Here is a 288,358-nt window from a genome sequence, read left to right as displayed (position 1 = left end):
GTGGAGTCCTTAGGATTTTCTATATATACTATCATGTCATCTGCATAGAGTGCCAGTTTTACCTCTTCTCTTCCAAATTACATACATTTTATTTCTTTTGTTTGTCCAATTGCTGTGGCTAAAACTTCCAATATTGTGTTGAATAAAAATGCTAGGAGGGGGCATCATTGTCTTGTTCCAGATTTTAGTGAGAAGGCTTTCAGCTTTTCTCCAGTGAGGATTATACTGGCTGTAGGTTTGTCATAACTGGCTTTTATTATATTAAGATATGTTCCCTCTATACCCACTTTCATAAGAGATTGATCATAAATGGATGCTGGATTTTGTCACATACTTTTTATGCATCTATTGAGATAATCATGTGGTTTTTGACTTTTCTTTTGTTATGTGGTGTATAACATTGATTTATTTACATATGTTAAACCATCCTTGTGACCTTGGGATGAATCCCACTTGGTCATGGTATATGATCATTTTTATTTGTTGTTGGATTTGGTTGGCTAAAATTTTGTTGAGAATGTTTGCATTTATATTCATCACAAATGTTGACCTACACTTTTCTTTTTTGGTAGTATCTTTGTCTGGCTTTGGTATCAGGGTGATTTTGGCTTCATAGAATGTCTTTGGGAGTGTTCCTTCTTCTTCAATCTTTTGTAAAAGTTTAAGACGGATGGGTATAAATTCTTTGTATGTTTGATAAAATTTGCCTGTGAAACCATCTAGTCATGGACTTTTGTTTGTAGGGAGTGTTTTTGTTACATACTCAATTTCATTTCTAGTGATGGGTCTGTTTAAATGACCTGTTTCTTCTTGATTCAGTTTCGGTGGGCTGTATGCGTCTAGAAAATTGTCCATTTCATTTAGGGTCTCAAATTTGTTGGCATATAATTTTTCATATTATTCTCTCTCTTTTTTTTGGTATTTCTGCAGTATCCATTGAGATTTCTCCTGTTTCATTTCTTATTTTGTTTACTTGGGTTTTTTCTTTTTTCTTCTTGGTAAATCTGGCCAGAGGTTTGTCAATTTTGTTTACCTTTTCAAAGAACCAGCTCTTGGTTTTACTTCTTTTTTTCTATTTTTTAAAATCTCTATTTTATTGATTTCCTCTCTGATTCTTATGATTTCCATCCTTCTGCTGATTATAGGTTTTGTTTGTTCTTTTTCTAATTCTTTTAGGTAGTAGGTTAGGTTGTTGACTTAAGATTTTTCTTCTCTTTTGAGGAAAGCCTGTGTCACTATGAACTTCCCTCTAAAAACTGCTTTTGCAGCATCCCATAGATTTTGAATGGTTGTGTTTTCATTGTCATTTGTTTTGAGGTTTTTTTAAATTTCCCTCTTGACTTCCTTGCTGACTTTTTTTTTTTAAGTAGCATGTTGTTTAGTCTCCATGTAGTCAGTTTTTTCCCATTTGTTTTCCTGTGGTTGATTTCTAGTTTCATGCCATTGTGGTCAGAGAAGATGCTTGAAATAATTTCTATATTCTTAAATTGGTTGGGGTTAGTTTTGTGCCCCAGTATGTGGTCAGTCCTTGAGACAACAGTCTCATGTTTCACTTGAACAGTCTCATGTGCACTTGAAAAGAATGTATATACTCTGGGTCTTTTTTTTTTTTTTTGACGTAATGTCCTGAAAATATCAATTAAGTCTAACTGTTCTATTGTGTCATTTAGGATCTCTGTTGCCTTACTGATTTTCTGCCAAAAGGGTCTGTCCATTGACCTGAGTGGGGTGTTAAAATTTCCTATTATTGTTGTTTTCCAGCCATAATTTCTTCAAATATATTTCAATCTCCTTTTCTTTTTCTTCTCCTTCTGGAATTCCTATTATGCATAGATTGGCCTGCTTTATATTATCCCATAAATCTCTTATATTGCTTTCATGTTTTTTTCATTTGGTTTTGTCTGCTATCCTGATTGGGTGATTTCCATTATTCTGTCTTCCAAGTCACTTATTCATTCCTCTGCATTATGCATTCTGCTCTTCAATGCCTTTAACTCAGCTTGTGACTCTGCAAATCAAGTATCTAATTTTTCTTGGCTCCTCCTTATACTTTCTAGTTCCTTTCTAAAATAATTTGCGATACTGTTGATATCCATTCTTAATTTCTTCAGCATTTTCATTACCTCCTTTTTGAACTCGGTGTGTGTTAGACTGCAGAGGTCTGTTTGATTGTTTGCTCCTTCAGGAGAATTCTCGTGCTCTTTTAACTGAAAATGGTTCCTGAGGCTTCATTTTGCTTATGCTTTTATTATTCTGTGAGTTTATGGAAGATAACTACTGTAGTCTTGGAGAGCTATTTATATGCAAGAGCATCCCTGGATGGTTTGTGAGGGCTTTGTTTTGTTTTGTTTTGCTTTTGATTTGGATGCTTGCTGTCTCTTTCCTCAGTGTGTGCAGGCTGTTATCTCCTTGGTAGGGGATGTGCCAATGTAAAGCCTGTGCTTGGTTCCAGGAAGATGGAGGCAATGAGCAGGGCTAGTAGCCAGTACCTGGTTGCTAGGCCCTTGAGAGTGGTGAGGACCTTTGGGGAGGTGGCACAGGCTGCTCCTGGTTGCAAGAATGTGGGAAGTGGTTGTTACCATCAGGGAGTTTTAAGCAGCCCTTTTGGCAGCAGCAATAGCAGGGTGTATATATGTTCCTAGGGGAGTGAGGGCAAAAATGGGCACTCTGTTGCAGTGCCCTCCTCTGCAGTGGCCCCAGAGGTGACTGGAGCTATAGGTGGTGTCTGTTAAGGACCCCTAGTGGTGGCAGGCCACACCCACCTCTGGAGTCTGAGGTGGCTGCAGCAGTTTGCCCCCACCATCCATAGCCCACGAAAGAGGTGCCCCACTGTCTGAGAGCCCACATGCATGCAGAGAAAGATATTCCTATGGTGGTCTCACCCCTCCTCTTCTTTCCCTCTCTAACAATGGCTCAGGCCTCCTCTCACACTCAATTTCTGTGGCACTCATCTCCCCAGCCCATGGTGTACCACTCCCTAGCCCTCAGGCTGTCTCCATACAGCCAACCCTAGTTCTCTCCTCAGAAGTTACCTCCAACACCTGAGTCTCAGTGCCCACCCCCTGCATGAGTGTCTGGGTGGGGGTGCCAGTGGTCTGTGTGGCTCTCTTTCTGCTTTGCCCTCCTCAGTCTAGCTGCTGCACTTTACTCTGAGCCTTTGAGGTTCCCCCTCTGGTTCTATGACCTCCCATGGTGCAGGTTCCTTTCCTCTTTCACAGATCCCTCTCAGGAGTGCTGGTCCCGTCCTGATTCCTTTTCTTTTCTTTTCTCTTTCTTTTTTTTTTCTTTTCCTTTTGTTCTACCTAGTTATGTGGAGGGTTTATTGCCCTTTTTGAAGGTTTAAGGCCTTCCGCCAACGTTCAGTAGATGTTCTAGGCCACTCATTCTACATACAGGTTTTTTGTTATTGTTGTTTTTGGTTTTTTGATGTGTTTGTGGAAGAAGGTGAGCAAGGTCTTACTCTTCTGCCATCATGATCCTGCCTACTCTTCTTACTTTCAATAACTATTGCAGATTTTGGCCTTTTCTAACTGCTGATTTTATTTCTGTTAAATACACATTTAGTTCCTTAGAAATATTTATTTTTCTCATCCATCTGCCTTTTTATCTTATTCATCATTCACCAGTATTTTGTAAGTGAGATTATGAAAACCGCAGTAATAAATCAATGATCCTTGCCTTCTGTTATAAAGCTTATATTTTTATTCTGGATTTCTTGCATGGATTTCTGATTTAATATCTTCTGTTATCCTTTTAAGAGTACTAGATATTTCTATAACATTTTCTTCTGGTTCTTCTGTTGAAATGTTTTCAGAGATATGAATTTGTTCTGAATGATCTGAGAAATTTCCTTTCTGCAAGTTGATGTGCCTAGCTCCTATTTACATCACTGGCGTCTACCATTTTTTCAACTGCCATGGCTCTTCTTCCCTATTCAAAGTCTACTCCTTCCCCTACTGACTACTGTCAGCACAGTAAAGAGACTAGTATCTGATAACATCAAATCCCCAGTCTACATTCCTACAAGGTTTCTTCCTAAATCTGTTTTATGTTTTAAACACCAAAATCGCCACCACCAGCTCTCACTCAATTCTTATCCCTGCTTTGATCTCTATACAAACCTCCTGTCCAGAAGTCCTATTGCATATAGGAAGAAAAACACAACTGTGGGACAATGGGGTAGGATGAAGGAAGAAGCACATTTTGTCTCCAGAGAGCAGAACCCACACGTTAGAGGGATGCTTTTCACTCTCCTAGTTGGTATAGCCTTTGTATTTCTGAGCCAGTAGATAAACATTGAGAGAATGACAGGGTTCCTAAAATCTTTAGGTCAAATTCTCAGTTTCCTGTAAATAGGGCTCCTTATGGGATACACATTACCCTGTGCAACCTACTTCTAAGAAGTTTGTTGCTAATGAACATTTTTGATTCTGGCAATGAGTTGATTGTGACTTCTAGTGTTTATTATGAGTGTTTTCATCATTATCTTTGTCTTCATAATTATGTTAATGAGAAGTTAGGAGAGACAGCATTGGAGTCTGCATGAAATATACCCTTTTAAAACTGAAGTCTAACTTTTATATTTTAAAGCCGAAGCATTCAAATTATCTGGTTTCTATGATAAAAATTAAGCTTGAAAACCAAATAAGCGGCTTAAACTGTGCAACTAGAATGTGGCTGAGCGTGATATAGAGAACCTGTGAAGTAGGAAAGTATAGGCATCATGAATTGTGCATAGTCTGGGAAGAGATTTTACCTTAGTTGAAAGCTAACCAATTAGCCTACCACAGCTACAGGAATGTGTCAGGAGACATGGGAACCTTGGGTCAGAGACAAAGGAGAGTTTGGTACTCAGCACTCCAGTAGTAGCTGGCGTATAATCACTTTTTACAACAGTTTCCTGAGCTTCAGTTCCCTCAAAGCAATGCAAAAAGAACCAGACACATTCAGCAAGGGTATATGCAGTAAGTCATGGTACAGAAGTGCAACTCCAAGTTTAGGAAACCCTACTATTTTATAATGAGCTAAAAGCAAGTCTGCCCAGCCTTTACTCCTGAAGGAGATACTGTCTTTTTTTTTTTAATTATTGCTCAATGAATTTATTACATTTATATAGTTGTACAGTGACAATCATAATCCAATTTTATAGGATTTCCATCCCACAACTGTCTTTATTGTACCAGTATTAGTATGTATGCTTTCCCTTTGCTCTGGAAGGAAATAACTTCCAAGACTACATTAAGCCAACATCCTTGAAAAGATAATCCAGAACAAAAGGCTGTCATTGGCTTTGCTTACGAGATATGCAGAAATATAAGAGACCAATGGATAATTTTCTCAATAGTAAAGAAGAGGAAAAATTCACTTTTTAAAAGCAAATTTTATAGTCCAGGTTCGGCAAGAGTTACTTTTCACACATTATTTTATTAGATCTTAACACATGTGAAGTATGCAGAATTCAGCTAAATTAAATCATCTGCTTGCTGAAGTCACCCATATACTAGATGATATAGTTAGAATTTGAACCTAGATTTATCTCACTCTGAAGATCTACTTTAAGTCAAGATTTAATTTTGGAATGCAGAACCTTTTAGAGAATAATATCACATTTTCGGTGACCAAAGTTTAAAGACAAAAGATTATTCACTAAGAATTTTTTTGAGTTTATAAATTTAAAAAGGAAGTTTGAAAACATATTGGTGATGTTTTTAGAGGCTTCCATTCTGGAGAGAGGATGCAGGCAGTCTCACTGACTGACAAGGAGCAGCTTCAGGCTGCCTCTTCTGGAAATTGCTCTGAGCTCAGTACCTTGGACATCTCCCCAACATCTTATTTGTAGCTTATGTTACTGTACACATCAGCGTTGTTCTAGCGAATGAATATTCTGTTCCTTTCCATTCTTTAACCAAAAAGCAGTGTATTATCACTATCACCTGAAATTATCATTGCTGCATCCTAAATAATGCCTTTGAAATGTTTCTTAAATAACTGTAAAATTTGGGTACAATAACTATCCAGAAATATAATTCACCTTCCTTAAGCATTTATTTTAAATAAGGGAAGCACTCCCTTTCCATCAACACTTCTTAGCTCACATCACTTATTTTTCTCCATAGCACTTGTCACCAATATATTACATATTTTACTTGATAGCTTGTCTGCCTCCCACAATTAAAAAAAGCTACAGATATTCCCACCATTTTTATTCATGCCTGAAGTATCTTCCATGCCTAGAATAGGCGTGTCTCTGGACACTCAGTGAATACATCTAATGAGTGAATATAAATTAACGGTTCTACTGCAGTTATTTAGATGCTATATAAAATATTTCTTACTTAATCTCCAGTCACATTCCAGATGTCACCCTTTATGTCTGTGCATACCCCCAAGCGGGCTTTTGCAGGTTTAACAACTCATGTTTTATGTTCACAACATATGTATATGTCTGCTTTGTGAATTTCTACTAATTATAAGTGTAGCGAAGCAGTAAATATATCATTTTAAAAATCTGATAGAATTAAGGTGGAAACACCACAAATGGGGGGTTAATTCTTTCAAAAATTAATGAGATTGAGGGTTTTTGTTATTATTGTTGTGATTGTTCTCTAATCTATTTCAGATTCCTAAAAACAAAAATGTGGAAAAAAAAACTTTACAGTTCCCATCTTAAAAACAAACGAACAAAAAAATGCACAGAATGGACATAGAAGCCCTCAGGCTGTTTTAATGCTGAATACCTACACCCAGCTGCATTTCTTGCAACTCCTCATGAGACTGACCTAGTTCTCTCAAGGTGTTGCTCTGCTGGTGAAAGAGGACACATCTCTTAGATCAGGCAGTTACATAGTGGAAATAATCACCAACAGATGGTGATAATCTGTTACCACTCTAATGGAGATCCCTGAAGATATGCTGGGAAATGAAGTTTTCACTAAAGGACACTCACTACCAAAGTACAAAGTGAATAAACAGAATATCCGGTACAGCTGAAAGGGAAGCTGCTTCTGATTAGAGAAGAGGCATATACGCCAGTTCAAGTTCCAGTGGCAGAAATCACTCTACATCAATTTCTGTATCTATTCTTGACTTTTAGCCTTGTTGACTATTCGACCACTTACCCCGCTGTTTCCTGAGCATCGGGTGTACTTAGTGACAGCCATTGGGTCAAAGGCACCTAATACATGTGGAGACACACACTTTGGCCTGTCTAGGGGAGTTCATGTTCTTCACTTTTGGCTTTCAGACAGAGAACAAAGGTCAAGACTGCTGAGGATTTATTTCTTTGCTCATCCTTATGGTCAGAGGTATAACCTGGATATTATTAAGATACAGGAAATTTTTAAAGAGGTTTTTATGTATATGGTTTCTTCAGGCTTAGCTGCTGCCTGTTATGGACAATAGTAAATGTCACTTCATTAAAAACATCATGAGCTAAGAATGCTGGATATAAACATGACTGGCATTATTAGCATCATATGGGAACTCACCAAAATTTCAGCCCTTCTTTAGACTAACTGAATTGGAATCTGCATTTTGTCAAGATCTCCAGGTCACATGTGGGCATATTAAAATTTGAGAAGTATTCCCCTGTCTCTGTAAGATCTTCATGTGGACATTCCAAATTATAAAGAGAATCCTGTATAGTAAAACATAAAATGAAATATACCATCATGATGGGATGATATTGCTGTTCCCCAGAACTGATCCTTGGTAAATTTCTCCAGTCTCATTGTGAGAGTGCTATCAATTCCAAGTGCCGAAATCCATGCATTCAATCAATGGATTGTCTCATGAACTTTTTTATACCCATGCTTTTCCCACCAAGCTCAACCTCAGTGTATTAAAAAATGAACTTATTCTCCTCCCCCCAATTTTCCTCCACCTGTGTCCTCTATCTTGATGAAGAACTCACCACTAACAGTACATGAGCAAAAAAACCTAACATGTATCATGGGTTCTAGCTTTCACATCTGAAAATTCACTATTTTTCATCCATTGCACCTTCATAATACCTCTTGAATCTCCCTATACTCTCATTTCTACTGTTGTTTTAGTTCGGCCTTCCATTATTTCTCACCTGACCTATACCTATGAAATTCAAATAGTCAATTTAGAATTGACTACCACTTTGTGTACCTCTGAAAAAATTTGTAAAATATAAATCTGATTATTTCATTTGATTAAGATATTAAAAATAAAATCTTATGACTACTCATTTCTTATAAGATTAAACCCTCTAAAAATCAGCCCCAAACTACCTTTCTAAACTTACCTCTGGCCCCTATGGTCCTTGAACTCTTCACTCAGCCTGCAGAACTGGCTCTCATTCCTTGTTCAAAAATGGACAAATCAGCATGATGGGGAAATGTATGTATAGATGGTCTTTAAAAAGAAATTATCATCTTAAAATCTATGTGTGTTTATCTGTGGGGAAATATCAGTTAGGCAATGGCAGTGGCAGTGTTCTCTTTCTTGTTCTGGATAGTAATTCCATGAGTGTTCATAATTATTTCTAAAACGTAAACATATTTTTCATGTGCCCTTAAAGATACATGGTGTATCACACCATTAGAAAAAATACTCACACACGTACGCGATCTGTTTATAAGCAGGACTCGGAGTACGCTGCGATTTTCATTCAAGATTTCATGTATATAAAGTTCTCAATAAGGTGGCTATCTATATAGTGCTTTAAATGTTACCTTTTAGTATGATTAAAATTATATTATAATCACTAATTGAACAATTTGAAATTTTATTAGATTGATGTAAATCCTGAAGTATTTCCCTCTGCCCAAAAACATTTTTAAAGTATTCTTTATATTAAAAATAAATCACCTAAGAACTCATAATGAAACAGGAGTGAAGGTGTCTACCTTTAAAAGATGAGTTTTGGCCTAGTATCTTTCTAGTTGTCCCCCTCCCCTTTTTTTTTTTTTTTTTAACTTACCATGAAAGCTGTTAAGAAACAGCCATAATCCAGTTTCATGTCTCTAATAGAGAAACAAGTCCAGTTTTTCAGCTGAGCTCTGACACTTCTTACTAGTTCGTAATAAATTCACAGATGGGGTCCAATTGTAATGACTAGAGCTTAAGGAAAGTGAAATTTTGATACTGGATTGGAAACTCTGCCAAGTAAGTCTGGTAATAAAAGAATAATGCCAGCATCTGAAAACCCATCAGCTCACTCTACTGCTAAGCGGTCAGTCCCCTTAGTGGATCACATTCACTAGAACTCTTCAGTGAAGTCATGGAAACTTTGATAGATTTTCCTAACCAATCTGCCATTTCCTTTAACAACATACACTGACCCAAAGCTAACAAACAGAGGTTGTGTGTATGTATGAGTAGGGGGGAAGTGGGGGTATCTGGACACAGGGCCAGACATCAGAGAGGCCAAATCTCAGGCTAACAGCAGGTTTCTACCATCAGCCAACTCAAGTATCACCTACAGGCAGCAAGTGAATAATTAGGTAATTACGGTTTCCCTCTCCAGTCACTGAAAACAGAGAAATACAGTGGTAACCTCCACTATAAAAAAGATTGCACAATCTTTGGTATTTAAAAATAACCTAAAACCAAAAGGTAAAAGTGACATAACATGCTCCCTTCCATCCCTAATCATGTCTTTAATATTGTTTAAAAAAAAAAATGGACGCGTAAATTAAAATAGATGGAAAGATGGAAGGATCAGTTGTTAACTCATTTTTTAAAAGATAATATAGGTGGAGTTCCCATCGTGGCAGAGAGGAAACGAATCCAACTAGGAACCATGAGGTTGCGGTTCGATCCCTAGCTCGATCAGTGGGTTAAGGATCTGGGGTTGCTGTGAGCTGTGGTGTAGGTCGCAGATGCAGCTTGTATCTGGCGTTGCTGTGGCTCTGGCGTAGGAACACCTTGGATGGTGTTCCTTTCATAAGGATTCCAAAGCTCTAAAGTCCCCTTCCTCTCTCTTTTCATCATCGGTGAGGGTGAATTTGAAATATTGAAAAGGTATGTTATTGTGGTTTAGGGAGTAATGGAAAAATAAAATCTTTATGTATTTTTAAAATGTTGAGACAATACTTGAGTTCTTTGCTGACAAATAAAATTTTCTACTTATTTTCAGACTTGGATTTTCTATATTACTTTTGTACTTATGCCCAGTTTTTTAAACACAGAAAGACATGGTAAACAATATTATGTAAGATAAATGAGATTTGATTATCCTTGGTAACACTAGCGGGAATATAATATGGCATACATGTAGAATAATTAAATCACAAGAATAATAATGACAGCCTTAGCATATACTTTACACGCTCGTCCCAGTACATCATATGATGTAATCCTAACACCATTCATGTCAGTGGGTATTAGTGTCATCACCATGGCTTTTTTCCCTAAGGCTATGAGAAGCTCTGGTCTCTGCAATAAATGCTGTTATCTATTATGTAATATTTTCGATTATTAATGCTATTGATATCAGTGATAATGCTGACAAGAGAATGTTTTTGCAAAGCCATTGGAGATTTTTAGAAGTGGACTGAGGATCTTACAAAAGAAGAAACCATCAAGAGCAAACCTTTGAGGTTTTGTTTTCCCTCCCAAAGTTCAAAAGAAAACCTGATAATGGAGTTCCCGTCTTGGCACAGTGGAAATGAATCCGACTAGGAACCATGAGGTTGTGGGTTCGATCCCTGGCCTTGCTCAGTGAGTTAAGGATCTGGTGTTGCCATGAGCTGTGGTGTAGTTTGCAAACACAGCTCGGATCCCACATTGCTGTGGCTGTGGCATAGTCCAGCAGCTGTAGCTCCAATTCACCGCCCCCCATCCTGGGAATCTCCATATGCCTCGGGTGTGGCCCTAAAAAGACAAAAAAAAAAAAATTGTGCTTGCCTACAAGTAGTCACCATAAATTATTTGCAGCAGTCTTTACATACACTTATAATTTTTACGGTATTTAATGTTTAATGATGTAATATTCAAATCATCCCATGTATAGTTTTTTTTCCTCTGCCACTCAGCACAAACAAACTTCCCTATAAGGCCCTCCACCAGCATGCTTCTCCCATGCTCACCCCTTATATAAGCTTTGACCCACTCCAATCTCATTTCTGTCTCCTATCACTTCTATGAAAATTCTTTTTCAAGGTCATCAAAAGCCTCTGTTTTGCAAAAGTCAGGACACATTATTCTGTGCTCATCATACTTAATGCAGCATGGCAGTGTTGCAGATGTCCCTTTTTTTCACACGGTGTTACTCACTTTGGCGTGCGAGACCGCACGCCCTTTTGGTTTTCTTTCTACCTCTCTGGATGCATCCATCACCTTACACTTTTTAAACTTTGTCCTTCACGTAACTTCTAACTTTTACATGATGAAACTTCTTTTCTCTATGTGTAATTTGTCCAAAGAGATTGTCTCTGAATACCGTTTATATGCCAATGACTTCCAATTTTACTTCTGTAGCCCAAACATTTCTTCTAAATTCTAGATCCATATACCAAACTTCTTGACGGTCCAGTTGATTCTGAAAAGTAGTCAGAAAATCTGGAAATGTGGAAAATCTAAGCTTTGATTTCGACTTCTAAAAATCTTCCATGTCTGTTCTTCTCCCAGTCTTTGCCATTTGAATACTGCAATCTCACAGCTGCCTAAACCAGAATTCTTGGTATCATGCTTGATTCTCTGTCTCTCACTCAGTTAAGAATCAGAACCCTAGATAAGGATTTGTGCATGTGTGATCTATTGAAAGAGTGCTCTCAAGAGAAATGGAATGAGAGAAACAGGACAAGGCAGAGCAACAAGCTATACAGGGAGACCTCCTGAAATGGAATTCGCTGGCACTCTGATCTCATGGAAAGCTCCGGAGCATAACTTGCACTCTGTTATTGCTTCCCTCTCTAGTCAAAGGGGTTAACTGACTACTTCCATGTAAATTAGTCATTGGTTTTAGGCTGCCCCACAGGGAACAGGAGGAGTATGTAAACCTCCCAGGCAAAACATTTTGGCAGAGGGCATTCTCTGGCAAAGAAGGCAGCCAAGATCTTTTACCAGCCAACACTAAAAGCAGGTAGAGATGCCTTTTTTGGCCCAATAAAGGAAGACCTGGCCAGATCACCTCCATCTGCCTGTCCCCCAGACTTTCCTATCTGCAATGTTCCAATCTTGATGCATCCAGACCATTGAACAACCAGTTCAGTCAATTGAAACCACCTATAATTTGGTGTAGATCTCTATAAGCAACCATTTCTCTCAGCTGAACAGCTGCACTGCCCAAAGCACTGCTGTTGGGAAACTTCCCCTCACTCCAGTCTCTCCTTGACCTTGACCAGATCCCTACAGCAACAACATTCTATTTTTCATTTGCCTCCATATATTCTATATTATAATCACTGGTCAGCCAAATTCAGGTGTTTCCCTCCTCCTCTAGCTGGTCCTAGGGACACTACCTGAGCCATATAAATAAGCTGAGGTAGTTACTGGAGCAGCACTGGTGGGTAAAATGGTCTGCAGCATTCTCAGTGAGACTTACTTGCACCTTCTGCACCTGATCCAGCACCGTTTGGGGTTTTCCATTTCCATTTTAAAACGGATTGCAGCTATGCTCACCTGACTTTAAGAAATGTCCTCGTTTCTTAAATTAAATGACTATTAATAATACACATAATTTACTTACACATATGTACAATGAGGAATAATCTCTTGTGCTAAAAAAAAAAAATCCTACCTGGAAATTCAGATATTATTTCAGATCTTGAAAATTCAGCTTTTGATTCTTCACAAAGATAAAATAGATTGCATAAACTTACAGTTTCTGTGTAAGTTTCCAGCATGGAAAGAGTTAGGGAGTTGCCACTCCATCCTAACAATGAATAAAAAGACATAAACAAACAAACAAAAACCAATAGCTCGTCTTAGATCCATCAGGGCAAACTTCTGCTCCCCAAATTGGAGAGACACAGACAGATAGAATCACAATTTACCGGAGCAGAAACCCACCACCAGAAACCTACATGGGAACCAGTGCCAGTGTAGGAAACCTGACCTGTAATTAATAAATTGCTAGAGACTCAGTGTAGACAAGTCTGAAAGTTCACAACTGCTGGAGGGCCCCACATTTTTTGTGAGTTTTATCTCCCGGGGCTCTACCAGGTCATCACAGTGAATTGAAAAAGAAAAAAAAAAAATCCCATTGTGCTTCTGGCATATGAGATAGGGCAAATTAAACCACTTTCTTTAGCCAGGCAGGTTAAAAGAAAACAGCAAATATCTGGGTGGTTTTTCATCCATTTATTGTTAATGCCTGATGTTACTACTGAATCACATAGTATCATCTCTGCTTAGTTTAGCTTCCTTGTATTTACCAGTCAGTTTTTGTTGTTGCTACAGCTGTTTTACTTCAAAAAATATATGAGATACCTAAACATGACCATTTAGGCTTTCTTTATCTTGATTTTGCCCTTGGATTTTCAGCAGATCAAACTGGAGTAAACTCTCTACACCATGTCAAGCCATAATTTTCCCCAAACCATTCAGTGTGCCTGGGGTTTAGTATGAGAAGGGAAATAATGCTTTGTGAACTTCAGCAGTAGAAGAGTATGTCTGTTTGTCATTCATTGATTGTCCATTCACAGTTAAACATATGAACACATCACTCTCAGACCTCGAGATTGCTGTAATAGCATGATGTTACTCATTTTCTCCCACAATTTGTTAGACTGTTTAGGCGTCATTAATCACACTACTCCTTCAACTGAAATTACATCAAGGAGGTGTCAGCTGGAACTTTACGTCCAAGAGTTTACATCAGTTTCTATATTAGTCCCAGTATAGGTGTCGGAAAATCAATTACAAGTGAGAAGAAAGAGAACAGAAAATAGCTTGTTCCTAATTTTATTTATTTTTTACTTTTTTTTTTGTCTTTTTGTTGTTGTTGTTGTTGTTGCTATTTCTTGGGCCACTCCCGCGGCATATGGAGGTTCCCAGGTTAGGGGTTGAATCGGAGCTGTAGCCACCGGCCTACGCCAGAGCCACAGCAACGCGGGATCCGAGCCTCATCTGCAACCTACACCACAGCTCACAGCAAAGCCGGATCGTTAACCCACTGAGCAAGGGCAGGGACCAAACCCACAACCTCATGGTTCCTAGTCAGATTCGTTAACCACTGCGCCACGACGGGAACTCCTTGTTCCTAATTTTAAAACACTTAAATATAAAACTATCTAACTTGTTAAATTAAAATGTTTTCTTTCTTAACTATTTTTGTTTGTAGTTACTCTGATAACTAAAATCACTAATATCATATTAATTGCTTAGTATGTACCAGTCTCTAGCACTTTATATATAATATTATCTGTTCCACAAAGAAATTCCTTTTGAATGTTTCACGTCCTAGGTGACCTTCCTTCCAGAGCCTGGATTACATTCTAGACTAATTTACTCCATAGTCTGAGGTGTAAAGCCCTGGGCTGTGTTGCCCATTGCCTCTGGATATAATTTTTTTCAATATTTAAAATAGTCTTTTACTATTAAATGAGAACTTACCTGACTAGAAGAAGAATGCTTATGTCTTAGTTATTCATTTTGACTTGAGGTCCTTAAGAAAATAATATAAATTAGCAGGTCACAAACTGTATCCTACCTATGGATGTATTTGTCTGGGCCCAAGGCGTGCTGTAAAATCTTTAAATTGGTGTTTTAAAATAAGAAGACTATTGGAGTTCTGTGGTAGCTTAGTGGTTAAGGATCTGGCATTGCCACTGCTGTGGCTTGGGTCACTGCTGTGGAGCAAGTTCAATCCCTGGCCCTTGAACTTTCATGTCATAGATGCAGACAAAAATAATAAATATGAAATCTGGATTTCTGCCTTCCCTTGAAAAACCAGAAAATTAAGCCTTAAATCTGTAAATTATTAGAAGAACATATTAATTTTTTATAACTATCCAGGGAAGAGAAAAGATGTAGAATATTTAACAATATGTTTACTCATTTGAGGTTGAAGGGTACTTATGATTCTGTCACTCTGAATTCTTTTTTTCTATATATCAATGGAGCCAACATCCATTGATTGGAAGCCTTGGATATAAGTTTTAGAAGTGACCCCCTGAACTGGAATATCCAGACTCCAAATGATTAGTAATATTTGCTTTGAATCTTTTAAAAACTTTATTCATCTAATAGTTGGGCTGTTTAAAAGTACCGCTGAAAAATAAAGTGCTTTGGTTTCACTTTCTATAAATAAAAACAGTTCCATTAGTTGGCCTTCTGTTGCATCAGAAATAAGTACATTCTGTCTAATTTGTTATTTCCAGGGTCAGTTTCCTTCACTTTCAATTATTTAGTCTTAGTGAGCTATATAGCAGGGTCAAGTGTTACAGCCATTACCCAGAAAGTCTGTTTCTTAAGGAATAATACAGGGCACATAATATCCTGAAGTATACCCCAGGCTTCACAATGAAGCTAAATTGTTTAAAACTTCTGTAATACTTGAGATACAGAATACCAAATTTCAGAGTTCTCGTTGTGGCGCAGCGGAAACGAATCTAACTAGGAACCATGAGGTTGCCGGTTCTATCCCTGGCCTTGCTCAGTGGGTTAAGGATCTGGCACTGCCTTGAGCTGTTGTGTAGGTTCGCAGACGCTGCTTGCTGCTCAGATCTAGCATTGCTGTGGCTGTGCCGTAGGCCAGCGGCTACAGCTCCGATTAGACCCCTAGCCTGGGAGCCTCCACATGCCGCAGGTGAGGCTCTAAAAAAAAAAGACCAAAAAAAAAAAAAAACCAGACAGAATACTATATTTCAAAATTTTTAACAAACAATGTATTAAATCTTGGAGTGCATATGCCATAATGCCACTTTTATGATACAAATAGTAAAATGTTTCATGGGCTTGGTAGGAGCATTGGGAGTAAAATGGTAAATTAAACTATGTTAATGGATTAAAATCGACCTCTCTCAACGGCTCACTATACACACATACACATAAACACATACAACAGCTCACTGTATTTTACACACATATACATGCACAACCTGGTTGTCTAAAAGATTTGCAAAGTTCAGAAGAGGGCGAAGCAATGAGGGCTAGCAGGGCAGGGGGCATCTCTGGGTCAACATGATAGAGTCACAGTCTCTTCGGGCCCCATCTCGCCATAGCAAAGCATTGTAACAGCAGACGTTTTACAAATTTATTAAAGCGAAAGTACATTTTCTAAGAGAGAGAACTCACGTGCATGCGGGTTAAAAGAGGGCCGGACTCATTTTACAATTTGTTCTTATACCCACCCCCACCCCTAGGGGGACCTGAGTGGAGACCCAATTTCTCCTGCCCCAACGCCTTCTGCCTGGCATGAGGGCTGAGTGTTTTTTGATCTCTGTATGGGGCATATTTGATCTGATTGATTTGGGGCAGGATACCTTATTTGCACGGGGAACAGGTTATATAGAGGTAGTGTGAGAAATGGGCGACATTCCTGGCCTACCAGGCAGTTCAAGGTGGGGGAAGGAGCGTTACAATGAGACATGGCCAGAGGCTTTTGGGTTTAATCTCTTTGGGGGGGACTTGAAGCCTGTAACAAACAGGAGCAGATAAATCACAGTGCTAAAATTGTATACTCGATGATTATAACCCAAATGACGTATATTTTAATAATCCAATGTTATGATAACAAAATCCTTATATACCAGCCCTGCTACATGAGCCTTGAGGCCATCATTCAAAATATGTTGATTTCTTGTTTATACTTAATTAAAACAATATTAGAAATTGAATTCTCCAGTCATAGCAGATTAGAAGCAGTGGATCACAAGTCTGTGGCTGTCTTAAAAAGTCAAACTGGAAAAGAAGATTAACCATGGGAATAGATAGAATTATTCTATATTAGAATTTAGAATACTTCTGATGATTTTTGACAGGTGACATTTAAGAACCAAAGAAAAAATCAAGTCAGTGGCAATTTTTCAATTGATTACGTCAAAAGTATACATACCTATCCTAGAAAATTTATTTATATGATTTCTCCCAAAATACTAAACATATGAGATACTGCTGCATTTGTTTTGCTTTGTTTCTCTATGTAGTATATTTTAGCTATTAACTGATAACCATTTATGTGGTTCAGATTATTATAAGGAGCTACTTGTAACTCATGTTTCAAAATATTCTGTTAAAGTCTACACATCCACCAACTAAACTTTTAAAAAACAGCTATTCATTAAGCACTTGGTATTTTAACATTCATGATGCTCTATAGTGAATACTTTAAGATATATTTCTGAGAGTTCCCACTGTGGCTCAGCAGTCTCAATTGATATCCATGAGGATATCACTGGCCTCATTCTGTGGGTTAAGGATCTGGCATTGCCGCAAGCTGTGGCATAGGCTGCGGATGCGGCTCAGATCCCAGCCAGCACCTGCAGCTCCAATTCGACCCCAGCCCAAGAACTTCCATATGGTGCAGGTGCAGCTGTAAAAAGAAAGAAAAAATAAAAGATATATTTCTGGGTGTCTCATTGTCATTATACATAAATAATCACAGGGTTTTTTTTATTTGAAGCATAGCTTAATTACAATGTTGTATTAGTTTCAGGTGTACAGCAAAGTGATTCAGTTAGATGTATATTATTTTTAAATTATTTTCCCTTATTGGTTATTATATTAAATATAGTTCCCTGTGCTATACAATAGGTCCTTGTTAGTTATCTGTTTCATATACAGTAGTGTGTATATGTTCAACACAGACTCCTCATTTGTCCCTCCCCTCTTTCCCCTTTTGTAGCCATAAGCTTGTTTTCTATGTCTGTGAGTCTATTTCTGTTTTGAATATAAGTTCATTTGTATCACATTTTTAGATTCTCATATAAGTGATATCATATGATACTTGTCTTTGTCTGGCTTACTGGATTTAGTATGATCTCTAAGTCCATCCATGTTGCTATAAATGGCATGATTTCATTATTTGTTATGGCTGAGTAATATTCCATTATTTTATATATATATATGCATATATATATTCCATTATACATGTACATAATATATATACATACACATTATATACATACATACATATGTGTGTGTGTATCACATCTAATTTATCCATTCCTCTGTCAGTGGACATCTAGGTTGCTTTCATGTCTTAACTATTGTGAATAGTGCTGCTATGAATATGGAGGTGCATGTGTCTTTTTGAGGTATAGTTTTCTCTGGATATCTGCCCAGAAGTGGTATTGCTGGGTCATATGGTAATTCTATTTTTAGTTGTTTTTTTTTTGTATTACTCAAATGAATTTATCACATCTGTAGTTGTATACTGATCATAACAATCTGATTTCACAGGATTTCCATCCCATAGTCCAAGCACATCCCCTCACCCCCCAAATTGTCTCCTTCGGAGACCATAAGTTTCTCAATGTTATTTTAGTTTTTTTTGAGTCCCATACCGTTCTCCAGTTTGCATTCCCACCAACATGGTATGAGGTTTCCCTTTTCTCCACACCCTCTCCAAGCATCTGTTATTTTTAGAGGTTTTGATGATGACCATTCTGACTGGTGTGAGGTGATATACAATTCATTATGGTTTTGGCTTGCCTTTCTTTCATAATTAGCAATGTTGAACATTTTTTCATGTGACTATTGGCCATCTGTATGTCTTTGGAGAAATATCTACATAGAACTTCTGCCCATTTTTTGATAGATTTTTTTTGTCTTTCTTTTGTCTTTTTTTTGTTTTGTTTTTTGTTGTTGTTGTTGCTATTTCTTGGGCCGCTCCCGCGGCATATGGAGGTTCCCAGGCTAGGGGTTGAATCGGAGCTGTAGCCACCAGCCTATGCCAGAGCCACAGCAACGCGGGATCCGAGCCGCGTCTGCAACCTACACCACAGCTCACGGCAACGCCGGATCGTTAACCCACTGAGCAAGGGCTGGGACCGAACCCGCAACCTCATGGTTCCTAGTCGGATTCGTTAACCACTGCGCCACGACGGGAACTCCAAGGTTTGTTTTTTTGTTCGTTTGTTTACATTGAGCTGTATGAGCTGTCTGTATATTTTGGAAATGAATCCCTTTTTGGTCACATTATTTGCAAATAATAACATTTAGTTTTTAGTTGAATTACTCCACCTCTCCAAAAAGTAAAGGATAACTTAATTGATGGTTTAAATGGAGATTTGTACTTTGAACAACTAAAATCATTTGCGTTTTTTGTAAAGGCTTACATACAGAAAAGAATAATTGTTAGGAAGGATGACAGTAATGATAGTACACGTAATACATTATTAGTGATGGTCTGCAGCACACGAAGCTGGAAGAAGCTTACTGGCCAGAAACAAAAGGGAGGCGGGACCGTACTCCTGCATAAGCTGAGAGTATAAGCCTACATGCTGAAGGTTTATAGTAAACCCATCATCCTAAAGCTTTTGTTTTATAAATTTTAATTATAATAAATTGGTTCTGAATACTTGTTGGCCCATAATTATATTAAACAATTAATATTATTTTTAAGAAAAATCGATGAGAATTAGAAAAAATAAGTATGTGGAGGACGTTTAAACATAAATAAAGTTTTATATGCCACATATTTACTTTAAAAAATATTGTGAAATATTAACTTTAGCTTATATTGGTGTACTTCTATACCTCTTTTATTTTGGCAAATTTTGTTAAATCCATGTGTGAACCACAAAATACATAAAATCTCATTTTTCAGTTTCTCATTATGTATGCTAATTATATGGAAAATAGTAATAAAGACTAAGAGATCTTTTCCTTTTTCTTTTCTTTTTTTTTTTTTGCTGCACTTGCAGCATATGGAAGTTCCTTGGCCAGGGATCAAATCCAAGCTGCAGGGGCAACACCAAATCATTAACCCACTGCACCTGGCCAGAGATCAAACCTGCACCACAGCAAAGACAACGCAGGCTCTGTAGCCTGTTACACCACAGCGGGAAATCCAAGAGACCTTTTTTTTTTTTTTTTTTTAAATAGTGCTATTAGTTGTGGAAATCAATCAAGAACATGATTTCGAACAGTAATTTCCATTTTTTTATCAGCAGTCTCATAAGATTCTTGGGAAAACTCATGAATCTGCTGCACAGTCCTAAGAGCAAATTAAGATAGAAAAAGTTATTGATCACTGTGATATTAATGATCACCAGGAGATTACTATCACCAAGAAAATATATTGCGTAAAGAAGGGCTCAAATAGAATGTGATCCCATCAATAGTAACACACTGATCTTCTGTTCCCAATGTGTTCCCTAAGTTCACTAGATCCTATTTTCTTAATATAGGAGGGCCTTCCTCCATATTGATAGGGATGGAGCAGGCACAGGTAGTCGTAGAAGTCCCAATAAAGGATCATAGATAAAGAGGGAAACCAGAGTTCTCATCATGTTGCAGCGGAAACAAATCTGACTAGGATCCATCAGGACGCAGGTTTGGCCCCTTGCCTCACTCAGTGGGATAAGGATCAGGTGTTGGCTGTGAGCTGTGGTGGAGTGGTGTAGATCCCCGAGTTGCTGTGGTCCTGGCTCAGGCCGGCAGCTGTAGCTCCAATTTGACCTGTAGCCTGGGACCCTCCATATGCCACACCCGTGGTGCTAAAAAAGCAAAAAAAAAAAAAAGGGGGGGGGGGAACTAGGGGATGTTTGGAGATCATTGTAAGTTAACAATTGCTCAAAAAAGCCATCAGAACAAGGCAGGCTTAGGGGGACTAGTGGAGATGTGAGCCTTGCCTCAGGCGGGTGGAGGATGGGATGAGGCCTGCATTCAGGTTCAGACCAAGGGGCAGGAGTTGGAGGACCGCCCTTCTGCTAATTTGAATACGCCCCGGATACTAAGGAGGAGCTACTGCTCAAAGAGGAAGAGGCGGTCTTTTCCCCACCTGCATTCCTCTTGGATGATAAAATTGTAGCCCACTGGATCCAGGGAGCAGAGCCTCTTTGCTTGCGCGCTTGCATCTCTCACAAGCATCCTATCTTAGTAAATCTATTTCTTGCCTTTCACTTTGTCCCTCACTGAATTCCTTTTACGCAGAGGCATGAAGAACCTGAACCTCAGTGAGTCCAGACACCAGGTAAGTGATTTCAACTTAAAACCATGGGTTCAAGTCCCAATCTGGGTTTTGGCTAGGTTCAGGTCGTTAATGCTGTCAGTTTCAATATCACTACTGCTGATACTTATTTTATTTAGATTAATGCCTTTCACCACCTGCCGTGGCTACTTTTTGTTCAATACTCGCCCTGTGCTTGGGGTTGTAGGCCTTATCTCTTACTTTCCCACCAATTCTACCAGGTAGATGTTATTATCTCCATTTTATAGATGAAAGCTTGTTTGCTTAATTAACTGACATCATGTAGCTAACAATTCCTAGACCTAGAACAAAATAATGATTTATTTATTTACCAAGTCATTTATTCAGTATTATCTACATGTGAATCATTTTAGACCTCAAATCTTTACCTATTTATCAAAATATACCCATCTTACTGGCTTCTCCACAGGCAAGTTATTCATGAACTTTCTGCTAATTTCCACCAACAGATGTATTTTCTAGAATTGAGCTTCCTAGCAATTTTCTTAAAGCACTCATATACCCTTGACACTCTTCAGCCTCATATTGTAATGGTTGGTGTTTCTCATTTTTTCCCAATCTTTAAGAAAAATGACAATGCATGTAATAGACAGAAGCTGGTCAGGAAATGGCTGGTCATCATTCTAGATGCATTCAACAGGAAGTGATTAAATAAAAGGATACAGAGTCTTGTGTAACTCAGGAGTTGAGAGATTTGGTGAATGAAGGTCAAGGGTGCCACCTCCAGCAAATTCAAAACAGCAGAGATCACGGGAAAACCATCACCAGTGGCCTCAATTAGCATTAATATCAAGATGGACAATTCTCAGGAAGATATCAAATGCTACATACCCACTGAGGCCATGTGCTCAAGTCCATATACTTGAGTAAAGTAGCTACTTGGAGAGTTAAACTTTATCCCACTGATATGCCCTACAAAGCTCTGTGAGTGCTTCTTGTCAGAAACTTAAAGAACCTGGAGTTCCCGCCGTGGCGCAGGGGTTAATGAATCCGACTAGGAACTATGAGGTTGCAGGTTCGATCCCTGCCCTTGCTCAGTGGGTTACGGATCTGGTGTTGCCGTGAGTTGTGGTGTGGGTCGGAGACTCAGCTCAGATCCTGCGTTGCTGTGGCTCTGGCGTAGGCCGGCGGCTACAGCTCTGATTAGACCCCTAGCCTGGGAACCTCCATATGCCGCAAGAGCGGCCCTAAAAAGACAAAAGACAAAAAGAAAAAGAAAAGAAAACAAAAGAAACTTACAGAACCTAGTTGCAAGGGAATCTGTGAAATGCAGTTTCCAGGCTGTAAACCCCTTCATTATGAGGAGGGTTTAAAAAGATGGGGATATTAGTGTCAGACATAATATTTGGCCCAGCATCACTGTTTTTTTGGATTAAGCAATAGCAATTTATTCCCTCACAGTTGTGGAGGCTAGATGTCTGAAATCAAGGCATTGGCAGAGTTGATTCTTTCTGACTCTGTGAAAGGCAGTCTGTTCCATGCCTCTCACCTAGCTTCTCATGGTTTTCGACAATCTGGTGTCCCTTGGCTTGTAGAAGCATCGCCCTGATCTCTGTCTTCATCTTCATGTAGCATTCCTCCTTTTGTGTCCAAATTTTCCCTTTTTATAAGGAGATGGGCCTTATTGAGCCCACCCAAACAACCTCATTATAACTTGATTGCCTCCGTAAAGACCTGTCTCCAATTAAAGTTACACTTTGAGGCAGAGGGTTAGGACTTCAAGATAGGAATTTCAGGCTGGTGTGAAAGTTCAACCCAGAGTAGTTATCTACTGTTCGTTGTATAATAAGTTATTCTAAAACTCAGTGTCTTAAATAAATAATATATTATTTCTCATGGTTGCTGTGAGTGAGGGACTTGGGAGCAACATATCTAGACAGTTTGGGCTTGAGGTGTCTCCTGACTTTGCCCTTAGATATCAGTTGAGGCTGCAGCCATCAGAAGGCTTGACTGGGATTGGAGGATCCACTTTTGTAGGGACTCACTTACATGGCTCTTGGCAGGAGGTCTCAGTTCCTTTCCACCTAGACCTGTCCACAGAATTGCTTCCATTAGAGCTGAGGATCCAGGAGACAAAGCTGGAAGTAACCACGCCTTTCTCACTGAAAATCCCTACTTGATACGCCATTGACCCAGGTGCTATACCTTCTGAACTGGTCTCTAGAGTTCTTGCAAGCATGTCTTTGTCCTTATATTACTGTTTTATCAGTGCCTTTGTCAGGGAACAAGATCCCAAATCTTCCTTGCTGGCTTGTCATCTTTTATTGAGTGTCACTTTTATAACATGACTCTAAAAATGTTCTTGGTAAGTACTTACTACATTGAATTTAATTTCCTTGATGGTCCTTACCTTTAAAACACTTATAAAGAACTATGTAAGAAAAATCCATACTGGAATTAGAATATCACATCCAAATGAACTACGTAAAACTTAATATAAAAGAAAATGAGTTCTGATGATGGCGTTGGGCAACCTGCATTTCTTTATAGATGATTTTGGTGTTATTACCACTGAACACTTTCTGATGGATCTCATGAATAAGGGGAAGAATGTAGAGATAAGGCATGTTTTTACTCAATCAAAAGAAAATTACATCAATATTATCACCTAATTAAGTTGATTCCATGTTCAAGTTGCATGTGTAACCAAAGCAGGTTCTCCCCTCAAGGGCATAAATGCAGACAGTGTTCAGCATTCATCTTAAATAATAAAACCTAAGCCCAAGGATATTCCTTTATGACTTTGAGCTTTGGAGAGATTTGTGCTTCTGCCCAAAGAAGGTATTGTTGATTGATTTATTACTACAGAGAGATTTTGTTTCTCAAATCCACTACTAGAATATTAGAATTAAAATGCCTAACTTTTCAACCTATTTTAATAATTTGTCCCAGGCAAGATTCAATTCCATAGACAGGTGATTCAACTTTTTATTACTTAGAATAATGGAGTTAATAGATACATGGATAATATAAAACCATATGTAGTCATCATTTGCAGTGTCTATAAGTAAAACATAAATAGTAGTCTTGGATATTTATCAACTGTGATCCTTGCTCTGAAAGTATTAATAAATTAGAGGAGATATGAGAAAGGGAAGAAATAAGGAATGAAGACAGAAGGAGGGAGAAAGAGGGTGTGAAGTTAGGGAGGCTTCAAAGAGAAGGAAAAAGCAAATAAGGAAATGAAGAGGAAAGTAAGAAGCTGAGGCAAAAGGATGTAGAAATAGCATAAAGATTTAGTTACACCACCAACGACAAAAATCACAGGAAGTGACAGAGAAATGTCCCATATTACAGTGTGTTATGTGTGGTCTCGGTCAGTACATAGATGATTAGGTAGTAGTAGAATAGTAACCATTATTCTGGATACTCATGTACTGATTCATCATTCTGATACAGTGGTAGACATTGAAATGTATGGCTATGGAATTTTAAAAGTACATCGGAAAGGTATTATCCATTTTGATTCAGCTGTACCAGCTTTAGGTGAAGAATATGTTAATAAATTTGACAATAGATCTTTTAAATATATCTTCAGAGGTGAATATTGAAGAAATATCAATATCGTAAAATAGGTATTTACATTCATGCTTTAACTGTTTTACCTTATATTAATGTGACAAAAATGAATCAAATGTCATAACGTTCAGAATAAAATGATGGAATACATTTTCATGCCACATAACACATGTATGATACTGTCCTGATGTTAATTGGAACCATCTTCAAATAAGCCTGCACCGACACATTTGAATCACATTTGTCGTCGTAATGCATCTTTCGAAAACATGTCCTATATGCTGTATCTAAGCATATTTTTTCCACATGGGGATTCAGAATAAAATACAAAGAACAATAATTGTGCAAACAAAGGCAAATTCTTAATGTGGAAGCTGGCATGGGACCATTCAAGAGGAGTTTACAAACTCCATTCACCCAGGAAGAGCGGGAAGTGAGTCTGTGTTCAGAGGAAAGAGAAGGGCCTGTGCTGATGAAATAAACCACAGTACTTAAAGCTGTTTAGTTTATACTGTAAATGTGGGCAGATAATGGGGGCTAGAAACATTATTTCATCCGTGGGGCATATAGTAATTATATCCACATTAAAGCACTTCGGCGAAACACACATCTTTGCTGTTGAGGGGGGTACAGCTGAAACGAAGGCACACCTCACAGTTTTGGGTTTGTCAGTGCATTTCTCTCTGTGTGTATCTCCTACCTCGGGGGCTGCTGCAGCCCCTCTCAAATGACTTCTCCTCCCCCCCACTCACTACACAGATGATTACAACATAAACACAGCACTAGAACAGAAGTTTATCGTTTTGGGAGAGGAAGTGGGTCAGGCAGTTTTTATCAACTATTGCTTTCCCCCGAGCTTAGTCTAAATTGGGCAATCTGAGTATTTAGCTGGCATGGCCATTGATATAAAAGCCTATGTAGCTCCACAGACTTAGTGGCTCAAACTCAAACAAAAGGCAGGCCTTGGGTATTGGGCCACCCGACAAGGCCATCTTAACTATCTATAATGTGTTACTCCCTATACTAAGTGTTTTAAATGTGCTTTTTAAATCTTCAGAGCAGCCCTACATGAATAATTATTTGCACTTACCAGTGAGAAAACTGAGGTTCAGAATTGGTAAGTAACTTGCCAAGAATCAGGATTTAAATCCTGGACAATTCAAAACTTATGCTTCCTCCACTGGACTCTGGGCCATGTTCATAGACCATAAGAATTGAAAAAAATAATTATGCCCTGCAGCACCAAGCCACTAGAACATGTAATTCAGTGAAATAGTATTTTTAAAAATATCCCAAAGCTACAATGTAAGCTGAATTTGAAAATATTTTGATTCTAGACCTCTGTTTGTAAAGTCCTGGATTAATTCATTGAATGTGGGCTTTTCGAACTGTTTCCTTTCGTTCCTCTCTTTGCTGGTGTCCTGAAGGAGTGCATGGCAGCCTGATGGGGAGTCTGGCACTGAGTCTCCCATGTTGCTGCCTTAGAGGAAGACATCTTAATATGCCATTTATAAGACAAACACTCATGAGCTGCATATGCTCTCACTGGTGTTTTAGCCTTTTCTGCCTAAAGAGTCAGTGGAAGCCACATTTGGTGTGCTTATTCTGATGCTCGCCCAGATCCCTGGGGGGCTTAAAGAGATTAAGCCCTTGGGATAGCCAGATTGTTGGTGTTTAATGCTCCATTACTCACCCTTCCGTGGGGGCCCAGAAGGCAGGTTGGCAGCAAGTGATGCAGACACAAGTCCAGTTGTGATGCTCTCCAGTGCCAAATGTGTCAGTGACCTCTGAATAGGAAACATGTGCTTTCCAGGAAACGTGATGTGAAAAGTCCATACGTTTGCCTTGTCTTAATGTTCTGTTTGGCCATTATGGGATCAAAAGCCAGATGACTTTCGCAAGCACTGTGCCATGTGCCCTTGGTCAGACCAAATGCAGATAATAAATATTCCTGATGGTGTTGTCAGACAATTCTCCATGCACCTCTTGCATTTCTGCGTCTATGAACACAGGCATTGACTCCCTTTGTTGCAGAATATCTTTTCAAGCAAACAGTCCAGGAAGAGAGAAATTGTGCTCCCTCCTGAGGAAAGGGGAGGTTTGACTACTGCCCAGTATAATAAGATAATGTCTCTCTATCTCTGGAGCTAAGGCAGGCAGACTTACTGCCCATTATAGTAGATTGGGTTTCCCTAAACCTGGAGCTCCTATTTCCTAACCCGACTTGGTGCACATGCAGATGTCACCTGGCCTTCTTCACACTCCATTCCTAGATCCCATCCACCCAAGCTCACATTAAAACTGTCTTTTTTATTTTCTTGTAGTTGACATACAATCTTGTCCTAGTTTCAGGTGTATGGAAAAGTGAATCAGTTATACATCTATCCACACATATATCCATTCTTTTCCCCCACATAGGTTATTACAGACTATTGAGTAGATTTCCCTGTGCTATAACAGTAGGTTCTTAATAATTAGATGTTTTATACAGTAGACTATATGTGTTATTTCCATCCTGTTAATTCATCTTTACCCACCATGGTTTCCCCTGTGGTAACCATAGATTTGATTTTGATATCTGTGACTTTGTTTCTATTTTGAATAAGTTCTTTTGTAGCCTTTTTTATTAGATTCCACATATAAGTGTTATCATATGATATTTGTCTTTTTCTATCTTCACTTAGTATAATAACCTCTAGGTCCATCTATGTTGCTACAAATGGCATTATTTCATCCACTTTTATGGCTGAATAATATTCCATTGTAGATATTACCCCTTCTTCTTAATCCATCCCTCTGTTGATGGACATTTAGTTTGTTTCCATGTCTTGGCTATTGTAAATAGAGCTGCAGTGAACATTGAGGTGCATGTATCTTTTCAAATTATAGTTTTCTTCAGATGTATGCCCAGGAGGGGAGTTGCTGGATCATATGGTAGTTCTATATTTAGTGTTCTGAGGAACCTCCATACTGTCTTCCATAGTGGTTGTACCATTTTACATTCCCACCCACAGTGTAGGGGGGATTCCCTTTTCTCCACACTCTCTCTAGCATTGACTATTTGTAGACTTTTGATAACGGCCATTCTGGCTGATGTGAGATGATACCTCATTGTAGTTTTGATTTGCAAATCAAAAATTAATAAATTATTAATTTCTTTAATAATTAGTGATATAGAACATCTTTTCATGTGTTTTTTTGGCCATCTTTCTATCTTCTTTGGAGAAATATCTATTTAGATCTTCTGCCCATTTTGTGATTAGGTTGTATTTTGTTGTTGTTGTTATAAAGCTGCATGGAATGTTTGTATATTTTGGAGATTAATCCCTTGCCAGTTGCTTTGTTTGCAAAGATTTTCTCCCATTCTTTTAGTTGTCCTTTTTTAAAATGTTTTCCTTTGCTGTGCAAAGCTGCTAAGTTCAATTAGGTTTCATTTGTTTATTTTTGTTTTTATTTTTACTACTGTAGGAGGTGAGTCAAAAAAAATATTGCTGCGATTTATGTCAAAGAGTTTTCTGCCAATGAAAACTAGGGGTTTTATAGTATTTGGTCTTACATTTAGGTCTTTAATCCATTTCGAGTTTATTTTTGTGTATTCTATAAGAGAGTGTTCTAATTTCATTCTTTTACATATAATTGTTTAATTTTCCCAGCACCACTAATTGAAGAGACTGTCCTTTCTCCATTATATATTCTTGTCTCCTTTATCATTGTTTAGTTGATCATAGATGTGTGGGTTTATGTTAGGGCTTTCTAGCCCATTCCACTCATATGTATATCTGTTTTGTGCCAGTACCATATTGTCTTGATAACTAAAATAGTATTGGTGTTAATATTCTGTTGATTATAGGTTTTGGTTTGAAGATAGTGTAACGTTTCTATATTGAAAATAAGAGTCTTCCCTCCACTCTTAGACAAGTTATTGAATTAATGTTAACACCCTCCACTAGTGAATACCTTTGTTCAATCTGACTGTTACCTTTGTATAGCTAGTTATACATTATAAAACACATACAACTATGAATCTTAAAGAGAGCAGCTAAATTTGAAATACAGTAAGCTTTAATTTATTAACCATGGTTAATGACAGTGGATGTAAATCGTGATTTCAAATAGTCTTATTGATAATTTCAAATTGCTGTGGCCATTGTTACAGAGGATCTAATTGGATAATCATTGCTCTTACCTTGTTATGTAGTTGATAAAGAGATAATAGTAGAAATAGGTGTCAGCATTACTGTTTCCTTCTTGGTCATTTTTATTTGCATTATTGGTATTGTTAATCCATGATTTATTTGTAGAGATTTTTTTAAGGCATGTATTTATTTTGTGAGGTACAGTAATAAAAGCTTGATAACAATACATGTTTAACTACAATGCCTGGCAATAATGCTGAAAGCAAATATGTGAGAATCCAAGATTAATCTCTTCATGATATGGAACCTCACCTACTTTTATGTGACATCCGATTTTCCAATGCATGAGCTGAGTGAGGAGGCGAGTTGTGTCAGTCTATGTATTGAAAATGAATTAGGCTTTTTCTTTTTTACATTTAAGAATCAACTATCAATAGAAATTGTAGTATTTTCTTGCAACCCAGTGAATCATGTTTCTTAGGTTTGTGCTTTTTCTGGAGGATCTCTGCCCATACTGAGATGGAAACCTGGAACACATTTTCTAAGAAAAATCTTCCACTTTTTATAGGAAAATGCCTGACCAGTAGTTACACTATTGTGTGAGAAAAGGCCACTTACACTGAGGCTACACCTTAAACAGCAGGGGCTGCAGTCAGTGGTGAGGATGCAAACACCATCAACTTTTATGAAACCAGGCAACCAGTTCAGACATTGAACCTATAAACCTCCTAGAGATATAGTTGACTCAAGAAGGCCATCTACATTGGTGAAATGCACTGCAGATAAATTGGCACTCTTACCTTTTATTTGGGGACTGTTCTTAATTACAATAGGTAACACAACACTGTATGGGGATAACACAATGATTTGGGGGATGTCTCATGGTGTGGAATTTGTCCTGGAAACTCTGACTCTACGAAGTACCCCTCTGAGTAGCAACTTATAAACTACATTAATTCAGTAGTAGTGGAGCAAAAATGAACAAAATTTCCCAGGGCACTGAACTTCCATATTGTTTCTCAAAAGGTCACATCAATTACTGTCATCTTTTTTTTTTTTTTGTTAGCTATGAACCATGATTAATTGCAGCAATCCAAATTTCTGCATATCTTATGTCACACATGTCTTTGCTTCCCCATCTGTTTTGTCCAACATGTTGACCAACAGACCCCACTTGCTGTACCCCGTCAAAGCTACAGTAAATGTCTCACTGTAGGTTGGAAAGAAACACTGGAGATGGGGCAGAAATAATGACACATAAGCAAGTGGCAGACACAGTGATTTAGTAAAGAGACAAGCTGTGAAGCATATAAAAGGGAGATCTAATTAAGTTCCATTTTCTTCAGTGGTGTATAAAATGCAAAGATCTACTAGTTCAAACCAATTTACATGTAAATATTGAATCCTGTACCCACCAGAATCAGAAGCATATAGACTGCTTTGCCTTTAAAAGAAACTGACAGCTGATGGACAAAATAAGATAAAAACATCAGTGGAAATTAAAAACTGATGTATGGAGAATAATGTGAGTTTATTCACTCATATGAAGCCTTTTAGAATGGAACTTGTTATTTTCATCTTTTTAAAACAAGAAAATCCCACATTATCCAGCAGATGATAAATGAAGGATTATTATCCAAGGCTTTTTGAGGTTTCCAGTGACTTAATACTCTTAACTTCCATCAAACATTTCCACAGATAAAATCCTTTCTAAGCCACCTAAATCCTTGTTGGAAAATGGAAGGTTTATAAAAAAGGAAATAAAGATGTTATACTTTGCAGCCCTGTGTGAATGTTTACTGTTGCCTGACATGTATATTCAGAGCCTTCCAACACCACCCACACACCCTGGGCGTGGATAACTTCATGTGATAGGAAACCTTTGCATTCCACTAGGTGTTTGTGATATTTTCAGAATTGGTGGTGCCCCCTTAAGATGCAATAAATGTACTGTTCAACAATAAATGTATTTCTTAGGGGTTTTGTGGATGTTGTTTGCTTGGATCTGGCAGTTGTACTGAAATAGCAAAGAATGAGTGAAAATAGTTTTCAAAGATTTTTCAGGGTGGGAAATAAGGTAATCAAAAGAATTATAGTTAATATTACAAATTAATACTGTTGCTATTTTAGGGGAAATTTTATTTGAAACATACTAAGGTTTGTTAATAATTCTGACTTCCTGCTGTAGGCAGCTGAACCATTTGTCAACTGACCATGGGTTTGTAGCAGGAAGAGGCTGAGAACAAACCCTGGACAACATGTGAGTAGATTAATTACAGTGAAAACTAATAAATCCAATGGCTCTACATCTTAGTCTTAAGAAATTGTCTCTCTCTTTTTTTTTTTGCTTTTTAGGGTCACACCTGTGGCATATGTAAGTTCCCAGGCTAGGGGTCAAATTGGAGCTGCAACTGCTGGCTTACACCGCAGTCACATCAACATAGGATCCAAGCTGTGTCTGCAACCTACACAATAGCTCATGGCAATGCTGGGTCCTTAACCCACTGAGCAAGGCCAGGAATGGAACCCACATCCTCATGTATACTAGTTTTCTTAACTCACTGAGCCACAGTGGGAACTCCTGTCGCATTATTTTGAAATGTGCTATCTTAAAACGGAAGAGAGAAATGCTGTCTCCCTGTAAAGTTTTCTTGCAGGGAGATTAATCCAGAGTTATGGCTCAGGATCAGCAATAATTTCTCCTACACTTTTATTTTATAGGAAAGGTAAGTCTGGAGAGTCTTGGATATTTAGTTGAATTTTTCAGAGCAAAATATACCCCTGAATTAATGAGCGAGATTTGAAGCATTTCCCCTTTCCTTTCACAACCTTTGAGAAAGTTTAAAGTTAAAAATGGAAAGGGTGTGGCAAGAGGTTAAAGTCAGACAGAAGCCCTTATTTAGTCCATTCAGTAACTCTTTACTGAATGTACATTATGGGCCAGCCAGTAAGCTGATTGTCTGAGCCTAATCACCATACAATAAACATAAATCATTTGCACAGTTTTAATACATACTGAGTTTTCCAGTAACATAGCTACCATTAGAGACATGATTGCTTGTCTTGTTTTGTGTTTTGTTCTGAAGTTTTCCAAGAGCTGATCACCATTTCTCAAAATTGGATTGAGGACGAAAATACCACTCATGGCCTTTCAGTCACCAGAACAGCATACCCAGCTCCGCCAGCATTTGTGCCCCTATTCACATGATTCCCCATGGGTATCCCGTTGTTCTAGCACCATTTGGTGAAAAGACCACCCTCTTTCCACTTTACACCTTCATTGGAAAGCAATTGCCTCTGTATGTGTGGACTTGCTATTTTTTTGTAATAATATATTCATTTAATACTTATGTTAATATTAACCACTGTAGCTTGAAATTAGGCAGTCTAAGTCATTTTAAAATTCTTTTTTAAGATTGTTTCAGCTACTCCTGGTCATCTTCATTTCTATATGAATTTTAGAATCACCTTATTGATTTAAAAAGAGCTTACTTAAATTTTTTTCTGCATTTTGTTAAATCTATAAATCAGTTTAGGAAGAATTGTCATTTTAGCAATATCAAGTCCCCTGACCTGTAAGCAAAGCCTATTTATTTATTTGGGTGCTTAAAGTATCTCTTAGCAATGTTTTTGTAGTTTTCAAGTCTTGTACTTCTCTTATTAGATTTATTCCAAAGCTTCTTGTATTTTTTGATACTGTTTTAAATGATTTTGTTTTGTTTTATTTCAATTTCTTATTATTCATTCTTAGCGTATGGGAAAAGAATTGATTTTTGTATAATGATCTTGTAATCTATCACCTTACTAAGTGCACCTCTTTGTGAGTTGTTTTTTTTTGGTAGGTTTCTGTCTTAATTTTCTATATAGATGACTGTGCTGTCTGGGAATAGCACTAAAACCTCCAGTACAATGTTGACTAAAAGTGGTAAGAGTAGACATCTTATCTAATTGCTAATCTCAGGGGAAAGCATTCTCTCTTTTACCATGAAGTATTATATTATCTATTGATTTTTTTCTTATGATCTACCTCAGGTTGAGAAAGTGCCCTTCTATTCCTAATTTGCCAAGAATTTTATCAGACACTGATGTTGAATTTTCTCAAGCATTTTTTTCTGTCTTCTGAGATGATCATGTCATTTTTCCTTTTACTTCGTTAATATCATGAATTATCTTGATTTTTGGACATTAGGCCAACCTTGCATTCCTTAGCACCAGTCCTACCTACTGACTGAGGTTTATGGGACATGAGAGGAGAAACATCCACCATTTCAGTCATGTATCAGCCAAATTGGTGCGTGAAGGAAACAGGGAAAAAAACTCAAAGCAATAGGGGAGAATCCTGAAAACAGGCAGTTTTAGAAGATACAGAGGGGCATAGGGCAGCAGATGATAGGGCCTGGGGGTGGCCAGTGGTGACTGATATGGGCTGTATTAGGAACAAGAAGGTCCAGAGCATCATAGGGATGAAAAATTGGTATTTAGTTTTTTGGAAAACACACCATGGGCATTGTCTGAAAATGCATGAGTCAGATTGGTGCTCTGAGAGTCCAGGAACAAAAGAATCATCCCTTGGGAGGTGTCAGTTGCAGCATATTCATTGTCTACAATGTTTGACTGCTGCATGTTCTGAACAACAGTTCAGACACTGTGGTCTCCATATGTACAGGTTCTTGGGGGGAAGCAAGTTGCAGAGACTGATAATCTGGCATGGCCTAGGCTAGAGATGGCCACAGAGACTCAAGCCTGATATGATACCCGTTGAATTTTGAAGTACTAAACTTCTGTTCCTGTCTTGTTTTAGCAGGATGCTGTCTATATAAATCTCCAACCAGTTGATATCCCTTCCCTGAGCCTTAACTCACCACCCGGGGATCTGCTCCTTGCCAGCACAATTTCATGAAGCCAAGCATATTCCAATCTGTTCCTGGACTCCTATCATTGGGCTCTGCCTATCTGCAATAATACTGATGCTACTTAAGCGGCTGCCAGTTTGCACTGCAACAGGAGTGGACTCTTTTATTTCCAGACTCTTAGAATCATATAGTATACTTCATGGAAACATCTTTGTATTATCCCTTTGTCCACCTCTCCTATTACAGACCTCCCTACCTTAGTGGGTTATTTTAGCCCCTTCTATTAATGCTGAAGTTAATTTTGCTATATCCAATTGCATCCAAAGATAGAAATTTCATTGCAAAATGTAAAGATCTTTTGAGTTATTGTATTCTAGAAATCTCTGCCATTGCTCTTTTCCATAGCTGAGTTAACATTGCAGAGCTATATGATCAGTAGCATTACACTTCTATTCACTTGCACTTACATCTGAACAGGTATGTTTAAGTTATACTTAAGGAGTTACCATATTAGACTAGATAGGCACAGTCCAGGGACAGGAGTCCAAGAACAGACTGGAAGATGCTTGACTTGATAGAATTGTGCTGACGAGGAGCACATCCCCAGATGTTGAGTTAAGATTAAGGGATTGGATATCAGGTAGCAACAGTGGAACTAGTTTAACTCCCATTTTGGGTAAGTAGAGAAAGAGAAATATGATAGGCACTAATGAGTGTAACCCATTTCATAATTAAATCCCATGTCCATGAGCACTACATACCATAGTTCTGCAATAGGCAAAACTGCCAGGGCTGAGTCATTTTGGATTTCTTGATTTTTTCAAAGTGCAGATTATCCCTTAAACTGCCAGTCACATTTGGAAACATCTTTTAGATTAGTCAGCACTTTTGGACATGGGGCTACAAATGGCTGTAATTGCAATTTGGACAGATTATCCCTTAAACTGCCAGTCACATTTGGAAACATCTTTTAGATTAGTCAGCACTTTTGGACATGGGGCTACAAATGGCTGTAAAGGCAAGACAAGTTCCATAATGCTAGTTGTCCTAGAACTTAGTATATGTTATATTTCCTAGGAATCTCAATATTAGAAGCCAATAGCTCCTTGAGTATCTCTTTCTTTCTACTAATTAAGTGCTAAATTAAGTAAATGATTTTGACAATTTGGGATTTTGATAATTGGGGTTTTCTTAGAAACAGTTAAGGGCTGCCCCTTTTAAACATTGCAAGGTAAATTCTCCTAGCCCAAATTCTCACAAGCGGTAAAACCTACTGTCATATAACACATGGAAAGGGCATTAAAAATCATCTGAGCCAACGTCTTTAAGTTCTTTAGGCTGGGTCTCATGAGTTGTTTTAAAAGATGCTTTTAAACCCTTGGTTCTCTGAAATACAGTAAGTAAAATTTATTTTGAGACTATTATAATTTTTCCAGGGATAAGAACCTAAGAAAATGGTTAAAACTCTACAGGCTCCTAATACTAGCATATGGTGATGTCTCTGGAAAACATCTGGTTTTTCATATTCTCTTCAGTGCTACTGTCATTAGAGGCTCCGAGAGCAGTGGAATTTTTCCCCTAATTATTTGTTTAGGTCTCATCCTTTGTAAATTAGGTACATTCATGAAACTGGTTAGAATATGCCCTTTTCTTTTACTTAAAAGGGTATGTGGTTATCTAATTTCATAAAATATCTCATCTTCTATAAAGAGAAATATTGGATGCTTTGGAACCTGTGCTATAACAGGGCTGCCTGGGTTATAGATGCTAACTGTTGAGGCTCAAGTTTGCAGACAGCAGACTGTGGGATTTCTTAGCCTCCAAATTGCATGAGCCAATACCTTACAATTAATCTTTTACTAGATTAGAGAGAGAAAGAGAGATGGGGTGGGACAAGAGGGAGAGTACTCTCTCTTTGCTCTGTTTCTCTGGAGAACCCCAATTAACACAATATTCTATTTCTTTTCTGAGAACTTGGACTTTTTAATTGGCTTTGGGCATGTTCACGATTGCCTGATGTAAGATAACTTCAACATCTTTGTCATGTTGACATTGTTATAGGTTCATCATCTTGTTTCCTTGTCCCATGTGAGTTGAGATTTTCCTGGTTCCTGGTTTTCTACTTTTGGCTTGTTATGTTGAACATTTTGAATATTATGAGACTTTGGGTCTTGTTTAAATCCTGTGGAGGATGTTGATATTTTAATTTAAGCAGGCAGGTGAAATGGTTGGGTTTAGGTCACATATTCCAGTCTTCCTTCTGTAGGCTCCAGTTCTGTCAGTTCCAATTCAATTTTCAAGTTCTTTGCAGTGCTTTTTACAATGCTACTTGAATTCTATCCCATATGCGTGCTGCCCAGTGGTCAGACTTGGAGTTGGCTAGTAGCATATTTATCAGTTCAGTTCTTAAAATCTCTGGCATGCTAAGTAGGGTGAGATCTACAAGTGCACAGTTTAGAGCTGAGCCCCAGAGTTCATAAACAATTGAGAGTCCTCCTACTCAGTCTTCCTTGGTCTTTCTTCTTTCACAGGTGTCAGATCGGGATCACAACCTTAAGGCGCTCCATGCCTACTCTAGCCATCCTTTCCCTCTGTCCTTCACAGATTCTTCTTCTAATGAATCTAATGCCTTTCTAATCTCATCATAGAAACTGCTTATTGAAGGACAAAAAATAATACCCTGCACAAGGACAAACTGCAGTAGATTGTACAGTAATGACCCTGATGTATCTGCCTTTCAGTATTGACTCCCTTGTATGGTCCCCTACTTCGTCAGTTAAGGTTCTTCAGAGAAATAGACTAGAGATTTATTTTAAGGGATTGGCTCATGTGATTCTGGGGGCTGGCAAGACTGAAAACAGGCAGGGGCAGAATTTGAAAGTTAGAGGAGACACTCAGGTCTTCAAGACTACACATTCCTTATCATTTCTGGCTATCCAGGCTTCCTTTATCAGCCACAGTGAGGTATTTCTCATTAGTGCTTCACTGTTAAGGTTTGTCTCATCTGAAACAATGTCATGTTTTATTAACATATTGTGCAATCAAATCAAAATATTCTAATGAGATCCTGCTGTGTAGCATTGAGAACTATGTCTAGATACTTATATCGCAACAGAACAAAGGGAGGAAAAAAATGTATACATGTAAGTGTAACTTGGTCCCCATGCTGTACAGTGGAAAAAATAAAGTATAAAAACAATATTCTATTTGTGTTTTAAAAAATAAGTAAAGAAAGCTGAAGGAGTAAAAAGTATTGTTTTGTCTTTTATCCTGTATTTCAGGATCCTTACTTGTAATAACTTCTTTATAACTCTGTTTACTCTGTATAATAAGATATTCCTAATTCTAGAATATTTCAATACAGTTCATTTGCTTAAGAAAATCTGAATTCAAAAATTATCTGAAATAATCATGATAAGAATAATAAGGCCTGTTTTATATAATTTTTCAAAATATGACCTTATTTTCATCTCATGATATATCCTACCTATTTTTTTTTCCATTTAAAGTACTAGCTGAATTTAGCCATAGAAAACGAGTTACTCATTTCTATCTAATAATCTCAGAAGATTCCTTCCTTTTTGTTCAGTGTGTCTAAGGAGGAAAGATGCTTTTATATCCATTCGTATCTACCTGATTTAATTGGTGGGTTTTGATATAATTTAATTAACACTCGGCTTTTGTTACTTGATATAGCAGTTTCATACTTGATATGAGCCATGTATGCCATTTAAAATATGAACAATATAATACCATTGTTCCCTCTTTTGAACACTTAGGTACTACTGCTTTGTTAGTGGAGAAGTAGGTAGCTCAAGAAGGTATGTAGCTTGATTTTATTAAAAAAACAAAATTACTGCTTATATTGTGCTTTAAGAGTGAAAGAAGTTTAAGCACAACAAAAATCTCTCATAATCTAGGAGTTAACAGATATCTTATTCCTATGCTTCAGTTAAAAGAACTGGTCATTTCTAAAAGTATGGTGTATGTTTAGAGTACTAAACTGATACAGTATTTAAGAATTTTCAAAAACAATCCTAAACAAAATTCTTCTATTACTATGTCAGTGATACAATTTAACATTTTCCTAATTTGTCTTGTGTCAAGTTTGCCTCAAGGTATGATCTGAAATGTTGGAGAATAATGGAAATTTCTGAATGGCATATATAGGATGATGAGGGATTTGCCTGGAGGAACACTAGGCCAGTATCATTACTTCAACTCCATTTTTTTGTCCTCGCATCCTTTGAAGAAATACAGCATTATCTGATTTATTTGTCACAACAAAACAAACAAGTAGATACTGTTGAATCCATTTTACTGTTAAGAATATTGATATAATTCAGCTAATAAATGGTTATAGTTAACCATCTTTCCAACTTCAGGGTCATTCTACATTTGTTCTTATGCCCATCCTTCTCTTTCAATAAATGGGAAAACAGTAGGTTTTCTTTTCTTTTCTTTTCTTTTCTTTTCTTTTCTTTTCTTTTTTTTTTTCATTTTAGGGTCGCCCGTGCAGCATATGGAGGTTCCCAGGCTAGGGGTCGAATCGGAGCTGCAGCTGCCGGCCTACACCACAACCATAGCAAGGACAGATCTGAGCTGCACCTGTAACCTATGCCACAGCTCACAGCAATGCCGGATCCTTAACCCAATGAACAAGGCCAGGGATCAAACCCGCATCTTCATGGATACTAGTCAGATTCTTTACCACTGAGCCACAATGGGAACTCCTGGTTTCCTTTCTTTTTTAAAAAGGCTGTTGAAGTATAGTTGACTTGCTATGTCATATTAATTTCTGCTATACAGTAAAGGGACTCATTTGTACATATTGTAAACAGTCTTTTTCATATTATTTTCCTTTATCACAGGATATCGAATATACTACCCTATGCTAGACAGTAGAACCTTATTATTTATTGATTCTGTATATTAGTTAGGATCTGCAAATCCTAAACTCCCAATCCCAGTCTCCTTCACCCTTCCAATGCCTTGGCAACCACAAGTCTGTTCTCTATGTCTGTGAACCTGTTTCTGTTTTTTAGATAAGTTCATTTGTGTCATAATTTAAATTCCACATGTAAGTGATATATGGTGTTTATCTTTCTATGACTTCACTGAATATGATCATCTCTAGTTGCTGTGAATTTCATGATTTTGTTCTTTTTATGGCTAAGTAGTATTCCATTATAACTTGTACTACATCTTCTTAATCCACTCGTTGATATACATTTAGGTTGTTTCCATGTCTTGTCTATTATAAAGCGAGTTGTTATGAACATAGGAGTGCATATATTTTTGCAAATTATAGTTTTTTTCTGGGTATATCCCCTGGAGTGGGACTGTTGGATCACATGGCAACTCTATTTTTAGTCTTTCTGAGAAACCTCCATACTTTTCTGCATAATGGAAGTACCAATTTACATTCCCACCAATGGTGTGAAAGGGTTCTATTTTCTTCACACCCTCTCTAACATAATTTGTAGATTTTTAAATGATGGTTATTCTGATTGGTGTGAGGTGATACCTTATGGTAGTTTTGATTTGCATTCCTCTAATAATCAGTGATGATGAGCATCTTTTCATGTGCCTATTGGCCATCTGTGTCTTCTGTAGAGAAATGTCTATTTAGATCTGTGCATTTTTTGATTGGGTTTGGTTTTTTGGTTATTGAGGTGTATTAACTATTTGTTTATTTTGGAAATTAAGCAGTTGTCAGTTGCATTGTTTGTAAATATTTTTCCCCAGGCCATAGTTGTTTTATTTTTTTGTTTATGGTTTCCTTTGTGTACAGAAGTTTGTAATTTTGATTAGGTTCCATTTGTTTATTTTTGCTTTTATTTCCATTGCCTTGCGAGACTGACCTGAGAAAACATTGGTACAATTTGTCTGATAATGTTTTGTTTATGTTCTCTTCTAGGAGTTTTATGGTGTCATGCCTTTTATTTAAGTCTTCAAGCCATTTCGAGTTTATTTTTGTGCAGAGTGTGAGGGTGTGTTCTAACTTCACTGATTCACATGAGGCTGTCCAAATTTTCCAACACCATTTGCTAAAAAGACTGTCTTTTTTTTTTTTTCCCATTTTATGTTCTTGCCTCCTTTGTGGAAGACTGAGTGTAGGTTATGTGGGTCTATTTCTGGGCTCTTTATGCTGTTCCACTGAATCATATGTCTGTTTTTGTGCTACTACTACATTGTTATGATTACAGTAACTTTGTTGTAGTAGTGTATGAAATCTGGGAGGGTTATGCCTCCTGCTTTGTTCCTGTTCTTAAGGATTGCTTTGGCAACTCTAGGTCTTTTTTGGTTCCCTACACATTTTTTTTGGCCACACCCTCAGCGTGTGGACGTCACTGGGCCAATGATGGAGTCCACACTATAGCAAAGACCCTAGATGCTGCACTGACAACTCCAGTTCCTTAACCCACTGCACAAGAGAACTCCCTCCACATAAATTTTTGGATTATTCTAGTTCTATGAAAAATTTCATAGGTAATTTGATAGGAATTACAGCAAATCAGATTGCTTTGGGTAGTATTGTCGTTTTAATAATACTAATACCTCCAATACAAATGGGATATCTTTCCATTTCTTTGAATCATCTTCAGTTTCCTTTATTAATGTTTTATAGTTCTTAGAATATAAGGCTTTCTCCACCTTGGTGAAGTTTATTCCTAAGTATTTTTTTTCCTACAATTTTAAAAGAGATTGTTTGCATTCCCTTTTTTATATTTGTTAGTATACAGAAAAGGAACCAATTTCTCTGTGTTAATCTTGTATCCTGCAACTTTGCTGAATTCATTAATCAGTTCTAGTGGAGAATGTAACAGTTTATTCAGTTTCTGTGTGGAGTCTTTAGAGTTTTCTATTTATAGCATCATGTTCATTTTCATATAATTGCAATTTTATCTCTTCTCTACCAATTTGAATATCTTTTATTTCTCTCTGTTGTCTGATTACTAGGTTTTCCACTATTGTGTTGAAGACAAGCTGTGAGAGTGGGCATCCTTGTCTCATTCAAGATTTTAACAGGAAGGCTTTTTTAGCTTTTCACCATTTATTATATTGGCTAATGGCTTTTATCATGTTGAGATATGTTCCCTATGTACCCACTTTGTTGAGTTTTTATCATGCATGGATGTTGAATTTAATCAAATGCTTTTCTGCATCTCAGTTGATTATGTAAGTTTTGACTTTTCATTTGTTGATGTAATATAGCATATTGATTGCATATGTTGAACCACTCTTGTGACTCTAGGATGAAGCCAATATGCTTGTAGTGTATAATCTTTTTTTATGTGTTGTTGATTCAAGTTCCTAATATTTTGTTGAGAAATTTTGCATCTAATTCATCAAAGATATTGGCCTGTAATATCCTTTCTTGGTAGTGTCTTTGGTTTTCATATCAGGGTGATGTCTTTGGGAGCATTTCTTCTTTTTCAATCTTGTGGAAGTTTGAGATGGACTAATATAAGCTCTTCCTTGTAGATTTGGTTAAGTTTGTGAATCCATCTGGCCCTGGACTTTTGTATGTAGGGAGGTTTTTTTTGTTTTACAGATTATATTTCATTTATAGTGAGAAGTCTGTTCAAATTATCTATTTCTACTTGATTCAGCTTTGGTGGACTGTATGTTTCTAGAAAGTTGTCCATTTCTTCTAGATTGTTGAATTTATTGGCATATAATTGGTCATAGTATTCTTTTTTTTTTTTTTTGTATTTCTGTTGTATCAGTTGAGATTTCTCCTTTTCCATTCTTTATTTTGTTTTAATGGGCTCTCTTTTCTTCATGGTGAGCCTGGCCAGAGGTTTAACTTCTTTAACCCTTTCGGAGAACCAGATCTTGGATTTATTGATTTTTCTTTTTTTCTTTTTTAGGGCCACACCCATAGCATATGGAGGTTCCCAGGCTAGGGGTCAAGTTGGAGCTGCAGCTGGCAGCCTATGCCACACCCATAGCAACACAGCATCTGTGCCAAATCTACAAACTACACCACAGCTCACAGCAGCGCTGGATCTTAACCCACTGAGCAAGGCCAGGAATCAAACCCGCAGCCTCATGGATACTAGTTGGGTTTGTAACCTACTGAGCCTCAATGGAAACTCTCTGTTGTTTTTTTAATCTTTATTTCTCCTTCCTTCTGCTGACTTCAGGTTTTGGTTTTTTTTTGTTTTTTTTTTTTTTTTTTTAGTTCTTTTAAGTGGTGGGTTAATTCATTTATTTGTGACTTTTCTTGTTTCTTAAAGAAGGTCTGTGTCCATATGAACTTCCCTCTAAGAACTGCTTTTGCCATACCCCATAAATTTTGTGTTTGTTTTGTCATGTGTCTCAAGGTACTTTTTGATTTCCTTATTGACCATTGGCTTTTTTTTTTTTTTTTTTTTTTGCCACCATGCTGCATATGGAGTTCTCAGGCCAGGGATCAGATCTGTACTGCAGTTGCAACCCATGCAGCTGCAGCAACACTGTATCCTTTAACCACTGCACCAGGCTGGGGATCAAACCTACGTCCCAGTGATCCAGAAACACCAATGATCCCACTGCACCACAGCAGGAACAGTCCCATTGGCTTTTTAATAGCATGTTTAGTATCCATGTAGGTGTTTTTTGGTCGTTTCTCTTCCTGCGGTTGATTTCTAGTTTTATGCTGTTGTGGTCAGAGGAGATGCTCAAATAACTTCTGTACTCTTATATTTGTTGAGGCTTATTTTGTGCCCTATTATGTGGTTAATCCTAGAGAATATTCTATGTGCACTGAAAAGAATCTGTATGCTTTTTTGTATGTAATGCCCTGAAAAATATCAATTAAGTCTAATAATTTTATTGTATAATTTAGGATCTCCATTGCTTGTCTAGAGGATCTGCTCATTGATGTGAGTGGGTTGTTAAATTCTCCTACAATTATTGTTCTCCCTTCAGTTTCTCCCTTTATGTCTGTCTGTATTTGTTTTGTGTTTGGGTACTCAATGTTGGGTGCATGTATGTTGATGAATGTAACATCCTTTCCTTGAAAGTGAAACTTTCATCAGTATATAGTGTCCTTTAAGGCCTTTGTTCTAAAGTCTATTTTGTTTTATATGGGTTTTGAGACTTCCGCTTGTCATTTTTATAAAATGTCTTTTTCCGTCCCCTCAAACTACATGTGTCCTTTGCCCTTGTTGGCAGCACATTGTATATGTTCTTTTTTTTTTTTCTTTTTTAATACAATTTGCTACCCTGCATACCTTTTTCGATGAATTTTTATTTTGTATTAGATGATTTTTTATAGATGATTTCCAATGTGTAAAGTGATTCAATTATAAATATACATATATCCATTGTTTTTCAGATTGTTTCCCCATAAAGGCTGTTACAGACTATTGAGAAGAGTTCCCTGTGCTATACAGTAAGTTGTTAATTATCTGTTGCATGTATACAGTATGTATATGTTAAGCTAATTTATCCTTTGCCCATATTTCTCCTTTGGTAACCATAAGTTTATTTTCTGTGAGTCTGTTTGTTTTATAAATAGGTTTATTTTTATCTTTTTCTTTAAGATTCCATGATATCATATTATGTTTGTCTGGCTTACTTACTATGATAATCTCTAGGTCCAGCCATGTTGCTGCATATGGAATTATTTCATTCTTTTTTGTGGCTGAGTAATATTCCACTGTATATATGTGCCACATCTTCTTTATCCATTCCTATGCTGATGAACATTTAGGCTCAGTCCATGTCTTGGCTGTTGTAGTAAATAGTGCTGTGGTGAGCATTGGGGTGCATGTATCTCTTTGAATTATGGTTTTCTTTGATATATGCTCAGGAGTCAGATCAATGGATCATATGGTAGTTCTATTGTCTAAAAGTCTTTTAAGGAACCTTCAAATTGTTCTCCACAGTGATTGTACCAATTTATATCCCAAGCAAAAGTGTAGGACTCCCTCTCCATAACCTCTCCAGCATTGATTGTAGACTTTCTGATGATAGCCATTCTGATTGATGTGAGGTAGTTGTAGTTTTGATTTTCATTTCTCCAATAATTAGTGATGTTGAGCATCTTTTTTTTTATTTTTATTTTTTCCATCTGTATGTCTTCTTTGGAGAAATGTCTATTTAGCTCTTCTCAATTTTTTTGGTTGGGCTTGTTATTTCATATTGAGCTGCATACGTTGTCTGTATATTTTGGATATTAAGCCCTTGTAAGTTACATCATTTGCAATTATTTTCTCCAATTCTGTTTTTTCATTTTGCTTATGGTTTCCTTTGCTATGCCAAAGCCTAAGTTTACTTAGGCCCCATTTGTTTATTTTTTGCTTGTATTTTCATTACTCTAGGAGATGGATCCAAAAAGATGTGGTGATTTATGTCAAAGAGTGTTCTGCCTCTAGGAGATTTATAGTATCTGGTTTTACATTTAGGTCTTTAATCTATTTTGAGTTTATTTTTATGTAGGGTTTTAGGGAGTGTCCTAATTTCATTCTTTTACAATAGCCATCCAGTTTTCCTGGCACTATTTGTTGATAGACTGTCTTTTCTCTATTGTATATTCTTGCCTCTTTTATTGTAGGTTAATTGACCATAGGTGTGGGGGTTTATCTATCCTGTTCCAATGATCTATACTTGTTTTTGTGCCAGGTCCATACCGTTTTGATGACTATAGCTTTGTTATGTTGTCTGAAGTCAGGTAGCCTAATTCCTTCAGCTTCATTTTTCTCTCTAAGGATTGCTTTGCCTGTATTGGGCCTTTCGTATAAATACAATTTTTAAAATATTTCGTTCTAGTTCTGTGAAAAATGCCCTTGGTAATTTGATGAGGAGTGCATTGAATCTGTAGATTGCCTTGGATAGTATAGTCATTTTGAGAGTATTGATTCTTCCAATCCAAGGACATGGTGTATCTATCTATCTGTGTCATCCATTTCTTTCCTCAGTTTCTTATAGTTTTCAGAGGACTGGTCTTTTGCCTCCATAGATAGGTTTATTTCTAGGTATTCTTTTTGATGCAATGGAAAATGGGATTGTTTCCTTAATTTCTTTCTGCTCTTTTGTTGTTACAATATAGGCAAGCAAAAAATTTCTGTGTATAGATTTTGTATCGTGCAACTTTACTGAATTCATTAATAAGCTCTAATAGTTTTCTGGTAGCATTTTTAGGATTTTCTATGTGTAGTATCATGTCATCTGCAAACAGTTTTAATTCTTCATTTCCAATTTGGACTCCTTTTAGTATTTTTCTTCTCTGATTGGCATGGCTAGGAATTCCAAAATGATGATGATTAAAAGCGTCAAGAGTGGACATTCTTGTCTTGTTCATAATTGTAGTGGAAATGGTTTCAGCTTTTCACCATAGAGAATGATGTTAGCTGTTGGTTTGTCATATCTGGCCTTTATTATGTTAAGGTAGGTTCCCTCCACGGCCACTTTCTGGAAACTTATTAAAAAGGGGTGCTGGACTTTATCAAAAGCTCTTTCTTCTATTGAGACAATCATATAGTTCTTGTTCAAATTGTTAATGTGGCGTATCACACTCCTGATTTGCAGATACTGAAAAATCTGTGCATCCCTGGGATAAATCCCACTTGATTATGGTGTGTATGGCCCTTGTAATATACTGTTGGATTTTTGGTTTGCTATTATTTTAAGGATTTTTGCATTTATGTTCATCAATTATATTGGCCTGTAATTTTCTATTTTGTGGTACATCTGGTTTTGGTATCAGGGTGATGGTGACCTAACAGAATGAGTTTGGGAGTGTTCCTTACTCTGCAGTTTTTTGAAAACACTTCAGAAGGGTAGGTGTTAACTCCAGTGTCTTAGTATAGTTGGGTTTATTTTGCTTGCCATGCTCTGTTCTTCTTGTTCCTAGATGTGCTTCCTTCCTTAGATTTGGGAAGATTTCAGCCATAATTTGTTCAAGTACATTTTCAATCCCCTTCTTTCTTCTGGTATCCCTATCATGTGTAGATTGGCACACTTTATATTATCCCATAGTTATCTTAGGCTGTGTCTGCACAGGCAGTAGCAGTCCTCTCCATGGGTCAGTCATCTAAACCCCAAGTTTCAGCCCAGCCCCTCCCTGTAACACCAGATGCGTATCTCAAGCTAGGGTGCACAACCTCTATGCAGGACCCTCATCCTTTGACTCCACTATCTAGAATACCTCTGCTTTCTATTCTTTCACCCTTCCCTTCTCCTTATTTCCTTCTTTCCAAGTATGACAGGATGGTAGACTTATATAGTTCTGAAGTTCAACTAAAATATATAACTAAGTTTTATAGTGATTTGTTACATTATACCTTTGTTAAAGTACTTCACACAAGGTAGGAGTTTATAGGATATTTTGTGGCTGAAACTGTTTATCCTATGTCTGATTAAAACATGAAACTTGGTTGTGTACTCTTCGTTTCAATTTTGTATCTATATTTTAAATTTCTGTAAGATATCTGTATGCATTTGCAGTAGACCATCCAGGAAACAAGCCAAAAATGCTACTTAAAAGGGGCTGAAATGTGGAAATATGCTATTAATATTTAAACTTGTAAAGATTTGTCTCTGATTATTAACTTTATGTAACACTGATCTCAAAATAGGTGACTTTAGTACCCCTAGTGAAAAAGTGTTTTGGTCTAAAAATTAGCTTTAACTTATTCACTGAATATCAATATTAATATGCATCATCATATATATGTAAGTAAGTTATAAATCACTCATTTAAAGGGGTATGGAATGTGCAAGGTATGAAGAAGGTCACATCTCTTTCCTAACATGCATAAAATTCAGACTCAAGGTGATTGGATCAAAATGGCAGAGTAGGGCTTGGAGCTTACCCTTCTGCCACAAATACATTTTTTTAAAAAAGTACAGGTCTCACAAAACATCTAGTGAACACTGGCAGAAGACCTCAGAGTTCAAAAAAGGCAAGAAAGTCTCCACATAGCTGGGTAGGACAAAAAAATAAAAGAGAGAAGAGAAAAAAAGGAGTCAGGACAGTACCAGCACCACTGGGAGCGAGCTGGGAAAGAATATAGATTTTTGCACACTGCGAGGCACCTTGACTGGTGGGGAGATCAGCCTGGGCAGAAAGGGAGCTCAGAAGCCTTGGAGGAAACTGTAGCAGCCAGTCTGAGGAGGGCGAAGCAAAGACAGAATGGTCAGTGCCACCCCCTGGCATACCCCAGCCTGATATACTCATCTCCTGGGGGAGGCAGGGTCTGGGTGCTAAGGCTCAAGCTTTGGAGAGAGGACTAGGGTTGGCTGCATAATAGAAACAGCCTGAGGGGGGCTAGGGTGTGTTACACCACAGCAAAGTGAGTGCTAGAGGCGGCATGGGCCCAGCAGATAAGCAGTGTGCCATCCTTGAGTGCAAGGGGGTAGGACTGCCATAGACTTCTTTCTTTGTGTGCATGCACTCTTGGGCAACAGGACACCACTTGCACAGGTTATGGGGTGGATGAAAACTGCCACTGCTATCACTGATTCCAGAGGTAGGTGTAGCCTGCCACCACCAAGGGTCCCAGGATCAGGCACCAACTGCTGCCAAGGGCCCAGTGACCAGGTGCTGCTACTCACCTCCTGAGTATAAAAGAGGGTTTTACACTCAAAAAGATACATGCACCCAATATAACCACCCAAACACATAAAACAAATGCTAAACATACATAAAGGGAGAAACTGATGGGAATACAATAATAGTAGGAGACTTTAACACTACACTCCTATCAATGTACAAATCTTCTAAGCAAAAAATAAGGCAACAGAGATACTAAATCTAGATACTCTAGAACTATTAGACTTAATTGATATTTTTAGGACATTACATTAAAAAAAGAACACATTCTTTTCAAGTACACAGAATATTCTCCAAGATTAACCACAAACTACGGCACAAAACAAGCTCTACAAATTTAATAGTACAGAAGTTATTTCAAGCATCTTCTATGACCCCAATGGCATAAAATTCGAAATCAACTACAGGAAGAAAAATGAGGAAAAAACCACACATGCACACACACACAAAATGACTAATGGAGACTAAACAAAATGCTACTAAAGAAAACCAGTGAGTCAATGAAGAAATCAAAGAGGAAATTAAACAGAGGCACAGGTTCAATTCCTGGCCCAGGGATTTTCACATGGCACAGGAGTGCTCCCCCCACCCCCCAAAAAAGAAAGAGGTTGAAAAAAGAAAAATACCTTGAGCAAATGACAATGAAAACACAACCATACAAAATCTATGGGATGGCACAAAAGCAGTTCTTAGAGGGATGTGCATAGCAATTCAGGCCCTCCCAAAACAAACAAAAATCTCAACCTTATCTACCAATAAAAGAATCAGAAAAGAAAAAACAAAACCTAATGTCAGCAGAAGCAAGGAAATAATATAGATAAGAGAGGAAATGAATAAAATAGAGTTTAAAAAACAATAGAAAAAAATGAATAAAACCAAGAGCTTGTTCTTTGAATGGGTAAACAAAATTGACAAACCTTTGGCCAGGCTCACCAAGAAGAAAAGAGAGAAAGCCCAAATAAAATAAATGAAAAAGGAGAAATCTCAACTGATACCACAGGTGTGTGTGTGTGGGGGGGGGGGGGGGGGGAAGAAACATAAAAGAACACTATGACCAATTATATGGCAACAAATTCAACAACCTAGAAGAAATGGACAACTTTCTAGAAATATACAGCCCACCAAAGCTGACTCAAGAAGAAACAGATAATGTGAACAGACTGATCGCTATGATTGAAGTAGAATCTATAAACACCTCCACCTATAACTGAAATAGAATCTGTAAACTACAACAACAAAACTCCCTAAAAATAAAAGTCCAGGGCCAGGTGGCTTCACAGGCAAATTCTACCAATTAACTTACTGATCCTTCTTAAACTTTTCCAAAAGATTGAAGAGGAGGAAACTCTCCCAAAGACATTCTATGAAACCACCTTCGCCCTGATACTAAAACCAAAGATGACATCAAAAAAAATCACAGGCCAATATCTTTGATGAATACAGATGTAAAAATTCTTAATAAAATAGTAGCAGACCCAATCTAACAAGATAGTAAAAGATCATACACCACAACCAAGTGGGATTCATCACAAATTCACAAGGATGGTTCACATACACAAAGCAATGTCATAAACCACATTAAAAAAGAACAGTCAAAAACCCCATCATCTCAATAGACGGCAGAAAAAGGATGACAAAATACAAACATCCATTCATAGTAAAAGAGGAAACGTATTCCAACCTAATTAAAAGCCATTAATGACAAACTCACAGCCAGTATACTAGTCAAGAAAAAAGCTGAAAGCCTTCCCACTAAAATCTGGAACAAGACAAGGATGCCTACTCTCACCACTTCTATTCAATATAGTATTAGAAGTCCTAGCCACAGCAATCAAACACAAGAAATAAAAACTTATGCAAATTGGAAGGAAAGAGGTAAAACTGTCACTATATGCAGATGATGAGAACTATATATAGAAAACTCTAATGGAGTTCCCATGGTGGCGCAGCAGAAACTAATATGACTAGGAACCATGAGGTTGCTGGTTTGATCCCTGGCCTTGCTCAATGGGTTGAGGATCTTGCACTGCCATGGGCTGTGGTGTGGGTCACAGATGTGGTCTGGATATGGCGTGGCTATGGCTGTGGTGTGGGCTGGGGGTTGTAGCTCTGATTGGACACCTAGCCTTGGAACCTCCATATGCCACAGGTGCAGCCCTAAAAAGACAAAAGACTAAACAAAAAACAAAACCCTCTAAGTACTCCACACACAAAAACTACTAGATCTGATCAACAAATTCAGCAAAATACCAGGATACAAGATAGATATTGAGAAATTGGTCACATTTCTATATATTAACAATGAAACATAAGAAAAGGTAAGTAATAAAGCCAAATAATACCTTTTAAAATCACATCAAAAAATATCTAAGAATAAATCTGACCAAAGAAGCAAAAGACTAATACACTGAAAACTATAAAATATTAATAAAGGAAATTAAAGAGGATACAAAGAAATGGAAAGATACTGTGAGCTCTTGGATTGCAAGAATATTGTTAAAATGGCAATACTACTCAAAGCAATCAGATTTAATGTGATCCTTATCAAATTACCCATGACATTTTTCACAGAACTAGAATAATCCAAGATTTTTTACGGAACCATTCAAGACCCAGAATTGCCCTGAGGGAGGAGTGGGGGTAAGAAAAAACAAACCAGGAAACATAAATCTCCCAAACTTCAGGCAATGCTACAAAGCTACAATAATCAAAATAGTGTGGTATTGGAACAAAAACAGATATACCAATCAACTGAAACAGAATAGAGAGCCCAGAAATAAACTCATACTCCTTTATTAATCTTCCATAATGGAGACAAGTATATAAAATGGGAAAAAGACATTTCTTCAGCAAATGGTGTGGGGAAAATTGGAAAGCTGCATGTAAATCAATGAAATGAGAACACATCCTCACACCATGCACAAAAATAAACTCAAAATGGCTTGGACATTTATAGGCATGACACCATAAAACTTCTAGAAGAGAACATTAGGCAAAACATTCTTGGCATAAATCAACTGTTTTAGGTCTGTTTCTGGAGATAATGGATGGAAAAATAGAAATAAACAAATGGAACCTAATCAAATTTACAAGCTTTTGCACAGCAAAAGAAGCCATTAAGAAAATGAAAAGGCAACCTATAGATAGGGGGGAAATATATGTAAATGATGCAACCAACAAGTGCCTAATCTCCAAAATATACAAACAACTTACACAACAAAATCTCAATAAAAAAATGGGCAGAAGCCATTTCTCCAAAGACATACAGATAGCCATTATGCACACAAAAAGATGCTCAGGATCACTAATTATTAGAGAAATGTAAATCAAAATTGCAGTGAGGTATTGCTTCACACCGGTCAGAAATGACCATCATCAAAAAGCTTATAAATAAATGGTGTTGAGGGTGTAAATGGAACCCTCCCACATTGTTGGTGAGTATGTATGAGGGTGTAACTACTATAGAAGACAGTATGGGGGTTCCTTGGAAAACCAAAAATAGAAATACCATATGCTCCAGGAATCCTACTCCTGGGCATGTATCCAGAGAAAACTACAGTTAGAAAAGATACATGCATCCATTTTCATAGCAGCACTATTTACAACAGCCAAGACATGGATCAACCTACACATACACAGATGAGTGGATTAAGAGATGTGGTACATGTATACAATAGAATATCACTTGGCCATAAAAAAGAATGAAATAATGCCATTCACAGCAACATGGATGCAACTAGAAATCCTCAAAATAAATGAAATTAGAAAGACAAATACCATATGATTTCACTTGTATGTGGAATCTAAAATATGGCACAAATGAACCTATCTAAAAACAGAAACAGACTCACAGCCAAAGGGGAGGGAGGAGGGTGAGGGATGGACTGGGGGTTTGGGGGTTAGTAGATTCAAACTATTATATTTAGAATGGATAAATGACAAGGTACTACTGTATAGGACAGGGAACTATATCCAGTGTCCTGTGATAGACCATGATGGAAATGAATATGTATATAAAACTGAGTCCCTGTGCTGTACAGCAGAAATTGGCACAATATTGTAAATCAACTCTACTTCAATAAATAGTATAAAAAATTCAGAATCAGAATTGGCGTTTGTATAAATAATTGTGATTCGTCTCCATTAAGAGGAGAAAGACATGTCAAGGCATGGAGGTTAAATCTTAACTCTATCATATATAAGATTTAGAAAAGATATTTGAGTTCTTAAATTGCAGTACTTTTACTTGAAAATTTCTTTTCTTTTTAGGGCTGCATTTGTAGCATATGGAAGTTCCCAGGCTAAGGACTGAATTGGAGCTGCAACTTCCAGCCTGTATCACAGCCACAGAAGTGCAGGATCTGAGCTGTACCTGCCACCTAGGCCGCACCTTGCAGCAATGCTGGATCCTTCACCCACTGAGAGAGGCCAGAGATTGAACCCACATCCTCAAAGAGACTACATTCTTAACCCGCTGAGCCACAAGGGGAATTCCACTTACCTGAAAGTTTAATCCCAACCTATCCATTTTAAAAGCATTATACTCCTGTCTGTAGGAGATACATGTGGAATTCATCCTTTAATCCTCATGACTCTCTCAAGATCTGTAGCCGAAACAAGACACATGCCCTTTACAGAGCTGGCACGATTAGGGGTGAGATCTGTAACTCAGAAAACCATGGAATAGTTTTTCTCAGTATGAAGCCAACTGGCTCAACTCACATACTTAGTCTAATAATACCCTAATCAACTAAATTTGTCTGCCCCAATTTCATATTTTATAGTTAGAGCAGAAAGGATACAAGTTAATATCCTAAACATCATAATTTGAATCTGGGAACAATACCAACTTGTCTCTGAAAACCCAGCTGAAGGTGAAACTGGAGAATACACGAAGTTAGGCAGCAGCTGAAACAGCACAAGAAATGAATGCCATGTTGAGAAGAGCAGAAAAGGCTGAAAGTGACACTTAAGGGTGTTGTACTCAACACTGCTTTATGCTATGTCCTGGAGAAGGCTACACATTTGCCATGTAGAAGGTGAGCTGTAAACAGTTCTTTTACTTATGTGGTAAACCTGATTACCAAAAAGTAAGCTCAGGAGAAGATTTCCTACATTTTAGTAATAAAATTAGACCTAAGACAGTCAAAATTAAGTGACTGGTTAATTCCCACAAAATTTAATTTTTCAGAACTGCTAATTACTACATGTGACATTCCATAAAAGACTCATCAGTTTCCCAATAAAAGTTCTAGAAAAAATTAAATGTGGTATTGCTCCCCCTGTCCATACTTTTATGTTCCTACTTAGCTTAGGAACCATACAGTTTGCTTCGATTTCATAAAAGTTAACAGCAGACCTTTTGTTCATCAGAGGCAATTTCAGTTCTCCAGAAGCTAATACTTACTTTAAGAAGGGTTAAAAAATACAATACTGGAGGACAGTACACAGCCCTTTTTATGGGTTTCTTTATAACACATTAAAGAATGAACAAAGGAGCTATTGTTTCAACAACTAAACCCCGCTAACGATACTCATTGAGATTTCAGCAGTTATACTTGCGTCAATGGTATTAAAGTCCCTGGAACACTTTTTAAAGAGTCTCTTTTGTTTCAGGTTGTGCATCAGCAGCTACCCTGAGTCAGCAATAACCATAAAAAGGAGGGTCCTGGATTATGTCTATAATGTCAGGCTTTTATCAGATTTACACATTGGTGATGATGAATTTCATATGTTAAGTGCAAAGAACAAATTTCTCTCTAAATACAGACTCCAATACAAGCCCAGGAAGCCATCATATGAAGGCTATATGAGACCAGGAAAGGTAGGACAAATTCATCATCACAGACTAAAAAGCACACAGGATTGTCAGACAGGATAAAAAAAATGCGAAATCTTAACCATAGCTCTTTATTTAGAAACACATCTAAACTTTACATATAGTCACAGAATAGTTTTTAGTAGAATTGGAAAAAAGGTATGCCAGTCAGTCATTATGTAAAAGATGTCAGATAAAATTAACTTTTAAAGAAAAGAGTATTATTTGATGTTCTCCAAGAAAAGACAGTTTTAAAATGAGGTGTCCACTATGAGGTGGGATTCTTTTCACTTTGATATTATTTTGCAGAGGCAAATGTGTGTGCGCGTGTGTGCACGCGAGCACATGCACACTTTCTAAGCTTAATTCCTAGCAAGTCTACAGTGTTTCTTGTCAAAAACAGATATTCTATATAAACTCCTTTCCATTAATTCAGATGATCAAGTTTCAGTGGTTCCCATATCCCTTCTCAATCTTCAGCATATGAATTACTATTTCCTAAAATCTCAGATGAGATTCCTTCTGCTATGTTATATGCCAAGGTGGCATAAAAACTTATTCTAATTGCCTAAATGTTTGCAGGATTCAGAAGTTAAATATTCCACCTAATATTTAGGTAACCTATTTTGTAACAAATATAAACATTTTTACATATGCTGTTTTACAGTATTGTGTTAAGCTTTAAAAATGTAGACAATGGATCAGCAGCACCATTTTGATAAAAGATGCCCTTTGCATTATGTACTAGTTCATGGGCCTAGAAATGTAGACTATTCTGACATGGCCCACACTGAAGGCTCCAGAATTAATTTTTTTACTGTCATAGAACAAATTAACAACCAGCAGTGATAATAGTTTTGAGCCCAATGTAGTTAAGGCTATAAAAGTTCCATTTAGCTAGTTAAATGAATTCTGACAGATCAAAGTTAAATGAATGTATCATTTCTAAATCTACCACTTGGAGAATGATGATGATGATTTTTTTTTTTTTTGTATCAGGGAAACCTCACAAGATTGAAGCAACACTCAAAAAATCAAATAATACCTTTAAAAAAGGAATACCTTTAAAACATTAGCCAAACTTTTATCATCCTTAAATGATATTTGTAAATATCAGGATATTTATGCTCAGAGATTATAAATCAAGTTTCTTTCACTACTAATGATGTTTCTTTTCATGTGGTGTTTATGTTTGACCAAGAATGAGATGACACTTAAAGTGTTTCTCTTGTGGCCCTGAAACCAACTTGACTTAACTGTTGAGATATCTTCCCCATCTAGAAATGCTAAGAAATAAACCGTAAATCATGAAGCCTAGGAGTAATGGCAACTATATTTTCTTCTTTCGTCAAAAACAACTTTAAAATGTTCATCTGGATTTTACTATCAAACTGTGCTAGTTACAGCTCTAGGGTAATATATAGTGCTAATACCAACTGTGGTAGTGATTATATAGATTTATTGTAGATTGATAATAAAATTGAAATGCTTGAAGTTTGCTATATTTACAAATACTACACATATATGTATATGCAATAAACCTCATCATTAATGATGACATCTTAGAATTTTAAAGAGGGACATTTCCTCCTATCTACCCATCTCCATATATTCACAACCCCAAGATGAGTTTTCACAAGCAACGTTTAGATTTGTGAAGGAAAAAAATGACTACTTTCAGTACCTATCCTCTTTGCCTCCCTTCATTTCAGCTTTGGAGAGGTAGCAGCACATAAAATTGAATGCACAAACTAAGGCTATTAAGACCCTCCATATTCACACTTATCCAGTGTGTTAGCTGCAGCAGGTCAGAAAAGTTTTAAACAAAGCAATGTATTTCCATGTGTTAGCATCTCATGAAAATCATCCTCTGCAAACGCATGCACACACATACACACAAAGAAGTGTTTCTCTTTTTTTTTTTTTTTTTGCTTTTTAGGGCCGCACTCATGGCATATGGAGGTTCCTAGGCTAGGCTAGGGGTTGAATCGGAGCTGTAGTTGCTGGCACTACACCACAGCCACAGCAACACAGGATCCAAACCACATCTGGGACCTACAGCACAGCTCATGGCAACACTAGATCCTTAACCCACTGAGCAAGGCCAGGGATCGAACCCACAACCTCATGGTTACTAGTCAGATTCGTTTCCGCTGCACCACAATGGGAACTCCAAAGAAATCTTTCTTAAAAGTGTATTTTAACTATCCTGTATTATCAGGAAGGAATCACCAGTGAATACTTTTATGCTGCAACTGTGAATCACAATGAAGTATTCTGTATGGTCAACAACCACTCTCCCTCATAAAAAAGGAAAGAAAAATAATAGAAGCCAATGACTGTAAAACAAGGAGAAATTCTAGACATACAAATATCTTGAATGTTAAAACACAGAGAGAGTAATTATAAAAGCATATCTGAACCTACCCATATTATTGAATACCATTCAAAATTACTTAGCTCTGACTTCACAGTAAGAGTTTGGCCTTTTTCCAAGGTGGTACCAGAACCATAACCTTTTACAGGCAGGAAAGATGAGAAAGACACTTCAAAGCAGGTACCTGCACTCCGGCTCACCTGTAAGACTTTTTCTCTATGACAGTCTTGTTTATGTTCTGAATTTCTCAATCAAGCCAAATCAATTCTTATCTTTTTGTCATTGACAAATGATTTTAAAGCTGGAGGACACAAATGCTAGTATGTCTGAAATGCTGATAAATAATCATCACTGGGATAAAAGCTGACAGCACGAAATCGTTTTCTAAGGACCTGTTTTGATTTCAGTGCTAGTGTACCAGTACGTCTCTCTCCATATTATTTTCTAAAGTTTTGCTTGACTATAAACCTTTGAGCCTGATCAGGTCTAGAACCTCATCCTTATCAGTTTATTCCACAGCATGGTGATAACATGGTTTTGAGGGTAATTTCCACAGCAGGCCTGTAAACTGTGAGTCACTGAGATTATACAAAATTGGTATTTGGCTTCCTTTCAAGTTTCACATTCATCACATAATCGGGCTATGAAGCATCCCATACAGAAAAGGCAGTATCCAAAGGAATAAGAGAATGTGTTTAAATAATACACACTACTAAATTTTACAGCTGTCCTTTTATATTCAAATGATATTAAGCAAACTGTCATGTTAAATTGAAAACACTTTAAATCTAAAAATAAACTGCTGAAACAAATGACGTAGGGAGAAACACGACCAAAATCTATTTGGGTAAAATACAGTCTATAATTTCAGAACAAATGCTACATATGGCCATACTTAGATATCTTCTAAATTATAATCTGGGCATTTATTTTTCAAAAGTTATCTTTGGTGAGTCTCAAATTTAATACTTTCACTGAGCTTAAATATCTATAATGAACCTTTGTTTCTTTTTAAAACTGGAACTGAGCATAAATAAAATTCTAAAACAAGTTCCCGACTTCAAAGAATTGTGTCTTTAGATAACCTTTTTCTATAAATCATTAGAACTAAATAAATTCCTTAAAATTATACTTCCTCTCTTTTGAATGGGCTCCAAATAGAGAAGTTCATGAACTGGGCTTTATTTTAAATTTATTTCTGGTTTTTGGATTCTTCTATACTATTCTGACAGCACTATTAAGACTTTAGCATATCTTCTCCTAAAACAACGTGTTCACTGTATGTTGCTCTCAAGCGCTTAATTGAAATATAATCTAAAGGAAGAAATTATACTTCTTGTTTTATTGTCCCTTAAGTATCAGTGATAATTTCAATAACAATTGCCAGGTTTGTATTTTATAGTCTACATTCCTAATTATATACGGTTGAGAGTAATTAAAAAATGTTTCAGAATCATCTACTGCCAAGATTGTGGAAAATGTGTTTTGCAAAACAGAATGTAAATGCTCTGAGGACTCTGTTGTATTTGCACGAACACACACTGTGCACTTCTGTGGAACGAGAGGGTAAAGGGCCAGGTTCATCATGACTAATGCTGTAATGCACCTATACTGCTGCCCCTCTGTCAGTCAACAGATACTGAGAACCTCTTTTGTTCCAATTTTTAGTTATAATTAAAGATACATAATATAAACTCAGGAGGATCGGCTTAATAAATACTTCAGTGTTAAGGTCTTTTTTGTAATTTTATAAAAGTATTCTAGACCATGAAGGTCTGCATCTGAATGATGACAGGAAATGTTTCCTGACAATTGTCTAAAATGAGCAACATTTTAATAGATGTTTTAGTTCTTAAATACTTCTTTTAAAGATTTTCATTTTTTTATATTACTGTTGATTAACAGTGTTCTGTCAGTTTCTACTGTACAGCAGAGTGACCCACTGATCTGTTGTAAGGAACTATTACTATATAAGGTCAACTTTTGGTCTGCTTCACAAAATAGCAGGTTTTACCCTGTTATCATGCTTAAAACCTTGAAAATTGCCTCCTATCTTTATCCACAGTGAAATATCTTGGAAATCTTCATCTCTTTCTGGCTAAATTAGTAATAACCAGTTGCACTATCCAGCAGTACAAGTGCATGCACACACAGACTCACACGTGTACAGGGATAGCAATAAAATAAAAAGTCCTCATAAGGAGTATGTTAATAAACTTCACTACAGAGAAATGGCCAAGAAGAAGAGCCATGGTTCCTTTTTCCATTTTTATAAACTATAACATAAGTAGTATTTCGAAGGCTACAGAGTTATTTTTTTTTCCATGGTACCATTTCTGGATAAAAGTAGGGTTTTTTTCTCTCTTTTTTTGCAAGTATATCTATAGACTCTAAAGGTAGGCAAAATAAGAACTATGAGTCCAGTGAATTCTTTTGGCTACTTCTGCTATGCTAATCAGGTGAGAGAAATCTGGGTTTTGTATTAGGAGCCCTTCTGAATGGCTTAATGCCTTTACAGCTGCCACTAGCTGTCAGCTTCACCATGGATATTGTCCATGTGCACTTTGAGGTAGTCATTCCTTGTAAACTTCTTATGGCAAAACTGGCATTCTGCCAGCGGACGATTGGGATTATGCGTCATCTTGTGTCGGATCAGCATTTTCTTCAGGCTAAAAGCCAAGTCACAAACCTAGAAAAGACCCGAAGATACCTATCATTTATATTGAAAAATTTGAAGAAACACCCATTTATCAGTTGTACAATTTACATTATGCAAATTCCTGTTATCAAGTATGTACTTGACAGGCATGAGTGCCCTTGAAATAAATGGAATTTAACATCCAAAGTAAAAGGTAAAGAAAATTCTAATTTCAAGAGTTATTTGCATTTAGTATGTGTCCTCTGCATCACCACAGCCCTCCCTTCCCCCAGCTGCTAGAGTTAACTATCTCTAGAGAAACAACTCCATGGAAACAGTATCTTTCTTCCCATAATCAAGTGTATTGATTATTTCATATTAAACCTCTTAAAATGTCTGATGGTCTAGAGGACATAAATAGCACAAGACCTATCTCACCAGCAATCCAGTCAATTTACAGCCTTTTATGAAGTAAAAGGTTAGCACTGCTTTAAGGATCCTAAGTGGAAGTGGATTACCTGCTATTCCAATTATTTATTTCTGATTAAAAATACTTCATTTAACACATTTTCTTCATGTAAGCTCTATTATACCACAGACACTCAACATTAGTGCCTATTTTTTCTCTTTCATCTTTTCTGGCAAGAAGAATCATCAGCAGATTGGAAAGAAGGAACTACAACAGCCACCATGTATGAATTCAAGAGAGAACACAGCTATTACAAAGAGTATTAGACTCCCGGTCATAGACAAATGATTATGCAAGCAAATAGAATAATTTTCTAGACAAAACACGATGCTTCCAATCAATCTGAGGAAAGGACATTTTTCTTGTGAAACAACTTTGTAACATAAGTTTTACAATTATAATTTAAAATATACTACATACCTTTAAAGCCACTGAAAAACAATGCCAGGTAAGTCCATGCAATAAAAATCAGAGGATAAAAAGGAAAGATCCAGGAATAAGAAATAGCATAAAATAAAATGACTATATGTGAGTTATGATAAGTGATAATAAAAGCCTCAGTACTCAGTAAATCAAGACATTTACTCAGGTTTATTTGTTTAACATCTATACTCCACAAGAACATGAGTTCTATTGAGTGCAGAACTGTTTTTATTTCAGTGTCTGGCACAGGGACTAGGTTTAAGGGCTAACATCAGCTTTCACTGTGTCTCAGGAATCACTCAACAATTTCTAAACATTAGTTCAATCCTCACACCTACTCTTTTAGGTACATACTAGCACTATTATTCCCATTTTACAGAAGGAGAGTGACACACACTTCTGTCTCAAGCAGTTTGCCCAAGGTCACAGAACTAGGACGTGGTTTTCAGGATTTAAACCCAGACAGTCTGGGTTCAGAGTCCCTACCACCCCACCAAGGGCCAACTATTATTAAAGACTCTAACTTTAAACAGCAAATATGTGAGCCCATCATACTTTTTCCCCCACTTTCCTGGCTGACACAATTTTTAAGAAATAAAAATCTCTGGAAAAAAAAAAAGGAAATTCTCAGACAGCTCAGCTCACCAGTGTGTTGTGAGGGATACAAAGCCAAGTCCGTTTACATAGTCACCATGGGAGAATTGCAGCGGCAAGCTGGAGAAATGGCAAGGAAGGTGGACAAGATGCTGAAATCATTGGTGATGGCTCAGAATTAAGGGCTCCTAGAAGCTCCAATAGGAGATGGGAGGGGAATAATCCAACAGATTGCTGAACAAGGGCCAGGAGAGAGGATTAAATATCAGTAGAGCGTAGCTGATGTCATACCTGTGAAACTGACTACCCAGACATTAAAAGCTATGTTTTCATGAACTTTAATGGAGGCATTAAGAGACTTCAAACGGATGCTCGGTATAAATCAGATGAATGTAAGGGATGTTTATAGTCAATTTAAAAATAGGGGTGAGCAAAAAGGAGTTCCAATAGTGAAACAAGGGCACTTCCTTGTCTTTTTTTCCTACCTGTGCTCCAATCTACTCCAACCTAGTATTAATCAATGTGCCAAAACATATTCTTCCTCTTTGCTGGGGGCAAACTGATTTTGTTTTAAAATAAAGTGAAACATGTTTACCAGAAAGTACTTGAGAAATAATAATGGGATTCTGTACAGACATCCTCAGTTAACAAGTATTTATCACATACAATGTGTCTACCACTTCTGGAAGGAACACAATGACAAAGAGCACTCTGCCCTGCCCTTGTAGAAGTCCACAGTCTTGAGAAGTACTTGTAATGCCACGAACATAATGCTAAGCAGGGACCAAGGAGGCTGCAATGAACTCTTCCTGGATGCAGAAGGGTTACCATGTCCTACACTGGGGAACAACATTCCAGGGAGAGAGAAGAAGAAACACAAAAGTACAGAGAAGTAAAGGGCTAGGCTCAGGTTGGGAGTGACAGCCATTCACTAAGGTTGAAGATGAGACATCATTAGAGGAGAAACTTAAAAAGGAAGTTAGAGGCTGGAGCCAAATTGGGGAGATCCTGGTAATCATAAGAAGAAACTGGAAGAATGTATATTCAGCAAGTGGTAGGAGTGGAAAACTACAGTCTAATTCAGTCAGCAAGCCAAAAGGTATGCAACTGGAGTCAGGAGGCCAATTACGGTTCCACTCCAAGCCAGAAATGATATGGACATAGACTATGATAGTGGTTATTTATTCATTCCTTTAAAAATATTATTGTAAAGACTCTTACATGCCAGGCATTGTTCTAGGTCTGGGAATACAGCAATAAATAAAAACTCTGTTGTCATGGAGCTTATAATAAATAATAAACCAACAAATATGTAATATTTTAAGTGCAGTAAAGGAGAAGATGACTATGGGGTGAGGGTTAATTAAGAAAGTAAAGGAAATGAGAGAGGAAGTAAGTTGAATCAAGAAATGAAAGAAGCATGGGAGGGTGTCCAAGCCAAGGAAACAGCAGATACAAAGAACCACTCCTAGGTGTGTACTTAGTGCATCTGAAAGAACAGCAAAGAAGCCATGTGGCTGGAGAGAGGTGGAGGCAGGGGTGAAGTGAGACAGGTTGGGGTGGGGTGGGGGGCTGCAGATCATATGGGGACTTCCAAACTCTGGTAAAACTCTGGTTTTCATTCTAAATGCAATGGACATTCACTGATGGTTTCAGCAAATGAGACTAATATAACACATATAATCATCTACACACACACACACACACACACACACACACACACACATAAAATCTGACTCAAGTTCTAGAAAGATCATTTTGGGTCGTAAGTTGGGGAGAGACTGTCAGAAGCAAATATAGCAGGAGAGAGATCAATTAAGAAGCTACTGAATTATTCGAGGAGATGAAGCTGGTAGCTGTTCAGATTCTCCCAGCTTACTTATAGAGCCAATCTGATCTGCTACTGCACTGATGTTAAGGAGTGAGACAGAGAAGTGAAGGTGGCAATGGAAATTCAGAGACAGTGAGAGGTGTGAGAAATATATAGAAGCAAAGAGGTCAGGAATTACTGGGGCTGAGAGGAAGCTACATGTATTTGATCCCTGGAATCCGTGGTTGGCCAGTTATAAGCAGTGAATGACATGCAAATCATCAACCCCAGGGAGCCTCAACTGCTTCCTATAGGTGGAAATAACACCTATATATTTCTGGGCTGAGGTGAAATCAGAGAGCATATATACAAACTATGTATCACTATGTCTTTCCGACAAGAGAAGCTCAACTAGATGATGCTATTGGTCGGAAAAAGGGATGTCTAACAAGAGGCTCTGACCTTTGGTTTGGGCTATTTGGAGACGGTGAAGTTCTTACAGAGATGGGTAGTTTAAAGGGAATATGTTGAAAAACTGAGAAGGGGAGATCATGATTTAATTCTGGGATAAAGAGGAGATGTCTTACAGGCAGCTCATAGTTATCTGCCTAGAGTTCAGAAGAGAGATCAAGGCAGGAGCAAGATTTGGAAGTCATCAACTGTGTAGGTAGTAGCTTAAGGTATTTGGCACACTGGAGGAGCTGCATTGGCATGGAATGACTGGGTCTAAGGAATTAAGAGTAGTACTGATCAGTGAATGGCATCTGAGGAAAACTGTAAAGAACTGAGGTAGATATATATCAGTTTCTTCTTTACAATTCTGCTCAAATTCCGCTCAAGTACCACTGAAATGTCTTATCTCTATGTAGACATTGGGAACAGGACAGGAAAAGGACTTTCTAGGCAGAGGGCATATTGTATGCAAGATACACGGAATAGAAGACAGAGCTGTGAAACATATCTCTGCCTCAGGAAACTAAGTATCAGTGCAAAGAAAATGCAGAGTATTGAAAGATAAGTGATTATTAAAACACAAAATAAAAAGAAAGCATAAAGACCATAATGATTTTAAAGAATTAAAAACAATCCTCTCAAACTCTTCCAAAAATAGAAGAGGAGGGAACACTTCCTAATTCATTCTGTGAGGCCAGTGTGACCTTGATACCAAAGCTGAAGATTTTACAATGAAGGAAAACTATAGAATAATACTCTGTATGGATATATATAAAAAAATTTCAAATGAACAAATGTTGTCAATGTCATTGAACCATTCACTTTAAAATGGTTAATACTATGTTATGTGAATTTCATTTCAATTAAAAAAAAATCACCTTGGCAGAGTGGAGAACACATACACAGGAGAGTGGATATGATAAGAAATAGTGAGGTGAGAGTAACACATACACAGGAGAGTGGATATGATAAGAAATAGTGAGGTGAGAGTCCAGGCTGTGCACTCTAGTGGGAATGGAAACTGAGAGATAGTAACAGATTTGAATTTGAGAATATTTAGGAAGAAGACAGACTGGAAGTGGGGTGAGAAAGGATGACTTTTCTCTGGAATTAGTAGGTTAGGAAGACAAAATTTAGGAACAGCTAGACAGTTCACAACAGAGCAGGCTGTCTGTCAGGGACGTTTCGCAGGCATTGAACTTAGATCTCTCTTCAAAAGACCAGTCTGGACTGCAGATAAGGCTCCTAGAGATCTGAATGTATGATAGAAGGAAATGGAATAGAAGTAGATAGAAAAAAATCATGCTTGTAAGATAATTAAAAAAAGATAACATCATGGTCCTGTTTAATCTAAGGAAGTAGTCAACAAAATACTCAAATAAAAGGTTGAGTATGATGGCAGGAAGATGTCCATACACAGTGGATATTTAATTTCTATCTCCATCACTTATTTGTGTAGTTGTACAACTAAATAATTTAAATTTAAGTTTTGCTTTTATAAAAAAAGCTTCTAATAAAAGCACTGATGGATTGAATGTTCAACTCATTAAATTATTAAATTGAGCTGTACCTCCAGTTCAGGATAGAAGCTCTACATGTGTACATTTCTTTCTCTACAAGTAGCTCTCTCCTTAAAGAAGTTCACTGTTGAAAAAGGTATTTTTATGAGTAGGCACACTGGGAGTACATTGCTGCCTTAACCTTACCACCAAAGTTTCATGGCAAGACAAGGAAAACATTTTATGTTTGTGCATTTCCTTTCAGATAGACTCCTCACTCCATCCTTTATCCTTTGGGTTATGCCAATGGGACTGAGTGCTTGAGTTTCCAATATTTAAAGAGAGCTATGTACTGTGCAGTTTCATACATGACAACTTGAATGTTTCTTCTTACACTGAGCTACATCAATACTCTTTTGTTGCTATTTTTGTGTTAGACATGAGAACCCAAGTGTTTTCCGTAACACCTCAGTCAATTTTCTGTCAAATGTTAATGTTACATAGGAGAACAGTGATACTGTTCATTTGATAAACTATTTGTCTAAATCAATCAACAATCCAATTAATTTTATTGACAATGGTAGTACTTCTGCCTTTTCATAAATAATGTGAACTATGTCCATAATTTCATTTCACTCCAAATATCATAAGCAGAAAATCTAAACAATTAGCAGTGTGTTTTTAAACAAAGGAGTCGATGTATGTTTTAGAAATTCATTGTTTGGCCCTAACAAAATAAATAATATCTATGACCAGGTTAAATCTCTGGTTTAACTATCATTAACCTGTCAAAGACTTGGACAGACACCTGAAAGCTGCCTAGAATCACACCTTGAAAGAACAACTTGCATGCATTAAAACAGAGCACAATCATGTCTGAAAGAAAATCAGAGTTCATTTGCTGCCAGTAAATCAGGATTAAGGACATTGCTACAAAGTGGTTACATGGATTATACAAACAGAAGGTTACATGGATTATATAATCAGAAGGTAGGAAGAGCACAGGGCATTAATAGACACAGACCAGCACTGCCCCACCCACCCACCCCTCCATTATTGGAGGTTACTAGAGGACACTAGGGAAAGAAAAGGGAAGCCAAACTCACGTCACACTGAAACGGCTTTTCTCCTGTGTGCGTCCTCTTGTGCTCATCCAGGCCTCGCTTCTGGCTGAAGGCCTTGCTGCACTCTGAGCACTTGTATGGCTTCTCCTGCAGTCAGTGAAAATAGACCACCATGAATTCGAGTCAATGCAGAGCCCTCCTTAGTAAAGTGTGTGTGGGAGGGTGTTTTACCTACTTCTGAAAGGTGCTGCCACATATTCACAAGGGTGAGGTGAATTACTTTAAATTTTCAGGGGAAAACAGCAATATTCAAAATTTGCTGAGCAGTCTTAAAATTACAGTAGTTCACAGGTCTGATGTTAGACTGCACTACATTTATTTTGATGCAGCCCCATCTGTGAAAAGTAAGATTCTGTATGATAGCTGTGAACTACTTACCTAACTCAGGTTTTCTCTGGGTCTTGGAGTGCTGTAAGGGCATCGTGGAGCAAGGCAGTATGGGACCCCTAGTCTAGATGATGCAAAATGAATGTTCACTGCCTTGAAGGAATTGCTGGGAATGAAAACTTCACAACCAAATTTTTGAGAGATTTAGGGTGTTAGTTTAAGAAGCTAGGACTCGGAGTTCCCATCGTGGCGCAGTGGTTAACGAATCCGACTAGGAACCATGAGGTTGCGGGTTCGGTCCCTGCCCTTGCTCAGTGGGTTGACGATCCGGCGTTGCCATGAGCTGTGGTGTAGGTTGCAGATGCGGCTCGGATCCTGCGTTGCTGTGGCTCTGGTGTAGGCCGGTGGCTACAGCTCCGATTAGACCCCTAGCCTGGGAACCTCCACAAGCCGTGGAAGCGGCCCAGGGAAATAGCAAAAAGACAAAAAAAAAAAAAAAAGAAGCTAGGACTCAACTATGATCTGAATATTTTCATTTCTTTGTCTAATCTTTTTTCCTAGGTAGGATTTTTTTTTTATATATAAAATCTAAATTACTTTTTTTACACTTGATCTTAGCCAAAAGGCCGAGAAGCGATAAAATTACTTTAAATGAGGACTTTTTTTTTTTTTAAATGGTTGGTCATAGACTGTTAAGGAAAAGAAATATCTCCATAAGAAAAGGAAAAAAAAATGTCCAAATTCCTTAACCATCTTTGATACCAGAACCTTATATCACCATCTTTTTAGCTTAGAGTAAATTGCAAAATAAATTAATTTACATTGTTCCATTAAAATAGCTGGCCAGTTCCTAAACAGTGCATTGATAAAAAGATTTGCTTGAAGTAAAATTGCAATGAGATTTTTTTCAAATAGAGCTTCAAAAATATTGTTATAGATACATTTTTGGATTGAGGTAGTGTGTATATGTTTTAAATTTCATATTACATTTTCTATCTATATTTTCTCTCTAGGATTTAAAACACTATTATAGGAGTGCCTGTTGTGGCTCAGTGGTAACAAACCCGACTAGTACCCATGAGGATGCGGGTTTAATCCGTGGCCTCGCTCAGTGGGTTAAGGATCTGGCATTGCCATGAGGTGTAGTGTAGGTTGCAGACGTGGCTCGTGGCTCGGATCCCATGTAGCTATAGCTGTCGTGTAGGCCACCTGAAGCTCCAATTTGACCCCTAGCCTGGGAACTTCCATATGCAATGGGTGCGGCCCTAAAAAGCGGGGGAAAAAAAAAAAAAGACTACCACAAAATTTTTCACACCTACAAAATAGTATGTACATAACTGAATACACATTCATATACCCACTGGCTAGACTTGAGAAATAGAACATTTTTGTGAACACACGTAGTTCCTGTCATTCATGCTTAGTGAGTACACTGTTACATTCAATGGCTATACCATCATTTGCTTATACACATTCCCTAGTGAACGATAGTTAAGTTTTTCCCAATTTCTCACTCTTACAAATAATGCTGCTCTGAATATTCTTGTAAATGTATATACTTGAACATACAGGAGATGATTCTCTTTGGTATGTGTGTCTAGAAGTCGGACTGCAGCTTCCACTTTCCTGGGAATGGCCAAGTAGCTCTACAAAGAGAATCAACCATTTTACAACCCAATATCCCATATATTTTTGTAATTCTATCACTGTATTTCACAAATCTTGAGACTCTCCTTAGGTACCTGATGAGTATACGTAAGTTTAAAACTATTATGCTCCTAGAAAATGAGACCTTGTATTAATTCAAAGTGACTGTCTTTATCTATAATAATCCTTTTTACCTTATAATTAATTTGGTATTCATTCAGCTATAAAAGCTTTTTAAAATCAGTGTTTGCAGGGGGTTGGGAGACCTGGTGAGATGTTATTCAAGGGGTACAGATTTGTAGAGGTAGCGTGAAAAGTTCTGGAGATCTAATGCACACAGCATTGTGATTACAATCAACAATGCTCTAGTGTAAGTTTCAAAGTTGCTAAAAGGCTAGTTCCTAAATGTTCTCACCACAAAAAAGGAATGATAGTTACATGACATGATGGAGGTGTTGGCTAGCACGATGATAGTAATCATACTGCAAAATACAAATGTATCAAATCAACATTTGCACACCTTAAAACTTATATGATGTTATGTCAATTATATCTCATAAATAGGAAAATAGTAAAATTAGTATTTGCCTGGCATATCTTTCTATTTTTCATGGTCTTAACCTGTCTTTACCATTTTCATCTTTTTGTATTGCACTCCATGATCAGCTGATCAATTCTCTTCAGGTATGAATAACTTAACTACCTTATAGGATCATGTGAGTTTTTAATTTCCATTAGGAATTTTTAATTTCTAGAACTGTCTGGTTATTTTCAATTATGCTTTATTTTTTGATACAATCTTACTTTTTATTCATATTGCTTATGTCTACTTAAAAATATTCTAGGCATTTATACAATTTTCTTCATCTGATAAATCATTAATCTATTTGCTTTGGAAGTCTAGTTCTGCTCTTATGAATTCTCCAGTCTCCTGCTCATGGCTCTTATTTCCTTGGGTGTTTCTGGAATTTGGAATCATGAGCTCATCATGTTCAGTTGGCTTTAGCTGTTAAAATCCTGTGACCTCCCTCTCCCACGCCCCGGTTAAGGGTGAGTCCCTCCAGAGAGCATTTGTGTTTGTTCCTGCCAGGCACTCTGGGATGCCATCAATCAAAGAACATTTTAAGTTTATTTCTTGCCTGAGGGGTTTCTGGTCAGGCAAGCATTTTAAGTCTCAACTCCAAACACACTTGAGGGATGGACTGTGGTTATAAACTCTACGGAGAACATTTTCTCTAGCCAGCAGTTACTCCAAGACAGTTAAATGTCCCAAGCATCTCTGTTTGCCAAAAATAGATTATTTCTAGTATCCAATTTCAGTTTGATCACAGCCTTTCTGGGGTCCCAAGATTACAGTGGGATATGGTTCCATCTTGCCCTTTAACCTGAACCCAGAGCTTGCCTCCTTTTCCATCAGCATTAAAAATCAAGCCTTCAGTTTACTGAAACCAGTAATCACCCTACAAGGGGCTGCACCCTCAACTTGACCTTCTCACTCTGCAGTCAGGTTTCAGTTCGGTTGTTGGTTCCTGGAGATCACTGATATTTTTGTTTTACGCATTCAGATATTAGCTGTTTGCTTTATTTCATCCAGCACTGATAGGTGTTTTTGTACAGGGTATCTTTTCCAGGATATGCAATCTGTCATATTGCCAGAAATGGAAGTAATTGTACAGATAATTTTCAGAACATGAAAAATATATTTTAATTGACTATTTACAATCAACAGAAAAAAGTAATTGTGTTTGCTTGGCAGTCTGAGAAATACAATGTGGTTGCCTTTTCCCCTATAGTTTGAATCAACATGATCTCTTTTCGCATGTTGCATTATTCTTAAAATTTATCTCTTCAAATACTACAGAGTTTAAAAAAAAAAAAACTTAAAAGGAAAATAATGATCTAAGTATTTAGATCAGAAATTTTCTGGGAATTCCTAGGACTATTTATTAGGTTTTCATTATATCCAAATGTTTTAAAATTTAAAAACATATAAAATATTATGTATGTTAAAAGAAACAAAGGAAAGTTTTTATCCCTATAATTTATCTGTAAAACCAGCTCTTATGAAGAGATGAAAGGCCCATCACTGTGGCAGCTGCCAATGACAGGCAAATGTCTGGCAGAGAACCACCTAAGCCAGGACCAACTAGCTGAATGACATCCTAAGAGTAGTTTCAGGGAAGGGAAGGCAATGAAAAGCAAGGTCTGAGCATCACCAGTTAAGAAATCCCCTTCACTCATTCCTAAACTTCCTCTGAGGAGATACTGTCCAGGCAAAAGCATCCCAGAGATGGCCCTATGGGTACTCAAAGGTTCCCAGCTAGGATACAGATTCTGGAGGGGCACAGGGGCTTTATAGTTAGAGGTGTAAAATCCCAAGTGTGTACTATGCTTTGGCTTGTACTGAATGGATAATGTCTTAATACATTAACTCACCCACATATTGATAGTTTTCAAATGTTTACAGATACTACTGGTGGTTAATTCAATATATATTCATGTACAACTGCCACTAAATTAATATTACTTTCACTTAATTATGTTCCTCCACAAGATGCTAAAAGTGCAACAGCCATCAGGCATTTCTATGTGTGTGTTGGCAGGAAAGTGAGGTTAAATTTTTGTTAGAAAGTTTCCTCCACTTCAGAAAGTTTGAGAATCATAATTGAAACAGGGACCCATTTGATTAAGCATTTGTATTTGCCTGGACTCCCTCTTCTCTACCAAGAATCATTTGCAGCCAGGGATTTCCTGGGGGTTTTTCCCTAAGATAAGCTTACAAAGGACCCCACAATCACACTTCCCTGTCAGTCTAGAAAGAAAAGCTCTCTGAGACCTCAGGCCATAGCAAAGTACAGTAAGAAGAAGCCATGTCTGCCCCTCAAATGTCTGTCTGTCTCCTTCATCTCTGGATCTTACAGAGTCCACACTTTCCCTGAAGTCATCAGAAGGAGGGATCTAATTTCTGCAGACACTGGTCAGACTGCCTTGCAGTGCCCCTCAAAGGACCTTTAATACCCACCCTTGAAGAGATTCAATTTATAATGAATGGTGCCAGAGCAAATGTTAGAGCATTCCTGCTCCAGAAAAGAGTTCTTATACCAGAGGAAGGGCCAGGAGGTCTTGGGTCGCTCATCTCAAATTTAAGAAAATCAAATAAACTGAAATATGAGGAAATAAATGCATTTTTCTTTCTCAGAAAGGAAATCCTCATCTCCCTTCGTTACTAATTTCTTCCATTACGCCTAAGCAGCCATGTTAAAGAAATGCCACCCTTCACATGGTAAACACGGTCGGGCATAGAAAGTAAGCTGAATGGTGCAGAGCACAGTATTACAGACACCTGCACCTGGTCATTTTCCTTCTCTGAAAACTGTGAAAAAATCTTTTCTTCTTCTAGAACACTCCTAACCTCTCAGTGCAGAAGAAACCATGCCTGTGTGTAAGGGTACTTCAACTTCTAACCCTCACTGCCTACCCTTGCCAGGAGGTTCACTAGGATGATAGTGGTCAGGTATTTAGTGGTTGACATAGCAAGGGACCGTGTGACAGAGGAAGCTTAGGAAGCCATAATAGGCTTTGGCTTCTTACTGCCAGGTTAGGCAGTGGACCTGAGGCTGAGCTATCAATTGCCTTTCAAGGATGTTTGGATTCCGCTGGACTTCCAAAGGCCCCACCACCCTGCCCCTACATAGAACACATACAATATCATCATTTTAACTTAATCGCGTCTAACTTCATTACTTCTCCTCTTTCTATTATGAAATCTTTAATCCGGGCACAAAATCTGCTTCAGTGAAGTATTATGGAAGTTGTTTATAACACTGTTTCAGAGTGGAATGCATGGTATAAATTACACATTTTAACTCATTAGCTGGATTTAACTAGAGACAAAATGATTAGGTTCTTGATTAATTCTGTTTCTGAGTGATTATACAGTTTAACTGACAAATAGCTTGTCTTTGTCATCATAACTGGGGAACCATTACTCAACGGAGGCAATCTATTTGTCAGTTAAACTGTGAAATCCATCAGAGGCGGAATTCAGCAGCAGTCTAATCAGCCTAGCTTTAATCAACAGCATTTGGCAGAATCTGTTCAGAAGGTAGCACTGATAGAGCTCTAGAACCTGTACTTGTGATGTCACTAATAAAAAGTCTTATTTTTGTGCTAATGCCCATCTATTAAAAGAACAGAAACTTCAAATATTATGATTTTTGCCAATAGAAACTGAATTAACTTTCGACATCATTTGAGAGGGCTCTGTAGAAAAAAATCACATCTTTAAGGGATCTGAATATGTTCTTTGAAATAGCAATTTATCAGAGGCTTCTTTGTAGTTTAGTCATGAATTTCTTGCCAGGAGGAAAAGAAGCAGGCCTCCCATTTCACGGACTAACAAAGACAAGAATGGGTCATGCGTAGGTAATCCACATGCTGCAGATACATAATCTGAAGATTTCTTATGATTGTTTTCACATTAGGTCGTTGACCAATTCGTCAATCAAATAGAAACAGAAAATATCACAAATCGGCCTTAATCTCTGTAGTCAGAGTTCACTGTAAATGGTGTCAGGAAGACAGTGAATGAAGTTCTTTCGTGGCAGCGGTAGCCTAAACCCAATACAATTAAGAAAGGAAAATTAGTAAGCAATTAAAAGAACACAGACTCATGAGGATGGGGAAGACTGTCAGCCTGGTATTCTGAATATACACAAACACAGTTCACAACGAGTGCGGGTTCAACTTGTAAGTGAAACATCGGCTCCTTGGTTATTGTGTCTTACATGAATGCACTTGATGGACAAACCTTTCTGCTATTTGTCTTGCTCAAAGCTCTAACAAGACCAGACTGTCTTTGCTGTTAATAAAATAACTTCCATGTGAGCAACTTGGATATCAAATACAATTTGAGAGAACAAACTCACTAATGAGGAATCAAATGTAGAAATACAGTCTCTTTGTCTCTCACTCACTCACACACACACACACACACACACACACAGGAAGTTTGTTAGAATTAAAAGTTACATTTTGTTACAAATTAATTTCATTTGATTGCTTTTTCTAGATTAAGGTATTTTAAAGAAATTAATACTTATCTATTAGAGTTCAGAAAAACAATAGCTTTTACCAGATGATCATTTCCTATTTCTAAATTTAATAGAAAATTCAAAACACCTCATGAAGCAGAGGTTCATAAATTTCTTATATATAAACTGAATTTCTTACGTGCATGAATTTTTTTCTTAAGTTATAATTTCTTAAATATGAAATTTCTAAATAAACAAAAATTTTATAAGTTTTTAGTTTCCTAGTTTCTCAGCGGTTAACAGCAGTGGTTGACTTTCTCCTGCGGGAACATATTGCAAACTTTGGCAGAGGTGAAATGGGCAACTTAGAACTAAAAGGGCTACATTATATTTTTAAAGGATTTCAGGCCAAGTCATTTAACCCTCCAAACTTTTCCATCTGCAAAATATCTCACCAATTTCCAAAGTGGAATATGGTACCTCGAGTGTAAGGAAAGATCATATATAGAGTCTTAGTCTCTTTCTAGCCTGCCCTTTGGCAAGACCCATTTGCCAGACCTTCCTTAGACAGGGCACAGAGCTCTGCAGTGGCCGGGAGCAGAGTTTCTCAGCCTCAGCAATACTGATATCTAGGGCCAGATATTATTTGTTTTGGGGCTTTGTCCTGTGCACCCACTAGATGTCAAAAGCACCCCTACCCAAGTTGTGACTACTCAAAATATCTCCAGACATTGCCAAATGTATCCCAAGTGGCAAAATCACAGAAGCACAGTATATAAGAATGGTTCTCGAACTATCTGCAGTGAAAGACTGTGTTTTTCCCAATGTGCTACTGATACTTTTATAAAATGTATTTAAAATGAATTACTAAAAAAAAGACTGTGCACTAGATGTGCAGCAATGTCAAAATGCTATAAAAGTTCTAAACACTTCCTCATAATTTCTGTACTTATCACAGACAAGAAATAAAGAATTTGTGAGCTGGTACTGCTTTTTTGGCCATACCTTGAAAATCAATGGTCTAGTATCTTTGATGACAGGATATCCGTGGTTCAATTTTATCACCTAAGTGAACCAATTCTAAAATATAATTACACCCAATCCTTGAATTACATATCATTTTAAATTCCACGTTTAACAAAATCAAAGTTTTACATACAGATGGATGTGGTGGGAAGGTTATAAATGGATAAAGAAGGAATATTTGGCGTTCCCATTGTGGCACAGCAGAAAAGAATCTGACTAGTATCCATGAGGATGCAGGTTCAATAACTCAATGGTTTAAGGATGTGGCATTGCTGTGAACTGTGGTGTAGGTCACAGATGTGGACCAGATCCCACGTTGCTGTGGTTGTGGCTGCTGCTGGCAGTTGTAGCTCCAATTCAACCCCTAGCCTGGGAACTTCCATATATGCCTTGGGTGCAGCCCTAAAAAGAAAAAAGAAAAAAAAAAAAAAAGAGGAATGAATGAACATTTGTTGGAACCTGGGTAAGGGTACATGGAAATTCATATGGAAGTTCCCAGGCTAGGGGTCGAATGAGAGCTACAGCTGCCAGCCTATGCCACAGCCACAGCAACTTGGGATCCGAGCCACATCTGTGACCTACGGCCACAGCTCATGGCAATGCCGGATCCTTAAACACTGAGTAAGGTCATCATCCAACCTGCATCCTCAAGGATACTAGTCAAGTTCATTACTGCTGGCCACAAAGGGAACTCCCTAAAAGGCTTTTCTGAATTGTTTTCATGTTATTTTACAACTTAAAACATCATTGTTCTCCTTCTGCTTCAAAGATCCTATCTTTTTTTAGAGGAATCATTTTCAGTATCAGGAAGATGGACTGTGTAAATATTAAACCAACTCAGAAGTAAGAAACCCTGCCTCAGAGGACAGTGCTCCAGTGACCAGCTCTGCCATCAGTCACAAAACGCAGCCTGGCCAGCAGGAGAGTTCCAAAAGCCAACTCCTGTCTCTCCCAGCCCAGCACTCCCAGGCTGTTTGTTCAGATGTGGGTGCAGAGCAGGGGGTTTCTTGTGCTCTTGTAGAATGGGGTCATCCGAGTAACTGGGTCAGCATCTCTACCTCACATGGGACTTCACAGGACAGATCCTCCAGGAATAAAACGAGCTCCTGACAGCATCCTGCAGCGGCTCTGACCATCGTCCAGAGGTCAGCCGTGATACGTGCTCCTTGGTGTGGCAGAGACTGTGAAGCCCATGCTCAAATTTCCAGATTTTTCCTAGGAGCCAACTAATTCTCTTAGTAACACTAGCTTTGCAACCAAAGGATGACAAGCTCGCTCCATAAAACATCCAGTTTGCCACAGAATTGCAGGTGGAATTTAGAGGAGGGTTTGCAAGTGTGGCCCCATGGCTGCAATTACACACAGCCGAGGGGATAGATCTATGGCCCACAGGACAGCATATTGTATATTTAACAGTTCCTCTTAATGGCCCTGTTTCTGAAAGCGTGGGTGCCACCAGCTGCACACAATCAAGTTGCACTGCGTTTCCCTCTAACGAGCAGCCTTGCCCAGAAAACTTCTTTTACAGATGTTTATAGTTTTGGTGGCTTTTTATTCACCATCTTATTTTTATAGCTGGTGTGATCTTTCAGCATATGACAAAACATACCCATGGCCTAGTAAACAATGCCCCTAAAAATTACAACTCTTAGGGAAGCCTACAGAAAGCTAGGAGAATATTTGAAGCAGGTTTCAACACAACACATCCATAACTGGTCTTGCATTGTAGCTAATGGAAAACACACTTTCTGTAAACTAGGAATATATACTGCACAAGCCACTATAGAAAACTAAAAATAAGCACAGTAAACAGAATATAATTTTTATATTGAAGTGTTGTATACAGGCTTTAAATATAAATAAGGAAGCACCTGGTCTGTTTTTAATTAATCCATTCTGGAGGCCCATAGAATAGTATGTGTAAGTGACATGGCTGGAAGAAAATCCTGTCACCGAAAGCACAGAAGTGACAGAACTTGTCTTGCATAAAGCAAGGCAAACAAATCACCCAAACTTAGTTCAAAAGCATTGTTTGCTCGCAACAACAAGGGTGACACAAACTGGTCCATTTGGAACAGTCAGATAAACCAACCAAACTAAAATTTTCCTCATACTTTCACTCTCCTATTCTCTAGCACAGTGGATTTCACACCTACCTGCACAAATTATCTAGGAATCTTTTTAAAAATATCCATGTATGGGTCCCACCCCCAGAGAAACTGATTCAGCTGGTCTGGGTGTGGCCAGGCACTGGAATTTCTTAAAAGCTCCCTCCCAAGGTGTCCCTTCTAAGGTGCAACCAGAAGCAAGAACTTCTGATCTGGTGCACCATGCTCTCAAGTAATAATTATAATAGCAGTAATTACAACAGCAGTAGTAATTTCTATTTCCCTTTCTTTTACTAATACTTAAACTTTACCACCATGGTGCGTGTAAACAGACTTCTTACTTCATGGCTGGCAAAGTGCTGGGAACCTTTAAGGATTTTTTTCCCATCTAATTGTTAAGCAACACTGTAAATGTGGTCCAGGTATTCTCACTTAGCAAATGAGGAAATATTTATTTATTTATTTATTTTTTTCTGTCTGTCTTTTTGCTATTTCTTTGGGCCACTTCCGCGGCATATGGAGGTTCCCAGGCTAGGGGTCTAATCGGAGCTGTAGCCACCGGCCTACGCCAGAGCCACAGCAACGTGGGATCCGAGCTGCATCTGCAACCTACACCACAGCTCACGGCAACGCCAGATCATTAACCCACTGAGCAAGGGCAGGGACCGAACCCGCAACCTCATGGTTCCTAGTCGGATTTGTTAACCACTGCGCCACGACGGGAACTCCGAAATATTTATTTAAAAATATGACCAAGGTTATACAATTGGTTAGAGAGGGCAGAACTCAAAAGAAGGCTCTCTTACTCCAAGGCTGGGGTCTATAGTGACCTTGTGGCTTCCTACCCATGCCAACCCCTTCCCTTGGTCAAGGACTCTGGAAGAGGTGACTCCAGAGCCCAGCCAAAACAGGGAACCTTGATTAAGCTAGGCCTTGGCCCCCAAACCTACGTGCACGCGGAACCACCTGGGGAGCTTCAGAAAGTGCTGATGCTGGTGACCCACCTCCCAGAGAGTAGGACTGCACTGCTCTGGGGTATGGCCTGGGCTTTAGCATTTTAAAGGATACCAAGGAGATCCTAATATGCAGATCTGTTTGGGAACCACTGGGCTAAGCCAATGATGGCAACTCACATTTCCTTTCCAGTGAGGGGCTTGGTTGGAGCATGTGACATGACTACAGTTACTGAAGGGAAAGCAAGTCCACAGGGGATTTAGAGAAAGGCCTGTTCTGCCTACTGAGGCCAACCTGTGTACAGAGGTGATGCCTGAGGGGCAGGTGAAACAAAACCATCAAGGAGTGGGCAGAAGTCAGAGGAAATCATATCATCAATATAAGTTACATCTCTGAATCAACACACTGCACAGATGGAAGGAAGCTAGCAGCATAAACCTGACCCTTTTAAACCTCAACAGTGCTGGGAAAAAAAAAAAAAAACAGCCTATTTGCACAGGAGAGGATTCCATAGTTGTCCTGGCAGACATTTGGCTATATCTGAATGTGCTCAAGTCATAAAATGTTTTGACAAAAAGTTTAGCAGAAAATGCTAAAAAAAAAAGATTACCATAATAATGGAGAATTTTTTTTCCAAATTTGAAATACCATTAACATTTTTAATCCCAAAAGTAACTGCAGAACATTATTTTTACTCATAAAATTAGCATCTTCACACCTTACTCTTTTTATCTGATACAGTTTTGTTCAGTAAAAGTAAATTTGAGCTCAATCTCCTTTCACAAATGGGTGAGTTTTTTGTGAAAACCTCTTGTCATCTCTGGAGGTAATGCACAGCCTCCAGCAGGCTGATGTATACAGTTCATAGCTCCTGCAAACACCATTCCTACCCCTAAAAAAAATGACTTACTATCATCAACAGTAACCAGCAACAAATTAGATTACAGTGGTGACTTTTTAACTTAACAGATTCTGATTATTTTGGGTTCAGTATGTTTCTTAAGAAAAGACATCTCAATAACTTGCCTCAAGAACCATGATTGGTATGGCCAACTATCCCCACTTACCCCATTTAGCCTGGTTTTAGCTCTAAAAGTCCCACATTCCAGGAAACCCCTCAGTGAGGCAAAGAGCAAGGTAATGCCAAGTTGGATTCTCTATTAATCAGCACCACCTGAATTTAGGAATAACAGCACACTGCAATGTCCCATTTAGATGCCGTCTAGGGAACTACACACATCATCCCAAATTCACTCAGCCGTCACCTGACAGGACGATAACTAAATAGTAGAGAGACTGCTAACCCAAGCCCTGCCTAACTGCCTCCTCCTCTTCCCCCAGGTGTAATGAGCCACAGCTATGCTCTTATTGGTGAATGAACTCAGCTTCCAGGAGAAACACCTATGATCCCCACTGAGAAGAGTGGCTCCCCATCCCAGTGGGCACAAGGACGAAGACAAGCAGTGCTTCAGAGAGAAGGACTCAAGGTTTTGTTCAGGCCAAATTAAATGCTTTTTCCCTCAAGAAGGTGAGTTTTTGCTTTGTTGAAGGAAGAACATTTTGACAGAGATAAACTGTCAAATTTACTCAGAAACTGTCCAGCTCATTCTCTCAGAATACAGGTAAAAGAAAAGGCCTTTAACTGAGGCAATTTCCTTGTTTTTACTAAATTCCAAGACACAGAGAACCTGATGGATTCACAGATCTCAATTTTGAACATTCTTTTGCATACTGATCTTGTTTTACTGTTTTAGTTCTTATTTACACTCATTGGTGTAGAGATACCAGTCCCTTCAGAGTATGCTCACATAACAACTGCCAGTACAGTCTCTTCAAAATGTGTTCTCTCTTTTTATAAGTGCAGGGGCAATGGTTTTCCTATAGTAGACAGATAAATAATTCACTTGGCAGAAGACGCAGTTAGCATAATTCTTACTTTTCACATAAAGGAACTAAGCTACAATGAGGCCCATACACCCAGGGAGGGTTCATCGAGTGCATGAGTTTCTTTCCTCTCAAATAAAGTACAGAACCAATCTCCCAAGGCCTCTTTTCAGACAGGGATGAAAACATCCACTGGTCATCCCAAGACACAACAATGAGGCTGGGGATGGGAAGCAGAGCAGATCCCTGGGGCTTTAAAGCATTATGGTATTGCATAAAAAGGAAGAGACACCTAACAGGCAGCAGCCACGGCACTGCACCCTTAATGGGACAGATGTTGGAGAATTCATGTCCTGCCAATGGGGAAATATAAACAGATTTTAATACTTAAAAAATCAAAAATTCAAGCACTCAGTCACATATTACTTTGTGATAAACTGTCCTGCATGTTAAGACTACGAATACTACATCGTAGATGGAATGTCATTTTTTGGGCAATGACTTGGTACACTGCTTACATGTCTAAAAACACATGTTAATTTTAGTTCTTTCACTTCTGTTGCTTCTACAAAGCCAAATATATATAATAGATCCAGTGCAGTCAGGCACATCCATTCCAGGAAAATGTCCGTTTTAACTTATACCGGCACTGTGCACCAAATACGTATGTTCATTCACTGAATAGAAGGAATAGCCGCAGCAGCAAACTACACATGTAAGAAAGGTGTGCATACACATATATATGATACATACAGATACAGATATGATATATATGGTAATGACAAAGGTTTGAGTTAAATGGAATTCAAATTAATTTGCTGTAAGGTATGTTGAGATTAGTCCTAAGAAAACTTCTAGAATTGGCTCCACTGACGTGCTGAGTTTTGGGGCTGGGATCCAGCCTGCCTCTAGTATGAATACTCTGGGATGCTGGAGACCTGGGTCAAGTCCAGTGCCACAGGCTTAGGGCTTGGCGGCCAGGCACTCAGGGAGCCCCAAGAGTAGTCCTAAAGCTTAAGGAGGTTCTCAAATGTCTTCCCTTTATGCTGAAGCATAAAGTACTTTATCCTCTGAAAGTACCACTGAGGAACCACAGACCATCAGTTTTGCATCATCATAAGGATCGGTCCTCAGACGGATGGTTTATGTCTCTCACAACCTGCCTGAGCTCAACCACTGACCCTGGAGTCAAAGGCTTCAGATCTGATTACCAGTCCCCAAAGCCTCTTGCCCATTCCTCCTGCTTCATGATTTCCAGAACACAAAATCTCCAATCAGTAACCTATCCTACCCATCTGTTATAATCCAGCATCAAGGCCACGGGCAACAAGCACTATCATAATCACTGTAAACCAGTTTTACAAAGGAAAAACAAAACCTTAGGACACAATCCATCTATCTTCAAAATCTTATACTACAGACATTAACATATAAATAATATTCATTCAGTGACAAAAATGTATTTGAGAAACTGCTCTCAATTCGTGTTCCTGTTATTTCTTGAACATATAATGACAAAGGAAACTAAATTGAAAAATGTTACATATATTTTAATGTTTTTATCTATATTTATAAATATCATGTATTTTCTCTATTCATAAAAGCATGTTTTATACATTTTATATTTTTATTACCTATAAACTGTGTATATTTATATCCTAAATAGTATTACATATATTTTTTTCTTTCTGATTCTTTTTCTATTCAATAATGATTTCAGAGAAACCTTAGTTACATTTAATAGTATCCAAATACTCATGAAAATTTAAAAGACCAATTGCGTTTTTCCTTTAAGTGAATGTCTGCTTTCATTTTGCAAGGACATGACATCACAGAACTTGGTATAGTCACTTCTTTTGTACAAACTCTAACTTTCCCACCAGGCAACAGCCACTCCCATGTACATACTCTGCCCGGTGTTGTATTGCCAGCATAGCATTAACCTTTTAATATCTGTACTTAAATACTTTCCCTAAGAACTGAAGTCACAAAAAGGGGAGCACCCACATTACACAGATTTCCCATAATGAGGAGATAAACTAAATAAAAATACACACAAGAAATCCTATTTGACTGGAAAGTAGCCAAATCTGTGACAAAAATAACTTACCATTGAGAACAGAACTAAAAATGAGATAAGAACTGAAGGTGAAGAAAAAAAATTTACATGTTTAAATTAATGTTAAAATATTGAGTAAAAAATGCTAAAGTAGAATGTTGAAATATTCCTCAAAAGCAGTGGAGCTAAAGCCCATCTAGAAGTTATGCATCCAGGAGCCGAGGAGGAGGTGGTTTTCTCTTTAATGAGCCATGATTGATACAGAGCATGAGGACTTTTGGTCTTGGAAAAGTGAAGGACAAGATAGCCAGAGCCTCAATGTTTCTTAGGGTAAGCGTATTTTTACTTTAATATAAATATGGTCTGGGTCAGTCAAACTGTAAAGATATTCATGTTCTTAGAACTTTACTAAGTGCCTCTTTTAGAGTGAAAAAGAAATCAAAGAATAAAGTTTCTTTTATGGAGAAAAAGGGATCATCCACTATGATAATTTCAATTGAAACCAAAACAAAAGATTTCTAAAGGCCTTCTGTTTCTTTCATGAATATAAGAAGAAATGTCACTATAATACCTAGAAATATCAAAATCAAAGCATTTCAAAAATATTCACAACTTCCTTGAGATGAAAGCAGCATGACTGAGAAGGCTGACAGGCCCTTCAACCACAGTTCACATGTTGTGACCACTGATCTTGTCATCAACTTGCTGTGTGACCTCATGAGTCATTTTTGGCTTAGATGTGCCTTGCTGGAAAGATATTACACCTAAAAGGGCCATTTCAAAGATCTGAAAGGTTCTTACATTGAAAATGCTGTTTAAATTTCCAATGATGCAGAGAAACTGCAACAAGAGAAACTTCGGTAAAATGTGAGGAGTAAATTTCCTTACACTGAAATTTCACTTATTAAAACAATACAAGGGACATGAAATATCTCTCCCTGGTGGCTTTCAAAATATTAACAATATTCTCTTGAAATAGTTTAAGAAGTGCAAGTGATGGGAAAATGCCTGTAGAGGTCATACTGGTACTGTTGAATAATTTTCTATGAAGGGTCCTCAGTGACAGTCATCTTGGAGAATTCTCCAGCAAGACTGCAGCACGAATCTTGGGGACCTTGTCAGGGAGGCTAGCATAGGAGGAATCCAGTGGACTTAAGAGGTTCGGTAGCAGCAATGAGCTGTTTTTGAACTGAATGAAAACTTAACACCAGTATTCTTAGAATTTCTGTAAAAGACTGGTTCATGGAAAATGGAACATAATCCTTCAGAACACTTTGATAGCTGCATACATTGTAATAAAGAATAAGGTCTTTATAAAGCAATAAAGAAATGTGATTTCCAATTTTGGGGCTGCCCATTTCAAGTTGTATGTCTCTGGATAAACTGCTTAATTTCTCAAGCCTCACTTTCCTCATTGTAACATGAGATATCATACCTATTTCATAGGATTTTGTTTATCATAATGCTAGGTCCATAACATGAATTCAGTAAGGGTATGTTGTATTGACCCATTTTCTTCTATATATTATCAAAATATGCATATGAATAATGTAATTCAAAACAGAAAAAGGCACACAGGTTATGAAAATAAAACTGAGGTGATTTTATAAAGAAAGGAAATTATGTATGAGTCTCAATACGGCATTGTTCTTGAAATCCATTAATGGGACCTTCATATAAATAGTCCTTTATTTCAAGATTCTTATGATACTTTAGTAATTAAAACTCCCCAAATAGAGAGGAAGATGAAAATACAATTCTGTTTCAGAGAGAAAATAGTATAGGAATATATTACTTTTCTAAGACTAATGGCCTCTTTCTTTTAAAAATTAATTGTATACTTGTCTATCCTAAAGACAAAAAAAATTCTCTTTACACATTTCAGACAGCATGTACTTTAACTCCCGAAGTATGTTATTAAAGTCTAAAGATAATATAGTGGTGGCGAAGCAGCAATCAGCTTAAATGCTAAATATTTATAGAGTTTTATTTTAGCTAAACCTCCCAACTGCCCTACATATACCCTTTTTTGATAAACTGAGTTCACAAAGGAGTTCAGTAGACATCCCTGAAGCAACGTCATTATTATTACAAAGAGATGATGTTCTCTGACAGCCCTGTGCCCCAGCTCTCACAGGGCTGGTCCTGGCAGATCCAGGAACCCTTAGCCAATGTGCCAGTTTCCATGGCAGGCACCAGGGGAGAGGAAAAGAGAGATGGACCAAAATGTCATTGACGTAAAGCCCCGTGATACTCACTTATGATTAACTAACACTCAATGATCAGTTGGACAAATGCCTAATGAGTTCCTTCTACTGAGAAGTCTCCTTTCTATTAAAAAAAAAAAAAAAAAAGATATATAAAGACCAATAAGGCTAAGTACAAAATTGTAAGATACATAGTTATATTGCTGAATGAGTGAATAAATAAATGAACCACACTCTAAGGAAAAAAGAAAGAAAAGGAAAACTAAGACACAAAAGTGTGAAAAAAAAAAAAAAAGCTGAGTTAATGAGGTATGATTAATGGATCCGTATAGGTCCCTCCTTGGCAGAGGTGGCAATGAAGGCTACGGAGAAACTGATGCCTTACCAGGAGTTTTAAGGAGAGCTACAATCTCCACAGGGAGAAGGGAGAGGCCAGAAAATAAGGATTATTTTATCTGTACCCTCCAGAAATACTGAAGCAGATAAAAAGCAAACAAACAATGGTGAGCTGTGGGAGGAGAACATGCAATCAATACTGTGTGTCTTGCACTCAGGGAGACAGAGGCTGGACGAGGGGTGGCAGGCCAGGAGTGCACAGGACCTCAGGCCAGTCTGGGTACCTGTCTGCAGGAACTGAAAAGCCACTGTGGATTTTTGGGGTTTTTTTTTTGTAACTGAGACACATCAAAGTTGACCTTTGTAAGTATTACTGTGGCAGCCATACATGGAACACAACCCTCAGTAAGACATAGCAGAACACACATACACACTTCCTCTATCTCCCTGAGTGCATGGATCCAACTAGCATCCATGAGGATGTGGGTTCAATTCCTGGCCTCACTCAGTGGGTCGGGGATCTGGTGTTGCCATGAGCTGTGGTGTAGGTTGCAAACGTAGCTCGGATCCTGTGTGCTGTGGCTGTCGGGTAGGCCAGAAACTGTAGCTCCGATTCGACCCCTAGCTGGGGAATCTCCATATGCTGTGAGTGTAGCACTAAAAAGCAAAATAAATTAAACAAGGAAGGAAGGAAGGAAAGAAGGAAGGAAACCAACAAGAACTAGCCAAAGAGGCTGAAAGAAAACCAGGGGAAAAGAAGTGACACCAAAGCTACAGGAGAGGAAGTGAGCATTTCAGGGGGAAAATCACGTGCGCTGTCCTCCTCTGAGAGTTACATGATCTGTACGCATATACTGCAGGCTGGAAAGTCCAGCAGTGAAGATGGTTCATGTAGTAGTTTAACCTAGCATTTGCCAAGATAATTTGAGCAGAATGAGTAAGCGACTGAGAGTGTATGTGTGAGAGAGGGAGAGGGAGTGTGGGTTTTTTGGGTTTTTTTTTTTTTTTTTGGTAACTGAGACACATCAAAGTTGACCTTTGTAAGTATCACTGTGGCAGCCATACATGGAACACAACCCTCAGTGAGACACAGGAGAACACACACACACTCTCTCTCTCACATATACACACTCTCAGTCACTCAGTATTAATATTTAAGGGCTCAACATTTTTCCAAACCCTCTCTTGAATACACAGCATACAGCATAGAAGGCTCAAAACCTAGTTAGCCAACTGAGACTAAATGTATGCTCTCCTGAATCTTAAGAGTTACAATTAGAAACATACCACAGCTGTCAAAAATTTTTCTTTAATCATTAGTCCTCTCTCTGTATATATGCAACAATTGTTTGTAGTCATTGTTAAGAAAAGTTAAATAGAAACTGCCAGAGTGTTCTAAGATAAATTTTTTTGTTTTTAATTTTTAAGACATTATGTGAGACAATCAAGAAAGGCCACATGTCATCATAAGTATATGCAACTTACAACCCAGGGATCTGATTTTATTTCTATTGTTCAGGATAACAGCAGTATAAATCAGTTAACCAAATATTCCATAAATAATCCCTTCAAATGAAATTCTGTCTGATTTTACATTACTCACAAGTTCAAATGATAATGAACTCAAAGCTTCACCAATACCTCAATTAAAACATCATGCTGATCCTAGCTGTGATAATAGTGCTTCAGGGCTACATGACAGATGGGGAAAAGGCACTCATATGATATATGCATTTCTGTTAACTTTATCCTACTGGAGCAGAACAGAGTGGATCATTTAAAATGCTGAAAAGAGCTCTCCCATCAGGTTTGGAGGGTGGATGGGGAGTAGAGGCATTTGATTTTAGGCAGAGGTTTTACTCCTTAAAGTAATTGGAAAAAAAAAAAGGGAGATCAAACAGAGACTAGGCAAAGGCCACTGGAAAAAGCATTTACTGCTTTACAGGGATGGTCTGCCTGGAAGTATTTTCCCGAAACACTCTCTCATCTCTGCCCAGAACTACCTGGGCAAAATAGTCAAAAGTTATCAGCAGGCTAAGGAGAGTCTGAGGGATCACTGAGTGCTGAGGATTACCAAAGAACAGAGAGACTGCTAAGGCATAAGAACAAAGTATTCTGATGGTCAGAACGAGAGTGATTCAGGCCAGAAATCAGCTAGAAACAAAGTCCTTAGCAAGGCCAGAAAAAGCCAAAACTCTGAGACCACTGACCTTTAAGGGCTTCTCAATAACCCCGAGGTAAAAGTCCAAACACTTTCATCCAGCATCCGAAGAACATCATCTGTCCTCTGCTCACCCTGGAAGCCTCTTTCTTTTATTATGCCCTATATGCCATGATCCATCACATGAAATGACCTGAAACTTCCATGTAACTTATTATACTCATTTATGTATCCCTGGTACCTACTACAGTCCTAGCACATAGTAGGCTAAATAAAGACTAGCAGAATAAATGAATTATTCTGTATCCTGAGATTTAAGAGAGACAATCTTGAGATCAATGGGCACACCCTCAAATCTTTGGTACAGTAATATAAACAGTTGTAAAGTGATTTCTCATTCAAGTCCTATAGTTTGCAAATGATCTTAAAAACAAAACAAAACAAAACAAAAAACAAACCAAATGAGAGGAGTTGTTTTTTTGGCTGCACCCTTGGCATGTGGAAGTTGCTGAGTCACAGATCAAACTCACGCCACAGCAGTGACAATGCGGGGCCCTTAACTGCTAGGTTACCAGGGAACTTAAAATGAGGCGTTTTTAATGTTATCCCCTGATAACATGATCATTCGTGTTCATACCAAGTGCTGCTTCAGTGAGCAAATAAACAGCAGGGTTTAGGCTGGAGCTTGAAGTATACATGGCCCCTGCTGTGGCCTGTGGTGCAGAGCCCACCTGAGTCTCCTCTGCCAGGAGTGTCAGGGCAGATAAAAAGGAAGGGAATGGCTCCATCATAAGACCTCCATCTTCCCTCTTCAGCAAACAGACCTCTCAGAACAAAGTCTTTAAAGCAGATGACATGAAAGTCCAAAGAAGGCAGGCAGGAAAAAGTGGGCCCAGTACACACTAACACACTTCATCAAGCACAGAGCAAAAGGTGTACAGGAGCCCATCTTCCCACCCCCACCCCCTGGGACAGAGAGAAGTGGCTTTCACTCACTGTCGTGTGAGGAGACGCAGAGCTACACATGTGTACAACCAACCCAGTGAAGGAGGAGATCCATGAGATGAGAGGGTCATGCCAAAGATGCTGGGACCTCAGGACTAAGTTTAGTGCCTGCTTGTACACTTGGGACCTAGCACTTTCCTGCTCTCTCACTTTGCACACTTACTATGATTTATTACTTAAAATTATATTTTTAGTGTTCATCTCTCTTGATGGACACAGAAGGGCCTGTGACAGCACATAAAGGGCACGTCACACATATCCACCGAATGGAAACTCTTGTCTTCTCAGACCTCTGACTATGAGAAGGAATTGCTGATTAAGTAAGAATCAAGTACGACACATAATGATAAACTCTCGAAGTTCCACTGAGAGAAGGGACAATGTCTAATTTGTTTATTGCGCTCTTCTCAGTTTACAGCGTGTTCTAGTCATTCAATAAATGTTTGTTGAATGAATGAATGAATTCACAGCTCTTATTTAGCTATATATTTCCTGAATTGATTTGCTAAATTTAATATAGTTTACTATTGATATAATTTAACTTCATTCATTCAGAATGAAGGTGCTGGGCACCCACAGATGCTGAGGAAAAAGAGGTGTAAAATTCCCATCCAGAGGAAAGTCAAGGTCTAGAAAGGAGAGATATATAAACAAATTATAACAGTAAGTTTGTTAAATTCAAAGAGAGATGTGTGTTTTTTTAAAACAGCTGCATTCAGAAAGTGTCCAAATCAGATAGAAAGTCCTAAACAGGGAACGACCCAACCCACCTGCTATTCATCATTACCACTGAGCAGGGACCACCCCTGATCTAGTTTATCGGACGACCAGCCCCAAAGGCAAGAATTACACACCAAAAGCCTCTAAACAGATATAATTCCTGATTATAACACTGATAGGTAACCCAGTTTTAGACTCTTTGGTTGTTACTGAACTAAGAAGTATGAATGGCGATGAGCCTTCGTCACTTCAGCCATCTCATTGCCACTTCAATTATAAGGCATATTATTGAAAAGAAAGCTCTTAATTTAGCTCATTTATACAAATTTCAGGGTTATATAAGCATATTAGCCATCAGACTTTAGATCTATGAATTAAATAGTACACAACTATCATGAGTGCCTTAAAGTTCACTTGTCTCTGGGTCTCTCAAATCTTTTTCAGAACAGTGAATGCTTTTCTGAAAAATTGTATTATTTTTAAACTGAGTTTTAAGAATTGTTTTTTTTCTGATCACAAAATATAGTTCCCATTGCTAAGTGATGATAAAGTGATCCAACAGCTAACTTGTGTTTATTTTAATACTTTGTCCAGAAATGTCAACGACTTTAAAATACAGAAGCATATTTCACAATTAAAATTGTCCTTATTCAGTATTATGTGATATTTAGCCTTTGTTTCAGTTTTCTACTGCTGTATAATAAGCCACCTTAAAATTTAAATGATCTAAAACAAGTTATTATTTTGTATGGTTTTGTGGATTGACTGGGAGGTTTTTCTGTGTATCGGTGGGGGAGGGCGACTGACTGGGTTTGTGAACTGTGGACTGACCATTACAGAGGCAATGTTTTCTCTCAGAGTCTCTGTAGCAGCTGCAGTCAGGTGGCTGCAGCTGAAGTCACCTGAAGGCTCAACTGGGCTAGTTGTCCTAAACGGCTCACTCACATGGCCGGCAGTTCGTGTCTGCTGGGTGGCAAGCCCTTCTGTGGCTCTCCACCTGACTTGCAGTCCTCACAGCATGGTTTCCGGTTCCAAGAGACGTAAAATCTGCCAGATTCCTTATGACCCAAGTCTCTGAAGTCCTAGGACATCTACCTCTGCTGTGCTCTACTGGTCAACAAGTCATTGTGGTCAACCCAGATTCAAGGGAAGGGAAGTTAGGCTCCAGCTGTTGATTAACGAGCAGCATGTGCATCCAGGGAGGGAAGAACCTGAGGGGAACCACCTTGGAGACTACCCTACCACACCATTATTCTAACCAATTACATTACGCTCTGGATGGACAGTACCAGTTTTTTTTCTCCCCAAAATCAAGTTAGGCACAAAAATGCTTGATGAAAATGTCAACACTATTAAAAAAAAAAACTATAGAAAAATCACATTTGATACCTAGATGCCTACGTTCAGTCCAATCCTTCACATCAATGGAACTTTACCCTTATAATCCTAAATATAGTGGAAGAGAATTTAACTCCACAAAATACTTTTGTCTGTTTTGCTAAAGGATAGTTTATCTATCCCCCAAATTCGTCAAGAGTATGAAATCCAATTTATGGAGTGCCCAGTGTGGCACAGCGGAAACAAATCCAACTAGTAACCATGAGGTTGCGGGTTCAATCCCTGGCCAAGCTCAGTGGGTTAAGGATCTGGTGTTGCTGTGAGCTATGGTGTAGGTCACAGATGTGGCTTGGATCTGGCGTTGCAGTGGCTGTGGTGCAGGCTGACAGCTGTAGCTTGAATTCGAGCCCTAGCCTGGGAACCTCCATATGCTGTGGGTATGGTCCTAAAAGAGCAAAAAATAAAAAGAAGAAGAAATCCAATGTATTTTAAGTTTTCACTTCTTACACTCAAAGCCTAAGGAAATTCAGGGAACCACTCAGATTCCAGAATGCCTGGACCAGAGGTCCTAATTTTAGGGATGTCCTTTGGTGTGCCAAAAAAGTATTCATAACCAAGAAACTGGACACTTTCTTTGCAGGGGATTTTAATAAGAGAGCTGACTAGCTCAAGAGCATAGCTGTACAGAGAATAGGAAGAGGAGGCACTTTGCCAAGTAGGTTGATGACCATCAAAAAGAATTTTCACAAAGAAAAAGGAGAAAAGAAAGGAAGGAAATGATGCTTGTCAGTCCCTGAAAAGAAAGTTATTTTTCAAAAGGTCTGAATTTACCCTTTTACAGAGGAAAGGTAGCTTATTGTGATAAAATAAGAATGTTCAATTTCATGTAGTTATATTTTTTCTGAGCCAAATAAAATACAATTGTACCTTAAAACCATTTACCTTAAATGATTCATTTGCAAGCCACATAAAATCCCCCAAGAAAGATGTGGGTTCTAGAAATAATAAAAGATTTATTAATTCCAAAACCAAATTAAAGATGTTTTCAAATAATGGCAATGAGCCATTTCTTCTCATACCCACAAAAGCTCAGGAAGTTTAGAAGAAAAAAAATTTTTAAAAAACACAAAATTTTCTCTAAAATCACAATCAACTTTTTAAAATTATTAAACTTCAAAAAATCTTATTGAGATATAAAAACACAAAGAGCTGAGCAGGTTTCTTGAGTGCTTAAGCCTATACAAGTGTGACCCCAACTCTTCCTTCCTCTTCCTACTTTCCCTCTTTGTGAATCGACCACCCACCATCCCCCCAAGTGCCTCTTCCTGGCAGCTTGGGTTCACCTGTGACTCATCCCCACTCTTCCCCACTGACATGTATTGTATGTCCACACCTTGTCAAGACTGTTTCTAAGGTGTCTCCCATACATCTTCCCCCTTTTACATCCTGTGGGCTCTCTGTCTAGTTCACGGCTTCCAGCATGCCTGCATCAGGATCTCCTCATCTCCAGTCCTGCCTCCTTTCAATTCACTCTTGGAGATGACTTCAGAGCAGTCATCTCCTTTCCAAAGGGAGCTGATAATGTCATCACCCCTTACTCAAAATAAAACACATCACACAAAATAAACATGTTTCTGGGACTCATACCAACTCCTCAGTCCTGGCCTGTCTCAACTGCAGTCAGACTTCAACGTGAATCCTCAACTTGGTCCTGGTAGACTAGCCATCCTGACTAGATCTGTAAATACCACTCTTACTCTGCCTATGTGGTTACATCTGCCTCGCATGCCCTCCTCCACGGTCCTCAGAGCTCAGCTCGGATACCAGCGCCCCTCTCTCTAGCATTTCCTGGAATCAACCCACGTACCCCCTACACGATTCAATAGACTTGCTTTTGCATCTGTCTCCTGGATTTCTATGCATGCCTCATAATGTGCTCATGAGGATTCCAAGCTGACTCTCATCCTTAAAAGACTTCCTTCTATTCTTAACCAAGGCTACAGAAGTCCCATCTAGTACTCTGGGTGCTAGGGAACTCTTTCTTGCCTCTTTTTCCCTTGGCAGCTACTTCTTACTCCTCTTCCTCCAGCTTCTTCACCCATAATAAATTACCCTTTTTCTTGTTCCTTCAACACCAAGCTTACATTGCTCCCACGACTCACCAACTGGATGCTTTAGTCAGATTTTAATACCTAGTTTTCAAGCTGCTACACTGGTATACCACCTCAAAGCCTCCAGATAAATCCAGCAGTGCCTGATGACAACTCCAATCTGGACGTGGCAATCCAGGGTCTCAGTGCACAGTGTCTGAAGAAAGTGCAACATGTACACATTTGCAAATCCACCACAGAATCTGAACTGTCTGAGGATCAGGGACAGAAAGTTTCACGAAAGAAAATTAACAAAATATAAAACGACATAAAAGATTTGCCATTACTTTTATCCACTGGCAATTCTATTTTAATATTTTAATAACTAATCTAGCTGTTCCTGCAAACAAGGCTGGAGACACAGCTGCGGTCTTTGAACCCTGAAACCTGTGTAAGCTAATTGGGTGTTTTAACTGGTGCTCGAAAGGCAGGGTTTCTGAAATAACTTTCTAATTGGTCCAGGTGTTTTCCATGTTGAAAAATCAAAAGTGATTAAATAAGACATGAAGCTTTCTGTGGTAAATGATTACAAAAAACAATTTCTTTTGAACTTAGAAGTTTACAAAATGGATATTTATGAAGATGTACGTTAACTCACTGACAGTGAGTGTTTTGGCTCAATGTGTCTTAAACAATATAAACCTAAGGGCCATAATTTTCAGATCATCTACAGCTCCCAAGTATAATGTACTACAGTGGACCCAAGACATTACACATCAAGTTACGCCATAGCCATAGAGATGAGGCGGGGCTGGCATTATGCCTAGAGCATCTCCAAGCCTAAAAGTCCCGGGAAAATTAATACTATCACTGACACTGTTCTGTAAGTCTTGGTTGAAGCCACAGTGTCCAGACTAAGGCACCTGCCCACTTCCACCCAAAAGAGGCCCTACTCCTTCCGATAAGCTGTTTCCTCCATCAGCCAAGCAAAGAAAAGAGCCTACAAAGGAGGGAAGGTGGATGGGGAGAGAACCTCCAGAGACAAGGAGGGGGCTCAAAGCCAATGCCCTGATGGAAGCTCAATGGGCCTGTCCCCTGGCCCTGCCTCAAGGCAGACTGTCCTCTCCTCACCCTGGAAAACAGATGGCCCGGACCACATGGGGCCTGTACAAAGGGGTGCTTCCCTGACTGAATGAAGGTGCTGGACATGGTGGAGTGTAAGAACTCCTGCTTTTATCAGCTCCCAAGCAGAGAATTAATCTAGAGCCATGAAGTAGAAGAAGTTATCCCAACAAAGCTAGAGAGCTGAGAATAAATTACTGCTTTTAGGATGTGAAAAGCCAAAAAGAACATCACCCCACCTGAACAGTGACAGAAAAATCTAGATTATCAACATCATTGTTTTGAACCTCAGGTCATGAGATATTTTGGTGAGCTGAGGTCATCATACAAGGAGGAACTGAATGTTACAGAGATGGACACAGGAACTGCTACACCTTTGTCAGAACATGAGGTAAAGGCAGCTGCCGTGAAACAAGGGAAAATATAAACAATTTCTAAAGGTCCAATGTGAGCTACAGAGACACTTTAGATTCCCAGGGACCCAAATACATTGGAGGTCCACACTATTCACGACCTCTTTCCACAGGCTCCATCAGGTGCTCCTGAGAAAGTTGGAGGGCTGGGGGCAGGCAGGTGGCCTGAGAGAGCCCCTCATGACACTGGTATGTAGGGCCTGACAGGGCTTTGAAGATGAAGCAGGAAAACCAGAAGGAACCCATGTGTTCTGGTCCCTGCATGACTATGTACCATGGTGATCGGCCACCGCCAAAGCCTAAGCACTAAACTGCTGAGACCCCAGACCTTCTAACACAGGAGACAAATGCCTTGTGCCTCTGAGTGAGGAACAAGACACCTGGCAGGTCCCAGATCTCACCTCTAGTCAGGAGGCAAAAGCCACCTGAGGCTGGGGGTGAGGCAGGCAGTCCTCGGGTGCTCTGGTCCCAGGCAAAGCCTCTGCCCTCAGGAGGAGCAGAACCCTGCCCACAGGCATACCTGGCAGTGACATGAAGGGAGGGGCTCTTGGAATGGTCCACAGAAGAGAGCTGCTGCTGGAACAGGAGTAGGAACCCCTCCACTGATACAACGCCAGATTTAGCCACTGTCCTCTAGACCTGAGCTCTAGAATAAAACTACCTGTATCTGTGCTGCCCCACACAACAGCCACAAGCCAGGTATCCTATTAAACACCCGTAAGGTAGCTAGCTAGCTAGTGTGAGAGAAAGAGTGAATCTTAATTTTTATTTCATTTCAATTAACTATAATTAAATTTTAAATAGCCAAACATGGCTAGCGACTAAGACTCTGAAGCTCTAGACCCTGAACTAAAGCAGAGGCAGAAATTGCTCACTTTAGGGATAGAGGTAGTAAGTCTGAAAAAGCCCCACCCTGGGGGCTCTGGTGCACAGTGCCTGCCTCACAATAATGCCAGAGCACAGAATCCGAGAAAGCTCTCTGCCCCACTCAGGTCTCGTGCTGAGTAATAAGCATCAGCCAGTGACAACTGGTAGAGGGACGACGGCAGAGAGCGAGACCTCCGCTGTGGTGGCAGCATGCAGGGTCTGCTAAAACCTGATGATGGAACAGAGCCACTGCAGAATCCCCTGGGCCTCCAGATCCCCACTAAGAGCATGGAGACAGCAGACCATCCTGGGATGAGATTAAAGCCCGAGGATATTAAACTACAGCAGCAACAAAACCCAAAGCTAGTGTAACTACCGACTACATCAGCTCAAACTCTCACATTAAAGGCCTGGCAGAAGAGGGGTCCTACTTCCAGGCACATTTACCTCAGTTTCTATTATATTTTTTCACATGCAGTAACAGGCATTCAATCAAAATTCTGTGTGCCGCACAAAAAACCAAACTTCCCCAACCCATTATAGAGACAGTGAGTACAGGATACAATGACTGAAGGATGGTGGGACTACCTGAGAATTTAAAGAACTACAGTAAGTACTGTCAAAGAATGCAAGGAAAAGGTGGACGGTGTGCATGAACAAACAGGCAATTGCAAAAGAGACATGGAAACTATTTTAAAAAGCCAAATGGAAATATTAGAAATAAATTATATCAAAGACGAGATCTTCCAATGTGCAGACTGAGCACCACAGAGGAAAGAATCAGTAAAAGGGACAACATACCCACAGAAATTAGAAATCAGAAATACACAGACATGGAGTTCCCGTCCTGGTGCAGCGGAAACGAATCCAACTGGGAACCAGGGGGTTGTGGGTTCAATCCCTGGCCTCGCTCAGTGGGTTGGGGATCTGGCATTGCTGTGGGCTGTGATGTAGGTCATGGACACGGCTTGGATCTGGCATTGCTGTGGCTGTGGTGTAGGCCGGCAGCTGTAGCTCTGATTCGACCCCTAGCTGGGAACCTCCGTGTGCAACGGATGCAGCCCTAAATAGCCAAAAAAAAAAAAAGAAATACAAAGACACAAAGAGCAAAAAGAGAAGAGAACTACCAAGGGCCATGGGACAACATCAAACATTCTAACACATGTAATTTGAATCTCATTAGATTCAACAGAAGATTGAAATTAAAAAGTATAATGGTCCAAAGCTTAATGGTATCTTTTAAATTGAGTCTTACAAACCCAAATAATATTGGAAAAACATAAGTTTGCAGAGACTATCCAATGCTCAGGAAACAGGATTTCAAAATGAAGCAGTCTGTGATGAATTATAAATAATGCAGGATAAAGAAAAATTAAAGTTTGAAGCAAAACCCGAAAGACCTCTATGTATCTCTTCACCCTCTTCCTTTGCTAGTACGCTCTACTAATTGTATGGGATTCTGTCTAAAATCCTGGGGCTTCTAGTCAAGCCTTCTCTGGTGGTCCCTTAGTCAGAGGCAGGCATGTGCTTGCTTTCTGTGAAATCAGTGCCTGAGAGCTGCTGAAAAGGTAGCACCTGCACCTGGACACCCTGAGGCAGTTTCAGGATCCTTGAGTCAAAGTCCAAATATTCAAATGAACAACAGACTTTTAAATCTGGGTTTATTACTCTAGTTTGTTTAGTTTGAAAATATACAGGAAAATATATCAGAGTTAGTGGAATGAGAAAATATTTTAACTGACTAAAAGGCATGCAATGTATGTGCAGTAGGTGAGAGGGTGGGCTCTAAAGTCACTCTAGGTTCCAAACATTACTATTCACTTGCTTATGCCTCAGTTTCTCATTTTTTAAAAAAGAGATCATAATAATACCTACCTCATAGAGGCTTAAGTGAACTGTTAAGTGCATCAACGAATTGCTGTGAGGCTCACACGAATTAATAAATGTGAACATCTAGAATACAGTACCTGGAATGTGATGAGTGGCTTTTGTACTTATTTTAACTATTATTCCTATTAATAAACTTTATTTTAAAACCAAATAAAAACCAAATTAGTTGAATTGGAAATACCATCCTTGCTTGAGAAAACCCAAAAGGTTTGAAGTTATATTCTGAACAGTGATTTTTTTTGGCCATGGCTGCAGCGTGCTAAGGTTCTAGGCCATGGATCAAACTCAAGCCATAGCAGTAACAACACCAAATCCTTAACTGCTAGGCCACTAGGGAATTCCACAGTAATATTTGTCTAATCCTTTATTGTCTATATATTTATCAATTATCCCAGCTCCTAATATCCATATAATATGAATATTATATTTTAAGTCAGAATGAGAGGCCCACTGTGGATTTGCTCTAATGAGCACAGATCTGCCTCTCCCTCCACCACAAAGACAAGAGGAGTATTTTCTTAACAGGACCTCAGAGGGTATCTTTTATGGCCTACAGCACTGAAGTGGAAAGCTAGGATATTATTATACTGGAAAGGATATTATCATTATGTGTTTTCTCTAAAGTTTTTATTTGACAGCTAAGGTAAAAAGTGAAATCCAGAAGTTTAAATTATAATTGCTCTTAAGGGGATTGGACATGTCTCTTAAAATTTGAAAAAAAATATGGCATTTATATAGACCATAAGCACTTTTACAAGGCGGAACTGAAAAGAACTGTGTGAAAGGCAACACGGTGAAAAGATGGCGAGAATGAAATCAAGAGCTATTTAAAAACAACATGCACTTTTCAAATGGAAAGTTAACATAAAGTATCTAATTGTGCTCTAAACTGAATAGTGAGTGAAGACATGTAGCTGGATGGAGGGTGAGCTGCTCACATTTTTTATAGCATGTGAGGAAGATGCTCGAGTCTGGAAAAAGCCATCTATATAAAGAATGACAATAGTCCTGTGAGAGGTGCTGACAGCGGAGGCACAGAGGGCATCCTTAGAAAAGGAATGAAAGACAGCACGGGGCACACCCTGTGGAGCAAGGAGCTCTCCTCCCTCACTTCCCCCAATTAATTTACATTATTTTCAACACCTTTCTTGTAAATATACTTGCTCATATGCATTAGTTAATGGTCGCAGGCTGACAGGCGCACCTCTGCTCAAGAAGTGCTGGCATCTGCAGTCCTGGTAAATACCCTGCCGGACAGCATCCTTGTATTTTTCCGTATTAAAATGCTACATTCTATTTACTTGGCAGTGTGTCATTTATTACTCCTAAAATCTAGTTCACAATTTAAAAAACTGAGATGCTTTGGGGGTTTGTATTTTTGTTTCTCTGTCATGTCTTTTAAAAAATATTATCTCCAAATGTCTATTAAATATATAAACATATGATTTTGGATCTGCCGCCTTTATTTTTTTGGGTAAAGTGAAATATTTTGTTAATAAGTATAGTTTTTGTAATTTATATGAAGAGATAGAATACATTCTTACCCTGGTATGAGTACGAATATGCATCTTCAGCCCGTCATTTTTACTGAATCCTTTTTCGCAGTAAGGGCACTGATAGGGACGTTCACCTACAAGATAAAGAAAGGCCTCCTGTCAGAAAAATCTAAAGTGGCAAATCAGGCTTGTGCCATCCCTCCTCCCACTCCAGATCCTGGCCACCACAAAGCTCTGTGTGCTGCCAAGAAGAGGCCCCAGGCACAGAAGTGCCTGCACCACGAGCAGCGCAGGGCAGTGGAGGAGCTTTCCCTACGGTGGGGAGGGTCTGAGCCCTGGGCACCTGCTGCACTCAAAACAAATGCTAGCAGGTTCACTCCATCTTCCTTTTAAAATCTGAGCCCAAACGAAATGTCCTAATTTTAAGAATTTGTTAAAGGAACTTGTATAAATTAACTGGTTCTGTAATTGTCCTGTCCATTACAGGGATCACTGTTTCATTGATACTTTGTTTTTTAAAAAAAGATTCACAGTTCTTCAGTCATGGTAATGAGTTTTAAAAGAACTTCAGAGAGTGGGAACAAGAAGGTGAAGGAGTAAGACATGCTGCTCACCTTCTCCCACAAACACATAAAAAAGAAAGCTATCTACATGTACAATGAGTCACACAGAACATCTACTGAATGCTGGCAGAAGACCTTAGACCTCCAAAAAGAGCAAGAAACTTTCCACTTAACTGGGTAGAACAAAAGGAATAAAAAAAGAGAGTGAGAAGAAAAAAGGAATGGGGACAGGACTAGCACTCCTTAGAGGGAGCTGTGAAAGAGGAAAGGAATCTGCACCCTGGGAGGTCATCTAACTGATGGGAAGGTCAGCTATGACCTCAAAGCCTTGGAGAAAAAGTGCAAAATCGTGCTGAGGAGGACAAAGCACAGAGACAGCCACAAAGACTATTGGTACCACCCCCCAGGACACCATAGCCTGAGAGACACTCAGGTTGGGGCTGGGCACTGAGACTCAGGCTTCAGAGATCAGTTCCAGGGAGAGGCCTAGGATAGGCTGTGTGGGGACAGCCTGAGGGGCTAGGGATGGTGTGCCACTGGCTGGGGAGCAGAGCGCTACAGCCAAAGAGTATGAGAGGAGGCCTGGGTCTGTAGGAGAAATAATGCACCATGGTTGGGGCGGGCAGGAGAAGGAGGAACAGGACTGCCAAAGGAACATCTTTCCCTCCACGGAGGCAGGCAGGATGCCTCTTACACAGGCCTACAGGCAGTGGCTGCAAACTGCCACAGCCATCTCAGGCTCCAGAAGTGGGCATAGCCAGCCACCATGGGTCTGGTGGACAGGCTCCACCTGCAGTCCTAGTCAGCTCAGTGATCACTGGGGAAACAAACATACACACACACACACACACACACACACACACACACACACACAGTCCACCAATGCCTCTGCCAAAAGCTCTGGGCACTGCCTTCACCTCCATGAGGATAAGTGCAACTGTTCAAAGCCCTGCAACCAGGAGCAGCCTGCACCACCTCTCTGTGGTTCCTCACCACTGTCAAGGGCCCAGCAACCAGGCACTGGCTAAAGGCCTGTCAATTGCCTCCATCTCCCTGAAAGCAGGCACAGGCCTTATACTGGCATACCCCCGATCAGGGGATAAGAGCCTGCACACACTGAAGAAAGAGACAGCAAGTACCCAAACCAAAAGCAGCCTCATACACATACATATACACACACACACACAAATAAGCCCTCATAATTGACCCAGGGACACGCTTGCATATAAATAGTCCTCAAAGACCACAGTAGATAGTTGTTTTCCCTAAACTCATGGAATAAGAAAGGTATAAGCAAAATGAAGATGCTCAGGAACCACTCTGAGTAAAAAGAACAGAATTCCCCTGAAGGAACAAACAACAAAACAGATCTCTGCAGTCTAAGAGACACCAAGTTCAAAAAGGAGATACTGAAAATACTGAAGGAATTAAGAGCAGAGATGAACAGTAATACAGATTATTTTAGAAAGGAACTAGAAATTATAAGGAGGAGCCAAGAAAAATTAGAAAATTCATTTGCAGAGTCACAAGCTGAATTAAAGGCATTGAAGAATGAATGATGGAGAATAACAAATATGTGATTTGGAGGATACAATAATGGAAATCACCCAATCAGAACAACAGACAGAAAACCAAGTGAAAAAAACATGAGAGCAATATAAGAGATCTATGGGATCACATAAAGTGGGCCAATCTACACGTAAGAGGAATTCAGAAGAAGAGGAAAAAGAAAAGAGGATTGAAAATATATCTGAAGAAATTATGTCTGAAAACTTTCCAAATCTAAAGCAACAGATATTCAGAAAAAGGAAGCACAGAAGGCCCCAAACAAGTTGAACACAAACAGGCCTACTACACCAAGATAGAGTACAATAAAAATGGCAAAAGTTATAGAAGATTCTAAAGTCAGCAAGAGGAAAACAAAGAGCTAATTATAAGGGAACCCCCATAAAGCTATCAGCTTATTTCTCTACAAAAATGCTACAGGCCAGCTTATTTCTCTACAGAAATGCTACAGGCCAGAAGAGAGAGGCAAGACATAATCAGAATTTTCAAAGGTAAAAATCTGCAGCCTAGAATATGCTACCCAGCAAAATTATCATTTAAAAGAGGAGAAATAAAGAATTCCCCCAAAAAATGAAAACTAAAAAATATAGCAATACTAAATCCATTCTAATAGAAATATTGAAAGGTAGCCTCTAAAAAGGAAAGAAAAAGATATAGGTTGAAGGAAATCACAATTGGAAAGTAATCACTTAAATACTCTAGTATACAAATCTAAAAGGAAAAAAAAAATCCATTTAGGAAAGTGGCAATAAACACAAGGAACAGTAAAAGGATAAACATGAAGACATTTAAAAAGATGCTAAAATCATAAAATGTGGGGAAGGAAAGTAAGACAATACAGACTTTTCTTTTAGAATGCAATTGAGCCCATATGACTATCAAGGCTAAAGCAAGCAGATACAGTAAGCAGATACTTGAGAAACAGGGCAAACACAAACCTAAACCAAATAATACATTCACAAAAACTAAAAAGTAGAGGACACAAGCATAAAATAAAAGGAAATCATCCAACCAAAAAAAAAAAAAAAGGAACAAAGGAGAAACTTAAAATCAACTGGAAAACAAGGTTTAAAATGGAAATAAATACATATTTATCAATTACCTTAAATATCAATGGACTAAAAGCACCATCAAAAGACACAGAGTGGCAGGCTGGATAACAAAACAGCCTACAATATGCTGCCTATAAGAGACTCATCTTAGGGCAAAGGACATATTTACACTGAAAGTGGGGGGGATGGAAAAAAAATTTCATGAAAATGGAAATGATAGGAAAGTAGGAGTTTCAATACTCACATCAGACAAAAATAGAGTTTAAAACAAAGACCATAAAGAAAGACAAAGAAGGACACTATTTAATGTAAAAGGATCCATTCAAAAAGAAGATGAATACAATTGTCAACATATATGCCCCTAATATAGGAGCACCCAAATACATTCAACAAATACTAACAGACATAAATGAAGAAATTGATGGGGATACAATAAAAGTTGGAGATTTTAACCCTCACTCACATCAATGGACAGATCCTCTGGACAGAAAATCAGTAAGGCAACAGAGATCCTAAATAACACAGTAGAACAGTTAGATTTAATTGATATTTTCAGGGCATTCCATCCAAAAAAATCAGAATACACATTCTTTTGAAGTGCACAAGGAACACTCTAGGACTAACCAAATACTGAGATACAAAACTAACTTCAACAAATTTAGGGGTACACAAATTATTTCAAGCATCTTTTCTGACCACAATGGCATGAAACTAGAAAGCCACCTTAGGAAAATAAATGAGAAAAAACAACTACACATAGACTAAACAACATGTTACTAAAAAAAATAAAATAAAAACAATGGGTAAAGGAGGAAATCAAAAAAGGAAATTAGAATTAGAAAAAGAAGAACAAACAAAACCCAAAGTCAGCAGAAGGAAGGAAATCATAAAGATTAGAGAGGAAATCAATGAAAGAGATTCAGAGAACAAAAGAAAAAAAAATCAATAAAAACAAGAGCTGGTTCTTTGAAAGGGTAAACGAAATTGACAAACCTCTGGCCAGACTCACCAAAAAGAAGAGAGAAAACCCAAATAAACATAAGCAATGAAAAAGGAGAAATCTTAATGGATACCGCATACATTCAAAAAGCCCTAGGAGAATATTATGAACAAATATATGCCAATAAATTTGTGAGCCACATGGGAAGTCCATGTATGTCAATGAATGTGACAACCTACAAGAAAGGCACAACTTGCTAGAGACATACAGCCCACCAAAACTGAATCAAGAAGAAACAGATAATTTAAACATACCCACCAACAGAAATGAAATTGAATATGTAATAAAAACACTCCCTACAAACAAAAGTCCAGAACCAAATGGCTTTACAGGAAAATTCTACCATACATAGAAAGAACTTATACCCATCTTTCTTAAACTTTTCCAAAACACTGCAGAAGGAAGACTCCCAAAGACATTTTCTGAAGCCACCATCACCCTAATACCAAAATCAAAGATACTACCAAAAAAGAAAATTGTAGGCTAATATCTTTGATGAATATAGACACAAAAATTCTCAACAAAATTGTAGCCAACCAAATCCAACAACACATAAAAAAGATCATATACCATGACCAAGTGGGATTCATCCCGAATTCACAAGGATGACTTGACATATGCAAATAAATCAATGTCAATGTCATACACCACATTAATGAAAGTCAATAACCACATGATAATCTCAACTGATGCAGAAAAAGCATTTGACAAAATCCAACATCCATTTATGATAAAAACTCTTATCAAAGTGGGTACAGAGAGAACATACCTTAACATAATAAAAGCCATTTATGACAAACCCACAGATGATATAATACCCAACAGAGAAACGCTAAAGGTTTCCCACTAAAATCTGGAACAAGACAAGTATGGCCACTCTCACCACTTCCATTCAATAAAGTATTGGAAATCCTAGCCCCAGAAATTAGACAAAGAAAAGAAATAAAAGGTATCCAAATTAGAAGAGAAGAGGTAAAATTGTCAATATTATGCAGATGACATGATATGATATATAGAAAACCCTAAGGACTCCACACAAAAACAACTCTAACTGATCAACAAATTCAGCAAAGTAGCAGGATACATTCAGAAATCAGTTGCATTTCCATATACTAACAATGAAATATTAGAAAAGGAATATTAAAAAATAATACCTTTTAAAATTGCATCCCCCAAAATTAAATATCTAGGAATAAATCTAACCAAGGGGGTGAAATACTTATGTGCTGAGAACTATACAACATTAAGCAAATGTAAGAGGATTGAAAGAAATGGAAGGATATCCCATGCTCCTCCATTGGAATAATTAATATTGTTAAAATGCCATACTACCCACAGCAATGCACAGATTTAATGAAATCTCTATCAAATTACCCATGACATTATTCACAGATATAGAACAAACAATCCAAAAATTTACATGGAAACATAAAAGACCCAGAATTGCCAAAGCAATCCTGAGGGAAAAAAGCAAAGCAGGAAGCATAACTCTCCCAGACTCAGACAATATTCTAAAGCTACAGTAATCAATACAGTGTGCTACTGGTACAAAAACAGATATACAGATGAATGGAAAAGAATAGAGAACCCAGAAATAAACCCAGACATCTATGCAGTTCAGTGGAAACAAACCTGACTAGTATTCATGAAGACGCAGGTTGGATCCCTGGCCTTCCTCAGCGAGTTAAGGATCCAGTGTTGCTGTGAGCTGTGTGGTACAGGTTGCAGATGTGGCTCAGATCCCACATTGCTATGGCTATGGTGCAGGCCAGTAGCTGCAGCTCTGATTTAACCCCTAGCCTGGGAACTTCCATATGCTGCACCTGTGGACCTTAAAAAAAAAAAAAAAGAAAAAAAGAAAACGGGAAAAACAGTCTTTTCAGAAAGCGGTGCTGGGAAAACTGGACAGCTGCACATAAATCAATGAAATAGAACACACACCCCACACTATGCATAAAAATAAACTCAAAGTGGCTTAAAGATTTAAACATAAGACATGACACCATAAAACTCCTAGAAGAGAACATAGGCAAAATATTCTCTAACATCCACCGTACAATGATTTCTTGAGGTCACTCTCCTAAGGCAATAGAAATAAAAGCAAAAATGGTACCTAATCAAACTGACAAGCTTTTGCACAGCAAAGGAAACCATGAATATAATGAAAAGACAACCTATGAAATGGGAGAAAACAGTTGCCAAGTGATGCAAATGACAAGGGCTTAATCTCCAAAATGTACAAACAGCTCAACAGCAAAAACAAACAAACAAAACCAAGTGAAAAATTGGCAGAAGATCCAAACAGACATTTCTCCAAAGAAGACATGCAGATGGCCAACAGGAATATGAAAAAATGCTCAACATTACTAATTATTCAAGAAATGCAAATCAAAACCACAAGGAGGTACCAACTCACACTGGCCACAATGGCTATCATTTGTAAGTCCAGAAATAACAAATGCTGGAGAAGGTATGGAGAAAAGGGAACCCCTCCTACACTGTTGGTAGGAATGTAAATTGTACAACCAGTATGGAGGTTCCTCAGAAAACTAAATATAGAACTACCATATGATTCAACAATCCCACTCCTGAGCATATATCTGGACAAAACTTTCATTCAAAAAATACATGCACCCCTATGTTCACTGAAGCACTATTCACAATAGCCGAGACATAGAAACTACATAAATATTCCCTGAGAGCTAAATGGATTAAGAAGATGTGGTACATATATACAATGGAATACTACTCAGCCATAGAAAAAGAACAAAATAATGCTCATTTATAGCAACATGGATGTAACTAGAGATTCTCATCCTAAGTAAGTCAGAAGGAGAAATACCGTATGATATCACTTATACGTGGAATCTGAAATACGGCACAAATGAACCTATCTATAGAACAGAAACAGACTCACGGACATGGAAAACTGAATTTTGGTTGCCAAGGGACAGGGGAATAGAGTGGGGTGGAATGGGAGTCGGGGTTAGTGGATGGAAACTATTACATTTAGAATGGATAGGCAATGAGGGCCTCCAGTAGAGCACAGGGAACTATATCTAATCACTTTTGATAGAACATGATAGTAGGTAATATGAGAAAAAAATGTATACATGTGTATAACTGGGTCACTTTGCTGTAAAAACGGAAACTGAAACAACACTGTAATAACAACTATAATAACAAAATTTTAATAAACTAAAAAAAGAATTTCATAAAACTGGCATATGTTTAACAGAACCATCAGTAGGTTAAAATAAATAAAAATTGATCCATACTTTCTGATATAACCAAGTAGAGGTTATATCAAGAGGTTAAAATAGCTAAATCATTTTTAAAAACATGCAAACATACTCATACGCATCACGTTTTTATTTATTTTTATTTTTTTTTAATTTTTCTGTCTTTTCTAGGGCCGCACCCACGGCATAGGGGTCTAACCGGAGCTGTAGCCACCAGCCTACACCAGAGCCACAGCAATGCAGGATCCGAGCCACGTCTGCACAGCGGCTCATGGCAACACTGGATCCTTAACCCACTGAGAGACACCAGGGATTGAACTCGCAACCTCACGGTTCCCCATCAGTTCATTAATCACTGAGCCATGATGGGAACTCCCACATCACACTTTTAAAAAATTCTATTGTAAAATAATTACTTAAGGTGAAGTTGCTAAATGGTGGAATCAGAATTTTAACCCTTCATCTTTAACCCTTATGCTATCACATAAATCAATAAAGATGGCTAGTATTTTGTATAAATTTGATTAGACTCTCTAAAGTTACTGACAAAAACTCTGTTTCCTGCAGTTACAGCTGACATTATCCAGATCTTTCTTACTGGTAGATTGAGGCATTCCTTTAGTTATCAAAGCTCATCAGGAAAAAGTCAGGGTCAGGTTAGGAATGTGTGTTCTATCTCAAATCAGATCCCAAGTGAATAAAAATACTGACATAATATGAAACTGTGTCTTGAGAACTACATATAGGTAACCATTTTCAACGTTTAGAAAGGCAAAACAGTACTGGCAAATATCCCATACAAGATGATGAGATTTAGCTACCAACAATTAGATTCACTGAGCATAGTAATACAAATAATATGAAAGTGTACTTAACTTCAAAATATTTTTCACTTAACTAAGGAAAACAAATGAGTTCTTTGCATTTGCTTATTTCTTTAAATTGTGCTCTGACACTGAATAACAGGGATTAGCAATCAGATCCTGGTGTATAGCACTGGGAACTACGTCTAGTCACTTATGATGGAGCATGATAATGTACGAAAATAGAATGTGCATATGTATGTGTAACTGGGTCACCATGCTGTACAGTAGGAAAAAAACTATATTGGGGAAATAACTATTAAAAAATAGTAATAACAAAAAACTTTAAAAAAATTTTTAAAAATCCACTTGTATTTTCTTCAAACACATCAAGGAACGCAAACAAACATGATGACAACTGCAAAAGGTTGATTTTTAAATTGATTTTACAAGGTGCCACAAGCTAGATACTCCATGAAGCTAATTTATTCATACATTAAATAGACATTTTTTTTAAGCACACACCATCTTCTAGTTACTGTCCTAGGCTTTGGGAATGTAGTTGCGAATACCTGCCTCTTCAATTTTACTAGTGCAATGACAAAGACAAAACAGTAAAGAAAAATCAAGATAATTTCAGATACAAACTGTAAGAAGAAAATACAACAAGGAGATAAGCTGCTTAAGAAAGACCTCTTGTGGCAGTAGACAGGAAAAGGCCATTAAGAGAAGCAAAAGGACTGAATGAATATCATTCTTATTCAAGCACTTTTGTAACTCTTAATCTTTGAATTAGAAGCATTTTAGACTATTAGACTTGAAATAAGGGCCTCCAAATTCTCATTACTGGCACACTTGAGAAGGAAGTAGCTTAAAAGTATTTGAAATATGAAAAGGGGTTGGTGTGGATATTTAGAAAAGGGCTCCATAAAACTGCAGATGGCCTTCCAGAGGCAGCAAATGGTAATGAAAGGGTATCTCTAGATGCCACATGGACGACTTCACCCAGGTCTAGCCTGATCCCCAAACAAGTTAACTTGAGTCTTTAACAAAGAAAATGCATTACGACCACAACCAAAAACAAGAAGAAAAAATTTGATTCTAGTTTAACATATGCCATTAGGACAATAATTTATTAACTTTACCATTATTTTCTGTAATGTAATTAAAGACTTCAGAAGAACTCTAGGCCTCACTAAAGATTAATATACTAATATTAAAACAGCATCTTAAAATTTGTGAAGGGAATTCAAGTTAGTATGCATCTTCATGATAGAAGCAGAGAACTTTAAGACAATAAATCACTGAATATCCATCTATTGTAATGTCCATCTTGAACAAATCCTTTCTAAAAATTTGTACTTACATAATGTGAAATTAATAAAGAAAAATCTTGCAAACTTTGATATACTTAGATAGCTTTACATTCTTCAAATTAAACTACACATTTAATTTCAGATGTGAATGTGACCATTCTATCAGAGGGCTCAGAGATCAAATTTTACTTCATACCACTAAACACAATGCATGGAAAAGACTTGATAATACTGACCACAATCAGTCTTGAAGATTAAAAAGTGTACAACAAAATGATTAAAATGATAAAGTTTATATTATTAAAAAAGTATATAGCCAGTGATCCTTATACTTTGAGAGATTTTTAAACAAGTAGAAAATTTTTCAAATACATTTTTTAAAAAGTGTATAGCCAATGATCCTTATACTTTGAGAGATTTTTAAACAAGTATAAAAGTTTAATATATAATGTATGTTTTAAGAGATTTTGATTAAAATAAAAATAGACTATTTCCAAAAAGCATTTCAATGATTTTAACTTCTATTTTGTCAGTTTATTTTTTTTAAACTATATAGATTTCAGGGAACTCCAATAAATCTCTGAAAATATGAAAAGATATACACAGGGAGAAAATGTAATTTAAAATAAAGTCAAGTCAAACTCTTATTTTTGATGAATACAAATTAAATAATGTTTAAATAAGTTAAATAATGTTTAAGGATTTTGGAGCCATAGTTTTTATTTTTACTTTTGAGTTTTCTAACAAAAATCAGTTCTGGAAACTGCAATTTTCAAATAAAAAGGCAAACCTTCTTCATTTGAAGCAAATTTAAAAAAAAATGAAAAAGTGTATGTTTCATGAAAAATACTCTAAGATGGTTCCACATGGTTGAATTTTAAAATACATACATATATATATGCATTCATATATATATATACACACACACACATATAGATATGATTTCTTCAGAAGAACTTTATATTTGTTTTCCACAAGTATCATGAGACTGGGTTATTCTGCTATTGTGAACTAAGGAAATTGTTACAAAACATCAAAGTGACTCATTCTAAGTGAAAATTAAACCAAAAATATAATTCTGTAAGCACCACCCAATCACTTTTCCAATTCCACCATTCTTACCCTTCAACTTATGAAGCATCTAATAAATTAGAAGTATACCACAGAGAGAAATTAAATGCTACACTGACAAATGGGAGTAGCTCAAGTTCATTTTTGGCCATTTTATATGAATGGAAATAACTTGTTTCTGCAGCAAAAAGAGTCATGAGACCCTACTGACCTCATAGAACGCCACATTGTTACTCTTGGAATGCTCCTGTTAATCAAAGCCTATGGAATTTCACTTGCCATCTTGGAAAGACAGACAACGAAAACCTGAACTTGACATTTACTTCTTGAATATTTACAAAGATACTTACTTTTACAAGTTTAAAGAGTTTACTATTGTAAGAAAGTGGGCCATAAAATGTAAAAACAGAAAGACCAAAATGAGATAAATAGGAGAGCCACACACTTACTAACTTTCTAGTTTAAAGAGTCAATACCTACCTAGTGAGGTGAGGGCTAAATAAAAAATGAGTTTTACTGATGCAAACAAAACAAGATATGAGATGCATAATAAAAAAGGACAAGGTATAATGAATATTTTTAAAATACAAAGAACTAGGAAGAGAAAGTAACAGGTTTCCTACTCAGAATGCCCTGGCTCGGGCCAGTGAGGTATATAAATGACACCAACTACATGTCACTTGTCTAAAGGGAACAAGACACCTTCCCGTGGTCTTTGACGTGAGTGCTGATAGAATCAAAGTAGATTGTGTCCCAAACTGGAAAAAGCATTGGAACAATTGAGACAATGAGCAAGTTTTAAAAGTTTTGACCAAGGAGAAAAAACTCCTACATGCGTTCTCCTCAGTGCTATGTGAGGAGGCACTTTAAAGCGAAGGTAGGGAAGAAAAGTAACTACTGATTTGGTTTTGTTGTTGGGAGTCAGACTTTGGTAAGAAAAAGCATTAACTTTTGAACGTAGCAGTTTTCCATTTTAAGAATTTCTACCAGAAGTTTTATTTAACCCAGTATTTATGAGCATAGTTTGTGCACAGTGGACATGGTGAGGCACTTAAACCCTAGGAGCCTCCACACAGAGGGGTTTTCCTATTCATAGTGCCCACAAGGAAGGATCAAGAGTATAAAATTTTGAGCAGCAAGAGATCCAGAAAATTATTTTCTTTATCCAAAACCTAGAGAAGCTATAAAACCTTCCCCAGCCCTGAGGCACAATTCAGAATTGCACAAAAACTAAACAGAAAGAAGTTGTTCTGGGGTGGGGGTGGGAGCGGGGAATGGTAGCAATGATAAGAGAAAGCACATATTAGAGGAAAGCAAATTTCCATTCGTTTTCCTAAACTAAAGGAAAATGCTGTGCTGCAAATTTAATAGAGGTAGCTACTGATAATATTAGGTAATAATTTACCAATAAAGTTGCTGAAATACAGTTTCCACAATGAAAACCATTGCAAAGGCTGCTTACTTTTTGAGGATCTCGGTAGATTACAAAAAAAAATAATAAAAATAGTTACATAAATGATGGTATATTTTCAATGATCCATCTTATCAGAGTCTCTATGACTATATTAATTCATTTGATGGTTGTTCATCACACTACATTCCAAGACAAATGTCACTCTGTCACTCTTTCCTATGTGTCTCATTTCCGAGCCTATGATGAACCTTGACATGAGCAATAGAATTTTCACATTAAAAAACTAGGGCCGCTGATATTTTTGAGAAAAGTAAAAAGAGATAATCATATTTCCAATGAAAGTCAAAATGAATGTCTCTCTTAACTCGTTACACAGGCTTGTTACTAGCCCACAATCAACCATGGAGGAGCTGAATACAGAAAAAAAGAGGAAAGATGGTATATTCCATATTGTGACTGATCAGAAATGATATGAAGTGTCAAAATCACATGAAAATAAGAATCACACAGTTGAAGATATTTCCTATAAATAAGACTTCTTAGGGAAATTTTGAAGCTCTCAATCTCAATCTCTGAAGTGCGATGGAGGGAAAAAACCTTTTATTTCTATGAAGATTCTACACGCAATTATTCTGTTGACTCTTAACTTTTACCTGTAGGTAAAAGAACTTTGATTTGGCCTAATGTTAGTAATTAACCACTTAGAAATGACATATAGCAAAATAAATTCCCTCTCAACATACAAATGTTATCTAATTATAAAAATGCAAAAAGAGGGCTTCCCACGTGGCACAACGGGTTAAGAACCTGGGGTTGCCACAGCTCTGCCATGAGTTACAACTGTGACGTGGTTTGATCCCTGGCCTGGGAACTTCCACATGCCATGGGTGCAGCCAAAAAAACGTAGAAAGATATGTTTAAATTTTCATTTGTGATTATAATTAAAATTTTTGTTTATGAATTATCATCTTATAGTTACTTATACTTATTTATACTACTGTTTTTAAAACTCTAGACAAATATTCTACAAAGAATGAAAAAATTCCTTTAGAAAAATTGTTAGAGAAGAAAGAAAAACAGTGGCTAAAATCCACATAGAATCAAATCATAATATACCAATTCCTTATTTCTAAGATGATCACAAGTAGTTACCAAAAAATTACATATTTCTAGGACAGTGATTTATTACGACATTCAAATAACTGTGTGCAAAAGCAAGCCTATAACAGAAGGGCCAACACAGCCGGTATCTATTAACATGGAAAGTTGGTTGGAACTGTAGGCAAGTAATTAACCTCCTGGCCCAGAGCTTTAAAGTCCCAAAAGCAGTTCCTAGAATTTCTTTCATAATTTATGAACAACTGATGGAATTCATGTCACAGTCCGTGGATTCCCTTGTGGAATTAACCCCAGCTTTCACTGACCCTAGGAAGCTGTAAACCAACAGGAGAATGTGCTCTACTATTTCAGCTGACCCACAGAGTGCCATCTCTGTCATTCCAGCTTAGGAAACTGGATGATAAATTACAGAGCTGCCTGCCAGACGCAGACCTAAACATTCACCTTCACTAACGATGAAGGCAACACACAATCCATACACTCACCCCAAGGCAGCCCTTTTTGACAGCAAATCCTCCTCTATATTCTACAGATGATCTATATGCTGCTGCTAAGGGTTATAAAAAGATGATGATGATGATGATGACACTGGGAATAGAGGGTCAGATCATATATTAAGAGAATATAAATACCTATGATTAAATACATGTATAAACAACAAAAATAAAACACAGTGAAGTTGGTGGCACCAGCTCACATTATACAATGTGATGTGATTATACAATACATGTGTGATGTTACACTACGCTAAGCACTGTGCAGAGATCTCTGCCTACATTTTCATTTGTTCTTTGAAACAATTTATGAAGTTGGTACTGTTATTACGCCTGTTGTTCAGGTGAGAAAGCTAGGTTTTGAAGAGGTTAAGCAATTTGTGAAAGCTCACACAGGGAGGCAATAAATAAAATGGAATTTGAAAACCTGTAATCTGACTCTAGGATCCATGCTCTGGACATGAATCAGGTATAAAATAAGGTATCATAGATGACTGACTTAGTGGTGCAGAAGTTTCTCTATGTCTAGAGTTAAAGAGCTCGGTTAGACAATAGGTAACAAACTGCAGACCCTCAAGCATCTAAGACAAGATTATTATACTCAATTGGTTGTTTATCAACATGATAATATCATCCAACATTACAGAAGGGATGTATGTAATTCTAGGGTAAGTTCAAGAGTAACAATAAGAGTTAGGAGGTTTGGTAAAGAATAAAATAAAAATATCTACGATGTGATACACTGGAAGAACTTTGAGTCTCAGTTGTTCTAGTTGAACCACATGTTAAGTTACGTAATTTTAGCAAATTACTGTATTTTGCTGGGCATTAGTTCAATTAAAAGGCTTGCACTTGTAAACTTTTCTAAAAGTGAAGACTCTCATATTTTAATAATCTACACAAGCAGATGTCTTATGCACAGTTGCCCTGCATGCCTTTATTCTAATCACCTAATTAGGAAGAATGAGCAGACTTTGGAAGGTAGATACAAGGTTTGTGAAAAATAACATTTTCAAAGTTAATAGAAAATCCAAAGTTTTGTCATACTTCACCCTATCCTCACACAAAATGGGAATAAAGGACAGGCAATAGAGAAGAAAGATGATGAAGCAAAGATGCAAGTGGCTGGTTATTTAAGCTAGTAAAGGAAAAAAATACATCAAAAAGTGAAAGAGTTAGTTGGAGGGATATTTTTAAATGTAGTTTCTAAACACTACTAACAACAACAAAAAAATAACAGAGATGTAAATATTAAGTTTCCTCCCAAAACTAAATGATGGGTAGTAATCTAATATCTAAGCAATCATTGTCTTATAGAACGGTCATTAGTCATGAGTCAGTAAAATAAAAAATAATTTTCCCAAGAAAATTAATATGAAGGAAACTGCCCTAATGCTTCACAAAGCAATACTGTCACTATTCCAGAGAGGAAATGATGAAAGATACCAACTGAGAAACTGGAAGGAAGAAAAATAAAGTTAATTCATATTTCCTTTTCAAAAACTTAGTATTAGTTGATGTTATTAAACAGAATTTGTTTCCCCAAATATTGATGTCCAGTTAGAATACCATAAAAAAAACAAAACGAGAGTTCCTAGTGTGGCTCAGCATATTACGAACCCGACTAGTATCCATGAGATTGTTGGTTTGGTCCCTGGCCTTAGTGGCTTAAGGATCTGGCATTGCCGTGAGCTGTAGTGTAGGTCGCAGACATGGCTCAGATCCTGCATTGCTTGTGGCTGTGGTGTAGGGTGGCAGCTGCAGCTTAGATTTGACCCCTAGCCTGGGAACTTCCATGTGCTGCAGGTGCAACTCCAAAAAAAAAAAAAGAAAAAAAGATAATTATCCCTACAAAAATCTCATCATATTGCAATGTATTCAAATGTACATCCACCTCACCTCACTGAAAAATTCAGCCATCAATTAATAATCATTTCCTCAAAAAAAAGTAGTAATCTGTCCAATTACATGTAATTCTGGAAAATGAAAATTTACAGAAACAGTAAAAAGATCAGTGGTTGCCAGCAGTTGAGAATTGTTGGATGAATAGGCAAAGTACAGGGAATTTTTAGGACAGTGAAAATACTCTGGATAATATCATAATGATAGACATATGTCATTTCATATTTGTCCAAATCCACAGAATGTATAACATCAACAATGAACTGTAATGCAAACTATGGACTGGTCAATGTAGGGTCCTCAATTTTAACAAACAGAGCACTCTGGTTGGGCTACTCATGCATAGAGAAAGTAGATGAGAAATCTCAGTACCTTCCCCTCAATTTTGCTGTGAACCTAAAATCCCCTAAAGTACAAAGCCAACTTAAAAAAAAAAATCTGATGAAACTAAATTTAATCATTTTCTCTGTATGGTACTGTCTACAGCAAAGATGACTCAGGAGTAAATGAACAAATGAATGCTGCTTAAAAAAATTTAACACACAAAACACCTTTCATTTGGCTCTAAAGCATAAAGCCTATCACACCGGCTGTGAAAGGAACTTAGATAATATTTGAGAAAGTTCCTCTCCTTCAATAAACCTCATTAAAATCCTGAGCCTGATCTGCCCTGCCCTTCAGCTTAGAATCTAGTTAGGGAACAGATGAAGTATAGTATCATAACTGAGAAAAGATACTCATATATACCAAACACCGGGAGTCCCCAAATGTCTAGTGGATAGGAGGCTACATAGTACTATCATACATCACACAATTGTTTGTAATTATTTCAGTTGCTGTAGAATCCACTTATCAAACAAAACAGATGGGGCATTTGTCAGGACTAGAACTCCTATATCTTTTTTCTAACGACAATTTTAAAAACTACTCAATTCTAAGCTAAAAGGAGTCATAGTAAGCTTGAGTACTGGCTCGCTAAATACTGTTCTCTATTCCTTCATTCAAGTACTGTAATTTTATATGCATTGGTCTTGAACTATTATTTATTATACAATCTGTTTCGCACCAATTACATGATGAAGCAATGAGGTGAAGAATGGAAAGAAAAAGGCCTAACTTTATACTGTGGGTGGGATAGACAGCTGATAGACAATTTATTAATTTTAGTCTTTGATGTTAACATTCCTTGAAGTGAATTCCATAGATTTTTGTAGGTATTACATGAAAAAAATGGTTCTATGGTCAATTAAATTTGGATTCAAATCTGGAACTTATCACTATGAAGCCAATATACGTTCCACTATTCTACCGCATTGCAATCTATTTGTACATTCTTTTATTTATTCAAGAAGCATTCACTTGGTACTTTCTCTATGCCAGACAGTGCTCTGAGGGGTAAACAAGTAAGATAACAGATAAGGGCACAGCTGTAAGGAAGCAAGAATCTACAAACTACTGAAGAGGTGCCAGCACTGGAAGGGTGCTGTATGGAGAGAAGTACAAGATAGAGCATGCCAACCTAGCGAGGTGAAACAATGGTCAGATAACACATCATGGAGAAATGAGTATAACTGGAGAATGGAAGATAGTGAAAGAAGCCCAGGAAAGGAGCCTGGGATGTCAAGTGCAAAGGATGGTCACTGGCACAAGGTAAGGGGAAAACACTGAAAGGTTTTAAGTAGGATAACAGCTTAATTGAGTGAGCCTGATCAATTCTTGACACCTTCTTTCATAAAGAATATATATGCTTTCCAATATTTTGGAAAAAAAAAACTTCTGAATAATCCATGAGAATTGTAAATTTCATAGAATTCCTTTTTCAAGATGACTAAACATGAAGTAATGATATCCTGCTTCTTCAGAAGCATCTGAGTTTTCTCTGAGCAGTGTAACTATAAGAAAAGAAATCCATGCCAGGACTGTTGTGAAAGCCTAGGCACCAGCAACCTGCCAGGTCTCTGCAGTCACTGACACTGGTTGGTGCCCACTACTTCAAATACAGCCCCAGCCATGCTGCCTGGCAATTGTCACCAAAAACAAAGTCTTCCCATCAAAGTAACTCCAAGAAGAACTGTAAAGTATGAAAATGAAATGAGTCTGATTTTAAACAGAAAAATCTAGGAGTTCCCGTCGTGGCGCAGTGGTTAACGAATCCAACTAGGAACCATGAGGTTGCGGGTTTGAGCCCTGGACTTGCTCAGTGGGTTAAGGATCCTGCGTTGCCGTGAGCTGTGGTGTAGGCTGCAGACGCGGCTCAGATCCTGCGTTGCTGTGGTTGTGGCCTAGGCTTGGCAGCTGCAGCTCCAATTCGACCCCTAGCCTGGGAACCTCCATGTGCCACGGGAAGCGGCTCTAGAAAAGGCAAAAAAAAAAACCAGAAAAATCTAGTTATAAATAACAATTTTAAATAATTATACCACTATTTCTGTGTGCATATACACATAGGCCACCTTTTAATTTTATTTATTTAAATGTATATGTTGGCTGACTGTGCCTTAGCACTCACTGTTGTCTGAATTTAGGTGGCCATTTCTCTGGATCAGAAACCAATAGGTCAAAACCTGTAAAATATTACATACACAGTTATTTCAAATAATTAAGTGTTCTATGATTGGATTAATCCTTCCTATGCTGAAATACGTTTCAATGTACTCTGAACAGTAATCACTGCCTTTTAAAAACATACTATGCCAATTATAATTCAATTACATGATGTTTCAGGACATTACCATAAGTTTATTACTATGGTACAGAAATAATATATTTTCCCCATTTCCTACTTGTCCTCCTTCCATACACAAATTATATGCACAAGCACACACACACAGACAAAATCTGCTGAACAAATTTTAAGTTATATTTTCAGGGCCATACAAAGATGTCTTCTAAAAATTACACTCCAGAATGGAAGGCTGCTGATTTCACTCTCACCACAATCCCACACGGCCTTTGGTACAATGAGGACGAGCGGTGCCCAATGACATAAAAGACCACACTGCTAGGTTGAGAGATGATGAAGAGAGAGGAGAGAGCCCCCAGACTTGAGGGCTTTCTCCTCTTTCTTCATCATTTACTTGCCTCTTCTGTACAATCAGGACGCAGTGCTAACAGCGTCTGGCACTATTTTAAGTCCACCTGTCCTCAACATGGTTTTCTGCTGCCTTTTCCTTCTGCTTCTCACTTCTGTTGTGTTCCGCTTCTGCTACACATACCGGACTTTGCCCTGAAAACCTCACTTGCTCTGGGTACTTCTAAGCAAGACTTGTTTTCCTTCTTTAGGGAACCCATTACTCCACAGGCATCAGGTATAATGCTTGACCTGCTCTTGGTTATCATGTTTCCTTTGTAAGTACTTAAGAGGCTATTCTAGGATGACAAATTCTAAGTTGATCAACGTCTTTCAGCTATAACCAGAAAATTTCCAAAATAGGAAATTATACTGCATGGCTGTCCTTTTTCTCCATCTATGTATAATAATCACAGTATTAATTCTTTGCTTGCTTAAACTAACATTTCTTCATTCATAACACAGTTATTGTGCTAGATACTACACTAAACACTGGTGACACAACAGTAAAGAAAGTCAATACTATGGCTCTTGAATAAAAAGCTTCAGCAGTGTAATCCAGACACACAGTTTACCAAACACAGTCTAGCTACTGAGAATCACTTAAGATTCACACCCAATAATCCGGCTACCAAAAGTAGGAGTATTCTTTCAAGTTTTTTAAGTACTTCTCTATATAAGATAAAATCCAAACAAAGCTCTTTCAAGAATATTGAGTTGTTCATTCACCCTTCAGTAGGGCACAGCCCTCTTTCATGGGAAAAATTACACAAGAAGTCATAAGAAGTGAAGAAAACCCTTTCAGGAAGCAATTCATATCATAATAGATACTATGGTCACATCACTCTTGAATCAGTCAAATCCTGTAGCATTCAAGCCACATTCCAAGGACTTTTTCAATTTTAAAAGGCCACATTTGACATGAGCTACTGGAGAGATTTTTAAGAGGAGGCCCTTAGCCTTCTATAAAACTGTTAGAATAATATATAAAGTAAATCACAGTTATACCACAACCAAACATTAATCAGTTCCCACTTTATATATTTAACTTAGTTTGGGGGAGTATACTTATTCAAAATTTTTCTAGAGTAAGGAAGTAGATTCTATAAAACTTTAAAAGAGAGAAAACAGGCAAGATTAATTCTAAAGCTGAGAGTCAATTTTGTTAAGTTACAAATTCCTTATCCTCACAGAATGTGATTTCTCTATGCTGTTTTTGTCACCAATTACAATCTACATACCTGTGTGGCTACGGATATGAACCCTCAGTGTACCACTGCTGGCAAATTTCTGGCCACAATATGGACAGATTTTCTCCTTTTCTCCTGTATGTGTCTAAATGGAAAGGAATAAAAAGAGTTGAGGATAAATATAAAGAATTAGGTAAAAATGATTACTGTGCCTCTAACAAAAGTAAATCCTTTTTTTCCCCCCTCGGGATTATGGTTTTTTTTAATGATTTAATATCACAATGAGATTTTAAACAATTTATCACAGGTATTCCCATTGGTTCAAAAAAAAAAAAAAAAACCCTCTTAGAATCACACATTAGTGCTAATTTGAAAATAATGCTGCAGTTTACTTTTTAAGGCTTTATGGAGCCCCCATCTAAAAATGATTAAGTTATATAAAACCAGTATATGCTAGCAAAACCACATAATCAAAATGGGGCTACAGCTGCCCTTGACTGCTGCCAAAAAATACTTCCTTAGGAGCATTTTTTCACATTCTTTGTGTACATTTAACACTTGAGGACAGAACTGACCTCAGTAAAGTAATCTGTTACCTGCATTATGTTTGTCAGACTGGACTGAAGTTAATGCAAAGCAAAATGGACTACAAATCTGATTTCATCTTTAAAATCAGCAGGTGTTAACTGAACAGTCAATGTGAAAGATCACTGCTGCCCTCAACATACATTTAATCTGGGATAAAATAACCACACAAGGAAAGGTGAACCAGTATCACCAAAAGCCAGTTTCAATAAAATGTTAGAGTTCAAAGAAAAAAAGTGTGACCTCTCCCAAAAGAGGAGGCAGATGGAGTGTTTTAAACTTGGCTCACAATCTCATCAGGTAACCATGTTACCAACATCAAAACAGGTCGTTCCAATAAACGGGGGGGGGGGGGGGGGGGGTCAGAGTTACTTTTCAAATCTCATTTTTCAAACTTAGGAGAAGGGAAAAAGGGGGAGAGTAGGAGGCAATTACTTCAGATCTCTGCACATTCTCTCTCAAATTGCTTTTAGAATTATTTTTTATTTCAATGGTAACCTAAATATTAATAAAAGCATATATAGTGGATCATCTGGGTTACCACCACCATCACAAAACAGAACTTCCAGGACCTATGTTTGCATTTGTTTCAATGTAAATTACTGGCAAGTACTATTATTTGAATTGCCAGGAGCCAGTGTAAAAAGAACAAGAAAGGTTGTTGTTTGGTTTTACTTTGTTTTTTGGGTTTTTTTTACTGGCAGTACCTGCAGCATATGGAAGTTCCCAGGCTAGGGGTCAAATTGAAGCTGCAGCTGCCAACCTATGCCACAGCCACAGCAATGCCATATCCACTTGCAGCAGCGCCAGATCCTTAAGGCACAGAGCAAGGCCAGGGATCGAACCCACATCCTCATGGATACTAGTTGGGTTCTTAACCCTCTGAGCCATAGCAGGAACTCCCAGGAAAGGTTTTTTGTTGTTGTTGTTGTTTTTTTAAATGATGTGTTCCCAGAGGGTAAAGACAGGCTGGCAGGTATAGAGAAAAAGGAGGTGGGGCAATTATGTCATCACCTGACAACCTCAAGGAACCACAAACTTTGCAAAACATTCTCATCTTCCATATTAAATTAACTGTTACTTTTAATATAAATGGTTTCATAACCTTATGGTTGATATTTAATTTGTAATTTTTTACATTTGAATTATAATCTGTATTTGTATATATACTATCATATTTGTAATTTTTAAGAATTATAAATGAAATATCCTAGTCATTAGTGTCCTTTAGATTTTTTTCCCTTGAAAAGACTTATACTACACTCAAATTTGAGGAATACAGTCTAATCAACAGCCACACTAGCCAATGCACTGTCTATAACAGACATCTTGATTCTGAATTAGGCAGGCACTTAACTTTCCATTTCCACTACAAGTTCTTATACAAAAGTTACACATTCTTTACACCTCAGTAAGAACTGCTACTCCCATGGTCAACATTATGGTTCAATTTAAAGGAAATGATACATTTCAACATTTAACAGACCTGTGTTCTTCTCATTTGTTGACAGAAGTGGCATATTTTGGCAATTCTTTCCTGACTAATGTAAGAGTGTTTAGAAATTGTATACATGTATTATTAAAACATTGGATTATTCCAAACAGGCAACTACCAATTTATTTGTAAAATCTTTTAAAATCCAACGGATTTCTTTTGCTGCTACATAAGTATTTTATTGTTTGCTTACTTGATTTCGGCTACTTATTCTTAAGTGGTATAAATTTCAAACTGCGGGACCCTGAGGCAATATTAATAAAAAGAATTAAAATGTTCCTTTTGGCTTAAATCAAAAATATTATTATTAGGTACAAAATTGGATTGGCTGGTATCAAAAGATACTGACAATGTAACACTGAAATACCTTATATACAGTTAAGAAAGCATGTAAACATCACTATGACAATACTGGATAAATATACAGACAAAAATGAACAATGCACTGTAAAATATACTTTACAACAATGTTATTGCAAACAGTATCTTTCTTGAAAACTCACTATAATTTTCCCTCATTTATTAAAACACAATAGTTTATTAAATTCACACAAAAAAGTAATCCAAATAAAGCTTACGTATTCAGAGATTTGAGAAGACTATCATTATTACGAGCATTGAAGAAATAGGAAAAGAAAGATACAATTCAGTCCTTTTGAAACAGCTGTATTAAGGATAGGCACCAGTAAGAGCCATAATGGCACAGAAGTCACTTCACAGTCACTCAGCAGGGAACACTGAGCAGCAGAAAACTACCACACTTCATGCCATTTCTAAAGTCAACATTGAAACCTTTAACTGCATTTACGGTAATACGAAATTCGGTATTTTAAAAAATGTACCTAAAATCCAGTCAACAAATAACCTGTTGATTTGCTTGAGGCAATTAATATAAAATAAGACAATTTCCAAGTAACTAGCAGTAAGAACATCCTTTTATTGGAGTTGAGCTAATATTTACCAAGTCTCTATTCTGTACCAGAAACTTCCTTAAATCCTAGAATCTAAGATGAAGGACTCTTCCAATCCCAGGAGAGCTCGGTGTAATAACTTATCAATAAATATCTGAACCAGCTTTGAAAAGAAACTATTAAAGCTCTTCTCAATATATTTTAAAAAGAAACCTCTGTTAATCCAAAAATGTATACAAATCGATAAGCTCCCATTCATCGAGTACTTCGTATGACCCATCTATCAGCATGGGCTAGGACCATGTAGACTCTATACTTAAATCTAGGTTTGCTTTCATACAAGAAATATATCTCCTCTGATAAAATGAAGAAAACAGACATTTGCTGAAAAGCTAGTATCAACTGTATATTCCTTTGTCATTTTGAGTAAATATGTTGATAAACTCATATAAAATTAATTACCACATGATAATTAACATACACGCCTATACTGCTTAAATATGTAATCCATTCAAACTCACAGAAGGCTTCTACTTACTTTCTTATGACTTCTAAGCACTGAAGGTGTAACAAATGCCTTATTACATAGCTCACATCTGTACTTCTTGTGTCTTTCATGGACCACTTGGACATGAACGTTTAATGTATCCTTCCTCTTAAAGGTAGCATCACAGTGATGACACTTGAAAGTCCTCTCACCTTAGAAATGAAAAAGTTGAATAAGAGAAACAGATGCAACAGCAGGGTGCTAGTAACTCCCCATCATGTGTACCCAATTTAGTGTTGCTTTCTCCCAAATGTTAGCTTTACAGCTCTAACAATTTATCGTGATCATAAAAGGCCATTTTTCCAACAAATATGCAATTCCATATTTGTTAATTCCCTGTTTGATGGGGGCAGGGAGACCCTTTGACCTTTTTAGATGCTCAGTGTCTTTTAACTGGAAAATGTGGGGACTGAATTAGCTAATTTTCTAAAGGTACCATGAACTTTAAAAAAGAAAAAAGTATTTATTTTGGAGCTCTTGTTGTGGTTCAGTGGGTTAAGAACCCAACTAGTATCCATGAGGATGCTGGTTAGATTGATCCCTGGCCTCGCTCAGTGGGGTAAGGATCTGGTGTTGCTGCAAGCTGCAGGGTAGGTCACAGACGCGGTTCAGATCTGGAGTTCTTGTGGCTGTGGTTCAACCCCTAGTTTGGGAACTTCCATATGCTGCAGGCGTGGCCCTAAAAAAGAAAAATGAAGTAAAATATAGTAAAATTTGTGACTTATTAAGAAAAAAAGTACTTATTTCTAGGGCAGGGGTTTGAGGTAAGCAGGTAATTGTGACAAAAGGCTTCTCTTCAGCAGTGTGAGCTGCCCCTGGGGACCTTCCTAAACTCCCCTCAACCCACCACTCTCCCTCTGGCCTTCAGAGCAGCCCCTGAGCCCAGTAGAGGAGTGGACTGTAATATCCTTTCCTTCCTCAGCATATTCTCACGACCTTAACCTGGAGGTCCCCGAAAGCAGTCCTTAGTCGGCAATGAAATGGACGGGAAATGGGTTCAACTCCCAAGTTTTCAGACATTTTGGGGAGTTACCTCTCAGAAAGGCAGCTAGATTGGGATGCGGGAGCCAGAATGGCTACCCTTTTCTACCCTTAAGGCCCTGGGTACCTGGGAGGGTTTTATCATCTTGTTAAATAGCCTATGCTTACAGGAAAGCAACTCTAGAAGCTATATTTAGGGAGTATATGGTACTTTTTAAACTTGCTATGTCTAAAGTTTAGTGGTCTATTTTAAATACATTTAAGTGATCAATGTGCACAATTAGAAGACAATGATATTTCTCAGGAAGTTATAAAACACATGTAGTATATAAAGACAGACTAGTATTTGCACATATTTTCCCTTTTCAGAAAACAATGATAATAACAGATTCCCATATTGTATTCACTAGGAGACAAAATAAGCAGATAACTTCGTCCATCTAAATAAGATATCACCCCAATTTCAACCAAGCTCTTCTAACTTCCCTCCATTTAACTAGCACAAATTCACAAATGTGAAGATCCTATTATATCTTTATACCAAATTTAAGGAAGAAAGGACAAGAGCTGGGGGGGGGAGAAAAGGCAAATTATCCTTCTTTTGTCTTTTCAAACAGAAGTATGGCTCTTTAAACTCACTTAAAATTTTCCAAGGAAATTGAGTTGTTGAAATTTGATACTTGAAACAAAGTCACACTAAACCATGCAAGAACTATGTAGATCATGAGAGCTGTGGTCACATGCTGCCTTAGCCATTTTTGTTGCAGAGTGTTATTGGTGTCACCTGGTTTGTCTTTATATATCTTTCTAGACTTAAAATTTTATTTGTATAAAATATATAAACAGTGACAGGAAAAGGACAATTGACATAAGATTGTAAATGTTAATAATACCAAATCTATTCAAGTACTGGGAAAAAAAATACTCTAAGATTGTGCCTATCAAACTATTTTCATACTGATTCTATACAAAATCTCATCAAGCTACAGAGTCCATACCTTTCTTCTTTTAATTCCAGATTTATCAGAAGTTTAAAATTCTGATATGAGATTTTCTCTGATTTTATCAGATTTCTTTACCTTAAATTTATCAGGATTTTTCCTTATCTTAAAAACAAGCAGCTAGCTAGTAACTAATTTTGGTTCTCAGTACATTAGGAAATAAAAATAATTTCCAAAATAATTATGACAACTTATTCTTCATATTTTGAGCCATAGTGCTGATGTAAGTTTCTAAAACAAACATTATGTTTTGAAGTTATACAATATGAAAATTAAAGAGTTCCCATTGTAGCTCAGACGGTTAAGAACCCAAAATAGTGTCTATGAGGATGCAGGTTTGATCCATGGCCTCACTCAGTGAGTTAAGGATCCAGCACTGACTCAAATTGCAATGTAGGTAACAGATGCGGCTCGGATCTGGTGTTGGCTATGGCTGTGACCCACGCTGGCAGCTTCATCTCCGATTCAACTCCTAGACCAGAAACTTCCATATGCCGCAGGTGTGCCCTAAAAAAGAAAGGAAAAAAGAAAAAGAAAATTAAAACCCATTTAAGAAAAGATCTAGTCTTTCATCCCACTTCAGCCATTTTTGGTTTTCTCATCCTTCTAGCTCACTAGCCTTAACTGATGTTTACCTTAAATAATGCATTTACTTACTCCACCACCAAGACGATTTTCCTAGCTAAATGTCTTGATGGAGCTTCACAAAGCCTCTGACTGATATGCTGATCAGCCTTACATTAAACACAGAAAGCACCAGCACAGTCCACTCTCAGTCACTCCAATCCTATGTCTCAAGTTGATGAGAACCAAAAAGCTGAAATCAAAAGTATTTGATTCGTTCTATTAAAAACTCCTTGCTCTTACTAAAAATAAGATTTCACCTATCCAAAAAAAATTTCCTTAGCATCAAACTAAGTTTAGCCATGTAAGTTTTAATGGTATAAATGAGGTTCCCTTGCCTAAATCCCTCCTTCCATCCCGTAACAGCTATTCTGCTTAATCAAATGACAGTGAAATGGGATGGAAATTCCTGCCGTTACATATATTACTTCTTACACACATAGCTGTTCCTTAGAAGGAAAACGGCAAGTGGTGATAACAACTTCTCCAGAGCTTTAAGGTGAATACAGAATGGCATGAGATCACAGGACTATCTTTTCTATGGGAAAAGATGCATTTCATCACAGTCCATATCATTTAATAAATATAAAAACTTAAGCGTCCTTTATTATTTTGCATGAGATACTTTGACTTGATCAGAGAAAATTTCTTCCAAGATACTCTTATCTGTAAAATCAAATGCCAAGATTAATTGCTTTGCTTTCCTCATAAATACTAAAAATTTAATCAACAGTAGAAACTTCAGGTTAGAGGACAGTCTACTGATTAAACAACTCAAATAAAGCAAGACATAAATATTACTTATATTATACCATTTTAATTCTAGATATAGTAATGTAGTGAATCTCTGGTTATTTGAACAACTGAATATGAATCCGCTTTAAAACTGCACTTAGCAGTAACATTTCTCTTCTCCGAAATAAAGCGACAACCTTCAGTGATACGGCTATAAATTGTGGTATTCTAAGAGCAGCTCTGAGTAGAACTGCTAGACAGACTTTACCAGTATGTATGTGAATAATTTAATCCCCCCACCAATAAAAAGGTCCCTGCCAAAAGAAGTAAGAAATCAGAGGCAGTGTAGTAGGCAGGAAAAGCACCTATCAGAGGCTCAGATGATACCCTCAGTGCTGTGCAACCTTGGGTATATCACTATGCTTTTCTGAGTTTCGATTTTCTCAATTCTCCCAAGTGAAAAGGTAAAATTAGATGTTTACTCTAACCCTTTCCAATTTTAAAAGCCTGTGAGCTAATAAAATCTTGTCAGATATCTGCATGTTTTAAAGAGTCAGACATGTTTCCTTAATCATTACATTTAAAAGGTAACAAAAACATCTGTTTCAGAACAAATTTCAAAGACACTTCACTGAATATGTTTTTATAAACAAGCTTAAATAGTGGGGATGTGATATAAACGATATAAAATGAAATGTCTCATAAAATGCTTAGTCTTAGTGTGGGGAAGTTCCCGCTGTGGCACAGTGGGTTGAGGATCCAAGGTTGCTGCAGCGGTGGCAGAGGATGCAACTGTGGCTTGAATTTGATGCCTGGCTCCGAACCTTTCATATGCCATGGGTGCAGCCATTGAAAAAAATCTTACTGTAGGAAAATAAAGCAAGGATAAAGGCAGAGAAGGTGAAAGGCATTTATCAGTCCTTTATAAGTTTAAAAGTAGATTACATAGCTACTTATAGGTCTGCTTCTGCAAAGTCTACATTCTTAACACATACTTTATTCTTATTTATAAGTAAGAATAAAGCAAGAGATGATTCCTTTGGTCTTCACCTTGCCTGGATTGTGACTTACTGTTATGTATAAGTAGGTGCCTTTGCAAAGAAAATGGGGTCCGGAACAAAGCTTTACATTCCTCACACTGGAATGGCCTCTCTTCAGAGTGTGTCTGCAGATGAAAGAAATGGTCAATCAGGAGGATCTAGAATCAACTAGTCTTCACAATAATTGGAGCCGGGATTCATGATCGGACCAACCCGGAAAGAACGGAAGGCAGATAATATCCTGTTTCTTCTGGTGACATTCTCCCCCAGAAAATTGGAAACACAAATATGCTGTGTTCATGGAAGAAAAACAACTGCATTTTTAACTTCTCACATTAATTATATATTTGATAAACAGTAATGGAAATTGTTCCTATAATCTCAAATGCTAATCTGAAAACACACTGAGATTTCTCAGGATTTGCAGAGAGAAATAATACGTAATGTAATTTCTCTAAAGACCAAATCTCCTTTATCACCGGACAGATATTAACTATGTAGGTACAAAAATTTCAATACAGACAAAGGAAACTGGTATAACGCCACCTGTTTCCACACTTTTCCCTCAATTTCACTAAATAACTTAAAATAATTTTTAGTCCTAAATGCTTCTTTTCCCCAAATTAAACTAGAACATTTACTCATGTTCTATTAACACCAGGTAACATTCATTAAATATTTATTTTGCGTCCAACATTTTAAATGAATTACTTCATTTAATTCAGTAATTTGATAAATAAAATACTGTTTTATTTATTGCCCTCATTTTTTAGATGATAGAATTAAAGCTCAAAGAGTTTCAGTAATTTTCTGATGTAGCGTATTATTAATACCACGAAAAAAACATATGTATAAATAAGAACAACAGAAAACCACCTGCTAGATCTAAAACTCAAAAACAAAACAATAAAAACAGCTTACTTATCTCACCTGTTTTCCATTATATATCAGTATTAACCCATCTAGCACAAATCAGTAAATAAAATTCTATTCTACCATGGATGGTAAGACAACAATGTTTATAAACGCTAAGATATCAAAAATTGAACTATGTTTTCTTATTCTAATAAAGCAAGTCATATAACTGACGAGTTATTATGATACTTGTGGTATAAAAACAAAGAGGATAGGAGTTCCCTTCGTGGCTCAGTAGAAATGAATCTATTATCCATAAGGATGCAGGTTCAATCCCTGGTCTTGCTCAGTGGGTTAAGGATCCAACTTGCTGTGTGCTGCAGTGTTGATCACAGATGCAGCTCAGATCCTGCGTTGCTGTGGCTGTGGTGTAGGCTGGCTGCTACAGTTCTGATTCGATCTCTAGCCTGGAAACCTCCATATGTCATGAATGAGGCCCTAAAAAGACAAAAAAATAAAGAGGGTAATTTAAAGAAAAATCACTTTATTCATAGCACACAGATTTACATACTTAGTCTAACACTGTAATGTTAAAAATACAATTTTTTTTTTTTTTTTTGCTTTTTAGGGCTACACCCGTGGCATATGGAGGTTCCCAGTCTAGGTGTTAAATCTGAGCTACAGTTGCCGGCCTACACCAAGCCACAGCAACACGGGATTCAAGCCACATCTGTGACCTACACCACAACTCATGGCAATGCCAGATCCTTATTCCACTGAGTGAGGCCAGGGATGGAACCAGCAACCTCATGGTTCCTAGTTAGATTCGTTTCCGTTGCACCATGATGGGAACTCCCCCAAAAATACAAATATTATCTATTAACAAAGTTACTGAGAAAGGGCTTACCATGCCTGTTTTCAACCAAAAAATATATAAAGGATGGGAGAAATAAACATTTAAAACTCAGGATAAACCACAGATATTCAAATGCGCTATTTAGCTAGAGAAATAAAAATGATTGTTGGGAATAAATATATCAATAAAATAGAACAAAGAATAGGTTTATTTCATACATAAAGTATGTGAATATTTAGTACTGGGAAATATGGCATTCCAAATTGGTAGAACAGTGGATTATTTAGTAAAAGGTTGAGAGGCAACTACACAGACATTCAGGGAAAAAAATTTGTGCCTATACCTCACCACTTAAAATAAACTTCATTTCAACTCAGATGTTTTTTAAAACGTCAAGAGTTAAGACACTAAATATACTCGAAGAAAATATGAGTGACTATTTAACTTTTGAGTAGGGAAAGGTTTTCTAAGGATGGCTATTCAGATGAGAGAAAATTACATTTGAAACATAGGAGCTCAGTGGGTTAAGGATCCAGTACTGCCACTGAGGTGGCTCTAGTTACTGCTGTAGTGTGGGTTGGATCCCCAGCCCAGGAACTTCCACATGCTGTGCGGGCGTGGGCAAAAATAAGTAAATAAAAATAAAAACTCCCCCCAAGGCAAATATTGCTCTTAAAATTTCATTCATTATATATTTTGTGCCAAGCCCATGATATGCAATTCATGCCATTATATGCCAGGCCTATATTACATTCTGGGGATACAGCAGTGGGGAAAAAAAAAAACAAACAAAAAAAAGGCAAAGTCCCTGCTATTATGGCACTCTTATAGTAGCAGAAAGAGAAGAGCAATGAACAAAAAATATGAGACACATGTTACAGAAATAAAAATAAAAATAAAGCAGGCAAAGAGGACAGTAAATGTTTCAGGGAATGGGATAGCAGTTTTATACAGGTGATCAAGGAAATCCTGGCTGAGAAGGTGACATTTGAGAGACCTGACGGATGTGAGGGAGCAGGGGCAGGCCTCTCTCTGGGTGATCCAGTCAGGGAAAGCATGGAGGCCAGTATGATTGGAACTGAACAGAAAATGCAGAGAAATGGGGTGATGAGGTCAGAGCAATGAGAGAAGTACAGGGAAGAAGCAAATCACACAGAGCCTGTTTGGCCATCACAGGAACTGTATTTTGTTGAGAGAGAGAAAAAATCTCTCAAGTAGTTTCTGAGCAGATGAACAGGCATTTAATAGGATCTAAGGTGGCAGTTAGGGACCACAGGATGTAGAGGGGCAAAGGAAAGCAGAGAAACCAGAGAAGCAACAGCAGTAAACCAAGCAAGAGATAACTAAGACCTATACAGGGTGGCAGCCACAATGTGAAGAGCTTCTGGATGTATTAGGAAAGTGAACACGTTTTGCGGAGAGATGTGGATATGAAGCATAAGACAGAAAGAAAGAAGCAAACATGTCTCCAAAACCATGACCTGAGCAATGGTAGGATGGAGCACCATTAACAAGTTTATGAAAGAGCAAGCAGGAGACAAGTTTGGGTAAAAGATAAGGGGTTCAACTTTGGACAACTTCAGGTGACTAATAAAGAGAGGTCAACAGGCAGTTGAATATTTCAAGTCTGGATTACAGGGTTTAAACTGGAGATGTCAGATTATACTTAGTATTAATAGTATTAATATTTGAAGACATGAATGCAATTACAGAATGAAAAATTTTATTTATTTATTTATTTATTTTTGGCTTTTGTCCTTTTAGGGCCACACCCACGGCATATGGAGGTTCACAGGCTAGGGGTTTAATTGGAGTTGCCGCAGGCCTACGCCACAGCCACGCCAGATCTGAGCCACGTCTGCAACCTACACCACAGCTCACGGCAATGCTGGATCCTTAATCCACTGAGCGAGGCCAGGGATCAGACCTACAACTTCATGGTTCCTAGTTGGATTCGTTTCTGCTGTGCCACAATGGGAACTCCAAATTTTAAATAAAATATTATCTGTTGTCTATGGGATTGGCAAAAGTGAAGAAAATGGGTATCATTCAGCATTGACTAATGGGTAAGAACAAGCAATCTCACATCTGGTAACTGGGAATGTAAATTTTCTGAGAGGCAGCATGGCTCTATTTACCAAAATGATAGCTGTGTATACCCTTTGACTAACCAATTCCTTTTATAAAAACACATCTGACAAATTTTTTTAAAAAAAGAAAACTAAACGCTGACAGATATAAAGCTAGTGAACTAAAATTATCATGATTATCATATATTTATTTTCTCTGATATAGAAAATCTTCCATAACATATTTTGAGTATCAAAAGCAGAATGCCAAGCATTATATATAGAATATAATTTATGCCATACACATAGTAACAGGATGGAGTCCAGGAAGACATTCCAAAACACTAAGGAAGGTTTTCCTAGTAAAGGGAACAGTGGTATTTGACAGGGTTTTTGCTTTTTTCTTTAACCTTTCTTTGATGTTTCAATTTTCTACAATGAGTAGGTGATATTACCATAAAGAGAAAGAAACTTTTTCATTTTTAGAGTGTCTATATTGACACAGAGCGTTGCTTCAATCTTCCAAAAATACGGTATTTCACCCTAACTCATTCTTTTCTCTTTTTCCAAATCTAGGGCAAAAAATAAATATGAAGTTGCTTGATTATGAAAGAACTTGAGACCTACGTTAACCAAACCAAAATCACAAGAGCTAGATAATGGCCTGAAGTCAATAGCATATTTCAAGTAATAAGCTGGTAGTGCACAGCCAAGGGAATAAATACTATGTCAAAAAGACTGCAACACCACCAATGAGTTGTAATGGCATGACTTAAGACAGTCTCAGCATTCAATCTCATTTAAGTAAGGCAGCAGTGAAATACTGCAAGTTGTGGACAGAGAACTTCTGCCTCCAAGTACCAAGTAAAATTAAGTTTCTTAAAAGGTATGTTGTTCTTCAATTTTTCATCTCTACAGGTTGCCAAACTTCCACCGACTTGCTAATCACATTATCCTTGAGCTACAGAATATCCTCCTTCTAAATGCCAAGTCACTGATGACACCACTATCTGCTGATGTAATAAATGAACCAGTCCATGATCTAATACTGTGAAATACACTCTTTTTATGCACCATGTCTAATTATTGCTGCAGATGTAGAAAATGCATTTAAAAATACATTGCACTATTTATAACACCTAATAAAATCTCCAAAAATGCTTCAGAAGGTTTATAGCCTAATTTTTATACAATAGTTGTCAAATAATCACATTTCTAGCCACCAAACCAAATTTTAATTTCATGAGAGCAGATCGGCATTTTCATCAGGGCCAGTCACAATTAAAAATGACAACTGCAACTGTCAGTAATATATACTGCTACATACTTCACAGTATTACTGAAAATGGTATTTCCTCTTTCAGTCATTTGAAAGCAAGAAAACTATGACAAATTTGGGAGAAGTAAGTAGAAATAAAATAAATTTTGAAAAAATATTCGAGATATACCTGCTACAATTATTCTCTAAAATTTTTTCATTATTAAAGCCTGCATGTCATTAAGTATATTACTGTCCCACTGGGTCACTTAATAAACCTAAGACTGCATAAAAATGTGTCATCTGACTGTTTACAAGGTCTGTGGATTAAATTTCTACTGTCAGACTTATAACTGGCTTCCTTAAAAGGCCTCCTCTTCACACGAATACACACACACACACAATGAAAAGAAACTGGAGAAATAGGGAAGAACACTGTTTCTTTAAGCTAGTATAGAAAAACATAGCTCATTCCACACAGAGGAGTTAAGATTATAAAATTTAGGTTTTGTTCCTATAGAACTAGAGTCTTGGGTGGCCAGCCTCAACCTTTCCATTCTTTGAAAGCCACAACTCATTGGTACAAAGCCATAATCCTGAGAAGCCAACTGGTGAAGTCCCCACAGCTATAAGTATATTCTGCATCTGAATTCATGGGGGATGGGTGCCAGGACCTCAGAGGATACCCAAACCTGAGGATTTCAAGTCTGTTATGGAAAATGGCAGAGCATTTGCATACAATCTATGCATATCCTCCTGTATACTTTAAATAATCTCTAGATTACTTATAATATAAAGAGTTGCCAGCACACAGCAAATTCAAGTTGTGCTGTTTGAAACTTCCTGGAATTTTTTTTCCAAAAAATTTCCATTCATGGTAGAATCCATGGACATGAAACCTGCAAACACAAAGGGCCAACTATATACCCTGAATAGGGGAAAGGGAATTTGCTAAAAGAAGAAACAGTCATAGGCTGTTGCCCCTGGAAGGCAGCAATTTAGATTCCCACTCAGGGAGCTTTCCCTTCTACAACACTGCTGAGACAGTATCTCATATTTCTAATCAAGGATGCCCCTAGCAAACACTGCTTTGACCACATTATCTTTGGGCTAGCTGATGTGACCATTAACTTAAGAGTTCTGCCTCTGCACGGCCACTATTTACTATAGCTAGTCTAGAGCCATACAAAACAAGTTTATTCTCTCTTCCAAACGAAGCTCTTTGATTATCTGGAAACAGCAATTGTCCCCCTTCATAACGGTCCAGATAACAGTCACGTGTTGTTTCACACACGAAGATACAGTTTTCAGATGTATCACTGTAACTGTAAACTAGAATTTTCTGCATAAAGGTAGGCATCCTAATTTTCATAACTCATACATAACAAATCACAGCAGCTATACTAGTTTCTCTGGTGGGATAATTTGTTGCAAGGCAAGATGGCTAAATAAACTGGTAATCTTGCATTGAACATTATGTGCCTTCCAGAGAGAAATGAGAGAGCAATGGACCAATTCCACTCCCATCAAAAAATTACTCTAAAAATTAATAGCAATCCTTTAACAACAGTTTTCTTATAATATGAATTCCTAGAAATTAAGAGATAATACAAATTAGGATGAGAATAGGATTCCAGATATTTGGAAAAGACAGAAAATAAAATGTGTGTGGGATACATGTGTGTGTTTAAACCACCACCCAAGTATTTAAGTGTCAACATCGCCAGAGGACATATTCCCAATTAAAACCCTCATAAAAACTAATTTATTTTCAACATAATACAGATGAAAACAAAGTCTAAAGATCAGAGTTAAGAATCATTTAAAAAAAATCAGTTTCTAATTTTAAGTATAAAATACTCACTATGGAATATTAGGTTTAAAGCCCATTTTTTACAGAAAATACTGCACTTAAGCATATTTTAGTTATAACATATAGTTCTGATTTGAACATTCCTGGTTTTCACTTGGTTCAGGTTTGTGGTATTTTTCAGTATAATACAAATTGTTATAGAAGAGAGAAGAGTGTCTCTTTTTCAAAAATATAGTAATTTTCCATTTATTTTAACTTAGCTTACAAATTTACGCCATCTATTTACTAAGACTTTCGACATAATTTAAAATTCACTGTCCTCTGTAATGAGGGTTCACATAAGTATACTTCTTATCCTTATGCTAAATCTCCCGTTAGCTATGCTCTGAGTCACAGTCTACTTTGCAAAGCTTTTTGTCTTCTCTAGGTGTAACAAACCATCACCAAGTCATCCGGCTATGGTTAAACTATCTGAGTTTTTTTTTCAATCCTCTTTCACTTAATCAGCTTCTAGTAATAGGTCTTCTGGGCTGAGAAACGAATCAACCACACTTGGTAGAATTTCACTAGAATAAAAAAGAAAGGGATAGGGAAGGATATCTATGTTGTACTAAATAACATGTAATAATACATGAGAAATAAAAATACACTGGTAATGAAGAATTAATTTAATGATAATAAAGGAAAATGGGTTGTTTTTATTTCTGCTTTTTCTACCCCAGAGGGGAAAGAACAAAACATTTCTGGACAATCATTCTCAAGACCAAGGGTGTATTTGAAGAAGTTTTGTGAAGAGAAGCTATTTTTTAATATATGACATTGATTTCCAAGAAGACAAAAAGGAAGCAGTGATAAGACATCTGCCTAATATCATTATTAATCTTCTCAAAACACCATGTAAAAGTATTTTGAAAAAGAAAAACTACAAAGGAGTCCTTGCCCAACAAATATTAAAACACATTATGAAGTGTAATTATAAAGTAGTATGATACTACAAGGGAACAGAGATTAAATGGAATAGAATACAGTGTAAAAATAGATTTGTGTGAGAGATTCAACAATATATGATAGCAGCGGTCATGAGTCAGTATTTCACTCCAATATCTAAAAATAAATTGATGGATTTGGAGTACCCATTGTGGCTCAGTGGTTAACGAATCCGACTAGGAACCATGAGGTTGCAGGTTCGATCCCTGCCCTTGCTCAGTGGGTCAAGGATCTGGCATTGCTGTGAGCTGTGGTGTAGGTCGGAGACACGGCTCAGATCCCAAGTTGCTGTGGCTCTAGCATAGGCCAGCAGCTACAGCTCTGATTAGACCCCTAGCATGGGAACCTCTACATGCCACGAGTGAGGCCCTAGAAATGGCAAAAAAAACAAAACAAACAAAAAAAATTTGATGGATTAAAACACTAAGAAAGAAACAAAATACAACTTTTAAAAGCTCTGAATATTTGCATCATCTTGGAATAAGAAAATTTTCTAAATAAGACATAAAACTCAGAAGTTGTAAGTACTCAGAATCCATGTCACACTGTAAAACATAAAATGTAAAATATTCTTTATCCAAAAGATGCACAAGTTCCCTTGTGGTACAGTGGATTAAGGATCCAGTGTTGCCACTACAGCAGCTCAGGTTGCTGCTGTGGCATGGGTTTCATCCCTAGCCCTGGAACTTCCACACACCGGAGGTGCAGCCAAAAAAAAAAAAAAAAGATGCAAATTGATTGATAGATGGGAACAAATACAGCAAAGGATTAATATTCATATTATCTATAGAACTCCTAGAAATCATGAGAAAACAGCCGAATAGGCCAGTAGAAAAAAGGACAAAGAGTACCTACTAGTATTTCTCAGAAGAAATGGAAATGGACAATAAACATTAAAAGAACAGAATTTCACTCACCATTGGCAAAATGCAATGAAGTATCACTTTCAATTCTCAGACTGAAAAAAATAAAGGCTGATAAAATCAGATATTAGTGATGGCACAGATAAAGGAGCACTTCCATCACTACAAAGTGAAAATGGAGCTTTTCAGAAAGCAGTTGGACAGGAGTAATCAAAACTTAAAAGTAAACTTTATATTTGACCTATAAATTCCACACCTGGAGTTCCTGTTGTGGCTCAGTGGTTTACAAATCTGACTAGGAACCATGAGTTTGCAGGTTCGATCCCTGGCCAAGCTCAGTGGGTTAAGGATCCGCACTGCCATGAGCTGTGGTGCAGGTGGCAGATGTGGCAAGGATCTGGCGTTGCTGTGGCGTAGGCTGGTGGCTACAGCTCTGATTAGACCCCTAGCCTGGGAACCTCAATATGCCATGGGTGCGGCCCTAGAAAAGACAAAAAAAATTTTTTTAAATAAGAAAAATAAATTTCACACCTAAGGTCCATTTGCATAAATATTCTTGGCAAAGTTATAAAGTTTTATGTAAAAGGATGTTCACTGAAGTATCAAAATAGTGATGGTTATAAAAAATAAGTAGCTTTATATGAACCTATCTGAAGAGCCCTCCAAGTTACAGCGTTAAGGCAAAGAATGTCTTGAATGGCATCTATATCCTAAAGCTATTTACATTTAAGTATACTTTTCTCGGGAATTTCCGTTGTGGCACAGTGGAAACAATCCAACTAGTATCTATGAGGATGTGGGTTCAATCCCTGGCTTCACTATGAGCTGTGGTGTAGGTCGCAGGAGAGGCTTGGATCCCACAATGCTGTGATTGTGGTGTAAGCCAGCAGCTGCAGCTCCCACTGGACCCCTAGCCTGGGAACTTCCATATGCCAAGGGTGTAGCCCTAAAAAGCAAAAAATACACACACACACACACATACTTTTCTCCCAGATGGGCAGCTGAAACATTGTGCTTTTCTCCAAGCTTCACCCTAAAGAACTTCTTACACAAAAGCATCAATGTGGAACGTGGAAGTTCCTGCCGATTTTACTAGGGTGATGAAGGAGGTGGTAACTTGTACTTACAGCACCTGAAAACTTCCCACGGGACCTAGCACTCTGGAATCTCTCCTCACATTCTTTCTTTCCCATTCCAATGGTCACCCTCCCCAGTTTCTACCCTCATCTTCCCAGCTCTGCCACCTAACCACCTCCAACTCTGGCCTTCTCATTTCTAATCTTCTTTACTCCAACCTGTTACCATGACTTACAGTATGTGAAAGGAATTATGCTGAGGAAAAAAACTGAATTTTACTCAGTCTAGAAAATATTGTCCAGTTATCAGGATCACTGGCCATTGAATATTGTAGTAGATGTAACAATAATTAACAAATAATATGTTCAACAAGGTGTACAGTTTTTAATACACTTGGGAAAGCCCAGGGGCTATCCAGTGGAGAGGGGACTGAAATTGTGGTGTGCAGGAGAAGGGAAGGTGGGTGGTGCTAGGGATTCTACCCCTAAGCTGCATACCTGATTACCCATGTACTCGTGTATGATTTTAGGGATTTATTTTCATGAGATAGATATCCTACAAAGCGAAATAATTAAATTAAAAAATAAGGAAATGCCACCTCCCTCTCCTCCAACATTTCCCTTTTTGGTTTTTCAGAAGGTTACAGGTGTGTACACTTGATCAAGTAAATCGAGTGAGGTGAGCTCAAAACCCTGGGCTGGGTTGGGCTCGGCTGGTCAAGAGCAGGGTAGAGAACAAAAGCAATATTCCCCACAGGTGAGCTCTGGAGGTAAAACCCAGTCTGAAGCTTTCAGGCAAAGCCAAGAATCAAAAGCTAGACTTCTGGGAGGCAAGGCCCTGTGCCCACAGGAACTGAGGTGAAGAAAGCTCCCCAAAGCAACAAACGATGATGCAGTTCAGACAAACACCAAGGTACAGTCTTTAGTTGATAGCTCTTCAGTTAATGTTTGGGAGTTGAGGGAGTGGAGGAAGTGGAAGCAAGCTGGGAGGGAGGTTCCTCTATTAGAGTCAGAGAATAAAAGGGATCACTGATTTGGCAGTAAGTGAGCTACACGTCATCTCTCTATCTCAGAGCCAGGAAGGGGTTCAGAAAAATAGAACAGCGCAGTATCTACAAAAGAAAATTTGTAGATACACTGGGTTGTCTCAGGATCAACCCAGTGTAGAAGGAATAAGAATGATTTTTCAATTTATCGCTAGATCACTAATATGCTCATAAAGTTAAGAAAGAGAGTGAACAGTAGAGGCAAAAATGCTGCAATACATATTGTCATTGTAGGTTTAGAGAAACCACTTCTCATATTGCAATTACTATTTAAGAATACTAAAACTTATTTACTTGGGATAATCTTTTCATGGATTTTTATTCATTCAGAAAACCCTCGCTACCTTCAAAGCACAATGTGGTCAACAGGTGCTATGAGTTAAAGTACAACCTCTATCTTCAAAGCTTATTGTCCAGTACAGAAAATAAGGTGCTGACATTAGAAACTGTATAAAGCCACCTCTTCATCCACCTAAGAAAAATAATTTAAACAGGGTGAGCAATTTACCATGAGCTAAGTGAGCTTCAGAGAAAACATCTGTGTATGCTATTTCCCTCTGTTAGGTTCAGTTCCTGCATGCCCCTTACTGTGGGCATCTCGTCATTGTGAATGTACTTCTAGAACACAAAAATAGATAACTCTGGACAATAAATCACCTTAAATGAGCCACCTACTACTTTGTCTATGGCACATCTAAAGAAGAGAAACCTGATGCAAAGCTGAAGGAAAAAGTGGCTGTCAAGGGATTATTGAACAATCGTCTTTAAGTCTACAACCTGGCACCTTCCTTAGAGATTGTCAAAGATTTTTTATTATGTAAAATCTATGCCATATACTATGGTTTTAGAACCTACTCAGTAATTTTTTTATGGAGAGACTTTGTCCTTTTCTTTAATGTCTAATAGGATTTCACCTGTGCAAAATCTGATCTGCAATGTCTCTCAAACTGTTTGATCATGACCAAAAAAATACTTTTTATATCAAAATCTAACACATATACGCACAGACGCATATACACATATATTATTTAATTAAATGACCCTTACACATATATTATTTAATTAAATGACCCTTACTCTCTATTTTCCATTCTACTTTTAACAACTATTCGTAATGCAGTAAATTATTTCAATATTCACAATAGTCATGATCTAAACTCTGGAAATCAGTGGACAAAATGTTAGTATTGGAAGCCCAATGGAATTATTTTAGGAGAGGTTGTGACCAGAGTTCCTCATAGGCCTCTGATGTTCATCTCTAGAAGGTTACATAAAGGGTCAGTTAAAAAGTTTTTTGGTTTTTTTTTTTTTTGAATAGGCACAGCTCTGTCCCCCAGGAGCTTGATTATGACTTCATCAGGACAAGACCTCTCTGTAATCATTTCAATCATCAAGCAAGTACTGCCACTCCAGGATCCAAGATGGCTCAGTCCATTTGGACATCAGGAAGAAGAGACCACTGTACGCTTATCTCATTTTGTTTGTATTAAATTTGATAGGGAACAGAATGAAGACTAATTAACTAGTTTCTGTTTCCTGTGGTTCTGAAATGCTTGTCCGATTGTGATTTAAAGAATCGATGTATACAGTTTGACCCAGATAATAATCTTTATTTTAGCTAGATTCCCCCCCCCCAAAAAAAAAGATACAACTATGAATCAGGTTAAATGATTGTCAGAAAGGATTAAGGAAAAGAAAAACTAACTTGGACCTACTGAACTTGCATAACTGGTTAGATGATGAAACAAGTAATTAAGCTTTAGAATCAGAAATCACTCTTCAAAATGTCATTCCCTATTATCATAATCACAATGAAATATTCTTTTTTCAAGCAAATCTAAATGTTAAAGGAATTGACCCAAAAATAAGTCCAATAAAAATGCACAACTTATATAAAAATTCTCAAGTATAACTGGTTGAAAATAACAGCCTCTGGTCATGCTAAGTGATGAAGATTAGTGTGACTCTTATTTTTTTCCTGCTTTCCTTGCATATCCTACTTTTTCATTTTATAACTGGCCATTAACACATGATGCCAGTAGAAAAAGTTGATGTGTTTTTTCACCATAACTCTTAAGAGAGTATTTTAGACATTTTCATGTAACCATACCAAATACACACTAGGATCATAACACAGTGAGAAGTACAACTGTCTCCAGCAGAAGGACTGAATGTGCTTTCCACTTTGGAAATTACAAGCATCATTCTTTCTATCCTTCCTAAGACATCATTATTACTTACATATGATTTACGGCTAAAAGCATGAGAGATGTTGCAAAGATCCTATGCCAAATTCCCAGATGGCATATAAACATAAGCCAAACTGTGAAAAACTCGTAAATGTGGGTAGATCAGTTTCATCAAAGAAAGGGGTTCCAGAGACTGAGCAGGAAACTAGCCAGATAATTTTTTATAGGCATCTAATTCCAAAGCAGCAGTAATGAATGTGGTCCTGCCTCTGAACATATAATGCTTGAGTTAAATACAGGGGCGGTCAGCAGGAAATTAGACAGAGATGGTTTGGTACACTATCAATCAACCCTGTTTATACTTTCATAAATCTGCCTTTTTTTTTTTCTCTTTAGACTGAAGCTGAAATTGATATCATAACTTAAGTGATTTCAAAAGAAATAAAATGATGTGTTTGAAAAGTCCCAATAAATACAGAAAGAGCTATAAATCCAATGGAATACTGCAATAAAAAAGTAACAAGTTACTTGGAAAGACATTGTATATATGTTACTGAACAGCATCCTAAAATACATCAACCAAAATCAATAAGCAAATATTTATCACATCACACACTTAAACATATATTTGTAGGATGATGAATATATTTACACAAGTTTTCTGAATTCAATTCAAATATTACTTATTATCTATACAAAGCAGATAAGATAAAACTAACACATTCTGAAACAAGAACTTAAGTGTAGCAAATCAAACAAAAATCAATAGAGGAAACAAAGAGATTACAAATTAAAGAGAATCCTATTAGAAACGTGGGAGAAGTAAGTTAGAGAGGTCTGGCTACGTTGTTTTCAACATGGCTCTTATAGAAAAAGATAAAAAGCTGGAAAGGAAACTGAGGTCTCAGTGTAGAGAACTCTGAGTAGCAGGGGAAATTGCAAACGCTGTAACTTACATAGGCACTGGAAATCTACTTAAAGTATTAGGGTACAAAGTGAAAGTACAAAGTAAAAAATAGAGTACAAGAGTGACAGAGTTGTGCTTTGGGATGATTCAGCTAGTCAGCTGGATAAGTGGGAAATGATAAGTAACAAGAAGCTGAATGAGATGGGTCTTAAAGTGATAAAGATGAGCCGTGATCAGGATGTTGGAATGGTAAAGTAATGGATGACTATGAAGGTGATGAGACAATGTAAAGGGTAGAATCTTTAGGAACAACCTTCTGATTATAAAAGGAGACTAAGATTAAAGATAGAGACAGGGATAATTAGATGTGTTTGTCTAATTAACAGAAATTAACAGAAACTTCCTAAAGTGAAGTTATGGATCAAGTAAGCAGTAACAAATGTGGGACAGAAGCTTGGGATTAACAAAATAAATCATTTGGAATTCATCAATACAGAGTTTGCAGCTGAAGTCACGAATGCAGTCCACATACAGCACACAGCAGAGGCCTTACAGTCAAAGCATCCGGGATACCCCCTGGGGGAGGGAAGACCAACAAAGTGTTCAGAGAAACTGGCAGAAGACCCAGCAGAGTCACTAAAATGCACCAGATATTAAAAGAATTTCCAGAAAGAGTGTCAAACTTTATGGAAAGAAGTAGGAGAAGTCTCTGCAATTATTCTAACACTGGGTAACATTGTACTTGTGAGGAGAAGAGCTTTAGTAGAGGGGTTATGGCCAAAGTGAGTGGTTGGAAAGCAGAAGCAAGATCTTCTCTAATTATTTCATACATACACCATGCCCTAGATATACAAAAACCTCTTCAGAGATAAACAATTGGTAATTATATATATGTGTGTGTGTGTGTATATATAATTCAGCAAAAAATATATATGTATATATAACAATATAAGTAAGTTTTTACCTTCTTGTGATTCTTGTAAACATTTCTGTGGGCAAATCCCTTTCCACAAAGCTTGCATTTGTAAGGTTTATCTTCACTGTGTATTACTTTGTGGGCACCCACTTGATCAAGCCTCTTGAAAGATTTATTACAAATCTCACAATTATAGGGTCGTTTTTCTGTGAAAAATGAGTGGAGACAATCTCAAATCTATATAAAGGTAAAGGATAAAAAGAGAAACATCCTTACCTTGTATTTCTTCTTATGGGTAAGCCAACTAAAACATGATCCAAACAATTGAAAAAAATCTACTACCCAATCCATCTGTTACATCTGTGAGTCTACTCACAAAAAGAAACATGGGCTTGTTCTTTTATTGACCTATTTTGCCAACTAAACAAAGTAGTTTAGATATAAAGTTTAAATTCAGGAAAGAAATCCTACATCTAGATGAAGATTCTGCTGATTGGTGTGTCAAGGTCACACACTGAATGCCAAGGGGGAGTGGAGGTAAAGGGCAGACCTGCCTCCTGCCTGGGGAACGGGCTCCACATACGCTGAGCTTCCGATTCTCAGAAGAAACTACATTATTGGATTGTTGTGTAAAATCCACATTTATACAATATTCATGTAATGTTGACAACTAGATTATTCAAACTGGGCATATGTGAAGGCCTCCAGTTTTTGCTCTTGTATTTTCATTGGCCAAAATATCAATATCTGTCTCCAAAATGGCTATTCAAAAACATTCTGACATCAATGGCCTCTAATTATAGACATTCTAAACTCTAGATGGAGACTTCCTAGAGCACAAGTTATTTTCAGAGCTGTATTTTAAGTCTGTATAACAAACATATTACTCAAACTTGCTCAAATAAAACAATGGCTTTAAAGTTTTTATTTTCAAAATGTATTTATAAATTTCTAAGATTTATTAGTACCTTAGTGAGAGTGTGAAAGTATTTAGCAATGCTGAAGCTATAATTATTGAATCTTTCCTAAATGTCAGACACTCTGCTAGCACAGTACATAAATGACCTCATTTAATCTTCACAGCAATCCAAGGTAGGCTATCTTTTCACAGAAGAAAAATACAGAAACTGAGGCTCAAGGGGGAGTAGGTAACATACTAAATGGTGAGTTTGAAGATCTCTGATTTCATTTAGTCTAATCACCTTTGCTTTAGAAATAAACTGAACTTTGGAGAAGTAACTTGGCCAGTCAATGGCCAAGCTAGAACTAATAACCAGGTCTCCTGATTACTACTCTCGGTGCTCCTAAAAATGACGAAGTGAATCTTTTGAAGTAATTTCAATAAAAATGAAAAAAATATGTATTTTACCTGAATGGGTGATCATATGACGTTTTAGCTGATTAGCTGAAATGAATTTCTTCATACATTCTTGACAATCAAATATCTCATGAATCTGTAAGAGGTTAAATTGACAGTTAAGTCAATTGTCAAAACAAAAAAACTGTACAGAGCTCTAGTAAAGGTATATATGTGTGGATAGTTGCTAGTTCAATAACCAAAATATATATTATAATTTTGAACTATATATTACAATTCAGCCCTAACATGTCCATACTATCCTACATAAATTGAAAATGCAATGAACATAAGTTACCTAGTAGAAACATATCATTAAAAAATATTTGGAGTTCCCATCGTGGCGCAGTGGTTAACGAATCCGACTAGGAACCATGAGGTTGCGGGTTCGATCCCTGCCCTTGCTCAGTGGGTTAAGGATCCGGCGTTGCCGTGAGCTGTGGTGTAGGTTGCAGACGCGGCTTGGCTCCCGCATTGCTGTGGCTCTGGTGTAGGCCACTGGCTACAGCTCCAATTAGACCCCTAGCCTGGGAACCTCCATATGCCGAGAGAGCAGCCCTAAAAAAGGCAAAAAGACAAAGAAAAATTAAAAAATAAAAAAATAAAATATTTAAGGTTGCACACTATCTAACGATGTAATAGAGCCTACCTATAAGTACATAATAAATTTATACTCTCCGTAAAAAAATTAAACCTAGTATATATTAAGTCTCTGTTATGCAGAAATTTAGACTTGGGAATATGTAAGTTGCCGGTGAAAATGATCCTTTATAGTAGTCAGCCTACTTTAAACTTAAATATATATAGTAAAGTACAAAACATCAATTACCATGAAAGAAGAGAAGACAAATGATTCTGCAAAACATTTAGCTCACAGCAAAACTCTCACACCAGAGGAGGATCACAATAAAAAAACAACTACAAGTTTTATTAGTTTTAAAAGTTTTACTAAAAAATAAGAGAGAAGAGGGTAACTTTAGCAGACAATTGGCTAAATAAACATAATAAATGAATATTAAGTTTAATTCTTCCCCCCACCCCAGACCAAAGTGGATAGGTGGTATGAAAAGTAAAAGCTCAGTGTATTATCAGAAACAAAGTTCTAAAAAGAATGTATTGCAAGAAGCCTTATATTAGAGATGGTGATCAGCCCAATGAATAAGAGAATCACACTGTTTCGCTGAAGATTCGAAAATGGTTTTGGCAAAGTCATGTTTTTGTTTCAATCTCACTAAAATTTGAGCTCACAAAACTAAACCTCAAATAAGCAAAGGCCCTTTTGCAGAAAGCCAAGATACTGTGGTTATGACAGCAGAACCAGGGCCATTATAGAGTGAAAGTCAAGGCAGAAGACCAGGAACTGGTAAAGCAACAAATAAAGAGTGGGGGGACTGGTAGTTGGCTCCCCTGATGTAGGTGACCATAGAAGAACTGAAGGCATGGAGGGTGAAAAGAGGGCACCAAGCAGGAAAGCGAAAGATGGGGCAAGGCTGGCAGATTCATGGTCTGCAGTCTGTGCCTTAATTCTATACCCAACCACATGGCAGGCAGGTCCGAGGCTGCCATGCCACCTTCGGCTTCTGTCAAGTCTGATCTTGGTGAGTCAGTAAAAGCACAGAAAAGTAGAGAAACAAGAGAGAGTTGAAAAATGCCACTCCACTAGAATCTGACTTATACCCTTGCTTACATGCAGTGGCATCTAATCTTAATCAGGGGACATCTGGGGTCCAGAGAGTTCTACTGTCCCTCAGAAAACAGTCTAAGATCTACACAAGTAAGTTTTCAGAGGGCAGGTACCACATAGTAGAGGAGGACTTCGAGACTAAGAAATTTTAAAAGCAACATCTTCAATCATCGAAGACTCACACAGCAATGATATGAGATGTAATGTTTAAAGACAACAGATTTACATTCTTTAACTTTTTCTGTAATATATATATCTTTTATAATAAGATACCTAAAAAAGATGATATGCTTTTTGAGATATACATAAATGAAAACATACTTAGTTTTTATTTTAATGTTAAGTTTATATTAGTATGTAAAAAATTTTAAATTATTTATCCATATAAAAATGGCAGCTGATAAATAAAATACTGCAAAGTAGTACTCATATTTGTTCACTTAAATCTCACATCTACTGAAACATGAAACATTTTTAAAGGAGGTATTGAACTGATATTCCCAAAATTATAAAACAGAATATTTATCATACATAAAAGGAATTTTGCAATATATTTATAGTGGAAAATTCAAGTCAAAGCTATTTTCTAAACTCCTAAAAAAGTTCAATGAAAAAATCAGATTTAAAGTAAAAATGACAATGATACCTAATGCTAAGTAAAGCACATTTTGTAAAATATCTAGCTTATTTACTAAATTGATATGAAGGATAATAACTTACAATTTGAAGTCCCAAATTAAATAACTTTCAAGGATTATAATATATCATATGTAATATAGAATAGTACACAGTAATGTAAGATACTATTCTAAACTACAAGGTAAATTCAGCATATTCATGAAGCACCATCTACTGGTAAGATGAAATACTACAACCAAACTCTATTAGACATTAGACATATCCAACTACAAGAAAAGAGTCAAAAAACTGAGTCAATAAAAGCTTCCTAGGAGTTCTTGCTGTGGTGCAGTGGGTTAAGAATCCAACTGCAACAGCTCAGGTGACTGTGGAGACACAGGTTCAATTCCCAGCCTGTTGCAATGAGTTAAAGGAACCAACACTGCAGCTCAGATTCTATCCTTGGCCCAGGAACTTCCACATACCACAGGTGCAGCCTAAAAAATAAAATAATGATAATAATAATATTAAAGTATTAAAGCTGCCTGTGCATTCAGAAAGGCTACATCAGAGAAGCTGTGCTATAATGGAGGAAGTACTGCCCTGAGCTAATAAGGTATTAACAACATTCTGGGAGTTCCCATAGCGGCTCAGTGGTTTACGAATCTGACTAGGAACCATGAGGTTGCAGGTTAGATCCCTGGCCTTGCTCAGTAGGTTAAGGATCCGGCATTGCTGTGAGCTGTGGTGTAGGTCACAGACGTGGCTCAGATTCCGTGTTGCTGTGGCTCTGGCGTAGGCCGGCAGCTATAGCTCCGATCAGACCCCTAGCCTGGGAACCTCCATATACTGCAGGGGTGGCCCTAGAAAAGGCAAAAAGACAAAAAAAAAATTTGTGCAGAGACAACTCGTCTCCACCATCAAAATATTCCCTGGGGAAAAAGTTCTTATATGATGAAGAAAATAAATGAAAAAGAGGGCATTTTTCAGAAATATACCCCACAACCAACTTTGCTGAAATATTCTATTTGGTAAAATCTTAAATTTGGTAAAATAACTTAAATTTCTGCTTCTTAAGATCAGGGAAAGAAATCAGAGAATTTAAAAAGGATGAAGATATTTAGAAAATGTCTGTTCAACCAGATTTAATCATTCTGTCTCAGCCTAGGTTCTGCTTCAGAAGCCTTAAGAGAGAAGTAAAAGAAGCAGCTTCTGGATTGGAGTTCTATGCAAAACTTATTTTTTAAAAGTAGTTTCAGTGCTTGCTTCAGCAGCACATATACTACATTTGAAATAATACAGGGAAGATTAGCATGGCCCTTAAACAAGAATTATTTGCAAATTTTTGAAGTGTTCCATATTTTTAAACAATCTGATAAAATTACCATTTGGAAGCTGAAAAAAAAGTTTCATGGAATTTAGAGATTAAAAAAAAAAAACAAAAAACCACTGATCAGTTCAAAGTCACATTTAATAAATGAGAGACCACAGTCCCAATGTTACATGGAAGCTTAGTGACACCCACTGTCCTCACTCCCAGTTCAGTGCCTATTCCATTACCTTTCCCTAAGGATCAAAATAACTGGACATGTGGGATATAACCTCAGACATCTTAACAATTCAACTATCTTACAGGTCAAATCCACAGCATATGGCTGGAGCTACTGTACTGAATACCATGTGAATTTTAAACTCTGCAAAGTTATCTTGGAATATATTTACACACAAATAAAGAGACAAAATTCAATTTACAAAGCATGATGAAAGTAATTTTACTTTCACTAGTACCATTTCCTCTCTCCTTTGGTATTAAGTGACTAAAAGAAAATATTATATGCTTCTAGACATTCTGAGAAAACAATACGCAAAATTAGGAAATAACCATTTCTATCTTTGTTATGACAATATGATACAACTTGTTTGGACTCTGTCATGATCCGAACAAAAATCAAAGTTCTATTTTACTTTATTTAATTTATTTATTTATTTAGTCTTTTTGCCATTTCTTGGGCTGCTCCTGCAGCATATGGAGGTTCCCAGGCTAGGAGTCAAATCAGAGCTGCAGCTGCCAGCTTACACCAGAGCCACAGCAACGCGGGATCCAAGCCACATCTGCGACCTACACCACAGCTCACGGCAACGCCAGATCATCAATCCACTGAGCAAGGGCAGGGATCGAACCCGCAACCCCATGGTTCCTAGTCGGATTCGTCAACCACTGCGCCACGACGGGAACTCCCAAAGTTCTATTTTAATTCTATTCTATTGCAAATTGCATTAACTAATGCTAATGTTGTTAGGGTTAATAACTGCCATTTATTTTGCAGGTTAACTTTCACATTAAAATCGTAACTTGGTAAGTTTTATAATTACTACAAAATGTATTAAATTTATTTCCTCTCAATATAGTTGACCCCAGAACAAAACCATGGCCTGGAGGTTAGGCTTACGCTTACCCTCACTGCCAAGCCATCTCCCCCTACATTCAAGAAACTGTGTAACTTCACAGTAGGCCTTCCACATCTGTGCATTCAACCAACCCCTGAGAGCAGCACTGTAGCATGCATTTCCTGGAAAAAATCTGCTGCAAGTGGACCTGCATGGTACAAACCTGTGTTGTTCAAGAGTAGACTGTATAATCATTAGTTTCTGCTAACAACACTTTGACATACTTGCACATTTTTTTTAACTCTTCTGTTTTGCCAGACTTAACTATAATATTTATCCACTTCGATAGCTAAATGTCATTCCAGAGTGTGTTATATATACACAAATACACAAAATCGATGGTTTCCTCAAATATATAGTATTCCCTGAGCAAAGAGCAAGTGGTTTACTGTTTGCTCAGATGTTTACTGAGCAAACAGTAAACCAGTATGAGGTGGTGCAATGAAGGACTTAGCTAGACATGACATTGCATTGGAGAAATAGTTCTACTAATTCCGAAGAACAAAAATCAACTCAAAATATTCTTTTGGGAAAGTTTACTTTTCTGCATGTCAGCCTTGCACTTTGGAATGTTAGTAGTTAAATTAATGACAAAGCACTGTCTTTATAGTATTAAAAGCAACTAGAATTTTTCATGGCAGATACCATAAATGACTAAAGGAGCTTATATGCTGATGAGCGTTAATCTTTATCTTACCTTCCTATGCTCCTGTAGGCTTGATGCTGAAGAACACTTTTTATTGCACACAGAACATATGAGCTTTTTCTTAGGATCCCCTAAACAAAAACAACAAACAAAATGCTATTATGATTTATATGACACTATTAAGAGTAGTGTCAGATACAATGTTTCTAGGTGATATATAACTTCTAAACAGTATTTCATCTTCTGAACATACAACTCCAAATTTCAGTGTTGTAGATGTATCCATTGAACTTAGATAAAAAGAAGAGGTTACATTTTAAACCCTGCCTTTTAAAATTTGAGAAAAACTCACTGGGTCACCTTGCTGTACAGTACAAAATTGACAGAACACTGTAAACCAGCTATAATGGAAAAAAAAAATTGTTAAAAAAATAAAATTTGAGAAAAACTCAGCTTGATATACCACTTTCTACACATATAAAATAGTTATTTCATCTTCCCATGTATTAATTTAGTATTAAAGAGAAAAGCATACTTCCATGAAAAATTAAAATTAATCAAATGTGAGAACTATGTCTAGATACTCATGTTGCAACAGAACAAAGGGTGGGGAAAAAAATTTAATTGTAATGTATACATGTAAGGATAACTTGATCCCCTTGCTGTACAATGGGAAAATAAAAAAATGAATAAATAAATAATAAAATTAATCAAATGTGTTTATAAAAGAAAAAAAAATGGATTTATCAATTCCTAAGTTTATTTTCCTAGTTTCTTTAAATTTTACCAGAATATCTGATTTAATCAGCTGGAATGGAATTCAGAGGTTATTCTCTTCAGCACTAGAATCTATGAGTGTATGATTTATCATCTTAATATTAAACCAGAATAAAGTAAAAATCAAGAACAATAAAATATATATATTAGCATTCATATTATTATACAAATCAAAATAAAATTGCATTTTGTCTTCATATAATGACTATACATAATAGCTCATTTCACATTTCAAATTTGACAGTAGTTACAGAAGACTCAATAAAACAAAAATTTCAAATGTGATATAATAACAGTATCTGTACTACCATAACCACAAAATAGTTTTTCAACTTCTGATTGATTTTAAATATTCAAAAAAATAAGTAATAAAATGAACCACCATGATCCATCACCTGGCTCCCAAAATGACTAATCCATGGCTATTCCTGCCACAACCTCAACCCCACCCACTCCCCTACTTCTCTATTATCTTGAAAAAAATTCAAAATTGGTAAAAAAAAAAAAAAAAAGTATTACAAAATGGTTTTATTTTATTAAAAGACTGTTTGAGAGAGAAATGCTTTTAGAAAAAGAAAGTATTAAACTTTGTTTTATTTTTCAAGATACTTATTTCATATAATGCACTATTTTTAGCATGCTAAATTATATCCATGAAAAATTTTGTCAACAGACAAGCAATATGGCTATTAAAGGAGGAAATTCTCCCAAGAGAAATGAATACCTAAAAGCACACGTGATCATCTCTATATACTTAATATATATGAGAAAGACTATTCCCTCTCTTCCAGCTTGCATCAGGCTGGGACTTCCCTCCTTCACTCTATAATCCTTTATTGCTCTAGCTGATCCTTCATATCAGCTGCTCTTTGAGAGGATACCTATTACTTTCTACCAGATAAGTTAGAATTTGAGGGAGAAAAGAGAAAAAGAAGTGAGATTTCCACAACCACCCGTTTCAGTTTATCTCAGTACTCCTGCCACGGCTCCTCCAGCTAGAATCAGAGGCAGGACATCAAACCCCATCCCTACTCTTCAACCTTTTCTCTCCTCCTAACAGCTTTTATTCTTCATCATACAACTGGAATCTCAGCTCCTCTGAGAAGAAGTACGGGGAAAGTATATGACTAATTGCCTGAGAATGTAGATAAATGTTATCGCCTGCATATACAAAATCTCTTGGTCAGCATCCACAGAATCTAATTGAAAGAGAAAGATGGTTAGAGTGGTTAGGAAAGTCAGCCACTTCACCGTTTCCTCTTGAGTAACTGGGAAGAGCACTACCCTACAAGCATCCCCAGGTTCAAGGACAATAGCACCAACAAGGCCACAAACAGACTTTATACCATTTTAGTTTTACTCTTTTCAGCTAAGTCTGATATTTGATTTTCAGATTCAGCTTTCAAAAACAGTTTAAATGGTAAATTTGGTTGTACATATTTTACAATAAAAAGAAAAATGTCGAAATTTAAAAAATAATCAGAAACACATTACTTACAAAGGCAGGAGATGTATGCAAAATTAATACAACCATACTGATATGGAGCCACTTAAGTACTGCCAAGTTTCAGCACAATGTGGATTAAGTGTGTTTCTAGGAGCTGGTCTGAGGACCCACCCACTAGATGGTACAGTTTCTATGGAAAAATATGACCCTTATTTAAAATTTCAGTTTCTCTCTTCTTAGCATCTTCAATTCATATCACCTAACAAGGAACATTTGTCATCGTCAGTGGTAAAAGCTGCAAGATCTCTTTTCTTAAGTATCTTTGTCTTTCTATACTAGAGGGTTCCACAACCATATGTGTGAAACACTTTTTTCCCATTATTCTGAATATGAAAATTCTTTTCCCAAACATCTATGCAGCTGAGAGAGGAAAGGAAAGAACCAAACAAGAGGCTATGAATGAGAGACAGATTGTGTACCAATTCTAGCAAAAAGTATGCACAGTGGCCTTTGGTTGAAAAATAGTACGTTTCACATTTTATATGATCCACAACATAGAAAAATAAAAAAAAATTTCCTTTTATAAATTATTTCCTACAAAATCACCATGAGTTTTCAGAACCAGTAATATTTTAATATCCAAGACCAATTACAAGAAGCCTCAAAGAAATTATGCTTATGGCACAGTCTGAAGTCCACATGTCCAGTAACAAAAATGCAAGTTTCCAGAGTTTCAACATGCATCTGGTTTTTTACTTACTTCAGCAAAGTTAACTTTAAAAATGACATGAAAGATCTGTTATAATACATTGCAGACAAAAGTGGAGAAAATTAATAACAGCATTTTAAACATAACAGCTTTAAAAAAAAAACAAAAACTATGAAGAGACAGGTCTATTAAAAAGTTACGCCTGCCTTTTGCAAGTATAGGAGAGGCCCAAGTATAAAGAATTCAGAAAAATGCCATCTTCTATAAATCAACCATATTCTTCAAAAGGAAAGGAAGAAATCAGAACACTGTAAAATCTGAGTGACAGGCACCATTCTGAAGGAGTATTTCACAAGGCCACACCATCTACTACCCTGAGCTTTCTATCTAGCTTGCACTGAGTGTGCAGCTCAAACTAGTGGTGTGAAGTTGGACCTAGTAGTCACGCTCATACTAGCTTATTTAACTAGCATTTGACAATGAACAAATATAGGAAACAAGCTGAGCACAGATTATCCTTTTCTCCCAAATGTGAGAATAAACAACATAGGAGAAAAGTAATACACTTTCTTTACCTCCAGAAAGACATTTCCACCCAGAAGTCAAGGGCATAGTAAACACATGAGAAAAATACAGGTACAGAGGGATATGAGAAATGCCAAGAACCTCAGCCTCCTCTAAGGAGGAAGTAAAAGTCAATTCTGACAATAGTCATCTGTTCAACTTAGTGCAACAGATTCAATCCCTAAACCGAAATACATTTACCATGTGCTAAGCAGATGAAATCTAACTGACAAATTTTCTATTTGTCTTACTGTTCAGCTAGCCATTAGAAGGAATTCAAATAGTGTCTGCTTTATAAATCCAATATATTCAATTCCCACATCAAAATGTAGCCAGTAATTTTCTCCAGTACAGGAGAAACATAAGGATCTTTACAGATATTACTGTAGAAATATTAAGGCAGAAGGGCATTACTGAAGTGTTTTAAAATATATCTACTAAAAGAGAAATTTCACATGCTAAAACATTAAATTTATTATTTAAAATATTAATGCTCCTGGCTACCAAGCACAACTAGGTTCTAACTTAGGTTTCCAGTTATAATTAATTCCGAGATGGGAAAAATGACAAATATCACTAAAATCAACTTAAAAAGAAATAATGTTCAGTGGAAGAAAAAAAAATCCTGCGGCAAGAGTTCTACATCTGTGTGAAATACAATGGAAAAGCAAGCCCTCTTCCTGAGAGTGAGAATTAAAAACAGATCGCTGCAGCCTAGAGAGAGGAAGCCCTTGAAAAACAACTCTCCGATGACTTCTCACCGGCGTGGACATTTTCCTGGTGTCTTCTCAGGGCATCCTTGCTCTTCAGCCTCTTCCCACAGCTGTCAGCCTTGCACACGAACCTGGCATCTCCCCGGCAAGTCTCCCGGTGCTGCTCAAAACTACAAAACAACCAAGAAAGGGGAACATGGAGAAGAAATGGTGAAGACACCTCCAAACTTCCAGCATTGTGGCTGGCTTTTGTAATGCATGCTCCCCAGAAGACTTGCAGGGTCATGACAAGCAGTACCTGGGCAGGTTAAGAAGGAAAGCCCTGAAATTCTGTAGCCATATGATACTAAATCACTAAGAAGCATGAAAGCATGCATGCCAAAAATGACCCACAGCTATGCAACAGCCATCTGATAACTCAGACACAAAACCTCGATGCTGAACTGAAGGAAGAATTGCAAACAGAGCACTGAAAACTTCGTGAAGAATCCTTCAGACTGCTTTTCGCTGAGCACTGAAGAGCACTGAGGGGAAATAGAAAAAAAGAAAAGAAAAAGGAAAAAAGAAACAAAAACTCGAAGTCTAAGATAGAAACTTAGGAAAATACCTCTACTTTGTATAAGGTCACGTTCATCATCTCTCTTTTCATTCTGTCTTTGCCCGTGAAAATTTTTAGTAGCAACTAGCTTAGCCCTAAGACTCAGCTCAGCAAAAGTATCTTTGATGTAGAATATATAATACTAAATTCAGTAAAAGCTGACTAGAATGGAGTTTTTAAATCTAGTCATTAAAAACAATATAGCTCTTATGTTTTTAGTGTTCAATAGAACTGCAAAATGTATAACCTCTTACTACTATAAAACTTAAGAATTTTTAAGTTTTGAGCAGAAAATTTTCACCTCAAATTTCATCACCAAAAGTAGATGCACATATGAAAAATGTCTTAATATGAAATAAAGCATGTTTCAGAATTTTATTTTAATGAATAAAAGTTGAAACAGTACGTCTATGTTAGAGATTTCTTGCTCATATGCAAGGTAACATTCTGTTAAAAATAAAAGTTTATAAATGTATCTACTGCTCACTTTTAGTAATTCATGACACTGTAAAATATTTAAGCAAAAGAGTAACATTATTATTATTATTATTTTTTTTTTTTTTGGCAGTGCTTGTGGTATATGTAAGTTCCTGGACCAGGGATCAGAACCAAGCCTCTGCAGTGACAGTGCTGGATCCTTAACCTGCTGCACCACAAGAGAAGTCCAATAAAAGAGTAACTTTACATGCTGCTAATACAAAACAGATAAAATAATAAAGGATACAGAGCAATGGGTGGGATCCTTTCATTCATTTCATCATCATATCCTATATCTACTCATCTTTAAATTATTTTTCCAACGTGGCAAAGAAATAAACAGTGCTTCCCAAAATGTTCCTGTATTCTTTATACTCTAAACTCTCTCCATTTCTTAAACTTTTTTTTTTATACTGATTTCAGAGGGAATATCAAATGCAGACCACTGAAACTTGATCTGCCACCTCAAAGCACTAGCTAAATTATGCATACTGGATTTCAAATTAGTAAACCAATGAGCTTCGTATTTAACAGCAAGTTATTAAACGGACAAAGAATGATTAGCATAAACAAAGTTTACCTGTTAAATTTCATAGAAAGAATGTTTCAAAAATCAACATACTACACTAAGAAAAGATAAGTTAATGACAATGACAATAGAGAATGCTTAATTTCTATACACATATCATCACACATGCACGCAGGTTAGAAACTATAAGAACAAACCAAATGGAGCAGTTAAACAAAGTGTTAGCTTATAATTTTAAAAGTACTCACTGTCTTTGCAAAGCCTGCTTAACTGGGAATTTCTTTCCACAGCTCTTGCACTTAAATTCTTTCTCCTCTGTGGGTTTCTGGTGCAATGTCTGAAGATGCTCAGCAAGAATTTCCTCACTGGTAAAACTTGATTCACACTGGGGACAGGCATAGTCCTTTTTACAGCCAAAGCGATCTGAATATTCACAAGCAGATTTATAAGACAAAATTGAAGAGCCATAAAGTGCCGAGTTTTGCACTCATTTTAAAATCAAAATTAATTGTGTTTAATGGTACCAGATCAGGTAATTCTTATTATCTCTCTAAGCGCAAATAGGTTGTCCATGAAAAATAATAGGAAATGTTACTAGAGGGCATTACATTTTTAAAATCATTTATCTTGTTGTGTTGCACCAAATTAAAATAAATTTTTAATCTACCCTGTAACATTAACTTTTCACATCAAAGAGTTATTACAAATGTTAAATTGAAAAGCCAAAATTTTCCCTGAAACGGGTCATTGTGAGTTCACTTTTAGCTGCAAGAAAAGAAAAATCCAACCAAGGCGAACTATGTTGAATTACCAAGGGGAATCTCACATAAATGTGAAAAAAGACCAAGGTCATAAAAACAGCACTCATTACATCGGGTGCAGCGAGGCTCCACTGTCTCTCTGGCTGCTGGTCCCTTGTGGACTGTTAGGGCTCTACCCAAATTTTTCAAATATGCTATTTAAATTACATATTTTTTCTGATTATCAAATAAAGTGAAATTTAGAAAAAATGCAGAAAATATAAAGAAAAAAATCACCAATAATCTCATAACCAAGAGACAACTGTTATAATTGATTTCCATTCTTGACTGGTCTTTTGTGCGTTCGGATTTTAAGAACTGTCTTTACGATCACACGTTTTATGAAATCTAGTACTTTATTTTTTCCATTTAACATTTCTCAAGTAAAAATTTTTCTTAAACTTGAGGTACCATAGCTTACCTATTCAACCAAATTCTCCACTGTTTGACATTCCAGTGGATTGTTTCTTTAGCTGGTTGTCTGGTTGTTTCGCTTTTGTTTTGAGGGTTTTTTTTTTTTTTTTTGGTTTGGGGGTTTTATATTTTGCTTTTATAAACAAAATTGAATTCTAAAATAAAAATACCAACAATATACGATTCATACGTTCTAAAAACCTTTTAAGTTTCTGTTGATTCTTTTTACAAAAGTAATAGAAATTGATATTTTGCTAATAACTAAAGAAAATTGGGATAGTAATAGACAAGTAGGAGACTTATTTTTAAAGTAAAATACTGGACAAAGTATTACTATCCTCTGGGGGCGACACTGAAAATAAATACAAAAATAGAGAAAATACAGCATACAGAAGTAATTCCCATCACCCCAAATCTGACATTCCCAACAGCATAATGCATATTTGAAAGACAGAGCAAACAGCCTGTCCCTTTAAATAATTCATCTAAAATATAGAAACAGGAGCATAAGCTGGCAATACTGGGAATACTCATACTTTCTCAACCAATGACATACAGTTAGGATAGACAATTCATATAAAAGACAAGACTATCACAGTGACTAAGGAAACTGTCGTTACTTCTGAAGGGGCTTTGCTCAGCAAAGTGAAAAATGTTCTACAGTACTATAAGTCTACAGTATATCCTCTAGAGTATAGAAAAATATCCTAGGAGCTCCCATCGTGGCTTGGAGGAAACGAATCCATGAGGACGCAGGTTTGATCCCTGGCCTCACTCAGTGGGTTAAGGATCCGGCATTGCCGTGAACTGTGGTGTAGGTCACAGACACAGCTCAGATCTGGAGTGGCTGTGGCTGTGGTGTAGGCCAGTGGCTACAGCTCTGATTTAACCCCTAGCCTGGGAACTTCCATATGTCTCCAGTGCGACCCTAAAGAGACAAAAAGAAAAAAACAGAAAAATACTCTATAGAAAATATCAGCCTATTATAAAATATAAACACCTAAAACACCGTGCATATTCCCCTCAAACTCCATCAGAAGTAAAACACTACATAATAGAAACAAGCCTTAATGACAACTGATTATTCCCAGGTAGATGACAAACAAGTGACCTCTATCTCTTAGACTTCAGGGCTGAATTCAGCAGGTCCAAGTTACGGTCATCACACATTTTTGGTTATCCCACTAGAAAAACCTAACAATGCTGTAGGCCTCTATGATCAGAACGGAGGAGGATTTCCAGAAGCTCCAGATTCCCAAAGGATCTCAAACAAGGAGCCCAGCAGGACCTCTGCAACACCTCTGCATTTATCCTTCCCCAAGTGCAGCAAAGTCTCAGAGTTAGTGACCCTGCCCAGTTACGAAACTATTTAATGGCAGATTCAGGGCTAGAGGACAAAAATCCTCATTACCACCTGTGAGAAGAGGGAGAGCTGGGAGCTGTCATTGACCTTGGCAGTCCTACAGGGCACATCTGTCACCACCACCCCACCCTCTCTTCCTGCTGAAAGACAGGTACACAATTGGATACTGTGTGAGAGCAGTTCTGACAAAAATGAACTTTATTTTGAGAATACCCTACTATAATCAAGCACAGTTCAATCTTTCTTTGTCCTACAATTTTCATTCTTTCAGACCATCAATTAGAGATAATACCTTTTCTACCAGCTGTTGATTGTCCTTTAGAATTTTTACCTTCCCCTTCTTTGATCATTGTCATAATCTCTTGTTCCTCCTCATCGGCCTCCATGTCACTGTCCAGGTAGCCAATCAGAAGCTCTGTATCTGTTTCTATATCTTCAACTGCCAAATAGAAAATATTTTCTCCTTCCTAAGACAAAATTAAAAAATACATGTTGTTGTAGGACCAATATAGCTCAATAATAAAAAATTCTAAATCATTCTTTTGTTTCTGATAGTAATTAAGAAACCATTGTTAGATACAATGGGTACCAAGTGCTCATGAAAAGCTACTATTACTTCTTCCTTTTTTGTTTTTTAGGGCCACACTGGCAGAATACGGACGTTCCCAGGCTAGGGGTTGAAGCAGAGCTACAGCTGCTGGCCTACACCATAGCCACAGCAACTTGGTATCCTAGCGGTGTCTGTAACCTACACCACTGCTCACTGCAACATGGGATCCTTAACCCACTGAGAGGGGCCATGGATCGAACCTGCATCCTCATGGATTATTCAGGTTCGTTTCTGCTGAGCCACAGTGGAGGTTCCCTACTATTACTTTTTTTTATATCTCCAATGGATCTGGACCCTGAAAAAGGAAACTGACAATATTTAATCACCTAGCAAATAAAATACAAATACATATATTTAAAATAGAGACATTTATACATACCAAATGAAATAAGGATGACTATTTAAAGTTCTTAAAGTAAATTCTGCATCATTAATTGGCTTTATATAGTAACACTCTGTGGAGATCCTTAAATGCAGCAGGAGAGACCCCAGTTAAATAGTAGTGTCATTTCTGAGCCCAAACAGAGAGAAATGAGATATCAATGATTTAACTATGATTAATATTAAATGCAAAACAGGAAGGAAAAAACTTCCACGTTACAACATAAAACAGAGGAACTGCCAATGAGCCCTGAAAGAATTTCCAAAAAGCTGGACAAAAAACAGAAAAAAGATTAGGCACCTGGGAGGTTCAAAGCACTGATTAGGTCATCATGTGTACCTAAATCCCACTAAAATGACAGAATAGAGAAGAAAAAAGTATCGCCATCAACATACAAACATGTTTTAGAAAATTCTAGAAAATAAAAATCGGACAAGGTTGAAATGACAGATAACTAATGCAAAAGTAATCTCAACCTGCAACAGACTAAGAAGAGGAATGCTGCAAAGAATAAATCAAGGAAGCCCCAGAGGAACTTCACTCTTGGGATCAACTGGTACAAAAAAACCCCTCTGGGCCTGGGGCCAATTACCAGAGAAGCCAGAACCAGGGCTGCCTGGCTATGCCCAGGAGAAACACCCAGAACCAGAACTGCTGTCCTTTTTTTTTTTTGGTCTTTTTCCTATTTCTTGGGCCGCTCCTGCGGCACATGGAGGTTCCCAGGCTAGGGGTCCAATCGGAGCTGCAGCCGCTGGCCTACACCAGAGCCACAGCAACTCGGGATCCAAGCCGAGTCTGCAACCTACACCACAGCTCACAGCAACGCCGGATCGTTAACCCACTGAGCAAGGGCAGGGACCGAACCCGCAACCTCATGGTTCCTAGTCGGATTCGTTAACCACTGCGCCTTGACGGGAACTCCCAGAACTGCTGTCTTTTACAGAGTTGAGGATTTGGTCTGGGAGGGCCCCTAGCTTGGTGGCTGAGGACAGAGAGAAGCAAAGCATAGCCTGAATTTACTGAACTTAAGAGGTGGGCAAGTGGGAGGACAAGGATGATAGGCTCCACCCAGGAGTGAAATCCAGTAAGGCAAAGAACATAAAACAAAGCTTTCTCTCCTTTGGCACTATCACAGCACTTAGGTTAGGAAAAGACAGAGAAGGGATGGGGGGGGAGAAGAGGAGGAATGTGCCATGAATGTAAGTATATATGTGTATATACATATATATGATACACAAGCAGAACCCCATGAAAAATATACATACATATGTATACACAAGCAGAACCCCATTAAAAAAACTAGAAATATGCGTAACTGCTATGAAGTTATTATTCTGAGGCTGGAAGAAGGCTTAGTCTCTATTGAATACTGCTTTAGTTTCTTTTTACAACAAAGATTACTTTGTAATTTTGAAAACAATAAATATTAGCAAATTCAAGGACGAGACAGAAATGATGATCATATTCATCAAATCCTGCGCAAGGAAGGAGTGATTCGCAAGTTCAAAGCAATGAAGCAAATCTAACCATTAATTACAGTTAATTAAATGAAATTCCTGTAATATTCAGAGCATTCTTAGAAGTTTATGAATTTCATACTTTCGGAAACACAAAAAGTTATTTCTAACTAAGTACACAGTTAACTTCTATACAACTGCTTCACTTAGTGCAACAAAAACAAAGAAAAACCCATGGACACTCAGCAAAAGAGAGGTTCCTTTTTAAATTAACTCAGAAACAGTACTTTCCAGGGTTTGGAAACTACTTGCTAAGAGAGTCATCCCAAGCAATAAAGGACTCACCTAATGAAGATTTCAGGAAAAAGTCATAAATCTGAGTGCTTATCTGATCAATACCCAAGAAAGTTAATTGAAATGTCTTTCCAGTATATTAGTCATTAGTTTTGTGATGACCTTCACAGCACCCAAAGAAGATAATAATTTTTAATTTTAAAACAAGAAAGCATGAACTTAAACTTCAATCTAAGACACAGCATGCCTATTTAGGGGCTCTGTAATAAAATAAAAATTTAATATACTAGTTAAAACTTTGATTTAAAAAAGGTAATGGCGGCGTTACAAGCTCCAAGGATCAACTACCTGTTCTGTCTGTAAGCCAAACATGTGAGAAGTGGAGCAAAGTCATGACAGGTATTATCCCAATCTATGTGTTTAATGGAGATGTCTAGATATCTTTCTACATATAATTCCTACCACTGTCCAGACCAAGAGTTTCTTCATTTGTTACCACAATAGTTTTAAGAATTATTCTCTTGGGCGTTCCCGTTGTGGCTCAGTGGGGTACAAACCCAACTGGTGTTCAGAAGGATGCAGGTTCGATCCCTGGCCCTGCTCAGCAGGTTAAGGAACTGGCGTTGCTGGGAGCTGTGGTATAGGTCACAGATGTGGCTTGGACCCCGTATTGCTGTGGCTGTGGTGTAGGTCAGTAGCTGCAGCTCCGATTCGACCCCTAGCCTGGGAACTTCCATATGCCACAGTGTGGCCCTAAAAAGCAAAAAATAAAAATTAAAAATTAAAAAAAAAGAAGTATCGTCTTGAATTGCTTCCTTGCCTTCCAGATTTAATCACCCAAGAACTAATCATTATATTATTATTCTTGTTCGAAACCTCCAACTGCTAGAAACTGCCAGATTTCTAATCCCTAGAGCTCTCAAGCTCTCTGGGGTGATTTTCCCCACCTCATCCCAGGCCCAATCTCTTGCTGTTTGCCAAGAAGGATTTAAAAAGCAATGACCCAACACTTTGAGACTGAGTCAACTCCTAGTTGTCACTAGGCTAGCTAAGACCTCCAGCTTCTGTAACTTTTTGCTTAATATCTGATTCTAAAACATAAGTATAGTTTCTGGTCATTGCATTTGTGGCTTGTTCCTCTTGAATACAGCTCCTCTGTAACAAAATCACTCCTTGTATTTACATTTTAGGGATTATCTGCCTTTCTAAGACTTTGCCTAGGGGCTAGGGTCCTGCTTATGGTTCCTGTCACTGGCTCCAGGTGATTTTGCTGAAAATTCAACTTTTAACTAGAAGAAAACTACTCAACATCATCGTCTGTTCAAAAGTAAATATTCCTCAATCATTGGTTTTCTTTGTATAGGTGATCTGGATACAACATAGAGTGATTTTACAACTGTTACACATCTTTTGCATTACTTACTGTCCATCATTCTGAATCTTTTGTTTTTAGTTTTGTTTCGCTTTGCTTTATTTTATTTATATACCATCTTCAGCTAATTATGTCTGCAGTTTATAGTGTCAAAAAATTGCAACAGCCTAAATATCAACAAAACAAATTGGGAAAAAAAAATGTCTAATAATTGTTTAAAAGATTTATCAGGGAGTTCCTGTCGTGGTGCAGCGGAAACAAACTGACTAGGAACCACGAGGTTGCGGGCTCAATCCCTAGCCTTGCTTAGTGGGTTAAGGATCCAGTGTTGCTGTGAGCTGTGGTGTGCGTCACAGATGTTGCTCGGATCTGGTGTTGCTGTGGCTTAGGCCGGTGGCTACAACTCCAATTCAACCCCTGGCCTGGGAACCTCCATAAGCCACGGGTGCGACCCTAAAAAAACAGAAAGATAAAAAAAAAAGATTTATCAAATGTCATTTATAGGGAAAAAAAATTATTACATTTATCCATGTGGCTCCAAAAGAAAAAGACATCAACAAAAGTGAAAGTAGACTTTGTTTCTAAGTAGAAGGAACGGTTTTGCCTAATTTTCTGCTAGTCCATATGTTATGCATTTTCTAGAGTTAACAAACGTTACTTCTGTAGTCAAAGGAAAAATAAATAAACCAGGTTCTGCGATACCAAGAAATGGTACTACATAGTGACTAAAAGCACACAGGCTTTGGGCTGGTCAGGCTTCAAGTCTCTCTATATGATTGTTAGCTATACAACGGAGCAAACAGCTTAATCTCTGAAACCACCCATTTCCTTAGCTGTAAAATGGAGATGATGATGCTTATTTCATAGGCTGGTTGTGAGGATTAAAGGTCAAAATATTTGTAAAATCTAGCAAGGTGCTTGACACAAGGTAAGTATTCACTAATGGGAGTTACTGCTATTACTACTACTACTACTACACAAATCTTGAAAGCCAGTGGTTAAAATAGTCTTTTTTTTTTTTTAATTTGTTTCAACTCGATAGTCACATAAACAAAGTTGCTTTGACAACGGTGCTTTTGAATAAATTTAATTTGGCCAGATTGCTCACAGCCAAAATATAATTCGACTTCAACTGTCTTCCTACTAGAGCACTGAAATGCTCTCGATTTCTGGCTGCCATGCTCTGTTCACTGGCTAACACACTAATGTATTACTCCGATTTGGACCTCAGATACCACTTGGTGGCTGAACTATACTACACTCTAAGTGACCCATCTGTTGTGGGGTTTCCCACAACATGGGGCTTTCAGTGATTCTCCCAGTCTTGTCCCCAAGTATGGCTCCAATGAATTAGCCAGATGGTAATCTGAGCCCATTCTGTCCTCTCATCAACAGCTCTCCCTCACATGAACTTGCCTCCTGTTCTTCAATCTGACCGGTACGCTTCCTCTCAGAAAACATGGAGCTCATTCCTCCTTAGCACGACTGCAAAGACGCCCCCTGGCCTCCCTGCTACAACTCCCTACCATTGTCTGAGACACAGCTCACTTTCATCCTCCATGAAACGTGGAAATCTACTAAATTTATGAAGGTTCTCTATATAAACACCTTAGCCTCAATTGGGCACTTACTTGTACTTTATTTTTATGGTTTTTGTCATTTAATTCATGTAATCAATGAAATTCTAAGTGTTCCTCTAGTTCCCCCAAAGATGGTTTCTTCAAGGCAGTGACCAAGAATTGTCATGGACCCCATATGGAATAAATGATACTCATAACAGTTGCTCAATATTTTACAAATAATGCACAGTAATATAGAACATTAAAATTCCTGTATCTGCAGAAAAACAGCACTTAATAATAGCAAAAATTTACTAATATTTTCCTTTATATGCCTTTGGTAGGAGGCTATTCCAATGATCTGGGCCACTGGCAGTGGTGACAAAAGAGGATTATGGTGGGGGGGAAATAGTGGAGATGGTGAGAAGTAACCGGATTCTGAGTATGATCTGAAAAGAAAGCTGACACCATTTCCTGAGAGACAGTATATAGAGTGTGAGAGGAGGAGAAGGGTCAAGGCAGAGTACAAGGTGATTCAGTTTTCCCTGAAGTGTTCACAGATGTTACTCTATTTCCTAACAATTCTTTTTAAGAATTCAAACTTAAAACACCGACTACAAATTTTTGCTTTGAATTGCTATCTTCTCTGTATATATAAATGTATTTTCATGTGGTCCTTCACACAGGTGCCCAAGAGTATTAGTCAATCTAGCCAAGTTTTTTTTTTTTTTTTGTCTTTTTGCTATTTCTTGGGCCACTCCTGCAGCATATGGAGGTTCCCAGGCTAGGGGTCCAATCAGAGCTGTAGCCACCGGCCTACACCAGAGCCACAGCAATGCGGGATCCAAGCCACGTCTGCAACCTACACCACAGCTCACAGCAACGCCGGATCATTAACCCACTGAGCAAGGGCAGGGACTGAACCCGCAACCTCATGGTTCCTAGTCGGATTCATTAACCACTGTGCCACGATGGGAACTCCTAGCCAAGTTTTAAGGCTAATTACTATTCCTCAACAAATCTGCAAAGTAAGAGTCATTCAAAATTCCTAAGTAAAAAAAATATATTTTATACCTTTTTAGGGCTGTACCTGCGGCATATGGAAGCTCCCAGACTAGGATTCGAACTGGAGCTGCAGCTTCCAGCCTATGCCACAGCCACAGTCACACCAGATCCAAGCCACATCTGCGACCTACAACACAGCTCAAGGAAACAATAGATCCTTAACCCACTGAAAGAGGTCATAGATCAAGCCTGCATCCTCATGGATACTAGCCGGGTTCGTAACCCACTGAGCCACAACAGGAACTCCTCCCAAAAATTATTTTAGATATTAAACTACTTGCAAAGTTCTTTCTTTGGACAGCCAATGCATCCCAACAAGAAAACCAGAGTAGAATTTTGATCTGTTTTTTGAAGGAAGATAAAAAAAATAGCAGTGGGTGGACTTTATTAGATTCGTCACTTCAGTAACATCACAAATGATGGAATTCAGATTTATGGGCAAATTTACATACCAAAAAACTTCTCTGAATATCCTGATTGTGAGGGTTTTTGAAACAAACTTATATAATGAAGATTAAAAAATCCACAAAAAAAGAAATAATCAGTCCAGGATGATTCAACAGAAAAGTCAGAGGTAGTGCCATGTGCTACAGCTACTACAGAGCATTCTCTTGAGGCAGGGGGTGTCACCAAAATTCATATGCACTAAAAGAATCATTTCTGAATTCAGGAAGTATAGAGGCGTAGCCATATGAAAATAGCTGTATTTAACTGTCACAAATTTTGAATGAGTTAACTTGGTATAACGGTCTTAAATAAAAATATTATCACCAATATCAGTATCTCATCCCACACTACTAAACTATTCTTAGCTTACCAGGCTATCCTACTACACTGACTGGGAAGTTCCACCCCAGAAATCAGCCCATGGGCAGTGGAATCCCAGTCCCTAGCCCAGAGCAAGAACTCAGGCAGGGGAGGAATATGAGGACAGTGGGCTTTAGAACCAGACTAGGAACTGATATTATTCTGTCACTTGCTGGCTAAGTAAACATCTCCCTTACCCCTGTGGGCCTCAATTTCCTCATCCATGAAGCAGAAAAAATAAAACCCCTAAGCTTATGCCTCGGACCTTACTGCTAATTTCTGAAAAGTGGCTAAGAGCACTTAGAAGAAATAACAATATCTCACATCGATATAGCACTTTGTCGTTTTCTAAAGTTTTTCGTGTATTTTTATCTTCAGAGGAACCTTGTGAGGTACGGATGGAAGTGCTAAGCACACTGTGGACAGAAAGACTCTGCTCTGGAGTCAAACTTGACTTGGGATCCAAATACACAACTTTTTAGCTAAACATTCTTAGGGAAATGTTATCTTAGTTTCTCTCAGTCTCAGATACCTCATCCATAAAATGAGGCCAATAGTTCTTACCTCAAAGAATTGTTTTGATGGTCAAAAAGAATAGGACATAAAAAGCATGTCTGCTATACAGCAGGCATTTAGGGGATGGTTAGTATCAGGGTCCATCTCCAATAAGAACTCTTCCAACCAGCCCACATCTCACATATGGAAAAACTGAGGCTCAGAGATGATAAATAAATTGCAAAGATCACACAGAGTAAATTTCAGAAACAGTCTAGAACCTGAGGACAGAACCATAACCATGAGAAAAACTGGCATGACTAAGTCAGGAATGACATAGAATTAGCTGATCTATGCAGCTATAATTTCAGTTTTACTGGATAAAATATTTTCCAAATAAGCCTAAAATAAACCAGTGCATTTAAGGGCTAAAGGAAATTAGAAAATATATAATTTTTTAGTCTGTTTATTTTTCAGTAACTTATAAAGTAATTTTCTTTCTTGTGGGTCAGAAACTGGGCTCAGAACCTATTATTTACCATGTTGCCTCAACCTCATGCACAGGAAAAACTTATACTCTGTCAACTATGTACTTCTGATTTTAATATATTCTTAAGAGTAGCTACCTATATGTGGTACTCCAAGGAAAAACACTTAATCAGGAGTCAAAAGATTGCTCTTTTGGCTTTCCCACTCTTGGGCTCTTTCTCCCTAGGCAAGTCTCCTATCACCTCTGGAAAATGATGGAGGTGAATTTTATTATCTCATTCTTTCCAGAGCTGGTTTCAATCACAAGTAAAATAAATGCATCTTTATGAGAGCCAAGGCAACAAATCTAAAGGGAAAAGTAAGCATACAGGTTGATGTGATCATTGTTTTTCCTCTCAGGCCTCACCCTACTGGAAGGAGAACTGGATGTAACTGAGAGAAACATTTAACCAGGATGTTAAGGAAAAGCTGGAATAGACAACCATGGGAGGTTGGAGGGCCCCTCTTTGGAAATCACATAGAATGATGCAATCACATAAAATAATGGTAAGACTTTATCGATGTGACTGCTTCTGTAGTGTGGCAATAGTCAGGACCAAGTAAACTAATCATGCCTTCCAGTCTAATTCTTTCTGATTCTATCACTATCTCAAAATATTTACTCCTAGATAACTGGGAGATGTATTTAAATTCCCTCTCTTCCTTCAAGATCCAACATTACTTATAAACCTCGACTTTCTCTGACAATATGCCCATTGCCCCTTCTCAAGAACTATATGCCTCACTAGGATAGATTTCATGAACTCATGTGTCTGAGGATCAGTTCTGCTATTTCAAAACAGCAAAAGTAACTGTCTCTTGCTTCATGGAAATACTAATCCTCACTGTGTGCAAATAAACCTAACTTCAGAAGAGGCCATAGGTGACTTGGTATTTCAGCTGTGTCTGACTGTAACTTAACTTGGTTTTTGTTTACTTGTTGGCAGACTGTTTCCCACATGTGGACTATGTAAGAAAAACCATGATTTTGAAATTGGCAAAGGTGCAATTCATTGTACTGAAAAAGCAGTAAGTTGTGAAAATCCAGACTATCTAGCAAAGATGACTAATAAGTAATCAACACAAAAGGAAATCATCTTCAAAACAATTCTTGGTCTTACAAATTCCAGCAATCTATACCAGTGTGGGAGAAAAAAGTTTGGACTCCTAATCAATAATCTGCACAAGTAGGAGACAAGTGATGAATGTGGAAAAAAGTATATATAATGAAATAATAAGAATTTCATATTTAATATCCTCTCACTTAACCCTTTCTTACTAAAATCCTCAATGATCTCAACATCATTTCCATAGAGTTCAATGTACAAAACTCAAAAACATCAGGATAAAAGTCATTTCCACAGTAAAATTCACAAAATACACCTATTAATGCTGATCTAACAATAAAACAAAAAATCCTTAAAATGTGACAACTGTAACGCATCAAAGCATTGCCATTTATTCACCATGGCCCCTCCCAGTAGGAGGACTGAAGTGCCAAGTGTCCATGTGGCTCAGGGTGCTCCCTGTGGGGGTGTGTATTGTATCAGGTCTGACCAGGTGACTTTCACTGACCCACGAATGTGATTGGAAGCAAAGTGAACCATGCCCAAGGGGAAGCTTTTAGAGCCATCACATGTTTGGGTCATTGCTCTTTCCCTTCTGCCAGGAAAATGCAGGTCTCTGATAAAGGCTTTCCTTCTGACAGCATATGGAATCGAGTTATGGATAGAGTTGCAGCTTCCAGCCTATACTTGTGTGAACAAAAACCACTTGAACCGCTAAGAACTTACTGTTGTTTGTTAGGGCTATAAACCACTAAGAATTTAGGATTGTTTTCAGAGCCACTTTTTTGTCAAAAGTTGGCTGATATAATAATTTCAGCAAAATAATATTTTTAAAATAATTTCTTTGGGAGTAAGAAGAAAACATCTTCCAATCAAGGAAAACAGTGTGAGGCAGAAAATGACAGATGTATTTAAAATAGTGAATAGTGAACGTTAAACTAACTTTATGTTTAGAATGCATGCATTAAAGATACTACAAGAAAAATGAAGTTTCAAAAAAATGCAAATAAAATTGTCTTTTCTAATCATAGCTCATAATCAGCCACACAGCAAGACAGCAATTTAATCTGATTCCTAAGAACGGGGTACTATATTAAACAAAAAATCAAGTACATAAATAAAGAATGTCAATTACAAATCACTAACACATATTTTCCTTTGAGCGATTTAAGCAAAGACAGCAATGTTTGAAGCATCTTACAAAATAAATCAGATATCATAGAGAAAAAAAGTCGACTGAAAAGATGAGAAGAAGAAAAAGAAAAATTTTCTACGTAAAAAAAGAAGTGACACGATCCTAAGAAACTGGCTCTTCGCAGAAAAAAAAATCTATACTTTGACAGGACAAGAAATTTTAGAATAAGATAATGCGATGGAGAAGAGGGTAGCTGTTTTATATGCAAGGGATCAGAAGGTATATTGTGTTCCTACAATATATTTGCTCTATTTTTTATATATAATATATACAGGTGGCTATTTACAGTTATTACAAAATATTGGCTATATTCCTGTGTTGTACAGGGTGTCCTTTAGCCTATCTTACACCCACTAGTTTGTGCTCTCCACTCTACCTCCCTCAAAATACCCCTCCCTCCCCCTCCCCACTGGTAACCACTAGTCTGTTCTGCATATTTGTGAGTCTGCTCCTTTTTGGTTATATTCACTAGTTTGTTGTATTTTCTAGATTCCACATGTGATATCATACAGTACTTGTCTTTCTCTGACTTATTTCACTTAGCATAATAAGCACGTTGCTGCAAATGGCAAAATTCCACTCCTTTTTCTTTGCTCTATTTTATAGTAGAAGCTCTTTTAACTGGACCTTCAGTTAACTGGCTCCCAGATTTAGTTGACACGCCGCATAAAACTGGTCGAATGATGACTGGTTAGAAGCAAAATGAACCATGTCCAAGGGAAAACTTTTAGAGTCATCACATGTTTGTGTCACTGCTCTTTCCCCTCAGTGCAGAATCCTCCTAGTTTTGTGATTTCCTCCCATTTTTTATAATTGCTTTGCTTTGTGTAATTTGACAAACTTTTTACAGCCTTACCTTTGAAGTATTCTAGCAAAACTGGATACTATACAAAGTGTTTATTAAAAAAATGTATATGGTAGCAAAATAGTGAGAGAACCTAAATGCAGAATAAAAAGGTTTTCATCATAGATCAAAAAACTAGCAAATAAATGTGTATTTATAAAACAAGCAGGAGTTCCCATCGTGGCTCAAAGGAAATGGATTGGACTAGGAACCATGAAGTTGCAGGTTCAATCCCTGACCTCATTCAGTGAGTTAAGGATCCGGCATTGCCATGAGCTGTGGTGTAGGTTGAAGATGTGGCTCGGATCTGGCACTGCTATGGCTTTGGTGTAGGCCATCAGCTGTAGCTCTGATTAGACCTCTAGCCTGGGAACCTTCATATGCTGTGAGTGCAGCCCTAAAAACAAACAAAAAACTCAAGTAAAAGTAAAATAGTTGAAATATCAATTCTATAATTCCTATTAGGACAATCTTTTATTGATTGATTGATCAATTGTCTTTTTAGGGCCATACCAGTGGTATATTGAAGTTCCCAGGGCTAGCAACTGAATCAGAGATGTAGCTGCTGGCCTACACCATAGCCACAGCAACAGTGGATCTGAGTCATATCCGTGACCTACACCACAGCTCAGCAATGCTACATACATCCTTAATCCACTGAGCAAGGCCAGGGATCAAACCCGTATCCTCATGGATATTAGTCAGGTTCACTCCCACTGAGCCACTAACCTTTTAACTTAATTGACCAAATACTGGTCAACATCACATCAGAAAAGAGTTTCAACCAAATCATTATATAAGCAAGTCTGAGCTACATATCTACAGGTACCCCAAACATTCCTCCCTAACCATCTATGCTGTCCCTATCAAAGTACTGACCACCTTGATGTTTGTTTATTTTGTGGTATTCCCGTCTAGGCTGTAAACTGCATAGGAGAAGGGACTAAACTACGTAAGAATTAGCTAAGCGGACGCCTCTCCTTTCACCCGGTGCCTCCCTTCCCCAAAGACTGTTAGCTCCCTGAGGGCGGGTGCTATATATCATATGCCTCTTTGTATGAATCTCAACACAATACTGACATAGCACCTTGTTCATGGGAGTCTGTCAACAAAGGATCTGCTGAATTGAACTAAGTAAGAGAAAAAAAGTGTAATTTCCTTTTGAATTAATAAGACAGTAAAAGCAAGAATGTCATTCAGGAAAGTGAACTCACTACAAAAACGGTTGTAGAATACATTTCCCTGTCCTAACAAATACTCAGGAACCCAAAAGTTAGCCAACAATTAGGAGCACTTTAACCAAAGGGAAATAAGACAAATTAGACTAGCATATGTGCTTCCCACAAAGAATATCAGAGTCAGGCCAAGCATACCCCACTTAATATACCAAGAGTTAATTTTAAAAACCTATTAGAGAAATAGAACATTCATTTGATACATTTACATAGCACATAATACAGAGTATTATGAATACCTACAGAATACCCACAACTCACAAGAATACCCATATCTGTTCCTGCCCTGAAGGACTTCAAATGCTCTCAGTGGAAATAGAACAAATTGGTTAAATTATAATAAAGAACAAAAAGGGCCAAGAAAGTTGTGCAGAGAGGAGCAGCTGTAGAATTTGGGGAGGCAGTTTTACAACAGCATTTAAAATTCACTCTTAACCTTGTAAGCTGGATGGGTTTTGACAAGATAAGATCATAAGTAAATGGGTTTATTAAAGTAGAGAAAAAAACAACATAGGCAAAGTCACAGCATTGCAGAGGGTGTATTTATGCTATGAATAAAACAAACTTAGCTAGAACATTGAGTATTCAGGAAAAGTTGCAGAAACTAGACAGAAAAAGCAGCTTCAACAGTGGAGGGACTGCAAAGTTAGGCATAGAATAAATGTGCCCTGTGAATTGCAGCATTTGAGGAAAATTATAAGGCAACCCCATCAAGCTAATATGACAGGGAAAAAGACTGAAAGTAGAAACCTTTAAGACATTTGTTCATTTGATCAATATAATGGTATATTTTATGTGTCAACTTGACTGGACCACAGGGTGCCCAGATTTTTGGTCAAACATTACTCTGGGTGTGTCAGTGCGAGTGTCACTGGATGAGGTCAACAAGTAAATCAGCAGACTTGAGAAAAACGGACAGTCTTTCACAATGTGGGTGGGCCTCATCTAATCAGTTGAAGACCTGAACAGAATAAAAGCTGGCCTACCAGTAAGAGAGACCTGCTGCTTGACTGCTTTTAAAGTAGGACACTGGCTTTTTTCTGCCTTCAGACTCAAGCTAAAATATTAGCTCTTCCTGTGTCTCAAGCTGAGCACCTTTAGGCTTGGATTACACCACTGGATATCCTGGTTCTCAGGCCTTCAGACCCACACTGGAACTCCACCACTGGCTCCCCTTGGTCTCCCACTTTGCTGACTCACCCGCAGCTCTTGGGACCTGTCAGCCTCCACAATCATGTGAGTCAATACCTTACAATGAATCACTTTATATACACACACACACACACACACACACACACATAAACACACATCCTATTTATTCTGTTTCTCTGGAGAACCTTAACTGATATAATCAAACTTAAAGGTTTTTTAGTGTTACAATAAAATTTATTTGAAAAAAACTGAAGGTATATTGTAAATAACTTGTCAAAGAAAACATACTAACTTAGACAAAAAACATAACATTAAACATCCTATAGATAATTTCAGAGTAATAATCCTAAAACATCAGTAACTCTTAATTCTACATTAGGTTTTTGTATTTTTTGGTTTTTTTAGCCATGCCTGTGGCATTTGGAAGTTCCCGGGCTAGGGATCAAATCTGTACTAGAGCACTGACCCAAGCCACTGCAGTGACAATGCCAGATCTTTAACCCATATGGCATAAGAAAACTCTTACCTTAGTTTTTATTTTAAGTAAAATGAAACACTTCTGATAGAGAAAAGTAATTCATTTGAAAGGAGAGTTTTTTGAGCACTTTATATACTAAGATCTATGTAAGGACTAAGTATAACAGTGAAATAAAACAAATACAGTACCTATCCTCAAAGAGCTTATGGACTGGGAGTGGAGTCTGCCATTAATCAATCACCAAAGAAATGGAAGGTGATTTGATGAATAAGAGGACAGAGGAACCTGGTGCTAATGGAGCATGTAATGGAAAGTGTTGACCTCCTCCAGGGTTCAGGGATGGCTTCCTAGTAATGTGCCAACTTAGCTCAGATTCAAAGGACATAAATAGGAAGAACCTGGCAAAGGGAAAATGCACATGTAGAGGAAGTGGGAGAACTCAGACATTTAAGAGCTGGCAAAAGAGTACAAGCTGCGAGTTCCCACTGTGGTATAGTGGGTGAACAATCTGACGGCACTGGCTTGGGTCTCTGCAGAGATGTAGGTTCAATCCGTGGCTCAGTGGAGTGGCTTAAAGGATCCAGTGTTTCCATAGCTGCACCGTATGTCACAGCAGCAGCTCATATTCAATCCTTCGCCCAGTAACTTCCATACGCCACAGGTGCAGCCATTAAAAAATAATAAAAGTATAAGGAAAGAGAAAGAAAGAGAGGGAGGGAGAGAGAAAGAAAGGACAGAAGGGAGGAAGGAAAGGTTAGCTGGCTTCTGACTTTTCTAGATAAAATACTGACTATCAGGCTCAGCATTCCTCTCTTTCTCTGGGGAAATCTAGATAGCAAAATTACATGTCAGAGTAACTGGGGCAAAAAGCTCTGCTCCACCGCTTTTAGGCTGTATAAACTTGAATTCAGCGTTTTCTGCAAAATGGGTATACCACTACTACTTTGGGAGCAACTGTAAGGATTAAATGAAATAATGCTAGTGCAAAAATTCTAAAAATTTTTACAGTGGGCCAAAGTGGCACAGTGTGAAATCTCATTTCATAAGCATGGATAAACAGTTTTCATTTGTTTTATTTTCACTCACTGATTGACTTCCTAGAGGTAAAATTATCATGGGATTTTCCGTGGGTTTCAGATGATGTCAACAGTGTTAACATACGTTGCTCAACAGCAAAGTGCAATGAAATAGATGATTATTTATGTATCATCCTTGCATACGTTGGTCCTACCATGATTTAAAACAAAGAACATATTTACAGAAGTTTAATGCAAACATACAAATGGTTGACACTAAGCATTTTAAATCTGATAATGTAGAAAAATAAAAGCTACATATAAACATGCTACATTCCAAAGTCTATAAATGGGCATGGAAAAGTCACACAGGGAACACTCTCAAAAGCCTAGCTGGTGGAGTTCCCGTCGTGGCGCAGTGGTTAACGAATCCGACTAGGAACCAGGAGGTTGCGGGTTCGGTCCCTGCCCTTGCTCAGTGGGTTAACGATCTGGCGTTGCCGTGAGCTGTGGTGTAGGTTGCAGACACGGCTCGGATCCCGCGCTGCTGTGGCTCTGACATAGGCCGGTGGCTGCAGCTCCAATTCAACCCCTAGCCTGGGAACCTCCATATGCCGTGGGAGCGGCCCAAGAAATAGCAAAAAAAAAAAGCCTAGCTGGTGATACATGCTCTTGCTTGAAGAGTAGGGTTAGTTCTCAGCAAGAAGGGCCAGACCCCATTTTGTTCCTGTCTACTGTCTGAAAAACTAAAAAAGAAGAGAAAAGTGTAAACCACCATAAAGGGTACACAGCCATCTCTCAAAGGACTTAATCAACCACAGGAAAAGAAAGCAGGAAACACTGCTGCTTTAATCTCTGCCCACTGAGGTGAATTAAATAAAATGTTCACTAAATACCAACTTAAGAAATTAAAGACACATTAGTTACCTGATTGCCCAATTAATCAGGTCCAGGAGGCCCTCCGTACCCCCTTATCCATGGGTTCTCCACCCATGAATACTCAGGGCTGACTGTCCTAAACATCTTATTACAGATAAGGGATTTGAGCACCCACAGGTTTTGGTACACAAAGGGGTCCTAGAACCAATTTCTGGCAGAGACCTGAAGGATGACTATATAATAAAATGTGTGTATAGTTTTGACATAAGTCAGTCAAAATAATGATAATATTTAATTACTTCTTGGACTCCTGTTAAATAAATCTCCAGGTAAAAGGAAAGGCAGTCTTTCTTCCTTCCCCAACCCGTTTTCATTTCTCCCTTCCTCCCTTTCTTTAATAGTTTTAATAATTAAAAAATACATTTTATATATTTTATATATGAAATTTATGTTTAATTTCTCCCTCTTATAAATGAGGTACTCATGCTATTTGCTTCACTGCATCTATAACAAATACCTCTTCTTTTCATCACATTGTTTAGCACCTGAAAGATTTTAAGCTTTCTTCTTAGTTTCTAATATATCTCTTCTTAAACCTCGTAATGACATAGCCTGGTTTCAGTGTTTTTAATGCAATGTTGATTAATTCTCAAATACCAATTTTTCACTATTATATGTGTTAAGTATGATCTGAAAGAACCCCACCACCTCACAGCAAAGACCTCCTTCCCATTAACTTGCCACTGCATTATTCTAAATCCCAGGTTTCTCAGTTAGTTCAGACTGGACTGTCTGGTTGTTACTCAACAGATATTAAGACTCTCATTGTTTGCGGTCGTATCTGTAAAAAGACCTGACATAATGATGAGGTGCTACTGGCCACACGGTCGTCTGGCTAAGAGATTAGAAACACTTACCCAGGAGACTGAAATGTATAGGCACATACCAGTACTTAGCACAGAGAGAGCAAAAGCGTGACATTCTGCCAGACCAAATACTCACAGGAGTTCAAGTGGAAGCATTTGCTTTCTGTTATTTCAAAGGAAAAAGACCCAAGAGTCTTCCAATGATAACGAGTGTGCTACTCAGTGTACCACATTGGGAAACAGGGGAAAGAGTGAGCAGAGGAGGCAGGTCAGCAAGCACTCACTGAGCTCCACTATCCGCGTTCCTGCAGGGTGGGGCAGTGGAAAAACAAAAACTGACACCGGTTGTTCTTGAGGGACTCATGATAGTGACGAAAATACATAATAAATCATTGCTCTAAGTGGGACCATGAATATTTTATCTAGGTTGGGTTTCTGTTCTGGAGGTATGAGAATTATTGTTTTCCACAGTAGTGATCTGGGTCAGGGATCAAACCCAGGCAACAGCAGTGACCAGAGCTGGCGCAGTCTCAACACCAGATCCTCAACCCACTGCACTACAGGAAAACTCTGAAAAATATTTTTAATGAAGTATCTTTAAAGTTCTAAATTTTAAAAGTTTTAAGTTAAATATTAAATAGGATTTAACACTACATGAATAATGACACATTTGATTTAAATATTACATATAAAACAGGGATTGCTCAATTCTACATGAAGACAAAGCTGAAGACAAAAAATTCAAACCTGGCAGGGACAGTGGTAGTGAAAATATGTGATAACATATACTGGCACATACAGGGGCCAAGAGGTTTGTGTATGTTATCTCATTTAACCCAATCTTTACAAAAGTTCAGTGAGGTAGGTATTACCATTAACTCATAAAGAGGAACAGAGTTTTAAAGATTATTTTTATTGCTGTGAAGACAGAAACTAGATCATGTTTTTAACAATAACATCTTCAAAGTTGAGCAGATGCCCTGGCACACAGCAGAAGGAATGAACTAAATACACTGCTCAGCCAGTGAGGTTAAGGGTCAGGAACCTACTGCTTAAAATTGCCTTCTTTAACAGTATCTGAACTGGCTGGGTTCTACATTTTTCTGTTTCTATATTGAGGCTTTGTTTTGTCAATGATTCTGACCTTACCTCATCCCTCAATAATCGCATTTCCCCCACTGATCACTGCCTTGGCCGGCCTTGACAATGACCTCCTAACATGACCCACCTCCTGGTATCCACACTCCTGTGCAGTCTCCTCCTACACTGTGCCATGCTGTTTTGCGTCTATGGTCATCCTACAGAAATGAGGGTATCTTACGTCATTTCTTTTTCTTTTTTCCTTTTTCTTGGTCTTTTCTAGGGCCACACCCACGGCATATAGAGGCTCCTAGGCTACAGGTTTAATTTCACCTGTAGCTGCCGGCCTGTGCCAGAGCCACAGCAACGCGGATCCGAGGCATGTCTGCGACCTACACCACAGCTCACAGCAACACCAGATCCTTAACCCACTGAGTGAGGTCAGGGATTGAACCTGCAACCACTGAACCATGATGGGAACTCTTTTTTTTTTTTTTTCCTTACGTCATTTCTAAAATTAGGTTATAAAATATTGGTGCACTCTTTCACACCACTCTCTCTGGGAGAAGCAAGCTACTTTTCTATGTCATGAGGAGCCCTAGGGAAGGCTTACATGGTTAAAAACTGAAGCCTCCTGCTAATAGCTAGGAGTGAACTTGGAAGTGGAATCTCCAGCCCTAATGAAATCTTCAGCCCTAATGAAATCTTCAGAGACCAAACAGCCCCTGACTGCCTGACCACAACCTTGTAGGAATCCCTGCGCCAGAACTCCAGAACCACCCAGCTAAGTAGCTCCTGAATTCCTGACCCTCAGGAAATGCATGAAATAATAAATGTTTGTTGTTTTAAGCTGTGAAAATGTGGGGAAAATTTGTTACCCAGAAATATATAACTAATGAAATCATGAATACATACAGATAGAGAGGCTAAATAGAAATAATTCAAAAAAATAGCTCAAAAGAACCTTTGTATGAGTCAAAAGGCAACAACACATTCTATTTTATTGCTGGGTGACACATGCACACTGGAAAGCAGGTTAGTCTTCACCAGAGGTAGCAGAAAAACAACCTGTATAGTTTGTGGATTGAACAGCACAGAAACTCCTACCTACTAAAAAAGTTACCCTACACCTAACTGGCCATGCTCTGATTCTGAAATACTACAGATTTTAATTTCAGGGGATCTAAATATTATCTCATTTTTAACACATTGGCTAGCAGCTCAGATGAGGAGAAAGGAACTAAAGGGAAAATCGGCCAGGATGGATATTATCTAGACATCATCTTTATATGAAGGAGAAGGTGCAATGCTTTGTAGCAAATTAAAGATAGTTTGGGAAATTAAAAAAGATCAAGGAGTTCCTGTTGTGGCTGAGTTAAGAACCTGAAATAGCGTCTATGAAGATGCAGGAATAACCCCTGGCCTTGCTCAGTGGGTTAAGGAGCAGGTATTGCCACAAGCTGTAGGACTGGTCATAGATAAGGCTCAGATCTGGTGTTGCTGTGGCTGTAGTGCAGGCCTGCAGCAGCAGCTCTGATTTGACTCCTAACCCAGGAACTTCCATATGCTGCAGGTGTGGCTATAAGGAGAAAAAATATATATATATCAAGACATATGTTATATAAGTAACTCTAAAATGTATTTTGCAATTTTTTTAGCAGTTTCAAAAACATCTAAATATTCAGACATATGGAAGGTTTTTAAAATGTGAATTTACTCCTTTATAACTTATCTCGGCTCTAAGGTATCAGAGCACAGGGGTTCAGAGAGTAGAAGGGAAGACAGAGTACCAGGTTTCAAATCCTACCCACCTACCCACAGGCTGTGTTACTTAGCCTCTCTGTGCGTCCTCATGAGACAAAGGCGGAAGTAATTATAGTATCTTCCTCACTGGTTACAGTAAGTATTAAATTTTAATACCTATCACCACCTACTGGCATACAGTATACATGCAGAAAGTGTTAGCCACCATCATCATCAACATCATTAAGAATTAACTCATATTTCAAGGTTATCACTACATATCTTGATGATATTTCTATACATACTCATTTTCCCTACCAATACACTGCAACCTGAATGAAAATAATTGGTAAGTAATAAAACTCCCCTACTCCCTGCGGGAACATATGGCAACAGGAAGGCTTATATTTAAAACCTCAGAGGACCAATTACTTGTAATTTTAATTTAGTTTAAATTTTTGCCCTAATGAAGACAAGTATGTACCTTACCAGAAGATAATCCATTAAAAGACAGACCTGCAAGTTATTTAACTGATATTTTTATGGAATAATTCTAGAAAATCTCTAGAGAGCTGCACCTTACAATTTTGTAACAGATTCTAGAAAATATTGTAGGACGCCATTTGTATAAATCTGACAGGAAGAAACAGAAATAGAGGAGAAACAGAGTTAGAAGAAACAATGTATAGTTTGCAATGTAAGTAATAAATCTTTCGATATTTTTTTTTCTTGGTTGTTTAGTTGGTACTACTGCTATTTGCATTCTACATCAACACTACTTGCTAAGCCTGGTGGATCTTGGTGGCTTAGAGACAATGGAGAAAGTCCTACTTGGGCTTTGAAAACATCCACATTGGAGATCCATTATTTGGAGATCCATTATTTGACCTCCCAGCTCTGCCATATTAAAATGTCATGTGTCTTCAAAAAAGACTCTGGGATAAACTGCCTAAGTCTGTCCATCCCTTCACAAATTAGCTCTCCTGGTAATGAGGAAACAAAACTGACACTGGAATTGGGGTGGAGCTATGTTGATAACACAAGCTCTGCTCAAGGCCCTCTCAACTTATTTAGACCATCCCTGCACTATGACACCCCTCATCAAAATAGTGCACCAAGACCCAAATGTCTCTCTATAAGCTCCTTTTTCTTAGAACAACCAACCACCTCTCCATTTATGTTGATAATATGTTGTGAAAAGTTCCAAGGAAACATGTCCTTAAGAACATGAGAGAGAACTCTCTATTTCTGAAATATCCAAAGAATTCCAAGTTTCAAATTCAAATACCATAACTTTGTAATGAATAAATAATTTTCTACAAAAAGAGCAACAATTTTTTAAATTCTGCAAAACACCGAGTAGGTCAATTATCCTTTTAAGTATTACATTTTTTTCCTTTAGTGTAACAAAATTAGTATTTAATAAGAATCACCTATTTTTTTATGGAGTTTAAGAATTCTTTTGGTTCATATGAAGCCACATTTTTCATGTTCAGAATTTTTTGGTTTAGTTGGAAATAGTTTTCATAGATCTGAACATATAGTTCATTTGATCATTCTGAAAAGTGTGCGTGTGGGAGGAATTGTTTGCTTACGAGATCCTTCAATGATTCAAATATTTAAATCATCATTTCCAAAGCAAATTTTCCAAAATCAAATAAATTGCAAACTAGAAATATAGTTGCATCTTTGAAAAGGAGTCCCAATACTCTGCCAAAACAGACCTCAAATTTTTAATCCCTCATCCAAAAAAACTGGACCAAGTATTGACGTTTTCCACCAAGCAAGCCACATAGCCACAAATGTTTCTCATTTACTCCACTCCTGGGACATAAGGCTCAAATAAAAAATTTCCTGAATACCCCTAATTTCAGATTCAATTTGGAATGCAAGTGATTCATAATGTTATGCAGGAAACATTATGATCTCCCCTTACCAACTCAATGTTCCTGTAATGTAATCCTCAAGAGATCATCCAACAAATCAGAAGGCTGACATCACTGTCAGTCATGCCACCCAACTATTAAGCTCTCTGTCCCTAGCTCAGATGTGGCTTTGAACCCTGAGCGATTCGCTATTCCAGCTACTGTTCAAGTAAGAAAGGTGTTACCTCAAGGGAGCTAACAAAGGTCCATACCGTACTCCATGGCAAGAAAGCTGGTAACAGCACACTCAACCCCCCCTCAGGAAAGGCTAAAACCATGTTAAAAGGAATTAAAGCCACTGTCATCACTTTTGCGTTAAAAAACTCTCATAATGACCTCTGAACAGACATAGCTTCTAACTAAATTCAAGTGCGAAACTTCACAGAGCCTCTAGCTAGTTTATGAGTCCTATTCTAATTCCACTTTCTCTTTACCCCCTTAGTAAGTCAAAGAGTGATTTCTTGGAGTGCCACAGAATAGCCATCTTTTCTAGATTCCCATTTTCTTTCAAGGAAAGAAACACAATTGATATAGACGAGGAAAAGTACCACTGAATACACCAGATGAACATGAAAACTAAGGCTTAGAAATCATGGTTAATAAAAAGGAGCGGAGTTCCCGTCGTGGCGCAGTGGTTAAGGAATCCGACTAGGAACCATGAGGTTGCGGGTTCGGTCCCTGCCCTTGCTCAGTGGGTTAACGATCCGGCGTTGCCGTGAGCTGTGGTGTAGGTCGCAGACGTGGCTCGGATCCCGCGTTGCTGTGGCTCTGGCGTAGGCCGGTGGCTACAGCTCCGATTCAACCCCTAGCCTGGGAACCTCCATATGCCGTGGAAGCGGCCCAAGAAATAGCAACAACAACAACAACAACAACAACAACAAAAAGACAAAAGACAAAAAAAAAAAAAAAGAGAGACAGGTAGATAGCTACACCATGATGAAATAAATAGGGCATAGAGTAGCCAGTGTGGGCAGCAAAAGATGGAGACAATCACTTTCTGACAGCATTCCATGAACTAAAGAATCCAGTATAAACAAAATGTACAGTTAAGGAGGACTCTTAAACAAAGATAACCTGAGGGATTCTGAGGCAGACTCAAAGCTGGGCATGTAACACTTCGAAAGCTTACGCAGATGGAGAGAGCTACTGATGGCACAGCAATAACAGCCAATTGGAAGAAATGCCCAAAAAGGAATTAGAAAAGCTTAAAATCATTATTTAAGCACAAGGAGAAAAGAATCCAGTTTAAATAGAATAATATTCTCTAAAACACAGTGAAGAACCTACAAAACAATGGGTTTACCTAAATTACATTTCATGGTTCTATAGGCAATTCTGACTGATATTGGTAACATTTACAAAGACACACATAAACTGGGTCTATATATTAAAATTAGGATATAACTGAAGATTCTGTGAGATGAATTTACATCAGAAAACCATGAAAAAATATAAAATACCTGAAAAAAATAATGTCTATATATTAAAAGATCAATTTAAATGTGTAATTGGATCAGTGCATGCTATGAACAATCTAAAAAGTGGCCTGAATATAGCTAGCTGCCGAAAGATTCTATTTTCCATCCTTACCCAACCCTTTGGTAGGAGTAATCTCCCATTTATCCATACAAAAAGAAATAGAGAATGGAGGAGAAATGGAGAAAGGACAGCTTGTTCAATAAGTGGTGCTGGGAAAACTAGACAGCCACAGGGAAAAGAATGAAATTAGAACACTCCCTAACACCATACACAAAAATCAACTCCAAATGGATTAAAGACCTAGATATAAGACCAGACACTATCAAACTCTTAGAGGAAAACATAGGCCAAACATTCTCTAACATAAACGACAGCAACATCTTATTTGATGCACCTCTTAGAGTACTGACAATAAAAACAAAAGTAAACAAATGGGACCTAATCAAACTTAAAAGTTTCTGCACAGCAAAGGAAAGCCTAAACAAAACAAAAAGACAATCCACAGAATGGGAGAAAATCTTTGCAAATGAATCGACTGACAAGGGATTAATCTCCAAAATTTATAAACACCTTCTGCAGCTCCATACCAAAAAACAAATAACCCCATTAAAAAAATGGGCAGAAGATCTAAACAGACAGTTCACCAAAGAAGACATACAGATGGCCAAGAAACACATGAAAAGATGTTCAACATCACTCATTATTAGAGAAATGCAAATCAAAACCACGATGAGGTACCACCTTACACCAGCCAGAAGGGCCATCGTCAAAAAGTCTACAAACAAGTGCTGGAGAGGGTGTGGAGAAAAAGGAACCCTAGTACACTGTTGGTGGGATTGTAAATTGGTGCAACCACTGTGGAAAACAGTATGGAGAGTCCTCAGAAAACTCAACATAGAACTCCCATTTGATCTAGCAATCCCACTTCTGGGCATCTACCCAGAGAAAACCATGACTTGCAAAGACACATGTACCCCAGTGTTCATTGCAGCACTATTTTCAATAGCCAAGACATGGAAACGACCTAAATGTCCATCGACAGAGGAGTGGATCAAGAAGATGTGATACATATACACAGTGAAATATTACTCAGCCATTAAAACGAATGAAATACCGGCATTTTTAGCAACACGGATGGACCTAGAAATTATCATGCTTCTCTCTATATATACGCCTGGCACATAAAAAGCTACAGAAGGATACACACCATTGGAAGGAGAGAGAGGAAGAAAGAATAAACTTTTTCTTTATAAAAAATTAGAAAAAAAGAAATTATCATGCTAAGTGAAGTCAGCCATACAATGAAACACCAACATCAAATGCTTTCACTGACATGTGGAATCTGAAAAAAAGGACAGGCTGAACTTCTTTGCAGAACAGATGCTGACTCACAAACATTGAAAAACTTATGGTCTCCAGAGGAGACAGTTTGGAGGGTAGGGGGATGTGCTTGGGTTATGGGTTGGAAATCCTGTGAAATTGGACTGTTATGATCATTATACAACTACAGATGTGATAAATTCATTTAAGTAATAAAAAAAATTTTTAATGAAAAAAAATATATAAAATACCTGAAAAAAATAATGTCTATATATTAAAAGATCAATTTAAATGTGTAATTGGATCAGTGCATGTTATGAACAATCTAAAAAGTGGCTTGAATATTGCTAGCTGCTGAAAGATTCTATTTTCCATCCTTACCTAGCCCTTTGGTAGGAGTAATCTCTCATTTATCCATACAAAAAGAAATAGTAATCACATGGGTTATCCAATACTTAATTTGTACTGAAAAAAATCTGGTGAGCTAATAACATCAGGAAATTAAATATCCTAAATGACTGTGTTTTCTGGTTACTTTAAAACCTAATTCTGGGAGTTCCTGTTGTGGTCCAGCAGTAATGAACCCAACTATAGTTTCCATGGGGAGCAGGTCCTGGTACCACTCAGTGGGTTAAGGATCTGGCGTTGCTGTGAGCTATGGTGTAGGTCACAGACATGGCTCAGATCTGGTGTTGCTGTGGCTGTGCTGCAGGCCAGTAGCTGTAGCTCTGACTCGAGCCCCGGCCCGGGAACTTCCACATGCCGAGGGTACAGCCCTAAAATTAATAAATAAATAAATAAATAAAACCTAATTCTGTGCATTTTCCCTCTTGATACTGTCGGTTTTAGACTCAGAATTGAGTGAAATCAGTATAATTCTAAGTAAATGATTACATAGCTCTCAGAATATTTTATGAAGAAATAACATGATTTATTTATGTATATACACTTCTAGAATAGTGTACATGGTAAATAGTCAAAGAATTGTTACTTCCCGTATTATTTTCCTTTCCTTCTTGCTTCTGCCAACCATGGCTTTGCTTCCTCTGCTGGAGGAGTTCAGGATTCAAAAGCTGAGTTTTCACATGTGATAAGTCAATTTTCCAATAGAATATGATGTTTCTTCATTCTCTAACAATCTGTTCCATGAGTTTTAACTACATGAGTCCTCTGAAAATGTCTTACCTTGACTTCTTCTCTTCTTTAATTTCCACAAAGGGATCACCTAAGTTTAACTCACAGGTTGTATCAGGGCCTAAAGTTGGGTGCAGCACTATACTAAGAATATAGGGATACAGAATTCAGTAACATTGTTCCCACCTAGGACAGTTTATTTTATGTGTCACCTTGACTGAGCCACAGGGTACCAGAGAGTTGTTACTTTGGCTGCTTCTGTGAGGGTGTTCTTCCATGTGACTGACTTTTTTGTTTTGTTTTCTTTGTATGGCTGTACCTGCACCAAGGGTCTCAAATTGGAGCCGCAGCTGAGGCCTATTACACAGACAGAGCAAAAACTGGTCCAAGCCACATCTGCAACCTATGCCGCAGGCATGGCAACATCAGATCTTTAACTGGCTGAGCCACAACAGAAACTCCTGAAATTAACCTTTTAATATATTAATTTGAGTAAAGTCACACTGCCCTCTACAATGCAGGTGGGCCTCATCCAATCAGTTGAAGCCTAAAAAGAACAAAACGGTGTCCCTCCCCCAAGTAAAATAGGATTATTTTGCCTGATGACCTTTAAAGTGGAAGATCTACTCTTCAGGCCTGACACTCTTTCAAATAGGACGACGATTATTGCTAATTCTACAGCAGCCTTCTGGTCATCAGACTGCAACTAGCTATCAGCTCTCCCTTGTTCTACAACAACCTGTGCCCTCTGGACTCAAAGTAGGACAGTGGCTTTGCAGATTTTGGACCTTCCACCCTCCAGAACCACATCTCTGTCTATCTCTTTCTCTCACTCTCTGGATGGATGGATGGTTAGACAGACAGACATCACAGACACAGGTACAGACGTAGATACACAGAAACAGATACACAGGAGTTTGTTTTGACACAGTAGAAACGAATCCGACTAGTATCCATGAGGATGCAGGTTTGATCTCTGACCTCGCTCAGTGGATTAAGGATCCATCATTGCCATAAGCTATGGTGTAGGCTGCAGACGCGGTTCAGATCCCACGTTGCTGTGGCTATGGTATAGGCCAGCAGCTACAGTTCTGATTCAAACCCTAGCCTGGGAACTTCCATACGCAGCGGGTGTGGACCTAAAAAGCAAAAAAACATATATATAGATACATAGATCCTATTGGTTCTGTTTCTCTAAGAATCCCAAGTAATACAATTCCTCCAGAAGCACAAAGCATAGTTGTAGAGATATACCCAAGTAAACTCTCCATGAAGGCTTTCCCAAACAATAACACAGAATATTCTGCTATGAGCCAAATAAACCACCAAATAGTAAAACTATCAATAAACAGTCACTGAATGAATTAAAAGTACTTGGAAGCAGAATCTGCCAAGGACAATATCAGACCACGTAATTCATTCCCTCAAGAATTCTCATAAAGTGAGTGATCTGGTGTCAATTTACAGCTAGGCTTGCCCTTTCCTGCATATGCTGACTAGATGAGATTTCTCTGCTTTTATGAGTTAGTTACTGTTATTTGAAGCAGGTCACTGGGAAGAAAATTTAAAACAGGGAGTAATAGTTATAAATTAGTTCATTCTCCTCATAGTGCAGAGTACAAATAAGAAGCAAATAAGCTCACTTGAATGGCAGCCAAGTTCTTCTGCTCCTGAGATGGTGCCTCATGAACAAAGCGAAGCCAGTTGGAGTGTCGTGGGTTGGTAGCATCCAAAATGTACAGAACTTCTCCCTTACTCCCGCGAACCTGAAACATAAAAGCTCCTGAATTTACACTTGAAGTCAATATTAGCCAACTAAATAGATTAGCCCTGCTAAAAATAAAAATATATTTTTCATAAGTATCACCTTTCTTATTAGCAGGTGTTGAGTAGATACTGGATTAACATCCATTCTTCCCCTTAAACATATCTATAAATAGAGCCTACTCTTCCATTTGGCAGATGTCTACATGATTCACAACTATAATCAACTTTCAGAAACATCCTATGCTGATAGCTCTTTTCTGGTCAAAATTATTTATTTGCAGATATATTTTAATATATGTATTGCAATTGCAACTGTTCAGGGGATAACTATAATTGCAACCCACCCCCTTTTTCTCCACAGAAGAGGTAGCACTGCTTGGTACCCCAAGTGGAAAGAGAAGGAGATGGAATAATCCCTTCAGTTTCTCTCTCCACCTACCTACTGAATCACTTCTGTATAAGGAGAGTTTATGAATCTAACCAATGAAATCTGACATCTACTGGGTCACAATTTCACATTTTTAACTAGTGAATGAATAAAACAAGTTCTATTTTGTCTTCTTATGGCCTGCTCATGTCTTGCTGACAAAAACAGAGGCTGTTTTCTGCTTCATGCCATAAGCCCTGCTAATCAGATCTACTCAACTTTCAACTGGATAGAGGCAGGTTACTGCCAAAGGATCAGGTAGTCCATTGAACATTTCTGAATCTAAGTTGCTTCCAATCTAGCTTCTCAAAACCCCACACTGGAAGGTAGTGGACACCTGCTCAGTTTAATAAAACATGTAGCAATCTCTATTCAATACTCTTCTAATATTTATATTCATTTGGAATTGAGGAGAGGAGAAAGGAGGAATGAGTGATTAGCACTCCAGAGCTCCAACACCAAGTAACACAAATACAGACCGTAAATTCCCCTTCACCGACTTGAGGTGGGGAAAACCAAATTCCAGATTTTCAAATTTGAATTTTATAAAGTAAAACATAATAGGCCTAATGAGGTATATATCTTCGTGATATATTTGGACAATCATACACTCAATGAACAAACAGTGACAGAGTCCCTGTGATGGTTCCAGGCACCGGGAATCTTTCAGTGAACAAGACAGATGAAGCCTGACCTCAAAGCACTGAAGAGCAAACAAGCACAGAATTTAACTTCAGGTAAAGTGCTTCAAAGACAATTAAAGCATAGGAAGAGGAGCTCCCTGTCTTGGCTAGTCCAAATAGTATCCATGAGGATGTGGGTTCGATCCCTGGCCTTGTTGAGTGGGTTAAGGATCCAGCATTTCCATGAGCTGTGGTGTAAGTCATAGACATGGTCTGGATCTGGCATTGCTGTGGCTGTGATCTATGCTAGCAGCTGTAGCTCTGATTCGACCCCTAACCTGGGGACTTCCATATGCCACGGGTGAGGCCCTAAATAGACAAAAATAAATAAATAAATAAATAAATGAATGAATGAATAAATAAATAAATAAATAAATAAAATAGGAGGAGGATGCAGAGTGAGGGGAGGCGGCACTACCAGATGAGGTGATCTGAAAAAGAGTTCTAAATGAAAGGAGGGCGCAGGCCAGGGAAAAGCTGGGAAGGAGTGTTCCCAGGTTAGAGGAAACAGCAAGGAAAGGGCAAATAGAAAGGCCCTGAGTTGAAAACAAATGAAGAACAGCAAAAAGGCCATGAGGCTGGAACAGAAGGAGCAACCAAGAAAATGGTGGGCGAGATCAGACAGAAGGGCACAGGCCAGATTGTGTGCTCACCTGCAGACCAGGAAGCCACCTCTAGAGGTCAAGTTACCCAAAAGCTGCCAATAAACACGTGCTGCATGCACTGCAAAGACTGGTATTTCAAGATTCTAACATACATTGTCTGGAAATAAAATGTTCCTAGTGTCTTGTATCTGCCTTGTTTCCCAAACAATTCCTGTATTCTTTTTTTTTTTTGGCTTTTTTTTTTTTTTTTTTTTTTTTTGCTATTTCTTTGGGCCGCTCCCGCGGCATATGGAGATTCCCAGGCTAGGGGTCTAATCAGAGCCACAGCCGCCGGCCTACGCCAGAGCCACAGCAACGCGGGATCCGAGCCGCGTCTGCGACCTACGCCACAGCTCACGGCAACGCCGGATCCTTAACCCACTGAGCAAGGGCAGGGACCGAACCCGCAACCTCATGGTTCCTAGTCGGATTCGTTAACCACTGCGCCACGACGGGAACTTCAATTTCTGTATTCTTAAATGCCCAAGGATCCTCAATAATCGCTTAGAAATCGCTCTAATAAAGGCCATATCCTCATTGTAAAGTAGGGATTTAAATTTTGACATTGTAATTGCTAAAAGAACTTAGGACTATAAATACCAAATATTTATATTTGGTATGTTTAGGTGTGAAGCTGTACGAATTTGTAACACTTCTCACTAAAATAATAATCTTACATTGAGAACTGCTTCAGGAAGTACCTGGACATTGTCCTGCCTTCCTGCTTACTCAACTCAGAGCCCTCACTGCCCACGGGGCAACACCAAAAATGTCCAGCCAGAAAGAATGCTCCACACCTCTCCTCAAAGAGGGCACCACTTCCCAAGTCTTTAAGCAGAGTACATAAGTAATTCTAAATATCTAGGTATAAGGTCCCCTTCCCAGGTTCCTCCATGCCTACAGTCATAAAACTGCATATACTGAAAAACAGCTAAATTAAGCAGAAGAGGTAGCAATGCCACAAGAACCTTCAAAAAAAAAAAACTTTCTCAGAATTGAAATTTAAAATCTACAACTGTTGTTGAAATCCACCCAATCCAACTAATTTTACGTGGGGAAACACCAACAAGTTTGCCCATAGCATATCACCATTAAAGAGGACAGTGCTACTTACAGAAACTAGTTAATGGCCCTTCTGAGTCATACATTTGTTACCCAGTATTAAGTACAATATATATCAGATGTGTCTGACATTTGAAATTCTTTCTTCAAAGATGTGAAACATAAAAATTTCTCTGTGACTTATTATAGTAAGCCCATTTTACCGGGGGCATTGTTTGTTCTTTATTGCTTCAGCTTTTCCCCAGGCCCTCTGGCTCCAGCTATGCTCAGTGACTCAGTAACTCATTTCCAGTCCACTAGACATATGCTCTTTCTGGTGGCTATTACCTTCTCACAACATATTCCAGCTTAAGAGAGGTGCACAGTTTTAAATAAAAACTCTTACAAGATTGGCCCCTTTCACTAATACATACTATTAGTTATATTCTCATAACAGTAGTGATATACTACAGTAGCTTACACTGATATCTGAGACAGTTTCTTTGTTCATTAAAAGAGCAGCTGTTTATTTCACTCTAAACATCCTCACCCAGATGACTCTTAATAAGATGCCTATGCTGTCTTTGTGGGCCACCCATTTTCTCTAGCTTCTGAATGGCTGGTCTTTTCCATGTCCCTCCATTCCAGTCTCCAGCACTTCACTGAAGCTATTAGATGATCTGCTCTTATGACTTCTATCTTTCTACCCTAGCCATGGTATTCTCCTCATTGAAATATCTAAAAGAGACATCCAAAAATAATCTAATTCATCCTTCCTTTCGCCAGAGAAATAAAAACTCCAGACAGATGGCTATTATTAAAGCCTTCATGTATCTATTTTGATACTAAACCCTGAGGTAATAAATTGAACATTTTTAAAGTCTAATAAATAAGGAAGACTCAAAATTCCTCTTAGGTCCAACATCTAAATGACCTCTGCAGTCAATGCGTATTTTTTTTCCTTTCAAAACCAGTCATCCAAGTACCATGTTCTATTTGAATTTTCATGGAAATGAAATGAATTGGTTACTGTCCTACTGAGGCTCATCTTTCAAATATCTGGGGCCTGTAATAAAATCAAATTCTTATCTTGCAGTAAAAACCATCTCAATTCCAAACTCTGTTTGATTTGCACAGTCTTCCTAAGCCAGTTACACAAAAATAACTTCACTAAAGTAGGAAAGAAAAAGAAACCCTCGTGTGAAAATGAAAACTTTCCTGTTTCAATCTAATCATTTATATCTCTAGGACTTTGTCACCATATATTAAAGGAAAATTTTCACCATCAAGGACTTTGGCAGGTTCTAGTCTCTGTTAAATGCTACCAACATCACTTTTTAAGTGTCCAAGACAACGTGCTACCATGCATCTGTCTTTTTTTCCAGGTTAAAGATTAGCGGCACTGAATACGTCACCGTTGATTCTGTCTTCCCATGCAGCAAAGGACAGAGGAAATCAGAGTCAGCTCAACAAAAGAAAACCCTCATATGGAAATGAATGAAAAAACTGGAAGTATCTAATGAAACCAAATACATAAAAACAAATTTTCTTCCAGTAAATTTATTTTTTTTTGTTAAATTGGGTCAACTATAGACAGACGCTTATTAAATAAAAAAGATGGTTCATTTTCAGAGCAGAAGGTTCTACAATGTTATTACCCTTTTATTTTCCCTTCAGTTATTCTGAATGTCTGAGGAATTCTTCACTCAGTACCTACAGGCTATCAGGGTACCCAAGGGCAAAACTAATCTGCCAGACTTATCCCCTCATGTGGCAAAATGTAACCAATAGAATTTTATTTAACATATGGTAAAATTTAATGGCAGTGAAATATAGTTCCAAAAAATACAGCAATAATATCCTTAATGAGAAATCACAATATGTTACGTTGTATGATTTATTAAAGGAAATACATTTCCCTGTCTTTCAACAAGACTTTTCAAAGAAGATAGTTTCAAGCACAAAGATTTAGAGTGTAGATGTCTTTAGAGGATAAAATGTCATCATATTTTTGTATTTAACTCACAGGCATTCTTTCTTCAATTGTTTTAAGTGAAGTAAGGCCAGATGCCCTGTCTTCAGTATTTAATTACACAGACTTCAGGATATCTTCGGGACCACAAAAAACAAAGTGTGCTCATATAATCAATTTTGCCAGCACACTGTTGTCAGATATAAAAACAAGAGTTGCACTTTCAGAAATCACCAAAGATCATCACTAGGAAATTGTAATGATTTTTAGTTTTTAAGCAAAGGGTGTGGGGTTTTTTCCCTATTGATTTTGCAAGGAATTCAGTTGAAAATTCTTCCTAGCTTTGGTGCCTTTAAACACATACACACACATGTATCACTGTAGCATATCTGCTTATCCCTCCCCCACATACCACCTAATAAACCCCATCCATAGAATCCCTGCCCTCAGACAGGAAAGCTGAAGGAGATAAAACATAAGCTTCTACAGATGCTCCTTTACTGAATAACATCCAGAATATTATAACATATACACCCAGAGTTAAATAACTTAAAAGGACTGATAAGAAAAAAGTCTCTTTTTCATTACAATTATTTAGTGCCCTAAAAATTTCAAGCTGGAAAGATCCTTGAGAAGGCATTCTGGACTAGTAAAAATGCTGGACTAGGAATCAGAAAGCCAGATGTGAACCAAACTTGGACTGTATCACCTTGGGGAAGTCATTTCCCCCAGCAGAGCTGGGCCATGGGCTCCTGACCTCTAAAATGGGGATGACAGTCCCTGCCCTGCATCCTCGCAGACTGAGTGAGCATCAAATGGAATAAGATGTGTGACTTTTCTATGCCAGTGAATATGGTGCAATCATAAACATATCAACACACTAAGGACACAGGCTCATAGCAACTAACAGACATTCTTTAAAACAAAAACTGCTTTCAATAGCACAGCTGGGCACATTCCTACCATTTTTCTGCCTTGTCAACTTTTTCAAGGATATCCTAAACACTATTATTCAAACTCAAATACATACAAGCAGCCTCTGCTTGAACCTCTGAAGAGCAGGTGCAATTACAAGGTAGTAGCAAATCCAGATGTAGTTCATCCTTATGCCAATTACAAACACACTGCTCTGTATAACCAACAACGGCCACAAACTCCAGCTCTGTCCCCCCTTCAGCAGTTTTAATTTCTCTTCCAGTCTTGGCCCTTCAAATTTCTGAAGGCAGGAGTAACCCCCTCTACATTTTCTTCTCCACAAAAAAAAAATAACCCTCTCCTTGTCTCATGTGACATACGGTCCTTCACTATCCTTGTTGTCCTTTTACACACACTAACTTGTCCAAGCTCTCTTAACATAGGACAGAATTCAGCACGCAAAGGGATTCTTATGATCCTGGCACTATTTCTACTTATACAATTTCAAAATTACAAAAAATGTTTTAGTTGCCACATCTTATGTTTTGCTGAGGTTGCCTTTATAATCATCTAACCTATATCAAGGAAGTTCTGATACCATCAAGGACAGGAAGACAAGTTTAACTGAGGAACTCGGTCAGATTTATGTAGGTAAGCAAATCCAATACTTGGGCACCTGACCACTCAGAGATGGAAACCTTTTATTTGGTGCTGTCTGAATAAATATTTTATTCCCTAAAAGCTCAGCTAATGTGTTTTTTTCCTTAAATGTCATTGTCTTTATTTACTTTAAAAGTTCAAAAATATTTTATGAGAGGTAATGAGAGACTTACTTTAAAAGCACTTCCCATCCTGCCTTTCAAAGTACTTTTAAAACCGGGCTAATTTTTTAAAAGAAGAAATAACTAACATGGCAACGTGGAAGACACAGTGAAAAAAGCACACCATCCTTTTCACAGTAAATTTATGAGTCTTAACACTGTAGCCACTGCCCTTTTCCACAGCTTTACAAATATGTCCAGGCAGTCAGAGTTCAGTGACATTTTTTGGATAGAAATGTTTTTTATTGCATAAAAAAGCAAATTTTGCTGACATTAGCTTATTATACCCATTGCTTTAGGGCTTTTCTGTAAAGAACATGCAAAGGTTAGTGCATTAATACTATGGCATCCATTTTGACTGCTTAGTGGCTTTTTTGTTTACTTTTTAATTTTTTCAGTATCATAAGGCAAGTGACTTCTCTATAAGGGTTATTTCACCTAGGAATTAGAAAACCACATAAATAAAGTCAAATGTCTTTTGATAGTTTGGTGTAATCCGTCACATCCATCAGAAACGATTCACAAAACTTTCTATCTGGTTAAAGCTTTATGAGTCTATAGTGTTGCTCAGTTTTTAATAGAGATTTAAGACTTACACAGACTTAAAGCCTTCAAGTCAGTTTTTTGGAGAACTATCCCTAGGTCATTACCCTAAAAACAGAACTACCACGTGATCCAGCAATTCCACTCCTGGGCATATCTACCGTGAAAACTCTAATTCAACAAGATACATACACCCTAGTGTTCACTGCAGCAATATTTACAATAGCCAAGACACAGAAGCAACCTAAAGGTCCATCAACAGATGAATGGATAAAGAAGATATGGTACAGAAGTTCCTGTTGTGGTGCAGTGGGTTAATGAATTAACTTGTCTCTGTGGCATTGCCAGTTCGATCCCTGGCCCGGCATGGTGGGTTAAAGATCTGGCATTGCTGCATCTGTGGCATACACTGCAGATGTGGCTGGGATTGGATCCCTGGCCCGGAAACTTACACATGCCATGGGTGTGACCCAAAAAGAAAAAAATAATATAAAAAGAAGACGTGGCATATACACACAATGGAATATTACTCGGTCATTAAAAAGAATGAAATAATGCTTTTGGCAGCAACATGGATGGGCCCAGAAATTATCGTCTAAGTGAAATAAGTCAGACAGAGAAAGATAAACATCATATGATATCACTTACATGTAGAATCTACAAAAGTGATACAAATGAATTACTTACAAAACAGACTCACAGATGTTGGAAATAATACTGCTACCAAAGGGGAAAGGTAGGGGAAAGGATAAATTGGATAAATTAGGAGTCTGCTGTACGCTTGATGCTATCCCAACATTGTAAATCAATTACCATAAGAAATAAGTATAAAAAGAAATAAGCGAAAAATACTAAATTAAAAAATAAATAGGGAGTTCCCACTGTGTCGCAGAGGAAATGAATCTGACTAGTAATCATAAGGACGTGGGTTCAATCCCTGGCCGCATTCAGTGGGTTAAGGATCTGGTGCTGCTGTGAGCTGTAGTGTAGGGTGCAGATGCGTCTCGGATCTGGCATTAGTGTAGCTGTGGCATAAGCCAGCAGCTGTAGCTCTAATTTGACCCGTAGCCTGGGAACCTCCATATGCTGCAGGTGTGGCCCTGAAAAGCAAAAATAAATAAATAGGTATACAAAATGTGCCAAAAATAAGAGTTTTAGTAGAAAAATTCTAATCATCGGACATGAAAGCATTTAAAAGAGTTGGTTATGTAAAAAGTGATTATCTCCAAGATCCCGAATCATAGTTTTGATGCTGTTTTTAAAAGAAAATGCTCTGTATCTGAACACTTCTGGGCAAAAGTTATAGACATATTGAATAACAAAGAACACCATGCAGTCTAGAGGGATAAGAAGTTTTTTAAACAATCCACTTTTCCTTTGATTCTGATTTCCCACCCCAAATTCTACTGATGTAGTCACTGTTATCACAGTTTTTCTAAATACATATTTTCTGTATAGCTATTAAAGTTGAACATGCCCAGTCCATTTAAATTAACTGTACTCTCTTCATTAACATCTTCCAAATGTATGCAACTCAATAAACAAATTATCTTAGTATAACAGTAGATCTAAGGAAATCAAATATTTCCAAATCACTAAGGTTCATCCTCTCCCTTGACACAGTCATCCAACAATCATAGTTCCATGCTAAAGAATTCACAATATATAAGGCAGGAGTTCCCTTCGTGACTTAGCAGTTAATGAATGCAACTAGGATCCATGAGGATGCGGGTTTCATCCCCGGCCTTCCTCAGTGGGTTGGGGATCCAGCATTGCCATTAGCTGTGGTCAGCAGGCAAAGCTCTGATCCTGCCTTGCTGTGGTGTGGCACAGGCTGACAGGTACAGCTGCAATTTGACCCCTAGCCTGGAACTTCCATATGCCATGGGTGCAGCCCTAAAAAGCAAAAGCAAAAAAAAAAAAAAAAAAGAATTCACAATCTATAAGGCAAATACCATAAAATGAGAAACCGACAATAATGCAATAATAGTGGAGACTGTAACATCCCACTTACATCAATGGACAAATCATCCATAGAAATTAAAAAAAAAAAAACAGGCTTTAAATGACACATTAGAATCGACAGTTCTAGAACATTCCAAGCTAAAAACAGCAAAATATACATTCTTCTCAAGTGCACACAGAACATCCTCCGGGATAGATGACATTTTGGGCCAAAGATAAATCCTGAGTAAATTTTAAAAAACTGAAATTATATCAAGCATCTTTTCCAAACACAATGCTATGAGACTAGATATCAACTACAAGGAAAAAAAAAAAGAAAAAAACACAAACTCCTGGATGCTAAACAATATGCTACTGAACAACCAAGGATCAGTAGAGAAATCAAAGAGGACATCAAAAAATACTTAGAGATAAATGACAAAGAAGATAAGATACAACAATCAAAAACCTATGGGAAACAGCAAAAGCAGTACGAAGAAGGAAATTTATAGCAACACAACCTTATCTCAGGAAACAAGAAAAATCCAAATATGCAACCTAACCTTAAACTTAAAGCAACTAGAGAAGGAAGAACAAACAAAGCCCAAAGTTAGGAGAAGGAAAGAAATCATAAAGGTCAGATCAGAAATAAATGAAATAGAGTAAGAGAAAACAACAGAGAAGATCAATGAAACCAAAAGCTGCTTCTCCAAAAAAAATCAATGAAATTGATAAATCTTTAGCTAGACTAATCGAGAAAAACAGGGAGAGGGCTCAAATCAATAAAATTAGATATGAAAAAGGAAAAGTTAAAATTGACACCTGATAAATACAAAGGACCATAGGAGAATACTATAAGCAACTATATACCAATAAAATGGACAACCTAGAAGAAATGGACAAATTCTTACAAAGATACAACCTTCCAAGACTAAACCAGGAATATATAGAAAATATGAATAAACTAATTACAAGTACTGAAACTGAAACTGTGATTTAAAAATTTTTGACAAACCAAGGTCCAGGACCTGATAGCTTCACAGGCAAATTCTAAAACACTCAGGAGAAGAATTAACACCTATTCTTCTAAAACTCTTCCCAAATAACTGCATAGGAAGGAATACTCCAACTCATTCTATGAGGCCACCATCACCCCAATACCAAAACCAAAGATACCACAAAAAAGAAAACTACAGGCCAATACCACCGATGAACGTTGATGCAAAAATCCTCAACAAAATATTAGCAAACATAATCCAACTATATATTAAAAGGATCATATACCATGATCAAGTAAGATTTATCCCAGGGACTCAAAGATTCTTCAGTATCTACAAAGCAATCAATGTGACACCACATTAACAAACTAAAGAATAAAAATTATACGATCATCTCAATAGAGGCTGAGAAAAACCTGTGACAAAATTCAACACCCATTTTTGATAAAAACTTTCCAGGACATGTGCACAGAGGGAACTTACCTTGACACAATAAAAAGCCATATAGACAAATCCGCAGCTAACATCATTCTAAATGGTGAAAAGCTGTCAGGGACAAAACAAGGATGTCCACTCTCAACACTTTCATTCAACATAATTTTGGAGGTCCTGGCCATGGTAGTCAGAGAAGAAAAAGAAATCAAAGGAATCCAAATTGGAAAAGAAGAAGTAAAACTATCACTATTTGGAGATGAAATGAAAATTTACATAAAATCCTAAAGGCACTACCAGAAAATTCAGAGCTCATTAATGAATTTGGTAAAGTTGCAAAATACCTAGTTAATAGACAGAAATCTACTGTATTTCTATATACCAAAAATGAAAGATCAGAAAGAGAAATTGGGACAGCATCCTATGTACCACTGCATCAAAAAGAATAAAATACCTAGGAATAAAGCTACCTAAAGAAATAAAAGACCTGTACTCTGAAAACCGTAAGACACTGATGAGAGAAATCAAAGATGATACAAACAGAAAGATATACCATGCACTTGGATTGGAAAAATCAATATTGTCAAAATGACTATACTACCCAATGCAATCCCTATCAAGTTACCAATGACATTCATCAGTCAATTCAGAAGCTGTGTGCTTCATCCAACATAATCTTCAAAGCCAATCACTAACCAGGATCCTGGGAGGAAACAGCAGTAATAATAAACTGCTATATGGAAGACAAGTGGAAACTGGGAAAGATGACCAACTGGGAAAGATAAAGGAGACTGGATAATGGGTAGGCAGCCAACGACTCTAATATGCAGGATGGACTGTGTGTGTAGGGGGATAATTTTGTGAAAGAAAAAAAATAAACAGGCTATTAGAATGACCTGGATATGAACTAATAAGACTGGAAAGAAGCAACGGCTATAGAAATGAAAATGGGTAACTACAAAATAAGCAGCTAGAATCTGTTTGTGAAACTGATGTGAGACACAAGCCAAGGAAAAAGCTGAAAATACTCCAAAATTATAAGTCTGAGTGATCAGCCTCGTTGATGCTAATGGGTGACTGAAAAGGTAATGTCACTTTAATTTTTTACAAAAGGAAAAAAAAAAAATTTAAGGAACAAAAATAAAGGCAATGTCTATTTGAAAGGGAGCACTTAATGGAAAAAAAAAAAAAGAGAGAGAGAGAGATAAGCCTGACATACAGCTTGGAGATTTTAATTTATACAAAGGAGACCTAAAAAGAAATACCCTTTGGAATTAAAAACAAAGAAACAAACAAACAAAAAAAAAAACAGAGTGAAGGCAAGAATAAAAGATGAGGGTGGGATGCTCTGATTTAAAAGCCTTGAAAGTTGGTATCTAATATCCAAAAAATAGAGAATAGGAGAAAATCAGATTTTTGTTCCTTCATTCCTCTAGAAGGTCTGAATCCAAAGCAGACAAAAGGCAGACAGACAGGCATGTTTAAGGTAGCTACAGGAAGGAATACAAACACAAAATCTAAGCAATATTTATGTCATATGCAAGCTATGAGGAAAGTAGAAAATTCTCAAATTCTCTCCCATGTATCTAGCCTACCAGGTGGTTGGCCAGGAATTCCCAACTCTCCACAGTTGTCATGATACAGTGTAAAGATGTCGAAATACAACTCTCAGATTAAAAAGCCCTTGAATGCCAGAGGACTCAGCATCAGGAGAGGTAATTTACAGTATCCCTCTGAGTCAAGGCGTGTTTAGAGAAAGAAGTCTTCTCCAAGGAGCAGATCGCTACTTGCTTCTGAAAGATTCAGGTTCCTCACTCAAATTTTCTAGCTAAACTTACTTCCTATTATCCAAATGTGAACAGAAGGGCTGCCTCTGAAGGGGCCACAACGCCTATGCCGGACCCACTTTTCTCTTATTGTAGCTCATTTTCTAGAATTTTGCCAAAACAGCTCATTCTGCCAGGAAGTAGGATCACTGGAACAGGAGTATCTTCCTGTCACAGGCCAAGCTGTGTATGGCATTAGGAATGCTCCGGCAATGAACACCATCCAGACCTGGGACACAGACATGCAGCAGAGGATGTTTTCTGATAAAGAAAGCTGGGGCTTTTCCCTCCATCTATTTTCTTTGCAGCTGGCCACACATGCAGAGGCCAAGGGGAGTCAACGGAAATGAGAACTCCCCCTGAAAAAGAGCCCTTCAGATAAAGAATCTTGGACAGTTCCAGAGACCCAGGGCTTACTAGGCTGTCTGTGTGGGCCCTGATTCCACCGCCACTCAAGACACTTAGTCCTCACTCCCAAATCCCTGGCTTCCTTCTGAGACCGGCTCATGACCTGAGTGAAAAGAATATGGCATATCCTGAGATTATTCAGTCCTTGTCATTGCCAAGTCATCCCTGACATCAATCCTGCTCTGACTCTAGTACCACAAAATCCTAAAATTGCATTTTTGGTTTGTTCTCCCATGGGACAATCTGATATCTCATCCCAACTTAATCTCTAAGTGATAGGATCCCATCCAACTTGCTTTCGACCCTACGTAGTCACTCTAAACATTGAATTCATTTTCCTCAATCTGGATCTTTATTAACAGGGCACAGTCATGCACTGTTAGATTCATTCAAGACAAGATGAAGCCCAGCCCTGGTCCTTGGTCCTCTACATGCCAGCAGTTTGACTCATCTGGAACGGGTATCCTGGATGTTAAATTATAATTCCTGGCTATCAACTCAGATGCTCCTCACAGACTGATCTTCCAGATTCCTGTATATCCTTGGATTCAAATCCTAAACCTAGACCTGGTACTGGATCAGATGCTCTGCTTCTTCCTGACCAAGAGCACAATACACCATGCTCACTTCCATCAGAGCATCCTAAATTTTTCTTATTAAGATGCCAAGAAGAGCTCTTGGACTTGGGATATGTTCTGACCATTATCTACTGTCTGAACATAAATAGCATTTTCCTAATTAAATATTTTCTACATTAATTCAAAATCTATCTCAAATCCATCCTCTACACTGTTCTGAGTTCTCTCTGTAATTCACCCACCTCTCCAAGCCAATGCCTCTTTAGAAGCTGCATATTTTCTGCCAAAAGTCCAAACTCCTTAGCATGACACAGGAGGCCCTCACACGCTGACTTGTCTCAGCTCAGGCCCTACATATACCCATCTCCCATTGCACTGCATACACGTACACACCTACACACACCTGGCCCAGGCCATCTAAGAACATACATCTTCTGCCTGGAGTAGGGGGAAAGTGCTCACACTTACACTTGAGTGATGCTTACATGAGTCAGATTTCAAAATAACAAAAGGCTCTCATTTGGGTATCATGTCACTTTTAGTGAGTACATGTCTTCGATTTAGTCAAGTCTACTCTATGAAAACTGAAATGCAAAATAAAAGAATACTGCTTCAAAGAACTAATAATAATAGTAATAGCAGCCAACCATTAATTGGGTGTTTATTATGTGTCAGGCAATATGCTAAGCACCCTTTACAGATGTTACATAATTTTTTCTCCACAACAACTCTATGAAGTAGATGTTACATATTAACCACATTTAACAGATGAGGAAACTGAGATACAAGAGAATAAGTAACTCTAGTTAAGTATTAGAACTAGAATTGGACCTAGACAATTTGATTTCTGAGCCCACCACATTATACCACTTCAATATACTTATAATCTTGGTCACTGGTTGCTCATAAGCAGAATTCTAATTCCTCATGACCCACACCCTTGTAGAATGCCCTCCTGTTTTGAGTGTGGGTAGAACCTGTGAGTATGATGAGCCATCACCATCATAATGTTGTATTGCAAAAGGGAGATTATCCTTGGGGAGCCCAATCCAATCACATGAGCTGCTTAAAAGCAGAGTTTTCCCTGGCTACTAAGCAGAAAGAAGTCAAGAGAGCTGGAAAGCATGAGAGGAATCTTACATGAGGGAGGTTCTCGACTGCTGAGATAGACAAGCACATGAAAATAACCCCAAAGAGATCTAGGGACTGAAAACAGTCTTAGTAATAGAACAAGAACCTCAGTCCTACAAACTCAAGGAATTGAATTCAACATCAATGAGCTTACAAACAAACTGATTCTCATCTTTGCAAGTGAATCAACTGACATGGGAATAATCTCCAAAATTTATAAACACCTTCCACAGCTGAATTCCCAAAAAACAAACAACCCCATCAAAAAATGGGCAGAAGATCTAAACATCTCCAAAGAAGACATATGGATGGCCAAAAAACACATGAAAAGATGTTCAACATCACTCATTATCAGAGAAATGCAAATCAAAACCACTATGAGGTACGACCTTACTCCAGCCAGAATAGCCATAATTAAGAAGTCTACAGACAGTAAGTGCTGGAGAGAGTGTGGAGAAAAAGGAACACTAGTACACTGTTGGTGGGATTGTAAATTGATGCAACCACTGTGGAAAACAGTATGGAGATTCCTCAGAAAATTAAACATAGAACTACCATTTGATCCAGCAATCCCACTCCTGGGCATCTAACCAGAGAAAACCATGACTTGAAAAGACACACGTACTCCAATGTTCACTGCAGCACTATTTTCAATAGCCAAGACATGGAAACAACCTAAATGCCCATTGAGAGAGGAATGGATCAAGAAGACGTGGTACATATCCGCAATGGAATATTACTCAGCCATTAAAAGAAACGCAATACCAGCATTTTTAGCAACATGGATGGACCTAGATATTATTATGCTAGGTGAAGTTAGTCTGACAACGAGACACCACCATCAAATGCTCTCACTGACATGTGGAATCTAAAAAAGGACAGAATGAACTTCTTTACAGAACAGATACTGACTCACAGACTTTGAAAAACTTATGGTTTCCAAAGAAGACAGTTCAGGGGTTGGAGGGATGTGCTGGGGTTATGGGATGGAACTCCTATAAAACTGGATTGTGATGATCATTGTATAACTATAAATGTAATAAATTCATTGAGAAATTTAAAAAAAAAAACTGATTCTTGAAGCCTCCAGGTAAGAATGCAGCTGTAGGAGTTTCCTGGTGGCTCAGCAGGTTAAGGGTCCAGCATTGTCACCACTGTGGCTCTGGTTAGAGCTATGACACAGGTTTGATCCCTGGTCCAGGAACTTCTGAATATCTTGGATGCAACCAAAAAAAATAAAAAAGACCCAGTCCTGCCAACACCTTGTAAGACCCTTAAGCAAAGAACCTACTTGGACTTCTCACCAATAAAACTATAAGATTAAAAAAAAAATGGAGAGTTCCCTCAAGGCCTAGTGGTTAAGGAGTCAATGTTGGCACTGCTGTAGCTCAGGCTTAATCCCTGGCCTAGGAACTTCTGCATGCTGTAGGTGTGGCCAAAAAAAGGGGGTCTGGTTTTAAGTCACTAAATGTGTAGTGATTTGTTACAGGCAAAACAGGAAACTAACAATCCTCCCCTGGTACCAAAATCTGTATTAGTTTTCTACTGCTGCACAACAGTCACTACAAACAGCTTAAAACATTTCTTATCTCATAGTTCTATAGGTCAGAATTCTGAATGAGTTTGATGGGATTCTCTGCTTAGGGGTTATGGAGAAGACTCTATGCTTCCAAATTCATTCAGGTTGTTGGGACAAATTCCAGTTCTCTGAAGTGCAAGACCAAAATGGGTTCCGGCATTTTCTTGCTTCTTTTACTTTAAATGAGATTACAGATGATGATTTATAATCTACAAATAATGTTAATTACGTAAAAAGACTGCAAATGTCTTTAAATATAAATATATGTTTAATGTAAGGACTTTAGTCTTATAGTAAATGAAAGAAAAAGAGACCTACTACATATTCTTTTAAAATTTTAATGGTAATTCTTGGGTTAGCATTAGAGAGACAATCAGTTCCTCTTATAAAAATATTGAGCTTCTAGGACTCCCCTGATGGGTCAGTGAGTTAAGAATCTGATGTTGTCACTGCTGTGGCAGGGAATTTCTGCATGCCATGGGGTCAGCCAAAAAAAAACAAAAAATGAACTTCTATATTTCCTATTTCATCAGTTTTATCTAAATCTTAAACTTATTTATTTATTTATTTTGCTTTTTAGGGCCGCACCTGAGGTATATGGAAATTCCCAGGCAAAGGGTCAAATCGGAGCCATAGCTGCTGGCCTACTCCACAGCCACAGCAACACAGGATCCAAGCCGCATCTGCGACCTACACCACAGCTCACAGCAACACCAGATCCTTAATCCACTGAGCAAGGCTAGGGATAGAACTGCATCCTCATTGATGCTAGTCAGATTCATTAACAGTTGAGCCACAACGGGAACTTCCAAATCTTAAACTTTATGGTTTTTTTACACTTATTATAAAGCTGCCCAAGTGTACTTTCACTAGCGTATATAGAGATATCAAACTTGTATCAAGAATTTAACACATAAGGAAACTATTGACCATAAATATTTTTCTATTACCTTTTCACCTCGTAAAGACATATTAAGCCATTAAAAATACAGATGTAGAAAAAACTAAAGAGAAGTTGGGGAAATTGAAGCTCAAAAGGTTATTACATAACATTGTTCGCATTTTTAAGTGTGCTTAAAAATCTAGGGCTTTCCCCAAGGGAGTGTTTTTAATTTTGCAGCAAACTACCTTTTAAAAGATAAGTCATCTAAAATTACAAAGTGACAAAAACACCTTCTTTATCCAGCGATATTTCATTTTACCAGCAGCTGTTAGCACAAAAATGAGAAAAACTTGTCCTATACACACACCAAAATCCTAATATTAAACTCTAATGACCAGTTCAATGGGCCCAGGACTTTACCTTCCAAATGTGTTCACTAAATGAAAGGAAAGTAACACTGGAAAGGTGCCAACAATGAACTGCAAGCCAAAACAACTAAGATGTGGCTATTATCATGTTATGTATCATAAACACATAAGATTTTACTTTAATTAACAAAAAGTCCCTTACTGACTCTAAATCGACTACTTAACTCATCTATTGTTATCCAATTATATTTACTTTTAATAGGTCTCTCCTAGAGAAATATCTATAGTTCCTGGGCTTTTACCTAAGCCAGAATTGGAAATGACCCTATACAATATCACAATTCCTTAGCCATGTTATTAAAGCTGATGTTTTTAAAACTTATTTTGGAAGTTCCTGCTGTGGCGCAACAGGTTAAGGATCCCACTAGCCTCTGTAGCATTGCCAGTTCAATCCCTGGCCTGACACAGTGGGTTAAGGATCTGGTAGATTAAGGATCCTGTGTTGCTGTAGATCTGGCATAGGTTGTAACATTTTCTACAAGGTTTATAACACCTTCCCATCATCAAACATGTTCATATTTCCACAATATGAATAGTCATGCTAAGGAGGATAAAACAAAAGGCTACAAATGGCCTCAATGAAGTTCAAGTCAGGTACTGCTACGAACGAAAGAACGAAAGAACGAACAAAAGAACGAACGAAAGAGAAAGAAAGAACAAATGAAAGAAAGGGGTGAATGAATGAATGAATGAATTTGGTTTTCAGAATGTTTTTGTATTTCTGATTTCCATGTAAAGGCCTATGGACTTAGAGGTTAAAATGAATAATTAGATAACCCATTAAAGTCCTTTTTCTCCACAGAGATGACATAAATATATTAGAATAATGACAGGTACTCTGGCAATGGTACAGTACCACAGAATTAAGTAAAAACATGTTTGTTTACCTAGGAACAAGAATCCTTATTGTGCGAAATCTGTAATAGGCGGCTTGGACAACAGGCAGTCTATGAAGGTGCTAAGAAAACAAATACTCTTTGTGGAGAATTACTCCCACACTCCCTCTGACCTTAAGTAAAGCTCACAGATAAAAACAGGGCACAAGGGAAGATCTACAATCTTTACATAAGAACACATTCCTCTTTAGGTCACCTGCAATCTACATATTAAAATGCAAATTGGAGACAAGATATAATGTGCCCTCCTTTGGGCTTTGGAAGATCTGACATTTGTAAAACCCAAAATTACCATCTTCAATGAGGACAAAAGAATATGCGTTTCAATTAATCTCTGGGGCCAGACAGAAAAAAAGCATTTTAAAAACATGATTCGTTAATCAAAAGTTAAAAAAACAAAAAATATGCACATCAAAACATTAATTATCTAAACTGTCCTAAAAATTTTTCAAAGAACAAAGTACTTTCAGAGTAGTCATTTATCATACAGTAAGGAAATTATAGGCCAAATCATTAAATGGAATTTATTCAAGTCCATGAGCATTAATCTTCTTTATATAAAAAGAAAACACGAAATTCCTCAGGTAGAATTTTATGCAAACTTCTGATCATGTTTAGAGAGCCTCCATTATGTGCAGAGTAGTTACATTCCTGCTGGTGTTTCTGACTTGTAGCAGTATCATACCTATCTTTAGAAAAAATTCGTTAAATCCACTTTTTTATATTCAACATAAATTAGAGCTACAACTTGTTACTAAAACAAACCAAAAGCTAAGTAACCACACAGCTTATATACTCAATGCAAATAAATCAAACTGCTCATAAAGAGAATTCCAGCCTGCTTGTTGTTCTCACATTTAATTTACTACATAATAACAGCAAAAGGTCTTGGCAAACATAAAAATGTAAACTACATTGAATACAAACAGAGCCTGTGTTGCTATAATACTAAAGAATCAACAGATGGTTGGCATCAGGATACTGGCACAAATACAAAAAACTAGAAAGACAAGTAAATAAAAAGACAAATGTGCAGAAATTGAACAAGGTATGTTTGAACCTCATTTGCCATATTGGAAAACAACCCCTCGTGTCAACACACAAGTGATCTGGAATCTCTGTTAGGATCTATGATGTGAGATCCTGGTAAATACTCGGGCTCAATAAACTGACACATGAACTGCAAAATAAGAAAGAGCCTGTCAAACTCTCTATGAGAACACTGTGCAGGGAGACTGCCTGGAGTGTGGGAGTGGAAATATGAAGAAGGAGGAAGTAGAGGGAGAAAAGGAAAAGAGGGAGGAAGAGGAGGAAAAGAGAGAGGAAGCATCAGAGAGAAGGAAGAAAGAGGTGAAGGAGGGATAGGGAGGAGGATAAGCAGGAAGAAGGAGTAAGAGAGAGAGACATAGGCAAGAGGATGGAAGAAGAGGGCCTGTGGGGCACCCATTCTGAGATCCAGCATGCATGTCCCAACTAGATAAAGGTTTCTAGAACTTCGTGAACATATTATGACCTAAACTGGAAAAAAAAATGCATATATTCAACTCTTCTACTATTCCAAAGTCATAAGCAAGTACAGTGTGTCAAGGACTTGTACTAGGCACTGGGGTATACAGATAATGATGCCATCTCTTCATTTCATTCAATAACCATGTTTTGTTTGCACTAAGAAATCAAAGATCAACAAGATATAATCCCTGTTAATGAGCTCATGGCCCAGAGAGCAGGGAGAGACACCCGAATGGGCAGTAAATGCTGTAATGATGACCCAGACTCATGAATTCCGAAAGCAGAGCCCTGAGTCAGGGGAGCCCCAGGTCAGCACAGCAGGAATAAGGGGCAGGTGTGGGCGAGAAAAGAAAGGCAGTAGCAAAAGCAAAGGCACATGTGGGAGTGAATGAAATGTAAAACTGAAGAGTTCAGTGTGAAGGGGGAAATACTGAGAACAAGGATAGAGGACAGCAATGGGTCAGGTCTTGGGCTACTTATAATAATAACAATAATAACAATGGAGGAGGATGGGGAGGGGGGAGGGGAGGGGGAGGAGGAGGGTGGGGGAGAAGAAGAAGAGGAAGAAGAAGAGAGAAAAATGCACAGAAAACCTATTTGAAGAAATAAAGGCTAAAAACTTCTCTTATATGGGAAGGGAAACAGACATCCAGGTCCAGGAAGCATGGAGAGCTCCAAACAAGGCGAATCTAAGGAGATCCTCAATAAGGCACATTATAGTTAAACTGTCAAAAGTTAAAGACAAAATTTTAAAGGAACAAGAGCAAAACAACTAGCTTCACAGAAGGAAACACTCAAAAGACTACCAGCAGATTTCTCAGCAGAAAATATACAAACAAGAATGAAGTTACATGGTGTGTTCAAAGTGTGGAAAGGAAAAATAAAAAAACCTACAACTAAGCATATGTGATAAGGTTATCATTTAGAATTGAGTTAGAAAGAGCAAGAGTTTTTCAGACAAGCAAAATCTAAACAAGTACATTACCACTAAAACAGCTTCACAGTAAATGTTAAAGAGAATTCTTTTACTGAAAAAGAAAAAGGCTAAGTTCCTGTCGTGGCGCAGTGGTTAACGAATCCGACTAGGAACCATGAGGTTGCGGGTTCGGTCCCTGCCCTTGCTCAGTGGGTTAACGATCCGGCATTGCCGTGACCTGTGGTGTAGGTTACAGATGCGGCTCGGATCCCACATTGCTGTGGCTCTGGTGTAGGCCGGCGGCTACAGCTCCGATTCGACCCCTAGCCTGGGAACCTCCATATGCTGTAGGAGTGGCAAGAAATGGCAAAATAGACAAAAAAAAAAAAAAAAGGCTATAACTAGAAATAAGAAAATGCATGAAAGAAAAAAAATCTCTCACTGGTAAGAGCAAATGTATAGCAAAGGTAGTACATCAATGATTTATAAATCTAGCATGACACTCAAAACTAGTATGAAGACAAAGGACAAAAATAGTAAAGTCAGCTCTAAAACAGTAAGTAATTAAGGGATACACAAAATAAAAAGGCGTTGAAATATGATGTAAAAAAAATAAAATGTGGTCTGGGGAGTTAAAATGTTTTGGAATGCAACTGAACTTAAGTATCAACTTAAAACTGCTTGCTTTATACATAGATTGTTATTTATGAACTTCACAGTAATCATAAATCAAAAGCCTACACTAGATACACACACCAAAAAAAAAGAAAGGAATCCAAACATAACACTAAAGAAAATCATGAAACCACAGAAGAGACCAAGAGAAGAAAGTATCAGAGAAGTACATAAACAACCAGAAAACAATTAACAAAAGGAAAATAAGTGCATATCTACTAAAATTAGTTTTAAATGTAAATGGTCTAAATTCTCCAATCAAAACACACCATATGGCTGGATAGGTAGGGGGGAAAAAAAAAAACTACCTGTATGCTGTCTACAAGAGACTCACTTTAGACCTAAAAACATATAAAAGGCTGAAAATGAAGGGACAGAAACAGTCCATGCAAATGTAACAAAAGGAGAGCTAGAGTAGCAATATTTTTATCACATAAAATAGACTTTAAAATAAAGGCTATAACAAAGCACACAGAAGAGCATTACATAATCATAAAGCAGTCACTTCAATAACAAAATATAATGTTTATAAATATTTATACACTCAACATAGGAGTGACTACATAAAGCAAGTGTTACGGGAAATAAAAAAATTCTCAGTAATACAATAGTAATAGAGGAGTTTAATATCCCACTTACATAAATGGACAGGTCATCCAGACAGAAACAGTATCATATGTTAATATATGTAAACATACTATCCAAAATCTGCAGACTGCACATTCTCTTCAAGTGCATAAATAATATTCTCCAGATGGACAATATGTTAGGCCACAAAACAAGTCTCAATAAACTTAAAAAGATTGAAATCATACTATGTACCTTTTGGATCACAAAGGTATAAAATGAATAATCACTTAAAAGAAGAAAACTGGAAAAAACAAACACATGGACACTAAACAACATGCTACTCAACAATGGTTCAATGAAGAAATGAGAGAAAATTTTAAAATACCTGGAACAAATGAATATTGGAAACACAACTTTCCAAAATTCAGAGGATGAAGCAAAAGCAGTTCTAAAAGGGAAGTTCACAGTGATACAGGCCTACCTCAAAAAAAAAAAAAAAAAAAAGTCTACACCTAAGGGAACTAGGAAAAGAAAACAAATGTATCCCAAAGTTAGTACAAGGAAGAATAAAGATCTGAGTGAAAAAACACAATAAAGATTAAAAAGACAATAGAAAAGATCAATGATACTACGAGACAGTTTTTTGAAAAGATAAAATTTACAAAAACCTTTAGCTAGACTCACAAAGTCAAAAAGAGAAAGAGCTCAAATAAAATCTGAAGCAAAAATGAGGTTAGAACTGATACCAAAGAAATACAATGGATTATAAGAGACACTTATAATCAACAATCTAGAAAAAAATGGATAAATTCCTAGAAACATACAACCTTCCAAAACTGGAACATGATGAAACAGCAAATCTGAACAAACTGATTATAGGTGAAGAGGTTAAATCAGTAATCAAAAGCCTCCCAACAAACAAAAGCCAGGAATTAGAAACCTTCACTGGTGAATTCTACCAAACATTCAAAGAAAAATACCAATCCTTTTCAAATTCATCCAAAAAAATAAACAGATACTCTTCCAAACTCATTTTATGAGACTAGCATTACAGTGATACCAAAACCAGACAAGGATGCCACAAAAGGAGAAAATTATAGTCCAGCTCTCTGCTGAATACAGATGCAAAAAATTCTCAACAAAATATTAACAAACCAAATTCAACAATAATTAAAAGGATAATATACCATGATAAAGTGAGATTTATTCCAGAGACTAGGGATGGTTCAATATCCACAAATTAATCAGTGTGATACATAACACAATTAAAATAAAGGATAAAAAACCATATAAATATCTCAACAGATGCAGAAAGGCATTTGACAAAATTCAACATTTATGATTAAAAACTCACAACAAAGTTGGTATAAAAGGAATATACCATCACATAGTAACAATCACATGTAACAAGTCTACAGCTGACATCAGACTCAAAGGCAAAAAGCTGAGAACTTTTCCTTCAAGATCAGAACAAAACAAGGATGCCCATTCTCACCTCTTTTATTCAACAAAATACTGGAAGTTCTAGCTAGAGTAATTAGGCAGGAAATAAAAAGCTATGCAAATTTGAAAGGAAAAAGTGAAACTATCACTATTTGTGGATGACAGAACTTTATGTATGGAAAACCCTAAAGACGCTACAAAAAAATGTGTTCAAATTAAAAAATAAATTCAGTAGAGCTGCAGGGTACAAAATCATTACTATACCAAGATCTGATGCATTTTTATTCATTAACAACAAATTATCAGAAAAAATACAAAAAGAATTCTGGAGTTCCTATTGTGGCATGGTAGAAATGAACCCAACTAGGAACCAAAAGGTTGTGGGTTCGATCCCTGGCCTCACTCAGTGGGTTAGGGATCCAGTGTTGCCATGAGCTGTGGTGTAGGTCACAGACACAGCTTGGATCTGATATTGCTGCAGCTGTGGTATAGGCTGGCAGCTGTAGCTCCGATTAGACCCCTAGCTTGGGAACCTCCATATGCCATGGGAGCGGCCCTAAAAAGCTTAAAAAAAAAGAAAAAGAAAAAGAAAGAAAGGAATTCCACCTACAAATTCATCTAAAAGAATACTCACGAATAAACTTAACCAAGCAGGTAAAAAGATCAGTATAATGAAAGCTAAAAGACACTGATGAAATAAATCAAAGACGAATAAATGGAAAGATATTCCATGCTCATTGACTGGAAGAAATCATATTGTTAAAATGTTCATATTGCCCAAAGTAATAAATATATTTAATGCAATATCTATCAAAATTGCAATGGCAGAGTTCCCACTGTGGCACAGTGGGTTAAGAATCTGAATATAGTGGCGCAGGTTGCTGTGGAGGTGCAGGTTCAATCTCCAGCCTGATACAGTAGACTAGAAGATACAGGGTTGCCACAGCTGCAGCACAAGTTGGCAGCTCTGGCTCGAATTCAATTCCTAGCCCAGGAACTTCCATATGCTCTAGGTGTAGCCATAAAAAAATTGCAGTGGCATTCTCCACAGGCCTAGAACAAATAATCATAAGGCTTATAAAGAATCACAAGATTCCAAATAGCCAAGACAATCTTGAGAAAGAAGAACAAAACTGGAGGCATCATCCTCCCTCATTTTAAACTATATTACAGAGGTGCAGAAATCAAAACAGTATGGTGTTGCATAAAAAGAGAAACAGATAAACCCAACAGAACAGAGAACCCAGAAATAAACTCATACATTTGGTCAATTAATACACCAAAGGAGGCAAGAATATACACAGGGAGAGGACAATCTCTTCAATTAAATGGTGTTGGGAAAACTGGATAGCCACATGCTTGAGAATAAAATTGAATCACTATCTTACACCATACACAAAAAGTAACTCAAAATGCATTAAAGACTTGAGTGTGAGACCAGAAACCATAAAAGAACCTCAAGAACACATATGTGCTAAGCTTCTTAACATTAGTGTTAGTGATATTTTTTGGATCTAACTCTAAAAGCAATGTAACAAAAGCAAAAATAAACAAATGGGAATATATTAAACTAAAAAGCTTCTGCACAGTGAAGGGAACCATCAACAAAATTAAAAAGCAACTTTCTGAACAGGAGAAGGTATTTTCAAATTATATAACTGATAAGGAATTAATACCCAAAATATAAAGAGAGCTCATAAAACTCAGTAGCAAAAAACCAAACAATATAATTTAAAAATGGACAGAGGATCCAAATAAAGTCTTCCAAAGAAGATACATGGTCAAAAGCTATGTGAAATAATGCTCAACAAGACTAAGCATAAGGGAAATGCAAATCCAAACCACATTGAGACAGATATCACCCTCTTGTGTGACAGAATGGACATATCAAAAAAAAAAAAAAAGATAACAAATGCTGGCATGGATGTGGAGAAAAAGGAACCCTTGTGTAGTGCTGATGGAAATGTAAACTGAGATAGCCACTATGGAAAACTGTATGGCATCTGCTCAAAAAAAAAAAAACTAAAATATAGGGAGTTCCCTGTTGGCTCAGTGGGTTAAGGATCTGGTGATGTTATTGCTGTGGCTCAGGTCATTGCTATGGCTGAGGTCATTGCTGTGGCATAGGTTAGATGCCTGGCCCAGAAACTTCTTCATGCTATGGACACAGCCAAAAAGAAAAAAAAACTACCATAAAATTCAGCAATTCTGAGTATTTACCCAAAGAAAACAAAAACACTAAATCAAAAGAATATATGCATTCCTATGTTCACTGGAGCATTATTCATAATAGGCAGAGACAAGCTAAGTGTCAATCAATGGATGAATGAATAAAGAACATCACACACAGAGACACACACACAACTATTGCTCAACCATAAAAAAAATGAAAGTTTATCATTTATGACAACATGGACAGACCTTGAAGGCATTATATTAATTAAGTCAGAAATAGACAAATGATATCATTTACATGTGGAACCTTTAAAAACAAAACAACAAAACAAACAAAACTAAGATTTCAGAGAAGAGATTGGTGGCTACCAACAGCAGGGCTGGAGAGTGGACAAAAATGGGTGAAGAAGGACAAAAGATACAAAATTCCTGAGAGTTCCATTGTGGATCAGTGGTAACAAACCCAACTAGTATCCATGAGAATGAGGGTTCGATTCTTGTCCTCGCTCAGTGGGTTAAGGATGCAGTGTTGCCATGAGCTGTGGTGTAGGTCACAGGTGTGGCTCAGATCTGGTGATGCTGTGGCTGTGAAGTAGGTTGGCAGCTGCAGCTCTGATTCAACCCCTAGCCTGGGAACTTCATATGCCATAGATGCAGCCCAAAAAAGACCAAAAAAAAAAAAAAGATACAAAATTCCGTAAGTAAAATAGATGTCATGGGGATGTAATGTACAGCACGATGACTAGAGTCAGTAATACTGTATTGCACATTTAGTAACTTCGTATGGTGACTAAGGAAAACGATTTATTATGGTGATCACTTCAGTGTATCTAAATAGCAAATAATTATTTTGCATAAGCAAAACTAATAAAATGTTATACATCAATCAAAAAGACAAGAAAGAAAATGTCAATTAGTTTCAAAGTGATTAATATGCCAAAAAAAAAAAAAAAAAGAGAGAGTTCCCTGTGGCCTAGCGGTTAAGGATTCAGCATTGCCACTGCTGTGGCTCAGGTTCAATTACTGGCTGAGGAATTTCTACATGCCACAGGCATGGCAAAAAAAAAAGAAAAGAGAAAAAAAAGAAGCCACGTGACCAACATATCAGGGAAAAATTCTGAGCATAACACAAATTTTGCATTTGCTTGTTCACAATTCTTTTTCCCAGAAACTAAATAAATAAATTTAGATGAATAAAGAAAGCTGCACCCAACTGAACTGGGCTACACAGAACTACATAGAACACCTCCACCTCAAATATCAACCACCTTCCTCAGTTCACCATATGGGCTATGAGACACATCCATTCACTTCAGGTGTTACAGCTTTCCATACAATTCCAGACAACCCTTCTTCTACTACTTCATAAAAACTCGCATAGTGCTAGCCTTCTGATCCACAAGCAAATCCACATCAACATGCAAACTTCAGGTCTTTTTAAAGGTAAATTGACATATACATCCAGTTATTTATGTATTTTTAACCATTTAATATATAAAACTCCACTAACATTTTTATTAGATTCCTTTTATTTTATGTATTACTAACGAAGTTATTGCATATGGTGTCCCTAACCCTATTTTTCCCCTAAGACTTAGGTTTTTATTGAACAATTTTGCACTCCACACTGATTTTTAAGAACATCCATGTCACCTTACAGCAGAACTGACTGTACAGCCAGTTAAAGAGAAACAAGGTCAAAAACATACAGACCTCACAGAGCAAGAGCTGAAAACACTTAGGACCATGAAATGAATTCCAGTTCTGATGCATATTCCAGGATAAGATTGATTTTTATAAGTTTCATTTACTGGAGATACATTTGATGAAAAATCCAAGGATTTTATTCACTACAAGTCTGGAATCCCCAGGACATGAAGGAATGCATATAAAATTTTAGAAAAATAAAAACCACCTTCATTCTCTATTGCTACAGTAACTAGGATGTACTCTGCTTTATGTAACTTTAATAAAATACTGACAGAAACTTAGAATGCCATGTGGGAGCAGTCAAATTCAGAAGAATCCTTAAAAACAAAACAAAACAAACTCTTACAGGACATTCTCTTGCAAAATTCAAAATAGTTATGTCATCAAGACCTATCCAGAAAAACCTCATTTGAGAAATACCACACACAATTTAAGCAGAAAAAAACATTTTTTTTTCATGAGAAAATAGGAGTAGCTTGCTGAAAATGATGCCAACAAGTTAAGAGTTTAGAATGATAAGCTTAACAAGAGAACATAAGGCAAGTTCAGCTTTATGTTTATGCAACCAAATAAAGACTTTTGTTTTTGAAACACGATTGACCTTTACAAGTAGCAAATGTTTTCCTCCTCAACCACTCATATTTTTGATGATGGCTACTTTCATGTACCACATCATTCAAGTTGGAATTGCCTGAGAAATAATCAAGGTAGCATTTGTTTAGCCTAGGAAACATTTATGTGGCCAGCTGCTGTGATAACCACAATGTGTTTCTGGGATAATTTTCCAATTTAACAATCCAGTTGCTTTTCCACTTCTGGTACCAATTTTTAACTCCAGGCTATTTAAGAATGATTTCAATTACAATGACCTTATCTTTAGACCAACTTCATATGTACTACCCAGAAAATCATAAAATGTGGTATGTAAAAATCTCTGGCCACATGACAAAGATGAAAGAAGAATAAAACAAGGAATTAGTTTTTGATTATTTAAAAAAACAAAACTGACCACCTTGTTTACACAATGGATGTCAATTAAGTCACTCAATTATATTTTAAACCCTAATAAATAAATATAATGTGCCCACATAACTAACAATTCCAGAGAGAATAATACAATTATTGAGAAGCTAAATTCTATAGACCTTCATTCCTGTGCCTTTATTTAGTATACCTATAACTCCCTAAGAAACAAACTCATTTCAGTCACTTCTTGACTACAAAGTAATCTACAAGAACTTTCATTTAAAAAATAAGCTGGTTAACAAAGGAGCAAAAGCAATTCAATGCAGAAAAGATAGTCTGTTCAACAAATGGTGCTGGAACTACAAGACATACTTGCACAAAAATTACATCAGATGTCGACCTTAAACTGTTCAAAAATTAACTTCTCCAGGGAGTTCCTGTCGTGGTGCAGTGGTTAATGAATCCGACTGGGAACCATGAGGTTTCGGGTTTGATCCCTGGCCTTGCTCAGTGGGTTGAGGATCCAGCATTGCCATGAGCTGTGGTGTAGGTTGCAGATGTGGCTGGGATCCTACACTGCTGTGGCTCTGGCACAGGCCGGCGGCTACAGCTCCAATTAGACCCCTAGACTGGGAACCTCCATATGCCGCAGGAAGTGGCCCTAGAAAACGCAAAAAGACCAAAAAAAAAAAAAAATTAACTTCTCCAAATGAACAACAGCCCTAAATGTAAAATGGAAAACGATTAAATTCCTAAAATATAACACAGAAGAAAATCTAGGTAGACCTTAGGTTTAGTGATTTTTTTTTTCAGATACGATACCAAAAGCATCAATCCATGAAAGGAAAAAATGGTAATTCAGACTTTATTAAAATTTAAAATTCTGCTCAGTGAAAGATACTATGAAGAAAATGAAGAAAATGAAAGACAAATGACACACAGTGTGAGAAGGTCTTTGCTGGTATCTAAAACATAAAAAGAATTCTTAAAACTCCACAAGACAATAGGCAAAAGATTCAATAAGCATACAGACTGCAATAAGCTTATGAAAGAATGTTCAACATCATTGTCATTAGGGAAATGCAAATTAAAAGAGCAATGAGATACTATGAGATACTACTATATACCTATCAGAATGGCCAAAATCTGAAAGACTGACAACATCAAATGCTCAGAGGATGAGAAGCAAAAGAAACTCGTATTCGTTTGCTAGTGGGAATGCAAAATGGCACTGTTACCATGGAAGACAATTTGGTAGTTTTAAACAAAACTAGACACATTCTTATAAGATAATTCCTCCCAGGAATTATGCTATTTGGTGTTTACTCAAATGAGATGGAAATTTATGTCCACACAAAATCCTGCAGACAAATGTTTATAGCTGCTTTATTTATAACTGCCAAAGTTTGGAAGCAACCAAGAATGTTCTTCAATTAGGTGAATGGACAAAATGTGGTACACACATAAAATGGAATATTATTCAATGATAAAAATAAATGAGCTATCAAGCCACAAAAGGACATGGAGAAGCTCAAATTCTTATCATTAAATGAAGGAAGCTAGTCTGATTCCAATTACATGACATTCTGGAAAAGGCAAAACTCTGGAGACAGTAAAAAGATAAGGGTTGAGAAAGGAAGGGAAGGTTGAATAAGCAGAATGCAGAGGATCTTTAGGGTAATGAAATTATTCTGTATGATATAATGGTGGATACATGTCCTTACACATTTGTACATAGAGAACGTACAACACATACTTGCAATTTCTCAACTTTGACTCTTTTTTTTTTTTTGTCTTTTTGCTATTTCTTTGGGCCCCTCCCGCGGCATATGGAGGTTCCCAGGCTAGGGGTCCAATCGGAGCTGTAGCCACCGGCCTATGCCAGAGCCACAGCAACGCGGGATCCGAGCCGCGTCTGCAACCTACACCACAGCTCACGGCAACGCCAGATCGTTAACCCACTGAGCAAGGGCAGGGACCGAACCCGCAACCTCATGGTTCCTAGTCGGATTCGTTAACCACTGCGCCACGACGGGAACTCCAACTTTGGCTTGTTTGATCTCTATTATTAGAACGTCATGTATTAATTGTCTGATCTTTCACTTTTTCTTTTTCCTCATAGTTTTCTAGAAATTTTTCATTAACCATTATAATTTCTTTTATACTCCAACTTAAAAGGTTTTTTTTTCCTGTGACCAAGAACCAAGGTGGCCAAAACTACACTCCCAATTACTATCGAAATCATATGTAATTTTTTTAATTGTACATTTAATTCTGATTTTTGGCAACCAATTTCATATTCTTTTATGAATACTGGAAGGAATATTTTTCCATGCTTCATTTTTACATAGAAAGCTAATGTAATGATATAGTAATTGAAATAACCATCTGAAAATACATAAAATATACATAGAATATAGTATATGTAAACACATGCCTAACAAATATTTTTATATAATTACTAACTACAAAGGTATCATTACAATTCATTCTGTCCAAATATTTAAATACACATTACAATGTTAAATAGGTATGTAGGAAAATATTTTGATATATTTTCAGAAAAACATTTGAACTATTTCCCTGACATGTATTAAGTCAGTGACATGAGTCTATAAAACATTAAAAAAAAATGCAGGAGTTCCCGTCGTGGCTCAGTGGTTAACAAATCCGACTAGGAACCATGAGGTTGCGGGTTCGGTCCCTGCCCTTGCTCAGTGGGTTAACGATCCGGCGTTGCCGTGAGCTGTGGTGTAGGCTGCAGACGCGGCTCGGATCCCGCGTTGCTGTGGCTCTGGCGTAGGCCGGTGGTTACAGCTCCGATTGGACCCCTAGCCTGGGAACCTCCATATGCCACAGGAGCGGCCCAAAGAAATAGCAAAGACAAAAAAAAAAAAAAAAAAGGCAAAAAGAAAATAAAAAAAATTTTTTAAAAAAATGCACATGCCTGATGAAAATCTGTAATACAATAATATCTCACATGATGTAATGGAAAAATAAAAGATAGTCGTACAAGAGAATCAAGATGCATTTTAATGGAAAAAACATTTTACATTACTTTTGTGTTTAAATTAAAATTTAATTAACTAAAATTAAAATTAATTTAAAATTCAGTCTCCTCAGTCATACTAACCAGATATCAAGTGCTCACAGACACAGGTAGCTGGTGGCTACCATACTGGACAATGGAGGTCTGCACACTTAAATAATGCTATTTAAATTTTTTTTTTGTCTTTTTGTCTTTTTGCTATTTCTTGGGCCACTCTCGCAGCATATGGAGGTTCCCAGGCTAGGGGTCGAATCGGAGCTGTAGCTGCCAGCCTATGCCAGAGCCACAGCAACGCAGGATCCGAGCCATGTCTGCAACCTACACCATAGCTCACGGCAATGCTGGATCCTCAACCCACTGAGCAAGGGCAGGGATCAAACCCACAACCTCATGGTTCCTAGTCGGATTCCTTAACCACTGCGCCATGGCAGGAACTCCAATAATGTTATCTTAAAGTGTGATTTAGAAGAAATATGAAAGACTTGAATGTGAGTTACATTACTTAAGATTTTTCCCTTTAGCCCTCATTTTCTCAGTTCTCAATGTAAAGAAAATGAAATCATTAATTATCATAGGGCTAGAGTAATAAAGATCAGTTACTCTAATCCCCTGGCACTGCACTTTCTTAAAGTTGATTTTCTCGTTTTGCTAAACATCTTTTTCTATTATACAGTTAGAAATCTAAAGACATAGGAAAACTGATTACCACTAATTTCATGAAACTTTTATTTTTATTTATGCAATAAATACTGAAACTTAGACCAATCTCTACTGAAATTTCATGCACTGCTGAAGGTTTTTATTTATTTCCAAAAATGTATACAATCATTCTCAGAGATCCTTCTAAGAATCTTAAATATTTTCTCTGAAACTAGCCCTAAAGAGTTATCTGAACTTTTAGTATAAGGACTAAAAATTAGAGAAACACGGCACTTTAAAATGTAATTTTACACAAGATATTTCTGGGTACATAAAACACTTAGAAACAACTGCTGGAGTTCCTGTCGTGCCTCAGCGGTTAATGAACCTGACTAGCATCCATAAGGACGCAGGTTCAATCCCTCACTCAGTGGGTTAAGGATCCTGCATTGCCCTGAGCTGTGGTGTAGCTTGCAGACATGGCTTGGATCCTGCATGGCTGTGGCTCTGGCGTAGGCAGGCGGCTATGACTCCAATTCACCCCCTAATCTGGGAACCTCCATATGCCACAGGTGGGCCCTAAAAAGACAAGCCCAAAAAAAACAAAAACAAAAAAAAACAATTGCTAATAGGTACAAGGTTTCTTTAGGGGATGATGAAAATATTCTAAATTTGATAGTGGTGATGACTTCACATTCTATACACATTAAAAACTACTTATGAATACTGAATGCTGAATTTTATGGTATATGAATCATATCTCAATAGAGCCGCTATAAAAATAATTCACAAAAGCCTTCTTCATTTATATATAAACTATTAGTGAAAAGACTAGGCTCTCTCAGTGATAACATTTCAAAAATGCAATGTTACTATTTCATAAATTAAAATAAGATATATAGGAGTTCCTGCTGTGGTTCAGCAGGTTAAGAACCCAACATAGTGTCCGTGAGCATGGAGGTTTGATCCCTGGCCTCACTTAGTGAGTTAAGGATCTGGCGTTGCCACAAGCTGCAGTACAGGTCACAGATGCAGCTCAGGTCCTGCGTTGCTGTGGCTTAGGCCAGCAGCTGCAGCTCTGATTCAATCCCTAACCCGGGAATATTTATATGCCACCAGTACAGCCATAAAAATGAAAAAAATTAAATATACATATATATTTATACACACACACACATAAAAACTCATATAATTTCTGTTGGTCTTAAATATGCATGGAAATGCACACAAGAATTACTTGTAAGAGTGGATACACATAAAAAAGACAATGTGGGACCTTAACTTCGCCTTTTTCCCATCATGTAGTCCTATGTGACTTGTGTAATGAAAAATATATGTTTTGAAAGCATAACTTGGTTCATATATGCATCTCCCTTCATTTATGCTTTCCCTCTATTTAAAATACTGGCCCCAACCTATGGCAGCACTGCTCTTTTAAGAACTGTAATAACCAAAAAGACTTTCAGTAAGTGTGTTTCCTACACTCCCTAATCAAATCACTTGGAGAACATGGAAATAAAGAAAGACACATATACTAGACTATGTACCAGACACTAAGATCTACCTTCTCTGCCAGCTTTATATATATATAGATATAGATATAGATATAGATACAGATATATATATATATACATATCTAGATAAATGCAGCACCTAACACATCATCTGGGACAGAGTAAACATTCAAGATATAGCTGTTGAATGAACAATAACCAGTGTGGTCATTCTTATGGGGGTCACTGCCTCTGAATATACACCCTGCTTTTCCTCGAGGAAGACTCATCTTGTTCCCATGTCCCATGAAGTTTAAGGGAAAGCTCACCTATCCCAGCTCAAGGTTATGCCTGACTGGGTAAGAGCAATCCCACCCCCTTTGCCAGTTAAGGCATCAAGATGCAGTATCTTAGGGGAGATGTACTACAGGAAAAGAGTTCTTGAAAAGGTGTCATTTTAAAGGAAAAAAAAATGAAGTATCCTTGGCTCTTTATGGACAATACCTTAACAAATCTGCCTGGTGTCTGCCACCAGTTTCAGGATTTAGCCACTACCAAGGTCAGCAAAGCCAAGAGATAGGAAGAATCTGGGTAACATTATTAAACTAATGAATCAAGCATCTCTCTGAAACCTGCTGGACTGTTGAATTTCCTCTTATTGGGCATTATGTTAGCTTTATTTAAACAACTTGCAGTTGCTGCTGTTTAGAGCCACATGCATCTATTTCATGAAATTCCCATAGTGCTCTAAGCTGTGATTAGAATCACCAAGATGACGAAAACGCTGTTTTTTGTTTTGTTTTGTATTTTAATCTTTAACCAAACTACCCAGCCTGGATTTCCAACATTTTTCTAATCCTACCTCAGGTTTGGCTGAAGGGCAGAAGCTGGCTGACACCCTCAGGTAGGAGCCATCTTCTGACTCCTTCTGAGCAGAGAAACAACCACCACAAAACAAACGCAGAACTTCCAGAAGACATGTAACACTGAATCACTCTGTTTTATCCCAAACTGGAGGACTGAAGTCAGGAGGAATGCACTGTGACATTTGTCTTAGGATTCTCGGAATTCTACAAGGCTTCTTAGGTGGTATTTTTCCACTAATGTCTACATTAAGTGGTTCCATTTGGAACCTAAAACAAAATGTTATCATCTGCAAAAGAAAAACATTTGGTAAAGAAACTTCTTTGTTCCAAACACCTAAAAGGACCTCCATAAACAAGAAAAATAAAAGATTTTAAACAATTGAAAACATTTCTTCCAAAAACTAAAGCACACTGGCAACCTGGTGCTGAATCAGATTCCCACACAGCAGAACAGCTGTAATCACAAAATAACTGCAAAGAAAGAGGAAAACATCTAAACAAAATGTCCAGTTTAATATCCAACCAATCAGCTTCTTTAAAAACTATAGTTCACTCAAATCACCATCTTCATGACAAAAGAAAAGAAAAATGTCTACAAAGTAGGCAAACCCAAGGGAGTGAAATACCAAGGTAATCAATCAATAAGTTGTTTCTTTTTTTAATCCTTACATTATATATTCTCTAAGAATGCCAATGTTGGTAAAAAAAAATAATAACTTACATACTTATTCAATGTTTACTGAATATGAATGATTTACTAAATATTAACTATAAAATGAACTTTTACCTCACTGTATTAATGTTAGAGATACTATTCTAAGATCTGAGGAGTAAAGATTAATAAGACAATGCCCCATGTTCAAAAGTTTACAGCATGGTACACCACTCCCACCCTCCTAGCCTCTTCACTGTAACGCTCCAACTGTCTTATATCAGAAATGTCACCACTTTCCACCCATATGGCATAGGCCAAACTCTTGAAAGTCATGCTGGATTTTTCTCTTTCAACACATAACCCATTACCAAGCCTAAATTAGTTACCCTCAATCCCTATACAACCAGAAGCCAACCAATTCTCACCAACTTGACTGCTAAGGACCAAGTCCAGGCCACCATCAAATCACACGTCTACCCCAGCAGCAAACTCCTGCCTGGTGTGCCTGCTCCCTCCAGCCTGCTCTCCACACAGCAGACACAGTGCTCTTTTCAAGGCATGAACAGAATCACATCATTCTCCTGGGCCTGCAACAAACCCTGTGATCTGACCCATAACTACCATTCTAATCTTATGCCCTACCACTGTCCCACTGACCGTTAACCACTAGCATCACTGGCTTTGTTTCCGTCCTTTGAACAGACCAAATTCATTGCCATCTCTGCTACTTCCTGGATACTTAATCCAGGTTGTCCTCATATCGCTGCACTCTTGTGTGCAGATCTCAGAACAACCTGATGGCCCAGCTGGAGTGCTAAAGTAGAAACTAAAAGCCACAGCATTTTATCCCATTGTTCTATTTTTAAAAGTTACCTTTCTGTTGAAGTGTAACACAACTACAAAAAAAAAAGAGAGAGAGAGAAAACTTTAAATAAGTGTATAGTTCAATGAATTCTCAAAAAGCAAAGACACCAAACTCACAAACTAGCACACAGATCAACAAACAGCCCCAGAAATGTGCCCAAGTCCCCACTTCCAGTCCCTATGCTCACAACAAGGTAACCACAGCCCTCACTTACAGATTACACCTTTACCTGGTTTTGACCTTCATATGAAGAAAATCATATAGTATGAATTCCTTTGTCTCCAGCTTCTTTCACTCAGTATTATGCTTCTAAGATTCATCTGTGTTGTGAGTATAGCTGTGTAGGATATTCACTGTGAAAAGCTTTATAATCATCTTTTTCATGAATATACATCTGTACAGTCTGAGATAACCTCTGTTGATTCTTTTTTTTCTTTTTCAGATTCTTTTCCCATATAGATTATCACAGAATTGAAAATTTTTGTACAAGTCTTTTAGTAAATATATAAAGACATTTCTACTAGGAATATGCATAATGGAACTTTGGTATCATATCATATGCATATACTCAGCTCCAGTATGTACCACACTAAATGGTTTTCCAAAGTGCCCATACCAATTTAAAAGCCAATGTTTGCATATGAGAATTCCAGATAATTCTTGCACCATTATTTTTTATTTTAGTCATTCTGGTGAATATATCATGGCATCTCACTGTGCTTTTGGTTTGCATTTCCAAGATAACTAATGAAGCTCTTTTCATATTTATTGACCATTTAGGTAGATATCTCCTTGTGTGAAGTGCCTGTTCAAGAGTTTTGCCCACTAAAAAAAAGAAAAATCAATTGTAGGTGTCAACATACTCTAGATAAAATCTTTTTTTTGCATAGAGGGAATCATTTGACCTAACACTATCATTGAAAATGCCACCCTTTCTTCACCATATTGTTAACGACACCTTTGTTAAAAAAAAAAAGAAAAAAAGTCTATTTGTTTATTCTTGTGCCAACACAGCAGTATTAAATTAGAATTCCTTTATAATATGCCTTGAGGTCTGATAAGTCCTCCTTTCTGTTCTTTTGCTTTAAAGCTAACTTAGTAACGCATGAACCCTCAGATTTTCATATAAAATCGACCAAAAAATAAATTTGCCAAGATTTTTAATGAGATTGCACCCTCAAAATCTTGTGTTTTATGACTCAGCATATTATTAATTTTGGTAAGTGATCCATGTGCATTATTTGATCAACCATCATTGGATACAGGGTTCTGTATGGCAACTAGACCATCTATATTAAATATTCTATCTCTTTTCCAGTTTTAACTTCCTCCTTATTCTATCAGCAACTAAGAAAGATGTGCTTAAGTCTTCCATTTGGATTGCTTTCATATCTGGAACATATACATCTTTCAGTGGGTAGCCTGCCTTTATCTTCAGTAATTTTTTTCCTTAAAATCCACTGTGTCAAATACTAGTAAGGTTATACCTGATTTCTTTCCATTTGTATTGTCATAACATACCTTTTTCCATTCTTTTATTTTCAAGTTTTCTGTGTCCTTATATTTTAAAATTATCTCTTCAGGGAAATTTGTTGGTTTTTGGATCCAACCAATTAACAACAGTGTTTTAATGGAAGTACTTAGTACTTAATGAAAGAGAGGATGGGAAAAGATATTTCATGCCAATGACAAGACAGGAAAGTAGGAGTTGCAATACTCATATCAGACAAAACACAATTTAAAACAAAGGCCATAAAGACAAAGAAGGACACTATTTAATGGTAATAGGATCCATTCAAGAAAAGGATATTAAAATCATCCATATATATGCTAATATAGGAGCGCCCAGATACATACAACAAATAATAACACATAAAAAGAGAAATTTATGGGAATACAGTAATAGTAGAAGACTTTAACACCCTACTCACATCAATGGACGGATCCTCTAGACAGAAAATCAATAAGGCAAGAGAGATCCTAAAGGACACGAAAGAAAAGTTAGACCTTATTGACATTTCCAGGGCATTACAGCCAAAAAAAATCAGAATGTACATTCTTTTCAAGTGCATATGGAACATTCTCAAGGACTGACCACATACTGGGGCATAAAACTAACCTCAACACATTTAAGAGCACAGAAATTATTTCAAGCATCTTCTCTGACCACAATGGCATAAAACTAGAAATGAGCCATAGGAAAAGAAATGAGAAAAAACTGACTACAGGTAGACTAAAAAACATGCTACTAAAAAAACAATGGGTCAATACAGAAATCAAAAGGGAAATTAAAAAATACCTCGAGACAAATGATAATGAAAACACAACCATTCAAAATCTATAGCACACTGCAAAAGCAATGCTTAGAGGGAAGTTCATAGCTGTACAGGCCTTCCTCAAAAAAGAAGAAAAACCTCAAATCAACAACTTAACTTACCACCTAAATGAATTAGAAAAAGAACAAACAAAACCTAAAGTTAGCAGAAGGAAGCAAATCATAAAGATCAGAGAGGAAATCAATAAAATAGAGATTCAAAGTCAATAGAAAAAAATCAATAAAAGTAAGAGCTTGGTCTCTGAAAGGATAAAGAAAATTGACAAACCTCTGGCCAGACTTACCAAAAAGAGGAAAGAACTCAAATAAACAAAATAAGAAATGAAAAAGGAGAAATCTCAATAGATACTGCAGAAATACAAAAAATAATAATAATAAGAGAATACTACAAATAATTCTATGCCAACAAATTTGATAACCTAGAAGAAATGGACAACTTTCTAGAGACATACACCCTGACAAAACTGAATCAAGAAGAAATAGGTCAACTGAACAGACAGATCACTAGAAATGAAACTGAATATGTAATAAAAACACTCACTACAAACAAAAGTTCAAGACCAGAGGCTTCACAGGCAAATTCTACCAAACTTGTACCCATCGTTAAATTTTTCCAATAGGTTGAAGAAGGAACACTCCCGAAGACGTTCTATGACACCACAATCACCCTAATTCCAAAACCAAAGATACTACCCATAAAGAAAATTATAGGCCAATATCTTCAATGAATATACACGCAAAAATTCTCAACAAAATTGTAGCCAACCAAATCCAACAACATATAAAAAAGATCACACCCCATGACCAAGTGGGATTCATCTCAGGTTCACAAGGATGGGTCAACACATGCAAATCAATCAATACCATGCACCACATTAACAAAAGAAAAGTCAAAAACCACATGATCGTCTCAATAAATGCAGAAAAAGCATTTGACAAAGTCCAACATCTATTCATTATAAAAACTCTTACCAAAGTGGGTACAGAGGGAACATACCTTAACATAATAAAAGCCATTTACAACAAATCCACAGCAAATATAATACTCAATGGAGAAAAACTGAAAGCCTTCCCACTAAAATCTGGAACAAGACAAGGGTGCCCACTCTCACCACTGTTATTCAACATAGTACTGGAAGTCCTAGCCACAGCAATCAGACAAACAAAAGAAATAAAAGGTATCCAAAATGGAAAAGAAGAGGTAAAGTTGTCACTGTGTGCAGATCACATGATACTATATATAGAAAACCCAAAGGACCCCACACAAAAGCTACTCAAACTGATTGCCAAATCCAGCAAAGTAGCAGGATACAAGATTAACATTCAGGAGTTCCCATTGTGGCTCAAAGGAAACGATTTCAACTAGGAACCATTGGGTTGTGGGTTCGACGCCTGGCCTTGCTCAGTGGGTTAAGGATCCGGTGCTGTGAGCTGTGGTGTAGGTCACAGATGCAGCTCGGATCTGGCGTTGCTGTGGCATAGGCCGGCAGCAACAGCTCCAATTAGACCCCTAGCCTGGGAACCTGCATATGCCACATATGCAGCCCTAAAAGGACAAAAGACAAAAAAAAAAGAAAAAAAAGATTAACATACAGAAATCAGTTGCATTTGGTGAAATCAGTTGCATAATGGTGAAATGTTAGAAAAGGAATATAAAAAAATAATACCTTTTAAAATCACATCCCACAAAATTAAACACCTAGGAATAAACCTGACTAAGGAGGTGAAAGACTTATATGCTGAGAACTATAAAACATGAATCAAGGAAATTAAAGAGGATTCAAAGAAATGGAAAGACATTCCATGCTCCTGGGCTGGAATAATTAATATGAGAAAAATGGCCATACAACCCAAAGCAATCTACAGATTCAATGCAATCCCCATCAAATTACTCATGACATTTTTCACAGAACTAGAACAAACAATCCAAACATTTATGTGGAACCACAAAAGACCCAGAATTGCCAAAGCAATTCTGAGGAACAAAAACCAAGCAGGAGGCATAACTCTCCCAGACTTCAGACAATATTACAAAGTTACAGTAATCAAGACAGTGTGGTACTGGTACCAAAACAGACATGCAGACCAATGCAACAGAACAGAGCACCCGTAAATAAACCCAGACACCAATGGTCAATTAATCTTCGAGAAAGGAGGCAAGAATACGAAATGAGAAAAAGACAGTCTTTTTAGCAAGTGATGCTGGGAAAACTGGAGAGCCTCATCTAAATCAATGAAACAAAAACACCCTCATGCCATGCATAAAAATAACCTCAAAATGGCTTAAAGTCTTAAAACAGACACCATCAAACTCCTAGAAGAGAACATAGGCAAACCATTCTATGACATCAACCATACAAATATTTTCTCAGGTCAGTCTCCCAAAGCAACAGAAATAAAAGCAAAAATAAACCAATGGGACCCAATCATACTCAAAAGCTTTTGCACAGCAAAGGAAACCATATAAAAACAAAACAAACAAACAAAAAAAACAATAGGCAACCAATGGAATGGGAGAAAATAGTTTCAAACAATGCAACTGACAACGGTTTAATCTCTAAAACACACAAACAACTTATACAACTCAACAGTAAAAAAAGCAACAACTCAATGGAAAAATGGACAAAAGACCTGAACAGACATTTTTCCAAAGATATACAGATGGCCAAGAAGCACACGAAAAAATGCTCAGAGTTCCTACTGTGGTGCAGCAGAAACGAATCAGACTAGGAATCATGAGGTTGAGGGTTTGATCCCTGGCCTTGCTCAGTGGGCTAGGGATCTGGTGAAGCTGTGAGCTGTGGTATAGGTCAGAGACACAGCTTGGATCTGGTGTGGCTGTGGCGCAATCCAGCAGCTGTAGCCCTGATTAAACCCCTAGCCTGGGAATTTCCATATACTCTGTGTTAATTAAAAAATTAATTAAAAAAAGAGTATGGCTTAATTTGTTGAATGCAATGGAAAAAGATACTTTAAAAAAAAAAAGAAAGAAAAAATGCTCAACATCAGTGATTTATTAGAGAAATGCAAGTTTAAACTACTATGAGGTACCACCTCACACCTCTCAGAATGACCATCATTAATAAGTCCAGAAATAACAAACATTGGAGAGAGTGTGGAGAAAAGGGAACCCTCCTACACTGTTGGTGGGAATGTAAATTAGGTACAACCACTATGGAAAACAGTATGGAAGTACCCCCAAAACCTAAATACAGAACTACCATGTGACCCAGCAATTCCACTCTTGAGCGTATATCCAGACAAAACTTTTCTTGAAAAAGACACATGCATCCATATGTTCCCTGCAGCACTACTCACAATAGCCAAGACATGGAAACAACCTAAATGTCCAGAGACAGATGAATGGATTAAGATGTGGTACATATACACAACAGAATACTACTCAGCCATAAAAAAGAACAAAATAATGCCATTTGCAGCAACATGGATGGAGACTCCCATACTAAGTGAAGTAAGTCAGAAAGAGAAAGACAAATACCATATGATATCACCTATATCTTGAATCTAATATTAAAGCACAAACAAACTTTTCCACAGAAAAGAAACTCATGGACTTGGAGAACAGACTTGTGGTTGTCAAGGGGGAGGGAGAGGAGGAGGGAGTGAGATGGGCTGGGACTTTGGGGTTAATAGATGAAAACTATTGCATTTGGACTGGATAAGCAATGAGATCCTGCTGTATAGCACAGGGAACTATATTTAGTCACTTGTGATGGAACATGATGGAGGATAGTGTGAGAAAAGAATATATATACATACATACATATATATATATATATATGACTGGGTCTCTGCTGTACAGTAGAAATTGACAGAATACAGAATGTTTGCTATTGCTCTTTCCTTCCCTTCAGTGAATCCAGAGTAGCCATTTTTTCCTCTGCATGGCATTTGGAAGTGATCTTGGTTTCCCCAGCTGAAGAGTGAATGAAGACACAGTTCAGGCTAATGCTGTGGGAAAAAACCCAAAGCACAATCACATATGGAGATGAACACACTCGAAGAGGCTCAGACAACTATCCTTTCATTTTTAATAATTTTGCTGGATATAGAATTTCTAGATTGTTAACTGTTTTCTCTTACCTTAAAGATAAGTTTCAGTTGTTGTCTACATTAGCTTTTTCTGTTAAAATAAGGCAGCTATCAGTCTGTTTCTTTTTTGAAAGTAATGCCTCTGGTTTTCTGTATGTTTTTTAGACTGTCTTCGTTTTCAATAGTTTTACCAAGATTTACCTGGGTGTCGTTTTCTTTATAGTGATGCTGCTTGAGGTTCACAGAACTTTTTCGATTTATCAGGTAAAGTTTTTGAAACAGTTCTGGAAAATTCTTAACCATTATTGCATCAAATTTGCTTCTTCCCCATCTTCTCACTTTTTTCCTTTAAATGCTAAAAGATCCTAATGTTATAAGATATATTGATACATTCACTATCCCACATATTTTAGTCTCTGTGCTTCATTTTAATTATTTTCTACCGACTTCTTTTCATCTTCACTAATCCCGTCTTTTGGTATGTCATATCTACTATCTAATTCAAACACTGACCTCACAATTTCAGCTTCTATATTTTTCCTGTCTAGAATGCCCATTTGGCATTTATATCTCCTAATTTTTTAGCAAAATTCTCCAACTTTTCACTGTTTTAACTTTCATTTGTAGAACATACCAATCATGGTTATTTTAGAGTCCTCATCTGTTAAATCCAATCAATATCTGAATCCTCCTATGTCAGTTTCATTGTCCAGTTATCTCATGGTTTTAGTTATATGGTCTTACCTCTTAGCACCCAGTCATTTTTTATTAAATGCTGGACACTGTACAGTTAAAAAAAAATTAGAAGACCCAGATTATTGTATTTCTCCAGAGTAGGTTCACCCTGACCTCTGCCAGGCAGGGTGGAAACTGTTCTCTTTAATCTAATCAGGGATTGAGCTGATTCAAGTCTGGCTGCAGCTGTGGTAGGCTTCAGCCAGCCTCAGCTGATCCTGTTGCTATAGCACCACCCTACAGCGCTTCCAACTAAAAGTCTGATGTGCATTGAGGGCGCCTCCACAGCAATATGAGACTGGAAAACACCATGCCTTTCAGAAGTGTATGGTTTAACTTTAAAGCATTCTGTCACACAGCTTCATAATTCTGCAAATATCTTGAGGAGGAGGCAGCAATGTTTCTGAGTTCCTCTGGATCTCCAATACTGTCACTTCAATCTCACAATACTGCCAAAAGCCCTACCTGTTTCTCTGTGCTCAAACACTAACTCTTTACTTGGGCTAAGGTCAAATTTTCAGCCTCTTGTCCATATCCAGAATCAGAAAAGCTCTAACCACTTCCCCAAGAGAAAAAAGCCTAGAGATTATCGATTCATGTGTTCAAAATTTTCTCCTCTCTGGGCTTTTAGTCACTATAGCACTCCTTGCTTTAAAAGCTCTTTGATGGCCTTATGCAAATTACCTTTGTATTTAATCTGTCTTTTGATAGCTGTTCTCAGCAGTAATATCAATGTGTTCAAGTTCTAATGTAAGATAAATTTTCTTGCCCTATTTTATCTTTATATCCACACCACTTTCTTTATATTGCTCATTAAAGATGTTTTATGTCCCTCCTTTCTTACTGAAACAGAAACCCCAAGAAAACAAAAGCTTTACTGCATCCTCAGCCTAGGGATACATGTCACTTATCATGCCTATTTCTGTTTTGTAAAGAATTCCAAACAGCCTCATCATTTTTCAGTATAAGAAAAGACAAAGGCTAATTCTACATGTTCTCAGAGAGAACTCTAATTCCCCCTTTCCATGCTTCCTTGCTTTTTCCTCCAAAATAGAGAGAAATTAGAGTAAATATGCTTTGGGTTTCTCTCCTTTATGGTTCTTTCTCTTTAGCTGATTAAGACCCTGGCAGTCACTCCTCTCCATGCCCAGCTCCCTGCTGTGCAGCAGGTAGACCTACCATGAGGCTCAGGGTGTGCATTCCATAGCAGGCTGCAGGCCTCTCTCTCTGATATAATGCAAACTAAATCTGTGACACAGGCCACAGTTCTCCATGCAGCTGATGGACAAATATATTCAGAATCTACTGTGTAGATCCAACTCTTCCCTGCAAAGACCAAAATATAACAAGAATATTGAGTACCCACTTTGTACACTTCTGGAACAAAGGGCCAGATTCAAGAAGCGGAGTGTAAAGTTCCCACTCTGACCTTGGGTCCCTGTCATATTCTCCAATTTGGCTTTTCCTAAGCCATGAACTTAAGTGTTATTACATGCTTACATAATATATACCTCATTGATGAAGTAGCTATTTTAATCTTCACCTGGCTCCTATCTGTTCTTCCTTAGTTAGGACCAAGGAGAGAGAGTGGTTATTAACTGGTAAACATTGACAGTGTGTAAGTGAATGGAGACTGAAGGTTGGGAAGGAAGTTTCCAAAAACAATCCCTATTTACTTGGATTGTTCTAATGCCCAACTATAAAAGGGGTCCCAGTTCACCTGGTATGTGCATTATTTTGAAATAATAATTCACTATAACTGCAGGAGATTAACAATTCTTACAAAAATACCTGTAAATCTCGTAATACTGTATTTCTGATAGTTACATTTTGAAAACATATTATTTATCCAGAGGTACAAAATCTCTTCTGCTGACAAAAATAAATTATGAAAATTTGATATTCTGTATTTTACAATATGCAGCTACCTAATAAACTGTAATGACTAATTGCTCTGGTAATTTCCCTAGCCTCAGACCTAAAAAATTTTCCTCACCAATCTTCAGGGAACAGATTTAGAGAAACAAACATATGAAAAACTTTTTGAATACCAGTAAGGCAGGCTCAGGCAGGTCAAGGAGAATGCTTTCATCATACTTTGTATAGCCTACAATTTATTACCTCTGGAGCCCTTCAAGATCATTGCTCCTTAAGGGTAAGAGCACGGCCTTTTTAAAAAGCAAAGTTTAAACCCCATTTTTTCCTAATGTCTTTGTACTGAGAAACTTTTCTACTAAGTTATATGTAACAGTAAGAAATCAAGCAGTATCTAATAAAATATATCTGATTTCATTTCCTATAAAAACATCACATAGAATTGAGATATTTCACCTAAATCTCCAGTTCTTATCTGGTTCTTTGGGATTCTGTGAGTTCATAACTATCTAACAGCAAGAACTGTCCACAAAGGTTCATCCAGTATTACTGAACCATAGCAAGGTATGCTGGCTCGACCTGCATCAGATCACACCACTGAATACCCATCTAGGAGTTCCCGCTGTGGGAAGGTAGGTTAAGGATTTGATTGCAGCGGCTCAGGTCACTGCAGAGGGGCAGGTTCAATCCCTGGGCACAGTGGATTAAAGGATTTGGTGTTGCTGCAGCTGCAGTGTAGATTCAATCCCTGGCCCGGGAACTTCCATGTGCCCAGGTGCAGCCAAAAAAAAAACAAAAAAACACCTCACCCATCTACATGAGCTGAACTACTGAAAGACTGTGAAGAGAACACCCAGCTTGAGCAGGAAAGAAAGAGGAATGGGACTGAGCCCTTTGTGATCTCGTGATAGATGCAGACACGAATAAATGACTCCACTGGAAACATCAGGATAATGCCAAGTTCTGAGAACTCACCAAGCCAGTCTCCACACAAAAACCTTTTGCAGGCCATGCAAGATAATGCACTGCCATCAGAGAAGAGCCATTTGGAGGGTTCGAGAAGACAATGGATTCATCGACACTTTGGAATACCTGAACAGTAGACTGAAAAGGTGGTGATGAAAATGTGTGATCCATGTTTCATTCTACAGGTACCAAAATTTAAACGTGTGTCTAGACTAAGAGCCAGTGCCTAGAGGGGACATATTTGAACTGTGGTTTGGAATACTGAAGAAAATATTGCAGAAAGAGAAGATCTTGAAGATTCCAAAACAAGGATTATTGAGAATTTTAACATGACATGAATGGATTTTGGTCTTAAGGACAGACAAGACAATAATTCTCTTCCTACCCCTGGGAAATCTCAAATCCTGGTGGCCAACACAGAACAAAGCTGAGGTGCTAGTTAATGCTCCAAGTCAAGCTTCACCTCTGGGGGTAATGGGGGAGGTGGCAGCAGATGTCAATGCCCCCCACTGAACCCCCTCAGGTACCCAAAGAGCCTCTCCCAAACTAATAGGGGCTCATGCACACCAGTAGGCTTAATCCTAAATGGTACCTCCAAGTTCCTTTGGTGTGAAATGGCTCCCGAGGGGCTCTTGGCCCTGTCCACCAGAACTACTGGCACCAAAAGAAAAGCAAATATAAGGTGAGAAAGAGTTATGCCACATACTCTCTCTCGCATAGCATCATTTTCCAGACTCTACCACCAGTATCTGGCTCATGTTTCATAACCACAACATAGGTAACCACTGGCTTGAGGCGAAGCACTATTGAGAGCTGCAGGTGGTTCACTTTGAAGCTATGGGGCATATTAGAAATGCCTGAAATAAGTGATCCCAATTTACTCGCCAAAGAAGAAAAGGCTCCTTATCTCCCTCTGAGAAGCCCAACAAGTTCTACAAGGAGAAGTCTGTGGAAGGACCACTCATTCTCCTCTCTCTGTGCACCTTCTGAATCCTGATGTTAGAGGAGACCACTGACTGGAACTGTCCACCCTAGCCAAGCAGATAATACCCACATAAATGAGCTGTCTCACAGCAGAAGGCCCTGACAAGGAACAGGGTGCTGCTCTGAAGACTGACCAGGAGGATTTGGGAGGGGCCAATAGGAGGGAGGAGAAAACCAACTTCCCAGGATCCTTGGCGCTGGAATCCATCTTGGCTGAGAGGTGTGTGAGCCACCAAGAATGACCCTAAGCCAGACCAAATATGGGCCAAGCAGGATGAATGGCCAGAGACAACCCAGAAACCAACCACACTCCCCTAAAACTGGAGACTGGGAGCCACGTGGCAGAGCAGTTCTCCTAGGTTCCCTTACCCGGCTGCTCTTTGCCAGGGTGTCCTTTCCCAAAAAAGTCTTTTGCTTTCTCAACAAATGTCTCCTAGGACAATTCATTTCCAAATGTTAGACTACAGCCCATTCTGGGTCCCTAGAAGGGCCCCTTCCTGGTACCTCTTTGGGTAAGACGCTAAGAATAAAACTCAAGGCTGGCCAGAAGCTCTCTTAATTAACATAATAAGGAATAGGATTAAAGCTAGCAGAGAGTAACCTTTGCAGCTCAAAAGCTATTGATTTTCTCCTGCCCAGCCCAGCAGCACAACAGGACAGAACAGAGAATGGCAGACAATCCAGCCAGAAGACAAGACTCAGAGAAGCAAGAACCACAGAAGGGAGGGAAAAGATGCATGAAATAAGAGGTTAAAGGGATCAAAGGTCTTAGGTGAACAGAGCAGGCTTGAAGAAGATGGGGACACTCTTTATCAATACCTTTCTGAATTGTGAAAAAAGTATTACTTATTCAAAACATGAGCATAAAACAAGAAGTCAAGAAAACAGAGAACAACAATCATTACAGGAATGTAACATTACCTGAACCTTCTTAGAATGTATAAAATCAACAGCTCTTTGGGTGGCAAAGTGAGAGAACTAGGGATACTAGTGTGTAAAAACAAATAATAATGTAAAGACATCAAAAAACCTCAGGAAAACATAATGCAAAACTAGATGATCTACTGTGGCACCATCAGCCTCCTTAAGTTTCCCATATGTTTTTCAAAATAAAAATAATTACCGGCTTAGCAATGCATCACAACTAGCTGTTCAAGATATTAATCTGACCACTACACTGAAATTTCAGAGGCCACAAAACAAATATCAAAAGTCATTAACAGCCACTTAAATAATTGATATTTTTCTCATTTATGACTTAGTTTATATTTTTGTCACATAAATGTTTGATTTTTGAAAACCTTTATGGTAAAAATTTAACTGCTGAGAAAATTAAGACTTTATAGAAAAATAGTGAAAGCCACAAAAAATTTTGGTGTATAAACACAACAACATGCTAAATTAAGGCAAATCAGTAACATTTCCACTTAAAGACTGTATTATGAAAAAAAAAAGACTGTATTATGAATTTCCATTGTTCCTTACCCACACTACAGAAACCTTTCAATAATATTTCCATCACTCCCCACATACAGCAGTTTCAGCAATATGGTGATGCTTAAATGTATTTTGCTTGCAGAAAATACATTATGATATGTTTTATGTGTCAATTTGGCTAGATGGTAGAACCCAGTTACTCAAATACTAATCTAGGTTTTGCTGTGAAGGTATTTTGTAGACGCTGCTAAATCCACGATCAGGTGACTTTAAATAAAGAAGATTACTGTCAGTATTCTGTGTGGCCCTCGTTCAATCCAAAGCCTTAACTGCAAAAAGTAAGTTTTGCCAGAGAAGTTCTGCCTCGAGTCTGAAGCATCAGCTTTTGTCTGAGTTTCCAGCTAACAGATTCCAACCAGCCCCCTCCCCGCCCATAATCACATTAGCCAATTCCTTAACTATTTATCTATCTACCTATCTATCCATCCATTGGTTCTGCTTCTCTAGAGACCCCAAGTGCTAAATACACATTTAGAGAGACATTTTATGTGCAGTTCTCTGATCCAGCAGTCTATCCCTTTCTGATTTTATGATCTTAGTACACACATTTCAGCTCCCACCCTTCTCATGGAAACCACCAAATAAAACTCTTAGGACTGGAGTTTTCTTTTCCAAGTTTTTTTTTTTTTTTTTTTAACAATATCTACAGCTCTGCTTTTCTATCTCCATCCCTCAGGCCCTTCTTTGTCTAAAGATTAGAAAAAAATAGTAATGGAAATAAATGGCATAAAGCAAGATAAAAATCCTAATATACAGATGTATATTTGCATATACAAATTCCTGCATCAGAGAGACTTTAGACCACAAAAGACTATGATGTCGTAGTTCTTTAAATATATATTTTCAAAGGTATGGGACATTTAAGCTGGGATTTTCATTCCAACATGGAGCTCAAAAATGTTTCAACTGAGAAATAAAAAGTTAGAAGGAAAAGTATAATTTCATTTACAGAAATCAAATTCAAATCCATAAAAAGAATATGTTTATTTTGAAATCCGAACATCCTTATTCATGGGTAACTTCTTTTTAAATGATGCACTATATACTACAGAGCTATGTAAGAATTGTCTAGTTAGCTATTTCCACATGTTTTCTTTTTAGGGCTGCACCTGCAGCATACGGAAGTTCCTGGGCTAGTTGAATCGGAGATGCAGCTGCCAGCCTACGCCATAGTCACAGCAACACTGGAACTGTGACCTACACTGCAGCTTGCAGTAATATCTGATCCTTAACTCACTGAGGAAGGCCAGGAATCAAACCCACATCCTCATGAATAGTACGGGTTCTTACCCTGCCGAGCCACATCAGGAACTCCTCCACGGTATTTATTTTAAAGTGCTAAACTTTCAAGGTACTCGGTCGGTACAAGGTACTTAAAATGGAAACATTTCAATGCATAAACAGTCAACTGGAATCACTATCTGTCAATTAGCTTTATAAATGCATTAAATAGTACAAAGGGAAAAATATGTTGAATACTTAAAATAACAATCACATCCTCACCTCCCACATTAACCTGTAATCCATATTTTCATCCAAGTCTTCCGGCATTCTCTTCTCTCCAGCAAAAGGTCCAAACTTTTCACCCTAAGTAATAATTATATTGAAAAAGGATTAGTGTAATACTCAAGTTACTAAAATTAACCATTATTTCTCTTATGAAAAAATTTTTTCTCTGAATCCTCATGCCCAAAGCTTGAGATACATTTAAAATATTAACTAATTTAGCCAACACAAAATATTTACATATTTAAAATCCAATTCAATCTATTTTTAACCAAAGAGCCCAAATCCAAAACACAGGAGCCAACATAAAACGGTTAAATTACTCAACCACGGCTCTGAATATTATATGTTTCAATCCTCCGCAGCCTCTGGCAAGTGGTCTTAAAATGACAAGCATTGAGTCTTGCCTGACTTGAGAGACAAGCCCACCAGGCAGAAAATCACCTGGTTTCCATAAAAATAATAAATTCATCCCAATTATGAACAAGAAAGAAGGAGGCTTGCCATTCTCAGAGGAAGCCTGTTCATAAATAATGTTTAAATTCTCCTTCCAATCTTTCAAACAACCAAGGGGGCACTCCATAAACCAGGGTTCTCAAAGTGCGTGCTTTGAATCACCAGCATGAGATTCATCAGCGATGCTCATTTCAAATTCAGAATCCTATGCTTATTAAGATCAGAATCTCTGGGAGTGGGACAAGGGGAGCTGCATTTGGACCAGTTCCCATGTGAGAAACGCTGGTACACACCAGAGTGGGCCCAGCAGGGAGGGACCTGGGAGGCAGGGTCAATGGGTGAGCAACACTTTCTTCTCAATTAAGGCAACCAGAGCAAGGCCTGGAAAAGCAGAGTGAGGTCGAGCACGTCTAGCCAGATGATGTGCAGAGATGTGTGCAGAGCAGACACAGGGTCATTGGAGGCTTTGCAAGCCTCCACCTGCAAATATTCTACAGTGGAACCCTTCTCCTCATAAGGAGGTAGAGGAAGAAAACCAATAACTGCTCCAGGGTAAATTCTGATGATCACTGTCAGGAGGAAAAATAACCACCAGAAAAATGTTTCGAGGAATGTAATGACTTAACGAACAACAGAAAACCCAGCTCCTGGCAAGAGACAAATGTTAAAGCTTAAAGGAATTGCAACTAGCTAACCCAGTTAAAGAGAGAGAAAGAAAAGAGGTCTGAGAAGTCACAAGTAAAGACACAGCCTGGAAGACCTACTGTTTAATATTAACTTGGAGGCACAAAACAGCTAAGGAGATTGCTAAAACCAAGTCTATAATCCTAAACAACCCAAAAATAAGCACACCAAAGAAACAGGGAGATTGCTATTTAGCTGTTTCAGCCAATCTGGAAAGATGGACCAAAAAGCAAGGTGTGTTTTTGGTAATAAATTTGAGGATTTGGTATTAATGCATATATAGCTCAACTTTTTACTCTATCTTGTCATGCATTTAGCCTTTATAAACTACCATGGAAGGAAATCATCTGAGTACACATTTTCCAACATAACTGATCTACGCATGCCAATCAGTTCATCTTCGCAGGAAAATCTGGAGGGAATAGAAAATTGTATCTATCAATTCAGAAGCATTCAAAGGACTGAAGAGGAAGGGATGGAAACCCAAATAAAGGCACTGGGTTTGGGAAAAAACATAACTACTTGGATGCAGGCCTAATATTATTAAGTAATTTACAGGTGAAAACAAAATTTACTGCATATACATCTCTTAGAATAGTGGGAAAAGCATTAGCTGAGGCTTCCAGAAATCTGGATCCTCATCCTTGCTCTGCCACTCTGTGACACATTAGGATGTCACAAAGTTCTGAGCTTCAGTTTCATAACCTATAAAACTTAGGGATTTGGGTTAGCTGTTTTCTAAGAATCCTTCCAGCACTCAAATCTAATAAGAGGAGCTTCCACAGAACAAATTTAGAACAATTTGAAAATAAAAAGAACAAGAATGTAATTGTTGGAAACAAGTTAATAAATTCTTAAGTCCATAATGATTGCTGGAGAAAGAAAAAAAATGAATTGTTTAAAAGCCTCATTTGCCACAACTACAGCTTACTAAAATTAATAAAGAGAAAAAACTAAGCATTTCGTCCTATCTTTTCAATAATAATGCTAGTTCAGGATAACCACACAATAGCAAACAAGGAAAGAAAGCTCTTCTCTACAAAGGAATGCTAACTTACAAATAAAGGAGGATTATTCAAGTGAAATCCCCACTGTGAAATTCCTAATAATACAACTAATTCAGGCAAGGATTATCAATGGATATTAAAACCATTAGGTAAAAGGTTGATAGTAAAATAGGTATTCATACACCATCAGCTCACAGATTACTGGTCAAGCAAAAAGTATCTTTACACTGGAAAAATTAGGTTAACTGTGTGTTGGCATTACTAAGGGAAAAAGCAGGTATTATACACCCTCTGTCATAACATAGTGTGAAGTAAACCATCCTAGCCCTTCATTCCCCAGTGTCTGCCATAGGGATATGACAAGGGTGTTTGCTAAACTGCCCAGGAACCTCTAGCAGCAAAAGGGCAAGTGGACATGCACAGACCGCTTCCTCTTAGTCCCATCTCTCACCCGGCACCCGGGAGACCCTACTACCTAAGAAGAGAGCACACAGATAAGACACAGGAGAGAGGTAGGTGGATGCTTTCTATCTTCCTTCCTGCTCTCTCAGACAAAACTGCACAACTTTCTGCAGTGTAAAAAGGATCAGGTGGGAGTTCCCTCTGTGTTGCATACAGTTAACAATAGGGCTTGACTCTGAGGCAGCACAAGTTTGATTCCTGGCCTGGCGCAGGGGCTTAAGGATCTAGTATTGCTGCATCTGTGACACAAAAAAGGAAAAAAATTAAAAAGATGGGGTGGGGAGAAGTGTTTAACACAAAATGTCAGGGTGTTAAAAAAAAAAGGTAAAATAATCTATATCTAACTCTCAGATTGGAAGAAATACAGATGACAAACACTTTAAATAATGTGCCTTGGGCAAACAACCAGACCAATCCAGATTGTGAGATACTGAATGAAAAACGAGCCTCATTTTTTCAGAAAGTAACTGGTCTTTTGTTTTGTTTTGTTTTGTTTTAAGGGAATGGGAAGAGGGAGACTGTTAAAGGGGATTTAATAGAAATAACCAAGTCTAATAGGTTGTCCATGAGGACCCTGATTCAAAAATAAACAGCTATAAAAACATTTTGCGGGCACTTGGAGTAATCTGAATATGGGCTGGAATTAGAAGACATTAGGAAATCACTATTATTTTTGTTGGATGTTAAAATGATAGTGTGGCTATTTAGGAAAATGTCCTTATGTTGAAATATGGAGGAATGAATTGCCATAATGTCTGTAATTTGCTTTGAAATGGTTCAGCAAATAAAAAATATATACATATAGATGAAATAAGTTATATAAAAGTGAATCAATCTGCAGTTGAATCATTTATACGTGAAATGTTTTTCACAGGAGTCTAAAGTCCCCACTTAGAACATAATTATATTTCAATGCTAAACAACTGTGCCTGTGTGTGCTCTTGCAATACAATTAGGCCATCAATAAAATGCATTCCTAAAAAGTTCAATATGAAAAGTATCCAATCTTCTTTCCCTACTGTGACTGTCCAAGTAGAGATAAGTTGTCTCCCTCTGTCCACTCTCATTAGTACTACAACACTGACCTTGTTAACGGTACTAATACATCCAGGTAGAAAAACTACATTTACCAGCTCCCCATTTAGACAGAGAGACCTAAAAACCTGGAAGCAGAAATCACTGTATGAACCTACCACAAATGCTGGCACCCTCATGCCTTGGTGCATTCCTTTCTCTTCATCTGAAATAAGAGCATAATAGCTAGAGCTAAAGCAGCCGTTTTGAGGCCAACAGAACTGCAAATATGTCCACCCCAACATTTTTGAGCCACTGAACTGTTAGCAGCGAATATGCACCTTGTTACAGGAAGAACATAACCTCAGAGGCTTAGATTACTACAGTTGTCTCTGTTACTCTGAGCCAATACAGAAAATATCAAACAAAAGAACTGCACTCGTGCCCAGGATATAAGAGAATTATTCTTCAGGAAATGCATCAGTTATAAAAATAAATATGAGGAGTTCTCATTGTGGCTCAAGGAGAAACGAACCCAACTAGTATCCACGAGGATGCAGGTTTGATCCCTGGCCTTAAGAATCTCACATTGTGGTGTAGGCTGTAGATACAGCTCAGATCTGGCATTGCTGTGGCTTAGGCCGGCAGCTGCACCTCTGATTCAACCCCTAGCCTGGGAACTTCCATATGCCACACCTGCAACCTTAAAAAAATAAAAATAAAAATAAATATGAAGTGGGAAAAGCAGGAGAACTGTGAGGAAGAAGTAATCCTATAATATGGTGACCTTAACACAGCACCTTTTCCATTAACCAAAACTCTAAGCCACGTGCTTCTCTTAAAACAACTGCTACTAGCACATTCAGGCAACTAAGTGTAAGTGAAGCCTTAGTTTCTGACACAGAACTGGTGTGAGGCATTCTCTCAAGCAGGCTGAGTAATAAACTGGAAAATGGCAGAAGAGCCAGTGCTGAGGGCTATAAACTAGGGTATCCTGAGGAGAAGCTCAAAGTCAGAGAAAGCTGGGGCCACAGCCCACAGTTCTTCCCATCCTTGCAGCCCAGAAAAGTGCAAGGAGACCAGAAAGCTAACAGACAGGGAACTGACAGTCTACCTGCCTGCAGGCCTATAGCAATAGAGGCCCCTTTGCCTAGAGGGCAGGACTGATACCACAGAGGGTTCTCCAATCATCAGTCTTGGGCTTCAATAAAACAACCAAGACAAACCGCTGATACAAAGGAGCCTAGCAGCCTACAAGGGAGACCAAATAGAAAAAAAAAAAAAAAAATCCCTACTCTGTGTAAAACAGAAATTCAGTGGGAGACAAGAGTATTCTAATTAAAAGGAACATGTCAATTACATAAGACAATTTAAGGAAAATCAAATACAGCAAAGTTTAAGAGTAAAAAAACAATTTCCAAGCTAAATATTTTCAGAGGATAAACTGAAATGCAACAACCTGAGAATCACTTACCCAGTCAGGAAATCCTTTATTTACAGTCAGAGATGGGAAGGAGAGCTACTTGATGATATACACAGATTCAGAGAGAATATTATCCATGATTTAATGACAAAAAGGACCACAAAAAGTCTCTAAACAACCATAACAAAGGACAGAAATTAGAAGAAGAAAATGAGTAACCAGTGTATATACACACAAAATTAATGTAAGACAATTGGGTATGTAGAACATACCTGTTAAATAATAACTCTTGAAACAACAAGAGATATACTTTAAAAAAAAAATTCTATTAAGTAACAGAGCATTTCACCAAAACTGGAATTTGGGGGGAAGAAAGGCACAAAGATAAAAACATCTCCAAAGTTGCAGGGGAGGCAGAAGTTGGGGAAGCAGCGGCAGGAAGAAAGGAGAAGAAGGAATAGAGAAACAAACATCTTGTAGAAGAAATCATATGTTTTTATGGAGAAAATGGTTAAGCTCTAGCTATCAAACAAAAAAATCATGAGCATCTGATTACAAACGAGAGGAAGAGTCAGTAAATCACTAAAGGACAAGAAGAGTAGAGTTAACAAAGTAACAAGAGTCGGAAAAAAATAAACAGTAACGAACAGACAGCAAAAATTAAAAAATTAAAAATAAGCAACAATATGAAATAAGCAATGAGCATGGAGAAAGAGGACAAAAATAAAAGTCAACTATATCAGTCACTAAATATAAAAAGGAGTTCCCATCGTGGCTCAGAGGAAAGGAATCTGACTAGCATCCATGAGAACAAAGGTTCCATCCCTGGCCTCACTCAGTGGGTTAAGGATCTGGCGCTGCCATGAGCCGTGTGGTGTAGGTTGCAGATGTGACTCCAATCTGGTGTTGCTGTGGCTGTGGTGTAGGCCTGTGGCCACAGCTCCTATTCTACCCTTAACCTTGGAACCTCCATATGCCATGGGTGCAGCCCTAAAAAGACCAAAAAAAAAAGTTAAATTCTCTTATTAAATGAGAAAGATTATAATACTGCCTTTTGAAATATAACCTAGCTATATATGATTACAAAACAGTAAATAAAAAGAAAAGAAAGGCAATAGTGTATCAGACAAGGTTAAATGGCTAAGTGCACTGAACATTGTGTAATGATATAAAGTATATTTATGAAGAACATAGAACAGTAAGAAACCAGTAGTATAAAATATTATAAATGCAAAGAAGAACTGAAGTGGGAGATTTTCTTTTTTTTTTGTCTTCTTTTTTTTTTGTCTTTTTGCCTTTTCTAGGGCCAATCCTGCGGCATATGGAGGTTCCCAGGCTAGGGGTCTAATCGGAGCTGCTGCCATTGGCCTACGCCAGAGCCACAGCAATGCCAGATCCAAGCCACGTCTGCGACCTACACCACAGCTCATGGCAATGCCGGATCGTTAACCCACTGAGCAAGGGCAGGGACCAAACCCGCAACCTCATGGTTCCTAGTCAGATTCGTTAACCACTGAGACATCACAGGAACTCCTGAAGTGGGAGATTTTAAAACATATTTCCAAATTGGACAGATTTGTTAAGTAATAAAAATAATAAGTATGAATATACAGAAAATTCCATTAATCTTAAAACTTTCCAAGTTCAATATCCATCAAGGATTTAGAAAGGCTATCACTCTAATAACAAGAAGGGCTGATAAACTATACAATTCCAAACTTTTCTTGAGAAGAGCACTGGCTTACCTATGGCAGGTCACAGGAGGAGGAGATGCAGGGCACCACACAACCAAGTAAGAAATCAGTGAACATGTGGATGGTTTGCTCAAGAGTGCATGTGAGACAGCTTGACTGTACGGAAACACTGGAAGCCCCCGACCCAAAGGGAGTTCACACACACTTGCAGACTGTTTTCCAAGGACCACTCCACATTAAGATCTGACTTGAGTTTATCAAGGATCACGCTGACTGCTGTGCTGAGAATAGCTGACCACAGGGTAAGTGTATAAATTGAGAGACTTATTAGGATTCTTTTGCAATAGTCATGTGAGAGGTAATGGTAGCTTAGACCAAGACGGTGGCAATGTTGCAAAGTGTACTTTGAAGACAGAATGTGCTGGTGAGGTAGGTGGAAGAAAGGTAAGGAGAAAGGATGATTTCAAGGATTTTAGCCAGAGAAATTCAGAGGATTGGATCGTCAGTCAAGAGCTGAGATGGGGAAGATTTTGGTGCAGCAGATTTGAAGGGAGAAGATCTGGAGTTTGGTTTAAGGTGTGTTGATTTTGACAAGTTTGTTAGACAACAGGGGCAGATGTCAAAAAGGCAATTAGATGTGGTTGTTATAGCTTCGGTTCCTTCTTCCCATCTTTTATAGCCTCATGTTCACCTAGTTTATGTGCTATAAACCTTACAGTATATTTTTACTATTTTCCCTGTGGACCATCAGTTATCTTTTTAGAGCCTAAAAAATAAGACAAATTGCCTATGTCATTTACCTTTATTTCCATTTGTAGAGCTCTTCATTTGTTTTGAACTGAGTTTCTGTTTGGTATCATATTTATGTTGGAACCATATTCTTTGAACATTTGTTATATCACAAGTTTGCTGGCAATGAATTATCTCAGCTTTTGTTTGTCTGAAAAAAGTATTTTGCTTTTATATTTGAAAGATATCAACTAGGTTGACAATACATTAAAGATGTCACTTGAGGTTTTTTGGCTTCCAAGTTTCTGACAAGAAATCTACAAGTTTTACATTCTTCACACATAGTCTTTTTTCCTCTATTTTCAAGATTTTTCTAGTTTTCTTTGTATTTTAGCAGTCTAAAGATGTGTTTAAAATTTTTAAAAAAAATCTTTCCGCTTTATATGTGGTTTGATGTCATTTATCATTTTTGGAAAATGCTTAGCCATTATTTCTAAATATTCCTTCTGGCCTAATCTTTCTCTCTTCTTCTAGGACTCCAGCTACATATATGTCAGACCAATAGATATGATAATGTCTCACAGCTCTTACTTACTTTGTTCTGCTTAGTTTTTCCTTTTCATTTTGTGTTTCATTTTAGGTAATTTCTGTTGCCTTAGCTTCAAGTTTACTGCTTCTTTTCTCAGCTGAGTCAAGTGTCCTGGTGAGTCTGCCAAAGGAATTCACCTTTGAAACCAGGGTTTTTATTTTTGGCATTTCCACTGGATTCTTTCTTATAGTGTCCGTGTCTCAGCTAAAATCTCCCTATATTCTTACATGTCATTTCGTAAGAATAATTCCTCTGCTCAAAACCCTGCAGTGGCTCCCCATTTCATTCAAAGTAAAGCCAGTGGCTTTACAATGTCCTGAAAGGCCCTAAGCAATGTAAGCCTAGTACCTTTCCTTCACTATCTCTCTGATCTTCTCCCCTAGTACTTGCCCACCCCCACCCCACCCACCCTCCCCCCCCCCCCCACGCACCCCCGCCCCAGGCTAAGACCATTCCAGCTTCACTGGCCTCCTTCCACCTGGAACACAACAGGTAAACTCCCAGCTTAGGGCCTTTGCTCTAACTGCTGCCTAGAATGTTCCTCCCCTAAAAATGTTTGGTTACTTTCTTCCCATCCTTGAAGTCATTGCCCAAATTTCCCCTGCTTAGTAAGAATTAAGTGAATCGCCTATTTAGAATAACATCCCCCACATACACCCAGGCACTCTGCCAAGTCAACAATGCCCAGCTCTACTTTTTTTTCTTTTGCACTTATCAACTTTTGACATAGTATAAAATTCATCTCATCATTCACTGTTAATTCTTCTGTCTGCCCTCATTAGAATGCAAGAGCCAGAATTTCCATTTTGTTCACTACTGTATACCAAATGTCTGACACAGATCTGGGTGATAAACATTTACTGAATAATTGTGTAAAACAAAACCTGAACAAATGAAAATTATGGCATAGCCTCTCACACACCATGTTCAGTTATTTAAAAATAAATTAGAGCCAAAGCAGATCGCTTAGAGGGACATCTATGAGATCTGCTGAATGAGAAATGCTAGATATGTTTACTCTTTTCTCACTTTTGTAAAATAACTTTTTTAAAGTGTATGAATAGGTATGTGCCCATACTCAAGAAAATGGGCATGGATAGAGCATTTTATCAGTATGGAGAAAAATAATTTTTGGTTTTTTCCCAAATATAAAGATATATGGAATAATCTGAGCTCAAATTTTGATTAATGCCCTTATTGTTGATATAACCTTCCTCACAGTGAGTTCTCAATAATGGCCACCTTGAAGACCTGTTGGAGGGCTTAACTACAAACTGTGTAACACACCTAGTGACTATTCTGTCATTACCCTTCTGTCACCAGCAACTAGCCCAGTGCCTAACAAATGCAGTCACCCAATAAATATTTGCTGAAAGAATTAACTGTAGCTGCTATAAACACAAAAAAACCAAAATGAATCTGCAATACCACCAGAAAACACAAAGCTGCACTAAGTCACTCTCGTACAGTGTAAATGTGTGACAGAAAAGCGATAGCACACATGACAGGCAGAGATGATGATTATTTTCCCTCTGATTATGTTTCCAGATTAGTTATCATCAGCCACCAGGAACTACAGGCAAACATTTACCAGCAGAATTTTAGCCCTAGCATGAAGATCCACTGTTCCAGTCACCTTCTAAACTGATAAACAAAATACCTTATTCCAAAGAATCTAGTCTTTTTAATGTATGGTGATTTTTCCTCTATGCTTTTTTTACTTACTTTTCTTACACTTTTTGGTTTTTCCCTTTCACCTAGTTTTCTTTTTTGTCTTTTTAGGCCCACACCCATGGCATATGGAGGTTCCCAGGTTAGGGGTCGAATCAGGGCCGTAGCGGCTGGCCTATGCCACAGCAATGTGGGATCTAGCCACATCTTTTTTTTTTTTTTTTTTTGGTCTTTTTGCTATTTCTTGGGCCGCTCCCGCGGCATCTGGAGGTTCCCAGGCCAGGGGTCGAATCAGAGCTGTAGCCTCCGGCCTACGCCAGAGCCACAGCAATGCGGGATCCAAGCCGCGTCTGCAACCTACACCACAGGTCACGGCAACGCCAGATCGTTAACCCACTGAGCAAGGGCAGGGACCGAACCCGCAACCTCATGGTTCCTAGTCGGATTCGTTAACCACTGCGCCACGACGGGAACTCCATAGCCACATCTTTGACCTACACCACAGCTCATGGCAACACCGGATCCTTAATGCACTGAGCGATGCCAGGGATGAACCTGCGTCCTCATGGATAGCAGTGAGATTTGTTTCTGCTGTGTCATGACAGGAATTCCGTCCCTTGTTTTTCTAACCCTATACAACTTGCCTCTTCTTTTAAGGTTATTGTATTTTCACAAATTCAGATTCGTATCTTTATTTCAGGTATTTTTCACTTGGGATTTTACCTCACCAAATGTCTCTGTCTTGTCTCTCAAAGTGAATCAAGGTTCCTCCCTTGGTATGAAGGACAGAGAGATGGTATTTCGGAAAAAAAAGGAACTTGCGTATAGCTGTGAGCTGCAAGACTCCATGCAAAGCTTCTCTGGGCTTCAATGTCTCCATCTGTAAAATGAGAATGTGCAAACCGGATTCCCTCTGAGGTTCTTTTAAACATTTAGAACATGATCAGAATCGACTCTTTCCACCTCTGCTTCTCATATATAATATACTTTCTCTTCCTCTTTATAAGGGAACCATCCACCCAGGTTTTACTGTATAAATGCCAACCATGTTGACCTCTGCCAGAATCAACACTGAAAACAAGGCAGAATAGTCATCAACATGGTAGATCCATAATGCACTCATTTAACTGGCACCAGTATGTGAAGAAGACTCACTATAAAATGTTCACATAACATGGGCAAAGAATTATACTTTGGAGCCAGGGTAGGATGTGTAATGACCAGCCAAAAAAGTTGACCTCCTAACCCCTGGACTCTGTGTCTTACCTTACACAGTAAAAGGGACTCGGTAGATGCAATTGTATTAGGGAAACTGACAGGGGAGATTATCCTGGATTAAGTGGGTAGGCCCAGTCTAACCACAAAGATCCCTATAAGAGGAAGCAGGAGGGTCAGAGTCAGAGAAGGAGATGGGGTGACAAAAGCAGAATGATATGGGGCCTTGAGCCAAGGAATGAGGGCAGCCTCTAGAAAACTGCAAAAGGCAAGGAGGTAAACTCCCTCTAAAGTTTCCAGAAGGAACCAGCCCTGCCCACCCATTTTAGATTTATATTCTCCAGAAACTAATAAGATGACAAATTTGTGGCTGTTTTAAGCCAATAAATGTGTGATAATTTGCTACAGGAGCAACAGGAAACTAAGGCCTCAGCACTGCCAGTAAGTTTTGCTCTGAAAAGCAGTTGCAGGTAAGATCCCAGGGTATCTGGCAAGTTTGTACTAGCAACCTGAATTTGTTCGTAAGAAGGGACAAGTGTCGTGGAGACTGCTCTGGGGTTCATGGGCCCAAGATGCCACTCAGGAGCCCATTAGGCAAAAAAAATCACAAGGATGAGAGGGAAGGAAGCTAAGAATTGACCTACCCCTGAGGGGTCGATTCACTGTGGCTGGTGTGTATCAAGTGAAGGAGACCTGAGTGCTCTTAACTGCTTCTACTGGAATGGGAGACCAGAAATCTAGGAACAATATAATCCTTATTTCATTTATATTTAGTTATATCCTTTTGTGCATATCTTCAGCTTTCCTTTCAGTCTTTAGTTCTTTTGAAAATTACAAACCCGGCTCAGCTATGCTAAGAGTATGCAAGTTAATGGGCTTCCACATATAAAGGAAAATAACTACTCAGAAGATGAGGTAAGGTTTTAGCCCGCTAATGAAGACGGAATTGGAAAGGAATAAAAAAAATTTAAGATCAACATAAGCACAACAGAAAAATTTTGACAAGAAGTAATCATTGAACAATTATGTAATCTGTAAATTAGTGATAATAATAAGCCTTTAAAGACTGTTGCACAATAAAATAACAATGCAAGTTAATAGTAAACAGAAAACCCAGACTTCAAAACGTGTGATTGAGAGTGAGGGTTCCAGGCTGCCCCCGGGCTTCACTGTGCAAGGTGATGCTTCGGTAGAAATGTTAACAACTTCCCTGGTCTGAAATAAGGTTTATTACGAGGTCTAGCCCATACAAGGACTGCTTCAGTTTTACTTCCAACAATTCTACCTATAAACCATTCAACTGCAGCACAAGTGATTAAGAGCACAAGATCTGGTTAAGCTCACTGAAATCAGTATCATGGGTCACCACTTAGTCTCTGTCACCCTGGCAATACACACAGGCCCATCATTCTTTGCCTCAATTTCTTCGTCTGAGAATAGGTATAACAGCAGTATCTACTTCATGGGGTTAGTGGAAGAGTAAAACGAAACAGCACATGGAAACTTAAAGTGCTTAACAATAAGACGATATTAATAATAATAATGTGACCACATAAATTCAACTCCATAAAGCCTTTTCCCCCAGCATTTTCTGATGACAGCTGTCATGACGACGGGTTTCTCCCTCTAATGCCACACAACCTCACAACCTCATGTTGTCATCTATCACAGAACTAGTCAGACTGTATGGTAACTGCTGTTTTTCTGTTTCCCCAATCAGACTAAAAATTACTATAACTCTGTAATTCTATTCTCTAATACACTGCCTAGCAAAAATCAATCCATACATACAATGGAATTTGGACATTTAATATACAAAAATATAATTGTTTAGCCCTTATATTATACCTACATTTTCTCAACAAAGTTTTAAGTCCCAGAGTACAGCAAAAGAAACTCTTTTTATCAATACTATTCAGTGCAGTGTCCTATTTCTACTAGATACTTAGTGAATGTTGGCTGTTTTTGCTGTTCTTTCACCAACACACCCTACAATTGAATGTACTGGTTTCCAGTATGTTAAACTTCCCATGTAAGCAACTGGCCCCAAGATCTACCCAACTGATCAAGCCCCAAACTGAGTCATCTTAGATTTTTCTCCATGATTAGCCTCATTCAATCCACTCAAAAATCCTGGTGTTTCTACCTCTGAACTACACCTTGAATCTGAACAGTTTCCTCTGTCCTCAGCACGACCACCTTAGTCCAAGCTCACTGAACCCCTTCCCTACGTGTTCTCCTACCTGGCTCAGCTCCTTCAGGTCTCATGCAGATGTCACCCCCTCTCAGAAGTCTTCCCTGCCAGCATGCCCAAGTAAGAGGCTCCACCTCCATTCACTCTGTAATGCATCACCCCATTTATTTCTTTCACTTAACACATGCAATAATTATCTTGGAAATCCTCTCTTTTTAAATTATTTACTGCCTCTCCCCCCGACAAGAAAATAAGCTCCAGGCAGACAAAGCCCTTGTGGGTTTTGCCCACCTGTGTACCCCAAAGGCCTAGCACAGTGCCTGCCACAAATGAGAGATTACAGGTCTGCTAGTCAGAGGGGAAGAAAAACCAACACCCTAAACAAACCTCAAAGAAATGAAGACTGGTAGTGGTATATTTGCCACCTTAACCCTTCCCATAAAATCACAGAATCTGAAAGCTTAAGAGCTTGCAGAAATCTTACGCTTTACCTTCTCTGTTTGGGGTTCAAACATAATGTCAAACACACACCCACTGGTTAACCATATAAACTGGCAGTGGAAAACAGGGTCATGATATGAAAAATGTAATGTAGTAAGGTGTTTACTTACCTTTTTTTTGTATACTTACTATATTAGCCTTGACTAATACTAATTTTAATCTGCATAGTGAGCTAGAATTCCACATCTTTTTTGCAACATAAAACTATAGTCATGGATAATACACAGCAAGTATTTAGAATATAGTCTAGCACACACCATGCTAAAGTGCTAAATTTACTTTTTTTTTATCTGCAGCACATGGAAGTTCCTGGCCTAGGGGTAGAATCAGAGCTGCAACTGAGGCCTAACCAACAGCGATAGCAATGCCAGATCCAAGCCGAACTTGTGGCCTTCATCACAGCTTGCAGCAATGCCAGATCCTTAACCCACTGAGTGAAGCCAGGAATCGAACCTGCATTCTCCTGGACATTATTTTGGATTCTTAACCCACTAAGCCACAATGGGAACTATTTTTTATTATTCTTATCATTAGCAAACTGCAGTGTGTGTAAGTGTGAATGAACTCACACCTCCTTTTTCTACTCAAGAGCTTTCCAACAACTCAATCATTCTTTCTCCAAGAACAGAAATGGCTCACACAGAAATATCTACCAGATGACTCTCTCTTCAGGCAGTCTCTTATTTCCATAGTGGCCAGAAAAGAAAGTCTTTTCCATTTCTTCTTTTTGTCATTTTGTAGCTTTTATTTCAAAAAAGGATGAGGAAGCAGAAGCAGCTGCAGCACCAGGCCTGCAAAGAAGGATATGCCAAGGAAAAATCTAGTAGGACTAAGGTAGAGACAGGGAATTAGGTGACTCTGCTGCAGCAACTCCATTCTAGGAAATACTGCATTAAAAGAGTTGGATCTCGAAAAGGATTGCAGGGAGTTCCCATCGTGGCACAGTGGTTAATGAATCTGACTAGGAACCATGAGGTTGCGGGTTTGATCCCTGGCCTTGCTCAGTGGGTTAAGGATCTGGCATTGCCATGAGCTGTGGTATAGGCTACAGATGCAGCTCAGATCCCGAGTTGCTATGGCTCTGGTGTAGGTTGGTGGCTACAGCTCCGATTAGACCCCTAGCCTGGGAATCTCCATGTGCAGCGGGAGCAGCCCTAGAAAATGCAAAAAGACAAAAAAAAAAATTAATTAAAAGAAAAAAAAAGGATTACAGGAGCCCATTGGGAAAGGAATCCCGAACGAGTGAAAGTAAAAGAGTCTGGCAGGATCTTCCAACATCACTACACGGTCTGGCTTAGAGTCGCTGAATTGAAATCAATAGATGACTTGAATTACAATCATTTTTAAAACAACTGTTATACAAGCATATGTGTTACCAAAGTGTGATAATACATCTTTAATTTCCAACATACCTAAGTGGTAATTCCAAAAATTTGTTTAGAAGGAGAACATAAGGACCTTTTAAGTAAGGTCCTTAATACAGCTGCTGAAATACTCTCAGACCCTTTGATTTATGGCCAGAGTTAAACCTAGTACAGGTAACTTGGAAAATAGTTAAGCACTGAGAAACTAGATGCAAACAGGTAAATGATACATCGGTATTCTAATTCAGCCTTACAGCACAGTGAAAATCTGCTATGCGATTTCAACTCTGCCCTCAGCTTTTGGAAAGCAAAGGAGGTGAAGCTGACTCCAGGGTCATTTCTGGCATCAGTGAATCCGCCTATGATCAATGACCTTGTGATTGAGTACCTTGTGATCACAACTAAACTATGTCACTAATAGTATATCATTTGGATTTATTGCAAACATCTGCATACTCACTTGAACTACAGCAAAGCATTCTAGATGTGACCTGATTGAAAATACCCATGTGTTTTACATGTTGAAATTACATAAGCCAGAAAAAGATAAGTATCTGTTCTGTACTGCGGTAATAAAATGCAATATGATATGATTTGGGAAGCTATTTACTCAATGCCCTCAAATAATAAAACTTCCAAATAACTGAATTCACAGAAAAATAATTTGGAATAAAAATATCAAAAGAATGTATTTTGCCAGCTTTTCTAAAACCTTAATAATAAGGCAAAAATAAGGATTTAATAATTCTAATATTTGTACAATATTTTGTATATTACTATCAACTACATTAAACGAAATGCATTTATGACTTCACGTTGTGGATCAGCAGGTTAGGAACCTGACTACTATCCATGGGGATGCTGGTTCAATCCCTGGCCTCCCTCAGTGGGTTAAGGATCCTGCATTGCCACAAGCTGCCTAGTAGGTCACAGATGCAACTCAGATCTGGAATTGCTGTGGTGTAGGCCGGCAGCTCCAACTCCGGGAACTTCCTGGGAACTAGCCTGGGAACTTCCATACGCCAAAAGTGTAGCTGTGAAAAGACAAAATAATAACAATAATAAAGAACCGTGTTTAATTTTTAAGCAAAATTATTTTTAGTCCTGAGACCTTCAAGAAAACTCTATTTTGGATTTTCATATCTTGTGAGAAAGAATTAAAAGCAGAATTTCAACTTCTGCTTTGGAAGAATGCTGACTTCAACATTTATCCGTTAAGCAAAAACATCTATTCGGTAAACCTCTAATTCAGATCAAGTGGTTACTCCTGCTTTTCACCTTTAAGCATTCTCCCAAACTCCAATTTGAAGGAGTAAATAGGGGGATAATTGCTTGCAATTTTACCCTGGGAGATGCTTTCAGGCCCTGCTGTCAATGAAGTCCTGTTCAACTTTTTTCACGTGCTCTTTAGGTGAGGGAGTGGGGAGATTAATACTGAGATGGTAGACATCATGGTGTCTCCACTGCATCTTATGACCCTCTTGTTAGTATCTGAAAAAGCCTGGTCTTGCCCAAACCTCCATTTTTCAAAATATCTGCTAACAAAGTGGGGGTCAGAGGGTGCAGAGAAGCTGGCAGAAACAGATTTGGAGAGTTCCCTCCTGGCGCAGTGGTTAACGAATCCAACTAGGAACCACGAGGTTGCCTTGCTCAGTGGGTTAAGGATTCGGCGTTGCCATGAGCTGTGGTGTAGGCTGCAGACGCGGCTTGGATCCCGCGTTGCTGTGGCTCTGGCACAGGCCGTTGGCTACAGCTCTGATTCAACCCCTAGCCTGAGAACTTCCATATGCCGCAGGAGCGGCCCAAGAAAAGACAAAAAAAAAAAAAAGATTTGGAAAGAACATGAGTTTTGGACTAAGAAGGATCTGTTCAAGCCTAACTCACTCAACAGGAAATTTAACCCGGAAGCACTTGTCATTTCTCTCCTACACAAGGATTAAGGCTGTTTTCACTGGAGTGTTGTGCCGGTGAAATTACTCACAGACGTAAAGTACCAGCCCTAGCACCAAGTATCTGCTCAATAAACGCTGGCTTTCATCACCCTGGACACTCCACCACTGCCTCCTTGGTTTTAGACTTTACACATCCTGCAAAACGGCTATAGCACAGGTCTCAAAAGCAAAGATTTGGAATTTTCCAATGATCTTCTCCTAGGCCTTTGCTTTCAACTTCCAACACTTCTAGGCGGTTCCTTATGGCCAGGGCAAGGTGATATTACTCTCCTATCTCTAAATTTCTGGATGGAGAGAGGAAAATCCAAAGAAGCTGAGAGAAAAGTTCAGAAAATAAAATATTAACCAGTTGGCACCTCCTAGAATTCACAAAAAGCGTCTGGGAAGGAGGTTAAGTACTGCGGGGCGTCGGCGCTCTTGGCGGCGCCTCCATCCCCACTGGGAAAGCCAGGCGTTTCTGGTCACATTATTCATCCCAAAGGCAGAAAGGAGGCTGCGGAAGACACCCGCCCACGTGTGCCTATGCCAACGCCAAGACGCGGCTAGCTCCCGGACCCGAGGAAGAGGGAGGCTCCATCCCGACCCACTTCCTGCAGGGGAGGAAAGACATCTTGCCGCAGGGCGGCCGGCAGCAGTTCCGCCCCTGGACCGGCCGGCTGCGAAGCGCGCCCAGCCGACACCTACGTGGCGCTGCCCGCTCGGGAGGCGCGGCGGGTGAAGGCCGCCCCCGCCGCCCCCGCCTCCCCGCGGGGCTCCCGGTCGGCCCGGCGAGGGGCGACGCGAGTGAAGCCCGCGGAGCCCCCGGCCCTGAGGAGCGGCGAGCCCTTGAAGCGCGGAGCGCGCGGCGAAAGTGGGGGCGCGCAGGCCGCCGCCGGGTCACCCACCTTTCTCACTCTGCGGGCCGTGTAGAGCCCCATCCCGTCCTGAACCCGGGAAGACTTCAGGGAGAACCTGTCCGGCACGTACATGCCCAGCATTTTCCCAGCTGCGGCCGCCGCCTCGCTCAACACCGGCGCTCTGCGCCCAGGAGGCGACACATTGAAATTTGGGGTGCCAGGGTGGAGGGGAGAGGCCGGCGGGAAAGGAGGAAATGGAGTTTTTCTCCCAGAATCCCCACCTCCCCGCGGATTCCAGGATCCCCCGCGGCTCAGCCCCTCCTCGTCCCGGGTCTGCCGAGGCCGGGAGCCGCAGAGGCCGCTGCTGCCATTGCTGCTGCGGGGGCGTGAGGGGCGCGGGCCGGGGCGCTGCGGGCGCCGAGACGCTGCGGGCGCCGGGACGCCGCGCGCTGATTGGCTCGAAGTTGGCGGCTCGGACCCGCGCCCGGGCGCGGAGCCTCGAACCCGGAGGCCTGGGAGCCGAACCGACCCGCCCGCACCCTGCGCCGGGTTAGGCAGCGTGTGGACCCGCCCTTACCCGGCTCTGGGTTTTGCCCCTCTGAAGCGGTATTCCCAATCAGGGAATTTTAGTCCTCAGATGCAAAACGAAATGGGCCTTGACCGAGCCGGGACCATACACAGAAATAACTTTACAAGTTCTACAGTGAAAGCATACTTAGTGCCAGACTGCTGAGAGCAGTCCCTGAGGTCTAGGAGATTTTGATCCTTTTGCATCTGAGTTATGCTTCAGGTTTTTTTCATCCTTGTTTCAGAGTCTTGAACTCATAGGGGACCAATAAATAGGCTGATTAACGTTCAGAGAAAGGGGATGTACCCAGCCTGCCACTAACGCCTTTCAAATTAACTCGAAATTTGTCATGAATAACTGAATATTTAAGTCCAGCGGAAACTGGTTCTATTATGGTGTCCTAATCCCCAGGAAGTTCTTAAACTTCCAAAAATAAGCTATTCCTGAGTCCTCTCTTGCTTGAAAAAATCACCAGGCCAATTATTTTCAGACACAGAGCCGTGGAGACGGAGAGGGCATGCCTGCACAGTGGAATCTGGTATCACAACAGTGATGTGATGCCACACATCTTCTCTTAGTGCTTTTAATGAAGTTAGATTTTGCGCTCAGAAGAAAATTTTTAAAAAAAGTTTCACCATCAAGAGGAACTGGGAACTCTCATTTTTCTTGATATTCTTGACAATTTTCTATTCTGGGTTCTTTTCGTGAAAACTATTTGATGTCACCAATAAACATTTGATGTTTCTTATCAACTAATAGTAATACTAATACTAATGATAATTTGACAAAATTAAAGACCATAGTACTAAAAAAAATTCAACTTTATAAATTTTAAAGGTCTTAAATGTTTTTTTCAACAATTCATGGTTTGGACAACATCCAATCTGGCAGGTAGAAAGGAGCTCTGAGGAACTGTACAAAATGAAAGACTTCTACAGGCAGAGGGGAGCAGGAACAGGGAAGCTTTACCTGGCAAAAAATGTGGATTGGCTATGGAAAGGGTGTGTCTGTCTGTCTTTTGAGGGCTGCACCTGCAGCAGCTGGAGGTTTCCAGACTAGAGGTCGAATCAGAGCTGTAGCTGCCAGCCTATACCATAGCCACAGCAACGCAGGATCAGAGCCACATCTGCAACCTACATCACAGCTTATGGTAATGCTGGATCCTTAACCCACTGAGCAAGGCCAGGGATTGAACCCAAGTCCTCATGGATATTAATCAGGCTCATTAACTTCTGATCCACAACGGGAACTCCACAAGTTTTCTTTCTTCTAGAAGATAGCAAGATTCTCTCAGGCACATTACTAATGCTGATCAGGCACCTCCCAATCAGTTGGCTTAAGCTTCCATTTCTAGGAGAGCCAAAATTAATTAAGCCTCAGTTTGGTGATATATAAGTAACTCCATCTGGGGCCTGTTGTCTTGTTGTGAACAACACAAGCACCATGGAAATGATTCTTCAGAACTAAGGAAAGCCTTAGAACACAAACAGTTCCTAATTTCCTTAGTAGGATTTTATTAAAGTTTAGAAAAAGGTTTTTAAAGAAAAAAATCACGTTATAATAATATTTAAGATTTTAGAGAATGAAATAAATAAATGACACTTTTTTTTGAAAAACCAAAGGATAGTTTTGCCAGGAGTAAGTGGAACTATGCCTTAATCATTCTCTGAGTTTTAATCCCTGTGACCTACTGTCAAAGGCATCTTTTTGTAAGAGCACATAAATTAATAAAGTTTGTTTTGGGGGAATTTGAAATGAGATGGCCTTGAAACATGTAATAGGGGTTCGGTAAATATGTCTTAATTAAAAGTCAATTCTGACGCTAATCTGAGATTTTCTTTTTCTTTTTTTTTTTTTTTTTTTTTTTTTTTGCTATTTCTTTGGGCCGCTTCCGAGGCATATGGAGGTTCCCAGGCTAGGGGTTGAATCGGAGCCGTAGCCACCGGCCTACGCCAGAGCCACAGCAACGCGGGATCCGAGCCGCGTCTGCAACCTACACCACAGCTCATGGCAACGCCGGATCATTAACCCACTGAGCAAGGGCAGGGACCGAACCCTCAACCTCATGGTTCCTAGTCGGATTCGTTAACCACTGCGCCACGACGGGAACTCCGATATTTTCAAATTAGTCAATGGTGAGCCTAGAATTCGTGTATTCCTCAAAGAATCTGGACTAAGTAGGTTTTTCCTGGAATCCTTTAAGCCAGTGCTAAAATGAGGCCAGACCAGGTCCACTGGGCCCAGCTGGAACCAGACCACAATCCAGAGAGTGGCCCATGGCACTTTTCCCAGGGCACTCTGTCCTTGTCCCCCAGAGCCTTTCATCCCTGGTCCTCAAGCCACACTGGCTCCTCAGTCAAATGCTCTGCCATGTCTCTTTGGGCACAAAAGTTTCCACAGTTTTTGGTCACTAAAGAGAAAAAGAAATGTTTTCTGGACTTAGTCTGACACAAGCCTCATTCACTGATGACCCTTGCTTTGGCATAGCTCCCTTTTGATTGCTGCTATGTTTCTGGGGAACAAAGTTGTCAGCTTGAGAATGCTCATCTTTCTGAACGTAGGCATCTTTACAAATTAGGATGTGTTTTTAAAAAAGTTTGTAAAGATAATGCTGAAATTAATAAAATGAAAAACTTTCCTTATCTTTTCTAAATCTCTGAGAGATTTTGTTACAACCAACACAAACATACATTTCATTAAAATATGCAATGTTCTTTTCATCTATTTATTGGAGTTTTCTGAAGATCTACTACCTAAAACATAGAAACCAGCAACAAAAGCTTCAAAATAATCTCTCTTACAACACATAAAAAAGGACACATGTTTGCCAAGTCAAAATGCACAATACTGACCGGAAATTTGATTTTGAAGCCTATAAGACAGTAGTGGTACAATGAGTCATTTCTTAAAACTTTTAAAGCTAGAAAGTGACCTTTCAATATTGTCTTTGAAAAACGGGAAATTAAAAGTCTGCTTTATATCAAGAGTTTAAATCCAGCCTCAAAAAAAATAAGAAAATAAAAATATTGATATTAAAGTACTACAATGCACCTGATTTACTTATTCAAGAGAATACTGCACTATCTTGACACAAGAGAAATTACTCCAAATGCATTTCTCCTTACCTTCAAACTTGCTTTGGGAGGAAATTTTTTTCAATGTTATGCCTAAATTAAGCTCTAGTTATTTAATACAAACATGTGTACTGGTGCAGGCCTTGTGTTTTTCACTACAGGGAAGACTTGAACTATAATTTTATAATCATTAATTATTTTGCCACACATACTTTCAGCTTCTTTTGAGTGTGTCTTGGTTATTAATGACTGTTTCCAACTGTCATGGGAGATTAAAAGCCTGATAGAAAAAAAAATACCGAGGTTTATTTATCTTCAGTTTTCTGAGAGTCAGAAGGATTTTGTAGCAAATGAATATAAAACCAAGTTTCCTGAGCAAAAAAGAACAAAGATGTATTTGCTGTGACTCAAAAAAAGAAGAAAAAATCCTTAAAAATAAAATCTAGAGTGGAGTTGTTGGATTCCTGCTCTAAAGCCATCCTCTCCATGGCATTGATTCCATAGCAGCAATAGTGCCATGAAAAGATGACACTGAAACCTAAAAACGTCTGCCATTAAATTTTCCTTAGTCTCTTGTTTTTGAATGGCAATACAGAAGACGTGTATGCCGTACAAGAGAAGAATCATAAGATTATTTATTTAGAAGAAACCTAGAAGTTGCTGGAACTAGAGTAAGTGACCTTATAAAAAGAAAAGCCAGTTCCCATTGTGGCTCAGGGGTAACAAATCCAACTAGTATCCACGAGGATACGGGTTTGATCCCTGGCCTCGTTCAGTGGGCTAAGGATCCGGCTTTGCCGTGAACTGTGGTGTAGGTCGCAGACGTGGCTTGGATCTGGCACTGCTGTGGCTGTTGTGTAGGCTGGCAGCTGCAGCTCTGATTTGACCCCCTAGCCCCATATGCCCCAGGTGCAGCCCTAAAAAAAAAAAGAAAAACCAGAGGATAAGTAGTTAGCTCATCCCAAAAGTCAGATGCTCTTTGTGGAGCAGATATCAAGGGAAACATGAAACTGTAGGAAAGTGAGAGGAAGAAACCAACAAGGATAATTATTTCCATGTATTGAGCCCAGTATATAGCAGATACTATCCATTACCTTAAAGCCATAACAGCCCTGCAAAGTAAATGTTATTAGCCCCATTTTACATTTACTAATTGCATGTTATTAGTCCCACTTAAGAGAAAGGTAATTGCTGTTCCCGTTGTGGCTCAGTGGGTTAAGAACCTGACATAGTGTCTATGAGGATCCAGGTTCAATCCCTGACCTCACTCAGTGGGTCAAGGATCCGGTGTTGCTGCAAGCTGTGGTATAAGTCACAGTCACAGCTCAGATCTGGTGTAGGCTGGCAGCTGTAGCTCTGATTCAGCCCCCCTCCCCCCCAAGCCTGGAAGCCTCCATATGCTACAGGTGTGGCCTTAAAAAGAAAAAAAAATACTTAAGAGAAAGGTGATTGATCTTAATCAATTTCATGATTCCATGCAGTTGAAGAGGAAAAAACTCAGGATGGCTGATTCCAATGTCTCTCATTCTATCTCCAGCTGACTCAGGTCTGATTCACTCTCCACATAGACTTCCCATGAGGCTTAGCAGCACCTCCAGGACAAGCAGAACTCAAAACTCTCCACCTCTCTCTCTCATTCTCTCTCTCCCTCACCCTCTCTTTCCCATTCAGTCCTTCTCCAACTCCTCCTCTAGAACTCCACAGAAAATATGATTGGCCAAGGTCAATTAAATAGTTGCCCTATGGCCAGATGCTCCAGTTTGATCGAAGGGACTGAGTCTAAAAGAAGACAGAACCATGTGATTCTCCAAGAATATGTCCTCTGCAGGAAGGACTGTAAGACTCCCCTTTTATGGAAAGTTTCTCTGAACCTGGCAGATATTTTGAGGCTCAGCCTATTTATAACCAGAGCCTAGCTCATCCATAAATTTTTAATCCACAAAAATGATAATATTTAAGAGAATTATTAATTAACCAAAAAGCAATACCAATGCTCTTATGTTGTCAGCACCACTCAATTTGTTCTACTGGTTTTCCTTTCCCTTACTAAAATAAAATGGTTACTGAACTATTATTTTAAAATGGGGTGGAGTTCCCGCTGTGGCATAGTGTGTTAATGACCCGGCTTGTTTGTGTGGAGATGACAGTTTTATCCCTGGCCCCAGGCTGTACAGTGGGTTAAGGATCCAGCATTGCTGCAGCTGTGGCATACGTTGCAGCTGTGGCTTGGATTCAATCCCTGGCCCAGGGAACTTCCATATGCTGTGGATGTGGCTGGAAAAGGAAAAAAATGGGGAAGCACTTTCTTAATATACCATTCAAAATGAGTAAGGAGGAACATAGTTTAAGCGATCAGTTTCTATAAACTTTCTGATACTATGAAGATAGTAATTATTATTATTATGTCTTACTAATTATTTAGCACAGAGGCAATAAAAAAACTTTCCATAGAAAGTGTTATTTCAAATGAACATCACAATTGAGTGCAGATGTCTTCGTGACCTGGCAGTAAAAAGGGGCTCATACACAATGGATGATGTGATTCCCTACTGAATTGGGGTCTCCACAAGATGACCTTGCTGCCAACTGTTCTTTCTTCTTACATTTGGCACACTGAAATTTCACACAGTATCTTATCATCAGAAAGGTAAGCTTCTAACTCCATCCTGTTATGCTGAATATGCAATCATAGCAAATTAATACTGTTTGAAAATCTTTTTTTTTTTTTTTTTTGCTTTTTAGGGCTGAATCCTCAGCATGTGGAGGTTCCCAGGCTAGGGGTCGAATCAGAGCTACACCTGCTGGCCTACACCAGTCACAGCAACACAGGATCCAAGCCACATCTGTGACATACACCACAGCTCACGGCAACACCAGACCCTAAACCCAGTGAGTGAGGCGAGGGATTGAACCCTCAACCTCATGGTTCCTAGTCAGATTCATTTCCGCTGCGCCACAACAGGAACTCTAAGATCATTAATTTTAGAATTTCCTCAGTTGTTTCCAATTGCAACCAAGTATAATATTAACATATTTTACATATGAATGAAAAATATTTTTTACTTGGCCTCCTAAAGAAAATAATATTCCTTAACATTGGTTTACTTTGGGGATTTTTTGGCTGTGCCTGTGGCACATGGAAGTTCCCAGGCAAGGTCTGAACCCATGCCACAGCCGCTGCAGTGATAAGGGCAGACCCTTAAACTGCTGCGCCACAAACTCCCTGGTTTACGTTGTTTTAAAGTCTTTGTAACTAGGCAGTAGTATATGACTGTCACTTATTGCTAACACAACAAAATTTTCTGTTGCTGAAATAGGTCTATCGATCTTAAGCTTTTATATCCAAACCTAACTTGTGAAGTATAATCTTAAAATCAAATAACCTGACTGAAATAAGAAACAATACATTATTCTGAAAGTTACTAATACTGCTTGCCCTGAAGGTAACTTAAATTCTTTGTTACAGGAAACTTGTTAAAATATGGAAAACCAAACCTGAAGCCTTCTGGCTGTGTGACAGGTGCATTCTCTGGAGAAAAGATACCAAAAAATTTCAAATAATCAAATACGGCAAAAATAACAGATTCTCTTAACCATTGGGTCAAATGTTTCCTCCATGAATTATAATCTAGCCAGCCTTTGCACTGCTGTTCTCTTTGCCTGAGAAATTCAGTTATTTTAAGTCTTTCTTTATAAAAGGCCACTATGCAGCTGTGAAGAAAAAATTGGCATCACACTGATTCCTCAAGTCATCATTTCTAAATGTTTCTGCAAAATTTTGCTATAAAGAACCTTGGACTAGAAGGAAGCAAAAAGACTTTTTAAAAAATCACATAGACTGTGCCAGAGTCTGTGCTAAATTATACAGGCAACCCACAAAAATAGCTTCTGGAAACCTCTTCCACCAGACACAACTGCCAGAAGAGTGTCCCCCATTGCTCCTACCCTGGGAAACTCCTTTCTATTAGGAGAGCTTCCCAGTCTCTGTTGCAGTGGTGGGGAGTCATGGAAACTGCAAGAATTTTGGAATCAGGGAATATGGAGTTTGAACCACAGATCTGAGAAGTATTAACATGAGACCATAGGAAAGGTTAACAACCACTCTAAAACTCTATTTCCTTGTCTGTGCAATGAGAATGATAATGCCTCTTCTGCAGAGCCCCAGGCACAAATAGTTTCAAAATAAATGGAAGTTAGTATTATTATTATTACCATGGATCAAGACTAAGTTTCATAACTATACTTCAACATTCCTCACCAAGCCATCTGGGTTTTGCTATAATTACACAGAAATGAGTCTATTAACTTGCACTGTGGCACATGGCAGCCCCCAATAATCTTTCCAGGACAAGAACAATATCTTTAATATCCGTATAATGCTGGCTATAAGACAATGCTGCTTCCACCAAGACAAGCCGGATCCTAAAAACTGCCTATGGGAGCTGGTCAGAACCTTTTTTCTTCTCTGGACTCATTGATCACATATGTCTCTCAAAGGAGGAGAAAATAAACCCACCAGTCGGCAAACTGTGTTAAACATATTCTCTCAGTTTGAAATTCTTGATTATACTCCCAATTGATTTATAATTTCATACATTTTTCAGTTTATAACTCAAATCATCTGGTATCCATTTAAAAAATTAAATCTGTAAGACCATCATATATTCCTTCAACAAGTATGTTTAGAATTCCCAACTATGTGCCGAGCACAAAGAATAGCTAATACAGGTCTATCAGACTTTGCAAATTCAAGAGTGCATAAAAATATTACTGTAAGGGGACACTACTTTTTTTTGTGGGGGGGGATGAGGAGAATAGGAGTCAAGGAGCCTATTTAATGTGCTACAAGGGACAAATGTCCCATGTAGTCCTTGTTTCTGCCCAGCTGGAGGTAGAGTGACTCTGTGGGGAAATAAAGTCTTCCTGACAAGGAGGCTTCAATAGCATTTTTCACTATAGACTTTATTTTACCAGTAGAAAGGGAACACAAAAAGGGAGCAGTAACACTATCTTGCAGGGACACAGCAAACATCCTGCAGGGCCTAAAGGAAAGAAGAAAGCCTATTCTAAGCATCAATTGATAAAACTCAGTGTTAATACGTTGTGTTTGAGCAAGTGCACAAGTTCCTAAAGGTAGAAGTTGATAGGACATTTTAACTTAAAAGAGCAAATGTGAGGAACATATTAAACATGAGAGTCAGGGCAGAGGATTCACAAAGGCCAGAACTGATGCTTTACACAACATGTTAGGAAATGGGAAGACATGGGACAAATACCAGAACACAACACATCTAGCGTATGTAGTAAACAGTACACACAACACATGATGCATTGGTGTGAGGAATAAAATGCAGATTGTTCTGAGAGGATAAGCCGTATTACCTTAAATAAATCTTTCTTTAGGTACTAAACAAGTTCATCCAAAAGCAATTAACTGTTGACACAGGAATTCCCACTGTGGTTCAGCTGTGACAAACCCAACTCATGGGTATGAGGACTTGGGTTTGATCCCTGGCCTCACTCAGTGGGTTAAGGATCCCCATGGCTGTGAGCTGTGAGGGAGGTCACAGATGTGGCTCGGATCTGGCATTGCTGTGGCTGTGCCGTAGGCTGGCAGCTGTAGCTCTGATATGACCCCTAGCCTGGGAACTTCCATGTGCCGTGGGTGCGGCCCTAAAAAGCAAATAAATAAATGTATATATAAATAAATATCAAAGCAATTGGGAATGACTTTTACCTATGCTCTGCCATCAAAAGTCTGATGCCCAGAGTAGGCAACGCACAATGAGCAAAATACCTTGCAGAATTTCGTTCACATAGCACTGAATTTTTTCTGGGATTGCTGTTATTATAATATTTAGAAAAGATAATTAAAGTCAACACCAAATAGAACTAATTGAAATCTTTGTAATTGTTTTCACACAATGAGAATATAGAGATGAAATAATATGAGTTAATCTTAAAACTATTTGGTTCATTTATTTTGGATTCCTGGGTTCAATATTTCATATACATTCCTCTTTTCCACCCTCTATTTCCTTTCCTTTCGCCTGCCAGTCTCCTGGAGCTCCAGTGTTATTATATGCTATAAAAAATATTTTACTCATGCAATTGAAATGCTTTTTAACTTTCAAGCTCAGTAGGGGAAGATGGGGAGGTGTTTAATTCTCCAATTTTATATTTTTTCATGGAAAATGAAAGTCAAAACCTGAAAAGTAGCAACCTGCAGTAAAACATTATTTTTCTTCTTTTCCCAATATGTCTAAATGGCATCAAATTCAAATACTTTATTACAGATAATCCTAGCCAATTTAAGGGTCCAATTTCTCAATAAAACATGAATCAGGAAAAGTCAGTATCTTGCAAATGTGATTCCAAATTTTGCCCTCAAATAGTCTAACTAAATTTCCACTCACTTCAGTAGGAGTTATAAAAAGTACATCTGAAGGGAGAATTTGGCCCATGAAATTTAAAATGATTGTAGGGTAAGTAAAATGTTTCTTATGCTTATGATTATATAGTAGCTGTGGAACTTTCAAAAGGAATACATTAAAAGCCTATAATATAGCAAAATTCAAGTAAAAAGAACTTGTTAATTTCACTAGCTTTGAAGAGTTTTAACACATTTTAAAGAAAACATCTAATAAAAAAGGCTCTATTCATTCATTCAAAAATACTTAGTCGTACCACAACACATTTTTTGAAAGGGTAAGTATTTCCTAGCTCAGTAATATTCCATATGACAATTAGCTCTAATGTAAGATCTGAAAAAGATCCAAGTATTGCCTATATTAAGAAAGAACCATTTTGGTCCATGTAAGAAATTTAGTTGCAATCAAAGGATCCTAACACTTGCTCTAAGAAAACTAGAGATAAATAGTGAATGACTAAAATAACTTAAAAACTACCCCAAAAAACTGGCTTTATTTTTAATTATTTTCATTGGATTCATGAGCCAAAGTTTGTTTCAGATCTTTTTTTTTCCCCCTCCAATGGCCACACCCACAGCATATGGAAGTTCCCAGGTCAGAGATTGCATCCAAGAGGCAGCTGCAAACTATGCTGTAGCTGCAGCAATGTGTAGATCCTTTAACCCCTTGCACTCTATTATGCTCCCACTGTGCTGGGCCTGGGATCAAACTGGCACCTCTGCAGGGACCCAAGCTTCTGCAGTTGGATTCTTAACCCTCTGCTCCATGGCAGGAACTCCCTTAGATCTTTAGTGATGCAACCTCAATATGTTTAATTACTCCAATTTTTCTACTTTAGAATGTGCTGTGGGCATCCCTGCTTGAAATAATAGCTCTCTGTTTATCAGATGTTTTGGACTTAGATTCACTTTTGTCTTGTCTTACCTCTTCCAAGGTTGTTTAGACCCTCAAAGCCCCACATCTAACTATTGTAATATTTATATAATGTCCTCACTCTAGCATTTCTTTGCTTGAATGCACTGTAGACATCACTGCTAGATTAATATTCCTTAAATATTATCTTGACAGTCCTTTTCTCTAATAAGTTGTATAAGTCCATATACCAAATGTATATTCCAAATCCTTTTCCTGAAATCAAAGTTGTCCATAATCTGGTTTCCCCCGACCCTGCCAACCTTCTACTATTCTTTTAGGGTCCCCCATTCAACTGATTTCACTTATTCTCTCAAACTTTGTGACAGCTGGCTCAATGTTGTGCTTACATGTTTCCCATTGCCTGAAATGTCCTCCTTATTATTTTCTTCTCATTTAACTTCTGTCATCCTTGGCAGTCCAATCTGTGTCTCATCTTTTCCATGAAACCACTTCTGATCGTCACAATTGGAAGTGATATCTCCTGCTTTTATTTTTTTTTAATTTTTATTTAATTTTCTTTTTATGGCCACACCTGAGGCATATGGAGGTTTTTGGGCCAGGGGTCAAATTGACGCTGCAGCTGGGGCCTGCGCAACAGCCACAGCAGAACAGGATGCTTAACCCACTGAGAGAAGCCAGGGATTGAACCTGCATTCTCAGAGACACCATCAGGTCCTTAACCAGCTGAGTCACAATAGGAACTCCTAGTTATTTATTTTTGGCCATATCTGCAGCATATGGAAGTTTCCGGGTCAAGGGTCGAATCTGAGCCTCAGCTTGGATCAAAGCTACAGCTGCTACAATGCCATTTCCTTAAGACACTGTGCCATGCTGGGGATGGAACTTGTACCTCAGCGTCAAACCAAGCTACTGCATAGACAAGTCAGGTCCTTAACCCACTGTGCCACAGTGGGAACTCCCCTCCTGCTTTTATACAGTCATAGTTTGTTCTGTCTGCTCATTCATTTGGCACTTAATAATCACTATCTCACACTTAGGTGTGTGCACCTGGATGTATGTTTTTGTCTCACATTTACCTAATTAGGTTTGAAGAGCTTTGAAGGCAGATACTATGTCTTATACTTTATGCCTTTATCTAGCATCTCATTTTAAAGATAGTGCCAGGAGTTCCCGTTGTGGCTCAGTGGTCAAAGAATCCGACTGGGAACCATGAGGTTGCAGGTTCGATCTCTGCCCTTGCTCAGTGGGTTAAGGATCCAGCGTTGCCACGAGCTGTGGTGTAGGTTGCAGACGCGGCTCGGATCTCCCATTGCTGTGGCTCTGGTGTAGGCCGGCGGCTACAGCTCCAATTCGACCCCTAGCCTGGGAACCTCCATATGCCGCAGGAGCAGCCCAAGAAATGGCAAAAAGACAAAAAAAAAAAAAAGATAGTGCCAGAATACAGAGTGAGGCAGGTCGTGTATTACACACCCCTCAGGGCTCCTGTCATATCATAGTTCACATGAACGGCCCCGCACCACTTGCATGCTCATAAATGCCAATCTACTTATACAAAATACAGCGTCAACTATTTGTGTATGATTTCTCTCTCTCTGGTGTCATTTCTCTAATGTTTTATAACAAAAATTTCTCAATAGTTCACAGCTTCCTTTGACTTCTTACTACTGAAGGGGGTAGCAGAATATGCCACCCAAAAATATGCCTTTTTGGCAGAAAGGATTATTTTAATCTGTTTATTTTTGAGAAACAGCAGGCACAGTGAAGCTCTGAACACAGAATTTCCCCGTCAGTAAGAGAAATTTACATTTATAAAGGAAATCTCCATTTGTAAGGTGCCTCCCTCCTGGTCCTTAGGAGAGAAGGTAGACCCTAAATCACTAGAAACTTACTAAGGAGAAGGCGGGGACTTCAATCTGCATAACAAATCTTACTAACACAAGGCTTTCCCTGGTAACCTCCCACAACTGACTTTGACCCTCTGCAAGACCTCAACTTCTTCCTTTTGTCTTTAAAGAAACTATTTAAGACGGTGGCTTGGGCTTTGTTGGGGAATTATTGAGTTTCCTTGGCATCTCCCACGTATATAATGAGGCATACATGTTAATAAACTTCTGTTTGGTTTCCTCTGGTTAATCTGTCTTTTATTAGTGGGGGGTTGTCTCAGCCAAGAACACAGAAAGGTAGAGAGAAAATTATTTTTCCTCACTTGCAATTTTGGTGACAAGGAACTGAAACTGGGCTGGGCTCTATGGGGCTTCTGGGCAAAAAAGCCTTTCTGCGTCCCCCCCTCCACTTCTTATTTTCAGGAAATGGGCCTCATTCAGCCTGCCTGGCGTTCACTGAGTTCCAAGGGGCAGGTTCAGACAGAAACAAGGGAGGAGCAGTCAAGAAGTGAAAGAATAGGGCAGCCTTGGGGCAGGGTTCTGGTTCCCTCTCGAGGGATACACATAATGATGTAGACATCTTACATATACCTAAGGTATATTCTTTATGCTTCTCTTAGAAATGAATACTTCAAAACTGAATAGCTTGGGAGTTCCTATTGTGGTGCAGTGGAAACGAATCTGGCTACTACCCATGAGGATGCAGGTTCCATCCCTGGCCTTGATCAGTGGGTTAAGGATCTGGCATTGCTGTGAGATTTGGTGTAGGCTGCAGATGAGACCCCTAGGGTATGGCCACCAAAAAGAAAAAAAAAAAAATTGTTGCATAGCTTGGAGTCCTTGCCGGTGCTTCTCCCTCGTTTGACTGCACCCTAAACACAATCACTTGTGAGCTAAAGATTAAGTACCCTGAGCACAAATGCCTGTGGGTTAAAGTTTCTAAGCACATTTTATAATTTTCCTAGTTTGTTCTAATCTCTGATCAATACACCCCTTTCACGAGTATTGTTATTCTGGGAAAAGTTAAGTGCCCAGAAAAGCACCACCAGGATAACACTGAGATCTCTTGACACCAGCGTCAATGACTAAGAGTCCCTGAAAGAAAGAAAGAATACCTACCTGCCCTAACCCTGATTCTTACCTGAAACCCTGTTTTCTCCTCTCAGACTGTAAAACTCCCTGCAAATCTTCCCCCAAAGAGGGCGCAGTGTTTAGGGCATTATCCTACTGTGGCCTCCTTTGCCTAGCAAAGCAGTAAAAGCTATTCTTTACTCCTTCACCCAAATTCTATTTGGCACCTGTGGACAGAGGCTGGCAACAGAAGGGGCCCTTTCTGACACCCAAATTGTTCTGGAGCCTGCAGATGTGTTAAAAGATAAACTTAAAACTTTTAAGAGTTTATATGAACAAAAATCAATTTGAACAGTGCCAAACCAGTAGCAGTCAAGAGCACTCCACCCATAGAAGCTGGGGAGAAAGCAAAATAAAGTAATCATTAATTGGCGATAACAAAGCCTACTTAGCTGTTTGTGATTGCTTGTACTAACATTTTGATTTTTAAATACTTAAAGCATTTACAGGCTTAAATTTTGTTTTGCTTATGGAGGCGGCCATGGCAGTAGAACCCCCTCTGTCTAATGACCTCCTTGTTTAATTAATTTAACAATGGGATCCTTGGAAAACTGGCAGAAGCCAACAAACGGCAAAAATTCTTACCAAAATCAGCTCTTCCAGGTAGCCTGTGCAGTGTCCAGTCTAGAAAGAAAAGCAAAGTTTCACTTTGACCATCTTTTCCAAATTCAGACTAGGAGAGGGAAAATATTTGTAAGGCTTCGTTCTTTTAATTGTGACTCTTGTGATTTTGGTTTTGGGGTGCCTGTTGGTTATTGATCCTTTTGCTCCCAGGGACAGCTATTGGTTTCCTGACTATCTACTTTGAGTCCTGAGAGAGGACTTGGCTTTCTGTCTTCCCTGGGGGATGCAAGTTGTCAGTTCTTGTGTATGCAGGTGGCTCAATCATCAAGGTGGGGACACCAAATTATGGACAGAAATGTGGGTCGTACCCATTTGAGGCTAGCATCCTTGAGACTGTTACTAACTCTCAGAGAACTGTCTTTCTTTGGGCTATTCTTGGGATTGGCTCTGAGACCATGGGAGGACTGCAAACTTGTACCCTCTTTGGGGATGCCTAATGCATCCATGGTTAAGTCATAAAAGGATTATTGGGAGTTCCCGTCGTGGTGCAGCGGAAATGAATCCAATTAGGAACCATAAGGTTGCAGGTTCAATCCCTGGCCTCGCTCAGTGGGTTAAGGATCCGGCGTTGCTGTGAGCTGTGGTGTAGGTCACAGATGCAGCTTGGATCTAGTGTTGCTGTGACTCTGGCGTAAGCCAGTGGCTACAGCTCCGATTAGACCCCTAGCCTGGGAACCTCCATATGCCGCAGGTGTGGTCCTAAAAAGACAGAAGACAAAAAAAAAAAAAAAAAAAGGATTATTGGTTTGTTTCCTGTCACTTGATAGGCATACCTTTGGTTTAAAAACAAAGAGGGAAAAAATAAAAAGGAGTACAGTATTGCCAGGAATATTTACTGTTTGTCCTGGCTGATATCTGATAGTAAAATCTTTGAAAGGAAATTTTTGGGGGGAGTTATTCCTGGGGCATGTAGAAGTTCCAAGGATGGAACCCACACCACAGTAGCAACCCAAGCCACTGCAGTGACAATACTGGATCCTTAATCCATTGAGCCACAAGAGAACTCTGAAATATTTTTTTTTTTTTAAAGTAGCGCTAAAGTCAGAAGTTGGAAAAATTGGAAGCAGATATTCAGAGCATGATAAGAACTTTTTGGTGTAGGCTGGCAGCTATAGCTCTGATTAGACCTCTAGCCTGGGAACCTTCCATATGCTGTGGGAGTGGCCCAAGAAATGACAGAAAGACAAAAAAAAAAAAAAAGAACTTTTTGGAGAGTGCCTTCTCTCCTAAGCTGAAGTGAAACTTCGTATCCAGAGGGAAGGACAATATTCTAAAGCTTTTGTGGAATGATTTATTAAAATATGCCAGAGACACAGAGCTGTACATCTAAAACATAGAAATCTTTTCTTTCTTTTTATCTTTTTAGGGCTGCACCTGCAGCATATGGAAGTTCCCAAGCTAGGAATTGAATTGCAGCTGCCAGCCTACACAACAGCCACAGCTACGCCACACTCACCCACTGAGTGGAGGCCAGGGATCAAACCCACATCCTCACGAATAGTAGTCTTGTTCTTAACCTGCTGAGCCACAACGGGGACTCCAGAAATCTTTTCTTTTTTCTTTTTATAGCAACACCTGAGGCATATGCAAGTTCCCAGGCAAGGGGTCAAAACAGAGCTGTAGCTGCCAGCAGTCACAGCAATACCAGATCCGAGCTGTGACTGCGACCCACACTACAGCTTGTGGTAATGCTGGATCCTTAACACATTGAGCAAGGCAAGGGATCAAACCCACATCCTCATGGACACTGGTCAGGTTCTCTACCTGCTGAGCCACAACGTGAAGTTCTAGAACATAGAAATCTTTTGATTTCCATCTTAGTTGGAAATTTTCTCCATAACATAAAGATGCAAATTGAAGAAAATATAGTTGGGTGGGCGAGTTAGTCCCTTGCTAGCATTCAGCCTGCAGATATTGTAAAAGATCAGGACTTGAAAAGAGTACTGTCCTACACTTAAGAAAAAAAGGAGCTCAGTGGATCTAGCATTGTCACTGCTATGGCTACCGTCCCCATGTGGCACAGGTTTGATCCCTGGCACAAGAACTGTTATAGGTGTAGCCAAAAAATAAGAAGGAATATTTATACAATAATTACCTTAAACCTCTGATAATAGGTAAATATGCCCTCAACTGCCTTCTTGGAGAAAACTTACATCTTTTCTTCGTGCTTCTGAGATAAATTTTCTACCATGTTTCTTCTAGGACCTGAGAACCATCTCTTGGAAGTGCAAACTTTAGGGAGATAATTCTCATCAGAAGGGGAAAAAAGGAGCTATTTGAAAACTAGAAAAAAGTCTCCAAAAATATTAATTAAAAAGCTTTAGCCATCCGAACAGGACATTTTATTTCATCTGCCAGAAACACAATTTGGATTTAATTTTTCTTTATTTATAAGTTAGTGAATTTTTTATGCACGTGCCCATCTCATAACTAAAATGTTAAAATAAAAACCATAAGATATCCTTCCTTATATATTTTTTTTCTTTTTTGGTGTTGCTACCTTTTATTTTTATTTTTATTTTTATTTATTCATTCATTTTTTGTCTATTTTTTTTTTTTTTTTGCCATTTCTTGGGCTGCTCCTGTGGCATATGGAGGTTCCCAGGCTAGGGGTCGAATTGGAGCTGTAGCTGCCAGCCTATGCCAGAGCCACAGCAATGTGGAATCCAAGCCACGTATGTGACCTACACCACAGCTCACGGCAACGCTGGATCCTTAACCCACTGAGCAAGGCCAGGGATTGAACCCGCAACCTCATGGTTCCTAGTTGGATTCATTAACCACTGCGCCACGATGGGTACTCCCCTTCCTTATATTAATGTTATAAAAAGCATGAGGCTGAATCAAGAGTTGATTTTGTCAATAGCTAACAGTATGAATTTGTGAACACCATAAAATCTCAGATTGAAAGGGCCCACTGAATATTTACATACATTGTAGTCAAATTGAGAAGATAATGAATAAAGAAATAATACTCTCAGAGGAACAAAATCCAAGGGTCAAAAAGAAATGAGAATCAGATTCTCATGAGTCCTTTCCAGTAGCAATACTGGACACAGTAAAGCAACGAAGCAAAAACTTAAAACCAAGAACTGTTAAGGGACAAGAAAAGAGAACTGAACAGAGAATTTTATATCCAACCAAACTATCATCACACCTAAGAGTAAATAATGACATTTTTAAATACACATGGATTCCCAATACTTATTACCCCAAAACTCTGAAAGATGAATGATATAATCCAGCAAGAAGAAAAATAAAACTAGATTGAAACAATAATATAATAGCCAGCAAAAAAAGTAAATTTAGATCATTAGAGATTATAAAGCTTCAAAAAATTATTTAAAATCCATCTAGACCTATAATTCTAGTCATTATTGACATGTTCAATGGGAGTTATACATGTGTGTGGAGGCTATAGAGGAAAACAGAGTTGAGTAAAAGCATGTTAAGTTTGAAGGCTCATTTTAATTGATTGGCTTTAGATGTTGTTAGAGAAAAAGTTTAGGTGCATATGTTAAAACTTTTTAGGATACTCAGAAGAAGTAGAAAATGTAAAAAATAATGAATGTGGGGAAGAATAATGACAAGAAAACATGAAATAAGGAAAAAGTTAAAACCTAGACATAATTACAATTGGTATGAATGGGTTTAAAATAATCTGTGATAAGAGGAAGCAACCCATGTAGATGTCCAACCTGTGAATGTTATAAACAAACTGCATTATAAACATACAATGGAATATTATTAAGCCTTAAAAAAAGGAAATCAGAAGTTCCCTTATGGCAAGTGGACTAAGGATCCGGCATTGTCACTGCAGTGGTGAGGGTCGATCCCTGGCCTAGGACCTTCCACATACCACAAGTGTAGCAAAAAAAAAAAAAGGAAATTCTGCAATGTTCTACAGCATGGATGAAACTTGAGGACATTATGGTGAAATAAGCCATTCACAAAAAGACAAATACTGTATGAATTTACCTATATGACATATCTAAAATAGTCAAATTCTAGAAAGAGGAAATAGAATGGTGGTTGTCATGGGCTGAGGAGAAGAAGAAATGGAAAGTTGTTGAGTATACAGTTTCATTCTGCAAGTAAAAAAAAAATTCTGGAGATAATGTTGCACAACAATGTAAACATACTTTACACTCCTGAACTGTAGACTTGATTTTTTGACTTATAAACAGTTAAGATGATAAATTTTATGTTATATGTTTTTAAATTATTGTAACTTTTTTTGTTTGTTTTTAGGGCTGCATGGAAGTTCCCAGGCTAGGGGTCAAGTCAGAGCTACAGTGCCAGTATATGCCATAGCCACAGCAACATGGGATCTGAGCTGCCTCTGTGACCTACACCACAGCTCACAGCAACACTGGATCTTTAACCCCTGAGCAAAGCCAGAGATGGAACCCACATCCTCATGGACAGTATTTGGGTTCATTACCACTGAGCCACAATGGGAATGCCTATAATTAATTTTTAATTATTAAAAATTATAAAGACAGTCACTGATTAGACTCAAAAATTAAAAGCCAAAGCATATCCCTCTAATGCACAAGTCACAAAACAGAATCCCTATTACAAGGGCTTAAGAACTAAACTGATTAAAATGTATATTATTTTAAAAAAAATTGAAATTATGTAATATAGGCTGAATGTACTAAACAGAACACTGAACTTAAAAATAATTAGTAATAAACTATTTAGAATTTCTCAACTAGAAAGAAACCCACAGGTGGAAACAGTGGTACTTAAATGGAAAAATATATACCCCTGGCTATTAAAAGAAAAAAGGAAAAAAAAAAGAGTTGAAAATAAATAGACTGTATCTTGCAATCAGGAAGCAATGTAATGGAAATAGGAAAATAAACTCAAAGAAAGTAAAAGAATATATACAATGATGACAAGAGAATAAATTAATAAAATAATAGCAAATGAAAATGATTTAAATAACTTTTTTTTAATTTATAAAAAAAGAAAAGTTTAGGGTAATTACAATCAAGAAAAAAAATGTGAAGATACAACAATAAGGTCATAATAACAATAAGGTCATAAAAGGGAACATTAATTCAAAGACTTTTATCAGGTTATGAGATTTTGGTTACTATTATCAGTAATCTTTTACCAGTGAATTTGAACATTACCTACATGAACTGGATAATTTTCCTGGGAAGATATAAATCACCACAAGTGATCCAGGAAGTAATAGAAAACCCAATAGAACACCAATAAAATAAGTTCAACAGATAAAGTTAATGATCTACTTATACAAAAGCCCCCTGACTGAAGATAGATAGATCAGGTAACTGATAATACCCCTTTTATGTAAACAAATCCAGATCTTAAAAAAATATTACATCTAATCAACTAATCTCACAGCCTACAATATTTTCATTCAAAAATGGACCAATATACTACAAGATAAGTATAGTTCAATTTCACTTTTGTTTTGTTGGGTTTTTTAATTTGTTTTTGTTTTTTGGCCACACCCATGGTATGAGGAAGTTCACGGCCAGGGATTGAACCCATACCACAGCAGTGACCTTAGCCACAGAAATTGACAACTCCATATCCTTAACCTGCTGAGCCATAAGAAAACTCCTCAGTTTTAAACATGAATGAGAACTCTTAAAAATATATCAATAAATTAGCAAATAGAATCCAACAAAGTGTGAAAAGAAAATAAATAAATTAAAAGAGCCTGCATATATGATTCAACATCAGAAAATCTATCATTTTGATTCCCTATATTAACAAATTAACAGAAAAAATATCTTAACAGTTGTCCCTCTCACTCTAAATTCTCTTATTGGCCTCTTTTCATATGGTAAATGTGGCAAAGAGGGAGAAAAAATTTGACCCATGTGCTCTGTAGATGTCTGCTTTGAGGTCCTTTTTCTTAAGGACTGGTTCAGCTTTAACAGGACAGCCTGCCTCTATCAAATGATCCCCCCCCCAGAAGGGCAACCTTACTCCCTGAAGCACACATGTCAGATTCACCTGCCAATATACATCTCCTTGTTGAGAATAGCACTCGACTTAGGGATCACCTGGGCAGTCCTTTGGTCTTAGCATCCCTCTGCTAGTCTCAATGCTCTTTTAGGTGAAGCCATAGAAAATCATTGGGGTTCTTTTCCAAACATTCAAAGTCTCATGAGAAAATAGAGTGTTAGTGTGGCCTTTCCAGAGTATACCTTTGGACTCACACACATTACACTCTGGTCCCCTCATGGCCAGCAAGGGTGAGTTACTATACCTGTCCCTTCAGTAATCTTCAGACAAGAAGCTGACTTTAGTTTTTATGTTTAAGCACACCCTTAAATTTCAATAGACATACATCACTTTCACTGTCCCCAGCCCCTAGGGATGAGAACAAAATGCTCTACTTCTAAGAATATAAACACTTTGTAGCAAGTACCCTTTCTTTCCAAATTCCCTCTCCTTCTTCTCATTGGTAAACAATTTTCAAAGCAAGTTAACCCTATTGGCAACCAGGGTCAGCCTGGGAATCTTAAACCAAGAAACAGGCCCTCTTTGAACTCCACTTTGGAGAAATTAGTAACTTTGTTCTAGACTTGGATCTATCTGTACTTTTAGCTTTATACTATTTGGTAATATCAAAAGACTGGAAATTGATTGGAAAGATGTCAATCAAGACTTGACTCAAAGAATTCACACCATTCTTTAACATCACCATGTATAAAAATGAAAACTTGATCCTGGAGTGAAGAAAATCCTTCTTAAATAACAATTTTTATGCAAAAAATTAATATAATGGAGCCTATTTGTTTAAAACTTCTGAACAATTCAAGAAATCATTACAATATTAAAAGATAAAATATAAATTAAGAAAATTATTTGCAATATATGTAACAGACAATATGCCAATAAGAAGAAAAAAAAGACAAATACCTAAAAGAAAAATGGACAAAAATGAAAAAAGTAATTAATAAGAAGTAAAAATAGAAATGGCCATTGATAAGATGTCCACCTTCTTTAGTAATTGGGGAAAGACAAATTGAAGCAACAGTGAGAAAACACTTCTAATCTCAAGAGATGGGCAAAAATCTAAAAGCTGAGCACAGCCCCCAAGGTTCAAGAGATGGGGGAAAATGGGGGCTCTCACAAAGCAAAACTGGGAATCTGCTTTGGGGAGAAATAGAGCAGTAACTGTTAAACCTAAAAATGCACACACACTCTTACCCAGCAGATCTACTTACAGGTTCTCCTTCTTTTTTTTTTTTTTTTTTTTGTCTTTTTGCCATTTCTTGGGCCGCTCCAGAGGCATATAGAGGTTCCCAGGCTAGGGGTTGAATCGGAGCTGTAGCCACCGGCCTACACCAGAGCCACAGCAACGCGGGATCCGAGCCGCGTCTGCAACCTACACCACAGCTCACGGCAACGCCAGATCGTTAACCCACTGAGCAAGGGCAGGGACCGAACCCGCAACCTCATGGTTCCTAGTCGGATTCGTTAACCACTGCACCACTACGGGAACTCCCCAGGTTCTCCTTCTGACAGAAACACTAGCACATATGCCCAAGGAGAATTGTAAAAGAATGTTGTCACAATCTTCACTGTAATTGCACTTATACATACAAATATGATGTAGTCACAGATAGAGCTGTTAAAATGAATAAGCTAGATCCCTGTATTTCAAGATAGGTCTCAAATACAAATTTTTGAATGATAAAAAGCTTCTTCTATAATTATTTGTTCACTATCACTTAATATAAAAAACAATGAAATATGCCAAACCATTTTATACATTTTTATGGGTACATATATGTGAGTAAAACATTTTCAAGTTCTGAAAAAGATACATATAAAATGTATAAAGTTGTTTATCTCAGTAGAAGAAGAGATCAGGATTAGAGATGGTTTTCAAAAGCTCTTAAGCTTTAACCACAATATTCTAGTTCTTTTTTTTTTTTTCACCAAGAGAGTGGATTTTTGCATTACCTATTTAATTTTCAAAAGTAAAAATGAAGGATAAAGAGAGGAAACTTTGGAGCCGGAATGATGAGGCTTGAGCTTTTAGCTCTGATTCCATAGCGAAAAAATATTCAATATCTGAAAATCAGTTTAGATGTAGATATATAGATATATGCAAAAATATATATCTATAAATAGAGGGAGAGATTATTGAATGAGTTAATATGTATAACACACAGAATACTGCATCTGTTTATAGTAGGTGCTCAAAAAATACCAGTTTCCTTCGCCTTCCATTCAATGAAAATGGAGCATGCACAATAGTACTTAAGCCTTTTATGAGGGGGCACCTAATTTGTGGGTTCACAGTCTATATTCAATCTGAGAAGCACCTGACCAAGAGGATGGGAAAGAACCCAAATCCTAAAGTCAGACATGATTCATTAACCTGTGTATAGCCTTGACGTCTCTTTAAAACTCATCTGACAGTTTTAAAACACAATTTTCCAGTCAAAGGAACTGAAACATTATTACACTAATTACCTTAGAAAACTAGAGGAAAGAGCCAAAAAGGTCTTTGAACAAACTTTTTTTTTTTGCCTCCTTGACAAATATTTCTAGGCACAGTAAAATTAAATATCTCATTGTAAAAAGATAAACTGCCCCCAATTGGGATATTACTTTCTGCATAATCCTGTGGATAGTCCCAGTTTGAGCACCAAACCGTAACTCACTCTTGGAGGTTTGTTACAATCGCAAACTGCCAGAGGACAGTTTTATGAAGGACAGAAGGACCTCAGACTGAACTTGCCCAATTAAATAGATTAAATTTTAGCTGTGATTTCAGGCCAGGGCCGTGCATTACTGTTTTACTACAGAATAAACATAAATTTACCAATGCAGTGAAGCTTGCAGCTGGTGAAAGTCCTTTTCCCAATGGAAACATTTATTTATTTAACTCCGATTATAACGTTAAAAAGGAACCGAATGCATCTAAGTCAGAAAAATGAAGAAAGAAAACATCTGTAACCTAGAGATAAACATTTGGGACTAAATTGATTCTCAGTTATTTGCGAACTATTTTCATTTGAGTTAGAGGCAAGTACTTGAGGTGCATAAATCCATGGTGCAATAAAATATACTTAAAAAAACCACAATGTACCAGTGTACAAGTAGCAGTGAGGTAATTTGTCTAGATAACTATTTGGGCTTAAGAAATGGATGTGCAAATACAATTATTGATGTAAGCTGAACTTTTTTGGCTTAACTTGACAAATGGATTTTTGTTTAAAAAATGAAAGTAAGAATAAAAGAAATAATAAAATGAAACAAAGAATAAGTTGATATTTGTAAAATCTTTGGAATTTTAGGGTTCAGGGCAGAGGCAGGACAGAGGTATTACATTAAAGATTAAGTGTTATTGCTTTACCTTGAGTTTGATTAGTCCTTTATTCAAAAATTAGTCATTTCCCTCACACAACAACTTAAGGTATCATAAAGTCATTAACATTTCATCGTGTCATAACCTGTATATATTTGAAAAAATATGGCACCATCATTCTGTAGTAACTGTCCAGTGATCTAAATGGCTTGTAAAACATGCCTGCAAGGATAGCACACTAAATATAAGATTTGTACACTGACTCTGTAACAACTCCTAATGCATATGTAATAAAATGGCTATTAATGAGAATTCGCACAATGTTAAACTTCCTAAATAATTCTCCCTTTTGACATGTACAGGGATAAATAAATATAACCACCTTTAAGAACCACTTCTGCCCCTTGGGAATATTGGAAGTTACAAATGTTCTGTGTCAAAAAACATATGGTCTTAAGAACTATGGTTCACTTTCACATAGTGCTTTCCAAGGCATTCTAATGCCAAAAAGGCATGGGATCAGCTAGAACAGACTGACACTTTTTGAACCAATATATACTAATTAGAGGCTTTGCTTGGGGGCCTTTCTCTTGCGCACATACATGTATAAGCACACATGCATTCACTCAACCAGGTTTGAGGAATCAAAAGCAGGCACAACATTATAGGAGTTCCCAGATGCTGTTATAATCAAATCTGAATTACCCATTGGCTAGTACCTCCTGCCAGGGAGAAGAGTAATGACTCCTGACAGATGGGACACCTGGGCCCCAAATCAAGAAACTCCCTTAAGCAGCAAGGCCTAACGCTGCTATCTATACAACATGGCCTTCTTTCCTCACACTCTGACTCTTCGCCATGTGGCCTCTGCTACCCTTACAGTTTTATTTGCTACTAAACCTCCATAGGAGACCTACCTGGTGATCAAAGTGATCCCTCACTTTGAATCTCTTTTCTAAACATACCCAGTGCATTCCTGCTTCTACCTAGGGGACTCCAACTATGTTCAACAGAGATGTCTTCCTTTTACCACTCTGCCTGCCAATTTTGCTTATACTTCACACCCCAAAATTAAAACAAAACACAGACAAAACCACACACACACATTCTACTTCCACTTTGATGACCCCCTTGATCTTCCCAGAAAAATGATTTTTGATCTGACTCTCAGGCAATACAGATACACTCATCTATACTGTTTAATTATGGTCTTTCTAGACTTTCGCTGTAAGTACTTTCTTTCCAAACATAGTTAAGTACTTGAGAAAAGAGGACCAGGAATAGGAATCTTATGGGATAGGTCTGTCTTATTCAAGCGCTACCTCGTATGTGCTGCAAAGTTCTCCCTATAACTCAGTTCCTTACCTGCAATTGAATGGAATGGGCCCGTTAATCTCTAAGACACTTTTGAATTCTAAAAATTGTTAACTCTAGGACATTACTGGAATTTGTACAGTTTTTATTTCTTCTTTTTTTTCTTTGTGCCTTTTTTTCTAGGGCCGCTCCTGTGGCATATGGAGGTTCCCAGGCTAGGGGTCTAACCAGAGCTGTAGCTGCCAGCCTATGCCAGAGACACAGCAACGCCAGATCCCAGCCATGTCTGCGACCTACACCACAGTACATGGCAACGCCGGATCCTTAACCCACTGAGCAAGGCCAGAGATGGAACCCACAACCTCATGGTTCCTAGTTGGATTCGTTAACCACTGGGCCACTACAGGAACTCCCAGTTTTTATTTCTTTATTTCATATTTGCACCCATTGTAATGGTTTCCTAGGGCTGTCATAACAAGTACCATGATTTGCTGCTACCCTTGCCTTCCATCCCATTAGTACAATTGAGAGTCAGTCATAATCACCTGTCTCAAAAGAATATTGTAAGAACAATATAATAAGAAAGATTTTAAAGCACATTGGGCAGCCATTTATCAAGCTTTCCAATAGATAGGAGCTAAACTCTTCACATTTCAAAGACATATTAACTCTTTCAAGCCATAATAATGTGACTGGGAATATGGATCTGATATTAAGTCTAACTCTAATGATACTTAATCAAAAGATTCCTTTGAAAATCTGATCCTCTAAGGAAAACAAGTGCCACGTTACATTGCATTTCTTTCTCCAGTCTGATTGCCCCTTTTTAATCTCTTGGAATTTGTAAAATGCAATATCTTTGTGGAACTAATCTGGTAATGAAGATTTGAGAATGGATTTAAACCAAATATGAAGTACATTTCTCATGTAATAAATGTAACATTGATGGATTTTTAATAAGCTTATTGTCAGAATATTGTGGTTTCTGTCTTTCAACTCATTTTCCCAAACCATTCAAGCCCATCCCTAAGCTTGTGGATTTAATAAATTCACATTAAGTTCTAGAGAAACCTAGCCAAGACTCATACTGGTGTCTGCCAGTGTTCCTACTGCTCTCAACCTTTGTGACAATAAAGGCAAATTTTGATGTCAAATTCAGGATGTGGTGTGAAATGCTTACTAAAGCCTGGACAGATTGTCAGTGTTTTCTTAAGAAGAAAATATGCATTCTGAATCAAACAGTCAGATTATCAAAATAAATTTCCCCAGGAATTCTAAGATGCCAGAGGAACTAGGTGAAACCAGTAAAAGTTGATGGGTTTCACAAGCATGGAGTGTGCATCCAGCCACTCCTGATCTAACCTGTGCCTCAGGATTGCTCTTACCTTGAATCCTGCTTCTCCAAACCCCACAGGCATCCTTTCCATCTCCCCACTCCTCCCCTTTACTTTCACAGAGAAAGCTGAGAGGTGCTTTTTCAACAAACTCCACAAAAGTGGAGTTCTGTCCTCTCAACTGGTTGACCAGGGTGCTAGCATTCCTGAGGGTGGTCTTGATTAAATCATTCACCCGGGGGTCAAAGAATTTCATAAAACATAAAATATACACTCTCACAGACACAAATATACAACTCAGCATTTCAATGTTACAAACCAGGTAAATACATATTGATTTTCTGGAATGGTGTAAAAGTCACCATTATCTGAAGTACTAAATGTGTAAAAATACACAAACTTTTATTCAAATAGCTTAATTTCCAATAAGTACAATTTATTACAAAATTAAATTACATAAATCATAGCAGCATGAAAGGTATCAACTGCACTTTTAAAAATCACTGTCAACACAGAGACAGGATTAAGATGGTGGAATAGGACTGGAGCTCAACTTCTCTCCTAAAAACAACAAAATTCACAACAAAAGACTGAGCATTCTTCACCCAAATGGACCGGAAACCTTAAAAAAGATATCCTACTCCAGAAGAAAAAGAGGAGGACATATCAAGAGGTAGGAAGGGCGCTTTTGTGGTATAAACAACCCCATAACTCCTGGGTGGAAAGCTCCACAGACTGGAAACTAACTGGTTCACAGAGACTCACCTACAGAAGTGAGAGTTCTGAGTCCCACATCAAACTCTCACGTGTGGGGATCTGGCAAGGGGAGAAAGAGCCCTCGGAGCATCTGGCATTGAAGGCCAGTGGGGCTTGTGCACAGGAGCTCCACGGACTGGGGGAAATGGAGACCCGATTCTGAAAAGGCGCACACAGACTTTCACATGCACTTTGTCCCAGGGCAAAGCAAAGTCTCCATGGGAATCTGGGTCAGACCTGACTGCAGTTCTTGGAGGACATCCTGGGAAAACAGGGGTGAACGTGGCTTGTTGTGAGGGAAGGACATTGAAAACAAAGCTTTTGGGAATTTTCAGCAACCATGCCTTTCTCTGGAGGTGGCCATTTTGGGAAAATCTGGCCCCACCCTTCAGTCAGCTGCTGAGAAAACCTAGGGCAAACAACAATCCAGGTGGGATCACAGCCCCACCCCTCAGTAAACAGGCTGCTTAAAGACCCCTCAGGCACACAGCTGCCTCTAATCCCATCCAGAGACTAAGCCCCACCCACCAGAGGGATTAGAATCAGCTCCTCCTACCAGGGAGCAGGCATCAGCCCCTCCCATCAGGAAGCCTACAGCAAGCCCCCCATACCGAATTGAGCCACAGGGGGGCAGATATCAGAAGTAAGAGAGGCTACAACTCTATTATCTGTAAAAAGGTCACCGTCACCACACCAAAAACCTATAAAAATGAATAGACAGAGAACTATAACTCAGATGAGGGAGAAAGGAAAAACCCCACAAAATCAGCTAAGCAATGAGGAGATTCTCAGCCTCCAGGAAAAAGACTTTAGATTGTTGATGCTGAAGATGATGCAAGACATTGGAAATAAACTGGAGGCAAAGATGGATAACTTACAGGAAACACTGAGCAAAGACATACAAAACTTAAACAAGAAGAGATGCAAAATACAATAACTGAAATAAAAAATTCACTAGAAACAGCTAACAGCAGAATACAGGAGGCAGAAGAACGAATAAGCAAGGTGGAGGACAGATTAGTGGAAATTATAGATGCGGAACAGAAAAGAGAAAAAAGACTGAAAAGGAATGAAGAGAGTCTCAGAGAACTCTGGGACAACATTAAATGCACCAAAATCCGTATTATAGGAGTGCCAGAAGGAGAAGAGAGAGAGAAGGAGACAGAAAAAATATTCAAAGAGATAATAGCTGAAAACTTCCCTCACATGGGGAAGGAACCACTCATTCAAATCCCGAAGCACAACGAGTACCATATAAAACAAACCCGAGGAGGAACACACTGAGACACATATTAATCAAACTGACCAAAATTAAAGACAAAGAGAAAATCTTGAAAGCAGCTAGGGAAAAGAAACAAATCACATACAAGGGAACCCCACTAAGGTTATCGGCAGATTTTTCCGCAGAAACTCTGCAGGCCAGAAGGGAGTGGCATGATATACTTAACATGATGAAAGGAAAAAACCTCCAACCAAGATTACTCTACCCAGAAAGGCTCTCATTCAGATTTGAAGGAGAAATCAAAACCTTCAAAGATAAGCAAAAGCTGAGGGAATTCAGCAACACTAAACCAGCCTTGCAACAAATACTAAAGGATCTTCTATAGGCAGAAAAGAACAAGAGATGAAGGAAAGAAAAAAGAGCAACAAAAACAAATTCAAAGCAATTAATAAAATGCAATAAGAACATACTTATCAAGAATTACCTTAAATATTAATGGACTAAATGCCCCAACCAAAAGACATAGACTGGCTGAATGGATACAAAAACAAGACCCATATATATGCTGTCTTCAAGAGACCCACTTCACTTCTAGGGGCACATAGAAATTGAAAGTGAGTGGATGGAAGAAAATATTTCATGCAAACGGGGATCAAAAGAAAGTTAGGGAGTTCCCATCGTGGCGCAGTGGTTAACGGATTCGACTAGGAACCATGAGGTTGTGGGTTCGGTCCCTGCCCTTGCTCAGTGGGTTAAGGATCTGGCGTTGCCGTGAGCTGTGGTGTAGGTTGCAGACGTGGCTCGGATCCCGCATTGCTGTGGCTCTGGCGTAGGCCAGTGGCTACAGCTCCGATTCGACCCCTAACCTGGGAACCTCCATATGCCGTGGGAGCAGCCCAAAGAAATAGCAAAAAGACAAAAAAAAAAGTTGGAGTAGCAATACTCATATCAGACAAAATAGACTTTTAAATGAAGACTATTTTAAGGGACAAAGAAAGACATTACAGGATGATCAAAGGATCAATCCAAGAAGAAGATATAACAATTTTAAATACCTATGTACCCAACATAGCTTCACCACAATATATAAGGCGACTGCTAACAACCTTAAAAGGAGAAATTGACAATAGCACAATAATAGTGGGGGACTTTAACACCCCACTTATAGCAATGGACAGATCAACCAGACAGAAAATCAATAAGGAAACACAGGCCCTGAATGATGCATTAAACCAGATGGACTTAATAGATATTTATAGCACATTCCATCCAAAAGCAACAGAATAAACATTCTTCTCAAGTGCACATGGAACATTCCCTAAGATTGATCATATCCTGGGCTACAAATCCAACCTCGGTAACTTTAAGAAAATTGAAATCATATCAAGCATCTTTTCCGACCACAATGCTATATGACTGGAAATCAACAACAAGAAAAAATCTGCAAAAAACACAAACACGTGGAGACTAAACAACATGCTACTAAACAACCAATGGATCACTGAAGAAATCAAAGAGGAAATTAAAAAACACCTAGCAGAAAATGACAATGAAGATACGAAACTCCAAAACCTATGGAATGCAGCAAAAGTCATTCTAAGAGGAAAGTTTATAGCAGTACAAGTCCACCTCAGGAAACAAGACAAAGCTCAAATAAACAAGCTAACTTTACATCTAAAGCAGCTTAAGAGAGAAGAACAGACAAGACCTAAAGTTAGTAGAAGGAAAGAAATCATAAAGATCAGAGCAGAAATCAATGAAATAGAAATGAAGAAAACCATAGAAAAGATCAATGAAACAAAAAGCTGGTTCTTTGAAAAGATCAACAAAATTGATAAACCCCTAGCCAGACTTATCAAGCAAAAAAGAGAGAGGACTCAAATCAATAAAATGAGAAATGAAAAAGGAGAAGTAACAATGGACATCACAGAAATACAAAGGATCATGAGACTACTATATGCAACTATATGCCAATAAAACGGAAAACCTAGAAGAAATAGACAAATTCTTAGAAAAGTACAATCTTCCAAGACTAAACCAAGATGAAATAGAAAAGATGAATGGACCCATCACAAGAACTGAAATTGAAACTGTGATTAAAAAACTTCCAACAAACAAAAGTTCAGGACCAGATGGCTTCACAGGCGAATTCTATCAAACATTTAGAGAAGAGCTAACACCTCTCCTTCTGAAACTATTTCAAAAAATTGCAGAGGAAGGGATACTCCCAAACTCATTCTAGGAGGCCACTATCACCCTGATACCAAAACCAGACAAAGACTCCACAAAAAAAGAAAACTACAGGCCAATTTCACTGATGAATATCGATGCAAAAATCCTCAACAAAATACTAGCAAACCACATCCAACAATACATTAAAAGGATTGTACATCATGATCAAGTGGGATTTATCCCAGGGATGCAAGGGTTCTTCAATATCTGCAAATCCATCGGTGTGATACACCACATTAACAAACTGAAGAATAAAAACTATATGATCCTCTCAATAGATGCAGGAAAAGCCTTTGACAAAATCCAACACCATTTCTTATAAAAACCCTTCAGAAAGTGGGTATAACGGGAACCTACCTCAACATGATAAGGGCCATATACGACAAACCCACAGTGAACATCATTCTCAATGGTGAAAAGCTGAAAGAATTCCTGTTGAGATCAGGAACAAGACAAGGATGTTGGCTCTCGCCACGTCTCTTCAACATAGTTTTGGAAGTCTGAGTCACAGCAATCAGAGAAATAAAAGAAATAAAAAGAATCCAAATTGGAAAGGAAGAAGTAAAACTATCACTATTTGCAGATGACATGATGCTATACCTAGAGAATCCTAAAGACTCTATCAGAAAATTGTTAGAGCTCATCCACAGATTTGGCAAAGTTGCAGGATACAAAATTTATACACAGAAATCGATGGCATTTCTATACACTAACAATGAAAGAGCAGAAAAGGAAATTAGGGAAGCCATCCCGTTTACCATCACATCCAAAAGAATAAAATACCTAGGAGTAAACCTACCTAAAGAGACAAAAGACCTGTATTCTGAAAACTATAAGACACTGATGAAAGAAATCAACGATGACACAAATGGATGGAAAGATATACCATGCTCGTGGATTGGAAGAGTTAATATTATAAAATGACTATACCACCCAAGGCAATCTACAGATTCCATGCAATCCCTAGCAAATTACCAAGGACATTTTTCACAGAACTCAAACAAAATATTTTAAAGTTTGTTTGGAAGCACAAAAGACCCAGATAGCCAAAGACATCCTGAAAAAGAAAAATGGAGCTGGAGGAATCAGGCTCCCGGACTTCAGACTATACTACAAAGCAACAATCATCAAAACCACATGGTACTGGCACAAAGACAGAAATACAGATCAGTGGAACAGGATAGAAAGCCCAGAATTAAGCCCACACACCTACAGCCAACTGATCTATGACAAAGGAGGCAAGGATATACAATGGAGAAAGGACAGCTTGTTCAATAAGTGGTGCTGGGAAAACTGTACAGCCACAGGGAAAAGAATGAAATTAGAACACTCCCTAACACCATACATGAAAATCAATTCCAAATGGATTAAAGACCTAGATATAAGACCAGACACTATAAAACTCTTAGAGGAAAACATAGGCCAAACACTCTCTGACATAAATGACAGCAATATCTTCTCAGATCCACCTCTTAGAGTATTGACAACAAAAATAAAAATAAACAAATGGGACCTAATCAAACTTCAAAGTTTTTGCACAGCAAAGGAAAGCCTAAACAAAACAAAAAGACAACACACAGAATGGGAGAACATCTTTGAAAGTGAATCAACTGACAAGGGATTAATCTCCAAAATTTATAAACACCTTCCACAGCTGAATTCCAAAAAAACACCAACCCCGTTAAAAAATGGGCAGAAGATCTAAACAGACAGTTCTCCAAAGAAGACATATGGATGGCCAAGAAACACATGAAAATATGTTCAATGTCACTCATTATTAGAGAAATGCAAATCAAAACCACGATGAGGTATCACCTTACTCCAGCCAGAATGGCCATCATCCAAAAGTCTACAAACAACAAGTGCTGGAGAGGGTGTGGAGAAAAAGGAACCCTAGTACACTGTTGGTGGGATTGTAAATTGGTGCAACCACTGTGGAAAACAGTATGGAGAGTCCTCAGAAAACTAAACATAGAACTCCCATTTGATCTAGCAATCCCACTCCTGGGCATCTACCCAGAGAAAACCACGACTTGCAAAGACACATGTACTCCAATGTTCATTGCAGCACTATTTGCAATAGCCAAGACATGGAAACAACCTAAACGTCCATTGACAGAGGAGTGGATCCAGAAGATGTGGCACATATACACAATGGAATATTACTCAGCCATTAAAAAGAACAAAATACCGTTATTTTTAGCAACATGGATGGACCTAGAAACTATCATGCTAAGTGAAATCAGCCATACAATGAGACACCAACATCAAATGCTTTCATTGACATGTGGAATCTGAAAAAAAGGACAGAGTGAACTTCTTTGCAGAACAGATGCTGACTCACAGACATTGAAAAACTTATGGTCCCCAGAGGAGACAGTGTGGGGGGATGTGCTTGGGTTATGGGTTGGAAATCCTGTGAAATTGGATCGTTATACAACTACAGATGTGATAAATTCATCTGAGTAATAAAAAAAAAATCACAGTCAACACTTATTTTCAAGTATAGTTAATGGCATACTTAACCTGCTGAAGACAATTTTGAGGCTGATTTTCCTTGTTAATTAAAACACTGTAATAAGTATAATGTGTAACAAGTAGGAATTCACCCCCATTCTGCACTTGCAAAGAGCTGACTAAAGCTGACTGCAAATTTCAATCATTTCATGTAAAGCTATTAATAATTTTTTTTGGCTTTCCTTTCTAGTCTTCTGCAAACATTTTTTGTTACTGAACGTGTTACAACACAAAATTGCAACTTCCCCTTCTATAAAAAATATGTCAACTATTTTTTTCTTTCAGCTAGAGATATTGCTTATCTCTAGATAATGTAGTGCACTGTAGAGCATAATTTTTTATAGATATGTGTTGTTTTATATTTACTTCAATAAAATAAATATTGCTTGGTAGTGTAAAAAAGCAGTGGTTAAATTTTTTGTTATGCTTGATTCTACAGTGAGCAAGTGTGAATGATCTTCTTTTAGAAGTCATTCATTAAGTTAGATAATTTAAACCAGATTCACACAAGAATTTATCACTTTAAAAGGAAATTCTCCCTCATTTTCCCTCTAAGCAATAGGAAGCAATTTTGGTAAATACAGTATTTAACTTAATGGGTTTGCATCTAAACATCACCCAAGGGTTACTCTTATGGCTCATCCCACAGTATACCAATCTAGGTCATTTCCCCTACAAAGCACAGGTCTTCTGGAACAGTATATTGCTTTCACATTCAGTGATATTCAACAAACCTTCCAGAATCTGAGGAAAATACAGCTGGCACACATTAGAGTGTAAGGATGTTGGGGAAAATTAATTACGAAGGTGAATTCATCTGATATATCAATCTCTCTATTCAATAAATAATATATACCCAATCCATTCATCCTCTTCAATTAAACTATTCCAAACAATAATTATAAATACCAAGTATGAATAATCTTCAAGGAAATCATACATTAATATGGTTGGAGGCATAGCCCTCCTGTAAGTGGTTCTAAACATCCATTTTCTCCTGTTTTTCTTAGATGCATCTTCTCATGGTCAAGTCTTCAATTTTTTCTTCAAGTCTTTGCTAATCTAAATCCATCAATCTAGAACACTCTGTTTCTCTTTCCCAATCCAAAGCTTAACATCTCCTTGATTCACCAGACCACATCACATTCTTCATACCCAAGCAGTTTGGGTACTTAGAGAGATGGTGAGATATAAACATGGTACCACTATTCTAGTTCCACTGTAGATAATTAGTTCTACAAAGAAATAATATTCTGATTATAAGTATTTTTATATTTATATAGATGTTCCACAATCTATAAAGAAAATCATAGAGATCTCTGAGAAGGAGCTCACGCCAATTGGAATTTGCTTCTTTAAAGTTTTTGACCCTGCGGTCTGCAAAACCAGAGACTGATTTATTGGTACAATATGATATTTATGTTTGATGTATATTTACTTCTAAGAAAACTATCAAAAAGAACACTTATTTCCTTTAAATATAGGCATTCCTTGTTTTATTGTGTTTTACTTTACTGTGCCTTGCAGATATTAGAGTTTTTACAAATTGGAGTTCTGTGGCAGCCCTGCCTTGAGCAAGACTTTTTGGCACCATTTTTCCAATAGCATTTGCTCACTTCCTATCTCTGTGTCACATTATGGTAATTCTCTCAATATTTCAAACTTTTAAATTATTATTATATTTGTTATGGTGTTTTTTGGTGATTTTGATGTTACTATTGCAAAAACATTATGACTTCCTAAAGGCTCAGATGATGGTTAACATTTTTTTTAACAAAGTTTTTTTTTTTTTTGGTAGCACCCACAGCATGTGGAAGTTTCAAGGCCAGGGTTCAAACTTGCCATGCAGTAATGGACTGTGCCATAGCTGTAGAAATGCTGGATCCTTAACCCACTGTGCCACAAGGGAACTTCCTTAAAGTATTTTTTAGTGAAGATATGTACATTGTATTTTTAGACATAGTGCCATTGCACACTCAGTAGACCACAGAATAGTGTAAATATAACTTTTTTTTTTTTCCTTTTTTGGCTGCTCCTTGGCATATGGAGTTCCCAGGCCAGTGATCAGATCCAAGCCACAGTCTTGACCTAAGACACAGCTGTGGCAACACTAGATCCTATGCCAGGCCAGAGATCGAACCTGAGTCTCAGCATTCCCAAAATGTCATCTATCCCACTGTGCCACAGTGGGAATCCCTGTAAATATAACTTTTACATGCACTGGGAAAGCAAACAAATTTGCATGACTTTATTGTGGTGGTCTGGAACAGAACTTGCAGAATTTCTGAAGTATGCCTATCTTACATTTCTGTTCGGATTTACAGACTTGCATATTTTTACATACCTTCCAAAAGGAAGTTCATAGCTATGTTTCCCTGTGTAAGTTACTGAAGTATATATACAATTTCTGAGATGTCTCCATGTATTTAAAGCCCATCAAAACCTTTGGCCAGAATTTAAAAAGGAGAGATTTTATTTTAGAAAAGATTCTTCCTTTTCTTTTCCTTAATCAATGGTCAATCTCATGGCCCATTTTTATACTTTCTCTTTAAACCATTAGATTTCAAATTGAATTTTAGTATCTGTGTATAATGATGAATACAATTTTTATCACCCCTAAAAGGTTTAAACACAAGAAGATAGTTCCTCTAAGAATAAAAATGGATAAAAAAGTTTATTTCTCCTGAAGTCTTTCTTTCATCATCTGCCTGTGTGGAGACAGTCCTGTGTAGCTATCACCCAGTGGACAGGCCCCTTTATTACCCATCACCACTTACTGACCATTACCAAGCAGGTCTGGCTCTGCCCCTCCTTCCTCTCCCAGTGACTCCTTGTGAGTTCCCCTTGCATCTATCATGCCTCTATTCCCACTTCAGGCCACAAATTTATATGTGAAGATATTTCAGCTCAGTCTTTGTCTGAGTCTATAAGATGACTTTTCTGACCGTTACTCCTTTAGGAGACAGAAGGATGGGGGAGATGAGGCATTTCTCAATGGTTCAGAAGAAGGCAGTATCACAAATTCCCCAGGAGTTCAACTTGGCTCCTAACAAGTGTGAAGAGCTGTCACTGTCTATCTTTGGTTATAAATAGTTGGTATTAACATTGTGGGAGTTCCCGCTGTGGCTTAGCCATAACGAACCTGACTAGCATCCGTGAAGACACGGGTTTGATCCCTGACCTCACTCAGTGGGTTAAGGATCCGGTGTTGTCGTGAGCTATGGTGTAGGTCTAGACATAGCTCAGATCCCACGTTGCTGTAGCTGTGGCATAGGCTGGCAGCTACAGCTCCAGTTTGACCCTTAGCGTTAGGAACTTCCATATGCCACAGGTGTGGCCCTAAAAAAAAAAAAAAGACAACAAAAAAAGAGAAAACATTGTGGATACATCCCCCATATTCTTCCTTAATTTTGTGTCTATAAAATGATTTTTCTGTATTTAAAAATCATAAATGCAAAGTTTTAGCACTATTCAGTCCTATTTTGTAAAATCTTCTCCCAATATTTGTGGCCAGACAGGAATTTTGTTTATTGTGCTTGCTGTTGTATTCCAGTATTTGGTTACTGGAAATCACTCAGCAAATACTACTGAATAAATGGAGGAATGAAAAACAACAACAGTGGAGTTTAATATTTATGGAGTACTTACTAATGAAACACTGGTTAAATTTTCACCTTAACCTTCTAATTTTTCTTTAGGAAAACAAGAAACTTTAGATCATTCAGAAAAATGATCCAGACACAAATAAATTAAACCAGAGCTATTAATTGGATGATTCAAACACTCATAAAATTATACACATACATTTGCAGAGAAAATAAATTTGTTTTAGTTAGATTTACAGTAAAGTACAAAATAGGTGTTATGCATGAATTGCCAAGTTATTGTTTGGAGTGTCTATATTATTGTCTTACTTCATAGTAAATCCTGGTTAACAAGTGCAAAGTTAAAATATTTACCTTTAATTTTACTTATTAGGATGAGAGAATGAATATAAAACAGAGAGCCTACCATATACCAAATGTTCACTGACTGTTATTTATCCTAATTATTTCCTAAAATATTCTTATCCCACTGTACTTATAAGTGTAAGGCAAATAAATGGTAGACAATTGATGGTCAAGACTGGGCTTTCAAAAGATGCTCAACATCACTAATTATTAAGAAAAATGCAAGTCAAAACTACAATGAGGTACCACCTCACACTAGTCAGAATGACCATCATTAAAACGTCTACAGAAAAGAAATGCTGGAGAGGGTGTAGAGAGAAGGCTCGGTGGGAATGTAAATTGATGTAACCACTATGGAAAACAGTATGGAGGTTCCTTAAGAAGTTAAAAATAGGGTTGTCATATGATCTAGCAATCCCATTCCTGGGCATATATCCAGAGCAAACTTTAGTTTGAAAATATACATGCACCCCAATATGCAGAGCAACACAATTTATAATAGCCAAAATGTGGAAGCAACCCAAATGTCCATGGACAGAAGAATGGATAAAGAAGATGTGGTATGTACACACAATGGAATACAACTCAGCCATAAAAAAGAATGAACTAATGCCATTTGCAGCAGTATGGATGGACCTAGAGATTATCATACTAAGTTAAGTAATTCAGACAAAGACAAATACCATATATCACTTATATGTGAATCTAAAATGTGGCACAAATGAACTTAACAGAAAGAGGTTCACAGACATAGAAAATGAACTTATGTTTACCAAAGGGGAATGGAGGTAGAGGAGGGATAAAGTAGGAATCTGGGATAGCAGATATAAACTATTATATGTAAAACAGAAAAACAACAAGATCTCTATGGCATAAGGAACTATATTCAATATCCTATAATAAACCACAATGGAAAAGAATATGTTATATATATATGTATAACTGAATCACTTCACTACACACTGGAAACCAACACAACACTGAAAAACAACCATACTTCAATTAAAAAATAATTTATAGAAAAGGTGCTATGAGCAGTTCCCATCGTGGCACAGCAGAAACAAATCCAACTAGAAACCATGAGGCTGTGGGTTGATCCCTGGCCTCACTCAGTTAAGGATCCAGTGTTGCCGTGAGCTGTGGTGTAGGTTGCAGATGCGGCTCGGAGATCTGGAGGTGCTGTTGCTGTGGCGTAGGCCGGTGGCTATAGCTCCTATTCAACCCCTAGCCTGGGAACCTCCATACGCCACAGGTGCGGCCCTGAAAAAGACAAAAAAAAAAAGAAAGAAAGAAAAAAGAAAAGGTGCCATGATAGTATAGAGAGTTTTTATATACCCATTACTCAGTTTCCCCTAATATCTTACATTGCCATGTTACATATGTCAAAATTAAGAAATTAGCATTGGTACATTACGATTAAGTAAACACTGGACTTTATTCAATTTCAAAAAAAGAATCTGTCTTTCAATTAAGAATTTATGACTGTGATAGTACTACACTCTCTTCAAAAGTGATTCACGTTGTTTACTTGAGAAAAATCTCTAGGACCTTAATCATGGACGACCCATCACTTTACTCATGGTTGTTCCACTGCAAGTTACCCAGTGAAGGGTAGAGGAGCACAATTGGCTGAAACTCATGAAGATATTGGCAAGTGTTACTAATCCACAAAAGTGATGCAACTAAAATGAAAAATGTAAAACAATGTATAATTTTCCCTTGGAAAGTTCAGCTTTACTTATGTGTGGATAAAAGTGTGACAGGCACATGCTAGTTTTTCTTGCAGGAAACAAACAGAAGAAACATGCCTCCAAACTTGTGGTCAAAACACTTTGACAAGTGTGCTCAGTAAAGATAAGGCACTATACTTGATATTTGGCTATAAAAGATATTTCTTGAAGCTGAATTAAATGAAAAAACTCAGACTCTTGCCCTTTTAGTATCTATGGCCAATGGACTGTGTTTGTCTGAATATACAATAATGACATTAAGTGAACTAAAAGGATGGAGGTGAAGATTGTACCTTTGAACCAGTGAAAATAAGCTTTTTCCTATTAAACTAAGAAGGCTAATGTTAAAACAGTTTATAATGCCTTCTCTCTGGATTTCATTCAGGTAGCTGAACCATTATACCCCTTAACTCCTCAACCATTTCTTTAGTGAATTTATTTATAAATGAGAGTTAGTGATTTTTTTTTTTTGGCTGCACCCAAGGCATGTGGAAGTTCTGGGTCTAGGGATTGAACCTGTGCCAATGATCTGGGCCACTGCAATGACAACACTGGACCCTTAATCTGTTGTGCCACAAGAGGATCTGGGCCACTGCAATGACAACACTGGACCCTTAACCTGTTGTGCCACAAGAGGATTCCAAATTAGTGATTTTTTTAAGTGGGAAGAATTTCCAGAGTTTAATTCACCTTTAACTTTCTATTCAAATTTATTTGCCTATGCAAAACACATGAAAAACACTCTAGGAAAGATAAGACATATCTCAGAAGATCAAATTCTTTAGTATAAATGCCAAACTGAAAGATGCAGGTTATTAAAACACACATCAAAATGTACCCTCATATTATGACACTTACTCTTTTCCTATTATTAATATTTATTATATAAAAATGACTCTCCCTTTATTGACCAACTAGCCAAAAATCTATATTTCAGAGACAAGGCATTCAGTAGTGAGAACCATAAGAAATAATGGTATCAAACTCTTCCCCTGTACTTATACTTTCTGTTTATTTTTGTGATTGGAACATTGCTGACAGAGAACGTCAGACAAGGAGTATCTGATACATATTTTTTGTTTGTTTCTTAGGGCCACACCTGTGGCATATGGCTGTTCCCAGGCTAGGGGTCAAATTAGAGCCACAGCTGCCGGCCTACACCACAGCCACGGCAATGCAGGATCCGAGCTGTATCTGTGACCTACACCACAGCTCGTGGTAATGCCAGATCCTTAACCCACTGAGCAAGGCCAGGGATCGAACCTGAAACCTCAGATTCATTAACCACTGTGCCACAACAGGAACTCCTGATACATATTTTTTGAAACAGAGCCAGAGACCCTCATAAATGTGAGTTTCTTTCACAAGATAAGGAAAGCCACAGGTCTATGACTTTTCTGTCATATCTAAACAAGCAATGAAAACAATTCCTTCAGCAAATATCTGAATAATACTTTCTAACACTGAGTTATGTTTCCAGGCATTGTCCATTAAAGGGTCAATGCAAGTAAAGT

The 288,358-nt window shown here is 38.0% G+C and overlaps 1 protein-coding gene and 1 non-coding gene across 5 annotated transcripts; one reads left to right on the top strand and one right to left on the bottom strand.

The window, feature by feature from the left end:
- Positions 1–57,509: 57,509 nt before the first annotated feature.
- PRDM5 (PR/SET domain 5) lies at positions 57,510–248,263 on the bottom strand. Of its 4 annotated transcripts, none has more exons than XM_047799168.1 (16): positions 247,935–248,260; positions 230,093–230,176; positions 180,341–180,463; positions 153,047–153,182; positions 150,387–150,561; positions 148,966–149,058; positions 148,583–148,704; positions 144,376–144,455; positions 138,941–139,025; positions 137,620–137,777; positions 122,768–122,861; positions 118,347–118,507; positions 114,869–114,962; positions 95,067–95,152; positions 64,318–64,422; positions 57,510–58,014 (listed from the first exon to the last, which is right to left on the bottom strand). In XM_047799168.1, exons 1-16 carry the CDS (start codon positions 248,025–248,027, stop codon positions 57,850–57,852), a joined length of 1,854 nt encoding a protein of 617 aa, XP_047655124.1. In that variant the 5' UTR covers positions 248,028–248,260; the 3' UTR covers positions 57,510–57,849. The 4 variants fall into 4 exon arrangements, with proteins under 4 accessions (XP_047655124.1, XP_047655123.1, XP_047655125.1 ...); XM_047799167.1 differs by having other exon boundaries at positions 153,008–153,182; positions 247,935–248,259; XM_047799169.1 differs by lacking the exon at positions 148,966–149,058 and having other exon boundaries at positions 153,008–153,182; positions 247,935–248,253.
- On the top strand, positions 142,489–142,595 carry LOC125110470 (U6 spliceosomal RNA). Its single transcript, XR_007130643.1, has one exon. It is a non-coding gene; the product is annotated as a U6 spliceosomal RNA (small nuclear RNA).
- Positions 248,264–288,358: the final 40,095 nt, after the last annotated feature.

The sequence above is a fragment of the Phacochoerus africanus genome, chromosome 10 (genome assembly GCF_016906955.1).
Source record: "Phacochoerus africanus isolate WHEZ1 chromosome 10, ROS_Pafr_v1, whole genome shotgun sequence".
Taxonomy (NCBI): domain Eukaryota; kingdom Metazoa; phylum Chordata; class Mammalia; order Artiodactyla; family Suidae; genus Phacochoerus; species Phacochoerus africanus.
Note: the sequence above shows the minus strand (reverse complement) of the source record. Positions and strands in the feature narration are given on the sequence as shown.

Bases quoted from the DNA above. Each gene is read 5' to 3' on its own strand.
- PRDM5 (XM_047799167.1), bottom strand. From the start codon at position 248,027: ATGCTGGGCATGTACGTGCCGGACAGGTTCTCCCTGAAGTCTTCCCGG. The intron at 230,177-247,934 runs GTGGGTGACCCG...ATTATTACTTAG, and splicing joins CGGCCCGCAGAGTGAGAAAG to GGTGAAAAGTTTGGACCTTT. The intron at 118,508-122,767 runs GTAAGTCACAAT...TTCATTTCTAAG, and splicing joins GCACCTACTTATACATAACA to GTGAGAGGACTTTCAAGTGT.